This window comes from Thunnus maccoyii, chromosome 2 (genome assembly GCF_910596095.1).
Source record: "Thunnus maccoyii chromosome 2, fThuMac1.1, whole genome shotgun sequence".
NCBI lineage: Eukaryota > Metazoa > Chordata > Actinopteri > Scombriformes > Scombridae > Thunnus > Thunnus maccoyii.
In genome coordinates, this window is record NC_056534.1 from 4,948,686 (window position 1) to 5,214,932 (window position 266,247).

The following is a 266,247-nucleotide window of genomic DNA, read 5'->3' on the forward strand; positions in this document are numbered from 1 at the left end:
GATCTAGTTGTGGTTGTTGGTAAATGCTTCTCCTGACAAATGCCTATAAGAACAAATACAAAAGCATAGCCATATTACATGAAGTTGTTCTCCATTGTCTTATTTAATGTCACCGTACTTAGTTTCAATCCGATGACTCTCACCTCTAGTTTCAGTGGATCTGCTAAGTATCACACAAACTTATGGTACATTGCATTTCAGGGCTGTAATTGTGACCTTTTTTGAGTTAAGTCTGACGGCAGATCAAAGCATATCTTTGGGGTCTTTGTATAAAAATCCATTTAACACATATTCAAAGTAATAAAAATCATAAATCATGGCAAAATCTCACCTCCGTAGCCTCTACGAAGTAATTCGGTACTGTAGGGGATAGAAGAGTTCTATTCTTCCTGGATTCAATCAAGCAAATATGCAATTCATGACACCAGGAAGGAGAATAAATCTTTTACTAAAAAAGAACAGGGATGAAACTGATGGATTTTTACCTCATCCACAGGAGAAGACTCAGGAGAAGCAGAGGAATCAGCATCAGGACCACCAGAGTCAACCTGATGATATTTACTTTTGTTATTGATTTTCCTAGAAATTGAAATAGATGTCTGTTAATTGTCAGGCAGCTAGAATTTGCTCTATAAGAGTGATAGGGATAGGGGTAGGGATAATACCATTTCCAACATGGATGTATTAGAGGAGCTGGACAGGGCTCTGCTGCTCAGCCTTGCAGCTTTGCAGCCAATTTTTCAAAGTGGCCACTCGCAGTATTGCAGTGAAAAATCACCCTGATGCCCAAAAAGCATTTTCCCCAAAGACCACCATTGTAAAAGAGACATCTGTAAAACTGATGACAGGGCACCTAAAACTGCAAACAAGGTCAATTATGACTCTTTCTATTATGTATTTTCGATCCTTGGAGGTTTTATATTTTTAAAGCTTTCCTAATGCTTTAAAAATCAGTGGTGTCATCACATTGTATGGGTCGCACAACAAGGAAGCAAACCCTGGAAGCTGGACACTATTTTTGGTGTATGCGCCAGGCTAGCAGCTCTTATTGGACTGATTTGGGTGCCATTTTTGGCCCAGTAGCCAGCTCTTATAATGCATCCATTGTTTCCAACTGTGTATCGGGACATCTAACTATATATTTGTAAAATAAATATTGGTATTTTTAATATAAGATTGCTTCCTATTCGTCTTTTCCTTTACAACGTTTCAACCTGTGTCTCTGGCTGATTGGTGCCACAGTAACACAGAGCAGATTGTATTGTTGTTGGGATACTGACAGCAGTAGAGGTCCTATAGAGCTCAATGACAAAATCATGGTGCCAATAACAAAGGAGGCAGTAGGGTCGCTCATATTAGAAATACATGAAGTCATTGTACAGAACTTTAGATAAAAAACTCAACAAGATGCTGTTATGTTAGTGGAAGACTTTGAAGAAAACTCACAAACTGAAAGAGAAGGGAAACCTCATATCCTTAAACGGCACAGGAATAGCTGTCTGCAGAATTTAGGAAGTTTGCATTAGAAGAAGATGTTCCTCTCCAAATTTCCTGTCCATTCTCGTACCAGATGTAGGAAGAACGATCAGGTAGACGACAACTGCTGTGACACTTCAGCTCTGCCTGGTATAAGACTGATAGACTGTTGATCTGATCACCTGCACCTGGAGATCTGTATATGTGAAGAAAGAAAAGAAATGTAATTTATGTCCAGACACACACAAACAGTGACATTTCCAAGATATTATCAACCCTTTGAAATTCAATTAAGTCTTCTAATGAAAATGTTACCTGAGACAGTCAAAGTGACTCCAGGTGAACCAATGTATCTCCATCCTTGTTTTATTATGAACATGAACTTGTACTCAGCTGAGTCGCTCTCTCTCAGGTCTGTGATTCTCAGAGTGCAGTCGTTCATATCACAGCGATACTGAACACGACCTGCGTACTCCGAGTCTGTTCTCAGATCCACAGGTTCATTATTACTCACTTTAGTAAACCAGAATATTCTCTTAACTTGAATAAAACATGTCACGTGACGGTTGTGTGACATTTGGTTTGATGCATCTCTTCACACTTCTAGTGCATGTTAAGACACTGAATACACCACCATGAGTTCAAAGAGATGTACTGCATCAGTATGGGATGTAAGAAGTCACATGCTGAGCACAATGTTTATTGTAAGTATTATGAAAAAACATAGAAAGCAAAGTACATCTGCAGTTGTAAACTCACTCATTCACAATCATTCTGACTGTAACACAGAGCACATCATCAGTGATGAAGCCTGAATCTGCAACACTGAAGCTTCACCACTAGAGGACAGTGAAACATCAGAGATACTGAATCACAACCCTGAAACAACATTTTACCATCAATCACTGATTGTTTAGACACATTTAAAATTACTTTTAGTACTTTTCACTTTTTATGATTGAGTTGCATCTTAATCTGTTTACTCTTGACATTAATTCATTAAACATTACAGTTAGAGGTTCAGTTTCAGAAGTGTTGATTGTTCACATTGGTGACCTTGTTGTTCAGTAGTTGAACAAACGCTCAAAGTCGAGGTGTCTAAGTATGAAAATGATTCGGTCAGTGATCTACAGTTGTCACTAACAAATATGGACTGTTATACTGAAAAGGCTTCATACTCAGTAAACTGCCACACATTCTGCTTCCCTGAGTGACCCCAAAGAGTTTAAATGGACCGAAAAGGAGATAAACAGCTCACATGACAATTAAGATCTTCAATACAAACTGTGTCTGTGCATCTTCATTTTAGCAACATCCCAGATCATCATTTTCTTGCTGCAATCAGTCATCCTGTTCATATTAACCATAAAGATCCCTTCATAATGCACTTTCAATGTCAGTGACGGCAGACAAAATCCACAGTCCTCCTTCTGTGTAAAATGCAAGCAAGACGCCATTTCTCACTAAAGCTGAAACTTTCTGCTCACTGTCGCCCTCTGCAGCAGTGAAAGGGAACTGAAATTAAGTTTCTAATTACAGTTTTTGTGGAAACTGGTTGTTTATTCAGCCACAGCGATACCTGGATAATGTGACATGTTTGAATTTTCTGTGTGAAAATATACAGTGTACTGCATGTGGTGTGAATGTGATGCTTCCAGTTTGATGTCTCTGTTCTGAACAGACTTAATGAGCTTTGTGAGCCAGGACAGGTGCAAACCAGGAAGCCAATCAGGATTCTTCAAAAGTGATTTATTATATATACAATTCAAGTAACATTTTGCATAACAGCTCTAATCCTAAATATCTGTAATATAAAAAAGGAAAAAGGAGTAAAGTACAATAATATAGCCTGCATTACCTCAGACAGAACACTCAATATACATAAACACAGTTATGAGTCACACACACCTGCTGCTACTGAAAACGTCCACATTATCCTCTACAGCCTCTCTCTCCAGTCTACAGCATTTTTACATTTAAAATAGCATTTCACATAACAGCTCTAATCCTAAATATCTGTAATATAATGAACTCTACAGAGAAAAAAATAAGCTTGCATTAGTTCAGACAGAACACTCAGTAAATTATAAATCAATTGAGTCACACACACCACCTGACATTCAACTGATCTAAACAATCAATCATGTTTGACACATCGACATGATTCAGTTCAAGCTGCCATCAGCACATTCTTCTCAAAGCTTCTGCTACATGCTGTTACTGACTGTCTGTGCTGCTCACTTCTACCTGCTGCTGCTGCTGAAAACTGAACATGAAAACATCCACATCATCCTCTACAGCCTCTCTCTCCACTGTCATATTTCACTGTTGTACTACTTTCTGCTTCCATCAGGTGAGTCCAGCCTCTGGTTCAACTGCATCACAACAAAATCACACGAAAATTCGATGAGTTACTTCTTGTAACTGTAACAATGAATCTGATGTTGGCCTGTTTTTCTCCTTTCAGGAGGCTCCAACCTGACTGGACTTTACTCCAGGTTTTTGTAGATTTCTGTGTCTTCTGTCTGTGCTGCAGCGACGACCTGCAAGTCTGAGACGTTCTCATACACAGAAGAGTCCAGCTGATGGGAAGAGATGACAATAAAAGACTCAATGAGACTCATTCATACAATTTACATAAAGTTAGACATTTTTTAAATATTTGTAATACTAATAATAATAATAATAATGATGATGATAATAAAAATGCTTCAGACTAAATTCTGTGTCGACCTTTAAGGCCTAAAACATTACTGACTTCTACTCAGCAAGTTGTTCTTTACATTTAAATTCACTTTATGATTTCATGTTGATAATAAAATGTGTTCTAGTGCATTTATAAGTCAAATCATCATAATTGTATTATAGGGTAAGTTTTGTCAATAAAGTCTCTCTCTCTCCTTGTTGGCCTGTTTTTTTCCTTTCATGATGCTCCAACCTGACTGGACTTTACTCCACGTATTCCTGTTCCTCTGTGACTTCTGTCTGCTGCAGTGACGAACTGCAAGTCTGAGACGTTCTCATACACTGGAGAAGAGTCCAACTGATGGAGAGATGACAATATATGACTCAATGAGCCTCATTCATGCAATTTGCATACTGTTAGAATTATTAAAATATTTTTCATAATAATGTTTCAGACTAAATTCTGTGTTGACCTTTAAGACCTAAAACATTACTGACTTCTACTCAGCAAGTTGTTCTTTACATTTAAATTCACTTTATGATTTCATGTTGATAATAAAATGTGTTTTAGTGCATCTATAAGCCAAATAATCATAATTGTATTTTAGGGTAAGTTTTGTCAGTAAGGTCTCTCTCTCTCCTTGTTGGCCTGTTTTTTTCCTTTCATGATGCTCCAACCTGACTGGACTTTACTCCACGTCTTCCTGCTCCTCTGTGATTTCTGTCTGTTGCAGCGACGACCTGCAAGTCTGAGATGTTCTCATACACTGGAGAAGAGTCCAACTGATGGGGAGAGATGACAATATAAGACTCAATGAACCTCATTCATGCAATTTGCATACTGTTAGAATTATTAAAATATTTCTAATATTAATGCTTCAAACTAAATTCTGTGTTGACCTTTAAGACCTAAAACATTACTGGTTTCTACTCAGCAAGTTTTTCTTTACATTTAAATTCACTTTATGATTTCATGTTGATAATAAAATGTGTTCTAGTGCATTTATAAGCCAAAATCATCATAACTGTATTTTAGGGTAAGTTCTGTCAATAAGGTCTCTCTCTCACCTCTCTAGTCTCTACAGGTTCATTCAGTTCAGTGGTGGAGCTCAGAGTTTTCTTCTTCCTGGATTGAATCCAACAAGAACGAGAACTTTAACAAAATGAAATTCATGACTTTGAAAATGTTTTTATAAGAAAAGTAAAGAAGGATGTTTTCTCTATTGTTTTACCACATCCACAGACTCAACAGAAACAGAGGAATCAGCATCAGGACCACCAGAATCACCACGATGATATTAATTATAATTACTGATTTCCCTAAAAATGGAGACCGACAGAAAGGAGATATGTCTTATCAATAATGTAGTATACAAGTATGTGCATGTGTGTGTGTGTGTGTGTGTGTGTGGTTATGTGTGTGTGAAGTTCAATGAGCATAACTTACCTGATCCAACAGTCAGATATAAGGTGGAGTTATGACGTCCTCTTCTGTTCTGGGCTTCACAGTAATAATTCCCACTGTGTTCAGGTCTGACATCAGTGATGGTGAAGATCTGTCCTGATGCTTTTGGTGAGTCTTCATTCTCCTTGTACCAGGTATAATTAGCTGCTGGGTTAGCATCACTGCTACAGGTCAGATTCACTGAACTGCCCTCCACTATCTCACCAGAGGGACTCACTGACACAGAGGGGAGCTTTGGAGCATCTGGGGGGCAACATGTATAGAGACCAAACAAATCAGTATTTTTTCTTTGGGTTCATTTATATGCATACAAAACCAGCAGGAGGGGACCAAAGAAAAAGCAGCCATGTTAGAATCTACCTTTCAGTCTTCCTACTTTAGATCATTATGTTGTTTCTATCAGCCTAAACTAAGATGGCAGATAAATCATAACATACTGTTAAACCCCACTTTGTGTGTCAGAGATTTTATTTGTTTTGTACTTACACTGGACATCAATGAATAGAGATGAAGAGTTAAACTGTCCATATTGATTCTCAGACTTGCAGTGGTAGATCCCTCTATCCTCAGAGCTGATGGAGGTGAAATGATAACCTCCCCCTGGTTCTTGAGACAGTGTCTGGTTCTCCTTGTACCAGGTATAATTAGCTGCTGGGTTAGCATCACTGCTACAGGTCAGATTCACTGAACTGTCCTCCACTATCTCACCAGAGGGACTCACTGACACAGAGGGAAGCTTTGGAGCATCTGGGGGGCAACATGTATAGAGACCAAACAAATCAGTGTTTTTCTTTGGGTTCATTTATATGCATACAAAACCAGCAGGAGGGGACCAAAGAAAAAGCAGCCAAGTTAGAATCTACCTTTCAGTCTTCCTACTTTAGATCATGATGTTGCTTCTATCAGCCTAAACTAAGATGGCAGATAAATCATAACATACAGTTAAACCCCACTTTGTGTGTCAGAGATTTTATTTGTTTTGTACTTACACTGGACATCAATGAATAGAGATGAAGAGTTGATCTGTCCATAATTATTCTCAGACTTGCAGTGGTAGATCCCTCTATCCTCAGAGCTGATGGAGGTAAAATGATAAATTCCTTCTGGTCCTTGAAGCAGTGTTTGGTTCTCCTTGTACCAGGTATAGTTAGCAGTTGGATTAGCATCACTGCTACAGGTCAGATTTACTGAACTGCCCTCCACTATCTCACCAGAGGGACTCACTGACACAGAAGAGGTCTTTGGAGGATCTATAAAAGATGAAAGAAGAAAACACACATGATCTGCAAAATGCTTTTTGGTTAAAAAAGTGCAAAGATGTTTACAGTGTAAGTAGTTTTTTACTTTTTAAATAAGATGTTTCACTCACATTTCACATCAATAAAGATGTATTCAGATGTCCTCTTCCCCAGCTGGTTCTCAGCTCTACAGTAATACTCTCCAGAGTCAGAGGACTGGATGGAGCTGAAGACAAGCTGTGGTTCTTTACTGAGAGGTTGAAGGTCTGGATTTACATTCTTCTTGTACCAGGTGTATTTAGCTGCTGGGTTAGCATCACTGCTACAGATCAGATTCACTGAACTGCCCTCCACTATCTCACCAGAGGGACTCACTGACACAGAGGGAAGCTTTGGAGCATCTGGAAGATGATATGATATGAACACAAATTAACTTTAAGATGTGAATATGATCATAAAACAAAGTCTGTTTAATTTGCTGATAATTTATACTCTAAAGACAATAATGGAGGCAGGAATAAATAAAATAAAGTATAAGAGAATACATTTTCAATTTTCTCTTTAATTTTTGATTATTACCACTAACCAGTGTACTGTCTCAGTTACTCACTGCCTTTCATGCAAGCAGATTTAGACTCCTGCTGGTGGGGGCAGATGCTAATTATTAATCATTAATCAGTTGTCCTTTTATATATTTGTTTTTCCTCTCTTGGATTGTGTGTGTGTGTGTGTGTGTGTGTGTGTGTGTGTGTGTGTGTGTGTTCAGATTCTGCGTGCTGGGTTGTCATAACACTAAGTGTTATTGGCCCTGTAGTTTCAGATAACTATCTGCCTCACTGTCACACATCTTATGTGTTTTCTTCTATAAATCATGCTGTCTCTACAAACATTCTTAAGACATTACGTTGCTTGGTATGGTGTCCCTGCACTTGAATACACTTACACACCTTCGCACAAGCCAGCAGGTTATTAAAAAAAAAAAAAAAAAAGATAAAAAACCCAAAACAATTGACATTATATTTTGGTCTGAGTAAAATAGTTATGTTGATAAAAATACAAAGTATAAATGAAAACATGTAAGAGGTAAAACTTGTTGTAGACTATGTGGGTCAAAGTTTTCACTTGATGTGTTAGTGGAACGTTGCAGAGAAAACTCACACACTGAAGGAGAGGGGAAAGACTCATATTTTGATAGAGCACAAGAATACTTGTCCTCAGGATTAACTGGGTGCAGATGAAAATATATATCTTTTCCCTCCATTTGCTGGCCATTCTTGTACCAGATGTAGGAAGGATCAACAGGCAGCTGACAATTACTGTGACATGTCAGCTCTGTCCAGGTGGGATGCTGGTTGGGTGAAGATTTTCTAACATGCACTTGGAAGTCTGGATCTGTGAACAAAAGACACAAATATCATTTCAAATTAATTGTAAACATACAGCACATACAAGCAAATATTCACATGTACACAGTAACATTTCCTCAATGATCTGAAACATCTGAAACTAACTGATCACAACGTCAAGAAATCAACCATTTATAACAAATGGTTATAAAGTTAGATTTGGTGGAAAAGAACCTGCTCTTTGAGGGAGCTCTCAGAGAATCCAAGCAGTAATGAAGATTCTGCTAACTAACCTTAATAATCACATAGATGAACATTAGATTTGAGAGAAATAAAGAATACCAAAAGCATAGTACATAATGAGGAGAGTGGGGCAGCAGATGGTGTCAGCATTAGCATGTAAACAAAGTAATAGTAAGAAGTGTCGGGTTATAATGGAAGCACTGTCCACTTCTATCAATATGATGACCATTATTAGTCAGCTGGTAGCCAAGCAGCTGGTAAAGCTCTGTGCTCTGCCTGAACTAATGTTTTGCTCCATTTCAAATGAAAATGTTACCTGTGACAGTCAAAGTGACTCCAGGTGAACCAGTAAATCTCCCTCCTGGTTGGTTTGTTATGAACCTGAACTTGTACTCAGCTGAGTCGCTCTCTCTCAGGTCTGTGATTCTCAGAGTGCAGTTGTTCTTATCAGAGTGATACTGAACACGACCTGAATACTCCGGGTCTGTTCTCAGATTCACAGGGTCATCATTAGGCCCTTTAGTAAACCAGAATGTTTCTTTAACTGTAGTATTATGGTCATTTATTCTGGATGGGTATCTGTAGGTGCAGTTTATGTCCACTGTTGATCCTTTTAAGGCACAGATCTGAGTAGAAGTGTAAGTCACTCCCCAGTCATTCTGACCCTGTACCACTGTAACACAGAGCACATCAGAAACCACAATCAGATTCATAACAAGTTAAGAATCAGTGAATAAGACAAAGTGGGTCATGGCATCAATATGATTTTATCTGCATTCATTGTCATTCAAAGCTCCTCATCATGCATCAATCTAACTAGAACTGAACTGGAATACAGTATTTTATCAGTTATTTATCATATCTTATAATTTCTTACTGTTGAGTGTTTCAGCTTTAGTCCATTCATTCTGCAAGTTTTTACTTTTGTTCCCTTTGTTTGTTGTAGTTTTAAAAAAGTTAAAGTTGAACACTTGAAATGTGTCTCTTATTTGTTATCAAAGAAGTCATTCAAACATGAAATGAGTAAAAAGACATTCAACTAACTTTTTTTGAGTGGAGCAGCAGATCAGTGGTACATCAATGTTGTTTTCACTTCATTAAAACTCAGCACTTGTTCTAATTCATTATTTTTCACCATGTTCATTTACTTTTTATGCACTTTTAATCTCTATTTTATGACTTTCATTATGTTATTTCTGAATTGTGCCTGGATGAACACAGGTATAGAAAAGTTTAAAAGGCCTAAGATATTTATACATACTTTGAATTCACAGTACAAATAAACAGTTTTAGATGCTGTTTACAGTTAATCTCTCTGTGCACTGAGACAGAACATCGTACAGTCTGAAGGTGCAGTGAAGGAACAAGAATGTATTGAACCTGTGAACATTAATGCAGTTTTACTGAACAGGATGAGAAGAGGGAAATGAAACATTAGAAAGTCTGTGGTTGTCTTGGTTAGTTTCCTCTCTGTTAGTTCTTTGGTCAAGTTGCTGCTGAGTTAAGTGTGAAAACCACAAAGAAATGCAGAACATGACGTGAGGGAAACTTTTGAAAGCGGCTAAAATAAAATAGGTGACAAGTTTTAACAGGAAGGGGCAACTGTTATAATTGTAACAGCTAAAACAGTTGTCCAGCTCTACAGTACAGAGTGCAGAAATTACCAAATAGAATTAAAACATCATGACGAGATGAAATTCTCAGTGCATTGCTGTACCATCATAGAACTATGTATATATGCATATGCATGTATAAAAATACATGATTCTTACAATCCATGGAGGGAGGGTGGACAAACCTTATTAGCGAGGCCCCACCCCCACCACCCATGACGCAGACACAGCTAAACATCTTAATATCATATCATTAAAGTGTTCAGCAGTAAATATTGATGTTATTTTTTACCATTTTGCCTTCATTCAACAGCTATAGTTTACACAGAAATAAACAGAAGTGAATGTTTGGTGTTTAAAAGTTATTCATTGTACTGCATCACACATACATCAAAGCTAGAAAAGTGCTGATCTGGGATATTTTATATTTACTTTCTTAAAATGACTTCATGCTGCTCTGAATAAGTGTGCTAAATGTCCTACAATGTAAATGTAGATATACAGTACCTGACACAGAGAGAAGGAAGACAACAAATCCACTCGCTGCTGCTGTTAAACTCATAGCTGCTCCTCTCATCTCTCTGTGAGGCTTCACAGACAATAAAATACATCAAATAATGTAAAGAACATGTAATAATCATATCAGTAAACTATTCTACTTACAACAGAGAAGGACGTCGTTTGTTAAGATGCTCGTCCTCTGTGATCTGTGAGCAGAAGTCAGATATCAGGATGTTAAATGACTCGATTTCCTTCCTGTTTGTTATTTCATGAATATGCATGAGGAGCCAAATGACAGTAAACATATAAGTTAACATCCCAGAACTGGGAGTGGAGACAGGTGTTCAGGAGTCGGGCGAACAGCTGCCATTCATCAGGAGGTCTGCTTAAATATGGGGTGCAACCTCCTACTCACTGCCAGATCGTAGACTCCGTTCCTACAAAGACCTCAGCCTGACCCCGGCCCTGTCTCCAGTCCTCCTGCCTCGCCGGCTCAGCCTATCCCTCTACCTGGCTCCCCACTCCATCCCCTATACCCAGCCTCACGCCCAGCCCAAGCCCCCAGGTTCCCCAGCTACCGGTCCAGACCTTGGCCCCAGTCTCCCAGTTTTTGCCGCCTTGCAAATAAATCCTTTTCCAACCCCACTCGCTGCCTCCTGCCTCGGTTTCTTGCTCGTGGGTGCATTAGCCTAGCCATAACAGTACGATCTGGCCACACCATGAACTCAGCAGATGCCGAGGCTTTCCGCCGAGCCATTCTCCAGCAGGGCACGTTACTGGAGCAACACGACGAAGTCCTTAAGGGGACTATGGACAGTCTTAAGGACCTTTCTGTGAACCTCGGCAGCATCAGAGAACAGTTACCACCTGTAGCTCCCAACCCGGACCCCACTCCTGACCAGCCCCCTAGCCCTTCCCCCTCTCTCCGAGAGCCCTTTGTCCCCGCCCCGGAGTGATATGACGGCAACCTCGGCTCCTGCAGGGCTTTTCTAGTTCAGTGTTCTCTGGTTTTTGAACAGCAGCCCCGCACTTATGCTTCCGATCGGTCCCGTATTGCTTACCTGCTCGGCTCTCTAAAGGGAGCCACTCTTGCCTGGGGCTCTGCAGTATGGGAGAGGCAATCATCCATCTGCTTCTCCTACGAGGGCTTCACCACGGAGATGAGGAAGGTGTTCGATCATCCTGTGCGGGGCAAGAACGCAGCCCAGCGCCTCCTCTCCCTCTGCCAGGGCTCCCGCAGCGCAGCCGAGTTTGCCATCGAGTTCCGGACTCTTGCTGCGGAGAGCAGGTGGAATGACGAGGCACTACAGGGCGTATTCCAGGATTCCCTCATTCTTTCACAGCGTGAAGGATGAGTTAGCCTCCCGTGACGACCCTCCCGACCTTGACCAGCTCATAGCCCTTGCCATCCAGGTGGATAATCGCCTTCGGGAGCGCTGCAGGGAGAAGTCCACCTGTACTCAACATCCTTCCCCTCCCTCGTCGGTTGCTTCTCGGCGTCCACTTCTGTGTCTTCCTGAGTCCAGCTGCGACGTCATGGTCTGCGCTGAGCCTGAGCCCATGCAGCTGGGCCGTGCCCGGTTGAGTGCAGAGGAGAGGGCTCGCCGTAGTAACTCCCAGTCCTGCCTGTATTGCGGCCAAGCTGGTCACTTCATCTCCACCTGTCCAATGCGCCCAGTAAAAGAGTCGGCTCATCAGTAGTGGGAGAAATACTGATGAGCCGAGCAGCCAGATCATCTCCCTCGACCACTACTCAACGCCACCATTTGCTGGTGCACCCAATCATTACATCTCCCCACTCTCATTGATTCAGGAGCCGATGAGAATGGCCATGCAACTAGGGATCGAGACGGAGCCCCTCGATTCGCCTCTGGAGGCCAAAGCCCTTAATGGTCAGCTATTGGCCCTGGTAGACCACAAAACAGTCCCTGTAACCCTCCAGTTGTCTGGAAACCATCAAGAAGTCATCAGTTTTCACATCATTGACTGTCCTTGCACTCCTCTGCTGCTCGGCTATCCCTGGCTCAAGACCCACAACCCACATATAGACTGGACCACGGGTAAGATCACCTCTTGGAGTACTTTCTGTCATTCTAACTGCTTGCATTCTGCCCTAGCCCCTGCCATCACAGGGTCACTGCCCCTGCCAGAGCCTCTGGATCTTTCCTCTGTTCCAAAGATTTATCATGATCTGGGCCCAGTTTTCAGTAAACATCTTGCCTTGTCCCTGCCACCACACCGCCCATATGACTGTGCTATTGACCTCCTGCCTGGGGCCCCTCTTCCCTGCTGTCGGCTGTACAACCTCTCCCGGCCAGAGCGGGAGGCAATGGAGAAATCATACGGGACTCTCTGCCCGCAGGTATAATTCGACCTTCATCTTCTCCGGTGGGTGCTGGTTTCTTTTTTGTGGGTAAGAAGGATGGGACCCTGAGACCATGCATTGATTTTCGTGGCTTAAACAACATCACTGTAAAAATCAAATACCCTCTGCATCTTATCAGTTCTGCTTTTGCCCCCCTCCATGGAGCCACCATCTTCTCCAAAACGGACCTGCGGAACACCTACCACCTTGTCCGTATCCAGGAGGGGGACGAATGGAAGGCAGGTTTCAACACACCTCTGGGGCACTTTGAGTACCTTGTCGTGCCATTTGGATTAACTAACGCTCCTGCTGTCTTCCAGGCTCTAGTTAATGATGTCCTCCGAGACATGATCAACTGCTTCGTTTCCGTCTATCTGGATGACATCCTGATTTTTACCCAGTCCCTTGAGGAGCATGAGAATCATGTACGGCAGGTACTCCAACGCTTACTCGAAAACAAACTCTATGTCAAACCAGAGAAGTGTGTGTTCCATGTCCCCACAGTGTCTTTCCTAGGCTACATAATCACACAAAGACAGGTGCAGATGGACCCCGCCAAAGTTACCGCTGTGTGAGAGTGGGCAGCACCCACCAACCGCAAGCAACTGCAACGGTTCCTGGGGTTCGCTAATTTTTAACGGAGGTTCATCCGGAATTATAGCCGCATCGCTGCCCCACTCACTGCTCTCACCTCCATCTCCATGCCCTTCCGGTGGACGCCTGAGGCTGAAGCAGCCTTCAAGGAGCTCAAGCACCGCTTCCTCTCCGCTCCAATCCTGGTCCAACCTGACCCTGCCCTTCAGTTTGTGGTGGAGGTGGATGCTTCTGACACTGGGGTGGGCGCTGTCCTGTCACAACGTTCCTCTGCCGATAATAAACTCCATCGCTGTGCCTTTTTCTCTCGTAGACTCTCTCCTGCTGAGAGGAATTATGACATCGGCAATAGGGAGCTTTTCGCGGTTATGCTGACCTTGGAGGAGTGGCGTCACTGGTTGGAGGGCTCTGACCAACCCTTCGTCGTTTGGACCGACCATAAGAACCTCTCCTACATCCAGTCAGCTAAGCGGCTCAATGCATGTCAAGCAAGGTGGGCTCTATTTTTTGGCAGATTTAACTTCTCCCTCACTTATCGTCCAGACTCCCGTAACATCAAACCCGATGCCCTGTCACGCCAGTTCACCATCGAGGAGACTAGTCCCATTCCTGCCATCCTGCCGCCCACCTGCGTCATTGCCGCCATCACCTGGGAGATTGAGTCACTTGTGAGGCAAGCCCAGAGCCTCCAACCTGACCCAGGTAACGACCCTCCTAATCATCTGTTTGTCCCTGGCTCTGCCCGCTCCCAGGTTCTTCAATGGGCTCATTCCACACACCTCACCTGCCATCCAGGTATCAGCCGCATGCTCACCTTCCTCCGCCAACGGTTTTGGTGGCCTACTATGGGTGCCAACACCCAGTCCTTCATCTCGGCCTGTTCAGTGTGTGCCCAAAACAAGACTTCAACAAAGCCCAGTTCAGGTCTTCTCCATCCTCTGCCGGTCCCCAGTCTCCCCCCTTCAGAAGGTAAAACTGTCATACTCACCATCATAGATCGCTTTTCCAAAGCTGCTCACTTCCTTGCTCTGCCCAAACTCCCCTCAGCCAGAGAGACTGCTAACCTCCTTGTGGAACATGTTTTCCGTCTACATGGTTTGCCATCAGACATAGTGTCTGACAGAGGTCCCCAGTTCACGTCCCAGGTATGGAAGGCTTTCTGCACGGCCCTGGGAGCCACTGCCAGTCTTTCATCTGGATACCATCCCCAGACTAATGGTCAAACCGAACGGGCTAACCAGGAGATGGAGGCTGCACTGCGCTGCATTACCTCTGCAAATCCGTCTGCTTGGAGCTCCCAGCTGCCCTGGGTGGAATATGCTCACAACACCCTGCCCAATGCCTCCTCAGGTATGACCCCCTTCCTCTGCTCTCTTGGTTACCAGCCTCCCTTGTTCCCCACTCAGGAAGTGGACATCGTGGTTCCATCTGTTCAAGCTCACATGCGCCGCTGCCACAGGACCTGCACGTGGGCCTGCACTGCCCTGCTCCATGCTACCACTAGGGCTCGGGCCCAGGCTGACCGCCACTGCACTCCGGCACCCAACTATTCACCCGGCCAGAAGGTATGGCTCCTCTCTAAGGACCTCCCTCTTCGGGTGGAGTCCAAGAAATTGTCTCCCCATTATGTTGGTCCCTTTGAGATTGACTCTATTATCAATCCCTGTGCTGTCCGTCTGAAACTCCCTTCTTCCCTTCGGATCCATCCCACTTTCCATGTGTCCCAGCTCAAACCTGTCTCCTTCAGTCCCCTGTCGCCCCCAGCGCTGGCTCCTCCCCCTCCCCGGCTTATCGACGACCACCCGGCGTACATGGTGCGGCGGCTACTGGATGTGCACCGCCGGGGCCGTGGCCTGCAGTACTTGGTGGACTGGGAGGGTTACGGTCCGGAGGAGCGTTGCTGGGTCCCACGTCGCCTGATATTGGACCCTTCCCTCATCCGGGACTTTCATCTGCAACACCCTGGCCGTCCTGGTCGTGCGCCATTTGGTGCCCGTGGGGGGGGGGGGGGTACTGTCATGCCCTCCACTTCTGCCTCCTCCTAGTGGGTGTGTGTGTGTGTGTGTGTGTGTCTTTCTCTCTCTCTCTATGAGTGCTAATTGCAGGAGTGGAGACAGGTGTGCGGGAGTTGGGTGAACAGCTGCCATCCATCAGGAGGTCTGCTTAAATATGGGGTGCAACCTCCTACTCACTGCCAGATCGTAGACTCCGTTCCTACAAAGACCTCAGCCTGACCCCGGCCCTGTCTCCAGTCCTCCTGCCTCGCCGGCTCAGCCTATCCCTCGACCTGGCTCCCCGCTCCATCCCCTATACCCAGCCTCATGCCCAGCCCAAGCCCCCAGGTTCCCCGGCTACCGGTCCAGACCTTGGCCCCAGTCTCCCAGTTTTTTCCGCCTTGCAAATAAATCCTTTTCCAACCCCACTCGCTGCCTCCTGCCTCGGTGTCTTGCTTGTGGGTTCATTAGCCTAGCCATAACAGCCTCTCCTCTGCACTGTGATAACAGTGATAACAGTTGTTCAGTCCCTGCCCTTCAACCATAGAGAATTGTAGCATGTGATGCGCATGTCCATGATAGTGCTAGTTTAGTCTTGTCTTCACCAGAAATTACTTCACAGTGTCCCCGCTTTAAAGTGCTTGAGCTTATAGGTAAGGACATTGATCATTTTGATCCAGACAGCTGTAATCACCACATTGAAGATTACTTTAGAGAACTAGAGTACAATCTAGTTGACCTGCTCCATGCAACCCAAAGTAAGAAAGTTAAACTTGTATGGAAAACCAGCTCTAAAGCTGTACACAAGTTTATATATCCACAACCTTCCAGAGTCAGAAATGACAACCAAGAGCTCCGTCAAGCACTAGTGGAAGAACTCTTTTCCTGCTGACGAGACCACATCAGTGGTTGCAGCCCTCAAAGTTAAACATTCCCGTCGTGAGCATCCCGGGGATTATTACCAACGTTTGAGGCATGCGTACTTCCAGGGCAAGAATGCACCAGGCTTATAAGAAAACCCCACCTTCAAGTCCTTATTCTTGCAGAACCCCTCACTGCATGAGATAAGAAAGATGACACAGGTGGCTTGGGAAACTGCTGTCACTTCCAAAGCAGGAGGGAAAAAAAAAAGGGCCTGCCAGCTCAAACACTGAAGCGTCATACAAGTCTGCTGCCTCAAAAGATCACCCTCATAACAGTCCAAAGGGGGGTGACAAAAGGCAGCATAGGGACACTGGGCGTAACCGCCATGTCCACCAACTGTGTCGAGATAGGCATTCACACAGTGGAAGCTTTAGAAGGCCATACGCAGAGATTCTGGCCCAGAAGTGTGACCAGACAATGGACAGATCAGATGATGACCACAGCATCTCTGACCACAGTTCAGTACATGGCACCATCTATCAGACAGTGACAGTGCCTCTGAATGCCTCTCTCCCTCTGGCTTCATGGAGTGTTACAGCCCAGAGCCACAAGTTAGAAACTTAAGGCACAAGAGGCAAGAGGAAAAAGTCGTTCTCATCACTGAATACTCTGAGTCTGTTCTGAGATCTACATACACATCATTACTCTCTTTTGTGAACCAGAATGTTTTCTCAACTGTAGTATCATGATCATTTATTCTGGATGGGTATCTGTAGGTGCACTTTATGTCCACTGTTGATCCTTTCATGACACAGATCTGAGTAGAAGTGTAAGTCACTCCCCAGTCATTCTGACCCTGTACCACTGTAACACAGAGCACATCAGAAACCACAATCACATTCATAACAAGTTAAGAATCAATGAATAAGACAAAGTGGATCATGGCACCAATATGATTTTATCTGCAGTCATTGTCATTCAAAGCTCCTCATCGTGCATCAATCTAACTAGAACTGAACTGGAATACAGTATTTTATCAGTTATTTATCATATCTTATAATTTCTTACTGTTGAGTGTTTCAGCTTTAGTCCATTCATTCTGCAAGTTTTTACTTTTGTTCCCTTTGTTTGTTGTAGTTTTAAAAAAGTTAAAGTTGAACACTTGAAATGTGTCTCTTATTTGTTATCAAAGAAGTCATTCAAACATGAAATGAGTAAAAAGACATTTAACTAACTTTTTTTTGAGTGGAGCAGCAGATCAGTGGTACATCAATGTTGTTTTCACTTCATTAAAACTCAGACTTGTTCTGTTTCATTATTTTTCCCCATGTTCATTTACTTTTCATACACTTTATTTCTTTATTTTATGACTTTCATTATGTTATTTCTGAATTGTGCCTGGGTGAACACAGGTATAGAAAAGTCTAAAAGGCCTAAGATATTTATACATACTTTGAATTTACAGTACAAAGAAACAGTTTTAGAAGCTGTTTACAGTTAATCTCTCTGTGCACTGAGACAGAACATCGTACAGTCTGAAGGTGCAGTGAAGGAACAAGAATGTATTGAACCTGTGAACATTAATGCAGTTTTACTGAACAGGATAGGAAGAAGAAAATGAATCATTAGAGAGTCTGTGGTTGTCTTGGTTAGTTTCCTCTCTGTTAGTTCTTTGGTCAAGTTGCTGCTGAGTTAAGTGTGAAAACCACAGAGAAATGCAGAACATGACGTGAGGGAAACTGTTGAAAGTGGCTGAAACAAAATAGGTGACAATAAGTTTTAACAGGGAGGGACAACTGTTATAACTGTAACAGCTATAACAGTTGTCCAGCTCTACAGTACAGAGTGCAGAAATTACCAAATAGAATTAAAACATCATAACGAGATGAAATTCTCAGTGCATTGCTGTACCATCATAGAACTATGTATATATGCATATGCATGTATAAAAATATATGATTCTTACAATCCATGGAGGGAGGGTGGACAAACCTTATTAGCTAGACACCCCCACTCCCACCACCCATGACACAGACACAGCTGAACATCTTAATATAATATTATTAAAGTATTCAGCAGTAAATATTGATGTTATTTATTTTTTTTTTTACCATTTTGTCTTCATTCAACAGCTATAGTTTACACAAAAATAAACAGAAGTGAATGTTTGGTGTTGTAGAGTTTAAAAGTTATTCATCATACTGCATCACACATACATCAAACCTAGAAAAGTGCTGGGATATTTTATATTTACTTTCTTAAAATGACTTCATGCTGCTCTGAATAAGTGTGCTAAATGTCCTACAATGTAAATGTAGATATACAGTACCTGACACAGAGAGAAGGAAGACAACAAATCCACTCGCTGCTGCTGTTAAACTCATAGCTGCTCCTCTCATCTCTCTGTGAGGCTTCAGAGACAATAAAATACATCAAATAATGTACAAAACATGTAATAATCATATCAGTAAACTATTCTACTTACAACAGAGAAGGACGTTGTCTGTTAAGATGCTCGTCCTCTGTGATCTGTGAGCAGAAGTCACATATTTAAAGAAAAAATATTCCATGTGACAGATGTGTGACATTTGGTTTGATGCATTTCTTCACACTTCTAGTGCATGTTAAGACACTGAATACACCACCATGAGTTCAAAGAGATGTACTGCATCAGTATGGGATGTAAGAAGTCACATGATGAGCACAATGTTTATTGTAACTATTAAGAAACAAGTAAAAAGCAAAGTTCATCAAAACATGATACAGAAATCTATGTGTAAATCAGATGACAAAATGTTTTACATCTGCAGTTGTAAACTCACTCATTCACAATCATTCTGACTGTAACACAGAGCACATCATCAGTGATGAAGCCTGAATCTGCAACACTGAAGCTTCACCACTAGAGGACAGTGAAACATCAGAGATACTGAATCACAACCCTGAAACGACATTTTACCATCAATCACTGATTGTTTAGACACATTTAAATTTACTTTTAGTACTTTTCACTTTTTATGATTGAGTCGCATCTTAATCTGTTTACTCTTGACATTAAATTCATTAAACATTACAGTTAAGTTTCTAATTACAATATTGTGGAAACTGGCTGTTTATTCAGCCACAGTGATACCTGGATAATGTGACATTCAGCAAAGTGTGATAGAACCGAGATTATGTTTGAATTTAATGTGTGAAAATATACAGTATACTGCACATGGTGTGAATGTGATGCTTCCAGTTTGATGTCTCTGTTCTGAACAGACTTAATGAGCTTTGTGAGCCAGGACAGGTGCAAACCAGGAAGCCAATCAGAATTCTTCAAAAGTGATTTATTATGTATACATTTAAAATAACATTTAACATAACAGCTCTAAGCCTAAGTATCAGTAATATGGAAAAGGACAAAGGCGTAAAGTACAATAATATTGCCTGCATCACCTCAGATAGAACACTTAATATACATAAACACAATTATGAGTCACACACACCTGCTGCTACTGAAAACTGAACATGAAAACGTCCACATCATCCTCTACAGCCTCTCTCTCCACTGTCATATTTCACTGTTGTACTACTTTCTGCTTCCATCAGGTGAGTCCAGCCTCTGGTTCAACTGCATCACAACAAAATCACATGAAATTTCGGTGAGTTTATTCTCCTAACTACAACTACAAATCTGATGTTGGCCATTTTTTTTTCCTTTCAGGAGGCTCCAGCCTGACTGGACTTTACTCCACATCTTCCTGCTCCTCTGTGTCTTCTGTCTGCTGCAGCGACGACCTGCAAGTCTGAGACGTTCTCATACACAGAAGAGTCCAACTGATGGAGAGAGATGACAATATACGACTCAATGAACCTCATTCATGCAATTTGCATACTGTTAGAATTATTAAAATATTTTTAATATTAATGCTTCAGACTAAATTCTGTGTTGACCTTTAAGGCCTAAAACATTTCTGGTTTCCACTCAGCAAGTTGTTCTTTACATTTAAATTCACTTTACAGCTTCATGTTGATAAAAAAAATGTGTTCTCATGCATTTATAAGACAAATAATCATAATTGTATTTTAGGGTAAGGTTTGTCAATAAAGTCTCTCTGTTGGCCTGTTTTTTTCCTTTCATGAGGCTCCAACCTGACTGGACTTTACTCCACGTCCTCCTGCTCCTCTGTGTCTTCTGTCTGCTGCAGCGACGACCTGCAAGTCTGAGACGTTCTCATACACTGGAGAAGAGTCCAACTGATGGGGAGAGATGACAATATAAGACTCAATGAGCCTCAATCATGCAATTTGCATACTGTTAGAATTTTTAAAATATTTTTAATAATAATGCTATTTTTTAATTCTGTGTTGACCTTTAAGGCCTAAAACATTACTGGTTTCTACTCAGCAAGTTGTTCTTTACATTTGAATTCCCTTTATGATTTTATGTTGATAATAAAATGTGTTCTAGTGCATTTATAAGTCAAATCATCATAACTGTATTTTAGGGTAAGTTCTGTCAATAAGGTCTCTCTCTCACCTCTATAGTCTCTACAGGTTCATTCAGTTCAGTGGTGGAGCTCAGAGTTTTCTTCTTCCTGGATTGAATCCATCAAGAATAAGAAATTTAACAAAATGAAATTCATGACTTTGAAAATGTTTTTATGAGAAAATTAAAGAAGGGGTATCTTCTTTGTCGTTTTACCACATCCACAGACTCAAGAGAAGCAGAGGAATCAGCATCAGGACCACCAGAATCACCACGATGATATTTATTATAATTACTGATTTCCCTAAAAGGAGACCAACAGAAAGGAGATATGGCTTATCAATAAATGTAGTATACAGGTGTGTGTGTGTGTGTGTGTGTGTGTGTATGAAGGTCAATGAACATAACTTGCCTGCCACAACAGTCAGATATAAGGTGGAGTTATGACGTCCTCTTCTGTTCTGGGCTTCACAGTAATAATTCCCACTGTGTTCAGGTCTGACATCAGTGATGGTGAAGATCTGTCCTGATGCTTTTGGTGAGTCTTCATTCTCCTTGTACCAGGTATAAGTAGCTGCTGGGTTAGCATCACTGCTACAGGTCAGATTCACTGAACTGCCCTCCACTATCTCACCAGAGGGACTCACTGACACAGAGGGAAGCTTTGGAGCATCTGGGGGGCAACATGTATAGAGACCAAACAAATCAGTGTTTTTCTTTGGGTTCATTTTTATGCATACAAAACCAGCAGGAGGGGACCAAAGAAAAAGCGGCCATGCTAGAATCTGCCTTCAGCCTTTCTACTTTAGAACATGATATTTCTACCAGCCTGAACTCAGATGGCAGTTAATTCATAACATATTGTTAAACCCCACTTTGTATGTCAGAGATTTGATTTGTTTTGTACTTACACTGGACATTAATGAATAAAGACGTAGAGTTCTCTCCATATTGATTCTCAGACTTGCAGTGGTAGATCCCTCTGTCTTCAGAGCTGATGGAGGTTAAATGATAAATTCCTTCTGGTCCTTGAAGCAGTGTTTGGTTCTCCTTGTACCAGGTATAATTAGCTGCTGGGTTAGCATCACTGCTACAAGTCAGAGTCACTGAACTGCCCTCCACTATCTCACCAGAGGGACTCACTGACACAGAAGAGGACTTTGGAGCATCTATAAAAGATATATTAACACAGATTATTTTACTACAGTGGCACATGATTTTAAAACAGCATCATGCATGTGGCAGCATCTGGAAACTTGAAGGTGGTCTGGTTAATGGATGAATAGTGGATATTGTATATATGTTTTGCTGTCTCCTGTTGCTCTGCACGGCTTGTGAGATGTCTTGTGAGTGCTTATTTTGCTGTTATTGTCTGTCTGTAATTTTTAAGCATCATATCATTAGTTTCAGAACATCTCGCCATGGGACTGGAGTTAAAAATCAGCCAGCTGACTAACACAGAGATGTTGATTAATGTGTGTTGTCCTTATAAATAAATGAAATATCTGAAAGTTTGAACTGAAGGAAACAGAACTGTTAAATTTTACTTTTACAGCAGAAGAAAACAGACATGATCTGCAAAATGCTTTTTGGTTAAAAAAAAGTGCAAAGATGTTTGCTGCTGGTTCTCAGCTGTACAGTAATACTCTCCAGAGTCAGAGGACTGGATGGAGCTGAAGACAAGCTGTGGTTCTTTACTGAGAGGTTGAAGGTCTGGATTTACATTTTTCTTGTACCAGGTGTATTTAGCTGCTGGGTTAGCATCACTGCTACAGGTCAGATTCACTGAACTGCCCTCCACTATCTCACCAGAGGGACTCACTGACTCAGAGGGAAGCTTTGGAGGATCTGTAAGATGATGTGATATAAACACATATTAACTTTAAGATGTGAATATTATCATAAAACAAAGTCTGTTTCATTTGCTGATAATTTATACTCTAAAGACAATAATGGAGGCAGGAATAAATGAAAGAACGTATAAGAGAATACATTTTCAATTTTCTTTTTAATGTTTGATTATTACCACTGACCAGTGTACTGTCTCAGTTATTCACTGCCTTTCATGCAAGCAGATTTAGACTCCTGCTGGTGGGAGCAGATTGATAATTACTAATCATTAATCAGTTGTCTTTTTCTGTATTTGTTTTTCCTCTCTCGGATTGTGTGTGTGTGTGTGTGTGTGTGTGTGTGTCTGCTGAGTTGTCATATCACTAAGTGTTATTGGCCCTGTAGTGTCAGATAACTATCCGCCTCACTGTCACACATCTTTTTTGTTTTCTTCTATAAATCTTGCTGTCTCTACAAACATTCTGAAGACATTACGTTGCTCGGTATGGTGTCCCTGCACTTGAATACACTCACACCTTAGCACAAGCCAGCAGGTTATTAAAAAAAAAAAAAAAAAAAAAAAAACCCAAACAATTGATATCACATTTTGGTCTGAGTAAAATAGTTATGTTAATAAAAGTACAAAGTATAAATGGAAAGGTGTAAGAGGTAAAACTGGGTCTGACTTGTTGTAGACTATGTGGGTTAAAGTTTTTACTTGATGTGTTAGTGAAACATTGTGGAGAAAACTCACACACTGAAGGAGAGGGGAAAGACTCATATCCTGATAGAGCACAAGAATACTCGTCCTCAGGAACAACTGGGTGCAGATGAAAATATATATCTTTTCCCTCCATTTGCTGGCCATTCTTGTACCAGATGTAGGAAGGATCATCAGGCAGCTGACAATTGCTGTGACATGTCAGCTCTGTCCAGGTGGGATGCTGGTTGGGGGAAGATTTTCTAACATTCACTTGGAAGTCTGGATCTGTGAACAATAAACAGAAATGTCATTTGGAATTAACTGTCAACATACAGCACATACAAGAAAATATTCACATGTGCACAGTAACATTTCCTAAATGATCTGAAACATCTGAAACTAACTCATCACAACGTCAAGGAATCAACCATTTATAACAAAAAGTTATAAAGTTAAATTTGATGGAAAAGAACCTGCTCTTTGAGGGAGCTCTCAGAGAATCCAAGCAGTAATGAAGATTTTACTGAATAACCTTAATAATCACATAGATGAACATTAGATTTGAAAGAAATAAAGAATACCAAAAGCATAGCACATAATGAGGAGACTGGGGCAGCAGATGGTGTCAGCATTAGCATGTAAACAAAGTAATAGTAAGAAGTGTCGGGTTATAATGGAAGCACTGTCCACTTCTATGAATATGATGACCATTATTAGTCAGCTGGTAGCCAAGCAGCTGGTAAAGCTCTGTGCTCTGCCTGAACTAATGTTTTGCTCAATTTAAAATGAAAATGTTACCTGTGACAGTCAAAGTGACTCCAGGTGAACCAGAATATTTCCATCCTTTGTTTGTTGTGAACCTGAACTTGTATTCAGCTGAGTCGCTCTCTCTCAGGTCTGTGATTGTCAGAGTGCAGTCGTTCTTATCATAGTGATACTGAACACGACCTGAATATTCTGAATCTGTTCTCAGATTCACAGGGTCATTATCAGGCCCTTTAGTAAACCAGAACGTTTCCTTAATTTCAGTATCATTGTCATTTATTCTGGATGGGTATATGTAGGTGCAGTTTATCTTCGCTGATGATCCTTTGAAGGCACAGATCTGAGTAGAAGAGTACATCACTCCCCAGTGACCCGCTGTAACACAGAACACAACAGAATCCACAACCAGACTCACAACAACATCAGAGAACAGACTTTAATCTGTCATGAAGGTCCTTCAGTATGTAAACCTGCTGTGATACTGCATGGGCCTCCTTCTTACCACCTTAGAGAAGGACATGAGACATATTTAAAAAGCTTATGGCACCAACACAAGGACAAACATAAAGAGTGTTTTACACTTGAGTACCACAAAATGCAATCAATAATGCAATGTTTAAGTTTTTAATTTAAGTTCATGTGTGGATCAACACATTCAAAAAAACTGTTAATCTAGATACAATTTAAAAAAGAAAATGTATAATCATTAGATGTGGAGCCATGTATACTGTAGGGTTTCAAGTGATCTCACAGCTGTCTGGGAAATGTAGTATTTAGCATCACTCCTTTCAGTTAAGAATGCACTTGAATAAACTGTAGAAATAAACTACATACATTTCACAGTGCATTTTTTTCCTTTAAAGAGCAATTTAACTCCAGCTGAAATCTTGTCTTTACTGCCCTCCAGTGGTTTAACCTCTGATGCAGAAGTGCACTCCAGGGTGTGTCAGTACACTGTGACAACACTGTTTGATGTGGTGACAGGTGCAACAGAACACGCTAATGCTGTGACACATTCAGTTATGGTACATTAGCTAAAACACTCCACTAGATGGCGTAAAAGACTGAAGTAAACTCACACAGTGAAGGAGAGGGGAACTTCTCATGGCCTTTCACAGCACAGGAATAGCTGTCTGTAGAATCAAAGCTGCCTGAATAAGAATTAGATGTTTGTCCCGATATGTCCTGTCCATTCTTGTACCAGATGTAGGAAGAACCATCAGGTAGATGACAGCTGCTGTGACACTTCAGCTCTGCCCAGGAAGGATTGAATGTTGATCTGCTCACCTGCACCTGGAGATCTGCATATGTGAATAAAGGGAAAAAAAAGAAGAAAAGACTTGATTTTAAACTTAACTGTCAACATTCAAACATACAAGAACACACACATACACTTGTGTTCACCTTTTGGAATTAAATTATTAAATCTTCTAATGAAAATGTTACCTGTGACAGTCAAAGTGACTCCAGGTGAACCAGTAAATCTCCCTCCTTGGTTTGTGATGAACCTGAACTTGTACTCAGCTGAGTCGCTCTCTCTCAGGTCTGTGATTCTCAGAGTGCAGTCGTTCTTATCACAGTGATACTGAACACGACCTGAATACTCTGAGTCTGTTCTCAGATCCACAGGTTCTTTATTACTCAATTTAGTATACCAGAATATTCTCTCAACTTCAGTATCATTGTCATTTATTCTGGATGGGTATCTGTAGGTGCAGTTTATGTTCACTGTTGATCCTTTTAAGGCACAGATCTGAGTAGAAGTGTAAGTCACTCTCCAGTCATTCTGACCCTGTACCACTGTAATACAGAGCACATCAGAAACCACAATCACATTCATAACAAGTTAAGAATCAGTGAATAAGACAAAGTGGATCATGACATCAATATGATTTTATCTGCAGTCATTGTCATCCAAGCTCCTCGTCATGCATCAGTCTAACTAGAACTGAACTGGAATACAGTATTTTATCAGTTTTTTTTTAAATCATATTTTATGTGACGGGGCGCCCGTGAATACTCCGTCATGCCCTAACCGGCGTGCGTTTCTCTCTCTCTTGGCCGGAGAGAGAGCGCCGGGGCCGGGAGCGCACAGCGCGCAGCGCTCCCACTGTTCCTGCGGAGCCATGCTCCAGTTAAAACTGTTCCTTGCAGACCCACACTTGTGTCCCGCAGTCCTGCACTCCCACAAACTTTTCCCCACTGTCTGAACTCTTTTCTTCACGCTAGGCGTTCGAGGGTGCACACTCGGCGCTGACGCGACACACACATACACTAACCTGCTGCTGCTGCTGCTGCTGCCTGTGGTTGCCTCCGGGCATGGGCCAAACTGATGCACTTCCTGGACACACTATAAATAGCGCTTGGTGGCGCGCTTAGGAGGGTCATGTGACCGTGGACTATACCATCAACATCGTATGGACTGATATTTTATGGTTTATTTTGGTTTGGGGGTATTTGGCCATCGCTGTATGGAGGGTGATTAGTGCCATTTTTCCTTTAGGCGAAGTATATCATTGATTTTTGAATTTATGTTTGTTGCGATGTCAAATTTGAACGTAGGACACTATAATTTGTTAATTGGTTTGCCCGGGGGAGGGGCTAAGAATATATAAGGGGGAGCTCCCCTCATTTAGGGTTGGTTGGGTTTTTGTGGGTGACAAACCGCCAGTGTGAAACCTGTCGTGTAAATACTTTTTTTTGTTATTAGGGTTTTTCCACTTCTGCACTGTAAATATTTTTGCCACTCTTGTTTGGGGAACTTGGTGTGAATAAAAAAAATCACCAGGCTGAAGTTTCTCGTCGTCTGAGCCATCATTGAAAGCAAACCCGCAACAATATTTTATCATTTGTTACTGCTTTAGTGTTTCAGCTTTAGTCCATTCATTCTGCAAGTTTTTACTGTTGTTCTGTTTGTTGTAGTTTTAAAAAAAGCTTAAGTTCAATGCCTGAAATGTCTCTTTTACATCCTATATTCAACATTCACTTTATCTTTCCTTATGTTCATTTACTTTATAATTCAATCTATAATTCTCTTTGAAAATCGTTTTTTACTTTGACTTTTATTTCTAAATGAAGCCTGGGTGAACACAGGAGTCCAAGACAAAATGTTTTCTTTGAATTTACAGTACAAAGATCCACATTAGATGCTGTTCACAGTTAATCTCTCTGTGCACTGAGACAGAACATCGTACAGTCTGAAGGTGCAGTGAAGGAACAAGAATGTATTGAACATGTGAACATTAATGCAGTTTTACTTAACAGGATAAGAAGAAGGAAATGAATCATTAGAGAGTCTGTGGTTGTCTTGGTTAGTTTCCTCTCTGTTAGTTCTTTGGTCAAGTTGCTGCTGAGTTAAGTGTGAAAACCACAGAGAAATGTAGGACATGAGGTGAGGGAAACTTTTGAAAGCAGCTAAAATAGAATAGGTGACAATAAGTTTTCACAGGGAGGAGCAACTGTTATGACTGTAACAGCTAAAACAGTTGTCCAGCTCTACAGTACAGAGTGCAGAAATTACCAAACAGATTTAAAACATCATGACGAGATGAAATTCTCAGTGCATTGCTGTACCATCATAGAACTATGTATATATGCATATGCATGTATAAAAATATATGATTCTTACAATCCATGGAGGGAGGGTGGACAAACCTTATTAGCTAGACACCCCCACCCCCACCACCCATGACACAGACACAGCTGAACATCTCAATATAATATTATTAAAGTGTTCAGCAGTAAATACCGCTGTTATTATTTTTACCATTTTGTCTTCATTCAACAGCTATAGTTTACACAGAAATAAACAGAAGTGAATATTTGGTGTTGTAGAGTTTAAAAGTTATTCATCATACTGCATCACACATACATCAAACCTAGAAAAGTGCTGATCTGGGATAATTTATATTTACTTTCTTAAAATCACTTAATGCTGCTCTGAATAAGTGAGCTAAATGTCCTACAATGTAAATGTAGATATACAGTACCTGACACAGAGAGAAGGAAGACAACAAATCCACTCGCTGCTGCTGTTAAACTCATAGCTGCTCCTCTCATCTCTCTGTGAGGCTTCAGAGACAATAAAATACATCAAATAATGTAAACAACATGTAATACTCATAGTCAGTAAACTATTCTAATTACAACAGAGAAGGACGTTGTCTGTTAAGATGCTCGTCCTCTGTGATCTGTGAGCAGAAGTCAGATATCAGAACGGTAAATGACTTGATTTACTTCCTCTTTCTTAGTATTATGAATATGCATGAGGAGCCAAATGACAGGAAATGCCTAAGTTTAAACTAAGTTTTACTTAAGATAATCTATGCTAGAGAAAATAATAGAGCATTGTTTTAATTAGAGAAGAGAAATAATGAGATTTTTTAAATTATATTACTCTTTTTAAGTGTGCGCACAGTTCAGTGTCTAAAGAAAAAACATGACACGTGACGGATGTGTGACATTTGGTTTGATGCATCTCCTCACACTTCTAATGCATATTAAGACACTGAATACACCACCATGAGTTCAAAGAGATGTACTGCATCAGTATGGGATGTAAGAAGTCACATGCTGAGCACAATGTTTATCGTGAGTATTATGAAAAAAAAGTATAAATGCAAAGTACATCAAAACATGATACAGAAATCTATGTGTAAATCAGATGACAAAATGTTTTACATCTGCAGTTGGAAACTCACTCATTCACAATCATTCTGACTGTAACACAGAGCACATCATCAGTGATGAAGCCTGAATCTGCAACACTGAAGCTTCACCACTAGAGGACAGTGAAACATCAGAGATACTGAATCACAACCCTGAAACAACATTTTACCATCAATCACTGATTGTTTAGACACATTTAAATGTACTTTTAGTACTTTTCACTTTTTATGATTGAGTCGCATCTTAATCTGTTTACTCTTGACATTAAATTCATTAAACATTACAGTTAGAGCTTCAGTTTCAGATATAAACAGCTCACATGACAATTAAGATCTTCTTCAATACAAACTGTCTGTGCATCTTCATTTTAGCAACATCTCAAACCATCATTTTTTTGCTGTAATCATTCATCCTGTTCATATTAACCATAAAGATCCCTTCATAATGCACTTTCAATGTAAGTTATGTGGTATCAAATCCACAGTCCTCCTCCTGTGAAAAAAATATATTTATAAGTTTATTTAAAGCTATTATGAAGCTTCAGCCATCCAAACTAGTCATATTGAGTCAATATCTTTTGTTATTATGTTTTTAGTACCAAATTTCCTCTTTTTGTTACGATCCCTCCACTGCAGCTGAACAGGAAAACACTGTCCATCAAGACACAAAGATGACATTTCTCACTAAAAAGACTGTAAGTGTAGAATATATCCACTTTGGACTAACTCAGATGTCTGAAGCCTCATATTATCTTCATACAAACTTTTAAATATATTTTTAGTCAAAACGAGGACTGTGGACTTTGTCCCCCATCATTTACATTGTAAGAGCATTAGAGCTAATGCTCTTACAATGATCTTCTAATGGTCAGTATGAACAGGAGGAATGATGACAGTGAGCAACACCTGTTTCACTGTTCATATGGGCACCTGACTGTTGTTTTAAGACAGACTTGAAAAAATTTGAACCCATCCTTCAAAGCTGAAACTTTGTTCACACTATCGCCCTCTGCAGCAGTGAAAGGGAACTGAAATTAAATTCTAATTACATTTTTTGTGGAAACTGGCTGTTTATTCAGCCACATCGATACCTGGATAATGTGACATTCAGCAAAGGTGATTGAACCAAGATTATTTTTCAATTTTCTGTATGAAAGTATACAGTTTACTGCTCATGGTGTGAATGTGATGCTTCCAGTTTGATGTCTCTGTTCTGAACAGACTTAATGAGCTTTGTGAGCCAAGACAGGTGCAAACCAGGAAGCCAATCAGGACTCTTCAAAAGCAATTTATTATGTATACAATTAAAATAACATGTAACATAACAGCTTTAATCTTAAATATCTGTATAATAATATAGCCTGCATTACCTCAGACAGAACACTCAATATACATAAACACAATTTACTACTGAAAACTGAACATGAAAACGTCCAAATCATCCTCTACAGCCTCTCTCTCCACTGTCATATTTCACTGTTGTACTACTTTCTGCTTCCATCAGATGAGTCCAGCCTCTGGTTCAACTGCATCAGAACAAAATCACATGAAATTCAGGTGAGGTATATCTCCTAACTGTAACTACAAATCTGATGTTTTTGCCATTTTTTTCCTCTCAGGAGGCTCCAACCTGACTGGACTTTACTCCACGTCTTCCTGCTCCTCTGTGTCTTCTGTTTGCTGCAGCGACGACCTGCAAGTCTGAGACAATCTCACGCACAAGAGAAGAGTCCAACTGATGGGGAGAGATGACAATATGACTCAATGAGCCTCATTCATGCAATTTACATACTGTTAGAATTTTAAAAAATTTTTAATAATAATGCTTCAGACTGTTGGGCCCCATTCCTCAGTCAAACAGAATTGGTGCCCCGTGTGAGGCTCCCCTGATATCAGCCTTTTTTTACAATATTATGCACAAAAATGTGTTCTCGTGCATTTATGAGCAAAATCATTATAACTGTATTTTAGGGTAAGTTCTGTCAATAAGGTCTCTCTCTCACCTCTATACTGTCACACCCTGCCTGGACTTTGTGTTTTTTTTGGTCTCTTTGTGTTTTTGTATTCTTTGGGGTTTCCTGGTTTGCACTTTTGTTTTGTCCTTCTGGTCATATGGGTTTTCTTGTTATATTTGGGTGGTGGGTTGGGACTGCCTTTTGGTATTTAGCCTGGCATGTCGTATACTTAAGTTTAGGTTCATAGTGGTTCTTGGACAGGTTGATGTGGTTTGTGAACTTGGGTTTGTGGTTAGTCTTGGATGGGTTACTGTAGGTGGCGTTGAGTTTGTTTTCTGGGTTTTGGTTTTCTGTTGCTCTGTTTCCCTTGTTTGTTCATGTACTCCTCCACACTTGCCCAGCATTTGGACTCATTAGCCCTGCCCTGTTTTCCCCACACCTGCCCTGTGTTAGCCTCATCACTCCTGCCCTGCTCCTTGTGTTTCCTCAGCCAATCAGCTCCCTGTATGTTCACTCCCCTCTCCTGAGTTCTCCACCCATCTCCCCACCTGCACCTCATCTTCTCGTTAGTTCAGTTTCTTTTTAAGTCCTAGTTTTCTGTTCAGTCCTTGTTGGATCATCTTATTTGTCTTGTCTGCTAGTTCTGTTCTTTACCATTTCATGATTAAAGGAGATTTTCGTCAACTCTGCATTCTGGCCTCTGCATTTGGGTCCACTCCTGCTTCCCCAACCTGACATATAGTCTCTACAGGTTCATACAATTCAGTGGTGGAGCTCAGAGCTTTCTTCTTCCTGGATTGAATTCAACAAGAATAAGAAATATTTAACTCAATGAAAGACATGACTATAAAACTTTGAAAATGTTTTAATAAGAAAATAAAAGAAGAGATGTCTTCTTTATTGTTCGTCCAAAGACTCAAGAGAAGCAGAGGAATCAGCATCAGGACCACCAGAATCACCACAATGATAGTCATTATAATTACTGGTTTCCCTAAAAATTGAGACCAACAGAAAGGAGATATGGCTTATCAATAAATGCTGTATATGTGTGTGTGTGTGTCTGAAGGTCAATGAACATAACTGGCTGTCAAGGTGGTGTCCAGCAAAGGATGTGGGCTTCATAGATAATTGGCAGACCTTCTGGGGAAGACCTGATCTGATTGCATACATCCCACTTTGGATGGAGCTGCTCTCATATCTAGAAATATGGCTGAGTTTATTAGTAGACCAAAACCATGACAACCCAGAGTTGAGACCAGGAAGCAGAGCTGCAGTTCTACACGCTTTCTACGCGCAGTTCTCTGCGCTTCCATTAGAGCAGTTACCCACCCAAAACCACATAGAGACTGTGTCTGTCCCCCGACCACTTAAATCAATTAAATTAAATAAGAGAATTAAATGTGGACTCTTGAACATTAGATCTCTGTCATCTAAAGCTGTATTAGTAAATGATTTAATCTCAGATCATCATATTGATTTATTGTGTCTTTCTGAAACCTGGCTGTGTCAAGAAGAATATGTCAGCCTAAATGAATCCACTCCCCCAGTCATATTAATACTCACATTCCTCAAGACACTGGCTGAGGAGATGGAGTTCCAGCCATTTTCAACTCAAGCCTAATCATCAACCCTAGACCTAAATTTAATTATAACTCATTCGAAAGCCTTGTTCTTAATCTCTCTCAGCCAACCTGGAAAACTTTACAGCCAGTTCTATTTGTTATAGTGTATCGTCCTCCTGGCCCGTACTCTGAATTCCTATCTGAATTCTTAGAGTTTTTATCAAACTTAGTCCTTAGTATAGATAAAGTAATTATAGTAGCTGATTTTAATATTCATGTGGACGTCGATAATGATAGTCTCAGTACTGCATTTATCTCATTATTAGACTTAATTGGCTTCTCTCAGTGTGTAAATAATCCCACTTACTGTCTTAACCGCACACTCGACCTTGTTCTGACTTATGGGATAGAAATTGAACATTTAATAATTTTTCCACAAAATCCTATTTTACCAGATCACTTTTTAATAACTTTTGAATTCCTATCACTGGATTACACACCATTAGACAAAAATGTCCTCACTAGATGTCTATCTGATAGTGTTGTAGATAAATTTAAGGAAGCAATTCCATCAGTACTGAATTCAATGTCATGTCTCAATACTACAGAGGACTCTTATGTTAACTTTAGTCCCTCCCAAATTGATAATCTTGTTGATAGTGCTGCAGGCTCATTACGAATAACACTCGACTCCATCGCCCCCTTAAAAAAGAAAATAATAAAACATAAGAGGTTAGCTCCATGGTATAACTCCCAAACCCGCAAATTACAGCAAACATCGCGAAAATTGGAAAGGATTTGGCATTCCACCAAAGTGGAAGAATCTCGCTTAGTCTGGTGTAACACCTACAAATGTATGGACACAATGGTTAGGTTTGGATCACTATTTTATGTATATTTTTCTGTGAAAAAGGCCAATTTTAAATATGTTTTATTTGGGTTTAAACTTTGTTTTGTGAAGTGTGCTTTTCTGTTCTGCCACAAGAGGGAGTAGTCACCAGAGTGAGCGCTGGTTGTACACTGCGTAAGGCTTCCGTTCCTCAAACAGAGAACAGCCTGCTGAACGAACACAACTATCGTCTCCTGTCTCTGCTTCCCTGTATTAAACAGGACACGTCATCTGACTACAGGTAACTCATGCCTGACGCCTGTTACACTGGCAAGATAGTCTTAAAACATATAGGAAGGCCCTCTGTAATACCAGAGTTAAAGACCACGGTCTTGACCTGCTCTATGTGGAAAGTGCCCTGAGATGACTTTTGTTGTGATTTGGCGCTATATAAATAAAAATTGATTGATTGATTGTTTGATTGAACTTGCCTGCCACAACAGTCAGACATAAATTGAAGTTGGACGTCCTCTTCTGTTCTGGGCTTCACAGTAATAATTCCCACTGTGTTCAGGTCTAACTTGGATGTCTGAAGCCTCATATTATATTCAGATATTTTAAATATATTTTTGGTCAAAACGAGGACTGTGGATTTTGTTTTCCATAACTTACATTGTACGAGCATTAAGATGGGATCTTCTAATGGTCAGTATAAAGAGGAGGAATGATTACAGCAAGCAACACCTGTTTCAATGTTCATATGGGCACCTGACTGTTGTTTTAAGGCAGATTTGAAAAAATGTGAACCTGTCCTTTAAAGCTGAAACTTTCTTCACACTGTCCCCCCCTGCAGCAGTGAAAGGGAACTGAAATTAAGTTTCCAATTACAGTTTTTGTGGAAACTGGCTGTTTATTCAGCCACAGCGATACCTGGATAATGTGACATTCAGCAAAGTGTGAGAGAACCGAGATTATGTTTGAATTTGATGTGAAAATATACAGTATACTGCACATGGTGTGAATGTGATGCTTCCGGTCTGATGTTCTGAACAGACTTAATGAGCTTTTTGAACCAGGACAGGTGCATATCAAGAAGCCAATCAGGATTCTTCAAAAGTGATTTATTATGTATACATTTAAAATAACATTTTGTATAACAGCTCTAAAGTATGTGTAATATAGAAAAGGACAAGGGAGTAAAGTCCAATAATATAGCCTGCATTACCTCAGACAGAACACTCAATATACATAAACACATTTATGAGTCACACACACCTGCTGCTACTGAAAACGTCCACATCATCCTCTACAGCCTCTCTCTCCACTGTCATATTTCACTGTTGTACTACTTTCTGCTTCCATCAGGTGAGTCCAGCCTCTGGTTCAACTGCATCACAACAAAACCACATTGATGAGGTATTTGTCAACCAGTGTTTTCCTTTCAGGAGGATCCAACCTGACTGGACTTTACTCCAGGGTTTCGTAGATCTCTGTGTCTTCTGTCCATGCCGCAATGACGACCTTCAAGTCTGAGACGTTCTCATACACAAGAGAAGAGTCCAGCTGATGGGGAGAGATGACAATAGAAGACTCATTGAACCTCATTCATGCAATTTACATACTGTTAGAATTTTTTTTCAATATTTTTAATTATAATGCTTCAGACTCAATTCTGTGTCGACCTTTAAGCCCTAAAACATTACTGACTTCTACTCAGCAAGTTGTTCTTTACATTTAAATTCATTTTACAGCTTCATGTTGATAATAAAACAAGTTCTTGTGCATTTATATTCCAAGTCATCATAACTGTATTTTAGGGTAAGTTTTGTCAGTAAGGTCTCTCTCCCTGTTGGCCTGTTTTTTTCCTTTCATGATGCTCCAACCTGACTGGACTTTACTCCACATCTTCCTGCTCCTCTGTGACTTCTGTCTGCTGCAGCGACGACCTGCAAGTCTGAGACGTTCTCATACACAGAAGAGTCCAGCTGATGGGGAGAGATGATAATATAAGACTCAATGAACCTCATTCATGCAATTTGGATATTGTTAGAATTATTAAAATATTTTTAATAATAATGCTTCAGACTCAATTCTGTGCTGACCTTTAAGACCTAAAACTTTACCGACTCCTATTCATGTTGATAATAAAATGTGTTCTAGTGCATTTTGTTACATCCTGTTTTATTTTGGTGTTTCCTGTTGATTCCTTTAAGTTGATCATCTGTTGGTGGGCACCTGTGCTGATTGGTGGGCTGAGTCTATATACGCAGGTCTTTTTTGTTAAGTATCTGGTCTTCATTTATTCATCCATTTCATTAATTTACTTTAATAAACTCATATGTAGTAAATTCCTGCTGGTGTTGTGTCCATTATTATGTTTGGTGTTCGAGCCAGCCTTAACAATTTGTGAGCCAAATCATCATAACTGTATTTTAGGGTAAGTTCTGTCAATAAGGTCTCTCTCTCACCTCTATAGTCTCTACCGTTTCATTCAGTCCAGTGGTGGAGCTCAGAGTTTTCTTCTTCCTGGATTGAATCCAAAGAGAAATACTTAACTAAATGAAATTAATGACTTAATAAAAGAAGGGATGTCTTCTTAATTGTTTTACCTCATCCACAGACTCAAGAGAAGCAGAAGAATCAGCATCAGGACCACCAGAATCGCCACGATGATACTTAGTATAATTACTGATTTCCCTAAAAATGGAGAGCGACAGAGAGGAGATGTGCCTTATCAATAATGTAGTATACAGGTGTGTGTGTGTGTGTGTGTGTATGTGTGTGTGTGTGTGTGTGTGTGTGTGTGTGTGTGTGTGTGAAGGTAAGACAACTTACCTGCCACAACAGTCAGATATAAGGTGGAGTTATGACGTCCTCTTCTGTTCTGGGCTTCACAGTAATAATTCCCACTGTGTTCAGGTCTGACATCAGTGATGGTGAAGATCTGTCCTGATGCTTTTGGTGAGTCTTCATTCTCCTTGTACCAGGTATAATTAGCTGCTGGGTTAGCATCACTGCTACAGGTCAGATTCACTGAACTGCCCTCCACTATCTCACCAGAGGGATTCACTGACACAGAGGGAAGTTTTGGAGCATCTGGAGGAGATGTGTGAAAATAAATTAACGATAAAATGAGGAAGGGTTGCATTAGTACAACATGTTGTATTGGAGCTGCTCAGTGAACTACAGCAGCAGACTGAATGTGAAGCAGGCAGAGCTGAAAAAAACAGACATGATCAGACTTAATGACGTTGACAAGTCCATCAGCTGTATGTTTCTTTTTAAATAAGCTGTTTCACTCACATTTCACATCAATAAAGATGCATTCAGACGTCCTCTTCCCCAGCTGGTTCTCAGCTGTACAGTAATACTCTCCCAAGTCAGAGGACTGGATGGAGCTGAAGACAAGCTGTGGTTCTTTACTGAGAGGTTGAAGGTCTGGATTTACATTCTTCTTGTACCAGGTGTATTTAGCTGCTGGGTTAGCATCACTGCTACAGGTCAGATTCACTGAACTGCCCTCCACTATCTCACCAGAGGGATTTACTGACACAGGGGGAAGTTTTGGAGCATCTGGAGGAGATGTATGAAAATTAATTAACGATAAAATGAGGAAGGGTTGCATTAGTACAACATGTTGTATTGGAGCTGCTCAGTGAACTACAGCAGCAGAGCTGAAAAAAACAGACATGATCAGACTTAATGACGTTGACAAGTCCATCAGCTGTATGTTTCTTTTTAAATAAGCTGTTTCACTCACATTTCACATCAATAAAGATGTATTCAGACGTCCTCTTCCCCAGCTGGTTCTCAGCTGTACAGTAATACTCTCCAGAGTCAGAGGACTGGATGGAGCTGAAGACAAGCTGTGGTTCTTTACTGAGAGGTTGAAGGTCTGGATTTACATTCTTCTTGTACCAGGTGTATTTAGCAGCTGGGTTAGCATCACTGCTACAGGTCAGAGTCACTGAACTGCCCTCCACTATCTCACCAGAGGGATTTACTGACACAGGGGGAAGTTTTGGAGCATCTGGAGGACATGTATGAAAATTAATTAACGATAAAATGAGGAAGGGTTGCATTAGTACAACATGTTGTATTGGAGCTGCTCAGTGAACTACAGCAGCAGACTGAATGTGAAGCAGGCAGAGCTGAAGAAAGCAGACATGATCAGACTTAATGACGTTGACAAGTCCATCAGCTGTATGTTTCTTTTTAAATAAGCTGTTTCACTCACATTTCACATCAATAAAGATGTATTCAGACGTCCTCTTCCCCAGCTGGTTCTCAGCTGTACAGTAATACTCTCCCAAGTCAGAGGACTGGATGGAGCTGAAGACAAGCTGTGGTTCTTTACTGAGAGGTTGAAGGTCTGGATTTACATTCTTCTTGTACCAGGTGTATTTAGCTGCTGGGTTAGCATCACTGCTACAGGTCAGATTCACTGAACTGCCCTCCACTATCTCACCAGAGGGATTTACTGACACAGGGGGAAGTTTTGGAGCATCTGGAGGAGATGTATGAAAATTAATTAACGATAAAATGAGGAAGGGTTGCATTAGTACAACATGTTGTATTGGAGCTGCTCAGTGAACTACAGCAGCAGAGCTGAAGAAAGCAGACATGATCAGACTTAATGACGTTGACAAGTCCATCAGCTGTATGTTTCTTTTTAAATAAGCTGTTTCACTCACATTTCACATCAATAAAGATGTATTCAGACGTCCTCTTCCCCAGCTGGTTCTCAGCTGTACAGTAATACTCTCCAGAGTCAGAGGACTGGATGGAGCTGAAGACAAGCTGTGGTTCTTTACTGAGAGGTTGAAGGTCTGGATTTACATTCTTCTTGTACCAGGTGTATTTAGCAGCTGGGTTAGCATCACTGCCACAGGTCAGATTCACTGAACTGCCCTCCACTATCTCACCAGAGGGACTCACTGATACAGAGGGAAGCTTTGGAGCATCTGGAGGAGAAAACATCAACACATTTAACATTTCATTGCCAGATGAGGATAATTTTTCACATTATAAGTGCTTATTTAAATTTTCAGTTGAAATGTTGAATAATTGAAAAAAAGTATGAAGCTAATATTTGGCTTTCAAACGTGGCAAATATCTGACCAGTTATCGCTCTTTAGCTGTTGTCAAACATCTGATGTTTGGAAGGATGTGATCAGATGTAACACATGTGAATAACTCATGCAAGAAACTCATGATAAATAATATACAAATCGAAAGAGTGCCTCAAATCAAATTTCTCGGAGTAATAATAGACAAAAGATTATGTTGGAAGCCACACATGAATTAAATTAAAGCAAAAATATCAAAGTCAACTGCAATATTATATAAAGTCAAAGATCTCCTAAATCAACCATCACTATACACCTTGTACTGTCCCTTCATACTCCCATACATTACTTACTGTGTGGAAGTATGGAGGAACACATACAAGACAAACACAGATCCGATCTTCATCCTCCAAAAAAGAGCTATAAGAAATGTAAATAAAACCACTTACAAAGAAACAACAAACTCACTCTTCATCAATCTAAACGCGCTAAAATTTAATGACCCGGTTGACTTCAAAACTATTCAAATCATGTACAGAGTAAAAAATCAGCAGTTACCAAACAGTATCCAAAGGTTGTTTCAAATGAGGGAAAGTAAATATGATTTCAGAGGAATATGTGTGTTCAAAAAACAATTAGTGAGGACAAATGCAAAACTTCATTGTATCACAACAAAGAGAGTTAATCTATGGAACAACAGCTGGACAGAGCTGGGTCAATATATTTATTGATACAAAACATCTGGTTAACACAAACCTTAAGCCAGAGTCTGAAACATTGGTGTGTTTAAGTGGACTGTTTGCTATTAAACAAAAGAAAAATGAGAAAGGAAGTATTGTAATTTTCGCTGAGAGACTGAAGATAAATCTCATTACATTAAAACTACATCTTTCTCTACAGTAACACAGAGCAGGTTATATTGTTGTTGGGATACTGACAGCAGTAGAGGTCCTGTAGAGCTCTATGAGAAAAACATGGTGCCAATAACAAGCGAGGCAGTGGGGTCGCTCATATTAGAAATACATGAAGTCGCTGTACAGAACTTTAGATAAAAGACTCCACAAGATGCTGTTATGTTAGTGGAAGACTGTGAAGAAAACTCACAAACTGGAAGAGAGGGGAAATCCTCATATCCTTTAACAGCACAGGAAAAGCTGTCTGCAGAGTTAAAGGAGACTGAATAATAAGATGTTCCTGTCCAAATTTTCTGTCCATTCTCATACCAGATGTAGGAAGAACGATCAAGTAGACGACAATTGCTGAGACACTTCAGCACTGACCAGGAGTCATATGTTGACCTCTTCACCTGCACCTGGAGATCTGTGTATGTGAAGAAAGAATAGAAATGTAATTTATGTTCAGACACACACAAACATTCACAGTATTATTTCCAAGTTATTAACCATTTGAAGTTACATTAAGTCTTCCAATGAAAATGTTACCTGTGACAGTCAAAGAGACTCCAGGTGAACCAGTAAATCTCCCTCCTGGTTGGTTTATTATGAGCCTGAACTTGTACTCAGCTGAGTCGCTCTCTCTCAGGTCTGTGATTCTCAGAGTGCAGTCGTTCATATCACAGTGATACTGAACACGACCTGCATACTCCGAGTCTGTTCCCAGATCCACAGGTTCATTATTACTCAATTTAGTGAACCAGAATGTTCTCTCAACTTCAGTATCATGGTCATTTATTCTGGATGGGTATCTGTAGGTGCAGTTTATGTTCACTGTTGATCCTTTTAAGGCACAGATCTGGGTAGAAGTGTAAGTCACTCTCCAGTCATTCTGACCCTGTACCACTGTAACACAGAGCACATCAGAAACCACAATCACATTCATAACAAGTTAAGAATCAGTAAATAAGACAAAGTGGATCATGACATCAATATGATTTTGTCTACAGTCATTGTCATTCATCGTGCATCAATCTAACTAGAATTTAACTAAAAAAGTTAAAGCTGAACACCTGAAATGTGTCTCTTATGTGTTATTAAACAACAAAGTCTAAAAGTCCAACTCTATTTATACATACTTTGAATTTACAGTACAAAGAAACAGTTTTAGATGCTGTTTACAATTAATCTCTCTGTGCACTGAGACAGAACATCGTACAGTCTGAAGGTGCAGTGAAGGAACAAGTATGTATTGAACCTGTGAACATTAATGCAATTTTACTGAACAGGAAAAGAAGAAGAAAATGAAGCATTAGAGAGTCTGTGCTTGTCTTGGTTAGTTTCCACTCTGTTAGTTCTTTGGTCAAGTTGCTGCTGAGTTAAGTGTGAAAACCACAGAGAAATGCAGAGCATGAAGTGAGGGAAACTTTTGAAAGCAACAACAACAAAAAAATAGCTGACAATACCCTCTGTGTACTGAGTTTCCTCTCTGTTAGTTCTTTGGCCTAGTTGCTGCTGAGGTAAGTGTGAAAACCACAGAGAACATGATGTAAGGAAACTTTTGAAAGCAACTAAAATAGAATAGGTGACAATAAGTTTTCACAGAGAGGGACAACTGTTTTAACTGTAACAGCTAAAACAGTTGTCCAGCTCTACAGTACAGAGTGCAGAGATTACCAAACAGATTTAAAACATCATGATGAGATGAAATTCTCAGTCCATTGCTGTACCATCATAGAACTATGTATATATGCATATGCATGTATAAAAATATATGATTCTTACAATCCATTGAAGGAGGGTGGACAAAACTTATTAGCTAGTCACCCCCACCCCCACCACCCATGACGCAGATACAGCTGAACATCTTAATAAATATTATTAAAGTGTTCAGAAGTAAATATTGATGTTATTATTTTTACCATTTTGCCTTCATTCAATAGCTATAGTTTACACAGAAATAAACAGAAGTGAATGTTTGGTGTTGTAGAGTTTAAAAGTTATTCATCATACTGCATCACACATACATCAAACCTAGAAAAGTGCTGATCTGGGATATTTTATATTTACTCTCTTAAAATGACTTCATGCTGCTCTGAATAAGTGTGCTAAATGTCCTACAATGTAAATGTAGATATACAGTACCTGACACAGAGAGAAGGAAGACAACAAATCCACTCGCTGCTGCTGTTAAACTCATAGCTGCTCCTCTCATCTCTCTGTGAGGCTTCAGAGACAATAAAATACATCAAATAATGTAAACAACATGTAATAGTCATATTAGTAAACTATTCTACTTACAACAGAGAAGGACATTGTCTGTTAAGATGCTCGTCCTCTGTGATCTGTGAGCAGAAGTCAGATATCAGGATGTTAAATGACTTGATTTCCTTCCTCTTTCTTAGTATTATGAATATGCATGAGGGGCCAAATGACAGTAAACACATAAGTTCACACCAAGTTTTACTGTTTTCCAAAGACTTAATATAATCTATGTTAGAGAGAATAACAGACCAGTGTTTTGACCTGTTAGTAATTTAAAGACAGAAGAGAAATAATGAGACATTATATTATCTTACTTTTATTTTTTAAGTGTGCGCACAGTTCAGTGTCCAAAGAAAAAACATGACACACTCACACTTCTAGTGCATGATAAGACACTGAATACGCCACCATGAGTTCAAAGAGATGTACTGTATCAGTATGGGATGTAAGAAGTCACATGCTGAGCACAATGTTTGTTGTAACTATTAAGAAACAAGTAAAAGGCAGAGTACATCAAAACATGATACAGAAATCTATGTGTAAATCAGATGACAAAATGTTTTACATCTTCAGTTGGAAACTCACTCATTCACCATCATTCTGACTGTAACGCAGAGCACATCATCAGTGATGAAGCCTGAATCTGCAACACTGAAGCTTCACCACTAGAGGACAGTGAAACAAGAGAGATACTGAATCACAACCCTGAAACAACATTTTACCATCAATCACTGATTGTTTAGACACATTTAAAAGTACTTTTAGTAATTGTTCTTACTCTGTTTATTCTTGACATTCAATTCATTAAAAAAATACAGTTAGAGGTTCAGTTTCAGAAGTGTTGATTGTTCACATTGGTGACCTTGTTTTACAGTAGTTGAACCCAAATTGATAGATTAGTATACTTTGAGACTGAATTGGCTATCTTTTTCCCTGACTCCAGGGTGGTACCCCGTTATTATTAATTCCTATTAATAACCTTATTGATTTGAATAATTAATGATTATCTTTGATAATCATTATCTTTGATAATCATTAATTATTAAATTAATATCTTATCTTTGATAATCATTATTTATTGCTGATAGCCAAACTTGTAGCCACTGCCCAACAAAATGGTGCCTCGTGTGAGGCTGAATATTGTTGGCAATTATTCACAATTGTGCAATATTCATTTCAGCATAATTTTGGCCAGTGCCAAAATTCTGGAATCCAAAACCTTCAGACTATCCAAAAGTCTTTATATTTAACAACTAGTCTGCCACAGGAGTAGATATCTAACTGTACTTACAAACAAGTTCAGTGTGGTGACATTTGATTTTTCAAATCAAATTTAGCTAAGGCAATTAATAACCCAAATCTTGAGTAATTGGTAACTACCACTTTAAGCCCTCAGTGTTACATTAAGAGCTTGCTGTTGCTGCTAGCCATTCAGGTTGAACCTACTCTAGAGGAAGTGTAAGAATTTTGGTTCAGCATTCGAATACCACACATTCAATGCCATCCAGTCAAGCTGACAGACATAGCTATTAATTCAAGTGCTCCCCTTGTTAATTAAAACACAGTGTGCCACCGGCCCTGTGACATATAGAGAGCTTGTACCTGGCTGTTACTGCCATGCATTCCAGCCTGAGTAAGAAATAGAGCTTGTGAGATAGGGCCACAGTGTGCTACCAGCCCTGTGAAACTTAGAAGTTATCCCCTAGCTGTTACTGCCATGCATTCCAGCCTGAGTCAACTTTAAGAAACAATCCTCTGACTGTTATTGTCCTGAATCTCAGTTAGTGCATGTTGAAATCTGTTGTGCCCACTAGAGCCACTAGACGGTGCTGTAGCTACCCGTCCTCCACAGGAAGCTACTCCCCAGAGTGTAGGCCACAACATTGTTTGGTTAGGCTAGTGTACTGCCCAAACTACACTACAAAGTGTCTGTCACGCAACACCATAGCCAACCTCTCCAGAGACAACAATGGAGAACCCCTGTGTAGAGCAGTTTATTTCTTCCCTAGCACAGAGCCTAGAACCTGGCTACCCAGAATTCATCAGTAGGTTGAATTTTAGTGAGTGCAGGAAAGAGATAGACTCGCTACTCAAGGACAGGAATGATGCACAGACGGCATCCAAAGACCCGTTGTTATGCTTGCTTCTGAACTTCCACAGGCAAACCAGCCTTGCCTGTCAGAGCAAAGCAGCCCTAGAAAAGGAAGTAGATTTCCTTAGAGCGCGGGTTCAGACGGCCAATAAGAAAGCCATGCGCTATCTAGAACACCTGCACTCAGCAGAGTTAGACCTCTGCTCACACAAGGAGGAAGTGTTAAGGCTTAGGTCAGAACGTCCTGCCCCACTACAAGCATTCAGCCAATGTGATTCCGGTTGCTCCGATTCACACTCCTCCCATGATGAAAGGTTAACGCCCTCTCCACTCAGAAGATTGGAACTATTCCCAACCGACCCCTAAGTTCTTGGGAATGAAGTCAGCTTCTCAACCTCCACTGAGAGACAGCGCTAACAGCTACCTGACTTCCCATCTCTCTGAAACAGACACTGAAGAGACATGTAGGATATCCTCTGGAAGATATTCTGCCCAGTGTTTTTCTCAGCCACCAATACATGACACATTCATCCGTGCTCATCCTTCCGAAGGGGGGACTAGAACATCCCAGAACTGTTCAGCCTCTCCTCTGCACTATCAGGAAAGTGATAACAGTTGTTCAGCCCCTGCCCTTCAACCATAGAGAATTGTAGCATGTGATGCACATGTCCATGATAGTGCTAGTTTAGTCTTGTCTTCACCAGAAATGACTTCACAGTGTGTCCACCTTAAAGTGCTTGAGCTTATAGCTAAGGACATTGATCATTTTGACCCAGACAGCTGTAATCACTACATTGAAGATTACTTTAGAGAACTAGAGTACAATCTAGTTGACCTGCCCCATGCAACCCAAAGTGAGAAAGTTAAACTTGTGTGGAAAACCAGCTCTAAAGCTGTACACAAGTTTATACATCCACAACCTTCCAGAGTCAGAAATGACAACCAAGAGCTCCGTCAAGCACTAGTAGAAGAACTCTCTTTTCCTGCTGACGAGACCACATTGATGGTTGCAGCCCTCAAAATTAAACATTCCCGTTGTGAGCATCCCAGGGATTATTACCAACGTTTGAGGCATGCGTACTTCCAGGGCAAGAATGAACCAGGCTTAGAAGAAAACCCCACCTTCAAGTCCTTATTCTTGCAGAACCCCTCACTGCATGAGATAAGAAAGATGACACAGGTGGCTTGGGAAACTGCTGTCACTTCCAAAGCAGGAGGGAAAACAATTGAGCCTGCCAGCTCAAACACTGACGCGTCATACAGGTCTGCTGCCTCAAAAGATCACCCTCATAACAGTCCAAAGGGGGTTGACAAAAGGCAGCATAGGGACACTGGGTGTAACCGCCATGTCCACCAACTGTGTCGAAATAGGCATTCACACAGTGGAAGCTTTAGAAGGCCATACGCAGAGATTCTGGCCCAGAAGTGTGACCAGACAATGGACAGATCAGCATCTCTGACCACAGTTCAGTACTTGGTCACCATCTATCAGACAGTGACAGTGCCTCTGAATGTCTCTCTCCCTCTGGCTACATGGAGAGTTACAGCCCTGAGCCACAAGTTAGAAACTTAAGGCACAAGAGGCAAGAGGAAAAAAGGCTGAATATTGAGGGCAAAGATAAGAAATATATTTTCTTGGTTCTGTTGGATTGAATGTGTGAAACTGAGATGTCCTTTATTTAAATTTGGGGAAAACATTAAAAATGACATACCTGCATTTTGAAAACAATTTATCATCCATCACTGATTGTTAAAACAGATTTAAATTTACTTTTAGTACTTTTCACAAAATACAGTCCTCCTGCAAGATGCATGCAAGATGACATTTCTCATTAAAGCTGAACCTTTCTGCACACTGCCGCCCTCTGCAGCAGTGAAAGGGAACTGAAATTAAGTTTCCAATTACACTTTTTGTGGAAACTGGCTTTTTATTCAGCCACAGCGATACCTGGATAATGTGACATTCAGCAAAATGTAATAGAACCGAGATTATGTTTGAATTGATGTGTAAAAATATACAGTATACTGCACATGGTGTGAATGTGATGCTTCCAGTTTGATGTCTCTGTTCTGAACAGACTTAATGAGCTTTGTGAGCCAGGACAGGTGCAAACCAGGAAGCCAATCAGGATTCTTCAAAAGTGATTTATTATGTATACAATTAAAGTAACATTTTGCAACAGCTCTAATCCTAAATATCTGTAATATAGAAAAGGAAAAAGGAGTAAAGTACAATAATATAGCCTGCATTACCTCAGACAGAACACTCAGTATACATAAACACATTTATGAGTCACACACACCTGTTGCTACTGAAAACGTCCACATTATCCTCTACAGTTTCTCTCTCCAGTCTACAGCATTTTTACATTTAAAATAACATTTCACATAACAGCTCTAATCCTAAATATCTGTAATATAATGATGATAAAAATGCTTCAGACTAAGTTCTGTGTTGAACTTTAAGGCCTAAAACATTACTGACTTCTACTCAGCAAGTTGTTCTTTACATTTAAATTCACTTTATGATTTCATATTGATAATAAAATGTGTTCTAGTGCATTTATAAGCCAAATCATCATAATTGTATTATACGGTAAGTTTTGTCAATAAACCTGACTGGACTTTACTCCACGTCCTCCTGCTCCTCTGTGTCTTCTGTCTGCTGCAGCGACGACCTGCAAGTCTGAGACGTTCTCATACACAGGAGAAGAGTCCAACTGATGGGGAGAGATGACAATATAAGACTCAATGAACCTCAATCATGCAATTTGCATACTGTTAGAATTATTAAAATATTTTTAATAATAATGCTTCAGACTATTCGGCCTCATTCCTTAGTCCCAACAGATTGATGCCCTTTGTGATGCTCCCCTGATATCAGCCTTTTTTGCAATATTTATGCACAATAATCAGTAATTAATAATTGTTGAATTATTAATACATTTTCCAAAAATGATGATATAATTAATATTATTGCTTCAGACTAAATTCTGTGTCGACCTTTAAGGCCTAAAACATTACTGGTTTCTACTCAGTTGTTCTTTACATTTAAATTCATTTTACAGCTTCATGTTAATAATAAAATGTGTTCTAGTGCATCTATAAGCCAAATCATTATAACGGTATTTTAGGGTAAGTTTTGTCAATAAAGTCTCTCTCTCCCCCTGTTGGCCTGTTTTTTTCCTTTCATGATGCTCCAACCTGACTGGACTTTACTCCACATCTTCCTGCTCCTCTGTGACTTCTGTCTGCTGCAGCAACGACCTGCAAGTCTGAGACGTTCTCATACACAGGAGAAGAGTCCAACTGATGGGGAGAGATGACAATATAAGACTCAATGAACCTCATTCATGCAGTTTGCATACTGTTAGAATCTTTTAAATATTTTTAATAATAATGCTTCAGATTCAATTCTGTGTTGACCTTTAAGTCCTAAAACATTACTGGTTTCTACTCAGCAAGTTTTTCTTTACATTTAAATTCCCTTTATGATTTTATGTTAACAATAAAATGTGTTCTAGTGCATGTATAAGCCAAAATCATCATAACTGTATTTTAGGGTAAGTTCTGTCAATAAGGTCTCTCTCTCACCTCTCTAGTCTCTACAAGTTCATTCAGATCAGTGGTGGAGCTCCGAGTTTTCTTTTTCCTGGATTGAATCCAACAAGAACAAGAACTTTAACAAAATGAAATTCATGACTTTGAAAATGTTTTTATAAGAAAATTAAAGAAGGATGTTTTCTTTATTGTTTTACCACATCCACAGACTCAAGACAAGCAGAGGAATCAGCATCAGGACCACCAGAATCACCACGATGATACTAATTATAATTACTGATTTCCCTAAAAATTGAGACCGACAGAAAGTAGATATGGCTTATCAATAAATGTATTATACAGGTGTGTGTGTGTGTAATTATTACAGTGGCACATGATTTAAAAACAGCATCATGCATGTGGCAGCATCTGGAAACTTGAAGGTGGTCTGGTGAATGGATGAATCGTGGATATTGTATTAATGTTTTGCTGTCTCCTGTTGCTCTGCATGGCTTGTGAACTGTCTTGTGAGTGCTTATTTTGCTGTTATTGTCTGTCTATAATTTTTAATCATCATCTCATTAGTTTCAGAGCATCTCGCCATAGGACTGGAGTTGAAAATCAGCCAGCTGACTAACACAGAGATGTTGATTAATGTGTGTTGTCCTTCTAAATAAATGAAATGTCTGAAAGTTTGAACTGAAGGAAACAGAAATGTTAAATTTTACTTTTACAGCAGATGGAAAGTGAGGAAAATACACATGATCTGCAAAATGCTTTTCCGTTAACAAAGTGCAAAGATATTTATCAATATAAGCAGTTTTTTACTTTTTAAATAAGCTGTTTCACTCACATTTCACATCAATAAAGATGTACTCAGATGTCCTCTTCCCCAGCTGGTTCTCAGCTGTACAGTAATACTCTCCAGAGTCAGAGGACTGGATGGAGCTGAAGACAAACTGTGGTTCTTTACTGAGAGGTTGAAGGTCTGGATTTACATTCTTCTTGTACCAGGTGTATTTAGCAGCTGGGTTAGCATCACTGCTACAGGTCAGATTCACTGAACTGCCCTCCACTATCTCACCAGAGGGACTCACTGACACAGAGGGAAGCTTTGGAGGATCTGTAAGATGATATGATATAAACACATATTAACTTTAAGATGTGAATATGATCATAAAACAAAGTCTGTTTCATTTGCTGATAATTTATACTCTAAAGACAATAATGGAGGCAGGAACAAATGAAAGAACGTATAAGAGAATACATTTTCAATTTTCTCTTTAATGTTTGATTATTACCACTGACCAGTGTACTGTCTCAGTTACTCACTGTCTTTCATGCAAGCAGATTTAGATTCCTGCTGGTGGGGGCAGATTGCTAATTACTAATCACTAATCAATTGTCCTTTTCTGTATTTGTTTTTCCTCTCTCGGATTGTGTGTGTGTGTGTGTGTGTGTTCAGACTCTGCGTGCTGGGTTTCATAACACTAAGTGTCATTGGCCCTGTAGTTTCAGATAACTCTATCTGCCTCACTGTCACACATCCTTTTTGTTTTCTTCTATAAATCTTGCTGTCTCTACAAACATTCTGAAGACATTACGTTGCTCGGTATGGTGTCCCTGCACTTGAATACACTTACACACCTTCGCATAAGCCAGCAGGTTATTAAAATAAACAAACAAAAAAAACAAACAAACAGTTGACATCACATTTTGGTCTGAGTAAAATAGTTAAGTTGATAAAAGTATAAAGTATAAATGAAAAGGTGTAAGAGGTAAAACTGGGTCTGACTTGTTTTAGACTATGTGGGTCAAAATTGTCACTTGATTCATTAGTGGAACATTGTGGAGAAAACTCACACACTGAAGGAGAGGGGAAAGATTCATATCCTGATAGAGCACAAGAATAGTTGTCCTCAGGATTAATTGGGTCTGGATGAAAATATTTTTTTTTTCCCTCCATTGGCTGGCCATTCCTGTACCAGATGTAGGAAGGATCAACAGGCAGCTGACAATTACTGTGACATGTCAGCTCTGTCCAGTTGGGATGCTGGTTGGGGGAAGATTTTCTAACATTCACTTGGAAGTCTGGATCTGTGAACAAAAGACACAAATATAATTTCAGAATTAATTAATAAACATACAGCACATACAAAAAGATATTCACATGTTCAAAGTAACATTTTCTAAATGTTCTGAAACATCTGAAACTAACTGATCACAACGTCAAGAAATCAACCATTTATAACAAATGGTTATAAAGTTAGATTTGGTTAAAGGAACCTGCTCTTTGAGGGAGCTCTCAGTGAATCCAAGCAGTAATGAAGACTCTACTGAATAACCTTAATAATCACATAGATGAACATTAGATTTGAGAGAAATAAAGAATACCAAAAGCATAGCATATAATGAGGAGACTGGGGCAGCAGATGGTGTCAGCCATAGCATGTAAACAAAGTAATAGTAAGAAGTGTCGGGTTATAATGGAAGCACTGTCCACTTCTATGAATATGATGACCATTATTAGTCAGCTGGTAGCCAAGCAGCTGGTAAAGCTCTGTGCTCTGCCTGAACTAATGTTTTGCTCTATTTCAAATGAAAATGATACCTGTGACAGTCAAAGTGACTCCAGGTGAACCAGTATGGTTCCATCCTTGGTTTGTTGTGAACCTGAACTTGTACTCAGCTGAGTCGCTCTCTCTCAGGTCTGTGATTCTCAGAGTGCAGTCGTTCTTATCACAGTGATACTGAACACGACCTGAGTACTCTGAGGCTTCTTTCAGATCCACATATTGATCATTATTAATTTTAGTGAACCATAAAGTTTTGTCAACCGTAGTATCAAGGTTATCTATTCTGGATGGGTATCTGTAGGCGCAGTTTATCTTCACTGATGATCCTTTGAAGGCACAGATCTGAGTAGAAGAGTACGTCACTCCCCAGGGACCCACTGTAACACAGAACACAACAGAATCCACAATCAGACTCATAACAACATCAGAGAACAGACTTTAATCTGTCATGAAGGTCCTTCAGTATGTAATCCTGCTGAGATACTGCATGGGCCTCCTTCTTTCCACCTCAGAGAAGGACATTAGACTTATTTATGAAGCTTATGGCACAAACACAAGAACAAACATAAAGAGTGTTTTACACTTGAGTACCACAAAATGCAATTAATAATGCAATGTTGATGTTTTTAATTTAAGTTCAGGTGTGTATCAATACATTCAAAAAAACTGATGATTAATCTAGATACAGTTTGATAAAGGAAATGTATAATCATTAGATGTGGAGCCATGTATACTGTAGGGTTTCAAGTGATCTCATAGCTTTCTGGGAAATGTAGTATTTAGCATTACTCCTTTCAGTTAAGAATGCACTTAAATAAACTGTAGAACTAAACTACATACATTTCACAGTACATTTTTTCTTTAAAAGAGCAACTTAACACCAGCTGAAGCCTTGTTTTACTGCCCTTCAGTGGTTTAACCTCTGATGCTGAAGTGCACTCCAGGGTGTGTCAGTACACTGTGACAACACTGTTTGATGTGGTGACAGGTGCAACAGAACACGCTAATGCTGAAAAAGCTTGAGGCTTGATGTCTCCAACATTAAGCGTTATGTGTGCATGACTGTTCCTGTATGTGTTCTTATCTATGTAGCCTATAGCTGTCAGACATTATACAATATGCATGTCAGTGGTGCTTTAAAGGTTGTATTGTTGTTGGGATACCTACAGCAGTATCTCAAGAGCTTAATGGGACCAGTACAGAGAGGGAAGTGATATCACCCATATTTAAGACACATTCAGTTATGATACTTTAGCTAAAAGACTCCACTAGATGGTGTAAAAGACTGCGAAGTAAACTCACACAGTGAAGGAGAGGGGAACTTCTCATGTCCTTTCACAGCACAGGAATAGCTGTCTGTAGAATCAAAATTGCCTGAACAAGACTTAGATGTTTGTCCCGATATGTCCTGTCCATTCTTCTTCCAGATGTAAGAAGAACCATCAGGTAGATGACAGCTGCTGTGACACTTAAGCTCTGCCCAGGAAGGACTGATAGTTAATCTGCTCACCTGCACCTGGAGATCTGTATATACGAATAAAGAAAATTTTTTAAATTTTAACTGTCAACATTAACACATACAAGCACACAAACACATACACTTGTGTTCACCTTTTGGAATTAAATTATTAAATCTTCCAATGAAAATGTTACCTGTGACAGTCAAAGTGACTCCAGGTGAAGTATATTTCCCTCCTGGTTGGTTTGTTATGAACCTGAACTTGTACTGAGCTGAGTCGCTCTCTCTCAGGTCTGTGATTCTCAAAGTGCAGTCGTTCTTATCACAGTGATACTGAACACGACCTGCATACTCTGAGTCTGTTCTCAGATCCACATACACATAATTACTGTCTTTTGTAAACCAGAGTGTTTTCTCAACCGTAGTATCACTGTCTTTTACTCTGGATGGGTATCTGTAGGTGCAGTTTATGTCCACTGTTGATCCTTTTAAGGCACAGATCTGAGTAAAGGTGTAAGTCACTCCCCAGTCATTCTTACCCTGTACCACTGTAACACAGAGCACATCAGAAACCACAATCACATTCATAACAAGTTAAGAATCAGTGAATAAGACAAAGTGGATAATGGCATCAATATGATTTTATCTGCAGTCATTGTCATTCAAAGCTCCTCATAGTGCATCAATCTAACTAGAACTGAACTGGAATACAGTATTTTATCAGTTGTTTATCATATTTTATCACTTGTTACTGCTGAGTGTTTCAGCTTTAGTCCATTCATTCTGCAAGTTTTTACCGTTGTCCCCCTTGTTTGTTGTAGTTTTAAAAAAGCTAAAGCTGAACACCTGAAATGTGTCTCTTATGTTCATTTTCTTTATAATTTTCTTCATAATTCTTGTTAAAAATAATTTTTACTTTGACTTTTATTTCTGAATGAGCTCTGAGTGAACACAGGAGTATAAAAGTCCAAAGACAAACTGTTTTCTTTGAATTTACAATATAAAGAAACAGTTTTAGATGCTGTTTACAGTACAAGAATGTACTGAACCTGTGAACATTAATGCAGTTTTACTGAACAGGATTAGAAGAAGAAAATGAAACATTAGAGAGTCTGTGCTTGTCTTGGTTAGTTTCCTCTTTGTTAGTTCTTTGGTCACGTTGCTGCTGAGTTAAGTGTGAAAACCACAAAGAAATGCAGAAAATGACGTGTTGGAAACTTTTGAAAGCGGATAAAATAAAATAGATGACAATAAGTTTTCACACGAATAAAATTACTTCATGCTGCTCTGAATAAGTGTGCTAAATGTCCTACAATGTAAATGTAGATATACAGTACCTGACGCAGAGAGAAGGAAGACAACAAATCCACTCGCTGCTGCTGTTAAACTCATAGCTGCTCCTCTCATCTCTCTGTGAGGCTTCAGAGACAATAAAATACATCAAATAATGTTCACAACATGTAATAATCATATCAGTAAACTATTCTTCTTACAACAGAGAAGGACATTGTCTGTTAAGATGCTCGTCCTCTGTGATCTGTGAGCAGAAGTCAGATATCAGGATGTTAAATGACTCGATTTCCTTCCTGTTTGTTATTTCATGAATATGCATGAGGAGCAAAATGACAGTAAACCCATAAGTTAAAACTAAGTTTTACTTAATATAATCTATGTTAGAGAAAATAATAGACCAGTGTTTTGATCTGTTAGTAAAATAAAGACAGAAGGGAAATAATGAGACATTTTTATTATCTTACTTTTATTTTTTAAGTATGGGCACAGTTCAGTGTCGAAAGAAACAACATGACACGTGATGGATGTGTGACATTTGGTTTGATGCATCTCTTCACACTTCTAGTGCATGTTAAGACACTGAATACACCACTATGAGTTCAAAGAGATGTACTGCATCAGTATGGGATGTAAGAAGTCACATGCTGAGCACAATGTTTATCGTGAGTATTATGAAAAAAAGCATAAATGCAAAGTACAACAAAACATGATACAGAAATCTGTGTGTAAATCAGATGACAAAATGTTTTACATCTGCAGTTGGAAACTCACTCATTCACAATCATTCTGACTGTAACACAGAGCACATCATCAGTGATGAAGCCTGAATCTGCAACACTGAAGCTTCACCACTAGAGGACAGTGAAACATCAGAGATACTGAATCACAACCCTGAAACAACATTTTACCATCAATCACTGATTGTTTAGACACATTTAAATGTACTTTTAGTACTTTTCACTTTTTATGATTGAGCCGCATCTTAATCTGTTTACTCTTGACATTAAATTCATTAAACATTACAGTTAGAAGTTCAGTTTCAGATATAAACAGCTCACATGACAAATAAGATCTTCTTCAATACAAACTGTGCATCTTCATTTTAACAACATCCCAAATCATCATTTTCTTGCTGTAATCATTCATCCTGTTCATATTAACCATAAAGATCCCTTCATAATGCACTTTCAATGTCAGTGACGGCAGACAAAATCCACAGTCCTCCTTCTGTGTAAAATGCAAGCAAGACGACATTTCTCACTAAAGCTGAAAATTTCTGCACACTGTCGCCCTCTGCAGCAGTGAAAAGGAACTGAAATTAAGTTTCTAATTACAGTTTTTGTGGAAACTGGCTGTTTATTCAGCCACAGCGATACCTGGATAATGTGACATTCATGTTTGAATCTGATGTGTAAAAATATACAGTTTACTGCACATGGTGTGAATGTGATGTTTCCAGTTTGATGTCTCTGTTCTGAACAGACTTAATGAGCTTTGTGAGCCAGGACAGGTGCAAACCAGGAAGCCAATCAGGATTCTTCAAAAGTGATTTATTATGTATACAATTAAAGTAACATTTTGCAACAGCTCTAATCCTAAATATCTGTAATATAAAAAAGGACAAAGGAGTAAAGTACAATAATATAGCCTGCATTACCTCAGAGAAAACACTCAATATACATAAACACAGTTATTAGTCACACACACCTGCTGCTACTGAAAACATCCACATTATCCTCTACAGCCTCTCTCTCCAGTCTACAGCGTTTTTACATTTAAAATAACATTTCACATAACATCTCTAATCCTAAATATCTGTAATATAACGAACTCTACAGAGAAAAAATAAGCTTGCATTAGTTCAGACAGAACATTCAGTAAATTATAAATCAATTGAGTCACACACACCACCTGACATTCAACTGATCTAAACAATCAATCATGTTTGACACATCGACATGATTCAGTTCAAGCTGCCATCAGCACATTCTTCTCAAACCTTCTGCTACATGCTGTTACTGACTGTCTGTGCTGCTCACTTCTACCTGCTGCTGCTGCTGAAAACTGAACATGAAAACGTCCACATCATCCTCTACAGCCTCTCTCTTCAATGTCATATTTCACTGTTGTACTACTTTCTGCTTCCATCAGGTGAGTCCAGCCTCTGGTTCAACTGCATCACAACAAAATCACACGAAAATTCGATGAGTTACTTCTTGTAACTGTAACAATGAATCTAATGTCGGCCTGTTTTTCTCATTTCAGGAGGCTCCAACCTGACTGGACTTTACTCCAGGTTTTTGTAGATCTCTGTGTCTTCTGTCTGTGCTGCAGCGACGACCTGCAAGTCTGAGACGTTCTCATACACAGAAGAGTCCAGCTGATGGGGAGAGATGACAATAAAAGACTTAATGAGCCTCATTCATACAATTTACATAAAGTTAGACATTTTTTAAATATTTGTAATACTAATAATAATAATAATAATAATAATGATGATAATAAAAATGCTTCAGACTAAATTCTGTGTTGAACTTTAAGGCCTAAAACATTACTGACTTCTACTCAGCAAGTTGTTCTTTACATTTAAATTCACTTTATGATTTCATGTTGATAATAAAATGTGTTCTAGTGCATTTATAAGCCAAATAATTATAATTGTATTATAGGGTAAGTTTTGTCAATAAAGTCTCTCTGTTGGCCTGTTTTTTTCCTTTCATGATGCTCCAACCTGACTGGACTTTACTCCAAGTCTTCCTGCTCCTCTGTGTCTTCTGTCTGTTGCAGCGACGAACTGCAAGTCTGAGACGTTCTCATACACAGGAGAAGAGTCCAACTGATGGGGAGAGATGACAATATACGACTCAATGAGACTCATTCATGCAATTGGCATACTGTTAGAATTATTAAAATATTTTTAAAAATAATGTTTCAGACTAAATTCTGTGTCGACCTTTAAGACCTAAAACATTACTGACTTCTACTCAGCAAGTTGTTCTTTACATTTAAATTCCCTTTATGATTTCATGTTGATAATAAAATGTGTTCTAGTGCATTTATAAGACAAATAATTATAATTGTATTATAGGGTAAGTTTTGTCAATAAAGTCTCTCTCTCTCCTTGTTGGCCTGTTTTTTTCCTTTCATGATGCTCCAACCTGACTGGACTTTACTCCACGTCTTCCTGCTCCTCTGTGACTTCTGTCTGCTGCAGCGACGACCTGCAAGTCTGAGATGTTCTCATACACAGGAGAAGAGTCCAGCTGATGGGGAGAGATGACAATATACGACTCAATGAACCTCATTCATGCAATTTGCATACTGTTAGAATTATTAAAATATTTTTAATATTAATGCTTCAAACTAAATTCTGTGTTGACCTTTAAGACCTAAAACATTACTGGTTTCTACTCAGCAAGTTGTTCTTTACATTTAAATTCACTTTATGATTTCATGTTGATAATAAAATGTGTTCTAGTGCATTTATAAGCCAAAATCATCATAACTGTATTTTAGGGTAAGTTCTGTCAATAAGGTCTCTCTCTCACCTCTATAGTCTCTACAAGTTCATTCAGATCAGTGGTGGAGCTCAGAGTTTTCTTCTTCCTGGATTGAATCCAACAAGAAAAAGAACTTTAACAAAATGAAATTCATGACTTTGAAAATGTTTTTATAAGAAAAGTAAAGAAGGATGTTTTCTTTATTGTTTTACCACATCCACAGACTCAACAGAAACAGAGGAATCAGCATCAGGACCACCAGAATCACCACAATGATATTAATTATAATTACTGATTTCCCTAAAAATTGAGACCCACAGAAAGGAGATATGGCTTATCAATAAGTGTAGTATACAAGTACGTGTATGTGCGTGTGTGTTTGTGTGTGTGTGTCTGTGTGTGTGTGTGTGTGTGTGTGTTTATGTGTGTGTGAACATCAATGAGCATAACTTACCTGCCACAACAGTCAGATATAAGGTGGAGTTATGACGTCCTCTTCTGTTCTGGGCTTCACAGTAATAATTCCCACTGTGTTCAGGTCTGACATCAGTGATGGTGAAGATCTGTCCTGATGCTTTTGGTGAGTCTTCATTCTCCTTGTACCAGGTATAATTAGCTGCTGGGTTAGCATCACTGCTACAGGTCAGATTCACTGAACTGCCCTCCACTATCTCACCAGAGGGACTCACTGACACAGAGGGAAGCTTTGGAGCATCTGGAGGGCAATATGTATAGAGACCAAACAAATCAGTGTTTTTCTTTGGGTTCATTTATATGCATACAAAAGAAAAAGGGGACCAAAGAAAAAGCAGCCATGTTAGAATCTACCTTTCAGCCTTTCTACTTTAGATCATGATGTTGTTTCTATCAGCCTAAACTAAGATGGCAGATAAATCATAACATACTGTTAAACCCCACTTTGTGTGTCAGAGATTTTATTTGTTTTGTACTTACACTGGACATCAATGAATAGAGATGAAGAGTTAAACTGTCCATATTGATTCTCAGACTTGCAGTAGTAGATCCCTCTATCCTCAGAGCTGATGGAGGTGAAATGATAACCTCCCCCTGGTTCTTGAGACAGTGTCTGGTTCTCCTTGTACCAGGTATAATTAGCTGCTGGGTTAGCATCACTGCTACAGATCAGAGTCACTGAACTGCCCTCCACTATCTCACCAGATGGACTCACTGACACAGAGGGAAGCTTTGGAGCATCTGGAGGGGATGTATCAATATAAAATGAGGAAGGACTGTATTAGTACAACATGTTGTATTGGAGCTGCTCAGTGAACTACAGCAGCAGACTGAAAGTGAAGCAGGCAGAGCTGAAGAAAACAGACATGATCAGACAAATCTTTCACAGTTTTTTTTAACAAGGTTGACAAGACCAACAGCTGTATGTTTTTAAATGAACTGTTTGACTCACATTTCACATCAATAAAGATGTATTCAGATGTCCTCTTCCCCAGCTGGTTCTCAGCTGTACAGTAATACTCTCCAGAGTCAGAGGACTGGATGGAGATGAAGACAAGCTGTGGTTCTTTACTGAGAGGTTGAAGGTCTGGATTTACATTCTTCTTGTACCAGGTGTATTTAGCAGTCGGATTAGCATCACTGCTACAGGTCAGAGTCACTGAACTGCCCTCCACTATCTCACCAGAGGGACTCACTGACACAGAGGGAAGCTTTGGAGGATCTGTAAGATGATATGATATGAACACATATTACCTTTAAGATGTGAATATTATCATAAAACGAAGTCTGTTTAATTTGCTGATAATTTATACTCTAAAGACAATAATGGAGGCAGGAACAAATGAAAGAACGTATAAGAGAATACATTTTCAATTTTCTCTTTAATGTTTGATTATTACCACTGACCAGTGTACTGTCTCAGTTACTCACTGTCTTTCATGCAAGCAGATTTAGACTCCTGCTGGTGGGGGCAGATTGCTAATTATTAATCACTAATCAGATGTCTTTTTCTGTATTTGTTTTTCCTCTCTCAGATTGTGTGTGTATGTGTGTGTGTGTGTGTGTGTGTGTGTGTGTGTGTGTGTGTGTGTGTGTGTGTGTGTTTAGATTCTACTTGCTGGGTTGTCATAACACTAAGTGTTATTGGCCCTGTAGTTTCAGATAACTCTATCTGCCTCACTGTCACACATCTTATGAGTTTTCTTCTATAAATCTTGCTGTCTCTACAAACATTCTGAAGACATTGCGTTGCTTGGTATGGTGTCCCTGCGCTTGACTACACTTACACACCTTTGCACAAGCCAGTAAGTTATTAAAAAAAAAAAAAAAAAAGATAAAAAACCCAAAACAATTGACATCACATTTTGGTCTGAGTAAAATAGTTATGTTGATAAAAATACAAAGTATAAATGAAAACATGTAAGAGGTAAAACTTGTTGTAGACTATGTGGGTCAAAGTTTTCACTTGATGTGTTAGTGGAACATTGCAGAGAAAACTCACACACTGAAGGAGAGGGGAAAAACTCATATCCTGATAGAGCACAAGAATACTGGTCCTCAGGATTAACTGGGTGCGGATTAATTTTTTTTGTTTTTCCCTCCATTTGCTGGCCATTCTTGTACCAGATGTAGGAAGGATCAACAGGCAGCTGACAATTGCTGTGACATGTCAGCTCTGTCCAGGTGGGATGCTGGTTGGAGGAAGATTTTCTAACATTCACTTGGAAGTCTGTATGTGTTAACAATAAACAGAAATGTGATTTCAGAATTAACTGTCAACATACAGCACATACAAGCAAATATTCAGGTGCACAGTAACATTTCCTAAATGATCTGAAACTAACTGATCACAATGTCAAGAAATCTATCATTTATAGCAAATGGTTATAAAGTTAGATTTGATGGAAAAGAACCTGCTCTTTGAGGGAGCTCTCAGAGAATCCAAGCAGTAATGAAGATTCTACTGAATAACTTTAATAATCACATAGATGAACATTAGATTTGAGAGAAATAAAGAATAGCAAAAGCATAGCATATAATGAGGAGATTGGGGCAGCAGATGGTGTCAGCATTAGCATGTAAAAATGATGACCATTATTAGTCAGCTGGTAGCCAAGCAGCTGGTAAAGCTCTGTGCTCTGCCTGAACTAATGTTTTGCTCCATTTAAAATGAAAATGTTACCTGTGACAGTCAAAGTGACTCCAGGTGAACCAGTAAATCTCCCTCCTGGTTGGTTTGTTATGAACCTGAACTTGTACTCAGCTGAGTCGCTCTCTCTCAGGTCTGTGATTCTCAGAGTGCAGTCGTTCTTATCACAGTGATACTGAACACGACCTGAATACTCTGAATCTGTTCTCAGATCCACAGGTTCTTTATTACTCAATTTAGTATACCAGAATATTCTCTCAACTTCAGTATCATGGTCATTTATTCTGGATGGGTATCTGTAGGTGCAGTTTATGTCCACTGTTGATCCTTTTAAGGCACAGATGTGAGTAGAAGTGTAAGTCACTCCCCAGCCATTCTGACCCTGTACCACTGTAACACAGAGCACATCAGAAACCACAATCAGATTCATAACAAGTTAAGAATCAGTGAATAAGACAAAGTGGATCATGGCACCAATATGATTTTATCTGCAGTCATTGTCATTCAAAGCTCCTCATCATGCATCAATCTAACTAGAACTGAACTGGAATACAGTATTTTATCAGTTGTTTGTCAAATTTTATCATTTGTTACTGCTGAGTGTTTTAGCTTTAGTCCATTCATTCTGCAAGTTTTTACTGTTGTTCTGTTTGTTTGTTGTAGTTTTAAAAAAGTTGAAGTTGAACACCTGAAATGTGTCTCTTATGTGTTATCAAACAAGTCCATCAAACATGAAATGAGTAAAAAGACATTTAACTAACTTTTTTTGAGTGGAGCAGCAGATCAGTGGTACATCAATGTTGTTTTCACTTCATTAAAACTCAGACTTGTTCTGTTTCATTATTTTTCCCCATGTTCATTTACTTTTCATACACTTTATTTCTCTATTTTATGACTTTCATTATGTTATTTCTGAATTGTGCCTTGGTGAATACATGTATATAAAAGTCTAAATGCCCAAAGATATTTATACATACTTTGAATTTACAGTACAAATAAACAGTTTTAGATGCTGTTTACAGTTAATCTCTCTGTGCACTGAGACAGAACATCGTACAGTCTGAAGGTGCAGTGAAGGAACAAGAATGTATTGAACATGTGAACATTAATGCAGTTTTACTGAACAGGAAAAGAAGAAGAAAATGAAGCATTAGAGAGTTTGTGCTTGTCTTGGTTAGTTTCCTCTCTGTTAGTTCTTTGGTCAAGTTGCTGCTGAGGTAAGTGTGAAAACCACAGAGACATGCAGGACATGACGTGATGGAAACTTCTGAAAGCGGCTGAAACAAAATAGGTGACAATAAGTTTTAACAGGAAGGGACAACTGTTATAGCTGTAACAGCTAAAACAGTTGTCCAGCTCTACAGTACAGAGTGCAGAAATTACCAAATAGAATTAAAACATCATGATGAGATGAAATTCTCAGTGCATTGCTGTACCATCATAGAACTATGTATATATGCATATGCATGTATAAAAATATATGATTCTTACAATCCATGGAGGGAGGGTGGACAAACCTTATTAGCTAGACACCCCCACCCCCACCACCCATGACGCAGACACAGCTGAACATCTTAATATAATATTATTAAAATGTTCAGCATTAAATATTGATTGTTATTTTTTTACCATTTTGCCTTCATTCAACAGCTATAGTTTACACAGAAATAAACAGAAGTGAATGTTAAGTGTTGTAGAGTTTAAAAGTTATTCATCATACTGCATCACACATACATCAAACCTAGAAAAGTGCTGATCTGGGATATTTTATATTTACTTTCTTAAAATGACTTCATGCTGCTCTGAATAAGTGTGCTAAATGTCCTACAATGTAAATGTAGATATACAGTACCTGACACAGAGAGAAGGAAGACAACAAATCCACTCGCTGCTGCTGTTAAACTCATAGCTGCTCCTCTCATCTCTCTGTGAGGCTTCAGAGACAATAAAATACATCAAATAATGTAAACATGTAATAATCATATCAGTAAACTATTCTACTTAAAACAGAGAAGGACGTTGTCTGTTAAGATGCTCGTCCTCTGTGATCTGTGAGCAGAAGTCAGATATCAGGATGTTAAATGACTTGACTTCCTTCCTGTTTGTTATTTCATGAATATGCATGAGGAGCCAAATGCCAGTAAACACATAAGTTAAAAAAATAGTTACTGTTTTCAAAAGACTTAATATAATCTGTTATTAATATAAAAATATAATATAATCTAAGAATAACAGACCAGTGTTTTGACCTGTTAGAAATTTAAAGACAGAAGAGTAATAATGAGATATTTTTATTATCTTACTCTTATTAAGTGTGGGCACAGTTCAGTGTCCAAAGAAAAAACATGACATGTGAAGGATGTGTGACATTTGGTTTGATGCATCTCTTCACACTTCTACTGCATGTTAAGACACTGAATACACCACCATGAGTTCAAAGAGATGTACTGCATCAGTATGGGATGTAAGAAGTCACATGCTGAGCACAATGTTTGTCGTGAGTATTATGAAAAAAAAGTATAAATGCAAAGTACATCAAAACATGATACAGAAATCTGTGTGTAAATCAGATGACAAAATGTTTTACATCTGCAGTTGGAAACTCACTCATTCATAATCATTCTGACTGTAACACAGAGCACATCATCAGTGATGAAGCCTGCAACACTGAAGCTTCACCACTAGAGGACAGTGAAACATCAGAGATACTGAATCACAACCCTGAAACAACATTTTACCATCCATCATTGATTGTTTAGACACATTTAAATGTACTTTTGGTACTTTTCACAAAATACAGTCCTCCTGCAAGATGCATGCAAGATGACGTTTCTCATCAAAGCTGAACTTTTCTGCACACTGTTGCCCTCTGCTGCAGTGAAAGGGAACTGAAATTAAGTTTTTAGTTACAGTTTTTGTGGAAACTGGCTGTTTATTCAGCCACAGCGATACCTGGATAATGTGACATTCAGCAAAGTGTGATAGAACCGAGATTATGTTTGAATTTGATGTGTGAAAATATACAGTATACTGCGCATGGTGTGAATGTGATGCTTCCAGTTTGATGTCTCTGTTCTGAACAGACTTAATGAGCTTTGTGAGCCAGGACAGGTGCAAACCAGGAAGCCAATCAAGATTCTTCAAAAGTGATTTATTATGTATACATTTAAAATAGCAGTTTGCATAACAGCTCTAATCCTAAATATCTGTAATATAGAAAAAGACAAAGCAGTAAAGTACAGTAATATAGCCTGCATTACCTCAAATAGAACACTTAATATACATAAACACAATTATGAGTCACACACACCTGCTGCTAATGAAAACTGAACATGAAAACGTCCACATCATCCTCTACAGCCTCTCTCTGCACTGTCATATTTCACTGTTGTACTACTTTCTGCTTCCATCAGATGAGTCCAGCCTCTGGTTCAACTGCATCACAACAAAATAACATGAAATTTCGGTGAGTTACTTCCTGTAACTGTAACAATGAATCTAACGTCGGCCTGTTTTTTCCTTTCATGATGCTCCAACCTGACTGGACTTTACTCCACGTCTTCCTGCTCCTCTGTGTCTTCTGTCTGTGTTGCAGTGACGACCTGCAAGTCTGAGACGTTCTCATACACAGGAGATGAGTCCAACTGATGGGAAGAGATGACAATATAAGACTCAATGAGCCTCAATCATGCAATGTGCATACTGTTAGAATCTTTTAAATATTTATAATAATAATGCTTCAGATTCAATTCTGTGTTGACCTTTAAGGCCTAAAACATTACTGGTTTCTACTCAGCAAGTTGTTCTTTACATTTAAATTCCCTTTGTGATTTCATGTTAATAATAATATGTGTCCTAGTACATTTATAAGTCAAATCATCATAGCTGTATTTTAGGGTAAGTTCTGTCAATAAGGTCTCTCTCTCACCTCTATAGTCTCTACAGGTTCATTCAGATCAGTGGTGGAGCTCAGAGTTTTCTTCTTCCTGGATTGAATCCAACAAGAACAAGAACTTTAACAAAATGAAATTCATGACTTTGAAAATGTTTTAATACGATAATAAAAGAAGGGCTGTTTTCTTTATTGTTTTACCTCATCCACAGACTTAAGAGAAGCAGAGGAATCAGCATCAGGACCACCAGAATCACCACGATGATACTAATTATAATTACTGGTTTCCCTAAAAATTGAGACCCACAGAAAGGAGATATGGCTTATCAATAAGTGTAGTATACAAGTATGTGTATGTGCGTGTCTGTGTGTGCATGTCTTTGTGTGTGTGTGTGTGTGTGTGTGTGTGTGTGTGTGTGTGTGTGTGTGTGTGTGAACATCAATGAACATAACCTACCTGACCCAACAGTCAGATATAAGGTGGAGTTATGACGTCCTCCTCTGTTCATTCTCCTTGTACCAGGTATCATTAGCTGCTGGGTTAGCATCACTGCTACAGGTCAGATTCACTGAACTGCCCTCCACTATCTCACCAGAGGGACTCACTGACACAGAGGGAAGCTTTGGAGCATCTGGGGGGCAATATGTATAGAGACCAAAAAATCAGTATTTTTCTTTGGGTTCATTTTTATGCATACAAAACCAGCAGGAGGAGACCAAAGAAAAAGCAGACATGCTAAAATCTGCCTTCAGTCTTTCTACTTTAGAACATGATGTTTCTACCAGCCTATTCAGGCGGCTGTGGCTCAGGAGGTAGAGCGGGTCGTCCACATGTCGATGTGTCCTTGGGCAAGACACTTAACCCCGAATAGCTCCTGATGGCTATGCCATCAGTGTGTGGATGTGTATGAATGATTAGATTTCCACTGATAGGCAGGTTGGGACCTTGCATGGTAGCCCCTTTACCATTCAGCGTGTGAATGGGTGAATGTGATTCGTAGTGTAAAAGCGCTTTGAGTGGTCGGAAGACTAGAAAGGTGCTATACAAGTACAGTCCATTTACCATTTAAACTCTGATGGCAGATAAATCATAACATATTGTTTAACCCCACTTTGTATGTCAGAGATTCAATTTGTTTTGTACTTACACAGGACATTAATGAATAGAGACGTAGAGTTCTCTCCATATTGATTCTCAGACTTGCAGTGGTAGATCCCGCTGTCTTCAGAGCTGATGGAGGTAAAATGATAAATTCCTTCTGGTCCTTGAAGCAGTATTTGGTTCTCCTTGTACCAGGTGTATTTAGCTGCTGGGTTAGCATCACTGCTACAGGTCAGAGTCACTGAACTGCCCTCTATGATATCACCAGAGGGACTCACTGACACAGAAGACGTCATTGGAGCATCTATAAAAGATATATTAACACAGATTATTTTAGGGTGCTAATTACTACAGTGGCACATGATTTTAAAAACAGCATCATGCATGTGGCAGCATCTGGAAACTTGAAGGCAGTCTGGTCAATGGATGAATAGTGGATATTGTATTAACGTTTTCCTTCTGTTGCTCTGCACAGCTTGTGAGATGTCTTGTGAGTGCTTATTTTGTTGTTATTCTCTGTCTGTAATTTTTTAAGCATCTCTTCATTGGTTCTAGACCATCTCGCCATGGGACTGGAGTTGAAAATCAGCCAGCTGACTAACACAGAAATGTTGATTAATGTGCGTTGTCCTTATAAATGAGTGAAATGTATAAAACTTTGAACTGAAGGAAACAGAACTGTTAAATTTTACTTTTACAGCAGAAGAAAACACACATGATCTGCAAAATGTTTTTTGGTTAAAAAAGTGCAAAGATGTTTACCAATATAAGCAGTTTTTTACTTTTTAAATAAGATGTTTCACTCACATTTCACATCAATAAAGATGTATTCAGATGTCCTCTTCCCCAGCTGGTTCTCAGCTGTACAGTAATACTCTCCAGAGTCAGAGGACTGGATGGAGCTGAAGACAAGCTGTGGTTCTTTACTGAGAGGTTGAAGGTCTGGATTTACGTTCTTCTTGTACCAGGTGTATTTAGCTGCTGGGTTAGCATCACTGCTACAGTTCAGAGTCACTGAACTGCCCTCCATGATATCATCAGAGGGACTCACTGACACAGAGGGAAGCTTTGGAGGATCTATGAGAGATGTATTAACACAGATTATTTTAGGATGTTATTAGATGATATGATATGAACACATATTAACTTTAAGTGAGAATATTAACATAAAACCAAGTCTGTTTCATTTGCTGATAATTTATACTCTAACGACAATAATGGAGGCAGGAACAAATGAAAGAATGTATAAGAGAATACATTTTCAATTTTCTTTTTAATTTTTGATTATTACCACTGACCAGTGTACTGTCTCAGTTACTCACTGCCTTTCATGCAAGCAGATTTGGATTCCTGCTGGTGGGGGGGAGATTGCTAATTACTAATCACTAATCAGTTGTCCTTTTCTATATTTGTTTTTCCTCTCTCGCATTGTGTGTGTGTGTGTGTGTGTGTGTGTGTGTGTGTGTGTGTGTGTGTGTGTGTTCAGATTCTGCGTGCTGGGTTTCATAACACTGAGTGTTATTGGCCCTGTAGTTTCAGATAACTCTATCTGCCTCACTGTCACACATCTTTTTTGTTTTCTTCTATAAATCATGCTGTCTCTACAAACATTCTGAAGACATTATGTTGCTTGGTATGGTGTCCCTGCACTTGAATACACTTACACACCTTAGCACAAGCCAGCAGGTTATTTAAAAAAACAAAACAAACTATTGACATTATATTTTGGTCTGAGTAAAATAGTTATGTTAATAAAAGTACAAAGTAGAAATGAAAAGAGCTAAAAGAGGCAAAACTGGGTCTGACTTGTTGTAGACTATTTGTGTCAAAGTTTGCACTTGATGTTTTAGTGGAACATTGTAGAGAAAACTCACACACTGAAGGAGAGGGGAAAGACTCATATCCTGATAGAACACAAGAATACTGGCCCTCAGGATTAATTGGGTGCGGATTAATTTTTTTTGTTTTTCTCTCCATTGGCTGGCCATTCTTGTACCAGATGTAGGAAGGATCAACAGGCAGCTGATAATTGCTGTGACATGTCAGCTCTGTCCAGTTGGGATGCTGGTTGGAGGAAGATTTTCTAACATTCACTTGTAAGTCCGGATCTGTGAACAATAAACAGAAATATAATTTCAGAATTAACTGTCAACATACAGCACATACAAGCAAATATTCACATGCTCACAGTAACATTTCCTAAATGATCTGAAACATCTGAAACTAACTGATCACAACGTCAAGGAATTGACCATTTATAGCAAATGATTATAAAGTTAGATTTGGTGGAAAAGAACCTGCTCTTTGAGGGAGCTCTCAGAGAATCCAAGCAGTAATGAAGATTCTACTAACTAACCTTAATGATCACATAGATGAACATTAGATTTGAAAGAAATAAAGAATACCAAAAGCATAGCACATAATGAGGAGATTAGGACAGCACATTGTGTCAGCATTAGTGTTGGGTTATAATGGAAGCACTGTCCACTTCTATGAATATGATGACCATTATTAGTCAGCTGGTAGCCAAGCAGCTGGTAAAGCTCTGTGCTCTGCCTGAACTAATGTTTTGCTCCATTTAAAATGAAAATGTTACCTGTGACAGTTAAAGTGACTCCAGGTGAACCAGTAAATCTCCCTCCTGGTTGGTTTGTTATGAACCTGAACTTGTGCTCAGCTGAGTCGCTCTCTCTCAGGTCTGTGATTCTCAGAATGCAGTCGTTCTTATCACAGTGATACTGAACACGACCTGAGTAAATCAGAATGTTTTCTCAACCGTAGTATCATTGTCATTTATTGTGGATGGGTATCTGTAGGTGCAGTTTATGTCCACTGTTGATCCATTTAAGGCACAAATCTGAGTAGAAGTATAAGTCACTCCCCAGTCATTCTGACCCTGTACCACTGTAACACAGAGCACATCAGAAACCACAATCACATTCATAACAAGTTAAGAATCAGTGAATAAGACAAAGTTGATCATGGCACCAATATGATTTTATCTGCAGTCATTGTCATTCAAAACTCCTCATCGTGCATCAATCTAACTAGAACTGAACTGGAATACAGTATTTTATCAGTTGTTTATCATATTTTATCATTTGTTACTGCTGAGTGTTTCAGCTTTAGTTCATTCATTCTGCAAGTTTTTACTGTTGTTCTGTTTGTTTGTTGTAGTTTTAAAAAGGTTAAAGCTGAACACCTGAAATGTGTCTCTAATGTGTTATCAAACAAGTCATTCAAACATGAAATGAGTAAGAGGACATTTAACTAACTTTTTTGAGTGGAGCAGCAGATCAGTGGTACAACAATGTTGTTTTCACTTCATTAAAACTCAGCACTTGGCAACAACAGCAGGAAAAACTCCCCTTTAACGGGAAGAAACCTCAAGTAGAACCAGCTTTCATTATGTTATTTCTAAATTGTGTCTGGGTGAATACAGGTATAGAAAAGTCAAAAAGTCCTAAGATATTTATACATACTTTGAATTCACATTACAAAAAAAAACAGTTTTAGATTAATTTACAGCTAATCTCTCTGTGCACTGAGACAGAACATCGTACAGTCTGAAGGTGCAGTGAAGGAACAAGAATGTATTGAACCTGTGAACATTAATGCAGTTTTACTGAACAGGATGAGAAGAAGGAAATGAAACATTAGAGAGTCTGTGCTTTTCTAGGTTAGTTTCATCTCTGCTAGTTCTTTGGTTACGTTGTAGCTGAGGTAAGTGTGAAAATCACAGAGAAATGCAGAACATGAAGTGAGGGAAACTATTGAAAGCAGCTAAAATAAAATAGCTGACAATAAGTTTTCACAGGAAGGGGCAACTGTTATAACTGTAACAGCTAAAACAGTTGTCCAGCTCTGCAGTACAGAGTGCAAAAATTACTATTAATAACAGATTTAAAACATCATGATGAGATGAAATTCTCAGTGCATTGCTGTACCATCATAGAACTATGTATATATGCATATGCATGTATAAAAATATATGATTCTTACAATCCATGGAGGGAGGGTGGACAACCCTTATTAGCTAGACACCCCCACCCCCCATGATGCAGACACAGCTGAACATCTTAATATAATGTTATTAAAGTGTTCAGCAGTAAATATTGATGTTATTATTTTTACCATTTTGCCTTCATTCAACAGCTATAGTTTACACAGAAATAAACAGAAGTGGATGTTTGGTGTTGTTTAAAAGTTATTCATCATACTGCATCACACATACATCAAACCTAGAAAAGTGCTGATCTGGGATATTTTATATTTACTTCTTGAAATGACTTCATGCTGCTCTGAATAAGTGAGCTAAATGTCCTACAATGTAAATGTAGATATACAGTACCTGACACAGAAAGAAGGAAGACTAAAAATCCACTCGCTGCTGCTGTTAAACTCATAGCTGCTCCTCTCATCTCTCTGTGAGGCTTCAGAGACAATAAAATACATCAAATAATGTAAACAACATGTAATAATCATATCAGTAAACTATTCTACTTACAACAGAGAAGGAGGTTGTCTGTGAAGATACTCGTCCTCTGTGATCTGTGAGCAGAAGTCAGATATCAGGATGTTAAATGACTTGATTAACTTCCTCTTTCCTATTATTATGAATATGCATGAGGAGCCAAATGACAGTGAACACATAAGTTAAAACCAAGTTTTGCTGTTTTCAAAAGACTTAATATAATCTGTTAGATAGAATAACAGACCAATGTTTTGACCTGTTAGTAATTTAAAGACAGAAGGGTAATAATGAGATATTTCTATTATCTTACTCTTATTAAGTGTGGGCACAGTTCAGTGTCTAAAGAAAAAAAACATGACACATGACGGATGTGTGACATTTGGTTTGATGCATCTCTTCACACTTCTAGTGCATGTTAAGACACTGAATACACCACCATGAGTTCAAAGAAATGTACTGCATCAGTATGGGATGTAAGAACTCACATGCTGATCACAGTGTTTGTAGTAACTATTAAGAAACAAGTAAAAGGCAGAGTACATCAAAACATGATACAGAAATGTATGTGTAAATCAGATCACAAATGTTTTACATCTGCAGTTGGAAAATCACTCATTCACAGTCACTCTGACTGTAACACAGAGCACATCAGACATCAGTTCTTCTGTTGTGTAAAGATGCATCGATGCTCTCTACAGTTCATCTCTTTGACCTGTGAACCATGACGCAGTTTTACTGAACAGGAAAAAAGCTGGATATTGAGGGCAAAGATTAAAAAAATATTTTCTTGGTTCTATTGGATTGAATGTGTACTGAGATATCCTTTTTTCATTTTTTTTGTTTGCATTTCAGGTTAACTGACCCAGTGGCGATGTCAGTGATGAAGCCTTAATCTGCAACACTGAAGCTTCACCACTAGAGGACAGTGAAACAACAGAAATACTGAATCACAACCCTGAAAAAACATTTTACCATCCATCACTGATTGTTTAGACACATTTAAATTTAATTTTAGTAGTTGTTCTTACTCTGTTTATTCTTGACATTAAATTCATTAAACATTATAGTTAGAAGTTCAGTTTCAGAAGTGTTGATTGTTCACATTGGTGAGTTTGTTTTACAGTAGTTGAACAAATGCTCACAGTCGAGGTGTATGAAAATGATTCAGTCAGTGATCTACAGTTGTCACTAACAAATATGGACTGTTATACTGAAAAGGCTTCATATTCAGTAAACTGCCACACATTCTGCTTCCCTGAGTGACCCCAAAGAGTTTAAATGGACCGAAAAGGTCTTAGCTAGACTAGTATTGTGTGTTTTGCTCTTTTACCTGTTTGTTAAATAAATGCTTTGGGATATACTTGTTGTCTGTTGAAATGTTGCACAAGAATGAGTTTTGCCAACCCTGCTCTGCAAAGAACTCCAAAATCCTTCAACCTTAACTAGCTATTGATATGGTAATTTTGTTTATAGTTATTAAATTCATTATTAATCAAAGTTCCAAATTGATAGATCAGTACACTTTGAGACTGAATTGGCTATCTTTTTCCCTGACTCAATGCTGGTGCCTCATTATTATTATTATTATTATTCTATTATTATTATTCTTATTAATAACCTTATTGATTTTAATAATTAATTTTTGACTTTATATTAATTATTGCTGATAGCCAAACTTGTAGCCACAGCCCAACAAAATGGTGCCCCGTGTGAGGCGGAGTATTGTTGGCAATTATTTATAATGTGCAATATTCATTTCAGCATAACTTTGGCCAGTGCCAAAATTCTGGAATCCAAAACCTTCAGACTATCCAAAAGTCTTTATATTTAACAACTAGTCTGCCACAGGAGTAGATATCTAGCTGTACTTACAAACAAGTTCAGTGTGGTGACATTTGATTTTTCAAATCAAATTTAGCTAAGGCAATTAATAACCCAAATCTTGAGTTATTGGTAACTACCACTTTAAGCCCTCAGTGTTACATTAAGAGCTTGTTGTTGCTGCTAGCCATTCAGGTTGAACCTACTCTGTAGGAAGTGTAAGAATTTTGGTTCAGCATTCGAATACCACACATTCAATGCCATCCAATCAAGCTGTCAGAAATAGCTGTTAATTCAAGCGCTCCCCTTGTTAATTAAAACACAGTGTGCCACCGGCCCTGTGATACATAGAGAGCTTGTACCTGGCTGTTACTGCCATGCATTCCAGCCTGAGTGAAATAGAGCCTGTGAGATAGAGCCACAGTGTGCTACCAGCCCTGTGAAACTTAGAAGTTATTCTCTAGCTGTTACTGCCATGCACTCCAGCCTGAGTAACAAATAGAGCCTGTGAGATAGAGCCACAGTGTGCTACCAGCCCTGTGAAACTTAGAAGTTATCCTCTAGCTGTTACTGCCATGCATTCCAGCCTGAGTCAACTTTAAGAAACAATCCTCTGACTGTTACTGCCCATCTCAGTTAGTGCATGTTGAAATCTGTTGTGTCCACTCGAGCCACTAGACGGTGCCGTAGCTACTCCTCCTCCACAGGAAGCTACTCCCGAGAGTGTAGGCCACAACATTGTTTGGTTAGGCTAGTGTACTGCCCAAACTACACTACAAGGTGTCTGTCACGCAACACCATAGCCAACCACATTGTTCTGTTGTACTAGTCAACTGTTTAATCTAACCCTCCATTCCAGAGACAACAATGGAGAACCCCTGTGTAGAGCAGTTTATTTCTTCCCTAGCACAGAGCCTAGAACCTGGCTACCCAGAATTCATCAGCAGGTTGAATTTCAGTGAGTGCAGGAAAGAGATAGACTTGCTACTCAAGGACAGGAATGACGGCACAGACGGCATCCAAAGACCCATTGTTTTGCTTGCTTCTGACCTTCCACAGGCAAACCAGCCTTGCCTGTCAGAGCAAAGCAGCCCTAGAAAAGGAAGTAGATTCCCTTAGAGCGCAAAATGCTTGCCTCCTCCACAAGGTTCAGACGGCTAATAAGAAAGCCATGCGCTATCTAGAACACCTGCACTCAGCAGAGTTAGACCTCTGCTCACACAAGGAGGAAGTCTTAAGGCTTAGGTCAGAACGTCCTGCCCCACTACAGGCATTCAGCCAATGTGATTCCGGTTACTCCGATTCACACTCCTCCCATAATGAAAGGTTAACGCCCTCTCCACGCAGAAGATTGAAACTATTCCCAACCGACCCCTAAGTTCTTGGGAATGAAGTCAGCCTCTCAACCTCCACTGAGAGACAGAGCTAACAGCTACCTGACTTCCCATCTCTCTGAAACAGACACTGAAGAGACATGTAGGTTATCCTCTGGAAGATATTCTGCCCACTGTTTTTCTCAGCCACCGATACATGACACATTCATCTGTGTTCATCCTTCCGAAGGGGGGACTAGAACATCCCAGAACTGTTCAGCCTCTCCTCTGCACTATCAGGAAAGTGATAACAGTTGTTCAGCCCCTGCCCTTCAAACAGAGAGAATTGTAGCATGTGATGCACATGTCCATGATAGTGCTAGTTTAGTCTTGTCTTCACCAGAAATGACTTCACAGTGTCCCCGCCTTAAAGTGCTTGAGCTTATAGGTAAGGACATTGATCATTTTGACCCAGACAGCTGTAATCACCACGTTAAAGATTACTTTAGAGAACTAGAGTACAATCTAGTTGACCTGCCCCATGCAACCCAAAGTGAGAAAGTTAAACTTGTGTGGAAAACCAGCTCTAAAGCTGTACACAAGTTTATACATCCACAATCTTCCAGAGTCAGAAATGACAACCAAGAGCTCCGTCAAGCACTAGTAGAAGAACTCTCTTTTCCTGCTGACGAGACCACATTGATGGTTGCAGCCCTCAAAATTAAACATTCCTGTCGTGAGCATCCCAGGGATTATTACCAACGTTTGAGGCATGCGTACTTCCAGGGCAAGAATGCACCAGGCTTAGAAGAAAACCCCACCTTCAAGTCATTATTCTTGCAGAACCTTCATCCATGCGTACACACTCACATTGTACTTATGATGCACCAAGGTAACCCCTCACTGCGTGAGATAAGAACGATGACACAGGTGGCTTGGTAAATTGCTGTCACTTCCAAAGCAGGAGGGAAAACAATTGAGCCTGCCAGCTCAAACACTGAAGCGTCATACAGGTCTGCTGCCTCAAAAGATCACCCTCATAACAGTCCAAAGGGGGGTGACAAAAGGCAGCATAGGGAAACTGGACGTAACTGCCATGTCCACCAACTGTGTCGAAATAGGCATTCACACAGTAGAAGCTTTAGAAGGCCATACGCAGAGATTCTGGCTCAGAAGTGTGACCAGACAATGGACAGATCAGATGATGACCACAGCATCTCTGACCACAGTTCAGTACATGGTCACCATCTACCAGACAGTGACAGTGCCTCTGAATGTCTCTCTCCCTCTGTCTGCATGGAGCGTTACAGCCCTGAGCCACAAGTTAGAAACTTAAGGCACAAGAGGCAAGAGGAAAAAAGGCTGAATATTGAGGGCAAAGATAATAAATATATTTTCTTGGTTCTGTTGGATTGAATGTGTACTGAGATGTCCTTTATTTAAATTTGGGGAAAACATTAAAAATGACATACCTGCATTTTGAAAACAATTTATCATTCATCACTGATTATTAAGACACATTTAAATTTACTAGTACTCTTCACAAAATACAGTCCTCCTGCAGGATTCATGCAAGATGACATCTCTCATTAAAGCTGAACCTTTCTGCACACTGTCGCCCTCTGCAGCAGTGAAAGGGAACTAAAATTAAGTTTCCAATTACACTTTTTGTGGAAACTGGCTGTTTATTCAGCCATAGCGATACCTAGATAATGTGACACTCAGCAAAGTTTCATAGAACCGAGATTATGTTTGAATTTGATGTGAAAATATACAGTATACCGCACATGGTGTGAATGTGATGCTTCCAGTTTGATGTCTTTGTTCCGTAGACTTAATGAGCTTTGTAGGTCAGGACAGGTGCAAACCAGGAAGCCAATCAGGATTCTTCAAAAGTGATTTATTATGTATATAATTAAAGTAACATTTTGCAACAGTTCTAATCCTAAATATCTGTAATATAAAAATGGACAAAGGCGTAAAGTACAATACTATAGCCTGCATTACCTTAGACAGAACACTCAATATACATAAACACAGTTATGAGTCACACACACCTGCTGCTACTGAAAACGTCCACATTATCCTCTACAGCCTCTCTCTCCAGTCTACAGCATTTTTACATTTAAAACAACATTTCACATAACAGCTCTAATCCTAAATATCTGTAATATAACGAACTCTACAGAGAGAAAAAAAAAAGCTTGCATTCTTTCAGACAGAACACTCAGTAAATTATTAATCAATTGAGTCACACACACCACGTGACATTCAACTGATCTAAACAATCAATCATGTTTGACACTTCGACATGATTCAGTTCAAGCTGCCATCAGCACATTCTTCTCAAACCTTCTGACTGTCTGTGCTGCTCACTTCTACCTGCTGCTGCTGCTGAAAACTGAACATGAAAACGTCCACATCATCCTCTGCAGCCTCTCTCTCCACTGTTATATTTCACTGTTGTACTACTTTCTGCTTCCATCAGGTGAGTCCAGTCTCTGGTTCAACTGCATCACAACAAAATCACACGTAATTTCAGTGAGTTACTTCTCATAACTGTAACTATGAATCTAATGTCGGCCTGTTTTTCTCCTTTCAGGAGGCTCCAACCTGACTGGACTTTATTCCAGGTTTTTGTAGATCTCTGTGTCTTCTGTCTGTGCTGCAGCGACGACCTTCAAGTCTGAAACGTTCTCATACACAGAAGAGTCCAGCTGATGGGGAGAGATGACAATAAAAGACTTAATGAGCCTCATTCATACAATTTACATAGAGTTAGACATTTTTAAAATATTTGTAATAATAATAATAATAATAATAATAATAATAATAAATAATAATAATAATAATAATAATAATAATAATAATAATAATAATAATGATAATAAAAATTCTTCAGACTAAATTCTGTGTTGAACTTTAAAGCCTAAAACATTACTGGTTTCTACTCAGCAAGTTGTTCTTTACATTTAATTTCACTTTATGATTTCATGTCGATAATTAAATGTGTTCTAGTGCATTTATAAGCCAAATCATCATTATTGTATTATAGGGTAAGTTTTATCAATAAACCTGACTGGACTTTACTCCACGTCCTCCTGTTCCTCTGTGTCTTCTGTCTGCTGCAGCGACGACCTGCGAGTCTGAGACGTTTGCATACACAAGAGAAGAGTCCAACTGATGGGGAGAGATGATAATATAAGACTCAATGATTGTCAATCATGCAATTTGCATACTGTTAGAATTATTAAAATATTTTTAATAATAATGCTTCAGACTATTCGGCCTCATTCCTTAGTCCCAACAGATTGATGCCCTTTGTGATGCTCCCCTGATATCAGCCTTTTTTGCGATATTTATGCACAACAATCAATAATTAATAATTGTTGAATTATTAATACATTTTCCAAAAATGATGATATAATTAATATTATTGCTTCAGACTAAATTCTGTGTCAACCGTTAAGGCCTAAAACATTACTAGTTTCTACTCAGTTGTTCTTTACATTTAAATTCATTTTATGATTTCATGTTAATAATAAAATGTGTTCTAGTGCATTTATAAGCCAAATCATTATAACGGTATTTTAGGGTAAGTTTTGTCAGTAAGGTCTCTCTCCCTGTTGGCCTGTTTTTTTTCCTGTCATGATGCTCCAACCTGACTGGACTTTACTCCACATCTTCCTGCTCCTCTGTGTCTTCTGTCTGCTGCAGCGACGACCTTCAAGTCTGAGACGTTCTCATACACTGGAGAAGAGTCCAACTGATGGGGAGAGATGACAATATACGACTCAATGAGCCTCAATCATGCAATTTGCATATTGTTAGAATCTTTTAAATATTTTTAATAATAATGCTTCAGATTCAATTCTGTGTTGACCTTTAAGGCCTAAAACATTACTGGTTTCTACTCAGCAAGTTGTTCTTTACATTTAAATTCCCTTTATGATTTTATGTTGATAATAAAATGTGTTCTAGTGCATTTATAAGCCAAAATCATCATAACTGTATTTTAGGGTAAGTTCTGTCAATAAGTTCTCTCTCTCACCTCTCTAGTCTCTACAAGTTCATTCAGATCAGTGGTGGAGCTCCGAGTTTTCTTTTTCCTGGATTGAATCCAACAAGAACAAGAACTTTAACAAAATGAAATTCATGACTTTGAAAATGTTTTTATGAGAAAATTAAAGAAGGATGTTTTCTTTAATGTTTTACCACATCCACAGACTCAAGAGAAGCAGAGGAATCGGCATCAGGACCACCAGAATCACCACGATGATATTAATTATAATTACTGATTTCCCTAAAAATTGAGACCGACAGAAAGTAGATGTGGCTTATCAATAAGTGTAGTATACAGGTGTGTGTGTGTGTGTGTGTGTGTGTGTGTGTGTGTGTGTAATTACTACAGTGGCACATGATTTTAAAAACAGCATCATGCATGTGGCAGCATCTGGAAACTTGAGGGTGGTCTGGTGAATGAATGAATAGTGGATATTGTATTAACGTTTTGCTGTCTCCTGTTGCTCTGCATGGCTTGTGAACTGTCTTGTGAGTGCTTATTTTGTTGTTATTGTCTGTCTGTAATTTTTAAGCATCATCTCATTAGTTTCAGAGCATCTTGCCATGGGACTGGAGTTGAAAATCAGCCAGCTGACTAACACAGAGATGTTAATTAATGTGCATTGTCCTTATAAATTAATGAAATGTCTGAAAAGTTTAACTGAAGGAAACAGAAATGTTAAATTTTACTTTTACAGCAGAAGAAAACACACATGATCTGCAAAATGCTTTTTGGTTAAAAAAGTGCAAAGGGTTTCAAGTGATCTCATAGCTTTCTGGGAAATGTAGTATTTAGCATTACTCCTTTCAGTTAAGAATGCACTTAAATAAACTATAGAACTAAACTACATACATTTCACAGTGCATTTTTTTTCCTTTATAGAGCGATTTAACTCCAGCTGAAACCTTGTCTTTACTGCCCTCCAGTGTTTTAACCTCTGATGCAGAAGTGCACTCCAGGGTGTGTCAGTACACTGTGACAACACTGTTTGATGTGGTGACAGGTGCAACAGAACACGTTAATGCTGAAAAAGCTTGAGGCTTGATGTCTCCAACATTAAGCATTATGTGTGCATGACTGTTCCTGTATGTGTTCTTATCTATGTAGCCTATAGCTGTCAGACATGATCAGATATGCATGTCAGTGGTGCTTTAAAGGTTGTATTGATGTTGGGATACTTGCATCACTATCCCAAGAGCTTAATGGGACCAGTACAAAGAGGGAAGTGATGTCACCCATATTTAAGACACATTCAGTTCTGATACATTAGCTAAAACACTCCACTAGATGGTGTAAAAGACTGTGAAGTAAACTCACATAGTAAGTGAGGAGAGGGGAACTTCTCATGTCCTTTCACAGCACAGGAATAGCTGTCTGTAGAATCAAAGCTGACTGAATAAGAATTAGATGTTTGTCCCGATATGTCCTGTCCATTCTTCTTCCAGATGTAGGAATAACCATCAGGTAGACAGCTGCTGTGACACTTCAGCTCTGCCCAGGAAAGATTGAATGTTGATCTGTTCACCTGCACCTGGAGATCTGCATATACGAATAAAGAAAAAAAAAAAGAGAAAAGACTTGATTTTAAACTTAACTGTCAACATTCACACATACAAGAACACACACACACACACACACACATATACACTTGTGTTCACCTTTTGGAATTAAATGATTGAATCTTCAGATGAAAATGTTACCTGTGACAGTCAAAGTGACTCCAGGTAAACCAGTAAAGTTCCCTCTTGGTTGGTTTGTTATGAACCTGAACTTGTAATCAGCTGAGTCGCTCTCTCTCAGGTCTGTGATTGTCAGAGTGCAGTTGTTCTTATCACAGTGATACTGAACACGACCTGCATACTCTGAATCTGTACTCAGATTCACAGGGTCATAATCAGGCCCTTTAGTAAACCAGAACGTTTCCTTAATTTCAGTATCATGATCCTTTATTCTGGATGGGTATATGTAGGTGCAGTTTATGTCCACTGTTGATCCTTTTAAGGCACAGATCTGAGTAGAAGTATAATTCACGCTCCAGCCATTCTGACCCTGTACCACTGTAACACAGAGCACATCAGAAACCACAATCAGATTCATAACAAGTTAAGAATCAGTGAATAAGACAAAGTGGATCATGGCACCAATATGATTTTATCTGCAGTCATTGTCATTCAAAGCTCCTCATCGTGCATCAATCTAACTAGAACTGAACTGGAATACAGTATTTTATCAGTTGTTTATCATATTTTATCATTTGTTACTGTTGAGTGTTTCAGCTTTAGTCCATTCATTCTGCAAGTTTTTACTGTTGTTCTGCTTGTTTGTCGTAATTTTAAAAAAAAAGCTAAAGCTGAACACCTGAAATGTGTCTCTTATGTTCATTTTCTTTATAATTTTCTTCATAATTCTTGTTAAAAATAATTTTTACTTTGACTTTTATTTCTGAATGAAGCCTGGGTGAACACAGGAACATAAAAGTCCAAAGACAAACTGTTTTCTTTGAATTTTCAGTACAAAGAAACAGTTTTAGATGATGTTTACAGTTAATCTCTCTGTGCACTGAGACAGAACATCGTACAGTCTGAAGGTGCAGTGAAGGAACAAGAATGTATTGAACCTGTGAACATTAATGCAGTTTTACTGAACAGGAAAAGAAGAAGGAAATGAATCGTTAGAGAGTCTGTGGTTGTCTTGGTTAGTTTCCTCTCTGTTAGTTCTTTGGTCAAGTTGCTGCTGAGTTAAGTGTGAAAACCACAAAGAAATGCAGAACATGAGGTGAGGGACACTTTTGAAAGCGGCTAAAATAAAATGTGTGACAATAAGTTTTCACAGGAAGGGGCAACTGTTATAACTGTAACAGCTAAAACAGTTGTCCAGCTCTGCAGTACAGAGTGCAGAAATTACCAAACACATTTAAAACATCATGATGAGATGAAATTCTCAGTGCATTGCTGTACCATCATAGAACTATGTATATATGCATATGCATGTATAAAAATATATGATTCTTACAATCCATGGAGGGAGGGTGGACAAACCTTATTAGCTAGACACCCCCACCCCCACCACCCATGACGCAGATACAGCTGAACATCTTAATATCATATTATTAAAGTGTTCAACAGTGAATATTGATGTTATTATTTTTTTTACCATTTTGCCTTCATTCAACAGCTATAGTTTACACAGAAATAAACAGAAGTGAATGTTTGGTGTTGTAGAGTTTAAAAGTTATTCATCATACTGCATCACACATACATCAAACCTAGAAAAGTGCTGATCTGGGATATTTTATATTTACTTTCTTAAAATGACTTCATGCTGCTCTGAATAAGTGAGCTAAATGTCCTACAATGTAAATGTAGATATACAGTACCTGACACAGAGAGAAGGAAGACAACAAATCCACTCGCTGCTGCTGTTAAACTCATAGCTGCTCCTCTCATCTCTCTGTGAGGCTTCAGAGACAATAAAATACATCAAATAATGTAAACAACATGTAATAATCATATCAGTAAACTATTCTACTTACAACAGAGAAGGACGTTGTCTGTTAAGATGCTCGTCCTCTGTGATCTGTGAGCAGAAGTCCGATAGGAGGATGTTAAAACACTTGATTGACTTCCTCTTTCTTAGAATTATGAATATGCATGAGGAGCCAAATGACAGTGAACACATAAGTTAAAACCAAGTTTTACTGTTTTCTAAAAACTTAATATAATCTATGTCAGAGAGAATAACAGACAAGTGTTCTGGCATATTAGTATTATAAAGATAGGAGAGAAATAATGAGACATTTTTAGTTTTTACTTCCTCTTTTTAAGTTTTGGCACTAAATTACTGTATGAATATGTATAAATGTTTGTATGAACTTGTGAAAGGTTAGAATGCTTAGTGACAGTCATAGAAATCATGTTTGTGCATGAAAACAGTTTGTTCCTGTGTGAAAGAAAAACAAAGAACATCTACTTATTCTGAAACACATCCTGCCATGTCTGTTTGGGTTTAATCATGCATAGAGTCATCACAACAACTCCTACAGGTTGATGTGATACAGATTAAGAAGTATTCAACCCACTCTTCAGGTCTCACTCCTTTACAGCAGCTCGTATGTCTGTATCGAGTGTGAGTGTGTCATGCTCTGAGCGTTAAAGAAAGTGTATCAATACTATATTGAGATTTGTCTCTTTCCTCATTGAAGTCAAGTGCAAGACGTAAAATGCAGCACAGTTCAGTGTCAGTGCAGTTATTTTTTACTTACTCTTATTAAGTGTGGGCACAGTTCAGTGTCTAAAGAAAAAACATGACACGTGACAGATGTGTGACAGTTGGTTTGATGCATCTCTTCACACTTCTAGTGCATGTTAAGACACTGAATACACCACCATGAGTTCAAAGAGATGTACTGCATCAGTATGGATGTAAGAAGTCACATGATGAGCACAATATTTATTGTAGCAAAGATCTAAAAAAATTTCTTGTTTCTTTTGGATTGAATGTGTACTGAGATTAACATACAAATCTCACAATGTGACAGCAAAATTAATCCAAAACTGTCTGCAGGGCTAGACACCACAGGAGGTAAATGAGAATTTTTTTGTTTTGTTATTGAGGTGAACTGAATCTCTTATAAATGAGTGAAATGTCTAAAAGTTTGAACTGAAGGAAACAGAACTGTTAAATTTTACTTTTACAGCAGATGGAAAGTGAGGAAAATACACATGATCTGCAAAATGCTTTTCCGTTAACAAAGTGCAAAGATGTTTACCAGTGTAAGCAGTTTTTTGCTTTTTAAATAAGCTGTTTCACTATATATTTGTTTTTCCTCTCTTGGATTGTGTGTGTGTGTGTGTGTGTGTGTGTGTGTGTGTCTGCTTGCTGGGTTTCATAACACTAAGTGTTATTGGCCCTGTAGTTTCAGATAACTCTATCTGCCTCACTGTCACACATCTTTTTTGTTTTCTTCTATAAATCTTGCTGTCTCTACAAACATTCTGCAGACATTTCATTGCTTGTCATGGTGTCACTGCACTTGACTATGTGTACACACCTTAGCACAAGCTAACAGGTTATTTTTTTTAAAAAACAAAACAAAAAAAACAACAATTGACATTTCATTTTGGTCTAAGGAAAAAAGTTATGTTGATAAAAGTACAAAGTATAATTGAAAAAGTGTAAGAGGTAAAACTGGGTCTGACTTGTTGTAGACTATGTGGGTCAAAGTTTTCACTTGATGTGTTAGTGGGACATTGCAGAGAAAACTCACACACTGAAGGAGAGGGGAAAGACTCATATCCTGATAGAGCACAAGAATACTGGTCCTCAGGATTAATTGGGTGTGGATGAAAATGTAACCATCCATCACTGATTGTTGAGACACATTTAAATGTACTTTTAGTCGTTGCTCTTAATCGGTTTACTCTTCACATTAAACTCAGCAGCAGCAAGATAAATCCCCAGACTGGCGGTGGTGGCTGATGACTTCTGTTGAGACTGATAAGGCTGATGAGGTTGATGAAGTGATGCAATGATGAATCTGCAAAAACTGAGCAGTGATGGGGAAGTGGTGGGGAGCGCAAAATGGCACCATAGAAGCACTAAGGCAGAGAAGGAGAAAACATATTTAAAAAGACAGCCGCAGTATGATACGCTGACAATGAAGGTGTGTCAACATGCTATTGGTTAGATGTGACCAGCTGATGTGAACAGCTGACGTCTTAATGAATGCCCAGGAGAATGATGGCAAGGAAATTATAAGTGAGCATGCGTGAGGGATGGGAATGACTGATTGTTTGAGAAATAATACGACAGACCTGAGCATGCAAAAGATAGTCTTCCTGACTGAACTTTTACTAAGTTTCATTTGTCACTAACAGATATGGACTGTTATACTGAAAAGGCTTCATACTCAGTAAACTGCCACACATTCTGCTTCCCTGAGTGACCCCAAAGACATTAAATAGACCCAAAAGGTGATAAACATCTCACTTGACAATTAAGGTCTTCTTCAATACAAACTGTGTCTGTCCATCTTCATTTTAGCAACATCCCAAATCATAATAAACTATTAAAATGTGACAAGTTTCATCCAAAATAGAGGGAAAGTGAGAAATAAGTCAGAGCAAAAGAACAGATTTAAATTTTATTTAAAGCTTCTTCAAAGCTGGAAAATAAATTCATAAAATGAAAAATAAACATAAAAACAATTTATTTAAAGCTGAAACTTTCTGCACGCTGTCGCCCTCTGCAGCAGTGAGAGGGAACTGAAATCATGTTTCCAACTACAGAGTTGTTGTGAAAGCTGTTGTGAAAGCTGTTTATTGTGAATCAGCCACTGCAATATCTGGATAATGTGAAATTCAGCAAAGTGTGATAGAACTGAGATCATGTTTGATGTGTGTAAATATACAGTATACTGCACAAGAAAATAATCAGGATTCCTCAACAGTGATTGATTACATTATTTATACATTTATATACACACACATTATTATACATTATTTATACACACACTCAGTAAATTATAAATCAATTGAGTCACTGTAACAATGAATCTAATGTCGGCCTGTTTTTCTCCTTTCAGGAGGCTCCAACCTGACTGGACTTTACTCCAGGTTTTTGTAGATCTCTGTGTCTTCTGTCTGTGCTGCAGCAACGACCTTCAAGTCTGAGACGTTCTCATACACAGAAGAGTCCAGCTGATGGGGAGAGATGACAATTAAAGACTTAATGAGCCTCATTCATACAATTTACATAGAGTTAGACATTTTTTAAATATTTGTAATAATAATAATAATAATAATATAAAAATATATATAAAATGACATACTTGCATTTTGAAAACAATTTATCATTCATCACTGATTATTAAGACACATTTAAATTTACTAGTACTCTTCAAAAAATACAGTCCTCCTGCAAGATTCATGCAAGATGACATTTCTCATTAAAGCTGAACCTTTCTGCACACTGTCGCCCTCTGCAGCAGTGAAAGGGAACTGAAATTAAGTTTCCAATTACACTTTTTGTGGAAACTGGCTGTTTATTCAGCCACAGTGATACCTGGATAATGTGACACTCAGCAAAGTTTCATAGAACCGAGATTATGTTTGAATTTGATGTGAAAATATACATTATACTGCACATGGTGTGAATGTGATGCTTCCAGTTTGATGTCTTTGTTCTGAACAGACTTAATGAGCTTTGTGAACCAGGACAGGTGCAAACCAGGAAGCCAATCAGGATTCTTCAAAAGTGATTTATTATATATACAATTAAAGTAACATTTTGCATAACAGCTCTAATCCTAAATATCTGTAATATAAAAAAGGACAAAGGCGTAAAGTACAATAATATAGCCTGCATTACCTCAGACAGAACACTCAATATACATAAACACAGTTATGAGTCACACACACCTGCTGCTACTGAAAACGTCCACATTATCCTCTACAGCCTCTCTCTCCAGTCTACAGCATTTTTACATTTAAAATAACATTTCACATAACAGCTCTAATCCTAAATATCTGTGATATAACTAACTCTACAGAGAAAAAAAATAAGCTTACATTCTTTCAGACAGAACACTCAGTAAATTATAAATCAATTGAGTCACACACTCTACCTGACATTCAACTGACCTAAACAATCAATCATGTTTGACACATCGACATGATTCAGTTCAAGCTGCCATCAGCACATTCTTCTCAAAGCTTCTGCTACATGCTGTTACTGACTGTCTGTGCTGCTCACTTCTACCTGCTGCTGCTGCTGAAAACTGAACATGAAAACGTCCACATCATCCTCTCCAGCCTCTCTCTCCACTGTCATATTTCACTGTTGTACTACTTTCTGCTTCCATCAGGTGAGTCCAGCCTCTGGTTCAACTGCATCACAACAAAATCACATGAAATTTCGGTGAGTTACTTCTTGTAACTGTAACAATGAATCTAATGTCGGCCTGTTTTTCTCCTTTCAGGAGGCTCCAACCTGACTGGACTTTACTCCAGGTTTTTGTAGATCTCTGTGTCTTCTGTCTGTGCTGCAGCGACGACCTTCAAGTCTGAGACGTTCTCATACACAGAAGAGTCCAGCTGATGAAGAGAGATGTCAATAAAAGACTTAATGAGCCTCATTTATACAATTAACATAGAGTTAGACATTTTTTAAATATTTGTAATAATAATAATAAACAATAATAATAATGATAATAATAACAATAATAATAATAATGATGATAATAAAAATGCTTCAGACTAAGTTCTGTGTTGAACTTTAAGGCCTAAAACATTACTGACTTCTACTCAGCAAGTTGTTCTTTACATTTCAATTCACTTTATGATTTCATGTTGATAATAAAATGTGTTCTAGTGCATTTATAAGCCAAATCATCATAATTGTATTATACGGTAAGTTTTATCAATAAACCTGACTGGACTTTACTCCACGTCTTCCTGCTCCTCTGTGTCTTCTGTCTGCTGCAGCGACGACCTGCAAGTCTGAGACGTTCTCATACACTGGAGAAGAGTCCAACTGATGGGGAGAGATGACAATATAAGACTCAATGAGTGTCATTCATGCAATTTGCATACTGTTAGAATTATTAAAATATTTTTAATAATAATGCTTCAGACTATTTGGCCTCATTCCTTAGTCCCAACAGATTGATGCCCTTTGTGATGCTCCCCTGATATCAGCCTTTTTTGCGATATTTATGCACAATAATCAATAATTAATAATTGTTGAATTATTAATACATTTTCCAAAAATGATGATATAATTAATATTATTGCTTCAGACTAAATTCTGTGTCGACCTTTAAGGCCTAAAACATTACTGGTTTCTACTCAGTTGTTCTTTACATTTAAATTAATTTTACAGCTTCATGTTAATAATAAAATGTGTTCTAGTGCATTTATAAGCCAAATCATTATAACGGTATTTTAGGGTAAGTTTTGTCAATAAAGTCTCTCTCTCTCCCTGTTGGCCTGTTTTTTTCCTTTCATGATGCTCCAACCTGACTGGACTTTACTCCACATGTTCCTGCTCCTCTGTGACTTCTGTCTGCTGCAGCGACGAACTGCAAGTCTGAGACGTTCTCATACACAGGAGAAGAGTCCAACTGATGGGGAGAGATGACAATATAAGACTCAATGAACCTCAATCCTACAATTTACATAGAATTAGACATTTTTTTTAAATATTTGCAATGATAATAATAATAATAATAATAATAATAATAATAATAATAATAATAATAATAATAATAATTGATTATGATTATAATAAAGATAATAAAGATGCTTCAGACTAAATTCTGTGTTGAACTTTAAAGCCTAAAACATTACTGGTTTCTACTCAGCAAGTTGTTCTTTATATTTAAATTCACTTTATGATTTCATGATGATAATAAAATGTGTTCTAGTGCATTTATAAGCCAAAATCATCATAACCGTATTTTAGGGTAAGTTCTGTCAATAAGGTCTCTCTCTCACCTCTCTAGTCTCTACAAGTTCATTCAGATCAGTGGTGGAGCTCCGAGTTTTCATTTTCCTGGATTGAATCCAACAAGAACAAGAACTTTACCAAAATGAAATTTATGACTTTGAAAATGTTTTTATAAGAAAATTAAAGAAGGATGTTTTCTTTATTGTTTTACCACATCCACAGACTCAACAGAAGCAGAGGAATCAGCATCAGGACCACCAGAATCACCACGATGATATTAATTATAAATACTGATTTCCCTAAAAATTGAGGCCGACAGAAAGTAGATATGGCTTATCAATAAGCGTAGTATATAAGTATGTGTATGTGCGTGTCTGTGTGTATGTGTGTGTGTGTGTGTGTGTGTGTGTGTGTGTGTGTGTGTGTGTGTGTGATGTTTACAGTGTAAGCAGTTTTTTTACTTTTTAAATAAGATGTTTCACTCACATTTCACATCAATAAAGATGTATTCAGATGTCCTCTTCCCCAGCTGGTTCTCAGCTGTACAGTAATACTCTCCAGAGTCAGAGGACTGGATGGAGATGAAGACAAGCTGTGGTTCTTTACTGAGAGGTTGAAGGTCTGGATTTACATTCTTCTTGTACCAGGTATAATTAGCTGCTGGGTTAGCATCACTGCTACAGGTCAGATTCACTGAACTGCCCTCCACTATCTCATCAGAGGGACTCACTGACACAGAGGGAAGCTTTGGAAGATCTGTAAGATGAAATGATATGAACACATATTAACTTTAAGATGTGAATATTATTATAAAACAAAGTCTGTTTCATTTGCTGATCATTTATACTCTAAAGACAATAATGGAGGCAGGAATAAATAAAATAAAGTATAAGAGAATACATTTTCAATTTTCTCTTTAATGTTTGATTATTACCACTGACCAGTGTACTGTCTCAGTTACTCACTGCCTTTCATGCAAGCAGATTTAGATTCCTGCTGGTGGGGGCAGATTGCTAATTACTAATCACTAATCAGTTGTCCTTTTCTGTATTTGTTTTTCCTCTCTCGCATTGTGTGTGTGTGTGTGTGTGTGTGTGTGTGTGTGTGTGTGTGTGTGTGTGTTCAGATTCTACTTGCTGGGTTTCATAACACTAAGTGTTATTGGCCCTGTAGTTTCAGATAACTCTATCTGCCTCACTGTCACACATCTTTTTTGTTTTCTTCTATAAATCTTGCTGTCTCTACAAACATTCTGAAGACATTACGTTGCTTGGTATGGTGTCCCTGCACTTGACTACACTTACACACCTTTGCACAAGCCAGCAGGTTATTTAAAAAAAAACAAACAAAAAAAACAAAACAAACAATTGACATCACATTTTGGTCTGAGTAAAATAGTTATGTTAATAAAAGTACAAAGTATAAATGAAAAGGTGTAAGAGGTAAAACTGGGTCTGACTTGTTGTAGACTATGTGGGTCAAAGTTTTCACTTGATGTGTTAGTGAAACATTGCAGAGAAAACTCACACACTGAAGGAGAGGGGAAAGACTCATATCCTGATAGAGCACAAGAATACTCGTCCTCAGGATTAATTGGGTCCGGATGAAAATACTTTTTTTTCCCCTCCATTTGCTGGCCATTCTTGTACCAGATGTAGGAAGGATCAACAGGCAGCTGACAATTGCTGTGACATGTCAGCTCTGTCCAGTTGGGATGCTGGTTGGGTGAAGATTTTCTAACATGCACTTGGAAGTCTGGATCTGTGAATAAAAGACACTAATATCATTTCAGAATTAACTGTCAACATACGGCACATACAAGCAAATATTCACATGTTCACAGTAACATTTTCTAAATGTTCTGAAACATCTGAAACTAACTGATCACAACGTCAAGAAATCGACCATTTATAGCAAATAGTTGTAAAGTTAGATTTGGTGGAAAAGAACCTGCTCTTTGAGGGAGCTCTCAGAGAATCCAAGCAGTAATGAAGATTCTACTAACTAACCTTAATAATCACATAGATGAACATTAGATCTGAGAGAAATAAAGAATACCAAGAGCATAATGAGGAGACTGGGGCAGCAGATGGTGTCAGCATTAGCATGTAAACAAAGTAATAGTAAGAAGTGTCGGGTTATAATAGAAGCACTGTCCACTTCTATGAATATGATGACCATTATTAGTCAGCTGGTAGCCAAGCAGCTGGTAAAGCTCTGTGCTCTGCCTGAACTAATGTTTTGCTCCATTTCAAATGAAAATGTTACCTGTGACAGTTAAATTGACTCCAGTTGAACCAGTATATTTCCCTCCTGGTTGGTTTGTTATGAACCTGAACTTGTACTCAGCTGAGTCGCTCTCTCTCAGGTCCCTGATTGTCAGAGTGCAGTCGTTCTTATCATAGTGATACTGAACACGACCTGAATACTCTGAGTCTTCTTTCAGATCCACATATTGATCACCATTAATTTTAGTGAACCATAAAGTTTTGTCAACTGTAATATCAAGGTTATCTATTCTGGATGGGTATCTGTAGGTGCAGTTTATCTTCACTGATGATCCATTGAAGGCACAGATCTGAGTAGAAGAGTACGTCACTCCCCAGGGACCCACTGTAACACAGAACACGACAGAATCCACAATCAGACTCACAACAACATCAGAGAACAGACTTTAATCTGTCATGAAGGTCCTTCAGTGTGTAAACCTGCTTTGATACTGCATGGGCCTCCTTCTTACCACCTTAGAGAAGGACATGAGACTAATTTATGAAGCTTATGGCACCAACACAAGAACAAACATAAAGAGTGTTTTACACTTGAGTACCACAAAATGCAATTAATAATGCAATGTTGAAGTTTTTCATTTAAGTTCAGGTGTGGATCAATACATTCAAAAAAAACTGATGATTAATCTAGATACAGTTTGATAAAGGAAATGTATAATCATTAGATGTGGAGTCATGTATACTGTAGGGTTTCAAGTGATCTCATAGCTCTCTGGGAAATGTAGTATTTAGCATTACTCCTTTCAGTTAAGAATGCTCTTAAATAAACTATAGAACTAAACTACATACATTTCACAGTACATTTTTTCCTGTAAAGAGCAATTTAACCCCAGCTGAAACCTTGTCTTTACTGCCCTCCAGTGGTTTAACCTCTGATGCAGAAGTGCACTCCAGGGTGTGTCAGTACACTGTGACAACACTGTTTGATGTGGTGACTGGTGACAGAACACACTAATGCTGAAAAAGCTTGAGGCTTGATGTCTCCAACATTAAGCATAATGTGTGCATGACTGTTCCTGTATGTGTTTTTATCTATGTAGCCTATAGCTGTCAGACATGATCAGATATGCATGTCAGTGGTGCTTTAAATGTTGTATTGATCTTGGGATACTTGCATTAGTATCCAAGAGCTTAATGGGACCAGTACAGAGAGGGAAGTGATATCACCCATATTTAAGACACATTCAGTTATGATACATTAGCTAAAAGACTCCACCAGATGGTGTAAAAGACTGTGAAGTAAACTCACACTGTGAAGGAGAGGGGAACTTCTCATGTCCTTTCACAGCACAGGAATAGCTGTCTGTAGAATAAAAGCTGCCTGAATAAGAATTAGATGTTTGTCCCGATATGTCCTGTCCATTCTTCTTCCAGATGTAAGAAGAACCATCAGGTAGATGACAGCTGCTGTGACACTTCAGCTCTGCCCAGGAAGGATTGAATGTTAATCTGCTCACCTGCACCTGGAGATCTGCATATGTGAATAAAGAAAAAAAAAAAGAAAAGACTTGATTTTAAACTTAACTGTCAACATTCACACATACAAGTACACAAACACATACACTTGTGTTCAACTTTTGGAATTAAATTATTAAATCTTCAGATGAAAATGTTACCTGTGACAGTCAAAGTGACTCCAGGTGAAGTATATTTCCCTCCTGGTTGGTTTGTTATGAACCTGAACTTGTACTCATCTGAGTCGCTCTCTCTCAGGTCTGTGATTCTCAGAGTGCAGTCGTTCTTATCACAGTGATACTGAACACGACCTGAATACTCCGGGTCTGTTCTCAGATCCACATACACATAATTACTGTCTTTTGTAAACCAGAATGTTTTCTCAACCATAGTATCATTGTCATTTACTCTGGATGGGTATCTGTAGGTGCAGTTTATGTCCACTGTTGATCCTTTTAAGGCACAGATCTGAGTAGAGGTGTAAGTCACTCCCCAGTCAATCTGACCCTGTACCACTGTAACACAGAGCACATCAGAAACCACAATCAGATTCATAACAAGTTAAGAATCAGTGAATAAGACAAAGTGGATCATGGCACCAATATGATTTTATCTGCAGTCATTGTCATTCAAAACTCCTCATCGTGCATCAATCTAACTAGAACTGAACTGGAATACATTATTTTATCAATTGTTTGTCATATTTTATCATTTGTTACTGCTGAGTGTTTCAGCTTTAGTCCATTCATTCTGCAAGTTTTTACTGTTGTTCTGCTTGTTTGTTGTAGTTTTAAAAAAGCTAAAGCTGAACACCTGAAATGTGTCTCTTATGTGTTATTAAACAACAAAGTCTAAAAGTCCAACTCTATTTATACATACTTTGAATTTACAGTACAAAGAAACAGTTTTAGATGCTGTTTACAGTTAATCTCTCTGTGCACTGAGACAGAACATCGTACAGTCTGAAGGTGCAGTGAAGGGATAAGAATGTATTGAACCTGTGAACATTAATGCAGTTTTACTGAACAGGAAAAGAAGAAGAAAATGAAGCATTAGAGAGTCTGTGCTTGTCTTGGTTAGTTTCCTCTCTGTTAGTTCTTTGGTCAAGTTGCTGCTGAGTTAAGTGTGAAAACCACAAAGAAATGCAGAACATGAAATGAGGGACACTATTGAAAGCAGCTAAAATAAAATAGGTAACAATAAGTTTTCACAGGGAGGGGCAACTGTTATAACTGTAACAGCTAAAACAGTTGTCCAGCTCTACAGTACAGAGTGCAGAAATTACCAAACACATTTAAAACATCATGATGAGATGAAATTCTCAGTGCATTGCTGTGCCATCATAGAACTATGTATATATGCATATGCATGTATAAAAATATATGATTCTGACAATCCATGGAGGGAGGGTGGACAAACCTTATTAGCTAGACACCCCCACCCCCACCACCCATGACGCAGACACAGCTGAACATCTTAATATCATATTATTAAAGTGTTCAGCAGTAAATATTGATGTTTTTTTTTTTACCATTTTGCCTTCATTCAACAGCTATAGTTTACACAGAAATAAACAGAAGTGAATGTTTGGTGTTGTAGAGTTTAAAAGTTATTCATCATACTGCATCACACATACATCAAAGCTAGAAAAGTGCTGATCTGGGATATTTTATATTTACTTTGTTAAAATGACTTCATGCTGCTCTGAATAAGTGTGCTAAATGTCCTACAATGTAAATGTAGATATACAGTACCTGACACAGAGAGAAGGAAGACAACAAATCCACTCGCTGCTGCTGTTAAACTCATAGCTGCTCCTCTCATCTCTCTGTGAGGCCTCAGAGACAATAAAATACATCAAATAATGTAAACAACATGTAATAATCATGTCAGTAAACTATTCTACTTACAACAGAGAAGGACGTTGTCTGTTAAGATGCTCGTCCTCTGTGATCTGTGAGCAGAAGTCAGATATCAGGATGTTTAAACACTTGATTGACTTCCTCTTTCTTAGAATTATGAATATGCATGAGGAGCCAAATGACAGTAAACACATAAGTTAAAACCAAGTTTTACTGTTTTCTAAAAACTTAATATAATCTTTGTCAGAGAGAATAACAGACAAGTGTTCTGGCATATTAGTATTATAAAGATAGGAGAGAAATAATGAGACATTTTTAGTTTTTACTTCCTCTTTTTAAGTTTTGGCACTAAATTATTGTATGAATATGTATAAATGTTTGTATGAACTTGTGAAAGGTTAGTATGCTTAGTGACAGCCATAGAAATCATGTTTGTGCATGAAAACAGTTTGTTCCTGTGTGAAAGAAAAACAAAGAACATCCACTTATTCTGAAACACATCCTGCCATGTCTGTTTGGGTTTAATCATGCATAGAGTCATCACAACAACTCCTACAGGTTGATGTGATACAGATTAAGAAGTATTCACCTCACTCTTCAGGTCTCACTCCTCTACAGCAGCTCGTATGTCTGTATCGAGTGTGAGTGTGTCATGCTCTGAGTGTTAAAGAAAGTGTAACAATACTATATTGAGATTTGTCTCTTTCCTCATTGAAGTCAAGTGCAAGACGTAAAATGCAGCACAGTTCAGTGTCACTGCAGTTATTTTTTACTTACTCTTATTAAGTGTGGGCACAGTTCAGTGTCTAAAGAAAAAACATGACACGTGACAGATGTGTGACATTTGGTTTGATGCATCTCTTCACACTTCTAGTGCATGTTAAGACACTGAATACACCACCATGAGTTCAAAGAGATGTACTGCATCAGTATGGATGTAAGAAGTCACATGATGAGCACAATATTTATTGTAGCAAAGATCTAAAAAAATTTCTTGTTTCTTTTGGATTGAATGTGTACTGAGATTAACATACAAATCTCACAATGTGACAGCAAAATTAATCCAAAACTGTCTGCAGGGCTAGACACCACAGGAGGTAAATGAGAATTTTTTTGTTTTGTTTTGTTATTGAGGTGAACTGAATCTCTTATAAATGAGTGAAATGTCTAAAAGTTTGAACTGAAGGAAACAGAACTGTTAAATTTTACTTTTACAGCAGATGGAAAGTGAGGAAAATACACATGATCTGCAAAATGCTTTTCCGTTAACAAAGTGCAAAGATGTTTACCAGTGTAAGCAGTTTTTTGCTTTTTAAATAAGCTGTTTCACTATATATTTGTTTTTCCTCTCTTGGATTGTGTGTGTGTGTGTGTGTGTGTGTGTGTGTGTCTGCTTGCTGGGTTTCATAACACTAAGTGTTATTGGCCCTGTAGTTTCAGATAACTCTATCTGCCTCACTGTCACACATCTTTTTTGTTTTCTTCTATAAATCTTGCTGTCTCTACAAACATTCTGAAGACATTTCATTGCTTGTCATGGTGTCACTGCACTTGACTATGTGTACACACCTTAGCACAAGCTAACAGGTTTTTTTTTTTAAAAAACAAAACAAAAAAAACAACAATTGACATTTCATTTTGGTCTAAGGAAAAAAGTTATGTTGATAAAAGTACAAAGTATAATTGAAAAAGTGTAAGAGGTAAAACTGGGTCTGACTTGTTGTAGACTATGTGGGTCAAAGTTTTCACTTGATGTGTTAGTGGAACATTGTAGAGAAAACTCACACACTGAAGGAGAGCGGAAAGACTCATATCCTGATAGAGCACAAGAATACTGGTCCTCAGGATTAATTGGGTGTGGATGAAAATGTAACCATCCATCACTGATTGTTGAGACACATTTAAATGTACTTTTAGTCGTTGCTCTTAATCGGTTTACTCTTCACATTAAACTCAGCAGCAGCAAGATAAATCCCCCAATGGAGTCTAGAGACTGGCGGTGGTGGCTGATGACTTCTGTTGAGACTGATAAGGCTGATGAGGTTGATGAAGTGATGCAATGATGAATCTGCAAAAACTGAGCAGTGATGGGGAAGTGGTGGGGAGCGCAAAATGGCACCATAGAAGCACTAAGGCAGAGAAGGAGAAAACATATTTAAAAAGACAGCCGCAGTATGATACGCTGACAATGAAGGTGTGTCAACATGCTATTGGTTAGATGTGACCAGCTGATGTGAACAGCTGACGTCTTAATGAATGCCCAGGAGAATGATGGCAAGGAAATTATAAGTGAGCATGCGTGAGGGATGGGAATGACTGATTGTTTGAGAAATAATACGACAGACCTGAGCTTGCAAAAGATAGTCTTCCTGACTGAACTTTTACTAAGTTTCATTTGTCACTAACAGATATGGACTGTTATACTGAAAAGGCTTCATACTCAGTAAACTGCCACACATTCTGCTTCCCTGAGTGACCCCAAAGACATTAAATAGACCCAAAAGGTGATAAACATCTCACATGACAATTAAGGTCTTCTTCAATACAAACTGTGTCTGTCCATCTTCATTTTAGCAACATCCCAAATCATAATAAACTATTAAAATGTGACAAGTTTCATCCAAAATAGAGGGAAAGTGAGAAATAAGTCAGAGCAAAAGAACAGATTTAAATTTTATTTAAAGCTTCTTCAAAGCTGGAAAATAAATTCATAAAATGAAAAATAAACATAAAAACAATTTATTTAAAGCTGAAACTTTCTGCACGCTGTCGCCCTCTGCAGCAGTGAGAGGGAACTGAAATCATGTTTCCAACTACAGAGTTGTTGTGAAAGCTGTTGTGAAAGCTGTTTATTGTGAATCAGCCACTGCAATATCTGGATAATGTGACATTCAGCAAAGTGTGATAGAACTGAGATCATGTTTGATGTGTGTAAATATACAGTATACTGCACAAGAAAATAATCAGGATTCCTCAAAAGTGATTGATTACATTATTTATACATTTATATACACACACATTATTATACATTATTTATACACACACTCAGTAAATTATAAATCAATTCAGTCACAAACACCACCTGACATTCAACTGATCTAAACAATCAATCATGTTTGACAATTCGACATGATTCAGTTCAAGCTGCCATCAGCACATTCTTCTCAAAGCTTCTGCTACATGCTGTTACTGACTGTCTGTGCTGCTCACTTCTACCTGCTGCTGCTGCTGAAAACTGAACATGAAAACGTCCACATCATCCTCTACAGCCTCTCTCTCCACTGTCATATTTCACTGTTGTACTACTTTCTGCTTCCATCAGGTGAGTCCAGCCTCTGGTTCAACTGCATCAGAACATAATCACATGAAAATTCGATGAGTTACTTCTTGTAACTGTAACAATGAATCTAATGTCGGCCTGTTTTTCTCCTTTCAGGAGGCTCCAAACTGACTGGACTTTACTCCAGGTTTTTGTAGATCTCTGTGTCTTCTGTCTGTGCTGCAGCGACGACCTTCAAGTCTGAGACGTTCTCATACACAGAGGAGTCCAGCTGATGGAGAGAGATGACAATATAAGACTCAATGAGCCTCAATCATGCAATTTGCATATTGTTAGAATCTTTTAAATATTTTTAATAATAATGCTTCAGATTCAATTCTGTGTTGACCTTTAAGGCCTAAAACATTACTGACTTCTACTCAGCAAGTTTTTCTTTACATTTAAATTCACTTTATGATTTCATGTTGATAATAAAAGGTGTTCTAGTGCATTCATAAGTCAAATCATCATAACTGTATTTTAGGGTAAGTTCTGTCAATAAGGTCTCTCTCTCACCTCTCTAGTCTCTACAGGTTCATTCAGTTCAGTGGTGGAGCTCAGAGTTTTCTTCTTCCTGGATTGAATTCAACAAGAACAAGAACTTTAACGAAATGAAATTCATGACTTTGAAAATGTTTTAATAAGATAATAAAAGAAGGGATGTTTTCTCTATTGTTTTACCACATCCACAGACTCAACAGAAGCAGAGGAATCAGCATCAGGACCACCAGAATCACCACGATGATATTAATTATAAATACTGATTTCCCTAAAAATTGAGACCGACAGAAAGGAGATATGGCTTATCAATAATGTAGTATACAAGTACGTGTATGTGCATGTCTGTGTGTGTGTGTGTGTGTGTGTGTGTGTGTGTGTGTGTGTGAACATCAATGAGCATAACTTACCTGATCCAACAGTCAGATATAAGGTGGAGTTATGACGTCCTCTTCTGTTCTGGGCTTCACAGTAATAATTCCCACTGTGTTCAGGTCTGACATCAGTGATGGTGAAGATCTGTCCTGATGCTTTTGGTGAGTCTTCATTCTCCTTGTACCAGGTATAATTAGCTGCTGGGTTAGCATCACTGCTACAGGTCAGATTCACTGAACTGCCCTCCACTATCTCACCAGAGGGACTCACTGACACAGAGGGGAGCTTTGGAGCATCTGGGGGGCAATATGTATAGAGACCAAACAAATCAGTTATTTTCTTTGGGTTCATTTTTACGCATACAAAACCAGCAGGAGGAGACCAAAGAAAAAGAAAAAGGAATATTCAGAACAGACACATAAAACTGGAAGCATCACATTCACACCATGTGCAGTATACTGTATATTATCACATCAAATTCAAACATGACCTTGGTTTTAGCAAAGTTTGCTGAATGTCACATTACCCAAGTATCGCTGTGGTTGTACAGGCAGTTTCCACAAAAACTGTAATAAGAAACTTAATTTCATTAATTCATTCATTTATTTGTTAATGACAACTGTAGATCACTGACTGAATCATTTTCATACTTAGACACCTCGACTGTGAGCGTTTGTTCAACTACTGTACAACAAGGTCACCAATGTGAACAATCAACACTTCTGAAACTGAAGCTCTAACCGTAATGTTTAATGAATTTAATGTCAAGAGTAAACAGATTAAGATGCAACTCAATCATAAAAAGTGAAAAGTACTAAAAGTAATTTTAAATGTGTGTAAACAATCAGTGATTGATGGTAAAATGTTGTTTCAGGGTTGTGATTCAGTATCTCTGATGTTTCACTGTCCTCTAGTGGTGAAGCTTCAGTGTTGCAGATTCAGGCTTCATCACTGATGATGTGCTCTGTGTTACAGTCAGAATGACTGTGAATGAGTGAGTTTCCAACTGCAGATGTAAAACATTTTGTCATCTGATTTACACATAGATTTCTGTATCATGTTTTGATGTACTTTGCTTTTTACTTGTTTCTTAATACTTACAATAAACATTGTGATCAGCATGTGACTTCTTACATCCCATACTGATGCAGTACATCTCTTTGAACTCATGGTGGTGTATTCAGTGTCTTAACATGCACTAGAAGTGTGAGGAGATGCATCAAACCAAATGTCACACATCTGTCACGTGTCATGTTTTTTTTTTCTTTAGACACTAGACTGTGTGTACACTTAAAAAGAGTAAGATAATAAAAATGTCTCATTATTACCCTTCTGTCTTTAACTTACTAACAGGTCAAAACACTGATCTTTTATTCTATCTAACAGATTATATTAAGTCTTTTGAAAACAGTAAAATTTAGTTTTAACTTATGTGTTTACTGTCATTTGGCTCCTCATGCATATTCATAAAATAACAAACAGGAAGGAAATCGAGTCATTTAACATCCTGATATCTGACTTCTGCTCACAGATCACAGAGGACGAGCATCTTAACAGACAACGTCCTTCTCTGTTGTAAGTAGAATAGTTTACTGATATGATTATTACATGTTGTTTACATTATTTGATGTATTTTATTGTCTCTGAAGCCTCAAAGAGAGATGAGAGGAGCAGTTATGAGTTTAACAGCAGCAGCGAGTGGATTTGTTGTCTTCCTTCTCTCTGTGTCAGGTACTGTATATCTACATTTACATTGTAGGACATTTAGCTCACTTATTCAGAGCAGCATTAAGTGATTTTAAGAAAGTAAATATAAATTATCCCAGATCAGCACTTTTCTAGGTTTGATGTATGTGTGATACAGTATGATGAATAACTTTTAAACTCTACAACACCAAACATTCACTTCTGTTTATTTCTGTGTAAACTATAGCTGTTGAATGAAGCCAAAATAGTAAAAATAACATCAATATTTACTGCTGAACACTTTAATAATATTATATTAAGATGTTCAGCTGTGTCTGTGTCATGGGTGGTGGGGGTGGGGGTGGGGCCTGGCTAATAAGGTTTGTCCACCCTCCCTCCATGGATTGTAAGAATCATATATTTTTATACATGCATATGTATATATACATAGTTCTATGATGGTACAGCAATGCACTGAGAATTTCATCTCATCATGATGTTTTAATTCTATTTGGTAATTTCTGCACTCTGTACTGTAGAGCTGGACAACTGTTTTAGCTGTTACAGTTATAACAATTGCCCCTTCCTGTGAAAACTTATTGTCAGCTATTTTATTTTAGCTGCTTTCAATTGTTTTTCACACCTCATGTTCTGCATTTCTCTGTGGGTTTCACACTTAACTCAGCAACAACTTAACCAAAGAACTAACAGAGAGGAAACTAACCAAGACAAGCACAGACTTTGTAATGATTCATTTTCTTCTTCTCATCCTGTTCAGTAAAACCGCATTAATGCTCACAGGTTCAATACATTCTTGTTCCTTCACTGCACCTTCAGACTGTACGATGTTCTGTCTCAGTGCACAGAGAGATTAACTGAAAACAGAATTTAAAACTGTTTCTTTGTACTGTAAATTCAAAGTATGTATAAATATCTTAGGCCTTTTAAACTTTTCTATACCTGTGTTCACCCAGGCACAATTCAGAAATAACATAATGAAAGTCATAAAATAGAGATATAAAGTGTATAAAAAGTAATTGAACATGGTGAAAAATAATGAAACAGAACAAGTCTGAGTTTTAATGAAGTGAAAACAACATTGATGTACCACTGATCTGCTGATCCACTCAAAAAAAGTTAGTTAAATGTCTTTTTACTCATTTCATGTTTGATGGACTTGTTTGATAACACATTAGAGACACATTTCAGGTGTTCAACTTTTGCTTTTTTAAAACTACAACAAACAAGGGGAACTAAAGTAAAAACTTGCAGAATGAATGGACTAAAGCTGAAACACTCAGCAGTAACAAATGATAAAATATGATAAACAACTGATAAAATACTGTATTCCAGTTCAGTTCTAGTTAGATTGACGCACGATGAGGAACTTTGAATGACAATGACTGCAGATAAAATCATATTGATGCCATGATCCACTTTGTCTTATTCACTGATTCTTAACTTGTTATGAATGTGATTGTGGTTTCTGATGTGCTCTGTGTTACAGTGGTACAGGGTCAGAATGACTGGAGCGTGACTTACACTTCTACTCAGATCTGTGCCTTAAAAGGTTCAACAGTGAACGTAAACTGCACCTACAGATACCCATCTAGAATAAATGACCACGATACTGAAATTGAGAGAACATTCTGGTTCACTAAATTGAGTAATAATGAACCTGTGGATCTGAGAACAGACTCGGAGTACGCAGGTCGTGTTCAGTATCACTGTGATAAGAACGACTGCAGTCTGAGAATCACAGACCTGAGAGAGAGCGACTCAGCTGAGTACAAGTTCATGGTCATAACAAACCAAAGAGGGAGATTTACTGGTTCACCTGGAGTCACTTTGACTGCCACAGGTAACATTTTCATTGGAAGACTTAATGTAACTTCAAATGGTTAATATCTTGGAAATAGTATTGTGAATGTTTGTGTCTGAACATAAATGACATTTCTGTCTTTCTTCACATATACAGATTATACACATCTCCAGGTGCAGGTGATCATATCAACATCCGATCCTTCCTGGCCAGAGCTGAAGTGTCACAGCAGTTGTCGTCTACCTGATGGTTTTTCCTACATCTGGTACAAGAATGGACAGAGAATTTGGAGTGAAAAATCTTCTTCTTATTCAGCCAGCTTTAATTCTGGACACAGCTATTCCTGTGCTGTTAAAGGACATAAGGAATTACCTTCTCTTTCAGTTTGTGAGTTTTCTTCAGAGTCTTCCACTTACATAACAAAATCTTGTGGAGTCTTTTATCTAAAGTTCTGTACAATGACTTCATGTATTTCTAATATGAGCGACCCCACTGCCTCGTTTGTTATTGGCACCATGTTTTTCTCATTGAGCTCTACAGGACCTCTACTGCTGTCAGTATCCCAACAACAATACAACCTGCTCTATGTTACTGTGGCACCAATCAGCCACAGACTGTAACTGTTAACTTGATGCACATTGTTCCCGGTGTGACTTTATATGGATAAAGCAGAACTTGTCAAAGGCTTTGTTTATATGTGGTCTGTGAAATCAAACATTTCTTCAGGGGAGAAATATTTAATCTTTAAGGGGAAAGGTGTTATGACCTTGAGGTCGTATGAATATTTTCTATGTATTTGTGTATGTGCTTTAATCTCCTCAGTGCATGTTTTGTGGTTTTCTCTCACTCTCTGGAGATCCTGCTGTGGTTCCTGTTTGTGTATGATGGGCTGCAGATGAGCTCGACTGATTGGCTGATTGAATGGATGTGACTGTGTAGGTTGTTCCAGAGAGCTGATTGGTTTCAGCCTCCAAGCTTGCAGTTTAAAGGCTGGCTTCCCCTAGCTCCAGTGGGCTCAGCTCTCTCCACTTCCAACCAATCTGCCTGCTAGCATGTTTGAGTGTGAAATGTTATGTACATAATGTAACCCAGCCTGAAGCTAAACTCTTTTAAAACAAACCTTTAAAAGGCTGTAATTCTCTGTTGTTGGTGGTTATTGGGAGCTGGGAAGAGGGGAGTCTCATCTTCCATGTTGCATCAGGGTTTTCCCTTGGCTGGGTTGTAACAAGGCTGCCCAAACTTTTGCATACATCTGTAGATCTTATCCTGGAGACAATATCCTCTGTGATTTGAAAGGATATGAGGATTATAAGTCTCTTTCAGTGTGTGAGTTTACTTCACTGTGTCACTTTTGTGTCACATTTTTGCCAAAGGTAACAAGATAGCATGTAGTTTGTGATATGAGCAGCCAAGAAGGGAATCACCCACCACTCACGTTATATCTAACATTTGATCTCTCACTTATTTATGAGCAAGTGACCATTTCAATATTCAATCCTACTGTGAAATGACATCCTCATTCTAAACCTAAAACATGTTCATTTTTTGTCTTCCAGATGCTCCAAAGCTTCCCTCTGTGTCAGTGAGTCCCTATGGTGAGATAGTGGAGGGCAGCTCAGTGACTCTGACCTGTAGCAGTGATGCTAACCCAGCAGCTAATTACACCTGGTACAAGAAGAATGTAAATCCAGACCTTCAACCTCTCAGTAAAGAACCACAGCTTGTCTTCAGCTCCATCCAGTCCTCTGACTCTGGAGAGTATCACTGTACAGCTGAGAACCAGCTGGGGAAGAGGACATCTGAATACATCTTTATTGATGTGAAATGTGAGTGAAACAGCTTATTTAAAGGATCATACCAGTGGTTTACATATAATTTGTAGTAAATTGACAAAAACTTACATATTATTGCACATAACTTTCTAAACCTCACTGCAGTTTTTCTTTTTTGTTTGAATATGTTTTATTACCATCCAGGCAGCCATTGTTTTTCTATTCATTTCATAACAGAAAGGAAATCAGCTTCTGTCTACACTATTGAAATAACTGATTTGTGGCAAAATTAACCAGTGGACTTCCTTCCACAGCATTTCTTCTGCAGCTCATGAAGCCACATATGAGGAAATGTGGAGCCTTCATTTGTTTCTCTGTAATGCACAGTAATATATATATTGATAAATTAAATAGTTAATTAAAGCCACAAGCAGCGATGAATGGGCCCTTGCGCCTCCACGCACGTCGTGTAAAGTTTGGTGCAGACTGGAGCATTTACAATAAAGTTATAGCAACTTCCTCTGTCATGGCGAAGCATCAAATCTCAATGGTGTGAGGATGAGAATTTTCTACAGGGTGAGACATGTCTGTCTTGCTCGCACCTGTGTCATCAAAATTATGCAAGTTTTGGGCCCATTCCCTTGAATTTCAATTAGTAAATTGAAAACTCTTGATGAGTTTTTGTGTAAAACAAATTATTTTCCTAATTTTCATCAAGTCTATTTTTAGAAAAGGAAAGACTTTTAACCCACATGACCTGGTCATGTGGGTTAAAAGTTTGATTGAAATGTGTACTGTCAGGTGTGTGGAGACAATAAGTAACTGCAGCTGGACACAGAAAAATACTCATATATTTGAATGGAGAGTGTGAGCGAACCCACACCTTTTTGAACATTTACTGCTTCCACATAGTTTTAGATACAAACTTCATTTGAACTTTAAATAAGTCATGAGACCTTGACCTACAAATCTTGAATTTACATGTTTTTTCTATCTTTTATTGTTTCTGAGATATTAGAGTGTGAGTTTTAAAGTCTTTTCTTGCTCCACTTTATAATGAGTGTGTATTGCGAAAAGTTTCGCAGCACTGAGGGAGTGACATCACCAGGAGCAGTTGGAGAGGAGGATTATAAAATAGGCTTTTTGTGAAATCTCCTCTTAAATCCCATTACTTCGGCCAAGGCTTACATTAAAAATCATATTTTTTGGTAGGGAATTTCATTGCGAATCCATTGATACAGGTTTGAAAGTGGTCAGACTTATAATTTAGATGTCAGAAGCCTCTGTTTGACACAAAGTTCATGCCTATAGATTGCCTCCCCATTGGTTTACATTATAAGGTGTGATGTAGCACTGCAACTTTCAGGGCTTATTAAATCCAAACCGTTCGAGTTATTACAAAGTTTTTTACAACTTTTTTCAGCATAGTGTCATAAGTCACCTATTAAAGTTTGAAGCCGATACCATTAACGCCCTCAGAGGAGATAGCGATTGTTCGGGGGCCAAAATTGGGGCAAAGTCTTATTTTGAAAGGCTAATAGGGTCCAACAATAGGGCCCTCACCTAAGGGCGAGGATCCTATTGTTGTAGTTTTAAAAAACTTTGTAATAACTCGAATGGTTTAGTTTTAATAAGCCCCGAAAGTTGGAGTGCCACATCTCACTTTACAATGTAAACCAACGGGGAGGCAATCTCTGGGCATGGACTTTGTGCCAAACTGAGGCGTCTGACATCTAAACTATAAGTCATCCCACTTTCAAATCTGTATCAATGGATTTGCGATGAAAATTCCTACTAAAATATGAGTTTTAATGTAAGATTTGGCCAAAGTCATGGTATTTATGAAGATATTTCCACTAGAAGACTGCTCTGAAATCCTGCTCTCAATCTGACAGGGAGAAGGAGGGAAGAAAGGTAGGGGATGGGTGTGACAGTTGAATGTAGCTCGGTTTTATAGGATATAGCAGCAAGGTCTATATTCTTACAGTACATTATATACAAACTTTGTATGAAGTTTGGAGTTATTATCATTTATTTTATTTTACAATAATTGGAGGTCTTCTATGTATAATCAGTAGTGGGGATGACCTATGAGGGGAAGGGAAAAAATGGAGTGAGGGTGACTGTTAAGTGATAAAGTGCAGTAAAAAAACAAGCCTAACCCTTTTGTAGCTCTGTACTGCAGTTTTTCCTTTATTAAGGCCCGAGCACCTAGCAGTTCGCTCACACTCTCCCTTCAAATATATGTGTCCAGCTGCAGTTACTTATTGTCTCTGCACACCTGACAGGACACATTTCAATCAATCTTTGACCAGGTCAAAGTCTTTACTTTTCTAAAAATAGACTTGATGAAAATTAGGAAATTAATTTCTTTTACACACAAACTCATCAAAAGTTTTCAATTTATTTATTGAAATTAAAGTGAATGGGCCCAAAACTTGCATAATTTTGATGACACAGGTGTGAGCAAGACAGACATGTCTCACCCTGCAGAAAATTGTCATCCTCACACCATTGAGATTTGATGTTTCGCCATGACAGAGGAAATTGCTATAACTTTATTGTACATGCTCCGGTCGCACCAAACGTTACATGTTTGTAAAGTCAGACCTGTCAGCCCAAATCTGGAGACATCTACATGCCCGTGACAGAAGTCCGTGGACTGCACCACGCCCTAACATGCGCAAGGGTGCAAAGGCCCGTTCAACGCTGCTTGCAGCTTTAATTAATGTTAGATTTGGCCTAAGTAATGGGATTTTTGAGGATATTTCACAAAAAGTGTACTCTAAAACCCTGCTCTCCAACTGGTCCTGGTGATGTCACTCCCTCAGTGCTGTGAAACATTCCGCAATACACACTCATTATAAAATCAAAGGAGGAGCAAGAAAAGACTTTAAAACTCACACTCTAATATCTCAAAAACAATAAAAGATATAAAACACATGCAAAATCCAAGATTTGTAGGTCTTGTGACTCATTTAAAGTTCAAATGAAGTTTGTATCTAAAGCTATGTGGAAGCAGTAAATGTTCAAAAAGGTGTGGGTTCGCTCACACTCTCCATTCAAATATATGAGTATTTTTCTGTGTCCAGCTGCAGTTACTCATTGTCTCTACACACCTGTCAGTACACATTTCAATCAAACTTTCAAAATAAAAGCACATCACACTTGTAAGAAATATCCCTCATTTTTAAAAAGCAAAATGATCTGATACCGACGGGCCAGAGTGCGAGGTACCAACCAACGCTGCTTGCAGCTTTAATTTGGGATTGTTATCCAAGTCTTTCCCTTTTCCAGACATTTATGATGAACAACCAGTAATGAAGTGTTTTGTTAAATGTAAACATTTGTCTTTTGGAATGTAACAGTCAAACATCCAGTGTGACATGCTGCCCCATTTAACTACTTAGAACTAAATATTTACCTACAATATGTGTTACTGTTGTAATACACTCCAATTTATTCTGTGTAAATACATCTCCAGATGCTCCAAAGCTTCCCTCTGTGTCATTGAGTCCCTCTGGTGAGATAGTGGAGGGCAGTTCAGTGACTCTGACCTGTGGCAGTGATGCTAACCCAGCAGCTACTTATACCTGGTACAAAGAGGACCAAACAGTGCTTCAAGGGCAACAAGGAAGTTTTCATTTCACCTCCATCAGCTCTGAGGACAGAGGGATCTACTACTGCAAGTCTGAGAATCAATATGGACAGATCAACTCTTCATTTCTATTCATTGATGTCCAGTGTAAGTACAAAACATTGACACATCTTTTAGGCAAAGGATGGATTTACAAGTAGCTTAGAGTAGGATGATTTGAGCCAAATGGGACATTCAACCAACTACTGTATTGTTTCTGGGAGAGCAAAGACAAGATTGGTCATGTGACCATAAATAGCAACAACAGTCAGGTTTACTAACACTATGATGGCAAGAAAATTATAGTTTAGAAAGGCTAAAAGTTCAACATACAGTAGACTGACTTAAGCTCTAAATTGATTTATGATGCAAGTTGTTGGAAATGATAAGACATAGTTGAGTTGAACCTCTCACCACAGCTGTGGTTTGTTTGCAAAGATGGAGCGAGCATCAGTAATAACAATAGTTAAACCTTAATATCTTACAGTTGGTAATGAATGAAAGTCACATCGTTTTCTAAAAAGCCTCAATGTGCATAATGTGGATTTTTTATTTCTTTCTTACTGTGTATGCTAAATGTTCAACCCACTCTGCAAAGCATTTTCCTTCTGGGATAATAATGATAAAGTTGGTTTGTTATATGACTTTGGCACCTCCTGCTGGTAGTTCAAAAGAATGTGGCAGACACCAATTTGTCAAAATATTTCAAAAAAACATGTGCCACCAGAGTCTTTGAAAGATGCAATGATCACATTAAAAGCAACTTCACATACACGACACAGTTTTCTTCATTATTCCTCCAACATTATGCATAATAATATTAATGAGATGCATCTCCATACATGTTGTCCTCCAGATGCTCCAAAGCTTCCCTCTGTGTCAGTGAGTCCCTCTGGTGAGATAGTGGAGGGCAGTTCAGTGAATCTGACCTGTAGCAGTGATGCTAACCCAGCAGCTAATTATACCTGGTACAAGGAGAATGAAGACTCAGCAAATGCATCAGGACAGATCTTCACCATCACTGATGTCAGACCTGAACACAGTGGGAATTATTCCTGCGAAGCCCAGAACAGAAGAGGACGTCATAACTCCACCTTATATCTGACTGTTGTGGCAGGTAAGTTATGTTCATTGATGTTCTCTCTCTCACACACACACACACCTTTATACTGAATTTAATGATAAGCCATATCTACTTTCTGCCGGTCTCAATTTTTAGGGAAATCAGTCATTATAATGAATGTCATTGTGGTGACTCTGGTGGTCCTGATGCTGATTCCTCTGCTTCTCTTGAGTCTGTGGATGAGGTAAAACAATAAAGAAGACATCCTTTCTTTTATTTTCTTATTAAAACATGCTCAAAGTTTTTAAATCATGAATTTCATTGTGTTAAATATTTCTTGTTTTTGTTGGATTCAATCCAGGAAGAAGAAAACTCTGAGCTCCACCACTGAACTGAATGAACCTGTAGAGACTGTAGAGGTGAGAGAGAGACCTTATTGACAGAACTTACCCTAAAATACAGTTATGATTATTTGTCTTATAAATGCACTAGAACACATTTTATTATCAATATGAAATCATAAAGTGAATTTAAATGTAAAGAACAACTTGCTGAGTAGAAACCAGAAATGTTTTAGGCCTTAAAGGTCAGCACAGAATTTAGTTTGAAGCATTAGTATTAAAAATATTTTAATAATTCTAACAGTATGCAAATTGCATGAATGAGGCTCATTGAGCCCTATATTGCCATCTCTCCCCATCAGTTGGACTCTTCTCCTGTATATGAGAACGTCTCAGACTTGAAGATCATCACTGCAGCAGACAGAAGACACAGAGGAGCAGGAGGACGTGGAGTAAAGTCCAGTCAGGTTGGAGCATCATGAAAGGAAAAAAAGGCCAGCCGAGAGAGAGACTTTATTGACAAAACTTGCTCTATAATACAATTATGATTATTTGTCTTATAAATGCACTAGAACACATTTTATTATCAACAGGAAATCATAAAGTGAATTTAAATGTAAAGAACAACTTGCTGAGTAGAAGTCAGTAATGTTTTAGGCCTTAAAGGTCGACACAGAATTTAGTCTGAAGCATTTTTATTATCATTATTATTATTATTAAAAATATTTAAAAAATGTCTAACTTTATGTAAATTGTATGAATTAGGCTCATTGAGTCTTTTATTGTCATCTCTTTCCTTCAGCTGGAGTCTTCTGTGTATGAGAACGTCTCAGACTTGCAGGTCGTCACTGCAGCACAGACAGAAGACACAGAGATCTACAAAAACCTGGAGTAAAGTCCAGTCAGTTTGGAGCCTCCTTAAAGGAGAAAAACAGGCTGACATTAGATTCATTGTTACAGTTACAAGAAGTAACTCACCGAAATTTCGTGTGATTTTGTTGTGATGCAGTTGAACCAGAGGCTGGACTCACCTGATGGAAGCAGAAAGTGGTACAACAGTGAAATATGACAGTGGAGAGAGAGGCTGTAGAGGATGATGTGGACGTTTTCATGTTCAGTTTTCAGCAGCAGCAGCAGGTAGAAGTGAGCAGCACAGACAGTCAGTAACAGCATGTAGCAGAAGGTTTGAGAAGAATGTGCTGATGGCAGCTTGAACTGAATCATGTCGAATTGTCAAACATGATTGATTGTTTAGATCAGTTGAATGTCAGGTGGTGTGTGTGACTCAACTGATTTATAATTTACTGAGTGTTCTGTCTGAACTAATGCGAGCTTATTTTTTTCTCTGTAGAGTTAGTTATATTACAGATATTTAGGATTAGAGCTGTTATGTGAAATGCTGTTTTAAATGTAAAAACACTGTAGACTGAAGAGAGAGGCTGTAGAGGATAATGTGGACGTTTTCAGCAGCAGCAGGTGTGTGTGTCTCATAACTGTGTTTATGTATGTTGAATGTTCTGTCTGAGGTAATGCAGGCTATATTATTGTACTTTATTCCTTTTTCCTTTTTCTATATTACAGATATTTAGGATTAGAGCGGTTATGCAAAATGTTACTTTAATTGTATATATAATAAATCACTTTTGAAGAATCCTGATTGGCCTCCTGGTTTGCACCTATCCAGGCTCACAAATCTCATTAAGTCTGTTCAGAACAAAGACATCAAACTGGAAGCATCACATTCACACCATGTGCAGTAAACTGTATATTTTTACACATCAAATTGAAACATAATCTCGGTTCAATCACACTTTGCTGAATGTCACATTATCCAGGTATCGCTGTGGCTGAAAAATGTAATTGTGTGGGAGCTGCAGCTCTTTATTTATTGTCTGAAAGCAATCACACATTGTTCTTCTCACTCTTTATACTTGTTCTGTATTCCGTACGTTTTTTGCCACGTTTCAACTGCTGCATACTTTGTGCTATAAAAACCATTCAACTGTCAATCTGTGCAACTCATTCAGCAGATGTGTGCTTGTATTTTTCTGAAATGTAACATGTTTCAGCGATTTTATATAATTTTTTTAAAACATTAAAATTTATAATGGCAGTCTATGGGACGAACCGTCCAACCGAGTTGGAACCTTGGTCACTTTGACACTCAACTGCTCGGACGTCCCTTATCGTACGGACGCCATTCAAACTTTAAAATGTTCACAAAACTTTGAACTTTCAGAGTTATCGGATTGTTTAGTGATATCTTTTATATTTTTTCAGCAATTTAAGCCAAATGTCAGGGCTTTTTCAGACTTTTTCAGGTCTCACCAGTGTGTCATGTGATCAGGCACAGTGGAGAGCACAGATATTTTTAGACCAGAATTTATTTTCTGAACAGCTATCACTTCCACAATTTTAACTCCTCAAGCACATATCTTGCCTCAGTATGTTGCCACAAGCCTCCTCTCTCTCAAAATGTAAATACATTTCACATAGGACTTATAGTTTTTGAGATCTGAACCTTAATTGATAGAGAGTCCCTGTCATGTTCTCATTGACTGCAATACAGTCTGTAGGATGTGTGTCTCCTCTCACTCCAGTTTCTTAAGCTTACAGATTCTCTCTTCCTTCAAAAACTTTTTACATATATCATTCATTCTCATGTTAAACTAGTCTTGCTTTCATTAATGATATACAAATCTCTGGGCTTCAAGCTCTAGTTTGAGACAAATACATTTTCATCATCAAAATGGAGATTTTTTCCTCTCATTACTGGAAATGTCTGTTGGCTCAGTGGTTTAGAACACTGCTCTCATGATCAGCTGTCCCTTAGGTGACAAGATTGTGTGTTTGATACCTGCTCACTGCAGTGCTCCTCATAATCTCATTTACAAAGTTGCTTCACATCTTCATCCTGTACCATAGTTCAATTCCACTCTAGCTTACCTTAACATTACTACCTAAAATGTGGATTGATATGCTTGTTAAAGACATCTTTTCCTGTGCGATATAGCATGTGTGATTGGTCTGGTGGTTTAAGGTCATGTCATTTCTGAGCTCCTTTCAGATCCAAAGGTTGTGAGTTCGAGTCCTTCTTAGGGCGGAACTCAGTAGAGATGAAGGAGTCCAGGTGATGTCAATCTGCTTAATGAACTGAGCTGAACTGCTTTTTTTGTCAATTTCATGCAATTGACAGAGTAAACACCAAAATCTGGCCTGGTATTGTTGTATGACATATTAGCTCAATGCATAGCATTTCTGTCTTACAAACATGAGGGTCTAGGTTCAATTCCACCCATTGCTGATTTTAATCTTGGTAGATTTTTCAATACTCTTCAGCTTCCAGTTATGCAATCTGAATCCGCTTTCAATAATCACACGCAATTTCTACAGAAATTTGACACTCAACTGCTCGGACGTCCCTTATCCTACGGACGCCATTCAAACTTTAAAATGTTCACAAAACTTTGAATTTTCAGAGTTATCGGATTGTTTAGTGATATCTTTTATATTTTTTCAGCAATTTAAGCCAAATGTCAGGGCTTTTTCAGACTTTGTCAAGTCTCACCAGTGTGTCATGTGATCAGGCACAGTGGAGAGCACAGATATTTTTAGACCAGAATTTATTTTCTGAACAGCTATCACTTCCACAATTTTAACTCCTCAAGCACATATCTTGCCTCAGTATGTTGCCACAAGCCTCCTCTCTCTCAAAATGTAAATACATTTCACATAGGACTTATAATTTTTGAGATCTGAACCTTAATTGAGAGAGAGTCCCTGTCATGTTCTCATTGACTGCAATACAGTCTGCAAGATGTGCGTCTCCTCTCACTCCAGTTTCTTAAGCTTACAGATTCTCTCTTCCTTCAAAAACTTTTTACATATATCATTCATTCTCATGTTAAACTAGTCTTGCTTTCATTAATGATGTACAAATCTCTGGGCTTCAAGCTCTAGTTTGACACAAATACATTTTCATCATCAAAATGGAGATTTTTTCCTCTCATTACTGGAAATGTCTGTTGGCTCAGTGGTTTAGAACACTGCTCTCATGATCAGCTGTCCCTTAGGTGACAAGGTTGTGTGTTTGATACCTGCTCACTGCAGTGCTCCTCATAATCTCATTTACAAAGTTGCTTCACATCTTTATCCTGTACCATAGTTCAATTCCACTCTAGCTTACCTTAACATTACTACCTAAAATGTGGATTGATATGCTTGTTAAAGACATCTTTTCCTGTGCTATATAGCATGTGTGAGTGGTCTGGTGGTTTAACTCCTTTTAGATTGAAAGGTTGTGAGTTCGAGCCCTGCTTAGGGCGGAACTCAGTAGAGATGAAGGACTCCAGGTGATGTCAATCTGCTTAATGAACTGAGCTGAACTGTTTTTTTGTCAATTTCATGCAATTGACAGAGTAAACACCAAAATCTGGCCTGGTATTGTTGTATGACATATTAGCTCAATGCATAGCATGTCTGTCTTACAAGCATGAGGGTCTAGGTTCAATTCCACCCATTACTGATTTTAATCTTGGTAGATTTTTCAATACTCTTCAGCTTCCAGTTATGCAATCTGAATCCGCTTTCAGCAATCACATGCAATTTCTACAGGAACTGCATTTTCCAGTTATTATATATTATTTTTCCGTTTTTCGTTGTCTAACTAGTCCTACACAATTTGTCTTATCAACTTCATTTCAATGTCAAATTGTACATCCCCATAAGGAGATGTATGCTATTACTTTTCTCAGCTCTAACATATTGCGTTGATTTTATATAATTTTTTAAATCATTAAAATTTATAATGGAAAGTCAATGGGAGCAATGTTTGAAGGCTCATATCTCAAAAACTAAAAGAGCTTAAATCTTCAAACTTGATTGACTGGTACACTGTGCCATTTTTGCACAGTGTATTCCTTGGATGGTACCAAGTAGACGGATATATGCCACTCCCATTTGCGCCTAGAAAATTTTTCTGCCATTTTGAATTTTTTCAAAAACACATTTTTTGCTGCTTTTGGCACATTTTTCATCCAATCTTCACCAAACTTGGTACATACCATGTTAAGATCATTATGAGCAGAGCTTTTATCTTCATTTTTTGGTATCACTTACCGCTTGTCTGTAATTGGTTACCAAACTTTCAAGGCGTTGCCTGATGCATTTAATGAGCCATAACTTTTCAATGCCTATTCGAATCGACACCAAATTTGAGAATCTTGCACATATAATGACAGTGCACCATTATGTAAAATTTGATACAATTCTACCCACAGGGGGCACTACTGTAATATTATAACATGATATTTCTACAGTTCTGTTGTCTTCAGTCAAATGAAACTTGGTACACAAGTTCTCCATGTCAATGTGTACGACATAGTGAAACATGGTGCCAATAGCTCCACCTTGTGGCCATTAGTGAAACACCACCATACTACTTATTAAGTTAAATATCTTTTAAATTCAACAATCCATGATAAGCAAATTCAGCAAAATTATACAAACAGGGATGTTTAAGAAGTGTGTGGTATTTGATACAATTTCACCTGTAGGTGGTACTAAAAAAATTTGAATAATAATTGCTGAAGCAGAAATTTGCAGCAACAGTAGCAATAACAGGAATGGCAGCAGCCGGCAGTGGCAGCAGCTGCGTCTGGCAGTTTGCAGCTCCCACACACAATTTCTTTAGAAATTGCAGACTTTTCTAGTTAGAATTTAATTTCAGTTCCCTTTCCCTGCAGCAGAGGGCGACAGTGTGAACAAAGTTTCAGCTTTAAAGGGCAAGTTCACATTTTTCAAGTCTGTCTTAAAACAGCAGTCAGATGCCCATATGAACATTGAAACAGGTGTTGCTCACTGTAATCATTCCTCCTGTTCATACTGACCATTAGAAATTCTCGTCCTGATGCTCTTACAATGTAAGCGATGGGGGACAAAATCCACAGTCCTCGTTTTGACCAAATTTATATTTAAAAGTTTATCTGAAGATAATATGAGGCTTCAGATGTCTGAGTTAGTCCAAAACAGTGGATATATTCTACACTTACAGTCTTTTTAGTGAGAAATATCGTCTTTGTGTCTCGATGGACAGTGTTTTCCTGTTCAGCTGCAGTGGAGGGATCGTAACAAAAAGAGGGAATTTGGGACTAAAACACAATAACAAAAGATATTGACTCAGTATGACTAATATGGACAGCTGAAGCTTCATAATGGCTTAAAATAAACTTATAAATACATTTTTTCACAGAAGGAGGACTGATCCCACATCACTTACATATGAAGGGATCTTTATGGTTAATATGAACAGGATGAATGATTACAGCAAGAAAATGATGATTTGGGATGTTGCTAAAATGAAGATGCACAGACAGTTTGTATTGAAGGAGACCTTAATTGTCATGCAAACTGTTTATATCTGAAACTGAAGCTCTAACTGTAATGTTTAATGAATTTAATGTCAAGAGTAAACAGATTAAGATGCAACTCAATCATAAAAAGTGAAAAGTACTAAAAGTAAATTTAAATGTGTCTAAACAATCAGTGATTGATGGTAAAATGTTTTTTCGGGGTTGTGATTCAGTATCTCTGTTGTTTCACTGTCCTCTAGTGGTGAAGCTTCAGTGTTGCAGATTCAGGCTTCATCACTGACATCGCCGCTGTCTGCTTTAAAGGGTCCGTTCACCTGAAAAACAAACAAAAAAAAATCAGCATGTGAGTTCTTACATCCCATACTGATGCAGTACATCTCTTTGAACTCATGGTGGTGTATTCAGTGTCTTAACATGCACTAGAAGTGTGAAGAGATGCATCAAACCAAATGTCACACATCCGTCACGTGTCATGCTTTTTCTTTAGACACTGAACTGTGCCCACACTTAATAAGAGTAAGTAAAAAATAACTGCAGTGACACTGAACTGTGCTGCATTTTACGTCTTGCACTTGACTTCAATGAGGAAAGAGACAAATCTCAATATAGTATTGTTACACTTTCTTTAACGCTCAGAGCATGACACACTCACACTCGATACAGACATACAAGCTGCTGTAGAGGAGTGAGACCTAAAGAGTGGGGTTTTTCTTTCACACAGGAACAAACTGTTTTCATGCACAAACATGATTTCTATGGCTGTCACTAAGCATACTAACCTTTCACAAGTTCATACAAACATTTATACATATTCATACAGTATGTTACTGCCAAAACTTAAAAAGAGGAAGTAAAAACTAAAAATGTCTCATTATTTCTCTTCTATCTTTATAATGCTAATATGCCAGAACACTTGTCTGTTATTCTCTCTGACATAGATTATATTAAGTTTTTAGAAAACAGTAAAACTTGATTTTAACTTATGTGTTTCCTTGCATTTGGCTCCTCATGCATATTCATAATTCTAAGAAAGAGGAAGTCAGTCAAGTGTTTTAACGTCCTGATATCTGACTTCTGCTCACAGATCAAAGAGGACGAGCATCTTAACAGACAACGTCCTCCTCTGATGTAAGTAGAATAGTTTACTGATATGATTATTACATGTTGTTTACATTATTTGATGTATTTTATTGTCTCTGAAGCCTCACAGAGAGATGAGAGGAGCAGCTATGAGTTTAACAGCAGCAGCGAGTGGATTTGTTGTCTTCCTTCTCTCTGTGTCAGGTACTGTATATCTACATTTACATTGTAGGACATTTAGCACACTTATTCAGAGCAGCATGAGGTGATTTTAAGAGAGTAAATATAAAATATCCCAGATCAACACTTTTCTAGGTTTGATGTATGTGTGATGCAGTATGATGAATAACTTTTAAACTCTACAACACCAAACATTCACTTCTGTTTATTTCTGTGTAAACTATAGCTGTTGAATGAAGGCAAAATAGTAAAAATAACATCAATATTTACTGCTGAACACTTTAATAATATTATATTAAGATGTTCAGCTGTGTCTGTGTCATGGGTGGTGGGGGTGGGGGTGTCTAGCTAATAAGGTTTGTCCACCTTCCTTCCATGGATTGTAAGAATCATATACTTTTATACATGCATATGCATATATACATAGTTCTATGATTGTACAGCAATGCACTGAGAATTTCATCTCGTCATGATGTTTAAAACCTTTTTGGTAATTTCTGCACTCTGCACTGTAGAGCTGGACAACTGTTTTAGCTGTTACAGTTATAACAGTTGCTCCTCCCTGTGAAAACTTATTGTCACCTATTTTATTTTAGCCACTTTCAGAAGTGTCTCTCATTTCATGTTCTGCATTTTTCTCTCTGGTTTTCACACTTAACTGAGCAGCAACTTGACCAAAGAACTAACAGAGAGGAAACTAACCAAGACAAGCACAGACTCTGTAATGATTCATTTTCTTCTTCTCATCCTGTTCAGTAAAACTGCATTAATGTTCACAGGTTCAATACATTCTTGTTCCTTCACTGCACCTTCAGACTGTACGATGTTCTGTCTCAGTGCACAGAGAGATTAACAGTAAACAGCATCTAAAACTGTTTCTTTGTACCGTAAAATCAAATTTGTATAAATATTTTTGGACTTTTAGACTTTTCTATACCTGTATTCACCCAGGCACAATTCAGAAATAGCATAATGAAAGTTATAAAATACAGATTACATTTGAATTACATTCAGCTTTGTCTGCGTCATGGGTGGTGAGGGTGTCTAGCTAATAAGGAAAAATAATGTGAATGGTGAATATGGAGCTTTGAATGACAATGACTGCAGATAAAATCATATTGATGTCATGATCCACTTTGTCTTATTCACTGATTCTTAACTCGTTGCTCTGTGTTACAGTGGTACAGGGTCAGAATGACTGGGGAGTGACTTACACTTCTACTCAGATCTGTGCCTTAAAAGGATCAACAGTGAACATAAACTGCACCTACAGATACACATCCAGAGTAAATGACAATGATACTATGGTTGAGAAAACGTTCTGGTTTACAAAAGAGAGTAATGGTGTGTATGTGGATCTGAGAACAGACTCACAGTATTCAAGTCGTGTTCAGTATCACTGTGATAAGAACGACTGCACTCTGAGAATCACAGACCTGAGAGAGAGCGACTCAGCTGAGTACAAGTTCATGTTCATAACAAACCAACCAGGAGGGAGATTTACTGGTTCACCTGGAATCACTTTGACTGTGACAGGTAAAATTTTCATCTGAAGATTTATAATTTAATTCCAAACTGTGAACACAAGTGTATGTGTGAATGTTGACAGTTAAGTTTAAAATCAAGTCTTCTCACTTTTTTTTTCTTTATTCACATATGCAGATCTCCAGGTGCAGGTGAGCAGATCAACATTCAATCCTTCCCGGGCAGAGCTGAAGTGTCACAGCAGCTGTCATCTACCTGATGGTTCTTCCTACATCTGGAAGAAGAATGGACAGGACATATCGGGACAAACATCTAATTCTTATTCAGGCAGCTTTGATTCTACAGACAGTTATTCCTGTGCTGTGAAAGGACATGCGAAGTTCCCCTCTCCTTCACTATGTGAGTTTACTTCACAGTCTTTTACACCATCTAGTGGAGTGTTTTAGCTAATGTATCAGAACTGAATGTGTCATAAATATGGATATCACTTCCCTCTCTGTAATGGTCCCATTATGCTCATGGGATACTGCTGTAGGTATCCCAACATCAATGCAACCTTCAATATGTCATAATAATATTAAATTAATTATCATAATAATATTATGTTCATAATGTCTGACAGCTATAGGCTACATAGATAAAAACACATACAGGAAAAGTCATGCACACATAATGCTTAATGTTGGAGACATCAAGCCTCAAGCTTTTTCAGCATTAGCGTGTTCTGTTGCACCTGTCACCACATCAAACAGTGTTGTCACAGTGTACTGACACACCCTGGAGTGCACTTCTGCATCAGAGTTTAAACCACTAGAGGGCAGTAAAGACAAGGTTTCAGCTGGTGTTAAGTTGCTCTTTTAAAGAAAAAAATGTACTGTGAAATGTATGTAGTTTAGTTCTATAGTTTATTTAAGTGCATTCTTAACTGAAAGGAGTAATGCTAAATACTACATTTCCCAGAGAGCTATGAGATCACTTGAAACCCTACAGTATACATGGCTCCACATCTCATGATTATACATTTCCTTTATCAAACTGTATCTAGATTAATCATCAGTTTTTTGAATGTATTGATCCTCACATGACATTAAATTAAAAACTTCAACATTGCATTATTAATTGCATTTTGTGGTACTCAAGTGTAAAACACTCTTTATGTTTGCTCTTGTGTTGGTGCCATAAGCTTCATAAATAAGTCTCATGTCCTTCTCTGAGGTGGAAAGAAGGAGGCCCATGCAGTATCACAGCAGGTTTACATACTGAAGGACCTTCATGACAGAATAAAGTCTGTTCTCTGATGTTGTTGTGAGTCTGATTGCGGATTCTGTCGTGCTCTGTGTTACAGCGGGTCACTGGGGAGTGATGTACTCTTCTACTCAGATCTGTGCCTTCAAAGGATCAGCAGTGAAGATAAACTGCACCTACAGATACCCATCCAGAATAAATGACCATGATACTGAAATTAAGGAAACGTTCTGGTTTACTAAAGGGCCTGATTATGACCCTGTGAATCTGAAAAAAGACTCAGAGTATTCAGGTCGTGTTCAGTATCACTGTGATAAGAACGACTGCACTCTGACAATCACAGACCTGAGAGAGAGCGACTCAGCTGAGTACAAGTTCAGGTTCATAACAAACCAACCAGGAGGGAAATATACTGGTTCACCTGGAGTCACTTTGACTGTCACAGGTAAAATTTTCCATTTGAAATGGAACAAAACATTAGTTCAGGCAGAGCACAGAGCTTTACCAGCTGCTTGGCTACACTGTAAAATGTAATTAGTTGGCGTTACTCAAAAAAAATATGCAAACTCATTGCCTTAAACTAACTGAGTTAAGTAAACTTGATTAAGTTAAGTATATGTAACTTACTAAATATAAGTGTGCAGTACTTGTGAGAACTTGTTTATAATAAGTTTACTAAACTAAACTAAACATGATTATTTTGAGTTCACAGCTCTTGAATTAACTTGCTGGTTATGACTGCATTGGACTTAAAATAAGTAATTTATTGTAACTTTATTGTATTGAAATTAACTTGTCAATTCTGAGTCTTCAGTACTTAAAATAACTTTGTTATCATCTCTTAATTTGAAAGAAAAAAATACTGCGAAAAAGAATGTCATCTGCATTCAATTTATTTAAAACGTGTACAGAATTAACAGTATGCAGATTTTGTGCTCACAATTTTTGATGGATTATGTGCTGGTCACAGTATCCAAATATCCAACATATCACATTTCTTTTAACACGTTAATACCTGAATTCACAAGGCACTATTGTAAAAAAAATTGAAATGAAATGAAAATGTTTTCACGTCACTCTTGAACATTTCAAAATGCTAAAAGCAAACCTCTCTTCCTGTCATAAAAACATTAACAGTATGCAGACTTACTGTGAATCTTAACACGCACAATTTATGCTGGATTACAGGTATTTGCTGGCTAGATCATCCAACATATCACATTTCTTTTTAATCAACATTTTAACATCAGAATTCACAAGAAGGCATTATTGTAAAAGCACTCAACAGGTCTGAGTATCAATTGAACAATGAAATGATGATTATATTTTCACTTGACTCTTAAACAGTTCAAAATGCTGTTTATAAAAGCATCAAACGCCTCTTCTCTGTCATAAGAACATTAACGGTATGCCACATTATCCAACATATATTTCTTTTTACACAACATTTTAACACCTGAATTCACAAGAGGGCACTATATATACCACCAGCATAAAAGCACTGAACAGATTTGAAAATCAACTCAACAAATAAACTGCATCTAGGCAGCTCTTAAAATGTTCAAAATACTGTTTAGTTAAGGCATCTCTTCTCATGTCTCTGTCATAAGCAGTTCTTGAGTGCTACCTCACATCTGACTCCTCATTCGTCAAACAACATGTTTTTAACTGTTAACAGTTTTGGGGGGAGGGCTTTGTTTCCCAAACCAAGCATTACACTTTGAATGAATTTGAATGTGTTTCCAACACATTTTGGGTAATCGAGGTTCAAGGCATATGTGAGGCCAAATATGAGGCAAAATGCCTGTGGCAAGTCCCGAATTTTGTCCATCACAATACCTCCCTCAAGGACGATGGCTGTGGACACGGGCTGCTCAGGATCGTCTTCACTTAGGATGGTCAATACACCGACTGTGACATTGTCTATGGCCTCATCTTTCGTTGTCTCCTGCAAGGAAACAAACAATCAGCAAAACAATGTGTAGTCAGGAAGTATTTGGATAGTTAGACACTATGATCATTATAAACTATACACTAAGATCTGCGATGGAGAGACAAAAAATGAACAATAGAATAACAATCAATAGCTACAATAACACCCTCTAAATTTGAAATGAAGTGAAAGATAAGACAGTAAAGGAAGGCCTACATTAATGAATACAGGCAGAAATGTGAGGGACATATATCTTTGATGTCGGTATTACAAGTGAATATACTGCATTTTGTGCAAGTACTTACAAAACATGTCTTATAGAACTTGTTTGGGTCATCACCAAAGACGATGGGAAGGCCTTTGAGGACCACGGAGCGTCTTGCAGTTACATCCGATGACTTATAAGACAGAGACAGAAAACATCAATTAGAATAAAAAAAGTCAGACAAAGAATGAAAATGTTGGTCTGTAAGTGTATGTAGATGAGAGTAAGAACTTAAAACTTAAATTATTAAATTAATTTCTTACCAAGTTGGCCATTAACTCTTGAATCTTCAGTCCAGCAGCTCCCTTTTTTGACTGCAGGAGTTCAATGATCCGTGGAGTGTGCTTGTCAAGAGACTCAAAGAAACTGCTTTCAAGATGTTTGGTGGCAATTCTGCTAAACTCTGCAAAGACCTAAGAAAAAAAAAGTAGGGCAATGGGGTAGTGGGGGGGCAGTGAGAATACCATTTAAGTATGGTAAAATCACACACCATACTATTTCATATAAAACTGAATGACATCAATAAATTCTCACTGTAAGAGCAAGAGTTCTTTACTTGAAAAGAACATGTTAACGCATAAACATTTACAAAGACTTATATCTTTGTGAATCTGCAGTGAATTTATTCTTTCTCAAGTTCAATTTTTATTTTGTTTATCTTATCAAACCTGCTTTCAAATATGCAGTCAAGAGTAAAAACTCCCAGTGACCATTCATGACAAAAATAACTTACCTCGGTCCCGACCGCATCACTGTCGTGCTCAAATGGCGCTAAAGAACACCCACTCGAGTAATATTGCTTAAGTGAACATGACCCACCAGGCATGCACCCTCATGGTTTCACCTAAAAAAAAGCCTACGTTAGCGACAACAACAAAAGCACCTAATTTCACTGACGTTTTGGGATTTTACAACTTTATTCTACGTTTGACAGTCGTGTTTTGCGAGTAACGTGTCCTTGCATCTCCAAGCTAACTTAACTTCTAAGAAAATAACCCCCCTTCCCCCCACCCCCAGCCCTAGACTTGTACTGTGTCTCAAATCACATACTTCTGTACTTACACTTAACATTTTGAGAAAGTAAGTGCGTTCACACTGAGAAGTATGTAAAAATACACTGTGAGTACCCAGATGTTTCACTCAAAACAGTCAAAAAGTTGAGTGTGGAACTATGGACACTTCTCACCCTTAATGGCCGCCATCTTGGCTACGTGGGGGGGGGGGGACTACTTTTCAAACTGAAAATCACCACATCACACAAATGTAAGTTATAAATGTGTTTTGAGCACTAAGCACCACTATACTGTTGTTGGATATAAGCCATCAATATATTTTTTGGGTTGATTTAGAGGTCTGTAATTATTTGGTAGCACAAACTATAAATGCTAACGCTAGCGATTGCTAACGCTAGCTAATGCTAACCCCAAATGACGGATAAGACTACACAGAGACACACGTCCTAACATCGTACATGATAGATAATGTTATCCATCGCTCTATCGATTGTTTTCTGGTCGGTTTCATCGAAAACAAATGCATTGGCCGGGAGAACTGTTAGCGAAACAGCAGAAAATCGAACACACTTGCATAGTTCCCCTTTTAGTCAAGCATGGACTCACCATATCAATGTTCCAAGCAGCAGCAGAACGATAAATCCCAAAATTGAAATAATGGCCGTTGCAGCCGTGTCCAAGTCCAACGACATAGACATACCGCGCCAAGAGGCAGGTGGTTGATGATCTGTGCAGTGCGCATGTGCAGCCGTTGAACCGTTAGAGGGGGGGGGGGGGGGGCTGTAGCACTGTGGCACTGCCAGCCCTGGTCGTTCAATAAAGTTGTACCAATAATGTTATGTAAAAGCAAGAAAAGAAATTAAGTAAAAAAAAAAAAATAAAAAAAAAAATAGAGGAGCATTTTCCTGTGTAAGTGTAAGGAGGTAGAAATAGGAAGTAACTTAACAAGAAAAAATACTTTAAGTGCCAACACTTCTAATATGTAGGGTGTTTAAGTATAAGAGTAAATGCACATAGTTACATGTAACTAAGTACATTAACTCATGAAAAGGCCTAAGTTGCCAGGACTTGTTTTTTCTAAATCAATACAACTCGAGCATACTGAGTTTGGAAGGTTTTTCAACTACAAAGTACAGGTAACTTATTCAAAATGAGTGTTAGCAACATGTTAATAAAAACTGAGTTTAGTACACTCAATACCTTTTATTAAAGCCAATGTTTAGATTTACAGTGTACCAGCTGACTAATAATGGTCATCATATTGATAGAGGTGGACAGTGCTTCTATTATAACCCGACACTTCTTACTATTACTTTGTTTACATGCTAATGCTGACACCATCTGCTGCCCCAGTCTCCTCATTATATGCTATGCTTTTGCTATTCTTTATTTCTCTCAAATCTAATGTTCATCTATGTGATTATTAAGGTTAGTTAGTTGAATCTTCATTCCTGCTTGGATTCTCTGAGAGCTCCCTCAAAGAGCAGGTTCCTTTCCACCAAATCTAACTTTATAACCATTTGCTATAAATGGTTGATTTCTTGACGTTGTGATCAGTTAGTTTCAGATGTTTCAGATCATTGAGAAAATGTTACTGTGAACATGTGAATATTTGTTTGTATGTGCTGTATGTTGACAGTTAATTCTGAAATGATATTTGTGTCTTTTGTTCACAGATCCAGACTTCCAAGTGCATGTTAGAAAATCTTCACCCAACCATCATCCCAACTGGACAGAGCTGACATGTCACAGTAATTGTCAGCTGCCTGTTGATCCTTCCTACATCTGGTACAAGAATGGCCAGCAAATGGAGGGAAAAGATATATATTTTCATCTGGACCCAATTAATCCTGAGGACGAGTATTCTTGTACTCTATCAAGATATAAGTCTTTCCGCTCTCCTTCAGTGTGTGAGTTTTCTCTACAATGTTCCACTAACACATCAAGTGAAAACTTTGACCCACATAGTCTACAACAAGTCAGACCCAGTTTTACCTCTTACATCTTACTTATACTTTGTACTTTTATCAACATAACTATTTTACTCAGACCAAAATGTGATGTCAATTGTTTGTTTTTTTGTTTGATTTTTTTTAATACCTTACTGGCTTGTGCAAAGGTGTGTAAGTGTATTCAAGTGCAGGGACACCATACCAAGCAACGTAATGTCTTCAGAATGTTTGTAGAGACAGCAATATTTATAGAAGAAAACAAAAAAGATGTGTGACAGTGAGGCAGATAGTTATCTGACACTACAGGGCCAATAACACTTAGTGGTATGACAACTCAGCAAGCAGACACACACACACACACACACAAACACACACACACACACACACATGCACACAATCCGAGAGAGGAAAAACAAATACAGAAAAGGACAATTGATTAATGATTAGTAATTAGCAATCTGCCCCCACCAGCAGGAGTCTAAATCTGCTTGCATGAAAGGCAGTGAGTAACTGAGACAGTACACTGGTCAGTGGTAATAATCAAACATTAAAGAGAAAATTGAAAATGTATTCCCTATACTTTCTTTTATTTATTCCTGCCTCCATTATTGTCGTTAGAGTATAAATTATCAGCAAATGAAACAGACTTTATTTTGTTTTGTTTTGATAATATTCACAACTTAAAGTTAATATGTGTTCATATCATATCATTGTACAGATCCTCTAAAGCTTCCCTCTGTGTCAGTGAGTCCCTCTGGTGATATCATGGAGGGCAGTTCAGTGACTCTGACCTGTAGCAGTGATGCTAACCCAGCAGCTAAATACACCTGGTACAAGAGGAATGTAAATCCAGACCTTCAACCTCTCAGTAAAGAACCACAGCTTGTCTTTAGCTCCATCCAGTCCTCTGACTCTGGAGAGTATTACTGTACAGCTAAGAACCAGCTGGGGAAGAGGACATCTGAATACATCTTTATTGATGTGAAATGTGAGTGAAACAGCTTATTTAAAAAGCAAAAAACTGCTTACAGTGGTAAACATCTTTGCACTTTGTTAACGGAAAAGCATTTTGCAGATCATGTGTATTTTCCTCACTTTCCATCTGCTGTAAAAGTAAAATTTAACAGTTCTGTTTCCTTCAGTTCAAACTTTCAGACATTTCACTATAAGGACACATTAATCAACATCTCTGTGTTAGTCAGCTGGCTGATTTTCAACTCCAGTCCCATGGTGAGATGGTCTAGAACCAATGAAGTGATGCTTAAAACATTACAGACAGACAATAACAGCAAAATAAGCACTCACAAGACAGTTCACAAGCCGTGCAGAGCAACAGGAGACAGCAAAACATTAATACAATATCCACTATTCATCCATTAACCAGACCACCTTCCAGTTTCCAGATACTGCCACATGCATGATGCTGTTTTTAAAATCATGTGCCACTGTAGTAATTATCACCCTAAAATAATCTGTGTTAATATATCTTTTATAGATGCTCCAAAGTCCTCTTCTGTGTCAGTGAGTCCCTCTGATGAGATAGTGGAGGGCAGTTCAGTGACTCTGACCTGTAGCAGTGATGCTAACCCAGCAGCTAACTATACCTGGTACAAGGAGAACCAAACACTGCTTCAAGGACCAGAAGGAATTTATCATTTTACCTCCATCAGCTCTGAAGACAGAGGGATCTACCACTGCAAGTCTGAGAATCAATATGGAGAGAACTCTACATCTCTTTTCATTAATGTCCAGTGTAAGTACAAAACAAATCAAATCTCTGACATACAAAGTGGGGCTTAACTAATGTTATGATTTATCTGCCATCGGAGTTTAGGCTGGTAGAAACATCATGTTCTAAAGTAGAAAGGCTGAAGGTAGATTCTAACATGGCCGCTTTTTCTTTGGTCCCCTCCTGCTGGTTTTGTATGCATATAAATGAACCCAAAGAAAAATACTGATTTGTTTGGTCTCTATACATGTTGCCCCCCAGATGCTCCAAAGCTTCCGTCTGTGTCAGTGAGTCCCTCTGGTGAGATAGTGGAGGGCAGTTCAGCGAATCTGACCTGTAGCAGTGATGCTAACCCAGCAGCTAATTATACCTGGTACAAGAAGAATGAAGACTCACCAAAAGCATCAGGACAGATCTTCACCATCACTGATGTCAGACCTGAACACAGTGGAAATTACTACTGTGAAGCCCAGAACATCAGAGGACGTCATAACTCCACCTTATATCTGACTGTTGTGGCAGGTAAGTTATGCTCATTGATGTTCACACACACATACACATACACACACACACACACACACACATACAGACATGCACACAGACACGCACATACACGTACTTGTATACTACATTATTGATAAGGCATATCTCCTTTCTGTGGGTCTCAATTTTTAGGGAAATCCGTATTTATAATTAATATCATCGTGGTGATTCTGGTGGTCCTGATGCTGATTTCTCTGCTTCTGTTGAGTCTGTGGATGTGGTAAAACAATAAAGAAAACATCCTTCTTTAATTTTCTTATAAAAACATTTTCCAAGTCATGAATTTCATTTTGTTAAAGTTCTTGTTCTTGTTGGATTCAATCCAGGAAGAAGAAAACTCTGAGCTCCACCACTGAACTGAATGAACTTGTAGAGACTAGAGAGGTGAGAGAGAGACCTTATTGACAGAACTTACAGTTATGATGATTTGGCTTATAAATGCACTAGAACACATTTTATTATTAACTTGAAATCATAAAGGGAATTTAAATGTAAAGAAAAACTTGCTGAGTAGAAACCAGTAATGTTTTAGGCCTTAAAGGTCAACACAGAATTGAATCTGAAGCATTATTATTAAAAATATTTAAAAGATTCTAACAGTATGCTTTTGCATGAATGAGGTTCATTGAGTCTTATATTGTCATCTCTCTCCATCAGTTGGACTCTTCTCCAGTGTATGAGAACGTCTCAGACTTGCAGTTTGTCGCTTCAGCAGACAGAAGACACAGAGGAGCAGGAAGACGTGGAGTAAAGTCCAGTCAGGTTGGAGCATCATGAAAGGAAAAAAACACGCCAACAGAGAGACTTTATTGACAAAACTTACCCTATAATACAATTATAATTATTTGGCTTATAAATGCACTAGAACACATTTTATTATCAACATGAAATCATACAGTGAATTTAAATGTAAAGAACAACTTGCTGAGTAGAAACCAGTAATGTTTTAGGCCTTAAAGTTCAACACAGAATTTAGTCTGAAGCATTTTTATTATCATCATCATTATTATTATTATTATTATTAGTATTACAAATATTTAAAAAATGTCTAACTCTATGTAAATTGTATGAATGAGGCTCATTAAGTCTTTTATTGACATCTCTCCCCATCAGCTGGACTCTTCTGTGTATGAGAACGTCTCAGACTTGCAGGTCGTCGCTGCAGCACAGACAGAAGACACAGAGATCTACAAAAACCTGGAGTAAAGTCCAGTCAGGTTGGAGCCTCCTGAAATGAGAAAAACAGGCCGACATTAGATTCATTGTTACAGTTACAAGAAGTAACTCATCGAATTTTCGTGTGATTTTGTTGTGATGCAGTTGAACCAGAGGCTGGACTCACCTGATGGAAGCAGAAAGTAGTACAACAGTGAAATATGACAGTGGAGAGAGAGGCTGTAGAGGATGATGTGGACGTTTTCATGTTCAGTTTTCAGCAGCAGCAGCAGGTAGAAGTGAGCAGCACAGACAGTCAGTAACAGCATGTAGCAGAAGCTTTGAGAAGAATGTGCTGATGGCAGCTTGAACTGAATCATGTCGATGTGTCAAACATGATTGATTGTTTAGATCAGTTGAATGTCAGGTGGTGTGTGTGACTCAATTGATTTATAATTTACTGAATGTTGAACTAATGCAAGCTTATTTTTTTCTCTGTAGAGTTAGTTATATTACAGATATTTAGGATTAGAGCTGTTATGTGAAATGTTATTTTAAATGTAAAAATGCTGTAGACTGGAGAGAGAGACTGTAGAGGATAATGTGGACGTTTTCAGTAGCAGCAGGTGTGTGTGACTCATAACTGTGTTTATGTATATTGAGTGTTCTGTCTGAGGTAATGCAGGCTACATTATTGTACTTTACTCCTTTTTCTTTTTCTATATTACAGATATTTAGGATTAGAGCTGTTATGCAAAATGTTACTTTAATTGTATACATAATAAATCACTTTTGAAGAATCCTGATTGGCTTCCTGGTTTGCACCTGTCCTGGCTCACAAAGCTCATTAAGTCTGTTCAGAACAAAGACATCAAACTGGAAGCATCACATTCACACCATGTGCAGTAAACTGTATATTTTTACACATCAAATTCAAACATAATCTCGGTTCTATGAAACTTAGCTGAATGTCACATTATCCAGGTATCGCTATGGCTGAATAAACAGCCAGTTTCCACAAAAAGTGTAATTGAAAACTTAATTTCAGTTCCCTTTCACTGCTGCAGAGGGCGACAATGTGCAGAAAGGTTCAGCTTTAATGAGAAACGTCATCTTGCATGCATCTTGCAGGAGGACTGTATTTTGTGAAAAGTGCTAAAAGTAAATTTAAATGTGTTTTAACAATCAGTGATGAATGATAAATTGTTTTCAAAATGCAAGTATGTCATTTTTAATGTTTTCCCCAAATTTAAATAAAGGACATCTCAGTACACATTCAATCCAACAGAACCAAGAAAAAATATTTATTATCTTTGCCCTCAATATTCAGCCTTTTTCCTCTTGCCTCTTGTGCCTTAAGTTTCTAACTTGTGGCTCTGGGCTGTAACTCTCCATGTAGCCAGAGGGAGAGAGACATTCAGAGGCACCGTCACTGTCTGATAGATGGTGACCATGTACTGAACTGTGGTCAGAGATGCTGTGGTCATCATCTGATCTGTCCATTGTCTGGTCACACTTCTGGGCCAGAATCTCTGCGTATGGCCTTCTAAAGCTTCTACTGTGTGAATGCCTATCTCGACACAGTTGGTGGACATGGTGGTTACGCCCAGTGTCCCTATGCTGCCTTTTGTCATCCCCCTTTGGACTGTTATGAGGGTGATCTTCTGAGGCAGCAGACCTGTATGACGCTTCAGTGTTTGAGCTGGCAGGCCAATGGCAAGATGGCTGAAGTCACCTGGTGACTGAGCACATGGCATGCCAACAATTTGGCTGACAAAGGGAACTACAGAGGTAAAAGGCCAGACCATGTGGTGTCTTAAACCACATGTGCTGCCTGAACCAAAGTTTGCAAAACTACGTTTTAAACTTCTTAACTGTGTGGTTCTCTGTTTAAGGCCAATTGATGTAGGATCGAGGTGCCAGGTTAGGAAGAGGTTAGTTGCATACAAGGCCTAATTACTGGATGTAACATGTGTTAAGCATGCTAACATTAACCTAGCGGTGTGGCTATGCAATAACCTGACTATGAACAACAAGGACATCACAATGATAGTTCAATGAATAACCTTAGCCAAATCAATACATGTACAGTACACTGATTAAGTTAAACATTCTTGCTTAGCCGTGCGATGCTTCACTATGTTGCTAGGCTATGCCCAGTTGTTACCAGTCCATGAAGAAAGAGATGCTTTGTGGTGCGCTGCTTCTTAGCTGGTAAATCCGTGGAAGAGACAGGCTGAGAAGAGTTTGGCTCCAAAGCTGAAAGGATGCAGCATTTGCTATGTAGGTCTGGTGCTCCAGTCGTGCAGGTCAGAGGACCCAGGTCCAGTCCTTTGTGTAGAGTTAGTGGCAAGCTAACTCTGTTTCGTGGCTCCTGTACTTGTTAAACCAGCCAGCAGACTTGTGTGGTAGCTGCTGGCACTAGAAAACAGTTTCTGAGTCTTAGGCAAGCTCTCGTGTCTTCTGCCGCAAAGAAAGAGTTCTGTGTGTGTCTGCTGTGAGCAGGCCACACAAGAGAGCAGAGAGCTGTGAGGAGAAAGAGGAGCTGAGGGCTGCTCCCTCAGCAGCTGGACGTGAAAAAGAGCAAGGAGGAGAAAGAGAGAAAGATAAGAGGGGAATCTCTAGTTTTGATAACCTGAGTCCATGGATGGAGCTTCACACTTTGGGTTCGAACCCCCAGGGCTCAGGTCTTGAAACATGTGGTAAACTGTGGTCTACATGTAGTCCCAACAAAAATGATGATTTGGGATGTTGCTAAAATGAAGATGCACAGACACAGTTTATATTGAGGAAGACTTTAATTGTCATGTGAGCTGTTTATCACCTTTTCAGTCCATTTAAACTCTTTGGGTTCACTCAGGGAAGCAGAATGTGTGGCGGTTTACTGAGTATGAAGCCTTTTCAGTATAACAGTCCATATTGTTTAGTGTCACAGTTTAGTGACAACTGTAGATCACTGACTGACTCATTTTCATACTTAGACACCTCGACTGTGAGCATTTTTTCAACTACTGTACAACAAGGTCACCAATGTGAACAATCAACACTTCTGAAACTGAACTTCTAACTGTAATGTTTAATGAATTTATTGTCAAGAATAAACAGAGTAAGAACAACTACTAAAAGTAAATTTAAATGTGTCTAAACAATCAGTGATGGATGGTAAAAATGTTTTTTCAGGGTTGTGATTCAGTATCTCTGATGTTTCACTGTCCTCTAGTGGTGAAGCTTCAGTGTTGCAGATTCAGGCTTCATCACTGACATCGCCGCTGTCTTCTTTAAAGGGTCAGTTCACCTGAAAAACAAACAAAAAAAAATGGGAAAAGGATATCTCAGTACACGTTCAATCCAACAGCTTTTTTCCCTGTTCAGTAAAACTGTGTCATGGTTCACAGGTCAAAGAGATGAACTGTAGAGAGCATCGATGCATCTTTACACAACAGAAGAACTGAATTCTGATGTGCTCTGTGTTACAGTCAGAATGATTGTGAATGAGTGAGTTTCCAACTGCAGATGTAAAACATTTGTGATCTGATTTACACATAGATTTCTGTATCATGTTTTGATGTACTTTGCTTTTTACTTGATTCTTAATACTTACAATAAACATTGTGCTCATCATGTGACTTCTTACATCCCATACTGATGCAGTACATCTCTTTGAACTCATGGTGGTGTATTCAGTGTCTTAACATGCACTAGAAGTGTGAAGAGATGCATCAAACCGAATGTCACACATCTGTTATGTGTCCTGTTTTTTCTTTAGACAATGAACTGTGCCCACACTTAAAAAGAGTAAGATAATAGAAATGTCTCATTATTTCTCTTCTGTCTTTATTTTACTAGCAGATCAAAACACTGGTCTGTTATTCTCTCTAACATAGATTACATTAAGTCTTTTGTAAAACAGTAACTATTTTTTAACTTATGTGTTTACTGTCATTTGGCTCCTCATGCATATTCATGAAATAACAAACAGGAAGGAAATCGAGTCATTTAACATCCTGATATCTGACTTCTGCTCACAGATCACAGAGGACGAGCATCTTAACAGACAACGTCCTTCTCTGTTGTAAGGAGAATAGTTTACTGACATGACTATTACATGTTGTTTACATTATTTGATGTATTTTATGATGAGAGGAGCAGCTATGAGTTTAAAAGCAGCAGCGAGTGGATTTGTTGTCTTCCTTCTCTCTGTGTCAGGTACTGTATATCTACATTTACATTGTAGGACATTAAGCACACTTATTCAGAGCAGCATTAAGTGATTTGAAGAAAGTAAATCTAAAATATCCCAGATCAGCTCTTTTCTAGGTTTGATGTATGTGTGATGCAGTATGATGAATAACTTTTAAACTCTACAACACCAAACATTCACTTCTGTTTATTTCTGTGTAAACTATAGCTGTTGAATGAAGGCAAAATAGTAAAAATAATAACATCAATATTTACTGCTGAACACTTTAATAATATGATATTAAGATGTTCAGCTGTGTCTGCGTCATGGGTGGTGGGGGTGGGGGTGACTAGCTAATAAGTTTTGTCCACCCTCCCTCCATGGATTGTAAGAATCATATATTTTTATACATGCATATGCATATATACATAGTTCTATGATGGTACAGCAATGCACTGAGAATTTCATCTCATCATGATGTTTTAAATCTGTTTGGTAATTTCGGCACTCTGTACTGTAGAGCTGGACAACTGTTTTAGCTGTTACAGTTATAAAAGTTGCCTCTCCCTGTGAAAACTTGTTGTCACCTATTTTATTTCAGTTGCTTTCAAAAGTTTCCTTACATCATGTTCTCTGTGGTTTTCACACTTACCTCAGCATCAACTAGGCCAAAGAACTAACAGAGAGGAAACTCAGTACACAGAGGGTATTGTCAGGTTTTTTTTTTTTTGTTGTTGTTGTTGCTTTCAATAGTTTCCCTCACTTCATGCTCTGCATTTCTCTGTGGTTTTCACACTTAACTCAGCAGCAACTTGACCAAAGAACTAACAGAGAGGAAACTAACCTAGACAAGCACAGACTCTCTAATGCTTCATTTTCTTCTTCTCATCCTGTTCAGTAAAACTGCATCAATGTTCACAGGTTCAATACATTCTTGTTCCTTCACTGCACCTTCAGACTGTATGATGTTCTGTCTCAGTGCACAGAGAGATTAACTGTAAACAGCATCTTTGTACTGAAAATTCAAAGTATGTATAAATATACTAGGCCTTTTAGACTTTTCTATACCTGTGTTCACCCAGGCACAATTCAGAAATAACATAATGAAAGTCATAAAATAGAGATATAAAGTGTATAAAAAGTAATTGAACATGGGGAAAAATAATGAAATAGAACAAGTCTGAGTTTTAATGAAGTGAAAACAACATTGATGTACCACTGATCTACTGATCCACTCAAAAAAAAGTTACTTAAATGTCTTTTTACTCATTTCATGTTTGATGGACTTGTTTGATAACACATAAGAGACACATTTCAGGTGTTCAACTTTTGCTTTTTTAAAACTACAACAAACAAGGGGAACTTAAGTAAAAAGTTGCAGAATGAATGGACTAAAGCTGAAACACTCAGCAGTAACAAATGATAAAATATGATAAATAACTGATAAAATAATGTATTCCAGTTCAGTTCTAGTTAGATTGATGCACGATGAGGAGTTTTGAATGACAATGACTGCAGATAAAATTATATTGATGTCATGATCCACTTTGTCTTATTCACTGATTGTTGTACTAATGCAACCCTTCCTCATTTTATCGTTAATTAATTTTCATGCATCTCCTCCAGATGCTCCAAAGCTTCCCTCTGTGTCAGTGAGTCCCTCTGGTGAGATAGTGGAGGGCAGTTCAGTGACTCTGACCTGTAGCAGTGATGCTAACCCAGCAGCTAAATACACCTGGTACAAGAAGAATGTAAATCCAGACCTTCAACCTCTCAGTGAAGAACCACAGCTTGTCTTCAGCTCCATCCAGTCCTCTGACTCTGGAGAGTATTACTGTACAGCTGAGAACCAGCTGGGGAAGAGGACATCTGAATACATCTTTATTGATGTGAAATGTGAGTGAAACAGCTTATTTAAAAAGAAACATACAGCTGATGGACTTGTCAACGTCATTAAGTCTGATCATGTCTGCTTTCTTCAGCTCTGCCTGCTTAACATTCAGTCTGCTGCTGTAGTTCACTGAGCAGCTCCAATACAACATGTTGTACTAATGCAACCCTTCCTCATTTTATCGTTAATTAATTTTCATACATCTCCTCCAGATGCTCCAAAACTTCCCTCTGTGTCAGTGAGTCCCTCTGGTGAGATAGTGGAGGGCAGTTCAGTGAATTTGACCTGCAGCAGTGATGCTAACCCAGCAGCTAATTATACCTGGTACAAGGAGAATGAAGACTCACCAAAAGCATCAGGACAGATCTTCACCATCACTGATGTCAGACCTGAACACAGTGGGAATTATTACTGTGAAGCCCAGAACAGAAGAGGACGTCATAACTCCACCTTATATCTGACTGTTGTGGCAGGTAAGTTGTGATCATTGACCTTCACACACACACACACACACACACACACACACACACACACACACACACACACACACCTGTATACTACATTATTGATAAGGCACATCTCCTTTCTGTCGGTCTCCATTTTTAGGGAAATCAGTAATTATACTTAGTATCATCGTGGTGATTCTGGTGGTCCTGATGCTGATTCCTCTGCTTCTCTTGAGTCTGTGGTTGAGGTAAAACAATTAAGAAGACATCCCTTCTTTTATTAAGTCATTAATTTAATTTAGTTAAGTATTTCTCTTTGGATTCAATCCAGGAAGAAGAAAACTCTGAGCTCCACCACTGAACTAAATGAACCTGTAGAGACTATAGAGGTGAGAGAGAAACGTTATTGACAGAATTTACCCTAAAATACAGTTATGATAATTCGCCTTATAAATTAATAAGGCTGGCTCGAACACCAAACATAATAATGGACACAACACCAGCAGGAATTTACTACATATGAGTTTATTAAAGTAAATTAATGAAATAGATGAATAAATGAAGACCAGATACTTAGCACCACAAAGGTGTCGCTGCAGCAGGATGGAGAGAGAGAGAGCTTAACAAAAAAGACCTGCGTATATAGACTCAGCCCACCAATCAGCACAGGTGCCCACCAACAGATGATCAACCTCAACAGGAAACACCAAAATAAAACAGGATGTAACAAAATGCACTAGAACACATTTTATTATCAACATGAATAGGAGTCGGTAAAGTTTTAGACCTTAAAGGTCAGCACAGAATTGAGTCTGAAGCATTATAATTAAAAATATTTTAATAATTCTAACAGTATCCAAATTGCATGAATGAGGTTCAATGAGTCTTCTATTGTCAGCTCTCCCCATCAGCTGGACTCTTCTCTTGTGTATGAGAACGTCTCAGACTTGAAGGTCGTCATTGCGGCATGGACTGAAGACACAGAGATCTACGAAACCCTGGAGTAAAGTCCAGTCAGGTTGGATCCTCCTGAAAGGAAAACACTGGTTGACAAATACCTCACCAATGTGGTTTTGTTGTGATGCAGTTGAACCAGAGGCTGGACTCACGTGATGGAAGCAGAAAGTAGTACAACAGCGAAATATGGCAGTGGAGAGAGAGGCTGTAGAGGATGATGTGGATATTGTGTTTATTTGTGATATAATTGCAGGCTATATTATTGTACTTTACTCCTTTTTCCTTTTTCTTTATTACACATATTTAGGATTAGAGCTGTTCTGCAAAATGTTATTTTAAATGTATACATAATAAATTACTTTTGAAGAATCCTGATTGGCTTCCTGGTTTGCATTTGTCCTGGCTCACAAAGCTCATTAAGTCTATTCAGAACAGAATATACTATATATTATCACATATCAAATTCAAACATAATCTCCGTTTTATCACATTTTGCAGAATGTCACATTATCCAGGTATCACTGTGGTTGTACAGCCAGTTTCCACAAAAACTGTAATTAGAAACTTAATTTCAGTTCCCTTTCACTGCTGCAGAGGGCGACAGTGTGAACAAAGTTTCAGCTTTAAAGGACAGGTTCACATTTTTTCAAGTCTGTCTTAAAACAACAGTCAGGTGCCCATATGAACATTGAAACAGGTGTTGCTCACTGTAATCATTCCTCCCGTTCATACTGACCATTAGAAGATCCCATCCTAATGCTCTTACAATGTAAGTGATGGGGGACAAAATCCACAGTCCTTGTTTTAACCAAAATCATATTTAAAAGTTTATCTGAAGATAATATGAGGCTTCAGACATCTTAGTTAGTCCAAAAAAAGTGGATATGTTCTACAGTTACAGTCTTTTTAGTAAGAAATGTTGCCTTTGTGTCTCGATGGACAGTGTTTTCTGTTTCATAATTTCTTCAAATAAAATTTTAAATACATTTTTGCACAGAAGGAGGACTGTGGATTTTGTCCACCATCACTTACATTTAAAGTGCATTATGAAGGGATCTCTATGGTTAATATGAACAGGATGAATGATTACAGCAAGAAAATGATGGTTTGAGATGTTGCTAAAATGAAGATGCACAGACACAGTTTGTATTGAAGGAGACCTTAATTGTCATGTGAGCTGTTTATATCTGAAACTGAAGCTCTAACTGTAATGTTTAATGAATTTAATGTCAAGAGTAAACAGATTAAGATGCAACTCAATCATAAAAAGTGAAAAGTACTAAAAGTAAATTTAAATGTGTCTAAACAATCAGTGATTGATGGTAAAATGTTGTTTCAGGGTTGTGATTCAGTATCTCTGATGTTTCACTGTCCTCTAGTGGTGAAGCTTCAGTGTTGCAGATTCAGGCTTCATCACTGATGATGTGCTCTGTGTTACAGTCAGAATGATTGTGAATGAGTGAGTTTACAACTGCAGATGTAAAACATTTTGTCATCTGATTTACACATAGATTTCTGTATCATGTTTTGATGTACTTTGCTTTTTACTTGTTTCTTAATACTTACAATAAACATTGTGCTCAGCATGTGACTTCTTACATCCCATACTGATGCAGTACATCTCTTTGAACTCATGGTGGTGTATTCAGTGTCTTAACATGCACTAGAAGTGTGAAGAGATGCATCAAACCAAATGTCACACATCCGTCACGTGTCATGTTTTTTCTTTAGACACTGAACTGTGCGCACACTTAAAAAGAGTAAGATAATAAAACAATGTCTGATTATTTCTATTCTCTCTTTAAAGGTCAAAACACTGATCTGTTATTCTCTCTAATATAGATTATATTAAGTCTTTAGAAAACAGTAAAACTTGGTTTTAACTTATGTGTTTCCTGGCATTTGGCTCCTCATGCATATTCATAATTCTAAGAAAGAGGAAGTCAATCAAGTGTTTTAACATCCTGATATGTGACTTCTGCTCACAGATCACAGAGGACGAGCATCTTAACAGACAACGTCCTTCTCTGTTGTAAGTAGAATAGTTTACTGATATGACTATTACATGTTGTTTACATTATTTGATGTATTTTATTGTCTCTGAAGCCTCACAGAGAGATGAGAGGAGCAGCTATGAGTTTAACAGCAGCAGCGAGTGGATTTGTTGTCTTTCTTCTCTCTGTGTCAGGTACTGTATATCTACATTTACATTGTAGGACATTTAGCACACTTATTCAGAGCAGCATGAAGTCATTTTAAGAAAGTAAATATAAAATATCCCAGATCAGCACTTTTCCAGGTTTGATGTATGTGTGATGCAGTATGATGAATAACTTTTAAACTCTACAACCCCAAACGTTCACTTCTGTTTATTTCTGTGTAAACTATAGCTGTTGAATGAAGGCAAAATGGTTAAAAATAATAACATCAATATTTACTGCTGATCACTTTAATAATATGATATTAAGATGTTCAGCTGTGTCTGCATCATGGGTGGTGGGGGTGGGGGTGTCTAGCTAGTAAGGTCTGTCAACCCTCCCTCCATGGATTGTAAGAATCATATATTTTTATACATGCATATGCATATATACATAGTTCTATGATGGTACAGCAATGCACTGAGAATTTCATCTCATCATGATGTTTTAAATGTGTTTGGTAATTTCTGCACTCTGTACTGTAGAGCTGGACAACTGTTTTAGCTGTTACAGTTATAACAGTTGCCCCTCCCTGTGAAAACTTATTGTCACCTATTTTATTTTAGCCGCTTTCAGAAGTTTCCCTCACTTCATGTTCTGCATTTCTCTGTGGTTTTCACACTTAACTCAGCAGCAACTTGACCAAAGAACTAACAGAGAGGAAACTAACCAAGACAAGCACAGACTCTCTAATGATTCATTTTCTTCTTCTCATCCTGTTCAGTAAAACTGCATTAATGTTCACAGGTTCAATACATTCTTGTTCCTTCACTGCACCTTCAGACTGTACGATGTTCTGTCTCAGTGCACAGAGAGATTAACCGTAAACAGCATCTAAAACTGTTTCTTTGCACTGTAATTAAATAAAAACAGTTTGTCTTTGGACTTTTATACTCCTGTGTTCACTCAGGGCTCATTCAGAAATAAAAGTCAAAGTAAAAATTATTTTTAACAAGAATTATGAAGAAAATTATAAAGAAAATGAACATAAGAGACACATTTCAGGTGTTCAGCTTTAGCTTTTTTAAAATTACGCCAAACAAGCAGAACAACAGTAAAAACTTGCAGAATGAATGGACTAAAGCTGAAACAAATGTAACAAAGTAACAAATGATAAAATATTATAAACAACTGATAAAATACTGTATTCCAGTTCAGTTCTAGTTAGATTGATGCACTATGAGGAGGTTTGAATGACATTGACTGCAGATAAAATCATATTGATGCCATGATCCACTTCGTCTTATTCACTGATTCTTAACTTGTTATGAATCTGATTGTGGTTTCTGATGTGCTCTGTGTTACAGTGGTACAGGGTCAGAATGACTGGGGAGTGACTTACACTTCTACTCAGATCTGTGCCTTTAAAGGATCAACAGTGGACATGAACTGCACCTACAGATACACATCCAGAATAAATGATCATGATACTGAAGTTGAGAGAACATTCTGGTATACTAAATTGAGTAATAAAGAACCTGTGGATCTGAGAACAGACTCAAAGTACGCAGGTCGTGTTCAGTATCACTGTGATAAGAACGACTGCACTCTGAGAATCACAGACCTGAGAGAGAGCGACTCAGCTGAGTACAAGTTCAGGTTCATAACAAACCAACCAGGAGGGAGATTTACTGGTTCACCTGGAGTCACTTTGACTGTCAAAGGTAAAATTTTCATTGGAAGATTTAATGTAACTTCAAATGGTTAATATCTTGGAAATATCCATGTTTGTGTGTGTATGAGCATAAATGGCATTTCTGTTCTTTCTTTACATATACAGATCTGCAGGTGCAGGTGAGCGGATCAGTATTCTATCCTACCTGGAGAGAGCTGAAGTGTCACAGCAGTTGTCATCTACCTGATGGTTCTTCCTTCATCTGGTACACGAATGGACAGAAAATTCAGAATGCAACATCTTCTACTTATAAAAAGTACTTTTCTCCTGAAGACAGCTATTCCTGTGCATTAAAAGGATTTGAGCATCATCCCGCTCCTTCAGTTTGTGAGTTTACAACACACTCTCTCACCAACAAAGCCACATCTAGTAGAACCTTTAACCTCTTGTACTTTAACTTGTATGTAAATGTTTGTGTACCAACCTAGAGCCCGGAGGGGTGTTCCATCAACGCAGCTAAAGAAAGCCTGGCTAGAATTAACGTCAACTTTCATTTTAGGCTCAAGCTGTTCCACTAACGCAGGTTAGCTGCCTCTAGTCAGCGCTAAGTCTAGCCAGACTGGAATAAGCTTGATGTGTGCGCGTGCACAGAGTACATAAGCAGCCTAGAACAGTCAGTCGTAGAAAAGACGATACTATGTCGCAAAAAGAAGTGAAAACTACAGCGATGTTCTTCTCTGCAGCAGAACAAACCTGCTGATGAAACTATATAAAGAATATAAAGGGGTTTTCACCATAAAGGCCAATACTGCTACAATAAACAAATTGAAGGAGACAGCTTGGCACAAAATTGATGACAGATTAAATGCATACCTGTAGGCAGGTATTGATGGCCTAAAGGTTAGAGGTGTGAACTTATCACCAGAAGGTTGATGGTTCAGTCCTCGCATTCGGCTTGATAAGTCTGGGTGGGGAAAGCGAAGAGTTGTTAGTAAATGAGCATTCAGTAGTATTGCCCTTCAGATCAGTGTGGTTATATTATCACTAGGCTAGATAATATCAGATGTATAATTAAAATTACAGTGTCAGCAACTTAAGAGAACCAACTTACCAACATTATCATCTACTCTTTGACACATTTTCTCTTTCACAAAATGTCCATTAATAAGCGTCAATGAAAGTTAAAAATTGAGTTGCAGTTGGACATAAAGAAACTGGAAAAGGATTTAAGTACAAGTACAGTGGAAACCGCATATAGTGATCACGTCTGTCCAGGTCAAATATCACTGTAATATCATAACCTTTTCTTCCCTTTATTTCTCATGCAGAATACCATCTAATTGACATTTGTATATTTATTACCCTACATGAATATAGAGTTACTGAATTTTATTAACTGTTTCAAACACACTGTGCGCATTTTTGAAGCAGCAGGGTCTGACTTTTGCCAGTGATAAGTTCCTTCTTTTCCCCAGTGGCAGAAAAGGCGAAGAGAGCAGTGAATTTTGCTTACTATAAGCAGTTAATACTGTATACATTTAAACACAGCAGAAGGACATGGTTTGGCCTTTATTTAATTTTCTTTTTGTCTTCACAGCTTAAACAAAATGAGTGAATGAATAAATAAATAACTTCAAAATAACACTGGCACACTTTTATATCTTAAATTATAAACGCTAAGCTTTTAATTAAAAGGGTCCAGTCCAACACAGGAGTGACCACGAATAAAATGGGGATTTACATAAGTATTTTTGTAAAAGTCCCTCACAGTTCTTCTATTTTATGTTTCCTGAACACAGACAAGTGACGCGAGTGTGAAAAGACACTTGATAGAACCGTCTTTTGAGAGTTTCCGTCTGTCGGACATTCTTTGACATGCAGCTGAGTTAAGCTTGACTGTTAGCCTGCCACGGAGCAGGCTAGTTCTGCTGACTAAGTTACCATGGTTACTCAGCTGGGACTCATATAAGCCACAGTGATGGAACGGAACTCTCACTTAAATTAGCGAGGCTTATTGAAATAAGCGAGGCTATCCCGTTAGCCAGCTTGATGGAACACCCCCCGGGTCTACTTGAGGTTTCTTCCCGTTAAAGAGGAGTTTTTCCTTGCTGTTGTCAGCAAGTGCTTGCTCATGAGGGAATTGTTGGGTCTCTGTAAATTAACCGAGTACAGTCTTGACCTGCTCTATGTGGAAAGTGCCCCGAGATGACTTTTGCTGTGATTTGGTGCTATATAAATAAAATTGAATTGAATGTTTCTAGGGCAACATGTGATACAAACATTGCATAGGAGTGGATCAAAACCAAACCACAGCCCCATGAGATTTTAGACATGTTGTTGTCATGAAAGTAGCAGAAGGTGGACCCAAATGCAGAACGCTGGAGGCAGCAGGTACTCGAGAAAACTCTTTATTCCAGACACTATAGCTGGCAAAACACAACTGGAACTGAACAGACCGGAATAAAATAGAGAAAAACTGAAAAATGAATCCACATATATCTTCATGTATAGACACCACAAATAAGAGAGAAAATTGGGTTTTTTTGGGTGAACCAACATTATGCATGTGAAAAACAAGATTTCCTGTTGAGCCTTGTATAGGATTATTACTAAAACAATAGGTACAATAGTACTTTAATCATAGTACTGTTTTGAATTAATTTTTATCTTTCAGGTATCTTTCCTGAGTCCTGCCACAGAGTGACTTATACTGAAAGAAGCATCTGTGCCTTCAGAGGCTCATCAGTGGACATTTCCTGCACATACAGCAGTTATGAATCTATCACATCAACATTCTGGTTCAGTCCTGAACGTAGTCATCAGTGGCAGAATTACTCACAGCCTGAGGACCTTAGTGAAGACTCCCAGTATGCAGGTCGTGTTCAGTTCCTTGAAACAGAGAGAGGACGCTCCACTCTGAGAATCTCTGACCTGAGAGACAGCGATTCAGCCCAGTATCACTTCACATTCAAAACACAAAGCTTTGAATGGAGGAGTAGTTTACCTGGAACAACTCTGACTGTCACAGGTACTGATGAAAACAAACTGATGACTAGTGAAAGTGGTGAATAGTTATTGTTGAAGAGTTTCACATAAAATTTATTGGATTATATTGAGTACTTTCCCCCATTTACACTTTTGATTGGATGATCTTAAATTATTTTACCCACCAGAACTATAGAGGTTATTTTGACTGTATGTGAGTATTTTACTGGTAACAAATGCCATTTTTGATCCTTCCTCAAAGATCTAGCTCTCCAGGTGCAGGTGATCACAATAACAGTCCATCAGTCTTATACCGAGGCAAAGCTGAAATGTCTCAGCAGCTGCAGTCCAGCAGGTCGTATTTCTTACGTCTGGTTCAAGAACGGACAGAAAGTTATGAAGGAGGAAACTTCTCTTTATTCAGGGCAGTTTAATCCTGGTGACAACGTCTCCTGTGCTTTGAAAGGACACGAGGATTACCGCTCTCCTTCAGTGTGTGAGTTTACCTAACTATGTCACTAACACAATGTCAAAATGTATCCAAGGTAACAGACAGTTGATTTTAATATGAGCAGGGACAAGGAAATCAACTTTCACTCCTCACTTTGTGTCTAACATTTGCTTCTTACATTGTGTCAGTTATTCAACTGTTGAATAACTATGTTTTCTCCTCCAGATGCTCCAATGCCTCCCTCTGTGTCAATGAGTCCATCTGGTGAAATCACTGAGGGCAGTTCAGTGACTCTGAACTGTAGCAGTGATGCTAACCCAGCAGCTAATTACACCTGGTACAAGAAGAATATAAATCCAGACCTTCAACCTCTCAGTAAAGAACCACAGCTTGTCTTCATCTCCATCCAGTCCTCTGACTCTGGAGAGTATTACTGTACAGCTGAGAATCAGCTTGGGAAGAGGACATCTGAATACATTGTTATTGATGTGAAATGTGAGTGAAACAGCTTATTTAAAGGATTATACCAGTGGTTTATATATAATTTACAGTAAATTGACTAAAACTGCAATATTATTGTACAGCACTTTGCAAGCCATGCTGCATTTTTTCTTTTTTGTTTACTACCATCCAGGCAGCCATTGTTTTTTCTATTCATTTCAGTTTTGTTAAATGTTAACATTTGGGTTTTAGAATGGAACTGTCAGACATCCAGTTTGACATACTGCCCCATTTAACTATTTAGAACTCAATATTTACCTACAATATATGTTACTGTTGTAATACACCCCAATTTGTTCTGTGTAAATACATCTCCAGATGCTCCAAAGCTTCCCTCTGTGTCAGTGAGTCCCTCTGGTGAAATAGTTGAGGGCACTTCAGTGACTCTGACCTGTGGCAGTAATGCTAAACCAGCAGCTACTTATACCTGGTACAAAGAGGACCAAACAGTGCTTCAAGGGCAACGAGGAAGTTTTCATTTCACCTCCATCAGCTCTGAGGACAGAGGGATCTACTACTGCAAGTCTGAGAATCAATATGGACAGATCAACTCTTCATTTCTATTCATTGACGTCCAGTGTAAGTACAAAACATCGACTCATCTTTTAAGCAAAGGGTGGATTTTCAAGGTGCTTAGAGTAGGATGGTTTGAGCCAAATGGGACATTCAACCAATTACCGTATTGTTTCTGGGAAAGCAAAGACAAGATTGGTCATGTGACCATAAATAGCAACAACAGGCAGGTTTACTAACACTATGATGGCAAGAAAATTATAGTTTAGAAGGCTACAGGTTCAACATACAGTAGACTGACTTTAGCTCTAAACTGGTTTATAATGCAAATTGTTGGAAATGATAAGACATAGTTGAGTTGAACCTCTCACCACAGCTGTGGTTTGTTTGCAACAATGGAGCGAGCATCAGTAATAACAATAGTTAAACCTTAATATCTTACAGTTGGTAATGAATGAAAGTCACACCGTTTTCTAAAAAGCCTCAATGTGCAACATGTGGATTTTTGATTTCTTTCTTACTGTGTATGTTAAATGTTGAACCCACACTACTAAGCATTTTCCCTCTGGGATAATAATGATAAAGTTGGTTTGTTATATGACTTTTGCACCTCCTGCTGGTAGTTCAAAAGAATGTGGCAGACACCAATTTGTCAACAATTTAGACAAAAACATGTGTCACCAGAGTTTATTTGAAAGATGCTATGATCACCTTAAAAGCATCTACACATACACAACACAGTTTTCTACGTAGTTTTCTTCATTATTCCTCCAACATTATGCATAAAAATATTAATGAGAAGCATCTCCATACATATTGTCCTCCAGATGGTCCAAAGCTTCCCTCTGTGTCAGTGAGTCCCTCTGGTGAGATACTGGAGGGCAGTTCAGTGACTCTGACCTGTAGCAGTGATGCTAACCCAGCAGCTAATTATACCTGGTACAAGAAGAATGTAAATCCAGACCTTCAACCTGTCAGTAAAGAACCACAGCTTGTCTTCAGCTCCATCCAGTCCTCTGACTCTGGAGAGTATTACTGTACAGCTGAGAATCAGCTTGGGAAGAGGACATCTGAATACATTGTTATTGATGTGAAATGTGAGTGAAACAGCTTATTTAAAGGATTATACCAGTGGTTTATATATAATTTATAGTAAATTGACTAAAACTGCAATATTATTGTACAGCACTTTGCAAGCCATGCTGCATTTTTTCTTTTTTGTTTACTACCATCCAGGCAGCCATTGTTTTTTCTATTCATTTCAGTTTTGTTAAATGTTAACATTTGGGTTTTAGAATGGAACTGTCAGACATCCAGTTTGACATACTGCCCCATTTAACTATTTAGAACTAAATATTTACCTACAATATATGTTACTGTTGTAATACACCCCAATTTGTTCTGTGTAAATACATCTCCAGATGCTCCAAAGCTTCCCTCTGTGTCAGTGAGTCCCTCTGGTGAAATAGTTGAGGGCACTTCAGTGACTCTGACCTGTGGCAGTAATGCTAAACCAGCAGCTACTTATACCTGGTACAAAGAGGACCAAACAGTGCTTCAAGGGCAACGAGGAAGTTTTCATTTCACCTCCATCAGCTCTGAGGACAGAGGGATCTACTACTGCAAGTCTGAGAATCAATATGGACAGATCAACTCTTCATTTCTATTCATTGACATCCAGTGTAAGTACAAAACATCGACTCATCTTTTAAGCAAAGGGTGGATTTTCAAGGTGCTTAGAGTAGGATGGTTTGAGCCAAATGGGACATTCAACCAATTACCGTATTGTTTCTGGGAAAGCAAAGACAAGATTGGTCATGTGACCATAAATAGCAACAACAGGCAGGTTTACTAACACTATGATGGCAAGAAAATTATAGTTTAGAAGGCTACAGGTTCAACATACAGTAGACTGACTTTAGCTCTAAACTGGTTTATAATGCAAATTGTTGGAAATGATAAGACATAGTTGAGTTGAACCTCTCACCACAGCTGTGGTTTGTTTGCAAAGATGGAGCGAGCATCAGTAATAACAATAGTTAAACCTTAATATCTTACAGTTGGTGATGAATGAAAGTCACACCGTTTTCTAAAAAGCTTCAATGTGCAACATGTGGATCTTTCTCTCTTTCTTACTGTGTATGTTAAATGTTGAACCCACACTGCAAACCATTTTCCTTCTGGGATAATAATGATAAAGTTGTTTTATTATATGTGATTTTGGCACCTCCTGCTGGTAGTTCAAAATAATGTGGCAGACATCAATTTGTCAACAATTTAGACAAAACTTGTGCCAACAGAGTTATTTCAAAGATGCTATGATCACATTAAAAGTATCTACATATACACAACACAGTTTTCTACGTAGTTTTCTTCATTATTCCCCAACATTATGCATAATAATATTAATGAGATGCATCTCCATACATATTGCCCCCCAGATGCTCCAAAGCTTCCCTCTGTGTCAGTGAGTCCCTCTGGTGAGATAGTGGAGGGCAGTTCAGTGAATCTGACCTGTAGCAGTGATGCTAACCCAGCAGCTAATTATACCTGGTACAAGGAGAATGAAGACTCACCAAACACATCAGGACAGATCTTCGCCATCACTGATGTCAGACTGGAACACAGTGGGAATTATTACTGTGAAGCCCAGAACAGAAGAGGACGTCATAACTCCACCTTATATCTGACTGTTGGGTCAGGTAAGTTATGTTCATTGATGTTCTCACACACACACACACACACACACACACACACACACACACACACACACACACAGACATACATATACTTATATACTACACTTATTGATAAGCCATATCTCCTTTCTGTTGATCTCAATTTTTAGGGAAATCAGTATTTATAATTAATATCATCGTGGTGATTCTGGTGGTCCTGATGCTGATTCCTCTACTTCTCTTGAGTTTGTGGACGTGGTAAAACAATGAAGAAGACATCCCTTCTTTTATTTTCTTATTAAAACATGTTCAAAGTTTTTAAATCATGAATTTCATTGTGTTAAATATTTCTTGTTTTTGTTGGATTCAATCCAGGAAGAAGAAAACTCTGAGCTCCACCACTGAACTGAATGAACCTGTAGAGACTATAGAGGTGAGAGAGAGACCTTATTGACAGAACTTATCCTAAAATACAGTTATGATGATTTGTCTTATAAATGCATGAGAACACATTTTATTATCAACATGAAATAATTAAGTGAATTTAAATGTAAAGAACAACTTGCTGAGTAGAAACCAGTAATGTTTTAGGCCAGCACAGAATTTAGTTTGAAGCATTAATATTAAAAATATTTTAATAATTCTAACAGTATGCAGATTGCATGAATGAGGTTCATTGAGTCGTATATTGTCATCTCTCCCCATCAGTTGGACTCTTCTCCTGTGTATGAGAACGTCTCAGACTCGCAGGTTTAATTTAAATGTAAAGAACAACTTGCTGAGTAGAAACCAGTAATGTTTTAGGCCTTAAAGGTTGACACAGAATTTAGTCTGAACCAATAATATTAATTGTATCATCATTTTTGGAAAATGTATTAATAATTCAACAATTATTAATTATTGATTATTGTGCATAAATATCGCAAAAAAGGCTGATATCAGGGGAGCATCACAAAGGACATCAATCTATTGGGACTGAGGAATGAGGCCAAATAGTCTGAAGCATTATTATTAAAAATATTGTAATAATTCTAACAGTATGCAAACTGCATGAATGAGGTTCATTGAGTCTTATATTGTCATCTCTCCCCATCAGTTGGACTCTTCTCCTGTGTATGAGAACGTCTCAGACTTGCAGGTCGTCGCTGCAGCAGAAAGAAGACACAGAGGAACAGGAGGACGTGGAGTAAAGTCCAGTCAGGTTTATCGACAAAACTTACCCTATAATACAATTATGATGATTTGGCTTATAAATGCACTAGAACACATTTTATTATCGACATGAAATCATAAAGTGAATTTAAATATAAAGAACAACTTGCTTAGTAGAAACCAGTAATGTTTTAGGCCTTAAAGTTCAACACAGAATTTAGTCTGAAGCATTTTCATTATCATCATTATTATTATTATTTTTATCATTATTACAAATATTTAAAAAATGTCTAACTCTATGTAAATTGTATGAATGAGGCTCATTGAGTCTTTAATTGTCATCTCTCCCCATCAGCTGGACTCTTCTGTGTATGAGAACGTCTCAGACTTGAAGGTCGTCGCTGCAGCACAGACAGAAGACACAGAGATCTACAAAAACCTGGAGTAAAGTCCAGTCAGGTTGGAGCCTCCTGAAAGGAGAAAAACAGGCCGACATTAGATTCATTGTTACAGTTACAAGAAGTAACTCACTGAAATTTCGTGTGATTTTGTTGTGATGCAGTTGAACCAGAGGCTGGACTCACCTGATGGAAGCAGAAAGTAGTACAACAGTGAAATATGACAGTGGAGAGAGAGGCTGGAGAGGATGATGTGGACGTTTTCATGTTCAGTTTTCAGCAGCAGCAGCAGGTAGAAGTGAGCAGCACAGACAGTCAGTAACAGCATGTAGCAGAAGCTTTGAGAAGAATGTGCTGATGGCAGCTTGAACTGAATCATGTCGATGTGTCAAACATGATTGATTGTTTAGATCAGTTGAATGTCAGGTGGTGTGTGTGACTCAACTGATTTATAATTTACTGAGTGCTCTGTCTGAACTAATGCAAGCTTATTTTTTTCTCTGTGGAGTTAGTTATATTACAGATATTTAGGATTAGAGCTGTTGTATAAAATGTTATTTTAAATGTAAAAACGCTGTAGACTGGAGAGAGAGACTGTAGAGGATAATGTGGACGTTTTCAGTAGCAGCAGGTGTGTGTGACTCATAACTGTGTTTATGTATATTGAGTGTTCTGTCTGAGGTAATGCAGGCTATATTATTGTACTTTACTCCTTTTTCTTTTTCTATATTACAGATATTTAGGATTAGAGCTGTTATGCAAAATGTTACTTTAATTGTATACATAATAAATCACTTTTGAAGAATCCTGATTGGCTTCCTGGTTTGCACCTTTCCTGGCTCACAAAGCTCATTAAGTCTGTTCAGAACAGAGACATCAAACTGGAAGCATCACATTCACACCATATGCAGTAAACTGTATATTTCCACACATCAAATTCAAACATAATCTCGGTTCAATCACACTTTGCTGAATGTCACATTATCCAATTCCAATTGATTGCTGAAAGCAATCACACATTGTTCTTCTCTCTCTTTATTCTTATTCCGTGTTCCGTACATTTTTTTGCCGCGTTTCAACTGCTGCATACTTTGTGCTATAAAAACCATTCAACTGTCAATCTGTGCAACTCATTCAGCAGATGTGTGCTTGTATTTTCTGAAAATTAACATGTTTCAGCGATTTTATATAATTTTTTTAAACATTAAAATTTACAATGGCAGTCTATGGGACGAACCGTCCAACTGAGTTGGAACCTTGGTCACTTTGACACTTAACTGCTCGGAAGTCCCTTATCGCACAGACGCCATTCAAACTGTAAAATGTTCACAAAACTTTGAACTTTCAAAGTTATCAGATTGTTTAGTGATATCTTTTGTAGTTTGTCGGCAATTTAAGCCCAACGTCAGGAGTTTTTCAGACTTTTTCAGGTCTCACCAGTGTGTCATGTGATCAGGCACAGTGGAGAGCGCAGATAATTTTAGACCAGAAATGTTTTTCTAAACTGCTGTCACTCCCACAATTTTAACTCCTCAAGCACATATCTTGCCTCAGTATGTTGCCACAAGTCTCCTCTCTCTCAACATGTAAATACATTTCACATAGGACGTATAGTTTTTGAGATCTGAACCTTAATTGATAGAGAATCGCTGTCATGTTCTCACTGACTGCAATACAGTCTGCAGGATGTGTGTCTCCTCTCACTCCAGTTTCTTAATCTTACAGATTCTCTCTTCCTTCAAAAACTTTTACATATATCATTCATTCTCATGTTAAACTAGTCTTGCTTTCATTAATGATATACAAATCTCTGAGCTTCAAGCTCTAGTTTGAGACAAATACATTTTCATCAAAATGAAGATTTTTTCTTCTCATTACTGGGAATGTCTGTTGGCTCAGTGGTTTAGAACACTGTTGTCATGATTAGCTACCCCTTAGATGACAAGGTTGTGTGTTTGATACCTGCTCTCTGCAGTGCTCCTCATAATCTCATGTACAAAGTTGCTTCACATCTTTATCCTGTACCATAATCCAATTCCACTCTAGCTTATTTTAACATTACTACCTAAAATGTGGATTAATATGCTTGTTAAAGACATCTTTTCCTTTGCTACATAGCATGTGTGAGTAGTCCGGCTGTTTAAGGTCATGTCATTTCTGAAGTCCTTTTAGATCCAAAGGTTGTGAGTTCGAGCCACGCTTAGGGTGGAACTCAGTAGGGATGAAGGAGTCCAGGTGATGTCAATCTGCTTAATGAACTGAGCTGAACTGCTTTTTTGTCAATTTCATGCAATTGACAGACTAAACACCAAAATCTGGCCCAGCATTACTGTGTGAAATGTTAGCTCAATGCATAGCATATCTGTCTTACAAACATGAGGGTGTAAGTTCAATTGATTCAATTGCTGATTTTAATCTTGGTAGATTTTTCAATACTCTTCAGCTTCCAGTTATGTAATCTGAATTCTACAGATTCTACAGAAATTGCATTTTCCAGTTATTATATATTATTTCGCCGTTTTTCGTCGTCTAACTAGTCCTACACAAATTGTCTTATCAACTTCATTTCATTGTCAAATTGTACATCCCCATAAAGAGATGTATGCTATTACCTTTCTCAGCTCTAACATATTGCATTGATTTTATATAATTTTTTAAAGCATTAAAATTTATAATGGAAAGTCAATGGGAGCAATGTTTGAAGGCTCATATCTCAAAAACTAAAAGAGCTAAAGTCTTCAAACTTGATTGACTGGTACACTGTGCCATTTTTGCACAGCGTATTCCTTGGATGGTACCAAGTAGACTGATATATGCCACTCCCATTTGCGCCTAGAAAATTTTTCCGCCATTTTACGTTTTTTCAAAAACACATTTTTTGCTGCTTTTGGCACATTTTTCATCCAATCTTCACCAAACTTGGTACATACCATGTTAAGATGATTATGAGCAGAGCTTTTATCTTCATTTTTTGGTATCACTTACCGCTTGTCTGTAATTGGTTACCAAACTTTCAAGGCGTTGTCTGATGCATTTAATGAGCCATAACTTTTCAATGCCTATTCGAATCGACACCAAATTTGAGAACCTTGCACATATAATGACAGTGCACCATTATGTCAAATTTGATACAATTCTACCCACAGGGGGCACTACTGTAATATTATAACATGATATTTCTACAGTTCTGTTGTCTTCAGTCAAATGAAACTTGGTACACAAGTTCTCCATGTCAATGTGTACGACATAGTGAAACACGGTGCCAATAGCTCCACCTTGTGGCCATTAGTGAAACACCACCATACTACTTATTAAGTTAAATATCTTTTAAATTCAACAATCCATGATAAGCAAATTCAGCAAAATTATACAAACAGGGATGTTTAAGAAGTGTGTGGTATTTGATACAATTTCACCTGTAGGTGGTACTAAAAAAATTTGAATAATAATTGCTGAAGCAGAAATTTGCAGCAACAGTAGCAATAACAGGAATGGCAGCAGCCGGCAGTGGCAGCAGCTGCGTCTGGCAGTTTGCAGCTCCCACACACAATTTCTTTAGAAATTGCAGACTTTTCTAGTTAGAATTTAATTTCAGTTCCCTTTCCCTGCAGCAGAGGGCGACAGTGTGAACAAAGGTTCAGCTTTAAAGGGCAAGTTCACATTTTTCAAGTCTGTCTTAAAACAGCAGTCAGATGCCCATATGAACATTGAAACAGGTGTTGCTCACTGTAATCATTCCTCCTGTTCATACTGACCATTAGAAATTCTCGTCCTGATGCTCTTACAATGTAAGCGATGGGGGACAAAATCCACAGTCCTCGTTTTGACCAAATTTATATTTAAAAGTTTATCTGAAGATAATATGAGGCTTCAGATGTCTGAGTTAGTCCAAAACAGTGGATATATTCTACACTTACAGTCTTTTTAGTGAGAAATATCGTCTTTGTGTCTCGATGGACAGTGTTTTCCTGTTCAGCTGCAGTGGAGGGATCGTAACAAAAAGAGGGAATTTGGGACTAAAACACAATAACAAAAGATATTGACTCAGTATGACTAATATGGACAGCTGAAGCTTCATAATGGCTTAAAATAAACTTATAAATACATTTTTTCACAGAAGGAGGACTGATCCCACATCACTTACATATGAAGGGATCTTTATGGTTAATATGAACAGGATGAATGATTACAGCAAGAAAATGATGATTTGGGATGTTGCTAAAATGAAGATGCACAGACAGTTTGTATTGAAGGAGACCTTAATTGTCATGCAAACTGTTTATATCTGAAACTGAAGCTCTAACTGTAATGTTTAATGAATTTAATGTCAAGAGTAAACAGATTAAGATGCAACTCAATCATAAAAAGTGAAAAGTACTAAAAGTAAATTTAAATGTGTCTAAACAATCAGTGATTGATGGTAAAATGTTTTTTCGGGGTTGTGATTCAGTATCTCTGTTGTTTCACTGTCCTCTAGTGGTGAAGCTTCAGTGTTGCAGATTCAGGCTTCATCACTGACATCGCCGCTGTCTGCTTTAAAGGGTCCGTTCACCTGAAAAACAAACAAAAAAAAATCAGCATGTGAGTTCTTACATCCCATACTGATGCAGTACATCTCTTTGAACTCATGGTGGTGTATTCAGTGTCTTAACATGCACTAGAAGTGTGAAGAGATGCATCAAACCAAATGTCACACATCCGTCACGTGTCATGCTTTTTCTTTAGACACTGAACTGTGCCCACACTTAATAAGAGTAAGTAAAAAATAACTGCAGTGACACTGAACTGTGCTGCATTTTACGTCTTGCACTTGACTTCAATGAGGAAAGAGACAAATCTCAATATAGTATTGTTACACTTTCTTTAACGCTCAGAGCATGACACACTCACACTCGATACAGACATACAAGCTGCTGTAGAGGAGTGAGACCTAAAGAGTGGGGTTTTTCTTTCACACAGGAACAAACTGTTTTCATGCACAAACATGATTTCTATGGCTGTCACTAAGCATACTAACCTTTCACAAGTTCATACAAACATTTATACATATTCATACAGTATGTTAGTGCCAAAACTTAAAAAGAGGAAGTAAAAACTAAAAATGTCTCATTATTTCTCTTCTATCTTTATAATGCTAATATGCCAGAACACTTGTCTGTTATTCTCTCTGACATAGATTATATTAAGTTTTTAGAAAACAGTAAAACTTGATTTTAACTTATGTGTTTCCTTGCATTTGGCTCCTCATGCATATTCATAATTCTAAGAAAGAGGAAGTCAGTCAAGTGTTTTAACGTCCTGATATCTGACTTCTGCTCACAGATCAAAGAGGACGAGCATCTTAACAGACAACGTCCTCCTCTGATGTAAGTAGAATAGTTTACTGATATGATTATTACATGTTGTTTACATTATTTGATGTATTTTATTGTCTCTGAAGCCTCACAGAGAGATGAGAGGAGCAGCTATGAGTTTAACAGCAGCAGCGAGTGGATTTGTTGTCTTCCTTCTCTCTGTGTCAGGTACTGTATATCTACATTTACATTGTAGGACATTTAGCACACTTATTCAGAGCAGCATGAGGTGATTTTAAGAGAGTAAATATAAAATATCCCAGATCAACACTTTTCTAGGTTTGATGTATGTGTGATGCAGTATGATGAATAACTTTTAAACTCTACAACACCAAACATTCACTTCTGTTTATTTCTGTGTAAACTATAGCTGTTGAATGAAGGCAAAATAGTAAAAATAACATCAATATTTACTGCTGAACACTTTAATAATATTATATTAAGATGTTCAGCTGTGTCTGTGTCATGGGTGGTGGGGGTGGGGGTGTCTAGCTAATAAGGTTTGTCCACCTTCCTTCCATGGATTGTAAGAATCATATATTTTTATACATGCATATGCATATATACATAGTTCTATGATGGTACAGCAATGCACTGAGAATTTCATCTCGTCATGATGTTTAAAACCTTTTTGGTAATTTCTGCACTCTGCACTGTAGAGCTGGACAACTGTTTTAGCTGTTACAGTTATAACAGTTGCTCCTCCCTGTGAAAACTTATTGTCACCTATTTTATTTTAGCTGCTTTCAGAAGTGTCTCTCATTTCATGTTCTGCATTTTTCTCTCTGGTTTTCACACTTAACTGAGCAGCAACTTGACCAAAGAACTAACAGAGAGGAAACTAACCAAGACAAGCACAGACTCTGTAATGATTCATTTTCTTCTTCTCATCCTGTTCAGTAAAACTGCATTAATGTTCACAGGTTCAATACATTCTTGTTCCTTCACTGCACCTTCAGACTGTACGATGTTCTGTCTCAGTGCACAGAGAGATTAACTGTAAACAGCATCTAAAACAGTTTCTTTGTACTGTAAAATCAAAGTATGTATGAATATTTTTGGACTTTTAGACTTTTCTATACCTGTATTCACCCAGGCACAATTCAGAAATAGCATAATGAAAGTTATAAAATACAGATTACATTTGAATTACATTCAGCTTTGTCTGCGTCATGGGTGGTGAGGGTGTCTAGCTAATAAGGAAAAATAATGTGAATGGTGAATATGGAGCTTTGAATGACAATGACTGCAGATAAAATCATATTGATGTCATGATCCACTTTGTCTTATTCACTGATTCTTAACTCGTTGCTCTGTGTTACAGTGGTACAGGGTCAGAATGACTGGGGAGTGACTTACACTTCTACTCAGATCTGTGCCTTAAAAGGATCAACAGTGAACATAAACTGCACCTACAGATACACATCCAGAGTAAATGACAATGATACTATGGTTGAGAAAACGTTCTGGTTTACAAAAGAGAGTAATGGTGTGTATGTGGATCTGAGAACAGACTCACAGTATTCAAGTCGTGTTCAGTATCACTGTGATAAGAACGACTGCACTCTGAGAATCACAGACCTGAGAGAGAGCGACTCAGCTGAGTACAAGTTCATGTTCATAACAAACCAACCAGGAGGGAGATTTACTGGTTCACCTGGAATCACTTTGACTGTGACAGGTAAAATTTTCATCTGAAGATTTATAATTTAATTCCAAACTGTGAACACAAGTGTATGTGTGAATGTTGACAGTTAAGTTTAAAATCAAGTCTTCTCACTTTTTTTTTCTTTATTCACATATGCAGATCTCCAGGTGCAGGTGAGCAGATCAACATTCAATCCTTCCCGGGCAGAGCTGAAGTGTCACAGCAGCTGTCATCTACCTGATGGTTCCTCCTACATCTGGAAGAAGAATGGACAGGACATATCGGGACAAACATCAAATTCTTATTCAGGCAGCTTTGATTCTACAGACAGTTATTCCTGTGCTGTGAAAGGACATGCGAAGTTCCCCTCTCCTTCACTATGTGAGTTTACTTCACAGTCTTTTACACCATCTAGTGGAGTGTTTTAGCTAATGTATCAGAACTGAATGTGTCATAAATATGGATATCACTTCCCTCTCTGTAATGGTCCCATTATGCTCATGGGATACTGCTGTAGGTATCCCAACATCAATGCAACCTTCAATATGTCATAATAATATTAAATTAATTATCATAATAATATTATGTTCATAATGTCTGACAGCTATAGGCTACATAGATAAAAACACATACAGGAAAAGTCATGCACACATAATGCTTAATGTTGGAGACATCAAGCCTCAAGCTTTTTCAGCATTAGCGTGTTCTGTTGCACCTGTCACCACATCAAACAGTGTTGTCACAGTGTACTGACACACCCTGGAGTGCACTTCTGCATCAGAGCTTAAACCACTAGAGGGCAGTAAAGACAAGGTTTCAGCTGGTGTTAAGTTGCTCTTTTAAAGAAAAAAATGTACTGTGAAATGTATGTAGTTTAGTTCTATAGTTTATTTAAGTGCATTCTTAACTGAAAGGAGTAATGCTAAATACTACATTTCCCAGAGAGCTATGAGATCACTTGAAACCCTACAGTATACATGGCTCCACATCTCATGATTATACATTTCCTTTATCAAACTGTATCTAGATTAATCATCAGTTTTTTGAATGTATTGATCCTCACATGACATTAAATTAAAAACTTCAACATTGCATTATTAATTGCATTTTGTGGTACTCAAGTGTAAAACACTCTTTATGTTTGTTCTTGTGTTGGTGCCATAAGCTTCATAAATAAATCTCATGTCCTTCTCTGAGGTGGAAAGAAGGAGGCCCATGCAGTATCACAGCAGGTTTACATACTGAAGGACCTTCATGACAGAATAAAGTCTGTTCTCTGATGTTGTTGTGAGTCTGATTGCGGATTCTGTCGTGCTCTGTGTTACAGCGGGTCACTGGGGAGTGATGTACTCTTCTACTCAGATCTGTGCCTTCAAAGGATCAGCAGTGAAGATAAACTGCACCTACAGATACCCATCCAGAATAAATGACCATGATACTGAAATTAAGGAAACGTTCTGGTTTACTAAAGGGCCTGATTATGACCCTGTGAATCTGAAAAAAGACTCAGAGTATTCAGGTCGTGTTCAGTATCACTGTGATAAGAACGACTGCACTCTGACAATCACAGACCTGAGAGAGAGCGACTCAGCTGAGTACAAGTTCAGGTTCATAACAAACCAACCAGGAGGGAAATATACTGGTTCACCTGGAGTCACTTTGACTGTCACAGGTAAAATTTTCATTTGAAATGGAACAAAACATCAGTTCAGGCAGAGCACAGAGCTTTACCAGCTGCTTGGCTACCAGCTGACTAATAATGGTCATCATATTGATAGAAGTGGACAGTGCTTCTATTATAACCCGACACTTCTTACTATTACTTTGTTTACATGCTAATGCTGACACCATCTGCTGCCCCAGTCTCCTCATTATATGCTATGCTTTTGCTATTCTTTATTTCTCTCAAATCTAATGTTCATCTATGTGATTATTAAGGTTAGTTAGTTGAATCTTCATTCCTGCTTGGATTCTCTGAGAGCTCCCTCAAAGAGCAGGTTCCTTTCCACCAAATCTAACTTTATAACCATTTGCTATAAATGGTCGATTTCTTGACGTTGTGATCAGTTAGTTTCAGATGTTTCAGATCATTGAGAAAATGTTACTGTGAACATGTGAATATTTGTTTGTATGTGCTGTATGTTGACAGTTAATTCTGAAATGATATTTGTGTCTTTTGTTCACAGATCCAGACTTCCAAGTGCATGTTAGAAAATCTTCACCCAACCATCATCCCAACTGGACAGAGCTGACATGTCACAGTAATTGTCAGCTGCCTGTTGATCCTTCCTACATCTGGTACAAGAATGGCCAGCAAATGGAGGGAAAAGATATATATTTTCATCTGGACCCAATTAATCCTGAGGACGAGTATTCTTGTACTCTATCAAGATATAAGTCTTTCCGCTCTCCTTCAGTGTGTGAGTTTTCTCCACAATGTTCCACTAACACATCAAGTGAAAACTTTGACCCACATAGTCTACAACAAGTCAGACCCAGTTTTACCTCTTACATCTTACTTATACTTTGTACTTTTATCAACATAACTATTTTACTCAGACCTAAATGTGATGTCAATTGTTTGTTTTTTTGTTTGATTTTTTTTAATACCTTACTGGCTTGTGCAAAGGTGTGTAAGTGTATTCAAGTGCAGGGACACCATACCAAGCAACGTAATGTCTTCAGAATGTTTGTAGAGACAGCAATATTTATAGAAGAAAACAAAAAAGATGTGTGACAGTGAGGCAGATAGTTATCTGAAACTACAGGGCCAATAACACTTAGTGGTATGACAACTCAGCAAGCAGACACACACACACACACACACACACACACACACACACACACACACATGCACACAATCCGAGAGAGGAAAAACAAATACAGAAAAGGACAATTGATTAATGATTAGTAATTAGCAATCTGCCCCCACCAGCAGGAGTCTAAATCTGCTTGCATGAAAGGCAGTGAGTAACTGAGACAGTACACTGGTCAGTGGTAATAATCAAACATTAAAGAGAAAATTGAAAATGTATTCCCTATACTTTCTTTTATTTATTCCTGCCTCCATTATTGTCGTTAGAGTATAAATTATCAGCAAATGAAACAGACTTTATTTTGTTTTGTTTTGATAATATTCACAACTTAAAGTTAATATGTGTTCATATCATATCATTGTACAGATCCTCTAAAGCTTCCCTCTGTGTCAGTGAGTCCCTCTGGTGATATCATGGAGGGCAGTTCAGTGACTCTGACCTGTAGCAGTGATGCTAACCCAGCAGCTAAATACACCTGGTACAAGAGGAATGTAAATCCAGACCTTCAACCTCTCAGTAAAGAACCACAGCTTGTCTTTAGCTCCATCCAGTCCTCTGACTCTGGAGAGTATTACTTTACAGCTAAGAACCAGCTGGGGAAGAGGACATCTGAATACATCTTTATTGATGTGAAATGTGAGTGAAACAGCCTATTTAAAAAGCAAAAAACTGCTTACAGTGGTAAACATCTTTGCACTTTGTTAACGGAAAAGCATTTTGCAGATCATGTGTATTTTCCTCACTTTCCATCTGCTGTAAAAGTAAAATTTAACAGTTCTGTTTCCTTCAGTTCAAACTTTCAGACATTTCACTATAAGGACACATTAATCAACATCTCTGTGTTAGTCAGCTGGCTGATTTTCAACTCCAGTCCCATGGCGAGATGGTCTAGAACCAATGAAGTGATGCTTAAAACATTACAGACAGACAATAACAGCAAAATAAGCACTCACAAGACAGTTCACAAGCCGTGCAGAGCAACAGGACACAGCAAAACATTAATACAATATCCACGATTCATCCATTAACCAGACCACCTTCCAGTTTACAGATGCTGCCACATGCATGATGCTGTTTTTAAAATCATGTGCCACTGTAGTAATTATCACCCTAAAATAATCTGTGTTAATATATCTTTTATAGATGCTCCAAAGTCCTCTTCTGTGTCAGTGAGTCCCTCTGGTGAGATAGTGGAGGGCAGTTCAGTGACTCTGACCTGTAGCAGTGATGCTAACCCAGCAGCTAACTATACCTGGTACAAGGAGAACCAAACACTGCTTCAAGGACCAGAAGGAATTTATCATTTTACCTCCATCAGCTCTGAAGACAGAGGGATCTACCACTGCAAGTCTGAGAATCAATATGGAGAGAACTCTACATCTCTATTCATTAATGTCCAGTGTAAGTACAAAACAAATCAAATCTCTGACATACAAAGTGGGGCTTAACTAATGTTATGATTTATCTGCCATCGGAGTTTAGGCTGGTAGAAACATCATGTTCTAAAGTAGAAAGGCTGAAGGTAGATTCTAACATGGCCGCTTTTTCTTTGGTCCCCTCCTGCTGGTTTTGTATGCATATAAATGAACCCAAAGAAAAATACTGATTTTTTTGGTCTCTATACATATTGCCCCCCAGATGCTCCAAAGCTTCCGTCTGTGTCAGTGAGTCCCTCTGGTGAGATAGTGGAGGGCAGTTCAGTGACTCTGACCTGTAGCAGTGATGCTAACCCAGCAGCTAATTATACCTGGTACAAGGAGAATGAAGACTCACCAAAAGCATCAGGACAGATCTTCACCATCACTGATGTCAGACCTGAACACAGTGGGAATTACTACTGTGAAGCCCAGAACATCAGAGGACGTCATAACTCCACCTTATATCTGACTGTTGTGGCAGGTATGTTATGCTCATTGATGTTCACACACACATACACATACACACACACACACACACACACATACAGACATGCACACAGACACGCACATACACGTACTTGTATACTACATTATTGATAAGGCATATCTCCTTTCTGTGGGTCTCAATTTTTAGGGAAATCCGTATTTATAATTAATATCATCGTGGTGATTCTGGTGGTCCTGATGCTGATTTCTCTGCTTCTGTTGAGTCTGTGGATGTGGTAAAACAATAGAGAAAACATCCTTCTTTAATTTTCTTATAAAAACATTTTCCAAGTCATGAATTTCATTTTGTTAAAGTTCTTGTTCTTGTTGGATTCAATCCAGGAAGAAGAAAACTCTGAGCTCCACCACTGAACTGAATGAACTTGTAGAGACTATAGAGGTGAGAGAGAGACCTTATTGACAGAACTTACAGTTATGATGATTTGGCTTATAAATGCACTAGAACACATTTTATTATTAACTTGAAATCATAAAGGGAATTTAAATGTAAAGAAAAACTTGCTGAGTAGAAACCAGTAATGTTTTAGGCCTTAAAGGTCAACACAGAATTGAATCTGAAGCATTATTATTAAAAATATTTAAAAGATTTTAACAGTATGCTTTTGCATGAATGAGATTCATTGAGTCTTATATTGTCATCTCTCTCCATCAGTTGGACTCTTCTCCAGTGTATGAGAACGTCTCAGACTTGCAGTTTGTCGCTTCAGCAGACAGAAGACACAGAGGAGCAGGAAGACGTGGAGTAAAGTCCAGTCAGGTTGGAGCATCATGAAAGGAAAAAAACAGGCCAACAGAGAGACTTTATTGACAAAACTTACCCTATAATACAATTATAATTATTTGGCTTAGAAATGCACTAGAACACATTTTATTATCAACATGAAATCATAAAATGAATTTAAATGTAAAGAACAACTTGCTGAGTAGAAACCAGTAATGTTTTAGGCCTTAAAGTTCAACACAGAATTTAGTCTGAAGCATTTTTATTATCATCATTATTATTATTATTATTATTAGTATTACAAATATTTAAAAAATGTCTAACTCTATGTAAATTGTATGAATGAGGCTCATTGAGTCTTTTATTGTCATCTCTCTCCATCAGTTGGACTCTTCTGTGTATGAGAACGTCTCAGACTTGCAGGTCGTCGCTGCAGCACAGACAGAAGACACAGAGATCTACAAAAACCTGGAGTAAAGTCCAGTCAGGTTGGAGCCTCCTGAAATGAGAAAAACAGGCCGACATTAGATTCATTGTTACAGTTACAAGAAGTAACTCATCGAATTTTCGTGTGATTTTGTTGTGATGCAGTTGAACCAGAGGCTGGACTCACCTGATGGAAGCAGAAAGTAGTACAACAGTGAAATATGACAGTGGAGAGAGAGGCTGTAGAGGATGATGTGGACGTTTTCATGTTCAGTTTTCAGCAGCAGCAGCAGGTAGAAGTGAGCAGCACAGACAGTCAGTAACAGCATGTAGCAGAAGCTTTGAGAAGAATGTGCTGATGGCAGCTTGAACTGAATCATGTCGATGTGTCGAACATGATTGATTGTTTAGATCAGTTGAATGTCAGGTGGTGTGTGTGACTCAATTGATTTATAATTTACTGAATGTTCTGTCTGAACTAATGCAAGCTTATTTTTTTCTCTGTAGAGTTAGTTATATTACAGATATTTAGGATTAGAGCTGTTATGTGAAATGTTATTTTAAATGTAAAAATGCTGTAGACTGGAGAGAGAGGCTGTAGAGGATAATGTGGACGTTTTCAGTAGCAGCAGGTGTGTGTGACTCATAACTGTGTTTATGTATATTGAGTGTTCTGTGTGAGGTAATGCAGGCTATATTATTGTACTTTACTCCTTTTTCTTTTTTTTTTATATTACAGATATTTAGGATTAGAGCTGTTATGCAAAATGTTACTTTAATTGTATATATAATAAATCACTTTTGAAGAATCCTGATTGGCTTCCTGGTTTGCACCTGTCCTGGTTCACAAAGCTCATTAAGTCTGTTCAGAACAAAGACATCAAACTGGAAGCATCACATTCACACCATGTGCAGTATACTGTATATTTTCACACATCAAATTCAAACATAATCTCGGTTCTATGAAACTTTGCTGAATGTCACATTATCCAGGTATCGCTATGGCTGAATAAACAGCCAGTTTCCACAAAAAGTGTAATTGAAAACTTAATTTCAGTTCCCTTTCACTGCTGCAGAGGGCGACAATGTGCAGAAAGGTTCAGCTTTAATGAGAAACGTCATCTTGCATGCATCTTGCAGGAGGACTGTATTTTGTGAAAAGTGCTAAAAGTAAATTTAAATGTGTTTTAACAATCAGTGATGAATGATAAATTGTTTTCAAAATGCAAGTATGTCATTTTTAATGTTTTCCCCAAATTTAAATAAAGGACATCTCAGTACACATTCAATCCAACAGAACCAAGAAAAAATATTTCTTACCTTTGCCCTCAATATTCAGCCTTTTTCCTCTTGCCTCTTGTGCCTTAAGTTTCTAACTTGTGGCTCTGGGCTGTAACACTCCATGTAGCCAGAGGGAGAGAGACATTCAGAGGCACCGTCACTGTCTGATAGATGGTGACCATGTACTGAACTGTGGTCAGAGATGCTGTGGTCATCATCTGATCTGTCCATTGTCTGGTCACACTTCTGGGCCAGAATCTCTGCGTATGGCCTTCTAAAGCTTCTACTGTGTGAATGCCTATCTCGACACAGTTGGTGGACATGGTGGTTACGCCCAGTGTCCCTATGCTGCCTTTTGTCACCCCCCTTTGGACTGTTATGAGGGTGATCTTTTGAGGCAGCAGACCTGTATGATGCTTCAGTGTTTGAGCTGGCAGGCCAATGGCAAGATGGCTGAAGTCACCTGGTGACTGAGCACATGGCATGCCAAGAATTTGGCTGACAAAGGGAACTACAGAGGTAAAAGGCCAGACCATGTGGTGTCTTAAACCACATGTGCTGCCTGAACCAAAGTTTGCAAAACTAGGTTTTAAACCTCTTAACTGTGTGGTTCTCTGTTTAAGGCCAATTGATGTAGGATCGAGGTGCCAGGTTAGGAAGAGGTTAGTTGCATGCAAGGCCTAATTACTGGATGTAACATGTGTTAAGCATGCTAACATTAACCTAGCGGTGTGGCTATGCAATAACCTGACTATGAACAACAAGGACATCACAACGATAGTTCAATGAATAACCTTAGCCAAATCAATACATGTACAGTACACTGATTAAGTTAAACATTCTTGCTTAGCCGTGCGATGCTTCACTATGTTGCTAGGCTATGCCCAGTTGTTACCAGTCCATGAAGAAAGAGATGCTTTGTGGTGCGCTGCTTCTTAGCTGGTAAATCCGTGGAAGAGACAGGCTGAGAAGAGTTTGGCTCCAAAGCTGAAAGGATGCAGCATTTGCTATGTAGGTCTGGTGCTCCAGTCGTGCAGGTCAGAGGACCCAGGTCCAGTCCTTTGTGTAGAGTTAGTGGCAAGCTAACTCTGTTTCGTGGCTCCTGTACTTGTTAAACCAGCCAGCAGACTTGTGTGGTAGCTGCTGGCACTAGAAAACAGTTTCTGAGTCTTAGGCAAGCTCTCGCGTCTTCTGCCGCAAAGAAAGAGTTCTGTGTGTGTCTGCTGTGAGCAGGCCACACAAGAGAGCAGAGAGCTGTGAGGAGAAAGAGGAGCTGAGGGCTGCTCCCTCAGCAGCTGGACGTGAAAAAGAGCAAGGAGGAGAAAGAGAGAAAGATAAGAGGGGAATCTCTAGTTTTGATAACCTGAGTCCATGGATGGAGCTTCACACTTTGGGTTCGAACCCCCAGGGCTCAGGTCTTGAAACATGTGGTAAACTGTGGTCTACATGTAGTCCCAACAAAAATGATGATTTGGGATGTTGCTAAAATGAAGATGCACAGACACAGTTTATATTGAGGAAGACTTTAATTGTCATGTGAGCTGTTTATCACCTTTTCAGTCCATTTAAACTCTTTGGGTTCACTCAGGGAAGCAGAATGTGTGGCGGTTTACTGAGTATGAAGCCTTTTCAGTATAACAGTCCATATTGTTTAGTGTCACAGTTTAGTGACAACTGTAGATCACTGACTGACTCATTTTCATACTTAGACACCTCGACTGTGAGCATTTTTTCAACTACTGTACAACAAGGTCACCAATGTGAACAATCAACACTTCTGAAACTGAACTTCTAACTGTAATGTTTAATGAATTTATTGTCAAGAATAAACAGAGTAAGAACAACTACTAAAAGTAAATTTAAATGTGTCTAAACAATCAGTGATTGATGGTAAAAATGTTTTTTCAGGGTTGTGATTCAGTATCTCTGTTGTTTCACTGTCCTCTAGTGGTGAAGCTTCAGTGTTGCAGATTCAGGCTTCATCACTGACATCGCCGCTGTCTTCTTTAAAGGGTCAGTTCACCTGAAAAACAAACAAAAAAAAATGGGAAAAGGATATCTCAGTACACATTCAATCCAACAGCTTTTTTCCCTGTTCAGTAAAACTGTGTCATGGTTCACAGGTCAAAGAGATGAACTGTAGAGAGCATCGATGCATCTTTACACAACAGAAGAACTGAATTCTGATGTGCTCTGTGTTACAGTCAGAATGATTGTGAATGAGTGAGTTTCCAACTGCAGATGTAAAACATTTGTGATCTGATTTACACATAGATTTCTGTATCATGTTTTGATGTACTTTGCTTTTTACTTGATTCTTAATACTTACAATAAACATTGTGCTCAGCATTTGACTTCTTACATCCCATACTGATGCAGTACATCTCTTTGAACTCATGGTGGTGTATTCAGTGTCTTAACATGCACTAGAAGTGTGAAGAGATGCATCAAACCGAATGTCACACATCTGTTATGTGTCCTGTTTTTTCTTTAGACAATGAACTGTGCCCACACTTAATAAGAGTAAGATAATAGAAATGTCTCATTATTTCTCTTCTGTCTTTATTTTACTAGCAGATCAAAACACTGGTCTGTTATTCTCTCTAACATAGATTACATTAAGTCTTTTGTAAAACAGTAACTATTTTTTAACTTATGTGTTTACTGTCATTTGGCTCCTCATGCATATTCATGAAATAACAAACAGGAAGGAAATCGAGTCATTTAACATCCTGATATCTGACTTCTGCTCACAGATCACAGAGGACGAGCATCTTAACAGACAACGTCCTTCTCTGTTGTAAGTAGAATAGTTTACTGACATGACTATTACATGTTGTTTACATTATTTGATGTATTTTATTGTCTCTGAAGCCTCACAGAGAGATGAGAGGAGCAGCTATGAGTTTAACAGCAGCAGCGAGTGGATTTGTTGTCTTCCTTCTCTCTGTGTCAGGTACTGTATATCTACATTTACATTGTAGGACATTAAGCACACTTATTCAGAGCAGCATTAAGTGATTTGAAGAAAGTAAATCTAAAATATCCCAGATCAGCTATTTTCTAGGTTTGATGTATGTGTGATGCAGTATGATGAATAACTTTTAAACTCTACAACCCCAAACATTCACTTCTGTTTATTTCTGTGTAAACTATAGCTGTTAAATGAAGGCAAAATGGTAAAAATAATAACATCAATATTTACTGCTGAACACTTTAATAATATTATATTAAGATGTTCAGCTGTGTCTGCGTCATGGGTGGTGGGGGTGGGGGTGACTAGCTAATAAGGTTTGTCCACCCTCCCTCCATGGATTGTAAGAATCATATATTTTTGTACATGCATATGCATATATACATAGTTCTATGATGGTACAGCAATGCACTGAGAATTTCATCTCGTCATGATGTTTTAAATCTGTTTGGTAATTTCTGCACTCTGTACTGTAGAGCTGGACAACTGTTTTAGCTGTTACAGTTATAAAAGTTGCCTCTCCCTGTGAAAACTTGTTGTCACCTATTTTATTTCAGTTGCTTTCAAACATTTCCTTACATCATGTTCTCTGTGGTTTTCACACTTACCTCAGCATCAACTAGGCCAAAGAACTAACAGAGAGGAAACTCAGTACACAGAGGGTATTGTCAGGTTTTTTTTTTTTGTTGTTGTTGTTGCTTTCAATAGTTTCCCTCACTTCATGCTCTGCATTTCTCTGTGGTTTTCACACTTAACTCAGCAGCAACTTGACCAAAGAACTAACAGAGAGGAAACTAACCTAGACAAGCACAGACTCTCTAATGCTTCATTTTCTTCTTCTCATCCTGTTCAGTAAAACTGCATCAATGTTCACAGGTTCAATACATTCTTGTTCCTTCACTGCACCTTCAGACTATACGATGTTCTGTCTCAGTGCACAGAGAGATTAACTGTAAACAGCATCTTTGTACTGAAAATTCAAAGTATGTATAAATATATTAGGCCTTTTAGACTTTTCTATACCTGTGTTCACCCAGGCACAATTCAGAAATAACATAATGAAAGTCATAAAATAGAGATATAAAGTGTATAAAAAGTAATTGAACATGGGGAAAAATAATGAAATAGAACAAGTCTGAGTTTTAATGAAGTGAAAACAACATTGATGTACCACTGATCTGCTGATCCACTCAAAAAAAAGTTACTTAAATGTCTTTTTACTCATTTCATGTTTGATGGACTTGTTTGATAACACATAAGAGACACATTTCAGGTGTTCAACTTTTGCTTTTTTAAAACTACAACAAACAAGGGGAACTTAAGTAAAAAGTTGCAGAATGAATGGACTAAAGCTGAAACACTCAGCAGTAACAAATGATAAAATATGATAAACAACTGATAAAATACTGTATTCCAGTTCAGTTCTAGTTAGATTGATGCACGATGAGTTTAGGCTGGTAGAAACATCATGTTCTAAAGTAGAAAGGCTGAAAGGCAGATTCTAGCATGGCTGCTTTTTCTTTGGTCCCCTCCTGCTGGTTTTGTATGCATATAAATGAACCCAAAGAAAAAATACTGATTTGTTTGGTCTCTATACATATTGCCCCCCAGATGCTCCAAAGCTTCTCTCTGTGTCAGTGAGTCCCTCTGGTGAGATAGTGGAGGGCAGTTCAGTGAATCTGACCTGTAGCAGTGATGCTAACCCAGCAGCTAATTATACCTGGTACAAGGAGAATGAAGACTCACCAAAAGCATCAGGACAGATCTTCACCATCACTGATGTCAGACCTGAACACAGTGGGAATTATTACTGTGAAGCCCAGAACAGAAGAGGACGTCATAACTCCACCTTATATCTGACTGTTGTGGCAGGTAAGTTGTGATCATTGACCTTCACACACACACACACACACACACACACACACACACACACACACACACACACACACACACACACACACCTGTATGCTACATTATTGATAAGGCACATCTCCTTTCTGTCGGTCTCCATTTTTAGGGAAATCAGTAATTATACTTAGTATCATCGTGGTGATTCTGGTGGTCCTGATGCTGATTCCTCTGCTTCTCTTGAGTCTGTGGTTGAGGTAAAACAATTAAGAAGACATCCCTTCTTTTATTAAGTCATTAATTTAATTTAGTTAAGTATTTCTCTTTGGATTCAATCCAGGAAGAAGAAAACTCTGAGCTCCACCACTGAACTAAATGAACCTGTAGAGACTATAGAGGTGAGAGAGAAACGTTATTGACAGAATTTACCCTAAAATACAGTTATGATAATTCGCCTTATAAATTAATAAGGCTGGCTCGAACACCAAACATAATAATGGACACAACACCAGCAGGAATTTACTACATATGAGTTTATTAAAGTAAATTAATGAAATAGATGAATAAATGAAGACCAGATACTTAGCACCACAAAGGTGTCGCTGCAGCAGGATGGAGAGAGAGAGAGCTTAACAAAAAAGACCTGCGTATATAGACTCAGCCCACCAATCAGCACAGGTGCTCACCAACAGATGATCAACCTCAACAGGAAACACCAAAATAAAACAGGATGTAACAAAATGCACTAGAACACATTTTATTATCAACATGAATAGGAGTCGGTAAAGTTTTAGACCTTAAAGGTCAGCACAGAATTGAGTCTGAAGCATTATAATTAAAAATATTTTAATAATTCTAACAGTATCCAAATTGCATGAATGAGGTTCAATGAGTCTTCTATTGTCAGCTCTCCCCATCAGCTGGACTCTTCTCTTGTGTATGAGAACGTCTTAGACTTGAAGGTCGTCATTGCGGCATGGACTGAAGACACAGAGATCTACGAAACCCTGGAGTAAAGTCCAGTCAGGTTGGATCCTCCTGAAAGGAAAACACTGGTTGACAAATACCTCACCAATGTGGTTTTGTTGTGATGCAGTTGAACCAGAGGCTGGACTCACGTGATGGAAGCAGAAAGTAGTACAACAGCGAAATATGGCAGTGGAGAGAGAGGCTGTAGAGGATGATGTGGATATTGTGTTTATTTGTGATATAATTGCAGGCTATATTATTGTACTTTACTCCTTTTTCCTTTTTCTTTATTACACATATTTAGGATTAGAGCTGTTCTGCAAAATGTTATTTTGAATGTATACATAATAAATTACTTTTGAAGAATCCTGATTGGCTTCCTGGTTTGCATTTGTCCTGGCTCACAAAGCTCATTAAGTCTATTCAGAACAGAATATACTATATATTATCACATATCAAATTCAAACATAATCTCCGTTTTATCACACTTTGCAGAATGTCACATTATCCAGGTATCACTGTGGTTGTACAGCCAGTTTCCTCAAAAACTGTAATTAGAAACTTAATTTCAGTTCCCTTTCACTGCTGCAGAGGGCGACAGTGTGAACAAAGTTTCAGCTTTAAAGGACAGGTTCACATTTTTTCAAGTCTGTCTTAAAACAACAGTCAGGTGCCCATATGAACATTGAAACAGGTGTTGCTCACTGTAATCATTCCTCCCGTTCATACTGACCATTAGAAGATCCCATCCTAATGCTCTTACAATGTAAGTGATGGGGGACAAAATCCACAGTCCTTGTTTTGACCAAAATCATATTTAAAAGTTTATCTGAAGATAATATGAGGCTTCAGACATCTTAGTTAGTCCAAAAAAAGTGGATATGTTCTACAGTTACAGTCTTTTTAGTAAGAAATGTTGCCTTTGTGTCTCGATGGACAGTGTTTTCTGTTTCATAATTTCTTCAAATAAAATTTTAAATACATTTTTGCACAGAAGGAGGACTGTGGATTTTGTCCACCATCACTTACATTTAAAGTGCATTATGAAGGGATCTCTATGGTTAATATGAACAGGATGAATGATTACAGCAAGAAAATGAAGGTTTGAGATGTTGCTAAAATGAAGATGCACAGACACAGTTTGTATTGAAGGAGACCTTAATTGTCATGTGAGCTGTTTATATCTGAAACTGAAGCTCTAACTGTAATGTTTAATGAATTTAATGTCAAGAGTAAACAGATTAAGATGCAACTCAATCATAAAAAGTGAAAAGTACTAAAAGTAAATTTAAATGTGTCTAAACAATCAGTGATTGATGGTAAAATGTTGTTTCAGGGTTGTGATTCAGTATCTCTGATGTTTCACTGTCCTCTAGTGGTGAAGCTTCAGTGTTGCAGATTCAGGCTTCATCACTGATGATGTGCTCTGTGTTACAGTCAGAATGATTGTGAATGAGTGAGTTTACAACTGCAGATGTAAAACATTTTGTCATCTGATTTACACATAGACTTCTGTATCATGTTTTGATGTACTTTGCTTTTTACTTGTTTCTTAATACTTACAATAGACATTGTGCTCATCATGTGACTTCTTACATCCCATACTGATGCAGTACATCTCTTTGAACTCATGGTGGTGTATTCAGTGTCTTAACATGCACTAGAGGTGTGAAGAGATGCATCAAACCAAATGTCACACATCCGTCACGTGTCATGTTTTTTCTTTAGACACTGAACTGTGCGCACACTTAAAAAGAGTAAGATAATAAAACAATGTCTGATTATTTCTATTCTCTCTTTAAAGGTCAAAACACTGATCTGTTATTCTCTCTAATATAGATTATATTAAGTCTTTAGAAAACAGTAAAACTTGGTTTTAACTTATGTGTTTCCTGGCATTTGGCTCCTCATGCATATTCATAATTCTAAGAAAGAGGAAGTCAATCAAGTGTTTTAACATCCTGATATGTGACTTCTGCTCACAGATCACAGAGGACGAGCATCTTAACAGACAACGTCCTTCTCTGTTGTAAGTAGAATAGTTTACTGATATGACTATTACATGTTGTTTACATTATTTGATGTATTTTATTGTCTCTGAAGCCTCACAGAGAGATGAGAGGAGCAGCTATGAGTTTAACAGCAGCAGCGAGTGGATTTGTTGTCTTCCTTCTCTCTGTGTCAGGTACTGTATATCTACATTTACATTGTAGGACATTTAGCACACTTATTCAGAGCAGCATGAAGTCATTTTAAGAAAGTAAATCTAAAATATCCCAGATCAGCACTTTTCCAGGTTTGATGTATGTGTGATGCAGTATGATGAATAACTTTTAAACTCTACAACCCCAAACGTTCACTTCTGTTTATTTCTGTGTAAACTATAGCTGTTGAATGAAGGCAAAATGGTTAAAAATAATAACATCAATATTTACTGCTGATCACTTTAATAATATGATATTAAGATGTTCAGCTGTGTCTGCATCATGGGTGGTGGGGGTGGGGGTGTCTAGCTAGTAAGGTCTGTCAACCCTCCCTCCATGGATTGTAAGAATCATATATTTTTATACATGCATATGCATATATACATAGTTCTATGATGGTACAGCAATGCACTGAGAATTTCATCTCATCATGATGTTTTAAATGTGTTTGGTAATTTCTGCACTCTGTACTGTAGAGCTGGACAACTGTTTTAGCTGTTACAGTTATAACAGTTGCCCCTCCCTGTGAAAACTTATTGTCACCTATTTTATTTTAGCCGCTTTCAGAAGTTTCCCTCACTTCATGTTCTGCATTTCTCTGTGGTTTTCACACTTAACTCAGCAGCAACTTGACCAAAGAACTAACAGAGAGGAAACTAACCAAGACAAGCACAGACTCTCTAATGATTCATTTTCTTCTTCTCATCCTGTTCAGTAAAACTGCATTAATGTTCACAGGTTCAATACATTCTTGTTCCTTCACTGCACCTTCAGACTGTACGATGTTCTGTCTCAGTGCACAGAGAGATTAACCGTAAACAGCATCTAAAACTGTTTCTTTGCACTGTAATTAAATAAAAACAGTTTGTCTTTGGACTTTTATACTCCTGTGTTCACTCAGGGCTCATTCAGAAATAAAAGTCAAAGTAAAAATTATTTTTAACAAGAATTATGAAGAAAATTATAAAGAAAATGAACATAAGAGACACATTTCAGGTGTTCCGCTTTAGCTTTTTTAAAATTACGCCAAACAAGCAGAACAACAGTAAAAACTTGCAGAATGAATGGACTAAAGCTGAAACAAATGTAACAAAGTAACAAATGATAAAATGTTATAAACAACTGATAAAATACTGTATTCCAGTTCAGTTCTAGTTAGATTGATGCACTATGAGGAGGTTTGAATGACATTGACTGCAGATAAAATCATATTGATGCCATGATCCACTTCGTCTTATTCACTGATTCTTAACTTGTTATGAATCTGATTGTGGTTTCTGATGTGCTCTGTGTTACAGTGGTACAGGGTCAGAATGACTGGGGAGTGACTTACACTTCTACTCAGATCTGTGCCTTTAAAGGATCAACAGTGGACATGAACTGCACCTACAGATACACATCCAGAATAAATGATCATGATACTGAAGTTGAGAGAACATTCTGGTATACTAAATTGAGTAATAAAGAACCTGTGGATCTGAGAACAGACTCAAAGTACGCAGGTCGTGTTCAGTATCACTGTGATAAGAACAACTGCACTCTGAGAATCACAGACCTGAGAGAGAGCGACTCAGCTGAGTACAAGTTCAGGTTCATAACAAACCAACCAGGAGGGAGATTTACTGGTTCACCTGGAGTCACTTTGACTGTCAAAGGTAAAATTTTCATTGGAAGATTTAATGTAACTTCAAATGGTTAATATCTTGGAAATATCCATGTTTGTGTGTGTATGAGCATAAATGGCATTTCTGTTCTTTCTTTACATATACAGATCTGCAGGTGCAGGTGAGCGGATCAGTATTCTATCCTACCTGGAGAGAGCTGAAGTGTCACAGCAGTTGTCATCTACCTGATGGTTCTTCCTTCATCTGGTACACGAATGGACAGAAAATTCAGAATGCAACATCTTCTACTTATAAAAAGTACTTTTCTCCTGAAGACAGCTATTCCTGTGCATTAAAAGGATTTGAGCATCATCCCGCTCCTTCAGTTTGTGAGTTTACAACACACTCTCTCACCAACAAAGCCACATCTAGTAGAACCTTTAACCTCTTGTACTTTAACTTGTATGTACATGTTTGTGTACCAACCTAGAGCCCGGAGGGGTGTTCCATCAACGCAGCTAAAGAAAGCCTGGCTAGAATTAACGTCAACTTTCATTTTAGGCTCAAGCTGTTCCACTAACGCAGGTTAGCTGCCTCTAGTCAGCGCTAAGTCTAGCCAGACTGGAATAAGCTTGATGTGTGCGCGTGCACAGAGTACATAAGCAGCCTAGAACAGTCAGTCGTAGAAAAGACGATACTATGTCGCAAAAAGAAGTGAAAACTACAGCGATGTTCTTCTCTGCAGCAGAACAAACCTGTTGATGAAACTATATAAAGAATATAAAGGGGTTTTCACCATAAAGGCCAATACTGCTACAATAAACAAATTGAAGGAGACAGCTTGGCACAAAATTGATGACAGATTAAATGCATACCTGTAGGCAGGTATTGATGGCCTAAAGGTTAGAGGTGTGAACTTATCACCAGAAGGTTGATGGTTCAATCCTCGCATTCGGCTTGATAAGTCTGGGTGGGGAAAGCGAAGAGTTGTTAGTAAATGAGCATTCAGTAGTATTGCCCTTCAGATCAGTGTGGTTATATTATCACTAGGCTAGATAATATCAGATGTATAATTAAAATTACAGTGTCAGCAACTTAAGAGAACCAACTTACCAACATTATCATCTACTCTTTGACACATTTTCTCTTTCACAAAATGTCCATTAACAAGCGTCAATGAAAGTTAAAAATTGAGTTGCAGTTGGACATAAAGAAACTGGAAAAGGATTTAAGTACAAGTACAGTGGAAACCGCATATAGTGATCACGTCTGTCCAGGTCAAATATCACTGTAATATCATAACCTTTTCTTCCCTTTATTTCTCATGCAGAATACCATCTAATTGACATTTGTATATTTATTACCCTACATGAATATAGAGTTACTGAATTTTATTAACTGTTTCAAAATACAGCACAGCTGTTTCAAACACACTGTGCGCATTTTTGAAGCAGCAGGGTCTGACTTTTGCCAGTGATAAGTTCCTTCTTTTCCCCAGTGGCAGAAAAGGCGAAGAGAGCAGTGAATTTTGCTTACTATAAGCAGTTAATACTGTATACATTTAAACACAGCAGAAGGACATGGTTTGGCCTTTATTTAATTTTCTTTTTGTCTTCACAGCTTAAACAAAATGAGTGAATGAATAAATAAATAACTTCAAAATAACACTGGCACACTTTTATATCTTAAATTATAAACGCTAAGCTTTTAATTAAAAGGGTCCAGTCCAACACAGGAGTGACCACGAATAAAATGGGGATTTACATAAGTATTTTTGTAAAAGTCCCTCACAGTTCTTCTATTTTATGTTTCCTGAACACAGACAAGTGACGCGAGTGTGAAAAGACACTTGATAGAACCGTCTTTTGAGAGTTTCCGTCTGTCGGACATTCTTTGACATGCAGCTGAGTTAAGCTTGACTGTTAGCCTGCCACGGAGCAGGCTAGTTCTGCTGACTAAGTTACCATGGTTACTCAGCTGGGACTCATATAAGCCACAGTGATGGAACGGAACTCTCACTTAAATTAGCGAGGCTTATTGAAATAAGCGAGGCTATCCCGTTAGCCAGCTTGATGGAACACCCCCCGGGTCTACTTGAGGTTTCTTCCCGTTAAAGGGGAGTTTTTCCTTGCTGTTGTCAGCAAGTGCTTGCTCATGAGGGAATTGTTGGGTCTCTGTAAATTAACCGAGTACAGTCTTGACCTGCTCTATGTGGAAAGTGCCCCGAGATGACTTTTGCTGTGATTTGGTGCTATATAAATAAAATTGAATTGAATGTTTCTAGGGCAACATGTGATACAAACATTGCATAGGAGTGGATCAAAACCAAACCACAGCCCCATGAGATTTTAGACATGTTGTTGTCATGAAAGTAGCAGAAGGTGGACCCAAATGCAGAACGCTGGAGGCAGCAGGTACTCGAGAAAACTCTTTATTCCAGACACTATAGCTGGCAAAACACAACTGGAACTGAACAGACCGGAATAAAATAGAGAAAAACTGAAAAATGAATCCACATATATCTTCATGTATAGACACCACAAATAAGAGAGAAAATTGGGTTTTTTTGGGTGAACCAACATTATGCATGTGAAAAACAAGATTTCCTGTTGAGCCTTGTATAGGATTATTACTAAAACAATAGGTACAATAGTACTTTAATCATAGTACTGTTTTGAATTAATTTTTATCTTTCAGGTATCTTTCCTGAGTCCTGCCACAGAGTGACTTATACTGAAAGAAGCATCTGTGCCTTCAGAGGCTCATCAGTGGACATTTCCTGCACATACAGCAGTTATGAATCTATCACATCAACATTCTGGTTCAGTCCTGAACGTAGTCATCAGTGGCAGAATTACTCACAGCCTGAGGACCTTAGTGAAGACTCCCAGTATGCAGGTCGTGTTCAGTTCCTTGAAACAGAGAGAGGACGCTCCACTCTGAGAATCTCTGACCTGAGAGACAGCGATTCAGCCCAGTATCACTTCACATTCAAAACACAAAGCTTTGAATGGAGGAGTAGTTTACCTGGAACAACTCTGACTGTCACAGGTACTGATGAAAACAAACTGATGACTAGTGAAAGTGGTGAATAGTTATTGTTGAAGAGTTTCACATAAAATTTATTGGATTATATTGAGTACTTTCCCCCATTTACACTTTTGATTGGATGATCTTAAATTATTTTACCCACCAGAACTATAGAGGTTATTTTGACTGTATGTGAGTATTTTACTGGTAACAAATGCCATTTTTGATCCTTCCTCAAAGATCCAGCTCTCCAGGTGCAGGTGATCACAATAACAGTCCATCAGTCTTATACCGAGGCAAAGCTGAAATGTCTCAGCAGCTGCAGTCCAGCAGGTCGTATTTCTTACGTCTGGTTCAAGAACGGACAGAAAGTTATGAAGGAGGAAACTTCTCTTTATTCAGGGCAGTTTAATCCTGGTGACAACGTCTCCTGTGCTTTGAAAGGACACGAGGACAGCTCTCCTTCAGTGTGTGAGTTTACCTAACTATGTCACTAACACAATGTCAAAATGTATCCAAGGTAACAGATAGTTGATTTTAATATGAGCAGCAACAAGGGAATCAACTTTCACTCCTCACTTTGTGTCTAACATATGCTTCTTACATTGTGTCAGTTATTCAACTGTTGAATAACTATGTTTTCTCCTCCAGATGCTCCAATGCCTCCCTCTGTGTCAATGAGTCCATCTGGTGAAATCACTGAGGGCAGTTCAGTGACTCTGAACTGTAGCAGTGATGCTAACCCAGCAGCTAATTATACCTGGTACAAGAAGAATGTAAATCCAGACCTTCAACCTGTCAGTAAAGAACCACAGCTTGTCTTCAGCTCCATCCAGTCCTCTGACTCTGGAGAGTATTACTGTACAGCTGAGAATCAGCTTGGGAAGAGGACATCTGAATACATTGTTATTGATGTGAAATGTGAGTGAAACAGCTTATTTAAAGGATTATACCAGTGGTTTATATATAATTTATAGTAAATTGACTAAAACTGCAATATTATTGTACAGCACTTTGCAAGCCATGCTGCATTTTTTCTTTTTTGTTTACTACCATCCAGGCAGCCATTGTTTTTTCTATTCATTTCAGTTTTGTTAAATGTTAACATTTGGGTTTTAGAATGGAACTGTCAGACATCCAGTTTGACATACTGCCCCATTTAACTATTTAGAACTAAATATTTACCTACAATATATGTTACTGTTGTAATACACCCCAATTTGTTCTGTGTAAATACATCTCCAGATGCTCCAAAGCTTCCCTCTGTGTCAGTGAGTCCCTCTGGTGAAATAGTTGAGGGCACTTCAGTGACTCTGACCTGTGGCAGTAATGCTAAACCAGCAGCTACTTATACCTGGTACAAAGAGGACCAAACAGTGCTTCAAGGGCAACGAGGAAGTTTTCATTTCACCTCCATCAGCTCTGAGGACAGAGGGATCTACTACTGCAAGTCTGAGAATCAATATGGACAGATCAACTCTTCATTTCTATTCATTGACGTCCAGTGTAAGTACAAAACATCGACTCATCTTTTAAGCAAAGGGTGGATTTTCAAGGTGCTTAGAGTAGGATGGTTTGAGCCAAATGGGACATTCAACCAATTATCGTATTGTTTCTGGGAAAGCAAAGACAAGATTGGTCATGTGACCATAAATAGCAACAACAGGCAGGTTTACTAACACTATGATGGCAAGAAAATTATAGTTTAGAAGGCTACAGGTTCAACATACAGTAGACTGACTTTAGCTCTAAACTGGTTTATAATGCAAATTGTTGGAAATGATAAGACATAGTTGAGTTGAACCTCTCACCACAGCTGTGGTTTGTTTGCAACAATGGAGCGAGCATCAGTAATAACAATAGTTAAACCTTAATATCTTACAGTTGGTAATGAATGAAAGTCACACCGTTTTCTAAAAAGCCTCAATGTGCAACATGTGGATTTTTGATTTCTTTCTTACTGTGTATGTTAAATGTTGAACCCACACTACTAAGCATTTTCCCTCTGGGATAATAATGATAAAGTTGGTTTGTTATATGACTTTTGCACCTCCTGCTGGTAGTTCAAAAGAATGTGGCAGACACCAATTTGTCAACAATTTAGACAAAAACATGTGTCACCAGAGTTATTTGAAAGATGCTATGATCACCTTAAAAGCATCTACACATACACAACACAGTTTTCTACGTAGTTTTCTTCATTATTCCTCCAACATTATGCATAAAAATATTAATGAGATGCATCTCCATACATATTGTCCTCCAGATGGTCCAAAGCTTCCCTCTGTGTCAGTGAGTCCCTCTGGTGAGATACTGGAGGGCAGTTCAGTGACTCTGACCTGTAGCAGTGATGCTAACCCAGCAGCTAATTATACCTGGTACAAGAAGAATGTAAATCCAGACCTTCAACCTGTCAGTAAAGAACCACAGCTTGTCTTCAGCTCCATCCAGTCCTCTGACTCTGGAGAGTATTACTGTACAGCTGAGAATCAGCTTGGGAAGAGGACATCTGAATACATTGTTATTGATGTGAAATGTGAGTGAAACAGCTTATTTAAAGGATTATACCAGTGGTTTATATATAATTTATAGTAAATTGACTAAAACTGCAATATTATTGTACAGCACTTTGCAAGCCATGCTGCATTTTTTCTTTTTTGTTTACTACCATCCAGGCAGCCATTGTTTTTTCTATTCATTTCAGTTTTGTTAAATGTTAACATTTGGGTTTTAGAATGGAACTGTCAGACATCCAGTTTGACATACTGCCCCATTTAACTATTTAGAACTAAATATTTACCTACAATATATGTTACTGTTGTAATACACCCCAATTTGTTCTGTGTAAATACATCTCCAGATGCTCCAAAGCTTCCCTCTGTGTCAGTGAGTCCCTCTGGTGAAATAGTTGAGGGCACTTCAGTGACTCTGACCTGTGGCAGTAATGCTAAACCAGCAGCTACTTATACCTGGTACAAAGAGGACCAAACAGTGCTTCAAGGGCAACGAGGAAGTTTTCATTTCACCTCCATCAGCTCTGAGGACAGAGGGATCTACTACTGCAAGTCTGAGAATCAATATGGACAGATCAACTCTTCATTTCTATTCATTGACGTCCAGTGTAAGTACAAAACATCGACTCATCTTTTAAGCAAAGGGTGGATTTTCAAGGTGCTTAGAGTAGGATGGTTTGAGCCAAATGGGACATTCAACCAATTACCGTATTGTTTCTGGGAAAGCAAAGACAAGATTGGTCATGTGACCATAAATAGCAACAACAGGCAGGTTTACTAACACTATGATGGCAAGAAAATTATAGTTTAGAAGGCTACAGGTTCAACATACAGTAGACTGACTTTAGCTCTAAACTGGTTTATAATGCAAATTGTTGGAAATGATAAGACATAGTTGAGTTGAACCTCTCACCACAGCTGTGGTTTGTTTGCAAAGATGGAGCGAGCATCAGTAATAACAATAGTTAAACCTTAATATCTTACAGTTGGTGATGAATGAAAGTCACACCGTTTTCTAAAAAGCTTCAATGTGCAACATGTGGATCTTTCTCTCTTTCTTACTGTATATGTTAAATGTTGAACCCACACTGCAAACCATTTTCCTTCTGGGATAATAATGATAAAGTTGTTTTATTATATGTGATTTTGGCACCTCCTGCTGGTAGTTCAAAATAATGTGGCAGACATCAATTTGTCAACAATTTAGACAAAACTTGTGCCAACAGAGTTATTTCAAAGATGCTATGATCACATTAAAAGTATCTACATATACACAACACAGTTTTCTACGTAGTTTTCTTCATTATTCCCCAACATTATGCATAATAATATTAATGAGATGCATCTCCATACATATTGTCCTCCAGATGGTCCAAAGCTTCCCTCTGTGTCAGTGAGTCCCTCTGGTGAGATAGTGGAGGGCAGTTCAGTGAATCTGACCTGTAGCAGTGATGCTAACCCAGCAGCTAATTATACCTGGTACAAGGAGAATGAAGACTCACCAAACACATCAGGACAGATCTTCGCCATCACTGATGTCAGACTGGAACACAGTGGGAATTATTACTGTGAAGCCCAGAACAGAAGAGGACGTCATAACTCCACCTTATATCTGACTGTTGGGTCAGGTAAGTTATGTTCATTGATGTTCTCACACACACACACACACACACACACACACACACACACACACACACACACACACACACACACACACACACACACACAGACATACATATACTTATATACAACACTTATTGATAAGCCATATCTCCTTTCTGTTGATCTCAATTTTTAGGGAAATCAGTATTTATAATTAATATCATCGTGGTGATTCTGGTGGTCCTGATGCTGATTCCTCTACTTCTCTTGAGTTTGTGGACGTGGTAAAACAATGAAGAAGACATCCCTTCTTTTATTTTCTTATTAAAACATGTTCAAAGTTTTTAAATCATGAATTTCATTGTGTTAAATATTTCTTGTTTTTGTTGGATTCAATCCAGGAAGAAGAAAACTCTGAGCTCCACCACTGAACTGAATGAACCTGTAGAGACTATAGAGGTGAGAGAGAGACCTTATTGACAGAACTTATCCTAAAATACAGTTATGATGATTTGTCTTATAAATGCATGAGAACACATTTTATTATCAACATGAAATAATTAAGTGAATTTAAATGTAAAGAACAACTTGCTGAGTAGAAACCAGTAATGTTTTAGGCCAGCACAGAATTTAGTTTGAAGCATTAATATTAAAAATATTTTAATAATTCTAACAGTATGCAAATTGCATGAATGAGGTTCATTGAGTCGTATATTGTCATCTCTCCCCATCAGTTGGACTCTTCTCCTGTGTATGAGAACGTCTCAGACTCGCAGGTTTAATTTAAATGTAAAGAACAACTTGCTGAGTAGAAACCAGTAATGTTTTAGGCCTTAAAGGTTGACACAGAATTTAGTCTGAAGCAATAATATTAATTGTATCATCATTTTTGGAAAATGTATTAATAATTCAACAATTATTAATTATTGATTGTTGTGCATAAATATCGCAAAAAAGGCTGATATCAGGGGAGCATCACAAAGGACATCAATCTATTGGGACTGAGGAATGAGGCCAAATAGTCTGAAGCATTATTATTAAAAATATTGTAATAATTCTAACAGTATGCAAACTGCATGAATGAGGTTCATTGAGTCTTATATTGTCATCTCTCCCCATCAGTTGGACTCTTCTCCTGTGTATGAGAACGTCTCAGACTTGCAGGTCGTCGCTGCAGCAGACAGAAGACACAGAGGAACAGGAGGACGTGGAGTAAAGTCCAGTCAGGTTTATCGACAAAACTTACCCTATAATACAATTATGATGATTTGGCTTATAAATGCACTAGAACACATTTTATTATCGACATGAAATCATAAAGTGAATTTAAATATAAAGAACAACTTGCTTAGTAGAAACCAGTAATGTTTTAGGCCTTAAAGTTCAACACAGAATTTAGTCTGAAGCATTTTCATTATCATCATTATTATTATTATTTTTATCATTATTACAAATATTTTAAAAATGTCTAACTCTATGTAAATTGTATGAATGAGGCTCATTGAGTCTTTAATTGTCATCTCTCCCCATCAGCTGGACTCTTCTGTGTATGAGAACGTCTCAGACTTGCAGGTCGTCGCTGCAGCACAGACAGAAGACACAGAGATCTACAAAAACCTGGAGTAAAGTCCAGTCAGGTTGGAGCCTCCTGAAAGGAGAAAAACAGGCCGACATTAGATTCATTGTTACAGTTACAAGAAGTAACTCACTGAAATTTCGTGTGATTTTGTTGTGATGCAGTTGAACCAGAGGCTGGACTCACCTGATGGAAGCAGAAAGTAGTACAACAGTGAAATATGACAGTGGAGAGAGAGGCTGGAGAGGATGATGTGGACGTTTTCATGTTCAGTTTTCAGCAGCAGCAGCAGGTAGAAGTGAGCAGCACAGACAGTCAGTAACAGCATGTAGCAGAAGCTTTGAGAAGAATGTGCTGATGGCAGCTTGAACTGAATCATGTCGATGTGTCAAACATGATTGATTGTTTAGATCAGTTGAATGTCAGGTGGTGTGTGTGACTCAACTGATTTATAATTTACTGAGTGCTCTGTCTGAACTAATGCAAGCTTATTTTTTTCTCTGTGGAGTTAGTTATATTACAGATATTTAGGATTAGAGCTGTTGTATAAAATGTTATTTTAAATGTAAAAACGCTGTAGACTGGAGAGAGAGACTGTAGAGGATAATGTGGACGTTTTCAGTAGCAGCAGGTGTGTGTGACTCATAACTGTGTTTATGTATATTGAGTGTTCTGTCTGAGGTAATGCAGGCTATATTATTGTACTTTACTCCTTTTTCTTTTTCTATATTACAGATATTTAGGATTAGAGCTGTTATGCAAAATGTTACTTTAATTGTATACATAATAAATCACTTTTGAAGAATCCTGATTGGCTTCCTGGTTTGCACCTTTCCTGGCTCACAAAGCTCATTAAGTCTGTTCAGAACAGAGAAATCAAACTGGAAGCATCACATTCACACCATATGCAGTAAACTGTATATTTCCACAAATCAAATTCAAACATAATCTCGGTTCAATCACACTTTGCGGAATGTCACATTATCCAATTCCAATTGATTGCTGAAAGCAATCACACATTGTTCTTCTCTCTCTTTATTCTTATTCCGTGTTCCGTACATTTTTTTGCCGCGTTTCAACTGCTGCATACTTTGTGCTATAAAAACCATTCAACTGTCAATCTGTGCAACTCATTCAGCAGATGTTTGCTTGTATTTTCTGAAATGTAACATGTTTCAGCGATTTTATATAATTTTTTTAAACATTAAAATTTACAATGGCAGTCTATGGGACGAACCGTCCAACTGAGTTGGAACCTTGGTCACTTTGACACTTAACTGCTCGGAAGTCCCTTATCGCACAGACGCCATTCAAACTGTAAAATGTTCACAAAACTTTGAACTTTCAAAGTTATCAGATTGTTTAGTGATATCTTTTGTAGTTTGTCGGCAATTTAAGCCCAACGTCAGGAGTTTTTCAGACTTTTTCAGGTCTCACCAGTGTGTCATGTGATCAGGCACAGTGGAGAGCGCAGATAATTTTAGACCAGAAATGTTTTTCTAAACTGCTGTCACTCCCACAATTTTAACTCCTCAAGCACATATCTTGCCTCAGTATGTTGCCACAAGTCTCCTCTCTCTCAACATGTAAATACATTTCACATAGGACGTATAGTTTTTGAGATCTGAACCTTAATTGATAGAGAATCGCTGTCATGTTCTCACTGACTGCAATACAGTCTGCAGGATGTGCGTCTCCTCTCACTCCAGTTTCTTAAGCTTACAGATTCTCTCTTCCTTCAAAAACTTTTACATATATCATTCATTCTCATGTTAAACTAGTCTTGCTTTCATTAATGATGTACAAATCTCTGAGCTTCAAGCTCTAGTTTGAGACAAATACATTTTCATCAAAATGAAGATTTTTTCTTCTCATTACTGGGAATGTCTGTTGGCTCAGTGGTTTAGAACACTGTTGTCATGATTAGCTACCCCTTAGATGACAAGGTTGTGTGTTTGATACCTGCTCTCTGCAGTGCTCCTCATAATCTCATGTACAAAGTTGCTTCACATCTTTATCCTGTACCATAATCCAATTCCACTCTAGCTTATTTTAACATTACTACCTAAAATGTGGATTAATATGCTTGTTAAAGACATCTTTTCCTTTGCTGCATAGCATGTGTGAGTAGTCCAGTTGTTTAAGGTCATGTCATTTCTGAACTCCTTTTAGATCCAAAGGTTGTGAGTTCGAGCCCTGCTTAGGGTGGAACTCAGTAGGGATGAAGGAGTCCAGGTGATGTCAATCTGCTTAATGAACTGAGCTGAACTGCTTTTTTGTCAATTTCATGCAATTGACAGACTAAACACCAAAATCTGGCCCAGCATTACTGTGTGAAATGTTAGCTCAATGCATAGCATATCTGTCTTACAAACATGAGGGTGTAAGTTCAATTGATTCAATTGCTGATTTTAATCTTGGTAGATTTTTCAATACTCTTCAGCTTCCAGTTATGTAATCTGAATTCTACAGATTCTACAGAAATTGCATTTTCTAGTTATTATATATTATTTTGCCGTTTTTCGTCGTCTAACTAGTCCTACACAAATTGTCTTATCAACTTCATTTCATTGTCAAATTGTACATCCCCATAAAGAGATGTATGCTATTACCTTTCTCAGCTCTAACATATTGCATTGATTTTATATAATTTTTTAAAGCATTAAAATTTATAATGGAAAGTCAATGGGAGCAATGTTTGAAGGCTCATATCTCAAAAACTAAAAGAGCTAAAGTCTTCAAACTTGATTGACTGGTACACTGTGCCATTTTTGCACAGTGTATTCCTTGGATGGTACCAAGTAGACTGATATATGCCACTCCCATTTGCGCCTAGAAAATTTTTCCGCCATTTTACATTTTTTCAAAAACACATTTTTTGCTGCTTTTGGCACATTTTTCATCCAATCTTCACCAAACTTGGTACATACCATGTTAAGATGATTATGAGCAGAGCTTTTATCTTCATTTTTTGGTATCACTTACCGCTTGTCTGTAATTGGTTACCAAACTTTCAAGGCGTTGTCTGATGCATTTAATGAGCCATAACTTTTCAATGCCTATTCGAATCGACACCAAATTTGAGAACCTTGCACATATAATGACAGTGCACCATTATGTAAAATTTGATACAATTCTACCCACAGGGGGCACTACTGTAATATTATAACATGATATTTCTACAGTTCTGTTGTCTTCAGTTAAAATTCAACAATCCATGATAAGCAAATTCAGCAAAATTATACTAACAGGGATGTTTAAGAAGTGTGTGGTATTTGATACAATTTCACCTGTAGGTGGCGTTAAAGAAATTTGAATAATAATTGCTGAAGCAGAAATTTGCAGCAACAGTAGCAATAACAGGAGTGGCAGCAGCCAGCAGTGGCAGCAGCCGGCAGTGGCAGCAGCTGCGTCTGGCAGTTTGCAGCTCCCACACGCAATTTCTTTAGAAATTGCAGACTTTTCTAGTTAGAATTTAATTTCACTTCCCTTTCACTGCAGCAGAGGGCGACAGTGTGAACAAAGTTTCAGCTTTAAAGGGCAAGTTCACATTTTTCAAGTCTGTCTTAAAACAGCAGTCAGGTGCCCATATGAACATTGAAACAGGTGTTGCTCACTGTAATCATTCCTCCTGTTCATACTGACCATTAGAAATTCTTGTCCTGATGCTCTTACAATGTAAGCGATGGGGGACAAAGTCCACAGTCCTCGTTTTGACCAAATTTATATTTAAAAGTTTATCTGAAGATAATATGAGGCTTCAGATGTCTGAGTTAGTCCAAAACAGTGGATATATTCTACACTTACAGTCTTTTTAGTGAGAAATATCGTCTTTGTGTCTGGATGGACAGTGTTTTCCTGTTCACCTGCAGTGGAGGGATCGTAACAAAAATTGGGAATTTGGGACTAAAACACAATAACAAAAGATATTGACTCAGTATGACTAATATGGACAGCTGAAGCTTCATAATGGCTTCATATAAACTTATAAATACATTTTTTCACAAAAGGAGGACTGATCCGCACATCACTTACATATGAAGGGATCTTTATGGTTAATATGAACAGGATGAATGATTACAGCAAGAAAATGATGATTTGGGATGTTGCTAAAATGAAGATGCACAGACAGTTTGTATTGAAGGAGACCTTAATTGTCATGTAAACTGTTTATATCTGAAACTGAAGCTCTAACTGTAATGTTTAATGAATTTAATATCAGGAGTAAACAGATTAAGATGCAACTCAATCATAAAAAGTGAAAAGTACTAAAAGTAAATTTAAATGTGTCTAAACAATCAGTGATGGATGGTAAAATGTTTTTTGAGGGTTGTGATTCAGTATCTCTGTTGTTTCACTGTCCTCTAGTGGTGAAGCTTCAGTGTTGCAGATTCAGGCTTCATCACTGACATCGCCGCTGTCTGCTTTAAAGGGTCAGTTCACCTGAAAAACAAACAAAAAAAAATGGGAAAAGGATATCTCAGTACACATTCAATCCAACAGAACCAAGAAAATAGTTTTTAAATCTTTGCCCTCAATATTCAGCTTTTTTTCCTGTTCAGTAAAACTGTGTCATGGTTCACAGGTCAAAGACATGAACTGTAGAGAACATCGATGCATCTTTACACAACAGAAGAACTGATGTCTGATGTGCTCTGTGTTACAGTCAGAATGATTGTGAATGAGTGCGTTTCCAACTGCAGTTGTAAAACATTTTGTGATCTGATTTACACATACATTTCTGTATCATGTTTTGATGTACTTTGCTTTTTTCTTGTTTCTTGATAGTTACTACAAACACTGTGATCAGCATGTGAGTTCTTACATCCCATACTGATGCAGTACATCTCTTTGAACTCATGGTGGTGTATTCAGTGTCTTAACATGCACTAGAAGTGTGAAGAGATGCATCAAACCAACTGTCACACATCCGTCACGTGTCATGCTTTTTCTTTAGACACTGAACTGTGCCCACACTTAATAAGAGTAAGTAAAAAATAACTGCAGTGACACTGAACTGTGCTGCATTTTACGTCTTGCACTTGACTTCAATGAGGAAAGAGACAAATCTCAATATAGTATTGTTACACTTTCTTTAACGCTCAGAGCATGACACACTCACACTCGATACAGACATACGAGCTGCTGTAGAGGAGTGAGACCTAAAGAGTGGGGTTTTTCTTTCACACAGGAACAAACTGTTTTCATGCACAAACATGATTTCTATGGCTGTCACTAAGCATACTAACCTTTCACAAGTTCATACAAACATTTATACATATTCATACAGTATGTTAGTGCCAAAACTTAAAAAGAGGAAGTAAAAACTAAAAATGTCATTATTTCTCTCCTATCTTTATAATACTAATATGCCAGAACACTTGTCTGTTATTCTCTCTGACATAGATTATATTAAGTTTTTAGAAAACAGTAAAAAAAGTTTAACTTATGTGTTTCCTTGCATTTGGCTCCTCATGCATATTCATAATTCTAAGAAAGAGGAAGTCAGTCAAGTGTTTTAACATCCTGATATCTGACTTCTGCTCACAGATCACAGAGGACGAGCATCTTAACAGACAACGTCCTCCTCTGATGTAAGTAGAATAGTTTACTGATATGATTTTTACATGTTGTTTACATTATTTGATGTATTTTATTGTCTCTGAAGCCTCACAGAGAGATGAGAGGAGCAGCTATGAGTTTAACAGCAGCAGCGAGTGGATTTGTTGTCTTCCTTCTCTCTGTGTCAGGTACTGTATATCTACATTTACATTGTAGGACATTTAGCACACTTATTCAGAGCAGCATGAGGTGATTTTAAGAGAGTAAATATAAAATATCCCAGATCAGCACTTTTCTAGGTTTGATGTATGTGTGATGCAGTATGATGAATAACTTTTAAACTCTACAACACCAAACATTCACTTCTGTTTATTTCTGTGTAAACTATAGCTGTTGAATGAAGGCAAAATGGTAAAAAATAACATCAATATTTACTGCTGAACACTTTAATAATATTATATTAAGATGTTCAGCTGTGTCTGCATCATGGGTGGTGGGGGTGGGGGTGTCTAGCTAATAAGGTTTGTCCACCTTCCTTCCATGGATTGTAAGAATCATATATTTTTATACATGCATATGCATATATACATAGTTCTATGATGGTACAGCAATGCACTGAGAATTTCATCCCGTCATGATGTTTAAAACCTTTTTGGTAATTTCTGCACTCTGCACTGTAGAGCTGGACAACTGTTTTAGCTGTTACAGTTATAACAGTTGCTCCTCCCTGTGAAAACTTATTGTCACCTATTTTATTTTAGCCGCTTTCAAAAGTGTCCCTCATTTCTGTTCTGCATTTTTCTCTCTGGTTTTCACACTTACCTCAGCAGCAACTTGACCAAAGAATTAACAGAGAGGAAACTAACCAAGACAAGCACAGACTCTGTAATGATTCATTTTCTTCTTCTCATCCTGTTCAGTAAAACTGCATTTATGTTCACAGCTTCAATACATTCTTGTTCCTTCACTGCACCTTCAGACTGTACGATGTTCTGTCTCAGTGCACAGAGAGATTAACAGTAAACAGCATCTAAAACTGTTTCTTTGTACCGTAAAATCAAATTTGTATAAATATCTTTGGACTTTTAGACTTTTCTATATCTGTATTCACCCAGGCACAATTCAGAAATAGCATAATGAAAGTTATAAAATACAGATTACATTTGAATTACATTCAGCTTTGTCTGCGTCATGGGTGGTGGGGGTGTCTAGCTAATAAGGAAAAATAATGTGAATGGTGAATATGGAGCTTTGAATGACAATGACTGCAGATAAAATCATATTGGTGCCATGATCCACTTTATCTTATTCACTGATTCTTAACTTGTTATGAATGTGATTGTGGTTTCTGATGTGCTCTGTGTTATAGTGGTACAGGGTCAGAATGACTGGGGAGTGACTTACACTTCTACTCACATCTGTGCATTAAAAGGATCAACAGTGGACATAAACTGCACCTACAGATACCCATCCAGAATAAAGGATCATGATACTATGGTTGAGAACACATTCTGGTTCACAAAAAAGAGTAATGGTGTGTATGTAGATCTGAGAACAGACTCAGAGTATTCAGGTCGTGTTCAGTATCACTGTGATAAGAACGACTGCACTCTGACAATCACAGACCTGAGAGAGAGCGACTCAGCTGAGTACAAGTTCAGGTTCATAACAAACCAACCAGGAGGGAGCTTTTTTGGTTCACCTGGAATCACTTTGACTGTCACAGGTAAAATTTTCACCTGAAGATTCAATCATTTAATTCCAAACTGTGAACACAAGTGTGTGTGTGTGTGTGTGTGTGTGTGTGTGTGTGTGTGTGTGTTCTTGTATGTGTGAATGTTGACAGTTAAGTTTAAAATCAAGTCTTCTCTCTCTTTTTTTCTTTATTCACATATGCAGATCTCCAGGTGCAGGTGAGCAGATCAACATTCAATCCTTCCCGGGCAGAGCTGAAGTGTCACAGCAGCTGTCATCTACCTGATGGTTCTTTCTACATCTGGAAGAAGAATGGACAGGACATTTTGGGACAAACATCTAATTCTTATTCAGGCAGCTTTGATTCTACAGACAGCTATTCCTGTGCTGTGAAAGGACATGAGAAGTTCCCCTCTCCTTCACTGTGTGAGTTTACTTCACAGTCTTTTACACCATCTAGTGGAGTGTTTTAGCTAATGTATCAGAACTGAATGTGTCATAAATATGGATGATATCACTTCCCTCTCTGTAATGGTCCCATTAAGCTCTTGGGATACTGCTGTAGGTATCCCAACATCAATGCAACCTTCAATATGACATAATAATATTAAATTAATTATCATAATAATATTATGTTCATAATGTCTGACAGCTATAGGCTACATAGATAAAAACACACACAGGAACAGTCATGCACACATAATGTAGGCCCATGCAGTATCTCAGCAGGTTTACATACTGAAGGACCTTCATGACAGATTAACTGTTCTCTGATGTTGTTGTGAGTCTGGTTGTGGATTCTGTTGTGTTCTGTGTTACAGCGGGTCCCTTGGGAGTGATGTACTCTTCTACTCAGATCTGTGCCTTCAAAGGATCAACAGTGAAGATAAACTGCACCTACAGATACCCATCCAGAATAAATGACCATGATACTGAAATTAAGGAAACGTTCTGGTTCACTAAAGGGCCTGATTATGACCCTGTGAATCTAAGAACAGACTCAGAGTACTCAGGTCGTGTTCAGTATCACTGTGATAAGAATGACTGCACTCTGACAATCACAGACCTGAGAGAGAGCGACTCAGCTGAGTACAAGTTCAGGTTCATAACAAACCAAGGATGGAAATATTCTGGTTCACCTGGAGTCACTTTGACTATCACAGGTAACATTTTCATTTTGAAATGGAGCAAAACATTAGTTCAGGCAGAGCACAGAGCTTTACCAGCTGCTTGGCTACCAGCTGACTAATAATGATCATCATATTGATAGAAGTGGACAGTGCTTCCATTATAACCCGACACTTCTTACTATTACTTTGTTTACATGCTAATGCTGACACCATCTGCTGCCCCAGTCTCCTCATTATATGCTTTGCTTTTGCTATTCTTTATTTCTCTCAAATCTAATGTTCATCTATGTGATTATTAAGGTTAGTTAGTTGAATCTTCATTACTGCTTGTTTTCTCTGAGAGCTCCCTCAAAGAGCAGGTTCCTTTCCACCAAATCTAACTTTATAACTATTTGTTATAAATGGTCGATTTCTTGACGTTGTGATCAGTTAGTTTCAGATGTTTCAGATCATTGAGGAAATGTTACTGTGAACATGTGAATATTTGCTTGTGTGTGCTGTATGTTGACAGTTAATTCTGAAATGATATTTGTGTCTTTGGTTCACAGATCCAGACTTCCAAGTGCATGTTAGAAAATCTTCCCCCAACGAGCATCCCAACTGGACAGAGCTGACATGTCACAGTAATTGTCAGCTGCCTGTTGATCCTTCCTACATCTGGTACAAGAATGGCCAGCAAATGGAGGGAAAAGATATATATTTTCATCTGGACCCAATTAATCCTGAGGACGAGTATTCTTGTACTCTATCAAGATATAAGTCTTTCCGCTCTCCTTCAGTGTGTGAGTTTTCTCTGCAATGTTCCACTAACACATCAAGTGAAAACTTTGACCCACATAGTCTACAACAAGTCAGACCCATTTTTACCTCTTACACCTTTCCATTTATACTTTGTACTTTTATTAACATAACTATTTTACTCAGACCAAAATGTGATGTCAATTGTTTGTTTTTTTGTTTGATTTTTTTTAATAACTTACTGGCTTGTGCAAAGGTGTGTAAGTGTAGTCAAGTGCAGGGACACCATACCAAGCAACGTAATGTCTTCAGAATGTTTGTAGAGACAGCAAGATTTATAGAAGAAAACAAAAAAGATGTGTGACAGTGAGGCAGATAGTTATCTGACACTACAGGGCCAATAACACTTTGTGTTATGACAACTCAGCAAGCAGACACACACACATACACACACACACACACACACACACACACAATCCGAGAGAGGAAAAACAAATACAGAAAAGGACAATTGATTAATGATTAGTAATTAGCAATCTGCCCCCACCAGCAGGAGTCTAAATCTGCTTGCATGAAAGGCAGTGAATAACTGAGACAGTACACTGGTCAGTGGTAATAATCAAACATTAAAGAGAAAATTGAAAATGTATTCTCTTATACTTTCTTTTATTTATTCCTGCCTCCATTATTGTCGTTAGAGTATAAATTATCAGCAAATGAAACAGACGTTGTTTTAAGATAATTCACAACTTAAAGTTAATATGTGTCATATCATATCATCGTACAGATCCTCTAAAGCTTCCCTCTGTGTCAGTGAGTCCCTCTGGTGATATCATGGAGGGCAGTTCAGTGACTCTAACCTGTAGCAGTGATGCTAACCCAGCAGCTAAATACACCTGGTACAAGAAGAATGTAAATCCAGACCTTCAACCTCTCAGTAAAGAACCACAGCTTGTCTTTAGCTCCATCCAGTCCTCTGACTCTGGAGAGTATTACTTTACAGCTAAGAACCAGCTGGGGAAGAGGACATCTGAATACATCTTTATTGATGTGAAATGTGAGTGAAACATCTTATTTAAAAAGCAAAAAACTGCTTACAGTGGTAAACATTTTTGCACTTTGTTAACGGAAAAGCATTTTGCAGATCATGTGTATTTTCCTCACTTTCCATCTGCTGTAAAAGTAAAATTTAACAGTTCTGTTTCCTTCAGTTCAAACTTTCAGACATTTCACTATAAGGACACATTAATCAACATCTCTGTGTTAGTCAGCTGGCTGATTTTCAACTCCAGTCCCATGGCGAGATGGTCTAGAACCAATGAAGTGATGCTTAAAACATTACAGACAGACAATAACAGCAAAATAAGCACTCACAAGACAGTTCACAAGCCGTGCAGAGCAACAGGAGACAGCAAAACATTCATACAATATCCACGATTCATCAATTCACCAGACCACCTTCCAGTTTCCAGATACTGCCACATGCATGATGCTGTTTTTAAAATCATGTGCCACTGTAGTAATTATCACCCTAAAATAATCTGTGTTAATATATCTTTTATAGATGCTCCAAAGACCTCTTCTGTGTCAGTGAGTCCCTCTGATGAGATAGTGGAGGGCAGTTCAGTGACTCTGACCTGTAGCAGTGATGCTAACCCAGCAGCTAAATACACCTGGTACAAGGAAAACCAAACACTGCTTCAAGGACCAGAAGGAATTTATCATTTTACCTCCATCAGCTCTGAAGACAGAGGGATATACCACTGCAAGTCTGAGAATCAATATGGAGATAACTCTACATCTCTATTCATTAATGTCCAGTGTAAGTACAAAACAAATTGAATCTCTGACATACAAAGTGGGGCTTAACTAATGTTATGATTTATCTGCCATCTGAGTTCAGGCTGGTAGAAACATCATGTTCTAAAGTAGAAAGGCTGAAGGCAGATTTTAGCATGGCCACTTTTTCTTTGGTCCCCTCCTGCTGGTTTTGTATGCATATAAATGAACCCAAAGAAAAATACTGATTTGTTTGGTCTCTATACATATTGCCCCCCAGATGCTCCAAAGCTTCCCTCTGTGTCAGTGAGTCCCTCTGGTGAGATAGTGGAGGGCAGTTCAGTGACTCTGACCTGTAGCAGTGATGCTAACCCAGCAGCTAATTATACCTGGTACAAGGAGAATGAAGACTCACCAAAAGCATCAGGACAGATCTTCACCATCACTGATGTCAGACCTGAACACAGTGGGAATTATTACTGTGAAGTCCAGAACAGAAAAGGACGCCATAACTCCACCTTATATCTGACTGTTGTGGCAGGCAAGTTATGCTCAGTGATGTTCACACACACACACACACACACACACACACACACACACACACACATCACACACACACACACACACACACACACACACACACACACACACACACACACACACATACACACATGCACATACACATACTTGTATACTACATTATTGATAAGGCATATGTCCTCTCTGTCGGTCTCCATTTTTAGGGAAATCAGTAATTATAATTAATATCATCGTGGTGATTCTGGTGGTCCTGATGCTGATTTCTCTGCTTCTGTTGAGTCTGTGGATGTGGTAAAACAATAAAGAAAACATCCTTCTTTAATTTTCTTATAAAAACATTTTCCAAGTCATGAATTTCATTTTGTTAAAGTTCTTTTTCTTGATGGATTCAATCCAGGAAAAAGAAAACTCTGAGCTCCACCACTGAACTGAATGAACCTGTAGAGACTATAGAGGTGAGAGAGAGACCTTATTGACAGAACTTACCCTAAAATACAGTTATGATGATTTGGCTTATAAATGCACTAGAACACATTTTATTATCAACATGAAATCATAAAGTGAATTTAAATGTAAAGAACAACTTGCTGAGTAGAAGTCAGTAATGTTTTAGGCCTTAAAGTTCAACACAGAATTTAGTCTGAAGCATTATTATTATTATTATTATTATTATCATTATTATTATTATTATTATTATTATTATTATTATTATTATTATTATTATTATTATTATTATTATTATTATTATTATTAAAAACCTTTTGAAAAATGTCTAACTCTATGTAAATTGTATGAATGAGGTTCATTGAGTCTTATATTGTCATCTCTCCTCATCAGCTGGACTCTTCTCCAGTGTATGAGAACGTTTCAGACTTGCAGGTCGTTGCTTCAGCAGACAGAAGACACAGAGGAGCAGGAAGACGTGGAGTAAAGTCCAGTCAGGTTGGAGCATCATGAAAGGAAAAAAACAGGCCAACAAGGAGAGAGAGAGACTTTATTGACAGAACTTACCCTATAATACAATTATGATGATTTGGCTTATAAATGCACTAGAACACATTTTATTATCAACATGAAATCATAAAGTGAATTTAAATGTAAAGAACAACTTGCTGAGTAGAAGTCAGTAATGTTTTAGGCCTTAAAGGTCGACACAGAATTTAGTCTGAAGCATTTTTATTATCATCATCATATTATTATTATTATTAGTATTACAAATATTTAAAAAATGTCTAACTCTATGTAAATTGTATGAATGAGGCTCATTGAGTCTTTAATTGTCATCTCTCTCCATCAGTTGGAGTCTTCTGTGTATGAGAACGTCTCAGACTTGCAGGTCGTCGCTGCAGCACAAACAGAAGACACAGAAATCTACAAAAACCTGGAGTAAAGTCCAGTCAGGTTGGAGCATCATGAAAGGAAATAAACAGGCCGACATTAGATTCATTGTTACAGTTACAAGAAGTAACTCACCGAAATTTCATGTGATTTTGTTGTGGTGCAGTTGAACCAGAGGCTGGACTCACCTGATGGAAGCAGAAAGTAGTACAACAGTGAAATATGACAGTGGAGAGAGAGGCTGTAGAGGATGATGTGAACGTTTTCATGTTCAGTTTTCAGCAGCAGCAGCAGGTAGAAGTGAGCAGCACAGACAGTCAGTAACAGCATGTAGCAGAAGCTTTGAGAAGAATGTGCTGATGGCAGCTTGAACCGAATCATGTCGATGTGTCAAACATGATTGATTGTTTAGATCAGTTGAATGTCAGGTGGTGTGTGTGACTCAATTGATTTATAATTTACTGAGTGTTTTGTCTGAACTAATGCAAGCTTATTTTTTTCTCTGTAGAGTTCGTTATATTACAGATATTTAGGATTAGAGCTGTTATGTGAAATGTTATTTTAAATGTAAAAATGCTGTAGACTGGAGAGAGAGGCTGTAGAGGATAATGTGGACGTTTTCAGTAGCAACAGGTGTGTGTGACTCATAACTGTGTTTATGTATATTGAGTGTTCTATCTGAGGTAATGCAGGCTATATTATTGTACTTCTTTTTCCTTTTTCTTTATTACAGATATTTAGGATTAGAGTTGTTATGCAAAATGTTATTTTAAATGTATACATAATAAATCACTTTTGAAGAATCCTGATTGGCTTCCTGGTTTGCACCTGTCCTGGCTCACAAAGCTCATTAAGTCTGTTCAGAACAGAGACATCAAACTGGAAACATCACATTCACACCATGTGCAGTATACTATATATTATCACATATCAAATTGAAACATAATATCGGTTTTATCACACTTTGCTGAATGTCATATTATCCAGGTATCGCTGAGGCTGAATAAACAGCCAGTTTCCACAAAAAATGTAATTAGAAACTTAATTTCAGTTCTCTTTCACTGCTGCAGAGGGCGACAGTGTGCAGAAAAGTTTCAGCTTTAAAGGACAGGTTCACATTTTTTCAAGTCTGTCTCAAAACAGCAGTCAGGTGCCCATATGAACATTGAAACAGGTGTTGCTCGCTGTAATCATTCCTCCTGTTCATACTGACCATTAGAAGATCTCGTCCTAATGCTCTTACAATGTAAGTGATGGGGGACAAAATCCACAGTCCTTGTTTTGACCAAAATCATATTTAAAAGTTTATCTGAAGATAATATGAGACTTCAGACATCTGAGTTAGTCCAAAAAAAGTGGATATGTTCTACAGTTACAGTCTTTTTAGTAAGAAATGTTGCCTTTGTGTCTCGATGGACAGTGTTTTCTGTTTCATAATTTCTTCAAATAAAATTTTAAATACATTTTTGCACAGAAGGAGGACTGTGGATTTTGTCCACCATCACTTACATTTAAAGTGCATTATGAAGGGATCTCTATGGTTAATATGAACAGGATGAATGATTACAGCAAGAAAATTATGGTTTGAGATGTTGCTAAAATGAAGATGCACAGACAGTTTGTATTGAAGAAGATCTTAATTGTCATGTGAGCTGTTTATATCTGAAACTGAAGCTCTAACTGTAATGTTTAATGAATTTAATGTCAAGAGTAAACAGATTAAGATGCAACTCAATCATAAAAAGTGAAAAGTACTAAAAGTAAATTTAAATGTGTCTAAACAATCAGTGATTGATGGTAAAATGTTGTTTCAGGGTTGTGATTCAGTATCTCTGATGTTTCACTGTCCTCTAGTGGTGAAGCTTCAGTGTTGCAGATTCAGGCTTCATCACTGATGATGTGCTCTGTGTTACAGTCAGAATGATGGTGAATGAGTGAGTTTCCAACTGCAGATGTAAAACATTTTGTCATCTGATTTACACATAGACTTCTGTATCATGTTTTGATGTACTTTGCTTTTTACTTGTTTCTTAATACTTACAATAGACATTGTGCTCATCATGTGACTTCTTACATCCCATACTGATGCAGTACATCTCTTTGAACTCATGGTGGTGTATTCAGTGTCTTAACATGCACTAGAAGTGTGAAGAGATGCATCAAACCAAATGTCACACATCCGTCACGTGTCATGTTTTTTCTTTAGACACTGAACTGTGCGCACACTTAAAAAGAGTAAGATAATAAAAATGTCTCATTATTTCTCTTCTCTCTTTATTTAAGAGGTCAAAACACTGGTCTGTTATTCTCTCTAACATAGATTATATTAAGTCTTTGAAAACAGTAAAACTTGGTTTTAACTTATGTGTTTCCTGGCATTTGGCTCCTCATGAATATTCATAATTCTAAGAAAGAGGAAGTCAATCAAGTGTTTTAACATCCTGATATGTGACTTCTGCTCACAGATCACAGAGGACGAGCATCTTAACAGACAACGTCCTTCTCTGATGTAAGTAGAATAGTTTACTGACTAGTTTTATGACTATTACATGTTCTTTACATTATTTGATGTATTTTATTGTCTCTGAAGCCTCACAGAGAGATGAGAGGAGCAGCTATGAGTTTAACAGCAGCAGCGAGTGGATTTGTTGTCTTCCTTCTCTCTGTGTCAGGTACTGTATATCTACATTTACATTGTAGGACATTTAGCACACTTATTCAGAGCAGCATGAAGTCATTTTAAGAAAGTAAATATAAAATATCCCAGATCAGCACTTTTCTAGGTTTGATGTATGTGTGATGCAGTATGATGAGTAACTTTTAAACTCTACAACACCAAATATTCACTTCTGTTTATTTTTATACATGCATATGCATATATACATAGTTCTATGACGGTACAGCAATGCACTGAGAATTTCATCTCATCATGATGTTTTAAATCTGTTTGGTAATTTCTGCACTCTGTACTGTAGAGCTGGACAACTGTTTTAGCTGTTACAGTTATAACAGTTGTCCCTCCATGTGAAAACTTGTTGTCAGCTATTTTATTTGCTGCTTTCAGAAGTTTCCATCATGTCATGTTCTGCATTTCTCTGTGGTTTTCACACTTAACTCAGCAGCAACTTGACCAAAGAACTAACAGAGAGGAAACTAACCAAGACAACCACAGACTGTCTAATGATTCATTTCCTTCTTCTTTTCCTGTTCAGTAAAACTGCATTAATGTTCACAGGTTCAATACATTCTTGTTCCTTCACTGCACTTTCAGACTGTACGATGTTCTGTCTCAGTGCACAGAGAAATTAACTGTAAACAGCAACTAAAACTGTTTCTTTATACTGTAAATTCAAAGAAACCAGTTTGTCTTTGGACTTTTATACTCCTGTGTTCACCCAGGCTTCATTCAGAAATAAAAGTCAAAGTTAAAATTATTTTTAACAAGAATTATGAAGAAAATTATAAAGAAAATGAACATAAGAGACACATTTCAGGTGTTCAACTTTAGCTTTTTTAAAATTACGACAAACAAGCTGAACAACAGTAAAAACTTGCAGAATGAATGGACTAAAGCTGAAACACTCAGCAGTAACAAATGATAAAATATGATAAACAACTGATAAAATACTGTATTCCACTTCAGTTCTAGTTAGATTGATGCACTATGAGGAGCTTTGAATGACAATGACTGCAGATAAAATCATATTGATGTCATGATCCACTTTGTCTTATTCACTGATTCTTAACTTGTTATGAATCTGATTGTGGTTTCTGATGTGCTCTGTGTTACAGTGGTACAGGGTCAGAATGACTGGAGCGTGAATTATACTTCTACTCAGATCTATGCCTTAAAAGGATCAACAGTGGACATAAACTGCACCTACAGATACCCATCCAGAATAAATGACCATGATACTGAAGTTGAGAGAACATTCTGGTTCATTAAATTGAGTGATAATTGGTCACTAAGTTCAGTGACTCTGACCTGTAGCAGTGATGCTGATCTTTATTGATGTGAAATGTGAGTGAAACATCTTATTTAAAAAGTAAAAAACTGCTTACACTTGTAAACATCTTTGCACTTTAACCAAAAAGCATTTTGCAGATCATGCGTGTTTTCTTCTGCTGTAAAAGTATGGCGAGATATTTTGAAACTAATGAGATGATGGTTAAAAATTACAGACAATAACAACAAAATAAGCACTCACAAGACAGTTCACAAGCCGTGCGGAGCAACAGGAGACAGCAAAACGTTAATACTATAATAAATATGAGTTCAAACAGAGGCCAGAATTTATGTGGGATAAATGTCAAAGACCTCTGAATAACTGACACCAGACCACAAAAGTATCAGGCAAAATGACAATCTTTATTAAGTTAACACCAATAAGAAAAGGTCTTTGGAGTTTCACTAGATAGGATAGTTATGCCACTTGAGTGGAAGTCAGGGCTGGCTACCCTATAAAAATACACACCACCATCCAGAGATGCAACACACATCAGGGATAAAAGCACATCACAACAAACTTCAGGAAATGCCCACCACACTGCACACAGTGGAGTCACACGTCTACTTTAAGAAAGAGGGTGAGGCCAATACAAAACCTCCCCCCGCTGGGACCCAACTCAACCCCACCCAGCTTCTCTCCTGTCCCCACGATAATAAAATACAAATAGAGAGTACACAATACATACAAGTTAAAATATATACTAAACTTGCATGGTCGACGAGACCCCCCCCGGGTTCTGAGCTTGTGGCACCGTCCAACTCCCTGGGGAACCACTGCTCCGTCGGATGGCGCAGCAGATGAAGAGGCAGGGAACGGCGGCGTGCTGGAGGCGGCAGCAAGGTTGGAGAGCAGCGGTGGCTTGCGCTCCTAAAGCCCCAGCCCTAACGAACTAAAGGAGGCAGCAGACCTCCCCTCCTAACACAGGAACTCACTAACCCCCTATCGTACCTGGCTTCGTCGCCGGCAGCCCTAAACAGCTGCGAATGACACCCTCTCGCTCCCGGAATGAATGCAGCCACACCGCACAGAAGCTCGCTCCCCAGACCTACACACATGAATGCCCGGCTCTTCCCTTCCCCTTTTCCAGAGTCCAACAGCTGCGCAATCAGTCACACCTGACCACTCAATAGTTCATCACTTGTCAGTCCAATCAAGGTATCTTCACCAATTCACATCACACTTTCCCCTCTCCTAATGAAAAAGACTCGTCCCCAAGTCACTGCACTGTACTGATAGGTGTTGATGACATATGTTACCTTGGTGGCAGTATAACCATTAGGTTGTATATTGTAGGTAGTAAAAAGAAGTGGGGAATAAGCCGTGACTCGTGACCACGAGGGACTAAATAAAGAAGCTAGCCTTTGCTAGTATAATGTTCCAACCGGAGTATTTATTGATAATAGAGGAACATTACATGGTACCAGGACGGGATTCATTTTTTTTTGGGAGAAAGGAGTGACACAAGATGATGGATGCACTTAAACCGCCAAGTCAGTTGAACTGACTGGAAACATGGATGCAAATTGGAAGGCTTTTAAGCAGCAATTTCTGCTGTATCTTTCGGCTGTCGGAGTGGATCGATGGCCAGATGAGAGAAAAATAGCCATGCTGCTCACTGTCGCCGGCACAGACGCCATAGAAGTCTTCAACACTTTTGTGTTTGCTCAACCCGAAGACAGAGACAAGTTTGAGGAGGTTTTGAAAATGTTTGATGAGCACTGCTTGTCGAAGAAAAATGAAACCTATAAACGGTATGTCTTTCGCTCACGTGTGCAGCACCAGGGAGAGACATTTGATAATTTTTTCACAGACCTCAAGCTAAAAGCACAGACTTGCAATTTTGGTGATCTCAGAGACTCTATGTTAAGGGATCAGATCTTGTTCGGTACAAAGGATAAGAAGCTCCGAGAGAAATTGTTGAGAGAAACAGAGCTCACGTTGGGAAATGCTATCAAAATATGCCAAGCCAGTGAGCTAGCCCGCCAACTCGTGCTGACTTTTAATGAGCCTACTTTGGGTGCAGCAAGCCAAGATGGGGACGCAGTGCATGCCCTGTCAGTAAAAGAGAAACAGCGGGACAAATTCAAGTTCAAAGACAAAGAGACATTTTCCTGTAAGAGATGCGGTGAAAAACATAAAGTGAGACAGTGTCCTGCTTATGGAAAAACATGTGCAAAGTGTAAAGGAAAACATCATTATGCAAAAATGTGTTTCTCCAAGGATGTGAAAAAAGGACATCAAGTACACACTGTAACAGAAACGGATGACAGTGATGATTTGAGTGAAACATTCTTCATCAAGACAGTGTCAAGTGAAGATGATGATACTGGACAGACAGTGAGTGCAGTGCAAAGTGATAAATGCATGGCACCACTGTTAGTCAATGAGACAATTGTGACATTTAGGATTGACACAGCAGCCAAAGCTAACTTAATTAATGGGACTGATGTTGAGGCACTCAAGGTTAAGCCAAAAATAATCAACACCAGAGTAACACCACTGAAGGCATACAATGGTCAGCCGATTGAGACAAAAGGAAGATGCAGACTTAATGTGACATTGAAAGGCAAGCAGTACAACCTACTGTTTGTAATTGTGCCAAAAGGACATGAATCACTCCTAAGAGACAAAGCCTAAGAGGGCCTAGGTTTGGTTAAGAGGGTCTATCAGATAAACAGTGAAGACAACATGGACAAATGCAATCAAGAATCAAACTACACACAGTGTGAAGGATCGGCGGACATTGTAGAACAGTTTCCCTCTGTCTTTAAAGGACATGGAATATTACCACACACCTACAAAATCTAACTCAAGAGTGAGACCAAGCCTGTAGTGCATGCACCACGGAGGGTGCTGGCACCACTTCGAGCTGGTTTGAAAAAAGAGCTGGACAGAATGACGCAGCTGGGTGTCTTGTACCAAGAAAAGCAGTGGTGAGTTACGAGTCTGTCTTGATCCTAAAGATTTAAAAGAGAACATCAAAAGAGAACACTACCCTATACCAACACGGGATGAGATTACCAGTGAGATGACAGGTGCTAAATACTTCAGTAAGTTGGATGCGTCACAGGGATTTTGGCAGTTGAAGCTAGACCCAAAAAGTAGTAAGTACTGCACCTTTAACTCACCGTTTGGGCGCTACTGTTTTCTGCGGCTCCCATTTGGCATAATCTCAGCGCCAGAGATCTTTCACAGAGCGATGGAGTCCATAATAGAGGGTCTGGAGGGTACAAGAGTGTACATTGATGACCTGGTGGTTTGGGGAACGACATGCCAGCAACATAATGAAAGACTGAAAAAACTCCTTCACAGAGTGAAACAGAGTGGACTAAAACTGAACAGGAAAAAATGTCAGTTTGGTGTCACAGAGATGACTTTCTTGGGTGGAACCTGATCATTCAAAAGTGCAGGCTATACTGGACATGCCGCCTCCCACTGATAAAAAAGGAGTTCTGAGAGCCATGGGAATGATCAACTTCCTTGGAAAATTCATCCCACATCTTTCTTCCAAAACAGCATGTCTCAGAGAGTTGCTCCACCACGACAAGGAGTTTGAGTGGACTGCTAGACAGGAAAAAGAGTGGAAAATACTGAGGGAAACCTTAGCCACAGGACCAGTCCTCCTATTCTTTGACCCCTCAAAGCCAACAAAGATCTCCACCGACGCCTCAAAAGATGGCTTAGGAGCTGTTCTGCTTCAAGCTACGGGAGACAAATGGCAGCCTGTAGCATATGCCTCAAGATCAATGACTGAAACACAGCAACGCTATGCTCAAATCGAAAAAGAGACTTTGGGTTTGTTGTTCGGATGTAGTAAGTTTCACAGTTATGTCTATGGTTTGCCGACCTTTACAGCAGAGACTGATCACAAACCACTGATTTCAATCATAAAGAAAAACCTGAACGACATGTCCCCTAGAATCCAGCGCATGATGATGAAACTCCAGCGATATGATCTTGAGTTAATCTACACACCAGGAAAATACATAGTGCTTGCAGATACATTGTCGAGGGCACCAGCACCTAGCAGCAGCGCTGTGGATGGCTCCACGGCGGATGATGTTGAAACGCATGTCAGCATGGTGACGGCTTCGCTTCCCGTATCTGATGTGATGTTAGAGCGTATTGCACATGAAACTGCAAAGGACCCTATGCTGCAGAAGGTTAGCCACCTTATTCACGATGGCTGGTCTAAAGGAAACTGCCCACAGTACTATCCAGTACGTGCTGATCTGAGTGTGACCAATGGCCTTGTGCTGAGACAGAACAGGATTGTCATTCCTCAGTCCATGCGCCATGACATGCTTCAACGTATACATGAGGGACATCTCAGCATAGAGAAATGTAAACGGAGGGCCAGGGAAACAGTCTATTGGCCAGGGATCAATGTGGATATTGAGAACATGATAGGAAGATGTGACACATGTTTCAGACATCATTACAAACAGACAAAAGAGCCGATGCTCATCATGGAGCAACCTACAGCTCCATGGCAAAAAGTGGGAACTGATCTATTCCATCTGCATGGCAAGGACTATGCTTTGGTTATAGACTATTTCTCAAACTATCCTGAGGTAGCACAGCTCACTAGTACATCTGCACAGTCTGTTATAACACACTTGAAAAGTTTCTTTGCCAGGCATGGCATTCCTCAGTGTGTGGTTAGTGACAATGGACCCCAGTACAACTGTGTGGAGTTCAAAGAGTTTGTTAAGCAGTATGGATTTCAGCACACTACCTCTAGCCCACTGTATCCACAGGCAAACAGACAGGCTGAAAAGGGATTCCAGATTGTCAAAAGGCTGTTTAAAAAGGCAAGAGATGGTAGAGCTGACCCATATCTGGCTTTGCTCAGTTACCGGACAGCAGCATTGGAGTGTGTTGCATCACCTGCTGAGCTTCTCTGCCACACATTTACAGGGAAAATAACACAGACAACACTAGCCAACTGGCTAACAAGCGAATCAAACTGAAATTCAAACAGAAAATGGACTATGACAGAACAGTGAGGAGACTGGAACCCCTTCATGAGATGGATGTTGTGAGAATCGAGGATCCTGATGCTTGGACCAGAAAAGCAACTGTCCTCAGTGAAGTGGGTCCCAGGTCCTACACTGTTAGGACAGAGAATGGACAAGTGTTAAGGAGAAACCGGAGGAGTCTGCTGAAGACTCAGGAGAACATTGAAGAACATTCTCAGGACACTGAGTCAGGACAGAGTGCTAGTATGACTCCAGACTTGCAACACACTGTGTCTCCTACTACACCATTTCCAGTACTGGATGCTCCAGTTTTGAGATGATCTAATAGAGCCAGGAAACCACCTGACAGACTCATAGAACAAGGGTGAAATACTAAAGATGTACAAATCATAATTGAAAAGAAAAAATCAAAGACAGAAAAGCAGAGAAAGAAAACATGTTGACAAGTTTGCATGATGTTTTATGATTTCTTACATATTGGACATGGGTGACTGTTATTGTTATGTCATGTGTACCCAGTGTATTTGGTGTTGAAGGAAAGTAAAGCTAAAAAAAAAAGTATATACAATTTTCTTTACATTATATTTTTTACATGATATTTTGAATTATAGCCAGAATGTTAACTTACTTGCAGACCTTAAGTGCTGTATGTGTTCATGTTATAAAAGTATGTTACATTAACCTTCTTAGGAAAGGGGATGTACTGATAGGTGTTGATGACATATGTTACCTTAGGGTGGCAGTATAACCATTAGGTTATATATTGTAGGTAGTAAAAAGAAGTGGGGAATAAGCCGTGACTCGTGAACACGAGGGACTAAATAAAAAAGCTAGCCTTTGCTAGTATAATGTTCCAACCGGAGTATTTATTGATAATAGAGGAACATTACATGCGCTATCATCTGGTAATCTTGCAACCAAACAGATGGCCTCCAGTGACGTAGGGGGCGACCACCAGAACTACGCTGACCATTGGACACTGGTATCTTCACCAAATAAAGAAGCTAGCCTTTGCTAGTATAATGTTCCAACCGGAGTATTTATTGATAATAGAGGAACATTACATGCGCTATCATCTGGTAATCTTGCAACCAAACAGATGGCCTCCAGTGACGTAGGGGGCGACCACCAGAACTACGCTGACCGTTGGACACTGGTATCTTCACCAGTTCACATCACAATATTAATAATTTCTTGATCTTATAATTCATAACTGTCTCTGATAATTATGAATTATTACTAATAACCAAACACACTCCTACCAGTCCCAATAGATTCAATTCTGTACTGACCTTTAAGGCCTAAAACATTTCTGGTTTCCACTCAGCAAGTTGTTCTTTACATTTAAATTCACTTTGCAGCCTCATGTATTTTATTATCTTACTTCTTTTGAGTGTACGCACAGTTCAGTGTCTAAAGAAAAAAAGATGACATGTGACGGACGTGTGACAGTTGGTTTGATGCATCTCTTCACACTTCTACTGCATGTTAAGACACTGAATACACCACTTTGAGTTCAAAGAGATGTACTGCATCAGTATGGGATGTAAGAAGTCACATGCTGAGCACAATGTTTATTGTAAGTATTATGAAAAAACATCGAAAGCAAAGTACATCTGCAGTTGTAAACTCACTCATTCACAATCATTCTGACTGTAACAGAGCACATCATCAGTGATGAAGCCTGAATTTGCAACACTGAAGCTTCACCACTAGAGGACAGTGAAACATCAGAAATCAGTTCTTCTATTGCGTAAAGATGCATCAATGTTCTCTACAATTCATCTCTTTGACCTGTGAACCATGACGCAGTTTTACTGAAGAGGAAAAAAGCTGAATATTGAGGGCAAAGATAAGAAATATATTTTCTTGGTTCTGTTGGATTAAATGTGTACTAAGATGTTAAATTTGGGGAAAACATTAAAAATGACATACCTACATCTTGAAAACAATTTATCATCCATCACTGATTGTTAAGACATTTAAATTTACTTTTAGTACTCTTCACAAAATACAGTCCTCCTGCAAGATGCATGCAAGATGACGTTTCTCATTAAAGCTGAACCTTTCCGCACACTGTCGCCCTCTGCTGCAGTGAAAGGGAACTGAAATTAAGTTTCTAACTACAGTTTTTGTGGAAACTGGCTGTTTATTCAGCCACAGCGATACCTGGATAATGTGACATTCAGCAAAGTGTGATAGAACCGAGATTATGTTTGAATTTGATGTGTGAAAATATACAGTATACTGCACATGGTGTGAATGTGATGCTTCCAGTTTGATGTCTTTGTTCTGAACAGACTTAATGAGCTTTGTGAGCCAGGACAGGTGCAAACCAGGAAGCCAATCAGGATTCTTCAAAAGTGATTTATTATGTATACATTTAAAATAACATTTTGCATAACAGCTTTAATCCTAAATATCTGTAATATAGAAAAAGGAAAAAGGAGTAAAGTACAATAATATAGCCTGCATTACCTCAGACAGAACACTCAATATACATAAACACAGTTATGAGTCACACACACCTGCTGCTACTGAAAACGTCCACATCATCCTCTACAGTCTCTCTCTCCAGTCTACAGCATTTTTACATTTAAAATTACATTTCACATAACAGCTCTAATCCTAAATATCTGTAATATAACGAACTCTACAGAGAAAAAAATAAGCTTACATTCTTTCAGACAGAACACTCAGTAAATTATAAATCAATTGAGTCACACACACCACCTGACATTCAACTGATCTAAACAATCAATCATGTTTGACACATCGACATGATTCAGTTCAAGCTGCCATCAGCACATTCTTCTCAAACCTTCTGCTACATGCTGTTACTGACTGTCTGTGCTGCTCACTTCTACCTGCTGCTGCTGCTGAAAACTGAACATGAAAACGTCCACATCATCCTCTACAGCCTCTCTCTCCACTGTCATATTTCACTGTTGTACTACTTTCTGCTTCCATCAGGTGAGTCCAGCCTCTGGTTCAACTGCATCACAACAAAATCACACGAAATTTCAGTGAGTTACTTCTTGTAACTGTAACAATGAATCTAATGTCGGCCTGTTTTTCTCCTTTCAGGAGGCTCCAACCTGACTGGACTTTACTCCAGGTTTTTGTAGATCTCTGTGTCTTCTGTCTGTGCTGCAGCGACGACCTTCAAGTCTGAGACGTTCTCATACACAGAAGAGTCCAGCTGATGGGGAGAGATGACAATTAAAGACTCAGTGAGCCTCATTCATACAATTTACATAGAGTTAGACATTTTTAATGATTTGTAATACTAATAATAATAATAATAATGATAATAATAAAAATGCTTCAGACTAAATTCTGTGTCGACCTTTAGGGCCTAAAACATTACTGACTTCTACTCAGCAAGTTGTTCTTTACATTTAAATTCACTTTATGATTTCATGTTGATAGTAAAATGTGTTCTAGTGCATTTATAAGCCAAATCATCATAATTGTATTATAGTGTAAGTTTTGTCAATAAAGTCTCTCTCCTTGTCGGCCTGTTTTTTTTCCTTTCATGATGCTCCAACCTGACTGGACTTTACTCCACGTCTTCCTGCTCCTCTGTGTCTTCTGTCTGCTGCAGCGACGACCTGCAAGTCTGAGACGTTCTCATACACAGGAGAAGAGTCCAACTGATGGGGAAAGATGACAATATACGACTCAATGAACCTCATTCATGCAATTTGCATACTGTTAGAATTATTAAAATATTTTTAATATTAATGCTTCAGACTAAATTCTGTGTCGACCTTTAAGGCCTAAAACATTACTGACTTCTACTCAGCAAGTTGTTCTTTACATTTAAATTCACTTTATGATTTCATGTTGATAATAAAATGTATTCTAGTGCATGTATAAGACAAATAATCATAATTGTATTATAGGGTAAGTTTTGTCAATAAAGTCTCTCTCTCTCCTTGTTGGCCTGTTTTTTCCCTTCATGATGCTCCAACCTGACTGGACTTTACTCCACGTCTTCCTGCTCCTCTGTGACTTCTGTCTGCTGCAGCAACGACCTGCGAGTCTGAGACGTTCTCATACACTGGAGAAGAGTCCAGCTGATGGGGAGAGATGACAATATACGACTCAATGAACCTCATTCATGCAGTTTGCATACTGTTAGAATTATTAAAATATTTTTAATAATAATGCTTCAGATTCAATTCTGTGCTGACCTTTAAGGCCTAAAACATTACTGGTTTCTACTCAGCAAGTTTTTCTTTACATTTAAATTCCCTTTATGATTTTATGTTGATAATAAAATGTGTTGTAGTGCATTTATAAGACAAATCATCATAACTGTATTTTAGGGTAAGTTCTGTCAATAAGGTCTCTCTCTCACCTCTCTAGTCTCTACAGGTTCATTCAGTTCAGTGGTGGAGCTCAGAGTTTTCTTCTTCCTGGATTGAATCCATCAAGAATAAGAAATTTGACAAAATGAAATTCATGACTTTTATAAGAAATTTAAAGAAGGATGTTTTCTTTATTGTTTTACCTCATCCACAGACTTAAGAGAAGCAGAGGAATCAGCATCAGGACCACCAGAATCACCACAATGATACTAATTATAAATACTGATTTCCCTAAAAATTGAGACCCACAGAAAGGAGATATGGCTTATCAATAAGTGTAGTATACAAGTATGTGTATGTGCATGTCTGTGTGTGTGTGTGTGTGTGTGTGTGTGTGTGTGTGTGTGTGTGTGTGTGTGTGTGTGTATGTGTGTGTGAACATCAATGAGCATAACTTACCTGATCCAACAGTCAGATATAAGGTGGAGTTATGATGTCCTCTTCTGTTCTGGGCTTCACAGTAATAATTCCCACTGTGTTCAGGTCTGACATCAGTGATGGTGAAGATCTGTCCTGATGCTTTTGGTGAGTCTTCATTCTCCTTGTACCAGGTATAATTAGCTTCTGGGTTACCATCACTACTACAGGTCAGAGTCACTGAACTGCCCTCCACTATCTCACCAGAGGGACTCACTGACACAGAGGGAAGCTTTGGAGCATCTGGGGGGCAACATATATAGAAACCAAACAAATCAGTATTTTTCTTTGGGTTCATTTATATGCACACAAAACCAGCAGGAGGGGACCAAAGAAAAAGCAGCCATGCTAGAATCTGCCTTCAGCCTTTCTACTTTAGAACATGATATTTCTACCAGCCTGAACTCAGATGGCAGTTAATTCATAACATATTGTTAAACCCCACTTTGTATATCAGAGATTTGATTTGTTTTGTACTTACACTGGACATTAATGAATAGAGACGTAGAGTTCTCTCCATATTGATTCTCAGACTTGCAGTGGTAGATCCCGCTGTCTTCAGAGCTGATGGAGGTAAAATGATAAATTCCTTCTGGTCCTTGAGGCAGTGTTTGGTTTTCCTTGTACCAGGTGTATTTAGCTGCTGGGTTAGCATCACTGCTACAGGTCAGAGTCACTGAACTGCCCTCCACTATCTCATCAGAGGGACTCACTGACACAGAAGAGGTCTTTGGAGCATCTATAAAAGATATATTAACACAGATTATTTTAGGGTGATAATTACTACAGTGGCACATGATTTAAAAACAGCATCATGCATGTGGCAGCATCTGTAAACTGGAAGGTGGTCTGGTGAATGGATGAATAGTGGATATTGTAAATATGTTTTGCTGTCTCCTGTTGCTCTGCTTGGCTTGTGAGATGTCTTGTGAGTGCTTATTTTGTTGTTATTCTCTGTCTGTAATGTTTTAAGCATCACTTCATTGGTTCTAGACCATCTCACCATGGGACTGGAGTTGAAAATCAGCCAGCTGACTAACACAGAAATGTTGATTAATGTGCGTTGTCCTTATAAATAAATGAAATGTCTGAAAGTTTGAACTGAAGGAAACAGAACTGTTAAATTTTACTTTTACAGCAGAAGAAAACACATGATCTGCAAAATGCTTTTTGGTTAAAAAAGTGCAAAGATATTTACCAGTGTAAACATATTTGCAGCTTTGGGGCAGCTGTGGCTCAGGAGGTAGAGCGGGTCGTCCACTAATCGGAAGATCGGCGATTCAATTGCCGGCTCCTCCAGTCCATATGCCGATGTGTCCTTGGGCAAGACACTTAACCCCAATTGCTCCTGATGGCTGTGCCATCAGTGTATGAGTGTGTGAATGGGTGAATGTGATTCGTAGTGTAAAAAGCGCTTTGAGTGGTCGGAAGACTAGAAAGGCGCTGTACAAGTACAGTCCATTTACCATTTGTAAGCAGTTTTTTGCTTTTTAAATAAGCTGTTTCACTCACATTTCACATCAATAAAGATGTATTCAGATGTCCTCTTCCCCAGCTGGTTCTCAGCTGTAAAGTAATACTCTCCAGAGTCAGAGGACTGGATGGAGCTGAAGACAAGCTGTGGTTCCTTACTGAGAGGTTGAAGGTCTGGATTTACATTCTTCTTGTACCAGGTGTATTTAGCTGCTGGGTTAGCATCACTGCTACAGGTCAGAATCACTGAACTGCCCTCCACTATCTCACCAGAGGGACTCACTGACACAGAAGACGTCTTTGGAGCATCTATAAAAGATGTATTAACACAGATTATTTTAGGGTGATAATTACTACAGTGGCACATGATTTAAAAACAGCATCATTCATGAGGCAGCATCTGGAAACTTGAAGGTGGTCTGGTGAATGAATGAATAGTGGATATTGTATTAATGTTTTGCTGTCTTCTGTTGCTCTGCACGGCGTGTGAACTGTCTTGTGAGTGCTTATTTTGTTGTTATTGTCTGTCTTTAATTTTTAAGCATCATCTCATTAGTTTTAGAACATCTCGCCATGGGACTGGAGTTGAAAATCAGCCAGCTGACTAACACAGAGATGTTGATTAATGTGCGTTGTCCTTATATATAAATGAAATGTCTGAAAGTTTGAACTGAAGGAAACAGAAATGTTAAATTATACTTTTACAGCAGAAGAAAACACGCATGATCTGCAAAATGCTTTTTGGTTAAAAAAGTGCAAAGATGTTTATCAATATAAGCAGTTTTTTACTTTTTAAATAAGATGTTTCACTCACATTTCACATCAATAAAGATGTATTCAGATGTCCTCTTCCCCAGCTGGTTCTCAGCTGTACAGTAATACTCTCCAGAGTCAGAGGACTGGATGGAGCTGAAGACGAGTTGTGGTTCCTTACTGAGAGGTTGAAGGTCTGGATTTACATTCCTCTTGTACCAGGTGTATTTAGCTGCTGGGTTAGCATCACTGCTACAGGTCAGAGTCACTGAACTGCCCTCCACTATCTCACCAGAGGGACTCACTGACACAGAGGGAAGTTTTGGAGCATCTGGAAGATGATATGATATGAACACATATTAACTTTAAGATGTGAATATGATCATAAAACAAAGTCTGTTTAATTTGCTGATAATTTATACTATAATGACAATAATGGAGGCAGGAACAAATGAAAGAACGTATAAGAGAATACATTTTCAATTTTCTTTTTAATGTTTGATTATTGCCACTAACCAGTGTACTGTCTCAGTTACTCACTGCCTTTCATGCAAGCACATTTAGATTTCTAAGTGTTATTGGCCCTGTAGTTTCAGATAACTCTATCTGCCTCACTGTCACACATCTTTTTTGTTTCCTTCTATAAATCATGCTGTCTCTACAAACATTCTGAAGACATTATGTTGCTTGGTATGGTGTCCCTGCACTTGACTAAACTTGCACACCTTAGCACAAGCCAGCAGGTTATTAAAAAAAAAAAAAACTATTAACATCATATTTTGGTCTGAGTAAAATAGTTATGTTAATAAAAGTACAAAGTAGAAATGAAAAGAGCTAAAAAAAAAAAAAAAAGCAAAACTGGGTCTGACTTATTGTAGACTATGTGGGTCAAAATTTGCACTTGATGTGTTAGTGGAACATTGCGGAGAAAACTCACACACTGAAGGAGAGGGGGAAGACTCATATCCTGATAGAGCACAAGAATACTGGTCCTCAGGATTAATTGGGTGTGGATTAATTTTTTTTGTTTTTCCCTCCATTTGCTGGCCATTCTTGTACCAGATGTAGGAAGGATCAACAGGCAGCTGACAATTGCTGTGACATGTCAGCTCTGTCCAGGTGGGATGCTGGTTGGGTGAAGATTTTCTAATATTCACTTGGAAGTCTGGATCTGTGAACAATAAACAGAAATGTCATTTGGAATTAACTGTCAACATACAGCACATACAAGAAAATATTCACATGTGCACAGTAACATTTCCTAAATGATCTGAAACATCTGAAACTAACTGATCACAACGTCAAGGAATTGACCATTTATAACAAATGGTTATAAAGTTAGATTTGGTGGAAAAGAACCTGCTCTTTGAGGGAGCTCTCAGAGAATCCAAGCAGTAATGAAGATTCTACTGAATAACCTTAATAATCACATAGAAGAACATTAGATTTGAGAGAAATAAAGAATACCAAAAGCATAGTACATAATGAGGAGATTGGGGCAGCAGATGGTGTCAGCATTAGCATGTAAACAAAGTAATAGTAAGAAGTGTCGGGTTATAATAGAAGCACTGTCCACTTCTATGAATATGATGACCATTATTAGTCAGCTGGTAGCCAAGCTGCTGGTAAACCTCTGTGCTCTGCCTGAACTAATGTTTTGCTCCATTTCAAATGAAAATTTTACCTATGACAGTCAAAGTGACTCCAGGTGAACCAGTATATTTCCCTCCTGGGTCGTTTGTTATGAACCTGAACTTGTACTCAGCTGAGTCGCTCTCTCTCAGGTCTGTGATTGTCAGAGTGCAGTCGTTCTTATCACAGTGATACTGAACACGACCTGAATACTCTGAGTCTGTTCTCAGATTCACAGGGTCATTATCAGGCCCTTTAGTGAACCAGAACGTTTCCTCAATTTCAGTATCATTGTCATTTATTCTGGATGGGTATATGTAGGTGCAGTTTATCTTCGCTGATGATCCTTTGAAGGCACAGATCTGAGTAGAAGAGTACATCACTCCCCAGGGACCCGCTGTAACACAGAACACAACAGAATCCACAACCAGACTCATAACAACATCAGAGAACAGACTTTATTCTGTCATGAAGGTCCTTCAGTATGTAAACCTGCTGAGATACTGCATGGGCCTCCTTCTTTCCACCTCAGAGAAGGACCTGAGATTTATTTATGAAGCTTATGGCACCAACACAAGAACAAAAATGAAGAGTGTTTTACACTTGAGTACCACAAAATGCAATTAATAATGCAATGTTGAAGTTTTTAATTTAATTTCATGTGAGGATCAATACATTCAAAAAACTGATGATTTATCTAGATACAGTTTGATAAAGGAAATGTATAATCATGAGATGTGGAGCCATGTATACTGTAGGGTTTCAAGTGATCTCATAGCTCTCTGGGAAATGTAGTATTTGGCATTACTCCTTTCAGTTAAGAATGCACTTGAATAAACTATAGAACTAAGCTACATACATTTCACAGTGCATTTTTTCCTTTAAAAGAGCAACTTAACACCAGCTGAAACCTTGTCTTTACTGCCTTCTAGTGGTTTAAACTATAATGCTGAAGTGCACTCGAGGGTGTGTCAGTACACTGTGACAACACTGTTTGATGTGGTGACAGGTGCAACAGAACACGCTAATGCTGAAAAAGCTTGAGGCTTGATGTCTCCAACATTAAGCATTATGTGTGCATGACTGTTCCTGTATGTGTTTTTATCTATGTAGCCTATAGCTGTCAGACATTATACAATATGCATTTAAATAGTGTTTTGAAGGTTGTATTGATGTTGGGATACCTACAACAGTATCCCAAGAGCTTAATGGGACCAGTACAGAGAGGGAAGTGATATCACCCATATTTATGACACATTCAGTTATGATACATTAGCTAAAAGACTCCACTAGATGGCGTAAAAGACTGTGAAGTAAACTCACACAATGGAAGAGAGGGGAACTTCTCATGTCCTTTCACAGCACAGGAATAGATGTCGGTAGAATCAAAGCTGCCTGAATAAGAATTAGATGTTTGTCCCGATATGTCCTGTCCATTCTTGTACCAGATGTAGGAAAAACCATCAGGTAGATGACAGCTGCTGTGACACTTCAGCTCTGCCCAGGAAGGATTGAATGTTGATCTGCTCACATGCACCTGGAGATCTGTATATACGAATAAAGAAAAAAAAAAGAGAAGACTTGATTTTAAACTTAATTGTCAACATTCACACATAAAAGAACACACACACACACACACACATACCCCTGTGTTCACAGTTTGGAATTAAATGATTAAATCTTCAGGTGAAAATTTTACCTGTCACAGTCAAAGTGACTCCAGGTGAACCAAAAAATCTCCCTCCTGGTTGGTTTGTTATGAACCTGAACTTGTACTCAGCTGAGTCGCTCTCTCTCAGGTCTGTGATTCTCAGAGTGCAGTCGTTCTTATCACAGTGATACTGAACACGACCTGAATACTCTGAGTCTGTTCTCAGATCTACATACACACCATTACTCTTTTTTGTGAACCAGAATGTTTTCTCAACCATAGTATCATGATCATTTATTCTGGATGGGTATCTGTAGGTGCAGTTTATGTCCACTGTTGATCCTTTTAAGGCACAGATGTGAGTAGAAGTGTAAGTCACTCCCCAGTCATTCTGACCCTGTACCACTGTAACACAGAGCACATCAGAAACCACAATCAGATTCATAACAAGTTAAGAATCAGTGAATAAGACAAAGTGGATCATGGCATCAATATGATTTTATCTGCAGTCATTGTCATTCAAAGCTCCTCATCATGCATCAATCTAACTAGAACTGAACTGGAATACAGTATTTTATCAGTTGTTTATCATATTTTATCATTTGTTACTGTTGAGTGTTTCAGCTTTAGTCCATTCATTCTGCAAGTTTTTACTTTTGTTCCCCTTGTTTGTTGTAGTTTTAAAAAAGCTAAACGCTTGAAATGTGTTTCTTATTTGTTATCAAACAAGTCATTCAAACATGAAATGAGTAAAAAGACATTTAACTAACTTTTTTTGAGTGGATCAGCAGATCAGTGGTACATCAATGTTGTTTTCACTTCATTAAAACTCAGACTTGTTCTGTTTCATTATTTTTCCCCATGTTCATTTACTTTTCATACACTTTCTTTCTCTATTTTATGACTTTCATTATGCTATTGCTGAATTGTGCCTGAGTGAATACATGTATAGAAAAGTCTAAAAGTCCAAAGATATTTATACATACTTTGAATTGACAGTGCAAAGAAACAGTTTTAGATGCTGTTTACAGTTAATCTCTCTGTGCACTGAGACAGAACATCGTACAGTCTGAAGGTGCAGTGAAGGAACAAGAATGTATTGAACCTGTGAACATTAATGCAGTTTTACTGAACAGGATGAGAAGAAGAAAATGAATCATTAGAGAGTCTGTGGTTGTCTTGGTTAGTTTCCTCTCTGTTAGTTCTTTGGTGAAGTCACTGCAGAGTTAAGTGTGAAAACCAGAGAGAAATGCAGAACATGAAGTGAGGGAAACTTAGCAGCTAGCTAAGCAGATAAAATAAAATAGCTGACACTAAGCTTTCACAGGGAGGGGCAACTGTTATAACTGTAACAGCTAAAACAGTTGTCCAGCTCTACAGTACAGAGTGCAGAAATTACCAAACAGAATTTAAACATCGTGACAAGATGAAATTCTCAGTGCATTGCTGTACCATCATAGAACTATGTATATATGCATATGCATGTATAAAAATATATGATTCTTACAATCCATGGAGGGAGGGTGGACAATCCTTATTAGCTAGACACCCCCACCCCCACCACCCATGACGCAGACACAGCTGAACATCTTAATATCATATTATTAAAGTGTTCAGCAGTAAATATTGATGTTATTTTTTACCATTTTGCCTTCATTCAACAGCTATAGTTTACACAGAAATAAACAGAAGTGAATGTTTGGTGTTGAAGAGTTTAAAAGTTATTCATCATACTGCATCACACATACATCAAACTTAGAAAAGTGCTGATCTGGGATATTTTATATTTACTTTCTTAAAATGACTTCATGCTGCTCTGAATAAGTGTGCTAAATGTCCTACAATGTAAATGTAGATATACAGTACCTGACACAGAGAGAAGGAAGACAACAAATCCACTCGCTGCTGCTGTTAAACTCATAACTGCTCCTCTCATCTCTCTGTGAGGCTTCAGAGACAATAAAATACATCAAATAATGTACAAAACATGTAATAATCATGTCAGTAAACTATTCTACTTACAACAGAGAAGGACGTTGTCTGTTAAGATGCTCGTCCTCTGTGATCTGTGAGCAGAAGTCAGATATCAGGATGTTAAAACACTTGATTTATTTCCTGTTTGTTATTTTATGAATATGCATGAGGAGCCAAATGACAGTAAACACATAAGATAAATACAAGTTTTACTGTTTTCTAAAGACTTAATATAATCTATGTTGGAGAGAATAACAGAACAGTGTTCTGGCATATTAGTAATATAGGAGAGAAATAATGAGACATTTTTATTTTTTACTTCCTCTTTTTAAGTTCTGGCACTAAATTACTCATGCATAGAGTCATCACAACAACTCCTACAGGTTGGTGTGATACAGATTAAGAAGTATTCACCCCACTCTTCAGGTCTCACTCCTCTACAGCAGCTCGTATGTCTGTATCGAGTGTGAGTGTGTCATGCTCTGAGCGTTAAAGAAAGTGTAACAACACTATATTGAGATTTGTCTCTCTCCTCATTGAAGTCAAGTGCAAGAGGTAAATTGCAGCACAGCTCAGTGTCAGCGCAGTTATTTTTTACTTACTCTTATTAAGTGTGGGCACAGTTCAGTGTCATAAGAAAAAAACATGACACGTGACAGATGTGTGACATTTGGTTTGATGCATCTCTTCACACTTCTAGTGCATGTTAAGACACTGAATATGCCACCATGAGTTCAAAGAGATGTACTGCATCAGTATGGGATGTAACAAGTCACATGCTGAGCACAATGTTTATTGTAAGTATTAAGAAACAAGTAAAAAGCAAAGTACATCAAAACATGATACAGAAATCTATGTGTAAATCAGATGACAAAATGTTTTACATGTGCAGTTGGAAACTCACTCATTCACAATCATTCTGACTGTAACACAGAGCACATCATCAGTGATGAAGCCTGAATCTGCAACACTGAAGCTTCACCACTAGAGGACAGTGAAACATCAGAGATACTGAATCACAACCCTGAAACAACATTTTACCATCAATCACTGATTGTTTGGAATTTAGAATTTAGTTCTTCTGTTGTGTAAAGATGCATCAATGCTCTCTACAATTCATCTCTTTGACCTGTGAACCATGACGCAGTTTTACTGAAGAGGAAAAAAGGCTGAATATTGAGGGCAAAGATAAGAAATATATTTTCTTGGTTCTGTTGGATTAAATGTGTACTAAGATGTTAAATTTAGGGAAAACATTAAAAATGACATACCTACATCTTGAAAACAATTTATCATTCATCACTGATTGTTAAGACATTTAAATTTACTTTTAGTTCTTTTCACAAAATACAGTCCTCCTGCAAGATGCATGCAAGATGACGTTTCTCATTAAAGCTGAACGTTTCTGCACACTGTCGCCCTCTGCTGCAGTGAAAGGGAACTGAAATTAAGTTTCTAACTACAGTTTTTGTGGAAACTGGCTGTTTATTCAGCCACAGCGATACCTGGATAATGTGACATTCAGCAAAATGTGATAGAACCGAGATTATGTTTGAATTTGATGTGTGGAAATATACAGTATACTGCACATGGTGTGAATGTGATGCTTCCAGTTTGATGTCTTTGTTCTGAACAGACTTAATGAGCTTTGTGAGCCAGGACAGGTGCAAACCAGGAAGCCAATCAGGATTCTTCAAAAGTGATTTATTATGTATACATTTAAAATAACATTTTGCATAACAGCTCTAAAGCTAAATATCTGTAATATAGAAAAAGGAAAAAGGAGTAAAGTACAATAATATAGCCTGCATTACCTCAGACAGAACACTCAATATACATAAACACAGTTATGAGTCACACACACCTGCTGCTACTAAAAACGTCCACATCATCCTCTACAGTCTCTCTCTCCAGTCTACAGCATTTTTACATTTAAAATAACATTTCACATAACAGCTCTAATCCTAAATATCTGTAATATAACTAACTCTACAGAGAAAAAAATAAGCTTGCATTAGTTCAGACAAAACACTCAGTAAATTATAAATCAATTGAGTCACAAACACCACCTGACATTCAACTGATCTAAACAATCAATCATGTTTGACACATCGACATGATTCAGTTCAAGCTGCCATCAGCACATTCTTCTCAAAGCTTCTGCTACATGCTGTTACTGACTGTCTGTGCTGCTCACTTCTACCTGCTGCTGCTGCTGAAAACTGAACATGAAAACGTCCACATCATCCTCTACAGCCTCTCTCTCCACTGTAATATTTCACTGTTGTACTACTTTCTGCTTCCATCAGGTGAGTCCAGCCTCTGGTTCAACTGCATCACAACAAAATCACACGAAATTTCAGTGAGTTACTTCTTGTAACTGTAACAATGAATCTAATGTCGGCCTGTTTTTCTCCTTTCAGGAGGCTCCAACCTGACTGGACTTTACTCCAGGTTTTTGTAGATTTCTGTGTCTTCTGTCTGTGCTGCAGCGACGACCTTCAAGTCTGAGACGTTCTCATACACAGAAGAGTCCAGCTGATGGGAAGAGATGACAATTAAAGACTCAATGAGCCTCATTCATACAATTTACATAGAGTTAGACATTTTTTAAATATTTGTAATACTAATAATAATAATAATAATGATGATAATAAAAATGCTTCAGACTAAATTCTGTGTTGACCTTTAAGGCCTAAAACATTACTGGTTTCTACTCAGCAAGTTTTTCTTTACATTTAAATTCCCTTTATGATTTCATGTTGATAATAAAATGTGTTGTAGTGCATTTATAAGCCAAATAATTATAATTGTATTATAGTGTAAGTTTTGTCTATAAAGTCTCTCTGTTGGCCTGTTTTTTTCCTTTCATGATGCTCCAACCTGACTGGACTTTACTCCACATCTTCCTGCCTCTCTGTGACTTCTGTCTGCTGCAGCAACGAACTGCAAGTCTGAGACGTTCTCATACACAGGAGAAGAGTCCAACTGATGGGGAGAGATGACAATATACGACTCAATGAACCTCATTCATGCAATTTGCATACTGTTAGAATTATTAAAATATTTTTAATATTAATGCTTCAGACTAAATTCTGTGTTGACCTTTAAGGCCTAAAACATTACTGACTTCTACTCAGCAAGTTGTTCTTTACATTTAAATTCCCTTTATGATTTCATGTTGATAATAAAATGTGTTCTAGTGCATGTATAAGACAAATAATCATAATTGTATTATAGGGAAGTTTTGTCAATAAAGTCTCTCTCTCTCCTTGTTGGCCTGTTTTTTTCCTTTCATGATGCTCCAACCTGACTGGACTTTACTCCACGTCTTCCTGCTCCTCTGTGACTTCTGTCTGCTGCAGCGACGACCTGCAAGTCTGAGACGTTCTCATACACTGGAGAAGAGTCCAACTGATGGAGAGAGATGACAATATACGACTCAATGAGCCTCAATCATGCAGTTTGCATACTGTTAGAATCTCTTAAATATTTTTAATAATAATGCTTCAGATTCAATTCTGTGTCGACCTTTAAGGCCTAAAACATTACTGGTTTCTACTCAGCAAGTTTTTATTTACATTTAAATTCCCTTTATGATTTTATGTTGATAATATAAATGTGTTCTAGTGCATTTATAAGCCAAAATCATCATAACTGTATTTCAGGGTAAGTTCTGTCAATAAGGTCTCTCTCTCACCTCTATAGTCTCTACAGGTTCATTCAGTTCAGTGGTGGAGCTCAGAGTTTTCTTCTTCCTGGATTGAATCCATCAAGAATAAGAAATTTGACAAAATGAAATTCATGACTTTTATAAGAAATTTAAAGAAGGATGTTTTCTTTATTGTTTTACCTCATCCACAGACTTAAGAGAAGCAGAGGAATCAGCATCAGGACCACCAGAATCACCACAATGATACTAATTATAAATACTGATTTCCCTAAAAATTGAGACCCACAGAAAGGAGATATGGCTTATCAATAAGTGTAGTATACAAGTATGTCTGTGTGTGTGTGTGTGTGTGTGTGTGTGTGTGCTTGTGTGTGTGTGTGTGTGTGTGTGTGTGTGTGTGTGTGTGTGTGTGTGTGTGTGTGTGCGTGTGTGTGTGTGTGTGTATGTGTGTGTTTGTGTGAAGGTCAATGAACATAACTTACCTGCCACAACAGTCAGATATAAGGTGGAGTTATGACGTCCTTTTCTGTTCTGGGCTTCACAGTAGTAATTTCCACTGTGTTCAGGTCTGACATCAGTGATGGTGAAGATCTGTCCTGATGCTTTTGGTGAGTCTTCATTCTCCTTGTACCAGGTATAATTAGCTGCTGGGTTAGCATCACTGCTACAGGTCAGATTCACTGAACTGCCCTCCACTATCTCACCAGAGGGACTCACTGACACAGACGGAAGCTTTGGAGCATCTGGGGGGCAATATGTATAGAGACCAAAAAAAACAGTATTTTTCTTTGGGTTCATTTTTATGCATACAAAACCAGCAGGAGGGGACCAAAGAAAAAGCAGCCATGCTAGAATCTGCCTTCAGCCTTTCTACTTTAGAACATGATATTTCTACCAGCCTGAACTCAGATGGCAGTTAATTCGTAACATATTGTTAAACCTCACTTTGTATATCAGAGATTTGATTTGTTTTGTACTTACACTGGACATTAATGAATAGAGACGTAGAGTTCTCTCCATATTGATTCTCAGACTTGCAGTGGTAGATCCCGCTGTCTTCAGAGCTGATGGAGGTGAAATGATAAATTCCTTCTGGTCCTTGAAGCAGTGTTTGGTTCTCCTTGTACCAGGTGTATTTAGCAGTTGGATTAGCATCACTGCTACAGGTCAGAGTCACTGAACTGCCCTCCACTATCTCACCAGAGGGACTCACTGACACAGAAGACGTCTTTGGAGCATCTATAAAAGATGTATTAACACAGATTATTTTAGGGTGATAATTACTACAGTGGCACATGATTTAAAAACAGCATCATGCATGTGGCAGCATCTGTAAACAGGAAGGTGGTCTGGTTAATGGATGAATAGTGGATATTGTATTAATGTTTTGCTGTCTCCTGTTGCTCTGCACGGCTTGTGAGATGTCTTGTGAGTGCTTATTTTGTTGTTATTGTCTGATTTTAAGCATCACTTCATTGGTTCTAGACCATCTCACCATGGGACTGGAGTTGGAAATCAGCCAGCTGACTAACACAGAAATGTTGATTAATGTGCGTTGTCCTTATAAATAAATGAAATGTCTGAAAGTTTGAACTGAAGGAAACAGAACTGTTAAATTTTACTTTTACAGCAGATGGAAAGTGAGGAAAATACACATGATCTGCAAAATGCTTTTCCGTTAACAAAGTGCAAAGATATTTACCAGTGTAAATATCTTTGCAGCTTTGGGGTGGCTGTGGCTCAGGAGGTAGAGCGGGTCGTCCACTAATCGGAAGATCGGCGATTCAATTCCCGGCTCCTCCAGTCCACATGCCGATGTGTCCTTGGGGAAGACACTTAACCCCAAATTGCTCCTGATGGCTGTGCCATCAGTGTATGAATGTGTGTGAATGGGTGAATGTGATTTGTAGTGTAAAAAGCGCTTTGAGTTGTCGGAAGACTAGAAAGGCACTATACAAGTACAGTCCATTTACCATTTGTAAGCAGTTTTTTGCTTTTTAAATGAGCTGTTTCACTCACATTTCACATCAATAAAGATGTATTCAGATGTCCTCTTCCCCAGGTGGTTCTCAGCTGTAAAGTAATACTCTCCAGAGTTAGAGGACTGGATGGAGCTGAAGACAAGCTGTGGTTCCTTACTGAGAGGTTGAAGGTCTGGATTTACATTCTTCTTGTACCAGGTGTATTTAGCTGCTGGGTTAGCATCACTGCTACAGGTCAGAGTCACTGAACTGCCTTCCATGATATCATCAGAGGGACTCACTGACACAGAAGAGGTCTTTGGAGCATCTATAAAAGATGTATTAACACAGATTATTTTAGGGTGATAATTACTACAGTGGCACATGATTTAAAAACAGCATCATGCATGTGGCAGCATCTGGAAACTTGAAGGTGGTCTGGTGAATGGATGAATAGTGGATATTGTATTAATGTTTTGCTGTGTCCTGTTGCTCTGCATGGCTTGTGAGATGTCTTGTGAGTGCTTATTTTGTTGTTATTGTCTGTCTGTAATTTTTTAAGCATCACTTCATTGGTTCTAGACCATCTCGCCATGGGACTGGAGTTGAAAATCAGCCAGCTGACTAACACAGAAATGTTGATTAATGTGCGTTGTCCTTATAGATAAATGAAATGTCTGAAAGTTTGAACTGAAGGAACCAGAACTGTTAAATTTTACTTTTACAGCAGATGGAAAGTGAGGAAAATACACATGATCTGCAAAATGCTTTTTGGTTAAAAAAGTGCAAAGATGTTTACCAATATAAGCAGTTTTTTACTTTTTAAATGAGATGTTTCACTCACATTTCACATCAATAAAGATGTATTCAGACGTCCTCTTCCCCAGCTGGTTCTCAGCTATACAGTAATACTCTCCAGAGTCAGAGGACTGGATGGAGCTGAAAACAATCTGTGGTTCTTTACTGAGAGGTTGAAGGTCTGGATTTACATTCCTCTTGTACCAGGTGTGTTTAGCTGCTGGGTTAGCATCACTGCTACAGGTCAGAGTCACTGAACTGCCCTCCACTATCTCACCAGAGGGACTCACTGACACAGAGGGAAGCTTTGGAGCATCTGGAAGATGATATGATATGAACACAAATTAACTTTAAGATGTGAATATGATCATAAAACAAAGTCTGTTTAATTTGCTGATAATTTATACTCTAAAGACAATAATGGAGGCAGGAACAAATGAAAGAACGTATAAGAGAATACATTTTCAATTTTCTTTTTAATGTTTGATTATTGCCACTGACCAGTGTACTGTCTCAGTTACTCACTGTCTTTCATGCAAGCAGATTTAGATTCCTGCTGGTGGGGGCAGATGCTAATTAGTAATCACTAATCAGTTGTCCTTTTATATATTTGTTTTTCCTCTCTCGGATTGTGTGTGTGTGTGTGTGTGTGTTCAGATTCTGCGTGCTGGGTTTCATAACACTGAGTGTTATTGGCCCTGTAGTTTCAGATAACTCTATCTGCCTCACTGTCACACATCTTTTTTGTTTTCTTCTATAAATCTTGCTGTCTCTACAAACATTCTGAAGACATTATGTTGCTTGGTATGGTGTCCCTGCACTTGAATACACTTACACACCTTAGCACAAGCCAGCAGGTTATTAAAAAAAAACAAAAAACTATTGACATTATATTTTGGTCTGAGTAAAATAGTTATGTTGATAAAAGTACAAAGTAGAAATGAAAAGAACTAAAAGAAGCAAAACTGGGTCTGACTTGTTGTAGACTATGTGGGTCAAAATTTGCACTTGATGTGTTAGTGGAACATTGTGGAGAAAACTCACACACTGAAGGAGAGGGGAAAGATTCATATCCTGATAGAGCACAAGAATACTGGTCCTCAGGATTAACTGGGTCCGGATGAAAATATATATCTTTTCCCTCCATTGGCTGGCCATTCTTGTACCAGATGTAGGAAGGATCAACAGGCAGCTGACAATTGTTGTGACATGTCAGCTCTGTCCGGGTGGGATGCTGGTTGGGGGAAGATTTTCTAATATTCACTTGGAAGTCTGTATGTGTTAACAATAAACAGAAATGTCATTTGGAATTAACTGTCAACATACAGCACATACAAGAAAATATTCACATGTGCACAGTAACATTTCCTCAATGATCTGAAACATCTGAAACTAACTGATCACAACGTCAAGAAATCGATCATTTATAACAAATGGTTATAAAGTTAGATTTGGTGGAAAAGAACCTGCTCTTTGAGGGAGCTCTCAGAGAATCCAAGCAGTAATGAAGATTCTACTGAATAACCTTAATAATCACATAGATGAACATTAGATTTGAGAGAAATAAAGAATAGCAAAAGCAAAGCACATAATGAGGAGATTAGGGCAGCAGATGGTGTCAGCATTAGCATGTAAACAAAGTAATAGTAAGAAGTGTTGGGTTATAATGGAAGCACTGTCCACTTCTATGAATATGATGACCATTATTAGTCAGCTGGTAGCCAAGCAGCTGGTAAAGCTCTGTGCTCTGCCTGAACTAATGTTTTGCTCAATTTAAAATGAAAATGTTACCTGTGACAGTCAAAGTGACTCCAGGTGAACCAGTATATTTCCCTCCTGGTTGGTTTGTTATGAACCTGAACTTGTACTCAGCTGAGTCGCTCTCTCTCAGGTCTGTGATTGTCAGAGTGCAGTAGTTCTTATCACAGTGATACTGAACACGACCTGAATACTCTGAATCTGTACTCAGATTCACAGGGTCATAATTAGGCCCTTTAGTAAACCAGATGGTTTCCTTAATTTCAGTGTCATGGTCATTTATTCTGGATGGGTATATGTAGGTGCAGTTTATGTCCACTGTTGATCCTTTGAAGGCACAGATCTGAGTAGAAGAGTACATCACTCCCACTGTAACACAGAACACAACAGAATCCACAACCAGACTCACAACAACATCAGAGAACAGACTTTAATCTGTCATGAAGGTCTCTCTGTATGTAAACCTGCTGAGATACTGCATGGGCCTCCTTCTTTCCACCTCAGAGAAGGACCTGAGATTTATTTATGAAGCTTATGGCACCAACACAAGAACAAACATGAAGAGTGTTTTACACTTGAGTACCACAAAATGCAATTAATAATGCAATGTTGAAGTTTTTAATTTAATTTCATGTGAGGATCAACACATTCAAAAAAACTGATGATTAATCTAGATACAGTTTGATAAAGGAAATGTATAATCATTAGATGCGGAGCCATGTATACTGTAGGGTTTCAAGTGATCTCATAGCTCTCTGGGAAATGTAGTATTTGGCATTACTCCTTTCAGTTAAGAATGTACTTGAATAAACTATAGAAATAAACTACATACATTTCACAGTGCATTTTTTCCTTTAAAGAGCAATTTAACCCCAGCTGAAACCTTGTTTTACTGCCCTCCAGTGGTTTAACCTCTGATGCTGAAGTGCACTCCAGGGTGTGTCAGTACACTTTGACAACACTGTTTGATGTGGTGACAGGTGCAACAGAACACGCTAATGCTGAAAAAGCTTGAGGCTTGATGTCTCCAACATTAAGCATTATGTGTGCATGACTGTTCCTGTATGTGTTTTTATCTATGTAGCCTATAGCTGTCAGACACTATCAGATATGCATGTAAATAGTGTTTTGAAGGTTGTATTGTTGTTGGGATACCTACAACAGTATCCCAAGAGCTTAATGGGACCAGTACAGAGAGGGAAGTGATATCACCCATATTTAAGACACATTCAGTTATGATACATTAGCTAAAAGACTCCACTAGATGGTGTAAAAGACTGTGAAGTAAACTCACACAATGAAAGAGAGGGGAACTTCTCATGTCCTTTCACAGCACAGGAATAGCTGTCTGTAGAATCAAAGCTGCCTGAATAAGAATTAGATGTTTGTCCCGATATGTCCTGTCCATTCTTGTACCAGATGTAGGAAGAACCATCAGGTAGATGACAGCTGCTGTGACACTTCAGCTCTGCCAAGGAAGGATTGAATGTTGATCTGCTCACATACACCTGGAGATCTGTATATACGAATAAAGGGAAAAAAGAAAAGAAAAGAAGACATGATTTTAAACTTAATTGTCAACATTCACACATAAAAGAACACACACACACACACACATACCCCTGTGTTCACAGTTTGGAATTAAATGATTAAATCTTCAGGTGAAAATTTTACCTGTCACAGTCAAAGTGATTCCAGGTGAACCAAAAAATCTCCCTCCTGGTTGGTTTGTTATGAACCTGAACTTGTACTCAGCTGAGTCGCTCTCTCTCAGGTCTGTGATTCTCAGAGTGCAGTCGTTCTTATCACAGTGATACTGAACACGACCTGAATACTCCGAGTCTGTTCTCAGATCTACATACACACCATTACTCTTTTTTGTGAACCAGAATGTTTTCTCAACCATAGTATCATGATCATTTATTCTGGATGGGTATCTGTAGGTGCAGTTTATGTCCACTGTTGATCCTTTTAAGGCACAGATGTGAGTAGAAGTGTAAGTCACTCCCCAGCCATTCTGACCCTGTACCACTGTAACACAGAGCACATCAGAAACCACAATCAGATTCATAACAAGTTCAGAATCAATGAATAAGACAAAGTGGATCATGGCATCAATATGATTTTATCTGCAGTCATTGTCATTCAAAGCTCCTCATAGTGCATCAATCTAACTAGAACTGAACTGGAATACAGTATTTTATCAGTTGTTTATAATATTTTATCATTTGTTACTGTTGAGTGTTTCAGCTTCAGTCCATTCATTCTGCAAGTTTTTACCGTTGTCCCCTTTGTTTGTTGTAGTTTTAAAAAAGTTAAAGTTGAACGTTTGAAATGTGTCTCTTATTTGTTATCAAACAAGTCATTCAAACATGAAATGAATAAAAAGATATTTAACTAACTTTTTTTTGAGTGGAGCAGCAGATCAGTGGTACATCAATGTTGTTTTCACTTCATTAAAACTCAGACTTGTTCTGTTTCATTATTTTTCCCCATGTTCATTTACTTTTCATACACTTTCTTTATCTTTTTTATGACTTTCATTATGTTATTTCTGAATTGTGCCTGAGTGAACACAGGTATAGAAAAGTCTAAATGTCCAAAGATATTTATACATACTTTGAATTGACAGTACAAAGAAACAGTTTTAGATGCTGTTTACAGTTAATCTCTCTGTGCACTGAGACAGAACATCGTACAGTCTGAAGGTGCAGTGAAGGAACGAGAATGTATTGAACCTGTGAACATTAATGCAGTTTTACTGAACAGGATGAGAAGAAGAAAATGAATCGTTAGAGAGTCTGTGGTTGTCTTGGTTAGTTTCCTCTCTGTTAGTTCTTTGGTCAAGTTGCTGCTCAGTTAAGTGTGAAAACCACAAAGAAATGCAAGACACGACGGAAACTGTTGAAAGCGGCTGAAACAAAATAGGTGACAATAAGTTTTCACAGGGAGGAGCAACTGTTATAGTTGTAACAGCTAAAACAGTTGTCCAGCTCTACAGTACAGAGTGCAGAAATTACCAAACAGAATTAAAACATCATGACGAGATGAAATTCTCAGTGCATTGCTGTACCATCATAGAACTATGTATATATGCATATGCATGTATAAAAATATATGATTCTTACAATCCATGGAGGGAGGGTGGACAAACCTTATTAGCTAGACACCCCCACCCCCACCACTCATGACGCAGACACTGCTGAACATCTTAATATCATATTATTAAAGTGTTCAGCAGTAAATATTGATGTTATTTTTACCATTTTGCCTTCATTCAACAGCTATAGTTTACACAGAAATAAACAGAAGTGAATGTTTGGTGTTGTAGAGTTTAAAAGTTATTCATCATACTGCATCACACATACATCAAACCTAGAAAAGTGCTGATCTGGGATATTTTATATTTACTTTCTTAAAATGACTTCATGCTGCTCTGAATAAGTGTGCTAAATGTCCTACAATGTAAATGTAGATATACAGTACCTGACACAGAGAGAAGGAAGACAACAAATCCACTCGCTGCTGCTGTTAAACTCATAGCTGCTCCTCTCATCTCTCTGTGAGGCTTCAGAGACAATAAAATACATCAAATAATGTAAACAACATGTAATAATCATATCAGTAAACTATTCTACTTACAACAGAGAAGGATGTTGTCTGTTCAGATGCTCATCCTCTGTGATCTGTGGGCAGAAGTCACATATCAGGATGTTAAAACACTTGATTTACTTCCTGTTTGTTATTTTATGAATATGCATGAGGAGCCAAACGACAGTAAACACATAAGATAAATACAAGTTTTACTGTTTTCTAAAGACTTCATATAATCTAAGTTGGAAAGAATAACAGAACAGTGTTCTGGCACATTAGTAATATAGGAGAGAAATAGTGGGACGTTTTTATTTTTTACTTCCTCTTTTTAAGTTTTGGCACTAAATTACTGTATGAATATGTATAAATGTTTGTATGAACTTGTGAAAGGTTAGAATGCTTAATGACAGTCATAGAAATCATGTTTGTGCATGAAAACAGTTTGTTCCTGTGTGAAAGAAAAACAAAGAACATCTACTTATTCTGAAACACATCCTGCCATGTCTGTCTGGGTTTAATCATGCATAGAGTCATCACAACAACTCCTACAGGTTGGTGTGATACAGATTAAGAAGTATTCACCCCACTCTTCAGGTCCACTCCTCTACAGCAGCTCGTATGTCTGTATCGAGTTCACAGTTCAGTGTCACTGCAGTTATTTTTTACTTACTCTTTTTATTTGTGGGCACAGTTCAGTGTCTAAAGAAAAAACATGACACGTGACGGATGTGTGACATTTGGTTTGATGCATCTCTTCACACTTCTAGTGCATGTTAAGACACTGAATACACCACCATGAGTTCAAAGAGATGTACTGCATCAGTATGGGATGTAAGAGGTCACATGATGAGCACAATGTTTATTGTAAATATTAAGAAACAAGTAAAAAGCAAAGTACATCAAAACATGATACAGAAATGTATGTGTAAATCAGATGACAAAATGTTTTACATCTGCAGTTGGAAACTCACTCATTCACCATCATTCTGACTGTAACACAGAGCACATCATCAGTGATGAAGCCTGAATCTGCAACACTGAAGCTTCACCACTAGAGGACAGTGAAACATCAGAGATACTGAATCACAACCCTGAAACAACATTTTACCATCAATCACTGATTGTTTACACACATTTAAAATTACTTTTAGTACTTTTCACTTTTTATGATTGAGTTGCATCTTAATCTGTTTAGTCTTGACATTAAATTCATTAAACATTACAGTTAGAAGTTCAGTTTCAGAAGTGTTGATTGTTCACATTGGTGACCTTGTTGTACAGTAGTTGAACAAACGTTCATTGTCGAGGTGTCTAAGTATGAAAATGATTCAGTCAGTGATCTACAGTTGTCACTAACAAATATGGACTGTTATACTGAAAAGGCTTCACACTCAGTAAACTACCACACATTCTGCTTCCCTGAGTGACCCCAAAGAGTTTAAATGGACCGAAACGGTGATAAACAGCTCACATGACAATTAAGGTCTTCTTCAATACAAATTGTGTCTGTGCATCTTCATTTTAGCAACATCCAAGATCATCATTTTCTTGCTGTAATCATTCATCCTGTTCATATTAACCGTAATGCACTTTCACTGTAAGTCATGGGTGACTAAATCCACAGTCCTCCTTCTGGGCAAAAATGCATGCAAAACGACATTTCTCACTAAAAATACTGTAACTGTAGAATATATCCACTTTTTTGGACTAACCCAGATGTCTGAAGCCTCATATTACGTTTGGATAATCTTTTAAATATATTTTTGGTCAAAACAAGAACTGTGGATTTTGTCCCCCATCACTTACATTGTAAGAGCATTAGGACGAGATCTTCTAATGGTCGGTATGAACAGGGGGAATGATCACAGTGAGCAACACCTGTTTCAATGTTCATATGGGCACCTGACTTTTGTCTTAAGACAGACTTGAAAAAATTTCTGCACACTGTCGCCCTCTGCAGCAGTGAAAGAGAACTGAAATTAAGTTTCTAATTACATTTTTTGTGGAAACTGGCTGTTTATTAAACCACAGTGATACCTGGATAATGTGACATTCAGCAAAGTGTGATAGAACCGAGATTATGTTTCAATTTTCTGTGTGAAAGTATACAGTTTACTGCACATGGTGTGAATGTGATGCTTCCAGTTTGATGTCTTTGTTCTGAACAGACTTAATGAGCTTTGTGAGCCAGGACAGCTGCAAACCAGGAAGCCAATCAGGATTCTTCAAAAGCAATTTGTTATGTATACAATTAAAATATCATTTAACATAACAGCTTTAATCCTAAATATCTGTTATACAGAAATGGACAAAGGAGTAAAGTCCAATAATATAGCCTGCATTACCTCAGATAGAACACTCAATATACATAAACACAATTTACTACTGAAAACTGAACATGAAAACGTCCACATCATCCTCTACAGCCTCTCTCTCCACTGTCATATTTCACTGTTGTACTACTTTCTGCTTCCATCAGGTGAGTCCAGCCTCTGGTTCAACTTCATCACAACAAAATCAAATGAAATTCAGGTGAGGTACTTCTCCCAATTGTAACTACAAATCTGATGTTGGCCTGTTTTTTTTTCCTTTCATGATGCTCCAACATGACTGAACTTAACTCCACATCTTCCTGCACATCTGTGTCTTCTGTCTGCTGCAGCAACAACCTTCAAGTCTGAGACGTTCTCACACACAGAAGAGTCCAGCTGATGGGGAGAGATGACAAAATAAGCCTCAATGAGCCTCATTCATGCAATTAACATACTGTTAGAATTTTTAAAATATTTTTAATAATGATGCTGGGCCTCATTCCTCAGTCAAACAGAATTGGTGCCCCATGTGAGGCTCCCCTGATATCAGCCATTTTTGCAATATTTTATCAATAATTAATCATTTTTTCCCAAAAATTTCGATTTTTGAAATTTTGGACTTCTCTAGTGCTCTACAAAGCATATACAGTGTAGTTGTGTATTGTATACAGTGTGCAACAGTGGTTGTGTTAGCAGAGAGTTGTTTAGCATTTTGCATGCTAATTGTTTACCCCCCTAACACAGTAACCAGCTATTACTCACCAGAGGTGCTGAAGCCACCTCATTAACATCCTAATAGGATAGGTTGTAGAGTAATTAGCATTAACACTAACTGGTTGTTACTCACTTAGGTGCTAAAGTCAGTTTTCTGCACCACGCCGCCGAGGATCAGCTTGCCATGAAACCTGTCGGCAGCGCGAGAATGGCCCTGTCAGTATCCGAGCCAAGGAACCAAGCCGGACCCAAAACTGACTCAAACACACACCCTGCTTGCTTTCTGAAGCGACCAACTAAAAGGTTTAAGTCTGGCCAGAGACAGTGTTAGATTGTATGTTCATTTTCAGCTTCAGTGCTGTTGCTGTTTTTAGCTTTTAAGCTTGTTTGTTAGCCGGACCGCCGAGTCCCTTTGTTCTGCTTTACTCCGTAGACTATTTGAAGTTTGCTGCCTGTTGAGTTATGTTCACCACGCTAGACTGTTTTGTGTTTGTCCGGCTCGGGACTACTGCTGTGTTTGTGCCACCGTGAGTGAGAAAGTAAGTTGCTTTGTCAATCAGAAACCAGACAACATGCGTTACAGACTGCCATCCGTACACGTGCTCTCTGTGGACAAAGCAACCGCTTCTCTCCCCCCACAGTCGCTTTTCTCCCTCCTTTCTTTACCACTAACACACACACATACATACACATCTTCTTACACACCTGACGGTCAGATAATGTCGGACAAAGCGCTGCTTTATCCATCCTTATCTGCCATCAGACACGTGTGTTTTACACGGAATGGGGTGTGTGCAAGACGTCGACCACCAGGCGGTGCCATTCTGCTATTGTCTAACCAAGACACCACCATCACTTCCGCTATTTGGTTCTCGCGTGACTTCACGTCCCCTATCCTTAAGATCATGTGACGTCTTCTCTTGTCCAAACACACACACAGACACACACACATGCATTTACCTGCAAGTGTTCAACCTTGTACAGCTTTGTTTGTGTTTGCTTAGGTAGGATAGGTAGATTTTGGGACAGTGGTTTAATGATCAGAGTATTTGTTAACTTTGTTAATTTGGCTCAGTTTAATAAATACTGTTATATCTTTACAGAGAAGTCTTTTGTCATTATTGTGTTTTATATATTGTGAAAAGTGGCTGATCGAGGGAGTCGGAGCTCAAATTCATTCCTTCTTTGTTCACCTGTGAATGTTGATATCCTTCAGATATTACCATTCTAGGTGAACTCTTTTATGAGACTACCTTATTGTTTGGTTATTGGTCCCAGTTTCCGGGTGGTGCCCTGTAATCATTAATTAATGTTAATAATTTTATTGATTTTATAATTACTAATTAATTATACAATAATAATAATTAATTAATAATTATAATTACTAATTATTGCAAATAACCAACCGCGCTCCTCACAGATTTGACAGTTGTGTCTCCCTGCGAGGCTCTTTAACAGTTGGTGCCCCATATTATTAATAAATATTAATAATTTCTTGATTTTATAATTCATAACTGTCTCTGATAATTATGAATGATTACTAATTAAACCAAAGGCACTCCTACCAGTCCCAACAGATTCAATTCTGTGCTGACCTTTAAGATTTAAAACATTACTGGTTTCTACTCAGCAAGTTTTTCTTTACATTTAAATTCACTTTATGATTTCATGTTGATAATAATATGTGTTCTTGTGCATTTATAAGCCAAATCATCATAACTGTATTTTAGGGTAAGTTCTGTCAATAAGGTCTACAGGTTCATTCAGTTCAGTGGTGGAGCTCAGAGTTTTCTTTTTCCTGGATTGAATCCAACAAGAACAAGAAATATTTAACACAATGAAATTCATGATTGAAAAACTTTCTACATGTTTTAATAAGAAAATAAGAGAAAGGATGTCTTCTTTATTGTTTTACCACATCCACAGACTCAAGAGAAGCAGGGGAATCAGCATCAGGACCACCAGAATCACCACAATGATATTCATTATAATTACTGATTTCCCTAAAAATTACGGTTACTCCACATGGTGCTCAGTACTCTGAGTCTATTCTTCGATCCACAGGTTCATTATTACTCAGTTTAGTGAACCAGAAGGTTTCTTTAACTGTAGAAGAAGTGCCCTTTATTCTGGATGGGTATCTGTAGTTGCTGTGTATGTCCACTGTTGATCCTTTTAAGGCGCAGATCTTAGTAGAAGTGTAAGTCACCCTCCAGTCAGTGAATAAGACAAAGTGGATCATGGCACGAATATGATTTTATCTGCAGTCATTGCCATCCAAGCTCCTCGTCATGCATCAGTCTAACTAGAACTGAACTGGAATACAGTATTTTATCAGTTTTATCATTTGTTACTACTGGGTGTTTCAGTTTTAGTCCATTCATTCTGCAAGTTTTTACTGTTGTTCTGCTTGTTTGTAGTAGTTTAAAAAAAGCTACCACGCATGTAATAGTCATAACAGTAAACTATTCTACTTACAACAGAGAAGGTCGTTGTCTGTTAAGATGCTCATCCTCTGTCATCTGTAAGCAGAAGTCAGATATAAGGGTGTTAAATGATTTGATTTCCTTCCTCTTTCTTAGTATTATGAATATGCATGAGGAGCCAAATGACAGTAAACACATTATATGAAGTTTTCTAAAGACTTCATATAATCTATGTCTATGTCTATGACCAGTGTTCTGGCATATTAGTACTATAAAGATAGGAGAGAAATAATGAGACATTTTTAGTTTTTACTTCCTCTTTTTAAGTTTCGGCACTGTGTGGAAATTATTGTATGAATATGTATAAATGTTTGTATGAACTTGTGAAAGGTTAAAATGCTTAGTGACAATCATAGAAATCATGTTTGTGCATGAAAACAGTTTGTTCCTGTGGGAAAGAAAAACCCCACTCTTCAGGTCTCACTCCTCTTTCCTCTTTCCTCATTGAAGTCAAGTGCAAGACGTAAAATGCAGCACAGTTCAGTGTCACTGCAGTTATTTTTTACTTACTCTTATTAAGTGTGGGCACAGTTCAGTGTCTAAAGAAAAAACATGACACGTGACATTTGGTTTGATGCATCTCCTCACACTTCTAGTGCATGTTAAGACACTGAATACACCACCATGAGTTCAAAGAGACAGAGCAGAATTCAGTTCTTCTGTTGTGTAAAGATGCATCGATGCTCTCTACAATTCATCTCTTTGACCTGTGAACCATGACACAGTTTTATTGAACAGGAAAAAAGGCTGAATATTGAGGGCAAAGATAAGAAATATATTTTCTTGGTTCTGTTGGATTAAATGTGTACTAAGATGTCCTTTATTTAAATTTGGGGAAAACATTAAAAATGACATACCTACATTTTGAAAACATCACTGATTGTTAAGACATTTAAATTTACTTTTAGTACTTTTCACAAAATACAGTCCTCCTGCAAGATGCATGCAAGATGACGTTTCTCATTAAAGCTGAATGTTTCTGCACACTGTCGCCCTCTGCTGCAGTGAAAGGGAACTGAAATTAAGTTTCTAACTACAGTTTTTGTGGAAACTGGCTGTTTATTCAGCCATAGCGATACCTGGATAATGTGACATTCAGCAAAGTTTCATAGAACCGAGATTATGTTTGAATTTGATGTGTGAAAATATACAGTATACTGCACATGGTGTGAATGTGATGCTTCCAGTTTGATGTCTTTGTTCTGAACAGACTTAATGAGCTTTGTGAGCCAGGACAGGTGCAAACCAGGAAGCCAATCAGGATTCTTCAAAAGTGATTTATTATATATACAATTAAAGTAACATTTTGCATAACAACTCTAATCCTAAATATCTGTAATATAGAAAAAGGAAAAAGGAGTAAAATACAATAATATAGCCTGCATTACCTCAGACAGAACACTCAATATACATAAACACAATTATGAGTCACACACACCTGCTGCTACTGAAAACGTCCACATTCTCTCTACAGTCTCTCTCTCCAGTCTACAGCGTTTTTACATTTAAAATAGCATTTCACACAACAGCTCTAATCCTAAATATCTGTAATATAACTAACTCTACAGAGAAAAAAATAAGCTTGCATTAGTTCAGACAGAACATTCAGTAAATTATAAATCAGTTGAGTCACACACACCACCTGACATTCAACTGATCTAAACAATCAATCATGTTTGACACATCGACATGATTCAGTTCAAGCTGCCATCAGCACATTCTTCTCAAAGCTTCTGCTACATGCTGTTACTGACTGTCTGTGCTGCTCACTTCTACCTGCTGCTGCTGCTGAAAACTGAACATGAAAACGTCCACATCATCCTCTACAGCCTCTCTCTCCACTGTCATATTTCACTGTTGTACTACTTTCTGCTTCCATCAGGTGAGTCCAGTCTCTGGTTCAACTGCATCACAACAAAATCACACGTAATTTCGGTGAGTTACTTCTCATAACTGTAACAATGAATCTGATGTCGGCCTGTTTTTCTCCTTTCAGGAGGCTCCAACCTGACTGGACTTTACTCCAGGTTTTTGTAGATCTCTATGTCTTCTGTCTGTGCTGCAGCGACAACCTTCAACTCTGAGACGTTCTCATACACAGAAGAGTCCAGCTGATGGAGAGAGATGACAATTAAAGACTCAATGAGCCTCATTCATACAATTTACATAGAGTTAGACGTTTTTTAAATATTTGTAATAATAATAATAATAATAATAATAATAATAATAATAATAATAATAATAATAATAATAATGATAATAACAATAATAATAATAATAATAAAAATGCTTCAGACTAAATTCTGTGTTGACCTTTAAGGCCTAAAACATTACTGGTTTCTACTCAGCAAGTTGTTCTTTAGATTTAAATTCACTTTATGATTTCATGTTGATAATAAAATGTGTTCTAGTGCATTTATAAGCCAAATAATTATAATTGTATTATAGGGTAAGTTTTGTCTATAAAGTCTCTCTGTTGGCCTGTTTTTTTCCTTTCATGATGCTCCAACCTGACTGGACTTTACTCCACATCTTTCTGCTCCTCTGTGTCTTCTGTCTGCTGCAGCGACGAACTGCAAGTCTGAGACATTCTCATACACTGGAGAAGAGTCCAGCTGATGGGGAGAGATGACAATATACGACTCAATGAACCTCATTCATGCAATTTGCATACTGTTAGAATTATTAAAATATTTTTAATATTAATGCTTCAGACTAAATTCTGTGTTGACCTTTAAGACCTAAAATATTACTGGTTTCTACTCAGCAAGTTGTTCTTTACATTTAAATTCACTTTATAATTTCATGTTGATAATAAAATGTGTTCTAGTGCATTTATAAGACAAATAATCATAATTGTATTATAGGGTAAGTTTTGTCAATAAAGTCTCTCTCTCTCCTTGTTGGCCTGTTTTTTTCCTTTCATGATGCTCCAACCTGACTGGACTTTACTCCACATCTTCCTGCTCCTCTGTGACTTCTGTCTGCTGCAGCAACGACATTCAAGTCTGAGACGTTCTCATACACTGGAGAAGAGTCCAACTGATGGGGAGAGATGACAATATACTCAATGAACGTCATTCATGCAGTTTGCATACTGTTAGAATCTTTTAAATATTTTTCATAATAATGCTTCAGATTCAATTCTGTGTTGACCTTTAAGGCCTAAAACATTACTGGTTTCTACTCAGCAAGTTTTTCTTTACATTTAAATTCCCTTTATGATTTTATGTTGATAATAAAATGTGTTCTAGTGCATTTATAAGCCAAATCGTCATAACTGTATTTTAGGGTAAGTTCTGTCAATAAGGTCTCTCTCTCACCTCTCTAGTCTCTACAGGTTCATTCAGTTCAGTGGTGGAGCTCAGAGTTTTCTTCTTCCTGGATTGAATCCATCAAGAATAAGAAATTTAACAACATAAAATTCATGACTTTTATAAGAAATTTAAAGAAGGATGTTTTCTTTATTGTTTTACCTCATCCACAGACTTAAGAGAAGCAGAGGAATCAGCATCAGGACCACCAGAATCACCACGATGATACTAATTATAATTACTGATTTCCCTAAAAATTGAGACCCACAGAAAGGAGATATGGCTTATCAATAAGTGTTGTATACAAGTATGTGTATGTCTGTGTGTGTGTGTGTGTGTGTGTGTGTGTGAACATCAATGAGCATAACTTACCTGCCACAACAGTCAGATATAAGGTGGAGTTATGACGTCCTCTTCTGTTCTGGGCTTCACAGTAATAATTTCCACTGTGTTCAGGTCTGACATCAGTGATGGTGAAGATCTGTCCTGATGCTTTTGGTGAGTCTTCATTCTCCTTGTACCAGGTATAATTAGCTGCTGGGTTAGCATCACTGCTACAGGTCAGATTCACTGAACTGCCCTCCACTATCTCACCAGAGGGACTCACTGACACAGACGGAAGCTTTGGAGCATCTGGGGGGCAACATGTATAGAGACCAAACAAATCAGTATTTTTTCTTTGGGTTCATTTATATGCATACAAAACCAGCAGGAGGGGACCAAAGAAAAAGCAGCCATGCTAAAATCTGCCTTCAGCCTTTCTACTTTAGAACATGATGTTTCTACCAGCCTAAACTCCGATGGCAGATAAATCATAACATTAGTTAAGCCCCACTTTGTATGTCAGAGATTCGATTTGTTTTCTACTTACACTGGACGTTAATGAATAGAGATGTAGAGTTATCTCCATATTGATTCTCAGACTTGCAGTGGTAGATCCCTCTGTCTTCAGAGCTGATGGAGGTAAAATGATAAATTCCTTCTGGTCCTTGAAGCAGTGTTTGGTTCTCCTTGTACCAGGTGTATTTAGCAGATGGATTAGCATCACTGCTACAGGTCAGAGTCACTGAACTGCCCTCCACTATCTCATCAGAGGGACTCACTGACACAGAGGGAAGCTTTGGAGGATCTGTAAGATGATGTGATATGAACACAAATTAACTTTAAGATGTGAATATTATCATAAAACAAAGTCTGTTTCATTTGCTGATAATTTATACTCTAAAGACAATAATGGAGGCAGGAATAAATAAAATAAAGTATAAGAGAATACATTTTCAATTTTCTCTTTAATGTTTGATTATTACCACTGACCAGTGTACTGTCTCAGTTACTCACTGTCTTTCATGCAAGCAGATTTAGACTCCTGCTGGTGGGGGCAGATTGCTAATTATTAATCATTAATCAGTTGTCCTTTTCTGTATTTGTTTTTCCTCTCTCGGATTGTGTGCATGTGTGTGTGTGTGTGTGTGTGTGTGTGTGTGTGTGTGTGTGTGTGTTTAGATTCTGCGTGCTGGGTTTCATAACACTAAGTGTTATTGGCCCTGTAGTTTCAGATAACTCTATCTGCCTCACTGTCACACATCTTTTTTGTTTTCTTTTATAAATATTGCTGTCTCTACAAACATTCTGAAGACATTACGTTGCTCGGTATGGTGTCCCTGCACTTGACTACACTTACACACCTTCGCACAAGCCAGCAGGTTATTAAAAAAAACAAAAACAAAAAAAACCAAACAATTGATATCACATTTTGGTCTGAGTAAAATAGTTATGTTAATAAAAGTACAAAGTATAAATGGAAAGGTGTAAGAGGTAAAACTAGGTCTGACTTGTTGTAGACTATGTGGGTCAAAGTTTTCACTTGATGTGTTAGTGAAACATTGCAGAGAAAACTCACACACTGAAGGAGAGGGGAAAGACTCATATCCTGATAGAGCACAAGAATAGTTGTCCTCAGGATTAATTGGGTGCGGATGAAAATACTTTTTTTTCCCCTCCATTTGCTGGCCATTCTTGTACCAGATGTAGGAAGGATCAACAGGCAGCTGACAATTACTGTGACATGTCAGCTCTGTCCAGGTGGGATGCTGGTTGGAGGAAGATTTTCTAACATGCACTTGGAAGTCTGGATCTGTGAACAAAAGACACAAATATCATTTCAGAATTAATTGTAAACATACAGCACATACAAGCAAATATTCACATGTGCACAGTAACATTTCCTCAATGATCTGAAACATCTGAAACTAACTGATCACAACGTCAAGAAATCGACCATTTATAACAAATGGTTATAAAGTTAGATTTGGTAGAAAAGAACCTGCTCTTTGAGGGAGCTCTCAGAGAATCCAAGCAGTAATGAAGATTCTGCTAAATAACCTTAATAATCACATAGATGAACATTAGATTTGAGAGAAATAAAGAATACCAAAAGCATAGCACATAATGAGGAGACTGGGGCAGCAGATGGTGTCAGCATTAGCATGTAAACAAAGAAATAGTAAGAAGTGTCGGGTTATAATGGAAGCACTGTCCACTTCTATGAATATGATGACCATTATTAGTCAGCTGGTAGTCAAGCAGCTGGTAAAGCTCTGTGCTCTGCCTGAACTAATCGCTCCATTTCAAATGAAAATTTTACCTGTGACAGTCAAATTGACTCCAGGTGAACCAGTATGGTTCCATCCTTGGTTTGTTGTGAACCTGAACTTGTACTCAGCTGAGTCGCTCTCTCTCAGGTCTGTGATTGTCAGAGTGCAGTCGTTCTTATCACAGTGATACTGAACACGACCTGAATACTCTGAGGCTTCTTTCAGATCCACATATTGATCACCATTCATTTTAGTGAACCATGAAGTTTTGTCAACTGTAATATCAAGCTTATCTATTCTGGATGGGTATCTGTAGGTGCAGTTTATCTTCACTGATGATCCATTGACAGCACAGATCTGAGTAGAAGAGTACATCACTCCCCAGTGACCTGCTGTAACACAGAACACAACAGAATCCACAACCAGACTCACAACAACATCAGAGAACAGACTTTATTCTGTCATGAAGGTCCTTCAGTATGTAAACCTGCTGAGATACTGCATGGGCCTCCTTCTTACCACCTTAGAGGAGGATATGAGACTTATTTATGAAGCTTATGGCACCAACACAAGGACAAACATAAGAGTGTTTTATAATTGAGTACCAGAAAATGCAATTAATAATGCAATGTTGAAGTTTTTCATTTAAGTTCAGGTGTGGATCAATACATTCAAAAAAACGATGATTAATCTAGATACAGTTTGATAAAGGAAATGTATAATCATTAGATGTGGAGCCATGTATACTGTAGGGTTTCAAGTGATCTCATAGCTCTCTGGGAAATGTAATATTTAGCATTACTCCTTTCAGTTAAGAATGCACTTGAGTAAAATATAGAAATAAGCTACATACATTTCACAGTGCATTTTTTCCTTTAAAAGAGCAACTTAACACCAGCTGAAACCTTGTCTTTACTGCCCTCCAGTGGTTTAACCTCTGATGCAGAAGTGCACTCCAGGGTGTGTCAGTACACTGTGACAACACTGTTTGATGTGGTGACAGGTGCAACAGAACATGCTAATGCTGAAAAAGCTTGAGGCTTGATGTCTCCAACATTAAGCATTATGTGTGCATGACTGTTCCTGTATGTGTTTTTATCTATGGCTGTCAGACATTATACAATATGCATGTAAATAGTGTTTTGAAGGTTGTATTGATGTTGGGATACCTACAACAGTATCCCAAGAGCTTAATGGGACCAGTACAGAGAGGGAAGTGATATCACCCATATTTGTGACACATTCAGTTCTGATACATTAGCTAAAACACTCCACTAGATGGCGTAAAAGACTGTGAAGTAAACTCACACAGTGAAGAAGAGGGGAACTTCTCATGTCCTTTCACAGCACAGGAATAGCTGTCTGTAGAATCAAAGCTGCCTGAATAAGAATTAGATGTTTGTTCCGATATGTCCTGTCCATTCTTCTTCCAGATGTAAGAAGAACCATCAGGTAGATGACAGCTGCTGTGACACTTAAGCTCTGCCCGGGTATAATTCTGGATGATAGTTAATCTGCTCACCTGCACCTGGAGATCTGCATATACGAATAAAGGAAAAAAAGAAAAGAAAAGAAGACTTGATTTTAAACTTAACTGTCAACATTCACACATACAAGAACACACACACACATACACTTGTGTTCACCATTTGGAATTAAATTATTAAATCTTCAAATAAAAATGTTACCTGTGACAGTCAAAGTGACTCCAGGTGAACCAGTATATCTCCCTCCTGGTTTGTTTGTTATGAACCTGAACTTGTACACAGCTGAGTCGCTCTCTCTCAGGTCTGTGATTCTCAGACTGCAGTCGCTCTTATCACAGTGATACTGAACACGACCTGAATACTCCGGGTCTGTTCTCAGATCCACATACACATAATTACTGTCTTTTGTAAACCAGAATGTTTTCTCAACCGTAGTATCATTGTCATTTACTCTGGATGGGTATCTGTAGGTGCAGTTTATGTCAACTGTTGATCCTTTTAAGGCACAGATCTGAGTAGAAGTATAATTCACGCTCCAGTCATTCTGACCCTGTACCACTGTAACACAGAGCACATCAGAAACCACAATCACATTCATAATAAGTTAAGAATCAGTGAATAAGACAAAGTGGATCATGACACCAATATGATTTTATCTGCAGTTATTGTCATTCAAAGCTCCTCATAGTGCATCAATCTAACTAGAACTGAACTTGAATACAGTATTTTATCAGTTATTTATCATATTTTATCATTTGTTACTGTTTAGTGTTTCAGCTTTAGTCCATTCATTCTGCAAGTTTTTACTGTTGTTCTGCTTGTTTGTCGTAATTTTAAAAAAGCTAAAGCTGAACACCTGAAATGTGTCTCTTATGTTCATTTTCTTCATAATTTTCTTCATAATTCTTATTAAAAATAATTTTTACTTTGACTTTTATTTCTGAATGAGCTCTGAGTGAGCACAGGAGTATAAAAGTCCAAAGACAAACTGTTTTCTTTGAATTTACAGTATAAAGAAACAGTTTTAGATGCTGTTTACAGTTAATCTCTCTGTGCACTGAGACAGAACATCGTACAGTCTGAAGGTGCAGTGAAGGAACAAGAATGTATTGAACCTGTGAACATTAATGCAGTTTTACTGAAAGGGAAAAGAAGAAGGAAATGAATCATTAGAGAGTCTGTGGTTGTCTTGGTTAGTTTCCTCTTTGTTAGTTCTTTGGTAAAGTTGCTGCTCAATTAAGTGTGAAAACCACAAAGAAATGCAGAACATGAGGAGAGGGAAACTTCTGAAAGCAGCTAAAATAAAATGTGTGACAATAAGTTTTAACAGGAAGGGGCAATTGTTATAACCGTAACAGCTAAAACAGTTGTCCAGCTCTACAATACAGAGTGCAGAAATTACCAAACACATTTAAAACATTATGATGAGATGAAATTCTCAGTGCATTGCTGTACCATCATAGAACTATGTATATATGCATATGCATGTATAAAAATATATGATTCTTACAATACATGGAGGGACTGTGGACAATCCTTATTAGCTAGACACCCCCACCCCCACCACTCATGACGCAGACACAGCTGAACATCTTAATATCATATTATTAAAGTGTTCAGCAGTAAATATTGATGTTATTTTTACCATTTTGCCTTCATTCAACAGCTATAGTTTACACAGAGATAAACAGAAGTGAATGTTTGGTGTTGTAGAGTTTAAAAGTTATTCATCATACTGCATCACACATACATCAAACCTAGAAAAGTGCTGATCTGGGATATTTTATATTTACTTTCTTAAAATGACTTCATGCTGCTCTGAATAAGTGTGCTAAATGTCCTACAATGTAAATGTAGATATACAGTACCTGACACAGAGAGAAGGAAGACAACAAATCCACTCGCTGCTGCTGTTAAACTCATAGCTGCTCCTCTCATCTCTCTGTGAGGCTTCAGAGACAATAAAATACATCAAATAATGTAAACAACATGTAATAATCATATCAGTAAACTATTCTACTTACATCAGAGAAGGATGTTGTCTGTTAAGATGCTCGTCCTCTGTGATCTGTGAGCAGAAGTCAGATATCAGGATGTTAAAACACTTGATTGACTTCCTCTTTCTTAGTATTATGAATATGCATGAGGAGCCAAATGCAAGGAAACACATAAGTTAAAACCAAGTTTTACTGTTTTCCAAAGACTTAATATAATCTATGTTAGAGAGAATAACAGACCAGTGTTCTGGCATATTAGTATTATAAAGATAGGAGAGAAATAATGAGACATTTTTAGTTTTTACTTCCTCTTTTTAAGTTTTGCACTAAATTACTGTATGAATATGTATAAATGTTTGTATGAACTTGTGAAAGGTTAGTATGCTTAGTGACAGCCATAGAAATCATGTTTGTGCATGAAAACAGTTTGTTCCTGTGTGAAAGAAAAAGAAAGAACATCAACTTATTCTGAAACAGATCCTGCCATGTCTCTTTGGGTTTAATCATGCATAGAGTCATCACAACAACTCCTACAGGTTGGTGTGATACAGATTAAGAAGTATTCACCCCACTCTTCAGATCTCACTCCTCTACAGCAGCTCGTATGTCTGTATTGAGTGTGAGTGTGTCATGCTCTGAGCGTTAAAGAAAGTGTATCAATACTATATAGAGATTTGTCTCTTTCCTCATTGAAGTCAAGTGCAAGAGGTAAATTGCAGCACAGTTCAGTGTCAGCGCAGTTATTTTTTACTTACTCTTATTAAGTGTGTGTCAATTCAGTGTCTAAAGAAAAAACATGACACGTGACAGATGTGTGACATTTGGTTTGATGCATCTCTTCACACTTCTAGTGCATGTTAAGACACTGAATACACCACCATGAGTTCAAAGAGATGTACTGCATCAGTATGGGATGTAAGAAGTCACATGCTGAGCACAATGTTTATTGTAAGTATTAAGAAACAAGTAAAAAGCAAAGTACATCAAAACATGATACAGAAATCTATGTGTAAATCAGATGACAAAATGTTTTACATGTGCAGTTGGAAACTCACTTATTCACCATCATTCTGATTGTAACACAGAGCACATCATCAGTGATGAAGCCTGAATCTGCAACACTGAAGCTTCACCACTAGAGGACAGTGAAACATCAGAGATACTGAATCACAACCCTGAAACAACATTTTACCATCAATCACTGATTGTTTAGACACATTTAAAATTACTTTTAGTACTTTTCACTTTTTATGATTGAGTTGCATCTTAATCTGTTTACTCTTGACATTAAATTCATTAAACATTACAGTTAGAGCTTCAGTTTCAGAAGTGTTGATTGTTCACATTGGTGACTTTGTTGTTCAGTAGTTGAACAAACACTCACAGTTGAGGTGTCTAAGTATAAAAATGATTCAGTGATCTACAGTTGTCACTAACAAATATGGACTGTTATACTGAAAAGGCTTCATACTCAGTAAACTACCACACATTCTGCTTCCCTGAGTGACCCCAAAGAGTTGAAATGGACCCAAAAGGAGATAAACAGCTCACATGACAATTAAGATCTTCAATACAAACTGTGTCTGTGCATCTTCATTTTAGCAACATCCCAAATCATCATTTTCTTGTTGTAATCATTCATCCTGTTCATATTAACCATAAAGATCCCTTCATAATGCACTTTCACTGTAAGTGATGGGGAACAAAATCCACAGTCCTCCTTCTGTGAAAAAATGTATTTATAAGTTTATTTGAAGCCATTATGAAGCTTCAGCCATCCAAACTAGTCATATTAAGTCAATATCTTTTGTTATTGTGTTTTAGTCCCAAATTCCCTCATTTTGTTACGATCCCTCCACTGCAGTTGAACAGGAAAACACTGTCCATCCAGACACAAAGATGGCATTTCTCACTAAAAATACTGTAATTGTAGAATATATCCACTTTTTTTGGACTAACTCAGATGTCTGAAGCCTCATATTATCTTCAGATAAACTTTTAAATATATTTTTGGTCAAAACGAGGACTGTGGATTTTGTCCCCCATCACTTACATTGTAAGAGCATTAAGACGAGATCTTCTAATGGTCAGTATGAACGGGAAGAATGATTACAGCGAGCAACACCTATTTCAATGTTCATATGGGCACCTGACTGCTGTTTTAAGACAGACTTGAAAAAATGTGAAGTTGTCCTATAAAGCTGAAACTTTCTGCACACTGTCGCCCTCTGCAGCAGTGAAAGAGAACTGAAATTAAGTTTCTAATTACATTTTTTGTGGAAACTGGCTGTTTATTCAGCCACAGTGATACCTGGATAATGTGACATTCAGCAAAGTGTGATAGAACCGAGATTATGTTTGAATTTTCTGTGTGAAAGTGTACAGTTTACTGCACATGGTGTGAATGTGATGCTTCCAGTTTGATGTCTTTGTTCTGAACAGACTTAATGAGCTTTGTGAGCCAGGACAGGTGCAAACCAGGAAGCCAATCAGGATTCTTCAAAAGTGATTTATTATGTATACAATTAAAATATCATTTAACATAACAGCTTTAATCCTAAATATCTGTTATACAGAAATGGACAAAGGAGTAAAGTACAATAATATATCCTGCATTACCTCAGACAGAACACTCAATATACATAAACACAATTTACTACTGAAAACTGAACATGAAAACGTCCACATCATCCTCTACAGCCTCTCTCTCCACTGTCATATTTCACTGTTGTACTACTTTCTGCTTCCATCAGGTGAGTCCAGCCTCTGGTTCAACTGCATCACAACAAAATCACATGAAAATTAGGTGAGTTACTTCTTGTAACTGTAACAATGAATCTAATGTCGGCCTGTTTTTTTCCTTTCATGATGCTCCAGCCTGACTGGACTTTACTCCACGTCTTCCTGCTCCTCTGTGTCTTCTGTCTGTGTTGCAGCGACGACCCGCAAGTCTGAGACGTTCTCACACACAAGAGAAGAGTCCAGCTGATGGGGAGAGATGACAATATACGACTCAATGAACCTCATTCATGCAATTTGCACACTGTTAGAATTATTAAAATATTTTTAATATTAATGCTTCAGACTAAATTCTGTGTTTACCTTTAAGGCCTAAAACATTTCTGGTTTCTACTCAGCAAGTTTTTCTTTACATTTAAATTCACTTTATGATTTCATATTGATAATAAAATGTGTTCTAGTGCATGTATAAGCCAAATCATCCTAAATGTATTTTAGGGTAAGTTCTGTCAATAAGGTCTCTCTCTCACCTCTATAGTCTCTACAGGTTCATTCAGTTCAGTGGTGGAGCTCAGAGTTTTCTTCTTCCTGGATTGAATCCAACAAGAACGAGAACTTTAACAAAATGAAATTCATGACTTTGAAAATGTTTTAATAAGAAAAGTAAAGAAGGATGTTTTCTCTATTGTTTTACCACATCCACAGACTCAACAGAAGCAGAGGAATCAGCATCAGGACCACCAGAATCACCACGATGATATTAATTATAATTACTGATTTCCCTAAAAATGGAGACCGACAGAAAGGACATATGCCTTATCAATAATGTAGTATACAAGTATGTGTATGTGCATGTGTGTATGTGTGTGTGTGTGTGTGTGTGTGTGTGTGTGTGTGTGTGAACATCACTGAGCATAACTTGCCTGCCACAACAGTCAGATATAAGGTGGAGTTATGATGTCCTCTTCTGTTCTGGGCTTCACAGTAATAATTCCCACTGTGTTCAGGTCTGACATCAGTGATGGTGAAGATCTGTCCTGATGCTTTTGGTGAGTCTTCATTCTCCTTGTACCAGGTATAAGTAGCTGCTGGGTTAGCATCACTGCTACAGGTCAGAGTCACTGAACTGCCCTCCACTATCTCACCAGAGAAACTCACTAACACAGAGGGAAGCTTTGGAGCATCTGGGGGGCAATATGTATAGAGACCAAACAAATTAGCATTTCTTTTCAGGCTCATTTTTGTTTGTATAAAAACCAGCAAGGGGGGACCAAAGAAGAATCGGCCATGCTAGAATCTGCCTTTCAGTCTTTCTACTTTAGAGCATGATGTTTCTACCAGCCTAAACTCAAATTGTGGATAACATACTGTTAAACCCCACTTTGTATGTCAGAGATTTGATTTGTTTTGTACTTACACTGGACATCAATGAATAAAGATGTAGAGTTCTGTCCATATTGATTCTCAGACTTGCAGTGGTAGATCCCTCTGTCTTCAGAGCTGATGGAGGTAAAATGATAAATTCCTTCTGGTCCTTGAAGCAGTGTTTGGTTCTCCTTGTACCAGGTATAATTAGCTGCTGGGTTAGCATCACTGCTACAGGTCAGAGTCACTGAACTGCCCTCCACTATCTCACCAGAGGGACTCACTGACACAGAGGGAAGCTTTGGAGGATCTGTAAGATGATATGATATGAACACATATTAAATTTAAGTTGTGAATATTATCAGAAAACAAAGTCTGTTTCATTTGCTGATAATGTATACTCTAATGACAATAATGGAGGCAGGATTAAATAAAAGAACGTATAAGAGAATACATTTTCAATTTTCTCTTTAATGTTTGATTATTGCCACTGACCAGTGTACTGTCTCAGTTACTCACTGTCTTTCATGCAAGCAGATTTAGATTCCTGCTGGTGGGGGCAGATTGCTAATTATTAATCATTAATCAATTGTCCTTTTCTGTATTTGTTTTTCCTCTCTCGGATTGTGCGTGTGTGTGTGTGTGTGTGTGTGTGTGTGTGTGTGTGTGTGTGTTTAGATTCTGCGTGCTGGGTTTCATAACACTAAGTGTCATTGGCCCTGTAGTTTCAGATAACTCTATCTGCCTCACTGTTACACATCTTTTTTGTTTTCTTCTATAAATCCTGCTGTCTCTACAAACATTCTGAAGACATTACGTTGCTCGGTATGGTGTCCCTGCACTTGAATACACTTACACACCTTCGCACAAGCCAGCAGGTTATTAAAAAAAACAAAAACAAAAAAAAAAAACAATTGATATCACATTTTGGTCTGAGTAAAATAGTTATGTTAATAAAGGTACAAAGTATAAATGGAAAGGTGTAAGAGGTAAAACTGGGTCTGACTTGTTGTAGACTATGTGGGTCAAAGTTTTCACTTGATGTGTTAGTGAAACATTGCAGAGAAAACTCACACACTGAAGGAGAGGGGAAAGACTCATATCCTGATAGAGCACAAGAATAATTGTCCTCAGGATTAATTGGGTCTGGATGAAAATTTTTTTTTTTCCCCTCCATTTGCTGGCCATTCTTGTACCAGATGTAGGAAGGATCAACAGGCAGCTGACAATTACTGTGACATGTCAGCTCTGTCCAGTTGGGATGCTGGTTGGAGGAAGATTTTCTAACATTCACTTGGAAGTCCGGATCTGTGAACAAAAGACACAAATATCATTTCAGAATTAATTGTAAACATACAGCACATACAAGAAAATATTCACATGTGCACAGTAACATTTCCTCAATGATCTGAAACATCTGAAACTAACTGATCACAATGGCAAGAAATCGACCATTTATAACAAATGGTTATAAAGTTAGATTTGGTGGAAAAGAACCTGCTCTTTGAGGGAGCTCTCAGAGAATCCAAGCAGTAATGAAGATTCTACTAACTAACCTTAATAATCACATAGATGAACATTAGATTTGAGAGAAATAAAGAATACCAAAAGCATAGCACATAATGAGGAGATTGGGGCAGCAGATGGTGTCAGCATTAGCATGTAAACAAAGTAATAGTAAGAAGTGTCGGGTTATAATGGAAGCACTGTCCACTTCTATGAATATGATGACCATTATTAGTCAGCTGGTAGCCAAGCAGCTGGTAAAGCTCTGTGCTCTGCCTGAACTAATCGCTCCATTTCAAATGAAAATGTTACCTGTGACAGTCAAATTGACTCCAGGTGAACCAGTATGGTTCCATCCTTGGTTTGTTGTGAACCTGAACTTGTACTCAGCTGAGTCGCTCTCTCTCAGGTCTGTGATTGTCAGAGTGCAGTCGTTCTTATCATAGTGATACTGAACACGACCTGAGTACTCTGAGGCTTCTTTCAGATCCACATATTGATCATTATTAATTTTAGTGAACCATAAAGTTTTGTCAACTGTATTATCAAGGTTATCTATTCTGGATGGGTATCTGTAGGTGCAGTTTATCTTCACTGATGATCCATTGACAGCACAGATCTGAGTAGAAGAGTATGTCACTCCCCAGTGACCCGCTGTAACACAGAACACAACAGAATACACAACCAGACTCATAACAACATCAGAGAACAGACTTTAATCTGTCATGAAGGTCCTTCAGTATGTAAACCTGCTGAGATACTGCATGGGCCTCCTTCTTACCACCTTAGAGAAGGACATGAGACTAATTTATGAAGCTTATGGCACAAACACAAGAACAAACATAAAGAGTGTAATTAATAATGCAATGTTGAAGTTTTTAATTTAATTTCATGTGAGGATCAACACATTCGAAAAAACTGATGATTAATCTAGATACAGTTTGATAAAGGAAATGTATAATCATTAGATGTGGAGCCATGTATACTGTAGGGTTTCAAGTGATCTCATAGCTCTCTGGGAAATGTAATATTTAGCATTACTCCTTTCAGTTAAGAATGCACTTGAGTAAATTATAGAACTAAACTACATATATTTCACAGTGCATTTTTTCCTTTAAAGAGCAATTTAACCCCAGCTGAAACCTAGTCTTTACTGCCCTCCAGTGGTTTAACCTCTGATGCAGAAGTGCACTCCAGGGTGTGTCAGTACACTGTGACAACACTGTTTGATGTGGTGACAGGTACAACAGAACATGCTAATGCTGAAAAAGCTTGAGGCTTGATGTCTCCAACATTAAGCATTATGTGTGCATGTCTGTTCCTGTATGTGTTTTTATCTATGTAGCCTATAGCTGTCAGACATGATCAGATATGCATGTCAGTGGTGCTTTAAAGGTTGCATTGATGTTGGGATACTTGCATCAGTATCCCACGTGCTTAATGGGACTAGTACAAAGAGGGAAGTGATGTCACCCATATTTAAGACACATTCAGTTATGATACATTAGCTAAAACACTCCACTAGATGGTGTAAAAGACTGTGAAGTAAACTCACACAGTGAAGGAGAGGGGAACTTCTCATGTCCTTTCACAGCACAGGAATAGCTGTCTGTAGAATCAAAGCTGCCTGAATAAGAATTAGATGTTTGTCCTGAAATGTCCTGTCCATTCTTCTTCCAGATGTAAGAAGAACCATCAGGTAGATGACAGCTGCTTTGACACTTCAGCTCTGCCCGGGGATAATTCTGGTTGATAGTTAATCTGCTGACCTGCACCTGGAGATCTGCATATACGAATAAAGGAAAAAAAGAAAAGAAAAGAAGACTTGATTTTAAACTTAACTGTCAACATTCACACATACAAGAACACACACACACATACACTTGTGTTCACCTTTTGGAATTAAATTATTAAATCTTCAAATAAAAATGTTACCTGTGACAGTCAAAGTGACTCCAGGTGAACCAGTAAATCTCCCTCCTGGTTGGTTTGTTATGAACCTGAACTTGTACTCAGCTGAGTCGCTCTCTCTCAGGTCTGTGATTCTCAGAGTGCAGTCGCTCTTATCACAGTGATACTGAACACGACCTGTATACTCCGGGTCTGTTCTCAGATCCACATACACATAATTACTGTCTTTTGTAAACCAGAATGTTTTCTCATCCGTAGTATCATTGTCATTTACTCTGGATGCGTATCTGTAGGTGCAGTTTATGTCAACTGTTGATCCTTTTAAGGCACAGATCTGAGTAGAAGTATAATTCACGCTCCAGTCAATCTGACCCTGTACCACTGTAACACAGAGCACATCAGAAACCACAATCAGATTCATAACAAGTTAAGAATCAGTGAATAAGACAAAGTGGATCATGACATCAATATGATTTTATCTGCAGTCATTGTCATTCAAAGCTCCTCATCATGCATCAATCTAACTAGAACTGAACTGTAATACAGTATTTTATCGGTTGTTTATCATATTTTATCATTTGTTACTGCTGAGTGTTTCAGCTTTAGTCCATTCATTCTGCAAGTTTTTACTGTTGTTCTGCTTGTTTGTCGTAATTTTAAAAAAGCTAAAGCTGAACACCTGAAATGTGTCTCTTATGTTCATTTTCTTTATAATTTTCTTCATAATTCTTATTAAAAATAATTTTTACTTTGACTTTTATTTCTGAATGAGCTCTGAGTGAACACAGGAGTATAAAAGTCCAAAGACAAACTGTTTTCTTTGAATTTACAGTATAAAGAAACATTTTTAGTTGCTGTTTACAGTTAATCTCTCTGTGCACTGAGACAGAACATCGTACAGTCTGAAGGTGCAGTGAAGGAACAAGAATGTATTGAACCTGTGAACATTAATGCAGTTTTACTGAAAGGGAAAAGAAGGAGGAAATGAATCATTAGAGAGTCTGTGGTTGTCTTGGTTAGTTTCCTCTCTGTTAGTTCTTTGGAAAAGTTGCTGCTCAATTAAGTGTGAAAACCACAAAGAAATGCAGAACATGAAGTGAGGGAAACTTCTGAAAGCAGCTAAAATAAAATAGCTGACAATAAGTTTTCACAGGGAGGAGCAACTTTTATAACTGTAACAGCTAAAACAGTTGTCCAGCTCTACAGTACAGAGTGCAGAAATTACCAAACAGATTTAAAACATCATGATGAGATGAAATTATCAGTGCATTGCTGTACCATCATAGAACTATGTATATATGCATATGCATGTATAAAAATATATGATTCTTACAATCCATGGAGGGAGGGTGGACAAAACTTATTAGCTAGACACCCCCACCCCCACCACCCATGACACAGACACAGCTGAACATCTTAATATAATATTATTAAAGTGTTCAGCAGTAAATATTGATGTTATTTTTACCATCTGGTCTTCATTCAACAGCTATAGTTTACACAGAAATAAACAGAAGTGAATGTTTGGTGTTGTAGAGTTTAAAAGTTATTCATCATACTGCATCACACATACATCAAACCTAGAAAAGTGCTGATCTGGGATATTTTATATTTACTTTCTTAAAATGACTTCATGCTGCTCTCAATAAGTGTGCTAAATGTCCTACAATGTAAATGTAGATATACAGTACCTGACACAGAGAGAAGGAAGACAACAAATCCACTCGCTGCTGCTGTTAAACTCATAGCTTCTCCTTTCATCTCTCTGTGAGGCTTCAGAGACAATAAAATACATCAAATAATTTAAACAACATGTAATAGTCATATCAGTAAACTATTCTACTTACAACAGAGAAGGACGTTGTCTGTTAAGATGCTCGTCCTCTGTGATCTGTGAGCAGAAGTCAGATATCAGGATGTTAAAACACTTGATTGACATCCTCTTTCTTAGAATTATGAGTATGCATGAGGAGCCAAATGCCAGGAAACACATAAGTTAAAACCAAGTTTTACTGTTTTCTAAAGACTTAATATAATCTATGTTAGAGAGAATAACAGACCAGTGTTCTGGCATATTAGTACTATAAAGAGAGGAGAGAAATAATGAGACATTTTTAGTTTTTACTTCCTCTTTTTAAGTTTTGGCACTAAATTACTGTATGAATATGTATAAATGCTTGTGTGAACTTGTGAAAGGTTAAAATGCTTAGTGACAGTCATAGAAATCATGTTTGTGCATGAAAACAGTTTGTTCCTGTGTGAAAGAAAAAGAAAGAACATCTACTTATTCTGAAACACATCCTGCCATGTCTGTCTGGGTTTAATCATGCATAGAGTCATCACAACAACTCCTACAGGTTGATGTGATACAGATTAAGAAGTATTCACCCCACTCTTCAGGTCTCACTCCTCTACAGCAGCTCGTATGTCTGTATCGAGTGTGAGTGTGTCATGCTCTGAGCGTTAAAGAAAGTGTAACAATACTATATAGAGATTTGTCTCTTTCCTCATTGAAGTCAAGTGCAAGAGGTAAATTGCAGCACAGTTCAGTGTCAGCACAGTTATTTTTTACTTACTCTTATTAAGTGTGCGCACAGTTCAGTGTCTAAAGAAAAAACATGACACGTGACAGATGTGTGACATTTGGTTTGATGCATCTCTTCACACTTCTAGTGCATGTTAAGACACTGAATACACCACCATGAGTTCAAAGAGATGTACTGCATCAGTATGGGATGTAAGAAGTCACATGCTGAGCACAATGTTTATTGTAAGTATTAAGAAACAAGTAAAAAGCAAAGTACATCAAAACATGATACAGAAATCTATGTGTAAATCAGATGACAAAATGTTTTACATCTGCAGTTGGAAACTCACTCATTCACAATCATTCTGACTGTAACACAGAGCACATCATCAGTGATGAAGCCTGAATCTGCAACACTGAAGCTTCACCACTAGAGGACAGTGAAACAACAGAGATACTGAATCACAACCCTGAAACAACATTTTACCATCAATCACTGATTGTTTAGACACATTTAAAATTACTTTTAGTACTTTTCACTTTTTATGATTGAGTTGCATCTTAATCTGTTTACTCTTGACATTAAATTCATTAAACATTACAATTAGAGCTTCAGTTTCAGAAGTGTTGATTGTTCACATTGGTGACCTTGTTGTACAGTAGTTGAACAAACGCTCATAGTCGAGGTGTCTAAGTATGAAAATGATTCAGTCAGTGATCTACAGTTGTCACTTACAAATATGGACTGTTATACTGAAAAGGCTTCATACTCAGTCAACTGCCACACATTCTGCTTCCCTGAGTGACCCGAAAGAGATTTAATGGACTGAAAAGGAGTTAACAGCTGACATGACAAATGAGGTCTTCTTCAAACAAACTGTGTCTGTGCATCTTCATTTTAGCAACATCCCAAATCATCATTTTCTTGCTGTAATCATTCATCCTGTTCATATTAACCATAAAGATCCTTTCATAATGCACTCGCAATGTAAGTAATGGGGGACAAAATCCACAGTCCTTCTTCTGGGCAAAAATGCATGCAAGACGACATTTCTCACTAAAAATACTGTAATTGTAGAATATATCCACTTTTTTGGACTAACTCAGATTTCTGAAGCCTCATATTACATTTGGATAATCTTTTAAATATATTTTTGGTCAAAACGAGGACTGTGGATTTTGTCCCCCATCACTTACATTGTAAGAGCATTAGGACGAGATCTTCTAATGGTCAGTATGAACAGGAGGAATGATTACAGCAAGCAACACCTGTTTCAATGTTCATATGGGCACCTGACTGTTGTCTTAAGACAGACTTGAAAAAATGTGAACTTGTCCTATAAAGCTGAGACTTTCTGCACGCTGTCGCGCTCTGCAGCAGTGAAAGAGAACTGAAATTAAGTTTCTAATTACATTTTTTGTGGAAACTGGCTGTTTATTCAGCCACAGTGATATCTGGATAATGTGACATTCAGCAAAGTGTGATAGAACCGAGATTATGTTTGAATTTTCTGTGTGAAAATATACAGTTTACTGCACATGGTGTGAATGTGATGCTTCCAGTTTGATGTCTTTGCTCTGAACAGACTTAATGAGCTTTGTGAACCAGGACGGGTGCAAACCAGGAAGCCAATCAGGATTCTTCAAAAGCAATTTATTATGTGTATAATTAAAATATCATTTAACATAACAGCTTTAATCCTAAATATCTGTTATACAGAAATGGACAAAGGAGTAAAGTACAATAATATAGCCTGCATTACCTCAGACAGAACACTCAATATACATAAACACAATTTACTACTGAAAACTGAACATGAAAACGTCCACATCATCCTCTACAGCCTCTCTCTCCACTGTCATATTTCACTGTTGTACTACTTTCTGCTTCCATCAGGTGAGTCCAGCCTCTGGTTCAACTGCATCACAACAAAATCACATGAAAATTAGGTGAGTTACTTCTCATAACTGTAACTATGAATCTGATATAAGCCTCTTTTTTTCATGATGCTCCAGCCTGACTGGACCTTACTCCACGTCTTCCTGCTCCTCTGTGTCTTCTGTCTGTGCTGCAGCGACGACCTGCGAGTCTGAGACGTTCTCATACATAAGAGAAGAGTCCAGCTGATGGGGAGAGATGACAATATAAGACTCAATGAACCTCATTCATGCAGTGTGCATATTGTTAGAATCTTTTAAATATTTTTAATATTAATGCTTCAGACTCAATTCTGTGTTGACCTTTAAGGCCTAAAACATTACTGATGTCTACTCAGCAAGTTGTTCTTTACATTTAAATTCACTTTATGATTTTATGTTGATGATAAAACGTGTTCTAGTGCATTTATAAGCCAAATCATCATAACTGTATTTTAGGGTAAGTTCTGTCAATAAGGTCTCTCTCTCACCTCTATAGTCTCTACAGGTTCATTCAGTTCAGTGGTGGAGCTCAGAGTTTTCTTCTTCCTGGATTGAATCCAACAAGAACAAGAACTTTAACAAAATGAAAAAAAAAAAAATTCATGACTTAAAAACTTTGAAAATGTTTTTAAAAGATAGTAAAAGAAGGGATGTTTTTATGTTGTTTTACCTCTTCCACAGACTCAACAGAATCACAGTAATCAGCATCAGGACCACCAGAATCAACTTGATGATATTCATTATAAATACTGATTTCCCTAAAAATTAAGACCAACAGAAAGGAGATATGGCTTATCAACAAATGCAGTTTACAAGTGTGTGAGTGTGTCTGTGTGTGTGTGTGAAGGTCAATGAACATAACTTACCTGCCACATCAGTCAGATATAAGGTGGAGTTATGACGTCCTCTTCTGTTCTGGGCTTCACAGTAATAATTCCCACTGTGTTCAGGTCTGACATCAGTGATGGTGAAGATCTGTCCTGATGCTTTTGGTGAGTCTTCATTCTCCTTGTACCAGGTATAATTAGCTGCTGGGTTAGCATCACTGCTACAGGTCAGAGTCACTGAACCGCCCTCCACTATCTCACCAGAGGGACTCACTGACACAGAGGGAAGCTTTGGAGCATCTGGAGGAGATGTATCAAAATTAATCATAAAATGAGGAAGGGTTGCATTAGTACAACATGTTGTATTGGAGCTCCTCAGTGAACTACAGCAGCAGACTGAGTGTGAAGCAGGCAGAGCTGAAGAAAGCAGACATGATCAGACTTAATGAAGTTGACAAGTCCATCAGCTGTATGTTTCTTTTTAAATAAGCTGTTTCACTCACATTTCACATCAATAAAGATGTATTCAGATGTCCTCTTCCCCAGCTGGTTCTCAGTTGTACAGTAATACTCTCCAGAGTCAGAGGACTGGATGGAGCTGAAGACAAGCTGTGGTTGTTTACTGAGAGGTTGAAGGTCTGGATTTACATTCTTCTTGTACCAGGTGTATTTAGCTGCTGGGTTAGCATCACTGCTACAGGTTAGAGTCACTGAACTGCCCTCCATGATATCATCAGAGGGACTCACTGACACAGAGGGACGCTTTGGAGGATCTGTAAGATGATATGATATGAACACATATTAAATTTAAGTTGTGAATATTATCAGAAAACAAAGTCTGTTTCATTTGCTGATAATGTATACTCTAATGACAATAATGGAGGCAGGATTAAATAAAAGAACGTATAAGAGAATACATTTTCGATTTTCTTTTTGATGTTTGATTATCACCACTGATCAGTGTACTGTCTCAGTTACTCACTGTCTTTCATGCAAGCAGATTTAGACTCCCGCTGGTGGGAGCAGATTGCTAATCACTAGTCTTTAATCAGTTGTCCTTTCCTATAGTTGTTTTTCCTCTTCCTAGTTTCAGATAACTCTATCTGCCTCACTGTCACACATCTTTTTTGTTTTCTTCTATAAATCTTGCTGTCTCTACAAACCTTCTGAGGTCATTACGTTGCTTGGTATGGTGTCCCTGCACTTGACTACACTTACACACATTAGCACAACCCAGCAAGTTATATAAAAAAAACAAAAAAACAAAAAAACAATTGACATCACATTTTGGTCTGAGTAAAATAGTTATGTTGATAAAAGTACAAAGTATAAATGAAAACATGTAAGAGGTAAAACTTGTTGTAGACTATGTGGGTCAAAGTTTTCACTTGATGTGTTAGTGGAACATTGTAGAGAAAACTCACACACTGAAGGAGAGGGGAAAGACTCATATCCTGATAGAGCACAAGAATACTGGTCCTCAGAATTAATTGGGTCCAGATGAAAATATATATCTTTTCCCTCCGTTGGGTGGCCATTCTTGTACCAGATGTAAGAAGGATCAACAGGCAGCTGACAATTGCTGTGACATGTCAGCTCTGTCCAGGTGGGATGCTGGTTGGGGGAAGATTTTCTAACATTCACTTGGAAGTCTGGATCTGTGAACAACAAACAGAAATGTAATTTCAGAATTAACTGTCAACATACAGCACATACAAGCAAATATTCACATGTTCACAGTAATATTTCCTAAATGATCTGAAACATCTGAAACTAACTGATCACAACAGCAAGGAATCGACTATTTATAGCAAATGATTATAAAGTTAGATTTGGTGGAAAAGAACCTGCTCTTTGAGGGAGCTCTCAGAGAATCCAAGCAGTAATGAAGATTCAACTAACTAACCTTAATAATCACATAGATGAACATTAGATTTGAGAGAAATAAAGAATACCAAAAGCATAGCACATAATGAGGAGATTGGGGCAGCAGATGGTGTCAGCATTAGCATGTAAGCAAAGTAATAGTAAGATGTGTCGGGTTATAATGGAAGCACTGTCCACTTCTATCAATATGATGACCGTGATTAGTCAGCTGGTAACCAAGCAGCTGGTAAAGCTCTGTGCTCTGCCTGAACTAATTTTTTTTTGCTCCATTTCAAATGAAAATGTTACCTGTGACAGTCAAAGTGATTCCAGCTGAACCAGTATATCTCCCTCCTGGTTGGTTTGTTATGAACCTGAACTTGTACACAGCTGAGTCGCTCTCTCTCAGGTCTGTGATTCTCAGAGTGCAGTTGTTCTTATCACAGTGATACTGAACACGACCTGAATACTCTGAGTCTGTTCTTAGATCCACATATTCAACACCTTTCATTTTAGTAAACCAGAATGTTTCTTGAACTCTTGTATAAGTGCCCTCTATCCAGGATGGGTATCTGTAGGTGCAGTTCATGTCCACTGTTGATCCTTTTAAGGCACAGATCTGAGTAGAAGTATAAGTCACTCCCCAGCCATTCTGACCCTGTACCACTGTAACACAGAGCACATCAGAAACCACAATCACATTCATAACAAGTTAAGACTCAGTGAATAAGAAAAAGTGGATCATTTTCTTATGTTAATTTTCTTTAGAATTTTATTTTATAATTCATGTTAAAATATTTCTTTTACTTTGACTTTTATTTCTAAATTCAGCTTGGGTGAACACAGGAATATAAAAGGTTGGTTGCTTTTTGGTCACATGGTTTTGCTCTTTGGTATGCTGGGTTGTATTGAGAGTGTTGTGTTTTCTGGGTTTTGGTTTTCTGTTGCTCTGTGTTTCCCTTGTGTACTCCTCCTCACACCTGCCCTGCATTCACCCTTGTTAGCCCTGCCCTTGTCTCAGTGTTCTTCCCCACTTGTTCCTCATTCCCTTATTAGTTCAGTTAGTGTTTAAGTCTTGGTTTGGGAGTCAGTCTTTGTTGGATCCTTGACCTATCCTTGACCATCTCAAGCATAAAGAAGGTTTTTGTCAACCCCGCATTCCAGTCTCTGCATTTGAGTCCAGTCCTGCTACTCACTGTGACATATACAGTACCTGACACAGAGAGAAGGAAGACAACAAATCCACTCCCTGCTGCTGTTAAACTCATAGCTGCTCCTCTCATCTCTCTGTGAGGCTTCAGAGACAATAAAATACATCAAATAATGTAAACAACATGTAATAGTCATATCAGTAAACTATTCTACTTACAACAGAGAAGGAAGTTGTCTGTTAAGATGCTCCTCCTCTGTGATCTGTGAGCAGAAGTCAGATATATACTAAATTAAATGACTTGATTTCCTTCCTGTTTCTTATTATTATGAATATGCACGAGGAGCCAAATGATAGTAAACACATAAGTTAAAAACAAGTTTTACTGTTTTCCAAAGACTTAATATAATCTATGTTACAGAGAATAACAGACCAGTGTTTTGACCTGTTAGTAATTTAAAGAGGGAAAAGAAATAATGAGACATTTTTATCATGTTAGTGTCTAAAAAAAAATTACATATGTGATGGATGTGTGATAGTTGGTTTGATGCATCTCCTCACACTTCTAGAGCATGTTTAGACACTGAATAGTTGCCTTTACACCACTATGAGTTCAATAATCCGTTTAAGGCACAGATCTTAGTAGATTTGTAATTAACTCCCCAGTCATTCTAAGACAGAAAATTTAGGAAAAGACATTCCACACACTTTTTCAGTGGTCATGCAGAAGAAAAGAGGTATATCAATGTATAATTCCCAGATCAGACTGAATCAGTCTTTTAACCCATGTCCTTATGTGTGTAGGCACTTTTTAACTGATGTTAAAAAGTTTTACAACTCATAATAACTTATATACAACTTATATTTTTGGAATTAGACCTGGGTAAAGTCAGACAGGGAGAAATCTAAACACAAGATATTTCCTCAGTTTTACTGATTTACGGTAAAAGGAATGTTGAAAAGTGTAAACGTCCTTTCCACATTTAATTTCCATTGACTATGTTCACTAGGGCAGGACTTCATACAGTCTGAACATGCATTGAAAGAACATGTATCAAGAATGTAACAAGATGAGACAAAAGATCGACTTTGATGGTGGGGGGGGAGTATTCACAGACTACTGCTGATCATTCACGGCAAGGGAATATCAAACTGAGTCCTTTGTGCCTCGCTAGGAACATATTTGGCTTTTAAATTTGTGATTTTGCGATCATTATGGCTGTGTTAATGCATACTGCATTAAATTTGACCAGTGTGTAGATTTTTTTGTCCAATTTTGAAAGTTCAACCTCATTTCCTGTAATAGGTCTGTATAAACTGTGTAATCAAAATAAAGACACTCAGCTCTTTAAGGACAAAAATATCCCCATTAAAACCGTAATTTTTGATCCAAAGGCCATTACAGCATAAAATCATGCATTCTATTGTATCAGGCTTTCAATCTAGAGCCCTGGCTTCAAAATTGTGGTTTTTACTCTTTTCCAGCAGTTTGAGCTATTTTCTGATGTTGCCCTATGGGGCAAATAAATGCTATTTTCCTGGTATCCACTAGGAGCATTGCTGCTGTATTATGATATAGATATGATATGATATGGATATCGGAGAGTGATGTGTGTGTGTGTTCATAGAAAAATTAGTGTGTATGTGTGTGTGTGCGTGTGTGTGGCATTTAAAATGTTAAAATTCTGAAAATGAATTAATATTTGATCATGATAAATCAAATCAAATCAAATTTATTTATAAAGCACATTTAAAAACAACCACAGTTGAACAAAGTGCTGTACAATAAGATATCAGGAATAAATTAAAACAACACGACAAGGTAACAGCAAACAAGAAACAAGAACAAATAGAAAACAAATAATAGTAGAACACTGGGTTTTAACAACAGTCAAAGGCCCGAGCGAACAAGTGAGTCTTAAGTTTGGCATTGAAAGTGTCTAGGGAAGGGGAACACTTAATTCCAAGAGGTAAGCTGTTCCAAAGTTTTGGGGCAGCTACAGCAAATGCACGGTCACCTTTATCCCTCAGCCGCGATCGAGGGACAACAAGTAACAGTTGGCCAGAGGATCTAAGAGATCTGGTGTTGTGAAGGGGGCAGATGAGCTCCCAGATGTACTGGGGCGCCAGGCCATGTAGAGCCTTAAAAACAAATAAAAGTACCTTAAACTCAGTCCTATACTTGACTGGTAACCAATGCAGGGAGGCAAGCAAGACAGGGAAGACTGGCTAACACCCAAATAAAGGGCATTGCAATAGTCCAGACGGGAAGAAATCAGAGCGGTTGTGACAGTCTTCAAGTCACTGAGAGGAGTGGTTTCAATTTGGCAATGTTTCATAGGTGGAAATAACAACGTTTGACAACAGAATTAATTTGTTTATCAAATTTTAGAGCCGAATCAAAAAAACACCGAGATTTCTGGCATGAGAATGAAGGTAAGGGGCCAGGGGCCCTGAGAGATTAGCTATACCCCCACTGGAGTCGGAGGGACCGAATAAAACCACTTCAGTCTTACTAGCATTTAACTGAAGATAGTTTTTTGCCTTCCAATTTTGTATATCCAGGACACAGTCAAGAAGGGACCTAACTGCATTATCATTGTCATCATCAGGTTCTAATGGGAGGTATAGCTGTGTATCATCTGATCAATGATAGGAGATATTGTGCTTATTGAAGATGGAGCCAAGAGGGAGCATGTATAAGGTGAATAGGATGGGCCCTAAAATGGAGCCTTGAGGGACTCCGCAGGTGATGAGAGCAGACGAAGAGAAGAGGTTTCCAATTTTGACAGAGAATGACCTGTCTGCTAGGTAGGAGGCAAACCACTGAATACCAACTTGATGCTCAAGACGGTGCAGGAGGATAGTGTGGTCGACTGTGTCAAAAGCGGAGCTGAGGTCCAGAAGAATCAGGATGGCACATTTTCCAGAGTCAAGAGATAAGAGCAGATTGTTGGAGACTTTCAGCAGAGCTGTCTCTGTGCTGTGATGGGCCCTGAAACCTGACTGAAATTTCTCCATGATATCGTTATTTTCTAAGAAGGACAGAAGCTGTAAGTAGACAATTTTTTTTCCAAGACTTTTGATAGAAATTGTAGTTTTGAGATAGTTATCTAGAACGGTTAAATCGAGGTTGGGCTTTTTAATAATGGGATGTACTATTGCATGTTTAAGGCTGGACAGAACAGAGCCAGTTTCTAGACTACTGTTTAGGATGCGTAATATTGTGGGACCAACCGTGTCAAACACTTCTTTTAAGAGGCATGGTGAGACAATATCCAGAGGACAAGAAGTTGGCTTAGTGTGAGTGACTATGTCAACGATATGATCAAGGGACTGATGTTGGTTAAAAAATTTTACTCAGTGTAAGTGGAAAATAATATTAATATAAAGTACTTTTATAGTAGTTTTAGGAAGGTGTCATATTTCTCCTCTTTATCCTCCTCTTTTTTTAAATCTGACACTGAAAAAAATAAAATAAAATAAAATTTTAAAAAAATTTAAATCAGTTTTTGCTTTTTTCCCCCATAAAAAAAGTGGCATCATGTCAAAAACTGGCATTTAAAGGGTTAAAATTCTGAAAAATGAATGAATATTTGGAAGTGATAATGGATGTATTTTTCCCAAATCATGTTTTAAATCTTATAGGTATAAAATTTCTTTGGCTGCCTCTAGTGTTGTGGGAGTGGTTGATTTTTACAAGATAGTGATGGTTGGAAATATGGGAGGTGCAGATTTTTACACAATCTTGTGGGAAATATCCATCTTAATTTGCACCACCCTTTTATCCACATGGACAAGGTTAATTTTTTTAAAATGAACCACACCAAGATGTGTGTGAGGGGACAGCTTTAAAACAACTCTTATTGACCTATTTTGTGCAGTGGTGGCAGCATAATCAAAGTGGCATGACACCAATGCTCCAGCTAGAGTTTTTAAGGTTGATATATCCAACAATTCGGCTTTTCTAGCCAGGAATTTTGTTTTATTGGCAATTTTGTTAAGAGCTTTTAAAGCCATGTATCTTCCCCTGATAAAAGATTATCCAGAACATATCCAAGGTAATTTACAGAAGATTTTGAAGAGACTGATGTCTGACCAATCTTTACAATGAAATACGGTGAATTTCTCAATTTAATTCATGACCCAAAGAGGATGGCCTCTGTCTTTCCTACATGAAGAGAAAGATTGTTATCTGAGAGTCACCTCAAAACATTTTGAATCTCTGCGCTCAAGGTATCTTCCACAACTGCTTTTCTCCTTTTGGGATACTAGTAATGCAGCATCATCAGTGGATAAAAACATATCATAAGAACAAGCTGAATTAAGGTCACTGATATATAATAAAAACAATAACTGCCCTAAAACACCTGGATAACTTCCCATTGACATCAACACTTTGATATCTATCTGTAAGATAGGATTTAACCCACTAACGACCATATCATTAAAACCCAGAAACAACAGACAGGATTCAGTAGAGTGAGATTTCCTAAATCCTGACTGAAACTGAAATAAAATATTATCGTTTTTGATGTACTCCTCAATCTGTTCATGACTTATTTTTTCCATTATTTTTGACACCACACATAAAATAAAAACTGGTCTATAGTTGTCCCCATCTATGTTACTACCCTTATTATAAAGGGGGAGAACTCGAGCACTCTTGAGCTCTGTTGGACCTGTACTCTGTTCTATTGACATATTTATTATATGGGTAACAGTTGGAGAAATAATATCTGCAGCATCTCTGAGAGACCTGGCTTGAATTTTATCCAGATCTGCAGTTGTACTAGTATTGAGTTCCTGAAGTCTCTTCAGGACCTTACTGTCACTCATTTTACTAAAAAAAAATTGTATGTACTGTATTGCCAGTCGTGCCTCTGTGCCTGCTCCTCATTGAATACATCTGAGTTAGCTATAATATTTTTAGCTATTGTAGTAAAATAGGTATTTAAATAGTCAGCCACTGCAGTTTTGTCTGAGGTAACTTACTCTTCACCTCCAAGCTGAGCCTAGCAGACCTGGTTTTTATATTTTCACTATAACCCAAATCCTTAAGAGCCTTCAAAAGCTTTTGGGATCCTTTTTATGTTCAATAATTTTTTTCTTTGGAGAAGATTTTTTTTTTTAGCATTATTGATCAACCTCTGTTCTTCGTTGCGTAAACTCTTATATTGGATAAAACTAGTATAATCTCGGTTATTCTTAAACTCTGAATTTCTTAATCAGGACTGGCGTTGGTTAAAAAAATTAACTCAGTGAAAATGGAAAATAATATTAATATATAGTTTTCCAACCCCTCTGTTGTTACAACTTGTGCTCACCCATGACATTACTGACAATAGGGGGCGGGGAATATGGACTAGATCCGCAAAGAAAACATCCGGACATAGTCAGTCCAGTTGTGTACTGAGTTCTTTCCTTCATCCATGGACTTACTGTTCGCTTTGTTTGTGGACATGTGTGTGCATTTATGAGCATGTAAGCTGCATTCTGCTCTGTGACATTCTGTGATGGAAAGAGGGTAATGTTAGCAGGAGCAGATGGATGATGCTATGATACGTAGCTTCATTGGTTTTTGCTGGGTTCATACAGACTAATCAAGGAAATAATTAATGTATTATGTTGTTAAATATGTTAAATCTGTTGTACATGTGGCGACGTTCATATCCCGTAGCTTTGCGTACACAAGGTTGAAGAAGCATCTGGCTACCCTATATTGTTGTAAGCCTTTAGTTAATTATTTCTTATTGATATGTTAATTTATGTTATCGTTACTGCTCTTTATGTTATACTAGCCTGAATATTGTAATATTACTTACATCTACTACTAATTATCTACTTATTTTCATGGCATTTAACACCATTTATTACCATTGATTGTGTAGTGGATGGTTCAACTGGTACGTGTCATCCTATTGCGTTTGGCCACTAGAGGGCATTATTGTTTCATTTTGGATTATCCAGCATATGTATTCCATGCCCTCATGTATATAAAGGGAGGTAGTTTCCTGGAGATTATATTTCATTATATTTTTTCCATTGTTTATTTCAGATATACCACACATTGTACATGTTGATGATATTCCACAAAGAGCCCTTCAGTAAAGTATTCTGACAATGAGAACAAACACAATCTGTGGAAGCTCTTTCTTCATCGAATAAGTTGCCTAAGCCTTCTTGTGGGAGCCAAGTTACGTTTATGTATGTTTAGTTCATTAAATAAGTGGAGTCTACATTTTGTTAAACAATTAATGTAAATTGAAATTACATATAAGTCATTGAATAAGTTAATTAATAGTAATTTGTTAAAGTTCAGCAAATAATTATTTGATTAAATTGATGTTGATGTAAGGCAACACTATTTAAGCTTTCTGTTAAAACAGTGAAGTAGGTTACTGTCACTTTAAGAGATATAGGTCCCTTTTGTTTTGCTAGGGTGAGCCTGTGGTTTTGAAGAGTTTAGGCTCTAGTAAGGACCGAGCCACACGGTTTTCTTACCATAGTACTGTTTGCTGATTAGGAGAGCTTGGCTTTGAATACTCCTGTAAGAAGATACTACAAACTGTGGAATAAATACTTGTTTTATCATTTTTACATCGGAGTCCTGTGGAAGTTTTTCCTCCTCAAGCTAACGTACACGAGTTAGGCCAAGGCCCTCGTTGAGCTTCAACCAGCCACACTTCTGACAGAGGCCAGGAATATCAGTTTGTAGCATGCCAGTGACTATCACACACAGTGTCCCCTACATATAGTATTTTTACAGCAGTTTTAGGAAGGATACATTTTTGTCCTCTAAGCTAACAAATGTGATTTATTTTTAAAATCTGACACTGCACAAAATAATAATAATAATAATGCATCAAAATCAATGTTGTTGCTAATCACTGACATATTGCAGACTGTGATAATTACATCAAAATCTAGAGGGTAATCTGGGGTACTTATTTACTTTCTTAAAATGACTTCATGCTGCTCTGAATAAGTGTGCTAAATGTTCTACAACGTAAATGTAGATATACAGTACCTGACACAGAGAGAAGGAAGACAACAAATCCACTCGCTGCTGCTGTTAAACTCAAAGCTGCTCCTCTCGTCTCTCTGTGTGACCCCAGATATGATAAAACCTGTTTGCAATGTACACAGGAAGTATAGCAGCCACATCAATTAACCACTGTATTCTGCTAGAATAGAGATAGAAGTTACACTGAAAGATAACTTTCCACTGCGGTCAGAACATAAGCAGCAGGCAGATCAGGTTGTTAAAAAGACATCATCAATATGTATGATAAGCCAATAATAATATTTTTTTCATAAAAAAAAACATCAGTGGCATTATGTAAACAAACTGGCATTTAAAGTATTAAAATTCTGAAATTCTGATAGTGACAATCAGGACTGAAGTCAGTGAAAGTGGAAAATAATATTAATATATTAAATTCTTTGGTAGTTTTTTGATGCGGACATTCTTGTCCTTTAACAGCATCAGTGCAACTGTTTTTAAAGTGAGGCACAACAGTGAAGGCAGTAATAAAAGTCCACTGTGTGGACCAATATCCCTCCCTAAAACATGACTTCACTGAGATAAAAAAAGTTGCAGACAGACATGAGTGATCCATAACACAAGACTTTCTGAGTTATTCAAGTGAAAAGCATTCATTTATAGGAATTAACTGATTTCAGCCACGCTATCCTGCTGTTGCTAACAGCACACAGAAGTCCAATCTGTCTACAGTGTTCAGGTAAAAGGAGAGATACAGAGAGATGTATGAAAACATAAAACTGAGGACTTCACTTATCACCACAATTGAGTCTTGAATAGGTGATAAAGAAAACTTTCACTTATAAACTGCAAGAAGATTAAGTTAATATTTGGTGTTGTATATATATTTGGTGCCTTTAAAGGCATACTGCTTCACACCATACATCAAAACCTAAAGAGTAATCTGGGGTACTTATTTACTTTCTTAAAATAAATTCATGCTGCTCTGAATAAGTGTGCTAATTGTCCTACAATGTAAATGTAGATATACAATACCTGACACAGAGAGAAGGAAGACAACAAATCCACTTACTGCTGCTGTTAAACTCAAAGCTGCTCCTCTCATCTCTCTCTGTGTGACTTCAGATATGTTAAAACCTGTCTGCAATGTAAACAGGAAGTACAGCAGCCACACCAATTAACCACTGCACTCTGCTAGAACAGAAGTTACACTGAAAGGTAATTTTCCACTGTGGTCAGTACATAAGCAGCAGGCAGATCAGGTTGTTAAAAAGACATCATCAATATGCATGATGAGCCAAATGCCCATGGAGCTCACCCACTCAATTCTCATTTTGCAGCATGTTGTGGTATATCTCATTGGCAACATTAACTAACAACACCTTTTCATGAGAGATGAATTGAAGATAGATAGTTGGTTCTGTTATTTTGACCTTGATTCACCCTGAAGCCCCATTTCATTAATTGAAAATTAAGTCATTCCAGGAGGAACCCAGTCATTTGTCATTTTGTCATACTGCTCACTTGTGGTAGCAATAAATTGCTTCTTTTTTGCATTCATCGCCCTCCGCTTCTTTGTCTTTATGTTGCACTCTCATGCCCCTAGACCTGGGAGTAACATAAATTGGTGACTCGTCTGGTCTTTTTTCCAGTGCTCACGAGAACTGGGGAGGTTGGTTATTTCATGTTTTTGGTTGGCAGTTTTTCTTTGTGTGTTGGGGTATACCATGTCTCAACTTTCATTCGATATGGACGATTTTGCACAAGATCCCGCCCTTGATAAGTTGGATAGATGCACAAAAGCAGATTTGTTCTTGATTGCAAATTTCTTTAATGTCTCTGTCCCTTTGAACACACGTAAGGCAGAGATTAAAAGTTGTTTGTCAGAACAGTTGTTTGATGAACAGTTTTTTCATCAAACCACAAGGTCACACAGAGAAGTCCTACATGTACCCGCTGAGGCTTGACCACGAGGTGCTTTTTCCTTTGTTTCCCCAGAGACAAAGGAATAGTGCCAAAATGATGCTTACAGACAATGGGAGTCCATTGCGAACTCCATTTCCAGTGATGCTTTGCGATTTTCACACCTCAGCAGGGAACAGTCAACATACAGTCTCTCATTGGCGGAGACGTTCCTGCACAGCGGAGTGTCCTGATGACACAGCCATGACATCATCGCCCCTTTAAAACTGAATGTGCCCTGAAGAACATGCCTTTCCCATGTCGCTGAGCCAGGAGTAACTTCTGTCCCTCTGTGAGTGACTAAAGGGGGTACCCCACGCATATGTTTTCCCCTCACCAAAGACTCCCCTTGCCGGACGAGACGAGACTTCACCCGTGTTCACCCGAACACATTCCTGGATCCGAGAGAGACCGCTGCTGCAACAAGCGTCCTCAAATTCCCTCGAGAAGGAAGAAACAGAGTTTCTTCAGGAAGACGTGGAACTTCTCTGCCCTGCTCTTCTTCACCAAGTCGACTGCTGTTTTCTCCGCCACGCCGCTGAGAGCCAGCTCGCCGTGATTTTTGCCAACCATGCAAGAATGGCCAATGTCTGCATCCGAGCCGAGGACAGAGCTGGACAGAATGGATGGTATGTGTTTTGATGGCCATCACAGAAGGGGCATAGGTAATGAAACTGTCATAATGATGAGATCGAATGACGGGAGGTCATGCTGCGTTTGTCATGAAGCAATGAGGGCTGGGTAGATCTCATGAAGATGTTTCAAAGAATTTTCTGCAACTGCGTGATCTCGGTTGGCCATTTGGAGGGAGAACCATCATCCACCGTGGAAACCCCAAAAACCAGCAGAAAGAACAGCGTCTATGTAGAGCTGATGTTGTCTGGGTCTGTGTCTGCTGTGGTTGCTGGGAGTGGGCAGCAGGGGGCGCAGGCATCCCGGTGCCAAATGCCCCGGCTAAAGCTGGCTGCACATAACAGCAGATGATACTGAAGTGACGTTAGATTAGTTGTATTAGTAATTGGCAACCAGGTGTGCATAATGATAGAAGCTACAAAAAGTGATGTTAGATTTGTTCTATTAGGAACTTGCAATCCAGTACATGTAACGGCAGACGTTACTGAAATGACGTTTGATTTAGTTGTATTATTAACTTGGAACCCTGTGCACATAACGATAGATGTTTACTGATGTTATGTTAGAGTAGTTGTAAAACTATTTGGCAACCCAGTGTGCGTAATGGTGGGCGTTACTGAAGTGACTTTAGATTAGTTGTATAGTAACTAGCAACCTGATGCACATAACGATAGACCTTACGGAGATGACATAAATTAGTATCTGGCAACCTGGTGCCAGTAGCTAGATGTTACTAAAGTGACGTTATAGTTGAATTAGTAACTTGCAACCCAGTGCCGGTAACTATGGATGTTACTAAAGTGATGTTATATTAGTTATAGTAGTAACTTGCAGCCTGGTGCTAGTGACGGTAGACATTACTAAGGTGAGGATAGATCAGTTTTAACCAGGTGCATGTATCGATAGAACTTACTGATGGTATGTTAGATTAGTTCGATTAGTAGCTTGTAACTGGTGCAAGTAACGATAGAATTTACTGAAGTTACATTAGATTAGTTGTATTAGTAAAAGGCAAGCCAGTACAGGTAACTATAAATTTACTAAAGTGACATTAGATTGGTTGTAAATAACTTGCAACCCGGTGCAACTGACGGTAGGCATTATGTGACAAACGTTACCTGTGACAGTCAAAGTGACTCCAGGAAAACCAGTATATCTCCCTCCTTGTTTTGTTATGAATCTGAATTTGTACTCAGCTGAATCGCTCTCTCTCAGGTTTGTGATTCTCAGAGTGCAGTTGTTCTTATCATAGTGATACTGCAGACAACCTGCGTACTCTGAGTCCGTTTTCATATCCACAGGTGCATAATTACTCCATTTACTAAACCAGAATGTTCTCTCAACTTCAGTATCATGGTCATTTATTCTGGATGGGTATCTGTAGGTGCAGTCATTGTCATTCAAAGCTCCTCATCGTGCATCAATCTAACTGGAACTGAACTGGAATACAGTATTTTGTCATTTCTTACTGCTGAGTGTTTCAGCTTTAGGCCTATCATTCTGCAAGCTTTTACTGTTGCTCTGCTTGTTTGTGGTAGTCTAAAAAAGCTAAAGTTGAACGCCTGAAGTGTGTCTCTTACACATCTTATATTCACTATTCACATTATTTTATCTTATATTCATTTACTTCATAATTTAATCTATAATTCTCTTTGAAAATATTTTTACAATTATTTACAATTATTTACAATACAAAGAAACAGTTTTAGATGCTGTTTACAGTTAATCTCTCTGTGCACTGAGACAGAACATAGTACAGTCTGAAGGTGCAGTGAAGGAACAAGAATGTATTGAACCTGTGAACATCAATGCAGTTTTACTGAACAGGATGAGAAGAAGAAAATGAATCATTAAAGAGTCTGTGGTTGTCTTGATTAGTTTCCTCTCTGTTAGTTCTTTGGTCAAGTTGCTGCTCAGTTAAGTGAGGAAACCAGAGAGAAATGCAGAACATGACGTGATGAGAACTGTTGAAAGCGGCTAAAATAAAATAGGTGACAACAAGTTTTCACCTACACAGAGAGAAGGAAGACAACAAATCCACTCGCTGCTGCTGTTAAAGTCATAGCTGCTCCTCTCATCTCTCTGTGAGGCTTAAGAGACAATGAAATACATCAAATAATGTTCATAACATGTAATAGTCATATCAGTAAACTATTCTACTTACAACAGAGGAGGACGTTGTCTCTTAAGATGCTCATCCTCTGTGATCTGTGAGCAGAAGTCAGACATCAGGATGTTAAAAGACTTGATTAACTTCCTTTCTTATTATTATGAATATGCATGAGGAGCTAAATGACAGTGAACACATAAGTTAAAACCGATTTTTACTGTTTTCTAAAGACTTAGTATAATCTATGTTAGAGAGAATAATAGACCAGTGTTCTGACCTGTTAGTAATTTAAACAGAAAAAAGAAATAATGAGACATTGTCATTATCTTAGTCTTATTAAGTGTGGGCACAGTTCAGTGTCTAAAGAAAAAACATGACACGTGACGGATGTGTGACATTGTGTTTGATGCATCTCTTCACACTTCTAGTGCATGTTAAGACACTGAATACACCACCATGAGTTCAAAGAGATGTACTGCATCAGTATGGGATGTAAGAAAACACATGCTGAGCACAATGTTTACTGTAACTATTAAGAAACAAGTAAAAAGCAAAGTACATCAAAAAATTATACAGAAATCTATGTGTAAATCAGATGACAAAATGTTTTACATCTGCAGTTGGAAACTCACTCATTCACAATCATTCTGACTGTAACACAGAGCACATCATCAGTGATGAAGCCTGAATCTGCAACACTGAAGCTTCACCACTAGAGGACAGTGAAACATCAGAGATACTGAATCACAACCCTGAAACAACATTTTACCATCAATCACTGATTGTTTACACACATTTCAATTTACTTTTAGTAATTTTCACTTTTTATGATTGAGTTGCATCTTAATCTGTTTAGTCTTGACATTAAATTCATTAAACATTACAGTTAGAAGTTCATTTTCAGAAGTGTTGATTGTTCACATTGGTGACTTTGTTGTTCAGTAGTTGAACAAACACTCACAGTTGAGGTGTCTAAGTATGAAAATGATTCAGTGATCTACAGTTGTGATTAACAAATATGGACTGTTATACTGAAAAGGCTTCATACTCAGTAAACTGCCACACATTCTGCTTCCCTGAGTGACCCCAAAGAGTTTAAATGGACCGAAAAGGTGATAGACAGCTCTCATGATAATTAAGGTGTTCTTCAATACAAACTGTGTCTGTGCATCTCCATTTTAGCAACATCCCAAATCATCATTTTCTTGCTGTAATCATTCATCCTGTTCATATCAACCATAAAGATCCCTTCATAATGCACTCTCACTGTAAGTGATAGAGGATAAAATCCACAGTCCTCCTTCTGTGAAAAAATGTATTTAAAAGTTTCTTTGAAGCCATTATGAAGCTTCAAACTAGTCATATTGAGT

The 266,247-nt window shown here is 38.1% G+C and overlaps 5 protein-coding genes and 7 long non-coding RNA genes across 14 annotated transcripts; 7 read left to right on the top strand and 5 right to left on the bottom strand.

Annotated features, from left to right (window-relative positions):
- The first annotated feature begins 14,770 nt into the window (after nucleotides 1-14,770).
- LOC121881927 lies at nucleotides 14,771-15,996 on the top strand. The gene is made up of 3 exons (XM_042389772.1): nucleotides 14,771-15,091; nucleotides 15,274-15,340; nucleotides 15,725-15,996. The coding sequence occupies exons 1-3, from the start codon at nucleotides 14,771-14,773 to the stop codon at nucleotides 15,994-15,996; spliced, it is 660 nt and encodes a 219-aa protein (XP_042245706.1).
- A 3,761-nt stretch (nucleotides 15,997-19,757) lies between these two features.
- LOC121912934 lies at nucleotides 19,758-203,275 on the bottom strand. The gene is made up of 10 exons (XM_042435513.1): nucleotides 203,167-203,275; nucleotides 202,911-202,998; nucleotides 202,758-202,815; nucleotides 202,369-202,473; nucleotides 84,662-84,766; nucleotides 84,073-84,177; nucleotides 46,693-46,797; nucleotides 46,104-46,208; nucleotides 20,522-20,626; nucleotides 19,758-20,206 (listed from the first exon to the last, which is right to left on the bottom strand). Exons 2-10 carry the CDS (start codon nucleotides 202,946-202,948, stop codon nucleotides 20,090-20,092), a joined length of 843 nt encoding a protein of 280 aa, XP_042291447.1. The 5' UTR covers nucleotides 202,949-202,998; nucleotides 203,167-203,275; the 3' UTR covers nucleotides 19,758-20,089.
- On the bottom strand, nucleotides 24,103-26,043 carry LOC121912925. 2 transcript variants are annotated; one of them, XM_042435489.1, is made up of 3 exons: nucleotides 25,603-26,043; nucleotides 25,236-25,457; nucleotides 24,103-24,531 (listed from the first exon to the last, which is right to left on the bottom strand). In XM_042435489.1, exons 1-3 carry the CDS (start codon nucleotides 25,994-25,996, stop codon nucleotides 24,167-24,169), a joined length of 981 nt encoding a protein of 326 aa, XP_042291423.1. In that variant the 5' UTR covers nucleotides 25,997-26,043; the 3' UTR covers nucleotides 24,103-24,166. The 2 variants fall into 2 exon arrangements, with proteins under 2 accessions (XP_042291423.1, XP_042291433.1); XM_042435499.1 differs by having other exon boundaries at nucleotides 24,416-24,661.
- LOC121913110 lies at nucleotides 34,468-35,333 on the top strand. Its single transcript, XR_006100211.1, has 2 exons — nucleotides 34,468-34,792; nucleotides 35,109-35,333. It is a non-coding gene; the product is annotated as an uncharacterized LOC121913110 (long non-coding RNA).
- On the bottom strand, nucleotides 35,778-36,115 carry LOC121913217. The gene is made up of 2 exons (XR_006100241.1): nucleotides 36,005-36,115; nucleotides 35,778-35,866 (listed from the first exon to the last, which is right to left on the bottom strand). It is a non-coding gene; the product is annotated as an uncharacterized LOC121913217 (long non-coding RNA).
- LOC121912956 lies at nucleotides 116,447-119,469 on the bottom strand. The gene is made up of 5 exons (XM_042435543.1): nucleotides 119,389-119,469; nucleotides 118,503-118,613; nucleotides 118,033-118,182; nucleotides 117,810-117,902; nucleotides 116,447-117,519 (listed from the first exon to the last, which is right to left on the bottom strand). Exons 2-5 carry the CDS (start codon nucleotides 118,593-118,595, stop codon nucleotides 117,214-117,216), a joined length of 642 nt encoding a protein of 213 aa, XP_042291477.1. The 5' UTR covers nucleotides 118,596-118,613; nucleotides 119,389-119,469; the 3' UTR covers nucleotides 116,447-117,213.
- Nucleotides 123,682-125,069, top strand: LOC121913147. The gene is made up of 3 exons (XR_006100220.1): nucleotides 123,682-123,768; nucleotides 124,120-124,223; nucleotides 124,327-125,069. It is a non-coding gene; the product is annotated as an uncharacterized LOC121913147 (long non-coding RNA).
- LOC121913184 lies at nucleotides 139,265-141,566 on the top strand. Of its 2 annotated transcripts, none has more exons than XR_006100232.1 (3): nucleotides 139,265-139,379; nucleotides 139,704-139,964; nucleotides 141,320-141,566. It is a non-coding gene; the product is annotated as an uncharacterized LOC121913184 (long non-coding RNA). The 2 variants fall into 2 exon arrangements; XR_006100231.1 differs by lacking the exon at nucleotides 141,320-141,566 and adding an exon at nucleotides 140,726-140,763.
- LOC121913176 lies at nucleotides 171,735-173,230 on the top strand. Its single transcript, XR_006100226.1, has 3 exons — nucleotides 171,735-171,847; nucleotides 172,172-172,432; nucleotides 173,193-173,230. It is a non-coding gene; the product is annotated as an uncharacterized LOC121913176 (long non-coding RNA).
- Nucleotides 173,350-174,844, top strand: LOC121913182. Its single transcript, XR_006100227.1, has 3 exons — nucleotides 173,350-173,462; nucleotides 173,787-174,047; nucleotides 174,807-174,844. It is a non-coding gene; the product is annotated as an uncharacterized LOC121913182 (long non-coding RNA).
- LOC121913204 lies at nucleotides 183,735-184,779 on the top strand. Its single transcript, XR_006100238.1, has 3 exons — nucleotides 183,735-183,905; nucleotides 184,079-184,300; nucleotides 184,696-184,779. It is a non-coding gene; the product is annotated as an uncharacterized LOC121913204 (long non-coding RNA).
- Nucleotides 203,276-207,057: 3,782 nt separating the features above from the next.
- On the bottom strand, nucleotides 207,058-222,384 carry LOC121912891. Its single transcript, XM_042435426.1, has 6 exons — nucleotides 222,344-222,384; nucleotides 220,532-220,888; nucleotides 220,152-220,373; nucleotides 218,891-219,226; nucleotides 208,366-208,587; nucleotides 207,058-207,439 (listed from the first exon to the last, which is right to left on the bottom strand). Exons 2-6 carry the CDS (start codon nucleotides 220,761-220,763, stop codon nucleotides 207,078-207,080), a joined length of 1,374 nt encoding a protein of 457 aa, XP_042291360.1. The 5' UTR covers nucleotides 220,764-220,888; nucleotides 222,344-222,384; the 3' UTR covers nucleotides 207,058-207,077.
- Nucleotides 222,385-266,247: the final 43,863 nt, after the last annotated feature.

Coding starts and splice junctions, on each gene's coding strand:
- LOC121912891 (XM_042435426.1), bottom strand. CDS start 220,763: ATGGTTGAGAAAACATTCTGGTTCACAAAAAAGAGTAATGGTGTGTAT. Junction 208,588..218,890: donor AGTCACTTTGACTGTCACAG/GTAACATTTTCA, acceptor TCGTATATACAG/ATCTCCAGGTGCATGTGAGC. Junction 207,440..208,365: donor GTTCCCCTCTCTTCCATTGT/GTGAGTTTACTT, acceptor TCTGTGTTACAG/CGGGTCCCTGGGGAGTGATG.
- LOC121912934 (XM_042435513.1), bottom strand. CDS start 202,948: ATGCTGATTCCTCTGCTTCTCTTAAGTCTGTGGATGAG. Junction 46,798..84,072: donor GTGGAGTAAAGTCCAGTCAG/GTTTATTGATAA, acceptor TCTCCCCATCAG/TTGGACTCTTCTCCTGTGTA. Junction 20,627..46,103: donor GTGGAGTAAAGTCCAGTCAG/GTTTATTGACAA, acceptor TCTCCCCATCAG/TTGGACTCTTCTCCAGTGTA.
- LOC121881927 (XM_042389772.1), top strand. CDS start 14,771: ATGGAGGCTGCACTGCGCTGCATTACCTCTGCAAATCCGTCTGCTTGG. Junction 15,092..15,273: donor ACTATTCACCCGGCCAGAAG/GTATGGCTCCTC, acceptor TGTCTCCTTCAG/TCCCCTGTCGCCCCCAGCGC. Junction 15,341..15,724: donor ACGACCACCCGGCGTACATG/GTGCGGCGGCTA, acceptor ACTCACTGCCAG/ATCGTAGACTCCGTTCCTAC.
- LOC121912956 (XM_042435543.1), bottom strand. CDS start 118,595: ATGCCTGGTGGGTCATGTTCACTTAAGCAATATTACTCGAGTGGGTGT. Junction 118,183..118,502: donor GTGATGCGGTCGGGACCGAG/GTAAGTTATTTT, acceptor TTTTTTTCTTAG/GTCTTTGCAGAGTTTAGCAG. Junction 117,903..118,032: donor AAGAGTTAATGGCCAACTTG/GTAAGAAATTAA, acceptor CTGTCTTATAAG/TCATCGGATGTAACTGCAAG.
- LOC121912925 (XM_042435489.1), bottom strand. CDS start 25,996: ATGAATGTGATTGTGGTTTCTGATGTGCTCTGTATTACAGTGGTACAG. Junction 25,458..25,602: donor AGTCACTTTGACTGTCACAG/GTAACATTTTCA, acceptor TCACATATGCAG/ATCTCCAGGTGCAGGTGAGC. Junction 24,532..25,235: donor GTTCCCCTCTCCTTCACTGT/GTGAGTTTACTT, acceptor TCTGTGTTACAG/CGGGTCACTGGGGAGTGATG.